Source organism: Cottoperca gobio, chromosome 7 (genome assembly GCF_900634415.1).
Source record: "Cottoperca gobio chromosome 7, fCotGob3.1, whole genome shotgun sequence".
Lineage (NCBI taxonomy): Eukaryota > Metazoa > Chordata > Actinopteri > Perciformes > Bovichtidae > Cottoperca > Cottoperca gobio.
Genome location: NC_041361.1, coordinates 10,912,264 through 11,196,511, shown reverse-complemented (window position 1 = coordinate 11,196,511; position 284,248 = coordinate 10,912,264). Strand labels below are relative to the sequence as shown.

General features: G+C 41.2%; 18 protein-coding genes, 1 long non-coding RNA gene and 1 other non-coding gene across 37 annotated transcripts; 12 read left to right on the top strand and 8 right to left on the bottom strand.

Annotated features, from left to right (window-relative positions):
• The first annotated feature begins 28,866 nt into the window (after positions 1–28,866).
• On the top strand, positions 28,867–45,361 carry fignl2 (fidgetin like 2). Its single transcript, XM_029435295.1, has 3 exons — positions 28,867–28,988; positions 30,603–30,743; positions 40,851–45,361. Exons 2-3 carry the CDS (start codon positions 30,719–30,721, stop codon positions 42,896–42,898), a joined length of 2,073 nt encoding a protein of 690 aa, XP_029291155.1. The 5' UTR covers positions 28,867–28,988; positions 30,603–30,718; the 3' UTR covers positions 42,899–45,361.
• Positions 45,362–49,574: 4,213 nt separating this feature from the next.
• Positions 49,575–67,964, top strand: stat6 (signal transducer and activator of transcription 6, interleukin-4 induced). Its single transcript, XM_029435292.1, has 20 exons — positions 49,575–49,920; positions 54,927–55,072; positions 55,259–55,403; positions 55,664–55,744; positions 56,063–56,246; positions 56,943–57,043; positions 57,631–57,779; positions 58,086–58,202; positions 58,401–58,568; positions 58,965–59,052; positions 59,137–59,259; positions 59,470–59,562; positions 62,373–62,576; positions 62,659–62,753; positions 62,839–62,972; positions 63,265–63,414; positions 63,520–63,580; positions 63,670–63,732; positions 64,860–64,964; positions 65,056–67,964. The coding sequence occupies exons 2-20, from the start codon at positions 54,939–54,941 to the stop codon at positions 65,102–65,104; spliced, it is 2,244 nt and encodes a 747-aa protein (XP_029291152.1). The 5' UTR covers positions 49,575–49,920; positions 54,927–54,938; the 3' UTR covers positions 65,105–67,964.
• A 1,028-nt stretch (positions 67,965–68,992) lies between these two features.
• Positions 68,993–70,305, bottom strand: mipa (major intrinsic protein of lens fiber a). The gene is made up of 4 exons (XM_029435337.1): positions 69,946–70,305; positions 69,481–69,645; positions 69,281–69,361; positions 68,993–69,178 (listed from the first exon to the last, which is right to left on the bottom strand). Exons 1-4 carry the CDS (start codon positions 70,303–70,305, stop codon positions 68,993–68,995), a joined length of 792 nt encoding a protein of 263 aa, XP_029291197.1.
• A 3,064-nt stretch (positions 70,306–73,369) lies between these two features.
• Positions 73,370–77,323, bottom strand: ptges3a (prostaglandin E synthase 3a (cytosolic)). Its single transcript, XM_029435357.1, has 8 exons — positions 77,102–77,323; positions 76,181–76,294; positions 75,912–75,981; positions 75,728–75,826; positions 74,718–74,807; positions 74,565–74,621; positions 74,415–74,442; positions 73,370–73,969 (listed from the first exon to the last, which is right to left on the bottom strand). Coding segments are annotated over exons 1-8 (480 nt in total). The 5' UTR covers positions 77,104–77,323; the 3' UTR covers positions 73,370–73,949.
• Positions 76,832–88,120, top strand: dtx3 (deltex E3 ubiquitin ligase 3). Of its 5 annotated transcripts, none has more exons than XM_029435324.1 (5): positions 82,164–82,615; positions 82,827–82,867; positions 83,420–84,222; positions 85,734–85,951; positions 86,185–88,120. In XM_029435324.1, the coding sequence occupies exons 2-5, from the start codon at positions 82,855–82,857 to the stop codon at positions 86,258–86,260; spliced, it is 1,110 nt and encodes a 369-aa protein (XP_029291184.1). In that variant the 5' UTR covers positions 82,164–82,615; positions 82,827–82,854; the 3' UTR covers positions 86,261–88,120. The 5 variants fall into 5 exon arrangements, with proteins under 5 accessions (XP_029291187.1, XP_029291184.1, XP_029291183.1 ...); XM_029435323.1 differs by having other exon boundaries at positions 82,164–82,622; XM_029435327.1 differs by lacking the exons at positions 82,164–82,615; positions 82,827–82,867 and adding an exon at positions 76,832–76,950.
• Positions 88,121–89,983: 1,863 nt separating this feature from the next.
• Positions 89,984–94,923, top strand: LOC115010658 (probable E3 ubiquitin-protein ligase DTX3). 2 transcript variants are annotated; one of them, XR_003832502.1, is made up of 4 exons: positions 89,984–90,638; positions 91,752–91,969; positions 92,326–92,578; positions 94,636–94,923. XR_003832502.1 is itself a non-coding variant. In XM_029435350.1 (3 exons), the coding sequence occupies exons 1-3, from the start codon at positions 90,333–90,335 to the stop codon at positions 92,402–92,404; spliced, it is 603 nt and encodes a 200-aa protein (XP_029291210.1). In that variant the 5' UTR covers positions 89,984–90,332; the 3' UTR covers positions 92,405–94,923. The 2 variants fall into 2 exon arrangements, 1 of the variants encoding a protein (XP_029291210.1); XM_029435350.1 differs by having other exon boundaries at positions 92,326–94,923.
• A 12,855-nt stretch (positions 94,924–107,778) lies between these two features.
• rnd1b (Rho family GTPase 1b) lies at positions 107,779–118,376 on the bottom strand. Its single transcript, XM_029435339.1, has 5 exons — positions 118,146–118,376; positions 117,535–117,622; positions 111,658–111,767; positions 111,334–111,468; positions 107,779–110,767 (listed from the first exon to the last, which is right to left on the bottom strand). The coding sequence occupies exons 1-5, from the start codon at positions 118,263–118,265 to the stop codon at positions 110,522–110,524; spliced, it is 699 nt and encodes a 232-aa protein (XP_029291199.1). The 5' UTR covers positions 118,266–118,376; the 3' UTR covers positions 107,779–110,521.
• Positions 118,377–122,294: 3,918 nt separating this feature from the next.
• LOC115010642 (voltage-dependent L-type calcium channel subunit beta-4-like) lies at positions 122,295–143,850 on the bottom strand. Its single transcript, XM_029435320.1, has 14 exons — positions 143,676–143,850; positions 132,291–132,410; positions 131,593–131,715; positions 131,354–131,475; positions 131,068–131,120; positions 130,656–130,675; positions 130,360–130,440; positions 127,053–127,111; positions 126,734–126,834; positions 126,408–126,559; positions 125,667–125,762; positions 125,344–125,514; positions 125,208–125,255; positions 122,295–125,100 (listed from the first exon to the last, which is right to left on the bottom strand). Exons 1-13 carry the CDS (start codon positions 143,712–143,714, stop codon positions 125,226–125,228), a joined length of 1,167 nt encoding a protein of 388 aa, XP_029291180.1. The 5' UTR covers positions 143,715–143,850; the 3' UTR covers positions 122,295–125,100; positions 125,208–125,225.
• Positions 143,851–146,966: 3,116 nt separating this feature from the next.
• On the top strand, positions 146,967–182,829 carry LOC115010615 (adenylate cyclase type 6-like). 2 transcript variants are annotated; one of them, XM_029435279.1, is made up of 24 exons: positions 146,968–147,305; positions 149,365–149,562; positions 150,062–150,953; positions 168,571–168,720; positions 169,274–169,395; positions 171,128–171,239; positions 171,508–171,635; positions 171,860–172,018; positions 172,180–172,321; positions 172,491–172,619; positions 173,909–173,937; positions 174,184–174,331; positions 174,465–174,562; positions 174,705–174,792; positions 174,939–175,055; positions 176,348–176,497; positions 176,634–176,803; positions 177,030–177,062; positions 177,144–177,173; positions 177,265–177,397; positions 177,530–177,793; positions 178,780–178,984; positions 179,171–179,295; positions 180,778–182,829. In XM_029435279.1, exons 3-24 carry the CDS (start codon positions 150,063–150,065, stop codon positions 180,904–180,906), a joined length of 3,552 nt encoding a protein of 1,183 aa, XP_029291139.1. In that variant the 5' UTR covers positions 146,968–147,305; positions 149,365–149,562; position 150,062; the 3' UTR covers positions 180,907–182,829. The 2 variants fall into 2 exon arrangements, with proteins under 2 accessions (XP_029291140.1, XP_029291139.1); XM_029435280.1 differs by lacking the exon at positions 174,939–175,055 and having other exon boundaries at positions 146,967–147,305.
• An 868-nt stretch (positions 182,830–183,697) lies between these two features.
• galnt6 (UDP-N-acetyl-alpha-D-galactosamine:polypeptide N-acetylgalactosaminyltransferase 6 (GalNAc-T6)) lies at positions 183,698–191,588 on the top strand. Its single transcript, XM_029435296.1, has 11 exons — positions 183,698–183,956; positions 185,270–185,778; positions 186,291–186,463; positions 187,649–187,798; positions 188,206–188,440; positions 188,527–188,644; positions 188,752–188,952; positions 189,653–189,784; positions 189,904–190,005; positions 190,466–190,624; positions 191,047–191,588. The coding sequence occupies exons 2-11, from the start codon at positions 185,297–185,299 to the stop codon at positions 191,158–191,160; spliced, it is 1,866 nt and encodes a 621-aa protein (XP_029291156.1). The 5' UTR covers positions 183,698–183,956; positions 185,270–185,296; the 3' UTR covers positions 191,161–191,588.
• Positions 191,589–191,988: 400 nt separating this feature from the next.
• LOC115010629 (glucose-6-phosphate 1-dehydrogenase-like) lies at positions 191,989–196,241 on the top strand. Of its 2 annotated transcripts, XM_029435303.1 has the most exons (13): positions 191,989–192,216; positions 192,348–192,513; positions 193,192–193,229; positions 193,361–193,469; positions 193,565–193,782; positions 193,861–194,019; positions 194,152–194,277; positions 194,384–194,477; positions 194,580–194,766; positions 194,834–195,069; positions 195,543–195,619; positions 195,718–195,810; positions 195,919–196,241. In XM_029435303.1, the coding sequence occupies exons 2-13, from the start codon at positions 192,385–192,387 to the stop codon at positions 196,007–196,009; spliced, it is 1,557 nt and encodes a 518-aa protein (XP_029291163.1). In that variant the 5' UTR covers positions 191,989–192,216; positions 192,348–192,384; the 3' UTR covers positions 196,010–196,241. The 2 variants fall into 2 exon arrangements, with proteins under 2 accessions (XP_029291163.1, XP_029291162.1); XM_029435302.1 differs by having other exon boundaries at positions 191,989–192,513.
• Positions 196,242–197,583: 1,342 nt separating this feature from the next.
• Positions 197,584–204,265, bottom strand: LOC115010628 (ceramide kinase). The gene is made up of 14 exons (XM_029435301.1): positions 204,166–204,265; positions 203,895–204,018; positions 202,804–202,899; positions 202,439–202,576; positions 202,219–202,347; positions 201,337–201,400; positions 201,076–201,221; positions 200,472–200,546; positions 200,189–200,341; positions 199,857–199,962; positions 199,075–199,178; positions 198,461–198,657; positions 198,063–198,379; positions 197,584–197,883 (listed from the first exon to the last, which is right to left on the bottom strand). The coding sequence occupies exons 2-14, from the start codon at positions 204,016–204,018 to the stop codon at positions 197,778–197,780; spliced, it is 1,755 nt and encodes a 584-aa protein (XP_029291161.1). The 5' UTR covers positions 204,166–204,265; the 3' UTR covers positions 197,584–197,777.
• A 4,259-nt stretch (positions 204,266–208,524) lies between these two features.
• naa10 (N-alpha-acetyltransferase 10, NatA catalytic subuni) lies at positions 208,525–211,044 on the top strand. Of its 2 annotated transcripts, none has more exons than XM_029435349.1 (8): positions 208,525–208,735; positions 208,895–208,993; positions 209,111–209,169; positions 209,264–209,309; positions 209,431–209,546; positions 209,700–209,744; positions 210,237–210,321; positions 210,471–210,642. In XM_029435349.1, the coding sequence occupies exons 1-8, from the start codon at positions 208,715–208,717 to the stop codon at positions 210,489–210,491; spliced, it is 492 nt and encodes a 163-aa protein (XP_029291209.1). In that variant the 5' UTR covers positions 208,525–208,714; the 3' UTR covers positions 210,492–210,642. The 2 variants fall into 2 exon arrangements, with proteins under 2 accessions (XP_029291209.1, XP_029291208.1); XM_029435348.1 differs by having other exon boundaries at positions 208,532–208,735; positions 210,479–211,044.
• Positions 211,045–213,061: 2,017 nt separating this feature from the next.
• Positions 213,062–222,568, top strand: LOC115010620 (rho GTPase-activating protein 4-like). Of its 2 annotated transcripts, none has more exons than XM_029435291.1 (22): positions 213,062–213,179; positions 214,657–214,746; positions 214,964–215,135; positions 215,271–215,433; positions 215,667–215,729; positions 215,836–215,964; positions 216,063–216,191; positions 216,770–216,991; positions 217,072–217,173; positions 217,795–217,968; positions 218,118–218,202; positions 218,399–218,420; positions 218,552–218,651; positions 218,783–218,843; positions 219,224–219,301; positions 219,428–219,556; positions 219,649–219,754; positions 220,330–220,557; positions 220,646–220,701; positions 220,797–221,016; positions 221,114–221,162; positions 221,740–222,568. In XM_029435291.1, the coding sequence occupies exons 2-22, from the start codon at positions 214,680–214,682 to the stop codon at positions 221,917–221,919; spliced, it is 2,535 nt and encodes an 844-aa protein (XP_029291151.1). In that variant the 5' UTR covers positions 213,062–213,179; positions 214,657–214,679; the 3' UTR covers positions 221,920–222,568. The 2 variants fall into 2 exon arrangements, with proteins under 2 accessions (XP_029291151.1, XP_029291150.1); XM_029435290.1 differs by having other exon boundaries at positions 218,396–218,420.
• Positions 222,569–223,024: 456 nt separating this feature from the next.
• LOC115011479 (U5 spliceosomal RNA) lies at positions 223,025–223,139 on the bottom strand. The gene has a single exon (XR_003832596.1). It is a non-coding gene; the product is annotated as a U5 spliceosomal RNA (small nuclear RNA).
• A 1,656-nt stretch (positions 223,140–224,795) lies between these two features.
• Positions 224,796–228,118, top strand: ssr4 (signal sequence receptor, delta). The gene is made up of 6 exons (XM_029435356.1): positions 224,796–224,983; positions 225,206–225,324; positions 225,425–225,499; positions 225,870–225,959; positions 226,093–226,158; positions 227,506–228,118. The coding sequence occupies exons 1-6, from the start codon at positions 224,935–224,937 to the stop codon at positions 227,608–227,610; spliced, it is 504 nt and encodes a 167-aa protein (XP_029291216.1). The 5' UTR covers positions 224,796–224,934; the 3' UTR covers positions 227,611–228,118.
• Positions 228,119–233,517: 5,399 nt separating this feature from the next.
• Positions 233,518–248,435, bottom strand: LOC115010630 (vasopressin V2 receptor-like). Of its 3 annotated transcripts, XM_029435304.1 has the most exons (8): positions 248,175–248,435; positions 247,939–248,054; positions 247,355–247,428; positions 240,260–240,645; positions 239,318–239,563; positions 238,963–239,109; positions 237,443–238,013; positions 233,518–236,015 (listed from the first exon to the last, which is right to left on the bottom strand). In XM_029435304.1, exons 4-8 carry the CDS (start codon positions 240,641–240,643, stop codon positions 235,816–235,818), a joined length of 1,548 nt encoding a protein of 515 aa, XP_029291164.1. In that variant the 5' UTR covers positions 240,644–240,645; positions 247,355–247,428; positions 247,939–248,054; positions 248,175–248,435; the 3' UTR covers positions 233,518–235,815. The 3 variants fall into 3 exon arrangements, with proteins under 3 accessions (XP_029291164.1, XP_029291165.1, XP_029291166.1); XM_029435305.1 differs by lacking the exon at positions 247,939–248,054; XM_029435306.1 differs by lacking the exons at positions 247,355–247,428; positions 247,939–248,054; positions 248,175–248,435 and adding an exon at positions 244,001–244,067.
• Positions 242,951–245,742, top strand: LOC115010673 (uncharacterized). Its single transcript, XR_003832507.1, has 3 exons — positions 242,951–243,089; positions 244,239–244,342; positions 245,001–245,742. It is a non-coding gene; the product is annotated as an uncharacterized LOC115010673 (long non-coding RNA).
• A 16,198-nt stretch (positions 248,436–264,633) lies between the features above and the next one.
• idh3g (isocitrate dehydrogenase (NAD(+)) 3 non-catalytic subunit gamma) lies at positions 264,634–270,418 on the bottom strand. The gene is made up of 13 exons (XM_029435319.1): positions 270,306–270,418; positions 269,978–270,025; positions 269,695–269,706; positions 268,555–268,652; positions 268,346–268,461; positions 268,171–268,231; positions 267,853–267,985; positions 266,940–267,073; positions 266,719–266,821; positions 266,470–266,616; positions 266,245–266,339; positions 266,088–266,148; positions 264,634–265,612 (listed from the first exon to the last, which is right to left on the bottom strand). The coding sequence occupies exons 1-13, from the start codon at positions 270,384–270,386 to the stop codon at positions 265,511–265,513; spliced, it is 1,191 nt and encodes a 396-aa protein (XP_029291179.1). The 5' UTR covers positions 270,387–270,418; the 3' UTR covers positions 264,634–265,510.
• A 577-nt stretch (positions 270,419–270,995) lies between these two features.
• fam3a (FAM3 metabolism regulating signaling molecule A) lies at positions 270,996–276,744 on the top strand. Of its 7 annotated transcripts, none has more exons than XM_029435346.1 (11): positions 270,996–271,119; positions 271,444–271,549; positions 272,109–272,140; positions 272,300–272,407; positions 272,854–272,877; positions 272,994–273,120; positions 273,482–273,540; positions 273,645–273,695; positions 273,808–273,892; positions 274,947–275,073; positions 275,544–276,744. In XM_029435346.1, exons 3-11 carry the CDS (start codon positions 272,128–272,130, stop codon positions 275,640–275,642), a joined length of 693 nt encoding a protein of 230 aa, XP_029291206.1. In that variant the 5' UTR covers positions 270,996–271,119; positions 271,444–271,549; positions 272,109–272,127; the 3' UTR covers positions 275,643–276,744. The 7 variants fall into 7 exon arrangements, with proteins under 7 accessions (XP_029291206.1, XP_029291204.1, XP_029291205.1 ...); XM_029435344.1 differs by having other exon boundaries at positions 271,444–271,593; XM_029435345.1 differs by having other exon boundaries at positions 271,011–271,119; positions 271,441–271,549.
• Positions 276,745–284,248: the final 7,504 nt, after the last annotated feature.

The following is a 284,248-nucleotide window of genomic DNA, read 5'->3' as shown; positions in this document are numbered from 1 at the left end:
TAATGAAGCCTGAGCACCTTTTTAAATTTGATGTAGATTTTTGAAATTTGGAACAGGACAACAGGAAGTCGGCCATTTTTTATTTACTGTGCAATTTTATTTTTGCAAAGTGAAGCCATTTACAGGCGTTTTACTTTAACAAACTCCTCCTTTTAAAATTAACCAGAGCAACTTCAGATTTGGTAGGTGATCTCTAAAGACCTTTTCTATACGAAAATTGTGAAGCTTTTGGAGGTTTCTTGGAACGTCCCTCAGTGTGGCGTGGTGGTCAATTTTGTCCAAAACACGAAAACAAGAAGTTGTTGTTACGCGACTTTACATTGTATCTATACAAAATGTCACATGTTGGATAAGTGTCCAGACCTGGAGACATGTCAACTCCCATATTGGGTCGAGGGCCAGTTCATCGTTTGCAGCTCCAATTTTGTGTTTGATCTTTGATCCTAAAGAGCAGCGTCTTTCCTCAGGCTGTTAGACTCCTTCACTTATCCTCCGTACTCCAACTTAAAAAATGATTCAGTTTTTTCTTGTGTAGCTTAAAGGGACTACAACTTGCATTTCATTGTGCAACCCTGTGTTTTACAATGACAATAAATGAACCTTAAACCTTGATTTAATTTAATTCCCTAGAGAAATACTGTTTCAGTTGGTAACCATAGTCGCAAGACAAACAAAAAGCTAATATTTATAGATGTCTTTTCTCATTACTCTAGGCTACGTCTGAATGAAAAGATAAAGAATGTAAGTCAATGTCATGAAGGTGGATGTTGCATAAGATGTAAGATTAGTTTACATTGAAGAGAAACTCCCTCACGGTGCTCTTGAACGGATCGTGCTTCACTCAGGGTTTGAGGGCAACGTCTGCGAATCACAGTGGACGCTACACATTAGACAACTTATCTGCAACAACAAACACCTTCTCTGGCGAGGCATAACAGGCCTTTGAAACACCACAGGAGACAAAACAATAAGGCTATCACCTATAAACATCACGACTGAGGGCAGTGGTTCAGCCTGAGATTTTTCCTTCCATTTATTTGGGCTGTTAATGATAGGCTATCAGATTCCTATCTCCCTTTCCTGCTCTCTCCCCTCTCCTGCTCCCCGCTGTAGCCTGGAGGACTGTTTTGGCGAGCATCTGGAGGCAGTCTGTTGAATAGGATCCATTCTTGCAGGGACCCTGTGCTCCAGCGAGCGCACTTGGGGCATGGACGCTCGGCCATGGTTGACAGAGGATGCAGAGCCGTTAGCGGGGGTTGGGAGGAGGGAGAGAGCAAAGGTAGCATGCAAGAATACAGCAGCTTACGTTTGTGAATTTTCTCTCAGTGCATATTTGCTTCCACAAAATGTTGTTGCTTTTCCTTTCCTCCATCTCTCATCTGAAATGGTTATAAAAGATATGCCCGGTGGTCTTGTGTCATCTAAGACCAGAACAGAAGGGGTTTGATTTCTTTCTTACTTATAACTTACATACTGAGCAAAGCTCTGTAGCATCGAGTCAGGCCTTTTCCCAACAGGGGGATTAGGTGAAGGGGGTGGTGTAGCACTCAGCTTGGGTGAATATGGTTGTGGAGCAGCTGAGGAAGTCTATTTACAGCCGTTTTGGAGGATATTAGTCTTTCATAGCCTCATGTCATTTTCTTTCTTTGTAACATTCTTTGTTTTAAAAGAGGATTCATTTATTGATTCAGTCTTCATAATTTAGTCAGTCATTCTCAACACCAAACATATGGCAGTAATCTTTTTGTTTTAGGCAGTCAATCATAAGTAAAATCCTCTTGTAATACAAAACTTAAGTAACATAATTCGTCTCGTCGCCCAAATTTGTTTTGAAGACGTTCGCACTTCCTCCCCTATTGATTGTGTGGCTGTGAATCTGGGACTTCTTGTGTCTGCCCTTGCTGTTTGCTGGTTCAGATGTTGGATCAATGTGTTTGTGTCTGTGTGAGAGGCTCTGGCTGAAGCTGAGCTGGAGAAGGTAATGGGATTGTAAGTGTCTGGCAGAGAGGAGGAGTGGTAATGAAATGAGGGGCCAGGGCTGTCAGAGCGAGAGAGTTTAACTGACAGCCACCCTGCATCAGAGGATACACACCATGTAGCGTGCTCTTTGTGTATATTTTTTCACACGTGTGCGTATGAGTACATGTGTTTATGCCCATGCAGACACGGTGCTTTCACAGAGTCACTGCTCCTGCTGACAGTCAGACAGGATCACAAGAGTGAATGTTTGCTGACTGTCATTAGCTCGGTGGGTTTGTTGCTCTGCTGCAGTGATAGATTGAATCCTCAGCATGACAACATAACTGCAGCGTGTTATAGCAGGAGAGGCGTGACCCGCTCTGCTGATAGTTCTTATCTCAGAAGGCAGTGAAAGAGCGTAATGCTGTCCATGCAACTGTCAAAACAGTCATTCTCTAACTGTCTGTTCACTTGATGCATCTTCCTGCGAGATAGAGTTTAGCTAAGCTTTAAGAAAGAGGTTATGGATTGTCACAGTACAATTTGTACTGGACTCTCATAGGAGGCGGTGACCATTTGGGCGATCTAAACTAAACAAAAATTTCATTTTGTTGTCATATCATATTCCTGCCAAATCCTTACAAATACTCTCAACCCTGGCTATTCTGTGAGTCGCACTCCTTCTATCCATGCTTTGAAATCATCATATCAGTGCATAAGCCCTATATGTATCCTATTGTGATTTGATTTGGACAACAGAAATGGCAGATTAGTCTTAAAGCCGCCCAAGTAGATTATCCACTCATCTCTAAAGCTCATGCATTGAGGGTCCCTCATAATTTCTGCTTGCGGTTGAGGGGGCAGGAGTGCCCAGCTTACCCACGATCAGGAGAACAGGACCGATCTGCTCATACAATGCCATCCGTGTCCGCTTATTAAAAGTGCGGTTGACCCCGGTTTTTCCCCCTGTGTGCCTCTTCCCATTGTGTTCTGTCTGATTGATGTTGACTGGGGTCACCTAAGCCCATGCAGGGGATCACGGCACAGTGCGCAGGGGGCTAAATGTTTACATGCATTCATTTGACTTTACCCAGGGGTCTGCTGGCCCAATCCAGGGTCGTCCTGTGAACGGGCAGACCAGGCCATATGTCATGTTTTTCTTTACCACTGGTTTGAAGGTCAGGCCCACCAGGTTATGGAGGCTAGTTAGGAAGAATAAATACTCTTTGTGGGCAGATCCTTCCCTTGTGTTTTGGCTCTGAGCTTTCAGCTGTGACACCAGACCTGACTTTTAACACGAGTGGGTTGAGAAACATGTATGAGACTAATGTTGCTTCTCCGTTGACATGAACCTAACACACTTCTCTGTATCCAGATGTGACAGTGAGGAACAGAGATGGACAACCGGTAAATAGTTGAAAATAAAAAATAAATAAAAAAGAGCCCCAGGGATACAATTGTATACTAACGAACAACAGATCTGTTTTCAGCATTGAGGGCAGAGGTGAGAAGTCTGTAGAGGATCCTACTGAAATCACTTACATACAAAGACATTAAGCTCTGACCAAGGTTCAGGTTATGCTCAATCAGAACTAGTTTGTCTGACCAAGTCATTCATAGTTGTTCTTAACGGCTATGCTCAAAGATGGAGTGAAACAGAGCGAGGGGAAAGACGTGATTAAATATGGGGATAATGACGCACGTTTTTAGACAATATCTCCTGGAAGCCATTTATAGCGTTGACCTGGGTTGTTTACATGAAAAGTGAGAGAAATAGTCAAACACAGTTGTTGTGTTTTTAAGAAAATACAAGCAAATGAATGCAATGTGTGTGTATCAAAGTGGTGACAATGTTTTATTTTATTTTTCTTAAGTTGAAGTTGAAACTCCCACTCATTTCTCTCTGATTCAGCGACTTTTTACATTTGTGATAATATTTTCATTATAAAAAACACCATTAAATATTTTTGAAATGAAAACATATTAACAGAAACATTTATTTTAATACCTTCCTGGTGGTGCAGTAAAACTGTAGGCCACTATGTGCCGGTAACTCTTGCTTTTTCTAAAAATACTTGAGCTACATTGCTATATATGCATTAATTAATAGTTAAAAAACCTTTTATTTACATGTTCCATCCGGCAGTGAATTCATATAGGTGTCACCTCTTTACCATTGCTATCAAACAAAGGAAAAATGCCCCAAAAAATTGAGACTGTATATAAATGTTGGAGTAACACACTGATTTAGCACTCTTTTGTCTGAACGAAAGCACGATGGACAGTTTTGGGGTAAAAAATGGATGCAGCAGAACCACAGATATTGTCTTTTATATTCCACACATTCTTCTTTATTCTCAGAACACGGCGTGTATACTTAATACAACTCGACTAGATAAAGTTTGGTTGGACATTTGCATGTATTATGCTAGTCACGGGTAATTTAGCCTCTAGCCTCAAGCAGATGTGAGGATCAAAAAAGAAATGAGGATTACTCATTTCTAACTCCACACCCCCAGATATTTCTCATCTTAAAACTCAAACAATGTTTTCAACCCCAACTGACATTGGGACATGTGAAGCCTCAAGAGGCTGTGGACAATCTGTTTTCACATATGCAGAAGAACTCTCCATGACCTGCAAACAGACTTTGATGTCTAAATTCTGTGGCGTTCCTCTTTGAGCATCTGTGTTAGAAGTGTAGACTATTCTGCTCATGTGTGGAAGTTGCGTGTGTATTGTTCACCTAGGACCTAGAAGTGTCTCCCACTCGTGGCAAAGTTGGTGGTTTTGTGCTGACACAGTGTTTAGTTGGGGGTCAGTGCAGCAAGGCTTCGGACATTATGGCAGAGAGTGTCTGGGTGTTGCAGCAGCAGCTACTCCTCAGCACTGTTAGAATTCACCAAATGATTTAACAGCCAGCCATTGATCCACCTGGTAAACATTCATTGCTTTCAAACAGATTTTCCACTTTGTTTAGAGATCTCTCTCTGACACTCTCATACTTATGCATTGGAATGCGAGAGAGAGAGAGAGAGAGAGAGAGAGTGTGTGTGTGTGTGTGTGTGTGTGTGTGTGTGTGTGTGTGTGTTTGAAATGAATGTTAACAGGCGGGCGGGGGTGGGGTAACTGATTGGAGACTGAGTGAGCGAGTGTTGGTAGAATATGGTTACTACTAAGAGAAGAATAGGGCAGAGAACAGACAGTGTGGTGGTAAGGCATAGAAATTAAGGATTGTCTGCTATTTCTCTCACCCATTAACCAGACACGGCCATTGTTGCGCTCACTTCCCACTGGCACACTGTTGCTGTGACTGACAGCCCGACAAGCTGCCTCTGTCGATCTGCCACATGGTGGGCCGCTGAATGGGGAATGCAAAACGTCACTGCTTTGTAAAAACAGCTTACCTCAACTCTTTATGTTGCAAAAAGCTTTCACCTGCGCTTCATTTAACATTTTAGTAATTGCTTTTGTTTTACAGCCCTGAGGCTAAAATAAAATATGTATATAAGTGAATTGATTTTTTGTGCATACATATAGCATCCCTGTATCTCCTGTAGTAATGAGTAGGCCTGTATGTTATTGCACACACACACACACACACACACACACACACACACACACACACACACACACACACACACACACACACACACACACACACACACACACACACACACATGTCTTGGTAAGTGCAGTAGCATAAATGACAGGCTGATGGGGGGGAAAGCCTAGTAAGGATAACTTCTGGCACCACACTGTGAACCCCTCCTGAGAAGTGTAGACCCATCCCCACCTTGAGAGTCTCTGTATACACCCACTGCGCACAGCCAGGATGGCGGCTGGGAACACAGAGCGAGAGACGAGGCGTGTTGAACGACTCTCACAGGCGGAGGCCATCTCATGGAATTCCAGAGCTGGAGCAGGAGGCAGAGAGGAGGCTGCTCGGGAAACAATGGCCAGGGACATCTGTCATGCGTGGCTGCACTACCCTTCGCTTACAATGGGTCCGGGTGAACAGCCAGTGGTGGCTTTCTTTTCTCTCCCCTCCTTTCCAGGGACACTTCTGGCCCTTACAATGGGCCTTTTGTCCCCTCCCCGCTTTTTGCCAACGTTTAACCCTTCGAGTCTGCTCCTTTTTCTGCCTCTTTTTTCTGTCTCCACTAGAAAACAAAACATAGTTGAAACCGCGACTATTCATTCACCTCCCTCTGCTTCTGTTTTTCATTATGACTTTTGACTCTGTCTCTAGCTGTGCGCTGCGATCTTTGCATGAATGTGTTGAGACCCTCTTTGTGTGCTGCGTGTGTGTTTGTTGGAGAAATGAGAAACACGGGTTGGAAATGTTTCCTGCACTTCTTAAGGAGTAAAATAAAATCCTCACTCTTATTTCGCCACATGCTAGTCCATTTGCGTCAGCACAACATGGCAGTAGCCTCTGGCACTGGACACACCATCCTGACTCAATGTGCTCCTTAACCTCAATGGTGTCCTCTTCCCACCAGCACCATTGTGTTTCAGCCAGGTAGCTACATTTCCAGGAAGCCAGGCCACTAAGAGGTTGTCATCACACACTTACTGGCCATTGATGCGTCACAAATAATTTCCCCAGTGTGATACCTGGCAGTGTGGTGAGCAGTCTGTGCACATGAATGGCAGGAGCTTAGGTACTGGGAGTTTCTACTCAGTACCATAACAATGTTAGGGCCACAGCTCTGCACCGGCTAGGATATCATTATACTTGGATCCTTGGAGCTGTCTCTTTCTCAGTGTTTTCAACACTCATCAGTCTGATGTAAATTGCAAATTGATTTTTCCCCAGCCTCTCTTTCTTAAGGACTTAAGGGGTTCAAGCTGGTCTGCAATTGATTGGTCAGATCGCAATTTATTATTGCTGTCAGCAACAAGACTTTTCAAGGGGAAACTTGGCAGTCCACTGAGTAAACTGAACTCATCACCTCTGCTGTGCCAACTTGACAAAGCAAAACACAGCTGTGTATGAAGACTAATATCTCAACTGTGGTATACACAAAGTCCCCTGTAGCATCATTTGGGTTGACAAAAAATGTGTGTTGAACTCCTTCAGGAATGACATGCCTTGAGAAGTTTCCAAGTTTTAGGTGTGTATGATTAGGGAGTATAGATTCCACAGCATCTATCACAGATCTAATTTACAGCTGCTGGTGCTTGTGATTCTACTCCCATGCTTCACCCTACTTCACCATAATAGACTGACTGGCAAGCTGGACTGCTGCGTCCTGTCCTGGCTGCTAATTGCTGGCAGCTGCCGGGGGTCGGGGAACAAAGGGCCTTTTGAAAAGGTGATCTGTTGATTGGAGAAGCTGTCCACCCTCCTTTCTAATGGGATGTGCATCACATGAGATGTGGCATCTGTGTACAGTGCTGCTTCGTTCCCGTACACATGTCCCCGCGGCCAAGAGCACCGTAACACCAGCCCATCTGTGTTGTGTAAGTGGAGAGCCAAATGAACTCAAAGGGAGAACAACAAGACAGAGTGTGCCTGAATAAAGTGAAGGTGGTGCAGGTCATTGGACAGAGGCGCTGTGAGGTGTGTTTTTATTAGTGTCATGATTCCTGCCTTGGCATTTTTGCAGTCATTTTATCACATAGCTAGATTATGTTAATATTAACAGCACCCGATGAAAGCAGCATTTGGGTCTATCTTATCTGCGTTCTCAATCTTTTCACTAGTGCACATAACTTTTTAACTAGCTCTAAGTGAAGGTGCAGGGGTCGTTGCAAGCAAATGTTTTATGTGAGTGGTTGAGTCAGAGCATGTGTTGATATGGATGCACGTCTTGTTGGAGATAACATTCTTGTCTTTTCCCTGTCAGTATAAATATTTAAGTAAACCTGTCAGTGGTGCTCTCTTGGAGGAAGAACAAAACAAGAGAAAGATGCCGAAAAAGGCCGAGAGAAAGATAAAGGCCCCTGAGTGATGTCTGTCTGTCAGCAGAGCTGTACTCTGTGGCTATAACAGGACCTTGCACATGTAGGCAGGTCCTCTGTGTGTCTGTGTGTGTGTGTGTGTGTGTGTGTGTGTGTGTGTGTGTGTGTGTGTGTGTGTGTGTGTGTGTGTGTGTGTGTGTGTGTGTGTGTGTGTGTGTGTGTGTGTGTGACACCTCTCTGAGCTGTCTGCCTGATCGAACGGCCCTCCAGGCGTCCTGTTATGACAGCTCTCTCTCCGCCTTGAGAGACCTCATCTGGGGCGTGTTCTGACAGGGCAGCCTCTTGGAATAGCTCTGAAGCGAGCGCAGACCTTCATCATTCTGCTGCTGCTCCCTGTCACTCTTGCTTTCTGTTTTTGTTTCGTTGTGTTCATGCTTGTCTGCAGTTGGTTTGTGTAAGTGTGATAGCATCTGGAAAAAATAGCTGTGCCGCCCGCTTTTTATACAGTAACAATGTTTAAATTCACACACATATATAGATTTTTACTGCAGCTATTATGCCGTTTTAAACATGTAAATCTTGTACAGTTGAGCACAACAATTGAGGCAAATCATGGTCGATGAACTGCAACCGATCTGATACTGATATCGTATATCCGGCCAATACTGACTCAAATAGCTGCATCGGGTATTGATGACAATGGGGCCAGTTCAGTTCAATCCGATGTTTACGTCTGGTTACACGTGCGCATACTACGTCATGCGCCAGCAGCACGACAGTAAGCTGTTTGGAGGTATTTCAAGTCTAAAATGAATTTCAATGTCAAGGTAGTTAAATGCAAAAGGCTTTGCTTGTATTTTGTGAATAGGATGTCCATTATGTTATATTGTTTCCCTGACTTTACTCTCACCATTAACCTAAGGTTTGAGGTAAATCTGAAAAGTGTGCTCACTGTATGTTTACACCTTCTTTTTTAACTCAATAACATTCAGCTTTTGGACTTCAGTCTCTGTGTAGGAAGTTGCAGCTTTAAAAACGATGTGAACAAAATGACTGTGCTTCGTGATCAGTGAAAGGGTAAGTACAATCAGATTATTGTGCACACATACATTTTTTTGTACAAATGTGTGGCTGTTTTACAAGAAGGAGTTTTGAACAAGATGATGTTTTGCATTAGGTTCGATTATCAGCCATCTCATAACACATATTTACATGGGGTTACTGCAGAAAATGGAATAAAATACACACAAAGTCATACCTTCGAAGGACGAGTTCTGATTGACATTGTGAAGGTGAGATAAGGAGATCAAAGCAGTAAAAATGTCCTTGACAGAGCTCTGGCCTGCCCATAGTTAACAGATCAACCAGCACCATCTGCGACAACCCCAGAAGCAATTATCCCCTATCACATCCTTGCTGACCATCTATATTAAAACCTGCTCACAACACCTGAGATTAACCCACACTCACACCTCTCCTGCCATAATCTTGCCTGTCCGCCAGCCCTCGTTCTTCTCTTACATGGCTGAGCCAATAGTGTGGGGGCTGGTTCAGGGTCAGCCTGCACCTTGTTCTATGTATTCAGTCATTCTGCTGCTGCCACTGGCCTGGTCTACAATCATAGCTATGGCTGTCATAAAATGTCCTATGGCTGAAAATGACTATAAGCCATGCTATTACAAGAGGTAGAAAGGGAAAGGGGGGTTTGGCTGTAAAAGTAGCATCATGGACTTGTCCCTCAAACGGCACATGAAGGTCAGTGGCCATCCATGGTGATCCAGCTGTGCTCCAACCCTCTCTCAGACACACTGCCAACTGTCTTTGCTTTCCCCTTTATGTCTGATTAATCCCCTTGTTTACATGTTATGCAATATCGAACGATTCTATGAAGCTAAAATGCACCACTTCATTCAGTCTCCTCTGCTCTCCATCCACGTTGCACTATGAGGGAGCTATTTAAATCTATTTTACATTATTCATAGTGGTTGAACTTTAATTTTCCTTGACCATAATGCCGCTTATGAAGTTGCGTACAGTTGTGATGGGTTAATAGCTAAGGTAGGCGACATCTGCTCTGCCCCTGCTCTTTGCCAAGCAGGTGTTTTACCTTATTCTACTGTTCACCTTGGGTTAAGAATTGAGAGCCACAAATCTAGAAAATAGTTGGATGGGTCGGTGGTCAAAGATAAAGAGCTTTCATATATCTTTTGCTTTATGAGAGTTGTACCATGCAGGAGCCGTACAATACATCAATATATTATTACTTTATCTTTGGATCTTTTCAAATGCATGTTTTCACATCTTTCAGCAAAATTCAAAGCCTAAATGGAGATATATTTTCATTCCTTTTCAAGCACAGCAAAATACTTACTGTCTGATGGAAAGATCAGTGTGTGCATGACCGCTCTCTCTGTGCTGTGCCTTCAGCCTCGAAAATGAACAGACCTTCAAAGTGCACAGGGCCACATAGATGGTGTGCATGATGTCTTGTGATGATGTCAAAAGAAAAGGTAGTGAAATGGCCCTGACAAAGAGCAGAGCTGCCAAGGGTCAATGAGAATTGGAGGTGAATAGGGAGATGGAATTGAGTTCAGGCTCATGCACATGTCTTGATTGTGTGAAATGTTTTTTTCGCCCACTGCTGGACAATGCTCAAGGCTGCTCTCTCTTTGTGCACGGTATTTGTGTTCCTAATTGCAGCCCGTGGTAGGTACAGCCTGCCTTCCACAAACAGAAATTGCTTTTGCACGTTGTTTCTGTGACAAGCAAGCCCACACAACGGAAATAAAGCTTTGACTTTATTGTGGAGGATATGACTTAAAAGCTCCATGTCTCTCAGTGCATGTTCTCCTCTTTGCGGGGGCCATTAAGCTATCAAAGATGTGGCCTGTGAAGAAATGAAACATTGTCCAGAGCTGGAGAATTCCTCCGAACTGGGGGAGGTTATTGAGAGAGAGAGAGTGGTGGTGTGTGTGTGTGTGTGTGTGTGTGTGTGTGTGTGTGTGTGTGTGTGTGTGTGTGTGTGTGTGTGTGTATGGGGGGGATTAGAGGAGGTTTGGAGGTGGAGGAGAGGGGAGACGATGATGATGGACAGACATGGGGGAGCCCCCCCAGTATCAAAGCAGCAGGAATGTACAGCGGGCTGGTAGGACCTGGAACGCTCTTCTAACCCTCTGATGTGATGTGATGTGTGAAGTGGAGGGGTGAGTCAGAGCTTAGCACTGCACACAGCAGCACCCGAGATACACACCAGGGCCACAGACATACAGCTGGTTACCAGACTTGAACCAGCATTAAGGAGGAAAAAAGTGACCACTTTCATGGAGAGCAATCATTAATGTTTTGTTATGTGGATGTGTTTTGTTATGTGAGCATTTTTTATGCTTTGGTGGATGCCCTCTTTTTTGTGTTTTTGCAAAAAAACCCACCTCAGAACGTCAATAAATCTTTTGACCTTGTGATACCTCGTGCAAAATCCAAATCCCATATCTATTAAGCCAGAAAAAACACCCGTTGGTCAATGATATTTTCTATTTAACCTGGTGTGTTGATCTCTGGGCGCTACCTCCTGTGTCTCACTGGTGTTTGGTGATTAATATGTATGGAGGAATTGGAGCTGTGCTGCTTAATTGACCAGGGCAGCTCTCCATCGCTTCACGGGGTCACTGGCCGGCTGGAGACTAGGTGACTCCACACCATTTAATTTCCCACTAATAGACAAAGCCCAACCCTTTCTCAGAGAGTTCAATCACAATGGGAGAGATACTCATGGCGTGTATCTCTTTGACCTGACTCATATCCCCTGTCTCATACCCCACATGGACAGAGACAGACAGAGAGAGGGTGGACGGTGCTGTCTGAGCCATTACAGCCATGCCAAGAGCTTTTACAGTATCTCTCCAATTATGGCTCTACATCCGCATCTGCTTAAGTCCATTTGCTTTTACTTAATGCCCCAACTATTCCCTGAAGCTTTTGTTCTTAACTCTAAATACAAATCTCTATCCGTCTCCAGGCTGAGTGGCTCCTTGCCCTCTCTAACCATCTCCCTACTGAACATGTAAGCTGCTTCTCACCACTGGTCATTAGCCCACCGGAAATTTTGGCTTAGTTTCTCTTGCATTTTTCTTCCTTTTTTTTTTTCTTTGCCTGGAACAAAGGGAGAAACATTCAATAGTTATTGATTTGGAGACATACAACTTTTACTGGAGATCCCATTTAATCACAAAAGCTGATTTATTGTAGGCCCTCTGACAATCCCATTAAATTGCTGTCTGGCTAATCAAGTCCATTCTTTCTCCTCGAGGACTAATCTTTTATAGGGCCAGCAGAACAAATCCTGGCAGTAACAGGATTGGTGGGGAAATGGAGGGTTCAGGGCTGCCTCACCTTACCGTAAATAGAAGAAATCACACAAAATGATGAAAAACATTCAACCTGAGTTTGGTACTTTGTTATCCACTCTGCTGAACGATTTGGTTTTACTGATAAAACTGACACAGCAGTTCATTTTAGTTAAAGACTTTAATTCGGCGGGTAAAAAAAGTGTATTTATTATTATTTTTGTCCATGTTTTTTTTTTTGCAATAGACTATCCAGTGTCCCAGAGGCGTGTGTACAATACTACCAAGGATAATGTATTGTCATTCTGCAATGCAGTTGTTGTCCATTTGTACCAAGAAGATAATAAACTTTCTTCTGACATTTTTCTTTCCTATCTCAAGGTTGTGTGTTTGTCATGTTTTTATCTGGATTATCTGCATTTTGGAAAATTCATGGCGTGTATTTATCTGCAGGTGTTCTGTTTCACATACCTTTCATCTATGTTTGCCTTGTGAGCAGCTTCTCTTCAGATTTAAAATGAGGTGAGACACAGCAGGCCCCAAAGCCTCTCATAATTAAATTGTTCCAGTAAACCTTTATGTTTTTCCCCCCCTGCAAGTTGTGTGTGTACATCCCTGCTTTATGAGTCACTTGCTCATTGGGCTCCAGCCCATCCACTAAATGAAGTGGAAACCCAAAAGAAACGATGATGGAAACCTGGAGACACATGACTGAATTTTATGACATGCTGATAAAAATTCACTAGCTCTTGTCTCATTGGATAACTCCAGGAAAGATACAACTGAAGCATGTTATTGCTTTTTTCTCTTTTATTTCATTTTGAGACATCCATCCTCTTTTGTTGTTTTTACATCAATCTTTAAACTGCGTATTTCAGCATTAGTAAAGTTCTTTTCTTTTTGTGACACCAGATTGGTGTGTTTGTTATTTTGTCTGGGAAGGGAAATGTCAGTTGTAACATTTCCATTGAACCAGAATTATGTTATTTCAAATTGTATGTGATAGAGAGCGGTAATTGCTTGCAGTTGCAGTACCTTTAGGAATTCAATACTGCCAATAGAGTGCAATTCTGTGTCATTTACTGTTAGTCCGCTGAGCATGTTCCTTTTGATTGTCATCTGCAGTTAAACACGGGGCTGCAGGGTATTCGTCTCTTTTGTGTTTTCAGATATTCTGCTGTCCCTTCAATATGAGGAATTTCTGTGTAGCCCCATCTTTGTGCGTAAGAACAAAAAAACAGAGACGTTTACTATAGCTGCTCATCGATCCCAAGGTTAAAGGGACAATGTGGCTCTTTTTCACAAATAAAGCTATAGCCCCACTCCTATTTGAGCCCATGGATAAAGTTGATCTTTCTAGGGTCAGGGGTTTCATATATGGGAGCACACTGTCAAGGACGATCCTTGGCCTTAATAATAAGATATCCAGTGTAGATTGAGGCCTGGCCAACCCAAGACACACACAGACACTCTGCAGGCCGCTCTATAAGTCCAGCTCAGCACTTCTGGACCTCAGTGGATCGACCATTGATTTGATCTCCTCACTTATTCCTCCATTGACATAGATACACTGTGTCAGAGCTCCTTGACAGAATAAATCTTAGTCAGTCTAAACAGGCTTATTGTCAGCAGACATTGTAAGGTTTTTCCTTTGGTGTTTATGGAGATTTTCAGCTCCTAATTCAATAGCAGCACTGCTTAGCTTTACATGGCGATTGCATTTCTCCCCTCTCATTTGCATACTAAGAGTGGGTTCCCACTGGAAAGATCAAGGCAATCTATGTGTGACCAATGCTGGGCTGCTGCCCGGAGACTCTGTCGATTCCATTAAAGGTGGGGCCAGATGTTTGTCATTATCTTTATTGATAACCGCAGGGTCAATACTGTGATTTATTCTGCTGGGATAGGACTAAGCTTTAGTCACAAGTTTCAGCAATCCTGATCAATAGTACACAATGGACAAGTACAACATGACCACACATGAACTGAAAGCATCAGCAAAGCTGTAAATCTATCACAAAGTTTTGTAGTCAGGTGCTCATACTCACTGCAGAGGAACTATAAAAAGCTGTTGGGTGTGTTTCATTTCTACTTCAAAGTCCACAACCCTTGACTTGTAGCACAGTTACATTTCATTGTTAAATATTTAAACACAGTGTGCGAGGAGGACAGTTTGCTTGCGCTGTGTGCATGTTCCCTCATTTGGGTCCTCCCCGTGTTTCACATCATCACTGGATACTCTTTCAGTGCTGGAGCTCTTCCAAAAAAAGAATCAAACACTCTTGGATTACATTCAGCTTTCTCACCATTACATCACTCTCTGTCATGAGACAGATCTGTTGCACAACTTGTGACTGTTGAGTGCAGAGGAGCCGCCTTAAAGGCTCATATGTCAGTTCCAGCCGGACAGTTTAGTGAATGGCAATGCAGATTCCATTTAGTTGATGTACTCAAGCTAGACCTTTATTATAATTAGGAAGGATATCTATGTAATGGAGAAAATTACCTTTTCTTTAAAGCTGCAAGAAAGCAAATTCCAGTCATATTGGACTTTAAGAGTTGTATTAATTTGTATGTATTATTTAAAGGTACAGCGTGTAATACCTGGCCATATGCTCCAAAGAAACTGAGGGCAACATTTGACCTCTACAGGTCGTTAAAGATTTTTTCAATTTGTCAATTTTATCTTGCCCCTATAAAAATAGTTTTATTTATTTGCACTTATTAAATAACAACAAAGACTAAAGTTACTCTTCATGTTTAATCCTTATTTCAATTAAATTAATCTAGATTTTTTGACCACATCCTCTGATGCCACGCAAGTAAACTTTTGTTTTCAGGATAATTGATAGCATTTACCCGCTGTCATGTTCTTGCGTGTGCCGATCAAACTATCAAAATGTACGCAGACCTTGTACCTTTAACGTTGTTGACAAGCCTTCGGAGCACCTGTACTTCTTCGTCTTATCATGTTGGACTGAGAGCAGATTGGTGCTACAGTGACTCACTATCTCCTCTCGACGTTCAAGTGGTATTACATACTGGACGGGCCGGGGCTAGTCAATTAGCATGGTCATATCAGTAGATAGTGTTGTGTAGATAGCGACACAACACATAGACGTTAACATGTAAAGTCTTTCATATATAGGGTCAGATAGTTGATAATATTCTGTTGAATGTTTTTAGTTTTTAAACATGAAAGTCCTTCTGTAAAGAGTAGTTGTGCAGTCAGTGGAGCTGTTTGTCCACAGCAGTGTGTCCAGAGTTGGACATTTCTCTGGTGGCTGCGGCCTTTAAGAGGAGGGCACCGACGGCACCTTCTGAATAGACGCTGAGTCGCCGGACTGGACCAAAATGTAATTACCTCTCCCTCACAATGTCACACTGCAGACCTGAGCCTGACAGCAGCCTCAAAATGGAACGCGCTGGGATTGAATTAACCTCCAGCTGGGAACGGTGTTGTTGTGTGTGTTGGTGTGTGGTGTGTGGTGTGTGAACCACACCTACGCCTTTTCAATGCTTGCAATTCACAGAATTTTCTTGAACCCACGCTGTCATTCTATTATGCAGCACAGAATGAGTTTTCTGAAATTGCTTGGGCAAGCAGCGTTGTTTTGTGGCATTTTGTGACTTTTGGCCCAACCAGCCAACCACAGGAATCAGTTCAGACCACTGACTAGTGTAATATACACTGACATACTTGCTTTCTAGTCGTGAAATCTAGTAGTAGAAACACCACGAATATTCTCCCTCGCTGAGATTTAGAGCCTCATTGCTATGGTAAGCCAATAGCTTTAATAGAGCCAGAGCTATCAGAGCTAACAGCGATCAGTGTATCCCTGTGACTGACAGTAATTTGCTGCTCTGAGTATAAACCTTTGTCATAGTCTTTAACATCAAACAGATTATGTGCAGTTACTTATTGTGATTGATTAATATTTTCATGATGTGATTTATTTGCTGGGGAAGTGCGCTGGCTGAAAAGGCTAATGTAATGTAATAGGGACATAAATGAGCCATTAATCTGGCAGACCCAAGGGTAAAGGGACAGCACAACACGGATCTCTGGGAGCATGATGTAACCAAAATGTGGGGAGCTGCAGATTATCACAAATTGTGATTTCATACTTTAAAAAGAATAACTGACATTTATTAAGAGGTGGATGTTTTTTTACGAGTATTCCCTCAAAGCATTACATGCATCCAAAGTCTAATAACACATATGCATCACTACTGGACAGAGATTACTTTCCAAAACATGTTCAAGCAAAGCAGTTTATTCGCAAGACGCAAGGGCAGGGGCGAACTGAGGCTTTACAAGAGGATACCAGGTGCTCCAAGATCGGAAATTGAAAATGGAGATAACAGTGTGGAGGTGGTGATACACAATTATCTACGGGAGGCTTTAGGTATTGTAGATGACCCTTTGAGACCAGTGAGGGATGTGGGAGCCAGCGAGCTGTCGGGGGCTTCCTGGCTGTGTAATTGAAAATCATTCAGACAGCTGTACAGTTTAACCTTGGAGGACCACGGTCTTAGTCACTAATTGATGGGTTGGCATGCACCGGAAAAGTGAAAACTATGTGGGTAGACTTCGAACCTTTTGTGTGTGTGTGTGTGTGTGTGTGTGTGTGTGTGTGTGTGTGTGTGTGTGTGTGTGTGTGTGTGTGTGTGTGTGTGTCTTTATGGACATACTGTGTTTCAAGAAGGCTTTACAAAACACCACAAGAGGTGCTTGATAAAAGTGTTTCAATATCTCTCTGATGTCCCTTGACATTTTCCTTGAGTCTTTCCTATCGTTCAACCACACAACACATTCAGCTGTTGCCACTGAATCATTGCATTGTGATGTTTGTGACATCATTGCGTAGGCTGATCTCTATGTTTGTCTTGAACAATGTTTTCAGCTTTGCAAACCACCCACCACCACAATACTGTCTGATGCAACATTTAAATCAGGAGAGACTTAATTTAAAGAGATGACTAAAGTAATTCAATTAACTTATTGACATGTTGCACAATAGGAAAGTTGAAGAACAATTAAGAGTCTTTGGCGATTAAATACGTTACGTCATCTTTTAAGGGGGTAGGTTAGTGATGCACTGGAATATCTCCTGATCTAGTGGTGAAGGGGTGAAGAGCAATAGCTGAAGATCGGGATGGATGAGATGTGGAGCAGGACTTCTGATAAGCTCACTGGAACGCCAATTGGCAAGACTGGCTGTGATGAAGATCGGAGTTGAATGGGTTGGAGGAGGGTTGCATCGACACTGAAGCGATATCTGACAGCAGGGGAGAAAGGAACAAGATAATTGGCTCACAAAGGTTGTGGCAGAATTTGATTGGTTTAAATGAAAAAGTGTCAGCTGATTGGAGTTGGAAGCAGAAACAAACAGAGAGGTTGACTAAAGAGTAAATAAATGGAGTAAGCATGACAATAGTCAATCTTCCTGATTGATGCTAAGCTTTATAATAATCTGATTTCTGAGGTAGTTTATGTATGGGACTGATGCAAGCGGAGTCTAGTGAGTGGCTAAATCAGGCCCCGGAAGGAACAGATCTCTCCAGCCAGTCGGAGCAGAATCCTGTCTGCTTCCTCCAAGCGGACGGCCGGAGCAGTGTGGTCGTCTCTTTCCTGGCGGAACCAGATGCATTATTGATGGATGGCTGATTGGGAACTCAATTACACAGAGATTACTGGACTGGCAGACACTGGGACACCGCTACCCTGTCAGAACGATTGAATTAGAGCACAGGAGAGGAGGGAAAGTGTCCTTCAGAGACGGCTCTCCTCTCTCTGCATACCTCCTGGGGATGCCAAATGGCCACAGCCTAGTTCATCCTCTGACAGATGACCTTCCCAACAACTGTAGCTGTAGCTGGGCAGCCAGCTGGCTGGATAGTGCTGCACAAAGCAGAGGAGAGAAGCATATTACAGGAAAACCAGTGTCTGGATGGTGTGGTGTGCTTGTACATTTCGTGGCTGTGGTTTGTGCTGGATTTAGCATTTGTGCATGTGCGTGCACATGTACGTGTTTGTGTATTCCTCTGTATAATTTGATGTATCAAATGACAGCTGCTCTTCCTTTTAATACTAAAGAAGATGCAATGATGAGAAAGGCTGGAAATGCGAATGTATGTGCATAAATATTGACATTTCACAAAATCTCATTCATATAACATGGCCCACCTGAATGAGAATCGTGCCTTGCAGGGTCGTATGCTATTACAAGTTTAATGTGAAATCTGGATTGAAGAAGATGAGAGAAGGGGGCCTCGGCATCTGAAATGGAAGCATTCATCTTCTTTTTCTGTTGGTCAGCAAATGTGCTGAAAGGAAAGGAAAAACAAGGCGAGAAAAGCTGATCTTGAAAAAGAGAACTCATTTTATACCAGACCACATGATGAAGCCCATTTCACCCTTTGGTCTGGAACAACTGGCTATCCCAGGCTTCTGTTTATTGCATTTATCAGTGAAGATATGGAAGACCAATCTTATATCCCTGTCTTCACATTTCTGCCTCACAGAGCTTTTTCTTAGAGAAAAACTCTACTTATTTTAGACGGTCATTTACAGATGCACTGTTCTTCCTGTATCATTTGTGAAGAAAGCACATGTGTGATCATGGATCAAGGTTTTCCATTCCTTAAGTGTCTTCCTGTATTGTTGCTATGTCAGTGTGTCAGTGAAGAGAACGACTCTTGAAAGAGACCATTGTTCAGGTTTGCGTTGTCAATGGAGACGGGGCCACAGCTAGGATTAGGTGGACAACAGGCAGCTTTCACCAGGCTCCTGCTTTGTCCAGGTCTTCTCCAACAGGCTGGACACTTTGGAAAAGACACCCCGGTGAGCCTTGCCCCTCTCTGTTGCCCCTGTTTCCCTGAACACTGGGCACGAGTTACACCCTGGAGAAAAGGTTTAATAAGGAGTGGAGAATAGCCATTAGCTCCCTACCAACCTCTGTTGATGGAGAAGAGAATAGACCAACAAGAACTATTGGAGTCTGTGACAATCACGTAAGGGGAAACCAATTGCTTTTCTAGAGGTGGAGCCTGAATTGTCCACCAATTCTGAGCTGAAAATATACTACAGCAACCACTTAGCCTCAGCGTTTAAAAAGAAAATTGGTTACACATTACCTGATTTATCCCATCTGATTCTGCAGACAGTGCCTCACTTGATATTGTGCCTTTGTTCATGTCTCTGCCAGGCTCTGTGTGGTCTGGGCTGAGCCCCTCTCCTCTCTTTATTACACTCAAACATACATGCATTATGCAATATGCACATGCACACACGCACAAACGACAAGTCTTATTTATAAAACTCATATTTCCTATATTTCCTCCCAATGAAGTCGTAGTGTTACTGGATGCATTCGCTCACACGGTTCTATTTTGCATTCAAATGGCAAACATTGATTTCCCTCATGCCTGCCCTGCATATATACATTGTCTTTTCAAAATTAAATCAATTTCAATCAATTTTCTTGAAGTCTTTTCTGCCGAGAACACATCTATCAATAGCTGCTGGTTTGAGAGGATGGCGATTGAGCCATAATTAACTGAGGTTTTATTCACACATACGTGGACGACTCCACTGGCCTGATAGACATCATGATCAATATCCTATTAATGATAGAAAACATAACCAGATGTTTATCACAGTTAACTGTGAGATGTTGTTTCTAGTGATAATGACACATAACTGTAGTAACAATCAATTGTTGCTGCTAGGTGCTTGTTACTAACACCAGTCTGTTTCTATTTGTCAGTTTTCAGTACCTTTGTGCTATTTGCGACACTTCTGTGACTGTGGATAAACTCAGAGGATAAAGTTTCTGTCAGCCAGCTGAGTGGGCTAAAAGTGTACAGTGCGCTCTGTGAGTCATTGTTCAGCCTCATGCCAAAAGAGGCAATCCATTGGAAGACATTTGAAATAATGAATACATTCATGCAATTTGCAGCTGACCTATTCACAGTGAATAAATGCATGCCATTATTTAAGGAAATCATCTTCATTAAGTAAGCATTTTTGCAAATTAATGTCAGTGACTTGTAGCATCAAGTTACAACTTGCTTTAGTAAGCAAGGTTCTGTTTTGCATCAGTCATAATTTTTGATCAACCTCATTTGTAGGACATGAAGAAGAGTGTGCCGCTAGTAAATGTCATTAGATATATCAGCGATTTCTTAAAAAAATTAAAAGCGTGCGTCTGTAGAGTCAAGGGGAAAATGGCAGTAAGTGTGTGTGTGTGTGTGTGTGTGTGTGTGTGTGTGTGTGTGTGTGTGTGTGTGTGTGTGTGTGTGTGTGTATTTCTTATTGTTAGTAAATAGTGTGTTTGCTCTTGCCGCTAGTGGATTAGCTGGTTAACTCTTAAACTACAGTTAAAACAATTGGCAGGTTTAAGGACACACACACACATATACATTTTAATCTACTGGTAACATTATGGAATAATCCCACGAGAAACACTCCCCATTTCATTGCTTTTCTTTGCCTGGGATTTTAGCTGTTTTCATTGTAAATCGACATGAGAGGCATTAATAGGCAATATTCCAAATGCCAGCACACACACTGTGACTGATCCACAGAGCTGATGTGAAGATCTCCACATTTGGAGTTAATGTTTGACTGCATTGAGTCTGAAGGATTGAGTCTTTTCAGCACTTTCTTCCCTTTATCTTCCATAGTTTGCTCGGTACAGAAAACAAATACAGACACTGAAACAGCACAAGATACCCATATAGATTGTAATGTAATCCATCCTGACGAGTAGCACGCCTGCACGTTTCAGCGCATTTGTTTGGGAAGTAGTGAGCATACGACTGGATAAATGAGACTTATACTGCTCGAGTTGTGTTTGTAAACAGAGGTTTTGATATAGTTTTGTTGTTGAATGCGATTTACTTCAATTCATCAAGACTTTTTCTCCCCGTTTTTTGATTCTTTGTTCACCGTGGAGGCATGCTCATTTTGTGGGAAAAGTATTCCTTTAAAATCTAAATTGAACTCCCAGGCCTCCGTATGTCCAAGGACCTGTTTCCATGCCCTCAGACTGCATGCCTACATGGCGTGGAAAGTTCAGGTTTCGAAGTTCCCAGTGTCACATGTCCCTCTCCAAATTAGCAACATGCATGGACGTGACCAGAGATCCTCTGACACAACAGGCTCACACCAACAGTGTATGTGACAGAGAAAGTCCATGTGTGTTATTTTGTATTGATAGTTGAGGTGATGTGTTCCAGCATGTTTGAAGAGTTTGTTCGGCTTGCTTTCTCTGTAGTTTCTCTGTGGTCAGAGGTCACGCTCATCAGCATAAAGGCAAAGTGAAAAGAGTTTTGTAAATGCTACAAATGACAGAATCAAGAGACTTTCATTTGTGTTCGAGGATTTGCAGACACATTGCTGTAGCTTGAAAGACGAAACTCAATAGAATTTCAACAAAAACATCAAGCTCTTCGCAGCTAACTAACACAGCCATACGCTTTTCAAACACTCACCCACGTCTGAAGTGTGAAGCTATTCATCGACCTGTGAAGTCTTTGAGTGTCTTATCACTTCAGAGCGGTAAATCTGATGTGTCTGTTAAGTTTTGTGAATGACCTCTGTGGTGTGTGTGTATGTGCTGCGTCAGTATCTGTGAGCGCTGTCAGTGTGTGGAGCCATGCCACAGGGTTTAACCCCTCTGCATTGATCCCCAGGTTGCTCAGGGCTGCCGCCTAATTCTCCAATTTTCAGCTGTTAGAGATAGAATTGGAATAATAAACAGCTGAACCTCCCACTAATAATCCTGCTGACCCCCCCCTGTCCGTCACACACACTTTGTCCCTTCCTCCACTGCTCGGCCAGCCTTCTCCAGGGCAACTGGGGCCAGGGTTGAATTTCTCACTCTGCCCTGATCTCGGCCAAAGCCCCTGCACTCGCTCCTCTGCTCTAATGAAATGATATCGGCCTACCTTGGGAGTCTGGAAGTGATTATCACAACCAACACACCACATTTGTGGACTGACTATGGATACGCTAAAAGCATGCAAAATCCTTACGCACACTCCTCGGCATAGGCAGTGTGCACACTCAACTTTGTATGCTGTCACAGTTGGGCAATACAGAAAATGACATGTAATATGTGTTTTGAAAAACAAAAAGTAGAAATGTGTCTCTGCTTGCAGGCCTACGTGTTTCAATTTGGATGTTTAGTTTCCCTGAATTAGTGCTTTGGTCTGGGCAGGCCACACAGACCTGGGAACAATTATTCTTCCGAGGTCAGACCTTAAGTCTCATACCTGAGGTCTGGTCCGCTCAGTTCATATAACTGCTCATAGCCTCCACATTCCCAATGCTCCAGCCTCAATGGTTATCTACAATGTCAATTAGTTACAGTGTCTATGGACATTTAAATAAATAAAATCTTTTAATATATGTTTGCTAGACAAATAATTGCCATTCGAACGATAATCCATTAATATTCTTGTTCTTTCTGGAATAACAACATTTTTTGAGGGTTTTTACACGTTTTTGCAGATGACAACACTCTACGGGTAATAATTTCAATCAAAAGACCCTTTTCTGGTTAAAGTTCGCCTCCTGAACTACACACTGCTCCCCGGGCATTGTATAGTAGCTGCCCACTGCTCCTAATGGCAGGATGGGTTAAATGCAGAGTCTAAATGTCCCTGTGTGCGCTGTGCTGTGCACGTGTGTAACGATTAAAAGTTGACTTGAATCCTCCATTTCCATTTCCAAGTAGGCATCTTTTATTTCACAATAATATGGATCAGACTTGTGGTCCAAAGTCTGACTTTGTAATTAACACTTTTATGAAACTTGCTGAATTACCTGAACAACAGCTGATTAGCTAATAGGAAATAACACGTTTGAAGTTAAACTACTTAATTTTTCAAAATAAAGAACAGATTTTTATTTAAGATGCTACTAATGCAAACAGTGTCACCTCACATCATGACGTTCATTCTTTAGGCCGTATATTTCCAGTTTTTCGATCAGTATGAAAAATTAAATTTATATTCTACTTCACCTGACCACATTGCGTGCATATGGCAGCTGAAGTAAACCTTCACTTTCCTTACACACATGGCCTAGCACTTTGCACTGTCCATTGCGATTTTGCAGTTAGAAGTAACTTCGCCAGTTTTCTGATTTTACGTGTGAAGGTGTGCAGGAGGTCGATTATACAGGAACTACAAATTTGACTCCCTCCTTCTCAGATCAGGAACTATGTCTATACAGCCATTAAGCATAATATTTTGCTTAGTTAATCACCCTGTGGGGCTTTGCTGCATGCAGATTTTCATTTAACCTAATTAAATATAAGCCTGATTCATCAGTTTGGCTCGATGCAACCAGCTGACCTGCCACCACAGTTCAGCGTTGGGCGAACAACCTGCTGAATGAAGGTGTTGAGTTGATGTGCCCCGGAGTATGAGGTCAAACACTAGCGTGCTGACCTGTACCCTCTGCCCATTCAGGAGTCATTTTCAGCCTGCCGTTGCTCTTTTGTCTGCCTCTAATATCTCTCCATTAACCTCCAACCATCAGGCAACCTCCCAGCCCTGACAGTAACCCGTGTCCCACATTATCAACCGCACTGAATGTCCTGTGAACGTTTGACAGCCTGAGCTGTCACTATGCAGAAATGCCTCAACCCATTTGTGCCCGCAACTGAAATTTTGACTTTTTAGTCTTTGGGACTAAGTTTTTTTTCTAAATATTTCATTATATTTAAGGAAAAAAATAGTAGTCCATCCATATGCCCAAAGACTAAATATTAGGGGTGTCACAATTTCGATATTTTAACAGTTTATTGACTGGTGAAATATTATTATTAATAATAATAATAATAATAATAATAATAATTATAATTATAATTATAATTATAATATAATTATAATTATAATTATAAATAACTACATTTTAAATTAATTGTTTAACTTTTACCATATGGCTGTTCCCCAAAATATATGGAGGTTATATTGATACCATGTAGCCTCCCTTTTTAAAGAAGAATTTTTCAAATCTGGGCATAAAATCAAACCTGAAAAGTCTTAACTTTGAATTGAAACCTTAGTGACATTATCTCATAAACTACAAGGAGCACAATCAAGTATGTGGTATCTTTGAACTAATACCAAATTGAATGTCAAGGATATGCACACATATGCAGTGTAAAAAATCATATGTTAACGTTTTTCCATATTTTTCAAAAGTCCTGACTTTGCTGTCTGATGTGATCTAAAACATTCTGTTGTACTTTGATACTTTTTCAAAGACTTTAGACCAATCAGAACAAATGTTGTGTCATTCTTTCCTTATCATACTAGAATATCTAAATGCATGAGATCTTCAAGACCTGTCATAATCACTTGTGAACTGATCTGTGCAAGCGTACATGCTCTGTCTCCTTCAAACTCTCTTTCAGTCTTATTTTTACTCCGTTTTTGGCCCGTTTCATGTCCTGGGGCCTTGAAGTCTTTGTGCTTCAGTAGTGCTGGGCTCAGCAGGCTGCCTGTGTCCACACACTGCTGCCTCAGCACTAATAAGGCAATAGAGTGATAGAGAGAGCACCAGAGTTGTCTGCTTTCAACATCCCTACTCAACCATACCCTCACCTAACCCCCCACAGAGACACCATTAGCAAACCTATTGAGGATCCCATATTAGGGAAAACATTAAGGAGTCTAATTGTGGTTCTGAACTGGGACTCACCGGGTGTGTTAAGTTTTGTAACTACTCTAATGAGTTGCAGCGCTTCCTCCAAAGGGTTTATTGCCCTACATTCCAATTTGAGCCATGTCACTGACTACTGGGGCATCTACTGAAATAGCTCAACCCACATGTCTTAGCCATTTCAGAGGCCATGTGTTTAAAGGATAATTATGGTTTATTACAACTTGGATTACACGTTTTTGCTTTGCGCAATCAGTTCTATCTGTTATAACATTGTACTTGCTTAAGTACTCAGGAACACTCTAATAAAAGAGAGTCTGACAAGCAAGAAACACGAGCTGTCAGACATTCACACCGGTTGAAAACCAGCCAACATTGTACTGGAAACTGCACAGTTCTGAGGTACTTGTACTGTTGTATTTTCATTTCCTGCTACTTTATATTATATTAGGTTTCTCGTCAAAAACTACATTTGACAAGATTACACTTGAAAACATCATGATAACGTTATAATTTACCTTCACCCAATACATATGTTTACTGAATAGAGCTTGAAGCATCATAACGTAATTCAATGGAACCTCGCTGCGTTAGCGTTAGCTGTTAGCTGTTAGCTCCGCTAATCAGCCATGCAGGACAGTGCTGCCCACCAGCAACAGCTAACGTTGACTAGCTCTCTTTCTGCCGACACATGTTTTGTTTACAACAGCACAATGCAGCATGATCAGAGAACAATAAGCTGAAAACGTCTCTTTTGGAATCTGAAATTTGTTTGGGTGTTATGTTCAAATATACACAATCTTTCTCGTTTTCACAACATCATGAACTAGCATAGCTACAGTACAGGGTCATTCATTTCATATCAGCAAGCCTCCAGGCTACTCTAAGAGCGTAATACTGTCACATGATGAGGTGCATGGGATGCTCTGGACACCAAACATACGATCACAATGTCCCTCTCTATTTTCAGCTGGTCCGCTCACTCTATGTGCTCACTATAGGAATATTTTTGGTAGACTGTGTGTGAGTTTGTGTGGTGTCCTGTAGCTTGTACGGCAGCGCTACATGAAAGCCTGACAGGAGCACCGGCTCCGTGTAACGGGAGGAGATGACTTGGCCATATGGCCCTCAGTGTGGCGCTAAAAACAGCCTGACAGCTGGGTGTGAAGAGTGAGTAAATGAAACTGGAACGGCACATGACCATGGGATGCATGGAGCTCGGAAGCATTTCTGAGTGACATGATTATTGCATCATAAACACATTGAATATATCGTAGTCTAGTAATATCTACTAGAACTATGTCTTAAGTTCTTTCTCTTTGAAAAGTTTTACTGTGAATGCCAGAAGCCTACTCAACTATAGAGAGATACAATGTTACACAATGAGTTTCATAAAAGTGTTATTTGCATATGTATCGTTAGCATCATCAGTGTGACAGCAATGTGGTTACAACTTGAAATGAATTGCAGATTGGATTGCTACATTACAGCACTCTAGGGGGGCAGCTTGTTTGCTGTCTTAAGGCCCCGACACACCAAACAGACATCAAAGAACTAGTGGCGATGGAGCCGACTGTTGTGTTGCCTTGCACTGCCTGCGTCTTGGCCAGAAAGTTGCATTTAGACACACTGCGAAGACTAGAGCCAACGGACAACTAGCACATATATTCTGCGCTTTCGTGAGAGGAAATAACTCTCAATAACAGCAGACGACAGTAGTCTGTATTCGTCATTCAAAAAGGGAAACCGGAAAACCTAAGACTGCAGATATACAAGCTGTTATTATGATACACACATTAAAATACCGCAGCGTTTGCTGTCCATTTTCATATCACTCTCGTTAACCACTTAGCTTTCTGAGGGACATATCACTGTGAAAATATCCGAGTATTGGAATGATCAGACAAGATGAAAAATGAAAAGAGACTTTAATTTGTTTGTTTTACTCACATCCGTTTCTCTTCTCATGCACTGATTTAAGCTGAGCAGCCAACCAGAGAGACTTATTTTACCGACAGACACAGCGCCTGTCGGCAGGGCCGGAAAGTGCTGACGGTGCGGGACACACTGCAAAAACTAAGGTGACAGATGTTGACTAGCAGCCCGACTGACCGACAGCCTATAATTGGCTTGGTGTCTCAGGTTTTTCACCAGGTGGTGAATGGCTAGCTTCCCCGCAAAAAAAAGGAAGTCCAATGTTGTTGTATTAAGTCGGAAAACAAACGACCACAAACGAGATACTGTAGGTCTCTTCAATGAAAGTCAAGGCAAACTATTTAAAATATGACCATGATCAGCAGTAGTGCAGTTAGTGCTGCCCCACGTGGCTGGAATCTGTATTACAACAGCTACTGAATTAAGAAGCTAATATAAAGTTTGTTTTTTCATGTCAACACAGGGCTGTACAACAATTGTACAACTTTTGATAATACGTTTAGGAGCCTTACAGAATGAATGTAAGACTATTTTTGTTGATCTATATAAAAATATCTTGAAGACTCGTTTCTTGGTCGAAATAAATTATGTTTTGTTGTTATTACAGTGAAGCGGCCACTTTCAGGCTGGCTCCTAAAAGGAGTCCATCGCCATGTTGAACTTTACAGCAGAAATAAACATGGCTAATTTCCATATTCACGACAACCGTACGGGAGTGAATTTTTATATAACTCGTTTTAATTATATTCAGGCTTGAAGTTATGTATCATTAGGGGCGTGCTGCTTTGAGTGACAGGTGGATGCCGTCTCAGGTCACTAGCCGCCTGCTGTCTGCTCGGCTGCGTCTCTCGGGCCAGACTCAATATCACCGCTGATGCCCATTTTTGGATTAGCCGGGATATAGACGGTGCCGTCACTGCCAAGATGGCGACGGCCATAGCCGCCCACTTTGAGCTTCACAACGGCTCCTCAGAAACCTATACGTGACGTCATGGAGACTACGTCCATATTTTATACACGCTATGATTTCAATATTCTTTTTGTTATTCATTTTATAAGCCACTGAGCGAATCAAATGTCTGGGTTCTGGGAGAAGACCGCCCTGGACCATGATACGTAGTATGGCGGTCCCGGATCGGGGCAATGGGAGGGCAGAACTTCTGAAGTTCTAGTGACTGAAGAGCAGTCACCAGGGGTTCAGCTAGCTGTTAATCAGTAAATACCTCCAAACCGTAGGATGGCTACTTGCTAAACCACATTGTCTTGTTTTCTATTTCTGAGTGTGTTACATGCAGAAGATGTGACGTGCGGGTGTGGCAGCTGTGGAATTGCTCAAAGGCATCTTCGAAGGAGCTCAGTTAAAAAAAAGTAATGTAATATTTTATCTGCCGCTAAGTAATTAGTTAGGATGTGTAATTACTTTTTATAAGTAATTAGTAAATGATTACATTTTTCAAGTAACTTCATCTGTTTTAGTCACTCAGAGAAGAAATAAGAGATTGTTCCTTGTTGTGTTTTCGCCACAATCTCACTACTGTTCTTTCAGCTCTTTCCTAATCCTCCCGGGGCAAACCAAAGTTACCCTGGTCATTTCCCTCCAGCCAAAAAAAACTCTCTCTCCACTGTCCTCTGTATCCAAGCTTCAGTATGATCGCCCTCTCTCCTCCAGAGCACGATTGGTCAATCCCCCCCCCCCCCTCTCTCTCTCTTTCTCTTTCTCGCTCTCTTGCTCTCTCTCTCTCTCTCTCTCTCTCTCTCTCTCTCTCTCTCTCTCTCTCTCTCTCTCTCTCTTTCGCTCTCTTTCTCGCTCTCTCTCTCTCTCTCTCTCTCTCTCGCTCTCTCGTTCTCTATCCCTCCCTACTTAAATACTTTTAGCATAAAGAGAGAGAAGGAGGGGAGGGAGAGGGGGATGGGAGATCCATGGGGGAGGGGAGCTGAGAGCTCGCCCTGTTGTCACTGGCTAGAGAGAGAGAGAGGGAGAGAGAGAGAGGGAGAGAGAGAGGTAGAGGGAGGTAGAGAGAGGGAGGGAGGGAGGAAGAGTAGAGTTGTGTCCCATATGTGGAAAAAGCATAGCAGTGCACACACACGAGTCTGGTCAGCTCCAGGGATTATCATAGCGCTTTCAGATCTGATGGAGGACATGCAGGCATGAATAGGTAAGGCTGCCTGACTTCTCTGCATCTCTGTGCTGATCCGCTGTCATAGCCCGCTGCTCTCCCTGCTGTTTGACTTGGCTCCGCTGGCTGGCTTAAGTTAGAGGAGGATCAGAGCTGAGCGTGTTGTAGTAGCTCTCCTCTTTGGCCACAGACCATGAGACATTTCTCTGAGCAAACCAAACCTTCTCTCTCTGAACTGGGCAAGGACAGAGCTGTGTTTGTTTTAGGTGGAAGCTGTGGTTTGCTGCTGGAGTGCAGTTAGTTATTCTGGGCTGAGTGTTAAAAGTTGGCTGTCAGTTAGAGCAGAAGGGGTCGTAGTCGGTACGTCGTTGTACGTGAAGCCTGTTGGTGTCCAGGGACAGCCGTGTGCTCATTGCGTAATTTCTCTTCCATATGAAATGGTACAGGAGTGCATGTAAACTGCTTACCAACTTGTTTGTTTTAATGCAGACTAAGAAAGATGAAGTCTCCGTGACAACTGTGCTAATGTGCAGAAGCAGTAAATGTCATGATAATCTTACTACTGTTAAATACTGTTAAATTGTTTTATATAACTGAGTTTGTATTTTGTTCTTTCAATGGATAAAGTAGCTTCACATTTTGTTATATATGTTTATTTGTTGCTTAAAATGTTTTCAGAGATTTAAAAAAAACTGGAAGACAATTTTAATCTCTTCTGTTGTTTTTACACTATATTATCTGAAGCAATTTAGCAGCAATGTGGATAAAAAAGGTGCTTCACTGTCTACAGAATTGAGTAAGAGCTCAAATCCTCAGAGAGGAGCCTCATATCAGAATAAAACGATAGGAATTGAGGGATTAAATTGTGCAATCTGTGCATGAGCTGTGCATGATTAAAATATGACATTTACAATCCAAACCAGAATAGAGATAAACAATATTTAATTTTAAAAGATTTTGAATTGGTTGAATTATTTTTTCTTTTTTAAACAGCATGAATTGTACACCTCAAACAGAGGTGTATTTTAAATAAATATATTTTTCCTCTGCATTTTGCATATACAGCTCCAAAAGGGGTTGGTGTCCTAAGAATGCAATCTTTATTGCCCCAGTGCACAGAGCAATGGTATGCTTGAGTCTTTTTGTGAGGCAGATTTAGAAAGCCCTCTTTAGAAGCTGAACGCAGCTTCACAATCAGCTTAATGCCGGCCTATAATGAATACCCTTGTGTGTGTCAATTTGGTACAATTTGTGTGTGTGTGTGTGAGAGAGAGAGAGAGAGAGAGAGAGAGAGAGAGAGAGAGAGAGAGAGAGAGAGAGAGAGAGAGAGAGAGAGAGAGAGAGAGAGAGAGAGAGAGAGAGAGAGAGAGAGAGAGAGAGAACTCTGTGTTACACTGATAGGGTTCTCAGGTTGGTCAGTAATTCTATCATACTCTGGGTGAATTCTGGTGTGTGTGTGTGAGAGTGTGTGTGTGTGCGTGTGTGTTTAGGTTTGTGTTGCTGTGTGAGCTTGTGTGAAAGGGTTGGTTGACATGTGAGTGTTTGTCCAGACATTGTGCAGCAGCCTGTAACTGCCTCACCTCTCTCTCTCTCTCTCTCTCTCTCTCTCTCTCTCTCTCTCTCTCTCTCTCTCTCTCTCTCTCTCTCTCTCAGGGCTGTTCTGTTGTCAGTGCGTGCTCATGCTAGTGATGGACTACAGCCGGACGGACGCTAACCTTAGCTGGCATTCACAAAACAGCATTCCTCCTTACTGAGACCAGCTCCACAGAATGCTGAGTCCTATTGTCCCCTATAGTGAGTACAATACCTTTTCTTTCTTTCTACCTTACTGCATGTCATGCCGAACAGCCCCACTTAAGTTGGACTTTGCCTGAATCAATGAGCCCTCTGCAAAAGCAAGCTGGAGAGGACACTGCGCTCTGTAGTTTGCAAACAGAAGGGAAAAGGCACAGATAACTGTGAAATTGTGCAAGCCTCTTTGCAGAAACCTGACTTTTTCCTTGACGTGCACTGTGGAAATGCAAAACCTCAGGCACTGAACCTGCCTGAATGTTTCATCATCAGGCGGAAGACACCAATGGGCGAAGTAAGAGGGACAGAGGGAGGTTGGAGGGTTGATGGTTTAAGCTGCAGAAACCCCTCGGTTCTGCAAGTGTCATTTTACCAATACAGCTCAGGACTTACCACCACACAAGCTGCCCCCTGCTCTCCCCCTTATTCCCCTTAATAACTGACATGTCCAGTTTTGGGGGGACCCTTTGCACCCTCCCACCAGGTTTCATTTGAGGCCTGTCCTCTGGCTCTCCATAACAGCATTGTTTGCCGGCCAGCATGGGGCTGCCTCCGTGGCCTCGGCCTCAAAAGCCAATTTTTCCCAGCTTTTTAACTCGCCTCAAAGGAGCATTATCGTCGTGACAGTTACAAGAAAGAAATGGGGAAATTAACTAGGTTAATTTAAAAGTATTTCTTCATAAATGATGGTTAAAACCTTTGAAATATTTGTTTTCTTAGCCCCAAAAATGGATTGCAGAGACTGTGTGTGGGTGTGAGAAATCATACTGGACAACACAGCTGGATTTAAAGCATCACAAGCAGAAGTTTAACAGTAATTATGACACTTAGTTTGCTTTTTGTAAATGTCATCCTTGAAATAGCCAATGTTATTATTCAATCGCTCATAAAATGAGTGGAATTTCGATTGGTTGCCAGCCGAATAAGTAGTTGACCTTGTGTGTTGTTATGAAACATGTCCTCCCACAAGTGGCTCTTGATGATGTTGATTTAATGCGTGTTTTCCCAGAATATTTCATGTTTTTTTTACTTTAAATTATGTTTATAGCTTTAACCCAGTCAGGCTGATTTGCTCAAATAAAACTGGTGGACCATTAATTTGCAAGAACATGCAACATTGCTTCCCATCGAGGCCTGTTTAAGTGGTTGTTCCATCAGCTCCCTGCACCCTGCTAGTCCACACTGACTGAACACACTCTCCTGCTGCTAAAGTAGACAGCACTTCCAAGAATGTCACAAACTGCTGGTAGAATAGTTAGCCTGCCTTCACTGCTGGTCCCACATGGGAATCTTCCAGTACTCTACGTACTTGCCTTTGTGTGTGATTTGCTTTTACGATCGGGATGCACAATGCTGGTTTTCATCTGCGCTGTCCAGAAGCGTTGTGGTTCTTCATGTACAGAGTGGCTCTGTTCTGCAGAGCTTCTGTAGCGGTGAGATCGTTTCAGAACAGCCTGCTAGTGTGCGTGTATGTAGACAGAGGGAACGTATGAGCGCACACAGCAGTGTTAGGTAGTCACGTTGTTTACTCTCAGACCAGTGACACACAAACACAACCCTGTGCTTGCTGGTGACACTGCAGCTCACTGTCTTTTACTTAAAGACTGTAGTCATGATTCTGCTGAGCAAAAATCCAACAGTGAGGGACTTTGCATATGTGCAGGACATGCGAAGACTCTCACCTCCATGTTGGAATCCCCTTTGTGGGAATGTGGAGCATTCCCGCTTCCCAACACTACCTGTGAGTCCTGCGGTAGGCATTTCTGCATTTAGTGTTTAAATGCACACTGTTAGGACAGGTACACCTACAAACACTCTTTGTTATTAGGACTGCTCCTACAAATCTATTCTCAATGATTTAGATCCTACATTCAGCCAGGATGTGTGTGTCTCATTCTTCCCTGGCGTGTCCGGCCTTGGCCCTCGTCTCCGGCCAGTCCCGAGGACTTCAAGCTGGGGTTAGCAGCCACGGCCAGACCTGAGAAGAAACCTGAGAGAGATTCCAGGGGCCATGGATACTCCTGGAGGGATTTGGTGCAAAGAATCTGTAATCTGCACTTCAAACACACTCTTAAATCAGTCCCAGGCCGCCAACCCAGGAGTGCCCTAACTCTTGTTGCTGGGGCCCCCGCTGGTGTAGCGATACCTTTTCTTTTAAAACAGCACACACACACTCACACAGAGCAACTACACACAGGAGTCCAGATCTGGCAGTTTTTATAGCTCTCCTCTGACTGACCCCTCTCCTTTCTTTCCCTGGCTCTGTTTTCATGTTTTGTGCAAGTGTCTTTGTGAATGACTCGGCTAAGTCATGGAGCAGTTTGAATAGAAAAAAGAAGGAGTAGATCTCTTCCCGGCCCCTGAAGAAGCAGGTTGGAGGGCTGCGCCAGCGTCTAGCCCTATTGTAGGTCGAGTGGTATGAGGGCTTCGGTGGAGGGGCCTGTGACGCCATTTAGTAAACACACAGCCTGCTAAAGTGTGTGTGAATAAGAGCTGGTATCATTAGTGTAGGGTGTGAATGGGCCCTAATTAGCCCCCAGTGTGTGTGGTTGTGTGCGTGTATTTGCATGTGTTTGTGTCCACAAGAAAAGAAGGTTAGGGACCCAGGGCCCTGTGAGTCCACTGGCCCTGTGCTCTGTCTCTCCGAGGGTTCATCAGCTCATTAAGGAAACCTCCGCTCCTGTTAAGGGCCCAATTAAGAAGCAGGGCGGTCAGGCTCATTTGAATAGCAACACTTCACTGGATTCCTGAGGCAGCAGAATTCAGTGCTTGACAATCAGACACAACTTCTTCAGCACTAGCTAATTAGTGAATGACCACGCTTGAGTAATAACAAACTTTCATCTTCATGCAATTATGTGCTTGTAGTGTAGTGGTCATAAAATATACCAAACGAAATCATGTGAAATTGCCCAGGTTTAAGTCAAATAACCTGCTAGAGAGGGAGAATTACTGCTTCTTGCAAGTTCCACCAGTTAAACAAAGGGCATGGTGGTATTTTGTGCGTGGCGTGGGAGGATGTGGACGCTCCGTATATTTTCCTGCTTTGCCTAAATGTTTGTGTGTACTAACAGAAAGCAACAAAATCCCAGAGATGTCCATGTGCTGAGAGTTTAAGCTGGGAGCACAGAGGGGCCAGGGGATTTGACAAGAAAGGAGGGAATGCAACATGCTCACTGGTAAAGAGGGGGGGGGGGGGGGGGGGGGGGGGGAGAAGCAGAGAATCAGGGAAAGAAGGAGATTGCAAGGAAAAGATAGAGCTGAGGAGGGGGAGATAGTGAGACAGATGGAAGGGGTGATTGGTCATCACAGAGCCTTAGGACAGCTGTTCTTTGATATATTAGTGGACACAATGACCAAAAGCCAGCCTGCAGTCACAGAAAATAGGGACCCTTTTTTTTTTTTTTTTAAAGGGGAGGGGGTGGACAGGGTTCTGCCATTTGTGGACGTGCAGGCACGGGGGATGGGGGAGTTGTTTCTAAAATTACGAGCATGAAGTGACGCATCCAGCAATTATTCCGGAGGCTTTCTAGTTTTGGAAAGTGCTGAGAAAAGGGCTGTAAAATGAGCCTGCTCCCAGATGAGAGTTTGCTTTTTGCTGCACTATCATTAGCGATTCTAAACACGTTTGTCAATTAATCAATGTTTAACAAACGCAATCAGGTAGTTTGGCTCCTGCTCCTCTCCATCCACTCTGCAAAACAACAACTTTTAATGACACTCTGAATATTTGTTTATCGCTAATGTAGTGGAGATTCACCTCATGGAAGCTTGTTGTATTCAGTTTATCGACTGGTTTTGAACAATAATTGTCTTGTATCCTAACTATATTTTTATTACAGACAAGGGCGGTAGGATTTATTACTTTTTCTAAATATTTAGTACGTTGTCTTACTGTCCTTGTCTTCTAATAAAACCATATTAGCTGCCCACGCTGACAAAAACTGTTCTGACAGCTGGCTAGAAACATTCCCAAAGGGGGAAGAAACTAAAAATAAAGTCAAAGTGTCATTCTGATGCAGAGAGTACAGATAGCTCTATCCACAGAGAGAGGAAGGTACAGAGATGGGGGGGGGGGGGGGGGGAGAGAGAGACACACAGAGGACATCCCTCAATGCCACTGCAGGAGATGGGCTCCTTCCTCCTGGGACTGAACTGGTGAGGCGTGTTTGAAAAGAGCTGTGTCTGCTCGTACACTGGGCAGCAGGTGTGAAACTCCCCACCAGAGCTCCCGCACTCGTCTGTTATTACATCTTTTTTAGTTCCATGAAAGATGGAGGCAAAGGGAGCATCTGGGGGGTAATATTGTTGGAGGTAATTTGATATTTTGTAGCATGAGTATAGTAGAACATACATAATCCACCATACATGCTAGCAATTCATCATAGTCTTTCAGTATATAGGTCCAAACTGATAAAGAGCTGATGAAATGTTTTTCATACCAAAGTGAGAGAACATCCAGAGACAATTTCCCACTGTCTCCACCTGCCACACTGTGAAATGTGGCCAGCCTCTCAAATTGGTGTTTTTATGACATAGCCGGTAGTATGCAGTCTAGTGAGAATGTCCTGCTTGATATTAGTGTCATAAATCACAGTGAACTTGAGAAGTGAGGACTTAAGGGGCTTCAAGAGTGAACGACAAATCAAGGTAACAAACACTGATAAATAACAGATTCTGAGTGCTTCTCCCTTTGAACACAAAACTCCGTTCTTAATAGTTTGAAGCAGTGTATTAGTTATGTTTGTTTAAATGCACAGAAGTCTTTAAAGATTCCTGAAGAAGCACATTATTTCTTTTACATATTTATGTCCAGCGAGCAGGAGTTTCATCCAATAAGTCATTGATCAGCTTGCGCTGGCTGAATACATAACAACTGATGCAGTCATCAGAGCATCACGTTTGTGATTAATCAGCACAAATATAGTGTCTGTCACACTCTGCCCTTCTCCCCACCATCAGCCCGTCATTCCTCTGTCAGTACGGCTCTGGGATTTGTATTGGAACTGCATTCATTTGAAGCTTTTCTTTTTAAAGTGTCTGTTTTCTGAGTTGTTATCTAAATTGAATCCTGCTGACATACTGCCACAACAGACGGAGCAGCATTCTCTAAAATATTTGACGCCACGACTTTCCGTTAAGAAATATTGAAAGAATTTTGTTATTGACATGAAGTGACTTTACACCCTAGAATTGTTTTCAACATATTTGGCCTCTTTGTTGAGCAGACAGAATGATTCATTCAGAGTGGAAGACTTGGCTGCACAATCTTTTGCAAAATTCTTGCCTTTTTCTAGGTGTAGTATATTTTGTAAGTTGACAGCAAAACAAACGTCTGCATGTCAGCATCATGATAGCTCTTGTTATTAATGTTTGATAGGAAATTAAGAAGAGAGGATGACAGGATTTATAGATCTATGTACAACATTACAGTGCTCTGGATGTGTACGACGGAGTGTAGGAGATGTTGGTGGTTTTTCTCCCGGCGGGCGGGGGAAGAGCTCAGCCCTGAATAGAGCCCTGATTGGATTGATCCACAGCGCTCTTGTTTACAAGCGGCCTCTTCACAATCGGCACAGTTTAATAGCACACTGTCCCAGAAGGGTTGTTGCATCCGTGTCCTTTTTTTACCTCGGGGCAGGGAAAACAAAAGTGCTGGGAAGGGAGAAAGGGAAAGCGACCTCAGGGGAGCTGTGAAACGGCACTGGAGCCCTCCGTCTCCAGGCATTCTGCCAATATAGCGTTTCACATCAACCACTAATACTTCTTTTATTGGAAACCACAACACAGTGTAGAGTACTACCAGCCTTTATAGGCCAAAAACTACTACTAGATTCAGTGACTTTGTAGATGGCAGATTGGAGCATTTGAGGACAGAAACAACTCCCCCTGAGCCATAAGTGGTCTAATTTTAGGGCCTCCTCAAAGTAAAGCTGGTTTCTGCTGAAGAGAGCCGTGCCACTGTCTTCATCACGAACGCCTACAATAGGATGCAGCTCACACAGGTCCCTCAATAAATCCCAGGCTGACACAAAAGCTGTCAGTGGACTGCTGCTGAATAGATTAATAAGATTTCCATAATTAGACAGGCCCCTGACAATAGGATCCTTTAGGCTTTGTCTCAGGGCCAACTGGATTGTCCGAGCAGCGCACGTCTGCTGGACGGACGTCCACTACAATGGCCGTACAGACAGTAAGGCCGTCAGCAGAAGAACATCTGTCTCTCCTGGGGCTGAAAACACACACCCACACAGTGGGAAGTTTCATGTGCATACACACAAGGTTCTTATCAACCTCCTCGCAGCCAAGTGAGGCCATCGGTTAATAGAAAATTATTTATGTTTGCTTAACTTCAACCAGTTCCTGTTCACCATAAATTCAACAGCACAGATAAATTATAAAATATATTAAATGCTCTTCTAACCCCTTTTTTGACGGGTTCACAGAGCAGCTATACTTATATTGACAACAGCGACAAAAGCCTCAAATGATTGAATGAGGACCGGATTTCCATTTTTTTAAACTAACCGATGTTTCTCTAATATGAGTGAGACAGAGTTGATGAGAGTGTGGCAGCTGAGAGAAATGTCACAGCTCTGGAGCTGAAGTAACAGTTGCAACGTGACTATTTGCATCTAGATTGCAAAATTCATTATATTTGATTTCTTTAGTATATAGGGACGTTAGTCAGATGATTGCACTGCCACCCACATTACGTCCACATTGTCCTGGTTCCCTACTTCTAATCTTAGCTTTCTTCCTGCCGCTCCAGTGAATTAATCTACATGCTTGCTCTGATTTACGCAGAAGTGTAGATTAGAGTTTGCTCAGTTTATTGTGGAGCACTACTGCTCTTAAAACCACAATCCAGCAGAGGCCAAGATCTAATTACATGGAAAGGGCTAAACTGCTCTGCAACCCTGCTGTGTTCATCAGAGAAGTGAACGGTGGCCTATCACTCATCTAACTCACTGTGCACATACAGAAAGGATTATTGAGTGTAATGCACTTTTTTTTTTAGAGAAGTAGTTACTCTCAGATTTAACAGTGAATTGGTTCTTCAGGTATGGGCAGCTGGTCATTACGTTGGTCAAGGGGGTAGTGTGAGAGAGGTCCATTCTGTTCTGTTGGTGCTACTCTGATGATGGAGTGGACAGCAGTTAGCCCGCCTCACTGAGTCCTCTAATGTCCGCTCCAGTCCGCTTAGAGAGGACGAAGCGCCTGCTGTCCACTCCTTCCCCTCCCTCTTCCATCCCTGCCTCCCCGCTGCAGGTTTTATGAGCTCCCCTGGGCTCTCATCCATCTCTGTCACACACAGGCCCCATTATTGGGGCTGCTCACTGGTTGGGCTGCAGATGGGAAGGGCCTGCAGGACATATATGGTTTCTGCAGCCCGGACAAAGACGGGTCTACAAGTCAAACCACATAAATATGTGGTCATCTGGGTGTGGACAAGACAATGTCTTCAGCATGTTTGTAAAAAAAAAAAGTGTGAGAATGTTTCTTCGCATCTTGCTGTGGTGTGTGTGGGTGGACTGAGGCTTAGGGAAGTACTTGAACTGGTTTGGCTATTGGGAACTTAAGGCAGTGGATTTGAATATGAAGGACATGATAATCCAACGGCCATCTGGTCTGCTGGTCTCATCTGACTGAATAAATAGCGTTGGGCGTAATCTGAACACACACATGGGGAGGTTTGGAAAGCGGCTAAAGAAAGAGGGTAAAATGAAGGAGTTGAGCGAGAGAGAGCAGCAGCAGAGTCCCAGGCTGTGGATATTAAGATTTGATTTAAATGGCAATAAGAAGCCTGGCTCCACAAACGCAGACAGCCATGAATAATGAATCATCAGGCATCCACTGAAGGAAAGTAATGACGGCTTTTGCCATATTCCTTTTTACCTCCTCGTTTTCTGGCTGGAGTAGTCTTCACCTCAGGGTAAATCGTGACAGTTCAATAATGCCAAGCTATGTGTGGAATGTCAAGCTAGTGCCTGAGCAAGAAGTAGTGTTAATATTCACGAAATACACTATCCTATTGTGATATAATAAATACTCACACAAACATATACTCTTTAGATCTGAGAATTCACAGTTGAATTTAGAGACGCACTATAAAATGAGCTTTAAGAGGGTAAACATGCAGATGCATTAGGGCTGCATGATATGAGGAATATATGCGATGTGCAAAAACGTTGAATTTACTTGAATTACTTGAGAAAATAAACAGATATTACTGCTGACTGCTAAAATACAACAAATGTTTTGTAGAATAAAAAAATTAAATACAAATATTTCCAACATTCTTTTATTGCACAAATTTAACTGAACAAAGGGCACCAATAAAAAGTGTTCTACTGATACTGTCTTTAAACTAACTCAAACAATCCCTGAGTGTATTCACAATGTGTTTATCGTGCAAGTTGACTTCATGTTGACGATAGAAAAAATATATATTGTGCAGCCCATTATACGTTTGTGCAGAGGAGTTTTTAGACTTCCAAACATATACATGCTCCACTCATTTCAGATGCAATGCCAGTTGAATGTTTTACTGGAAAACAAGACCTTTGCATGAGGGGACATGAAGGGAAAACAATTCATGGAAGAAAATCTCTTTTTTTCGACTGCCCTCTGTGCTGTTAGCTCGCCGATGTGCTCGCTGCGTAGCAGCCATGATCAATCAGAGCTCGGCCGGTGCTGAAGTCAGCCAGAGGAACAGACATTCCACTTTCCCAATGTTCCATGGGAGACTGTGCTGATGAATAGCACACTATGCTGCAATTCCTAACTCAACCCCCCTCTTTCTTTCTTTCGTTCTTTCTCACTCTCTCCACACCACTGTCCACACACACACACACACACACACACACACACACACACACACACACACACACACACACACACACACACCCTCCCTCTGTCCAGCCGGCCACTGGGCCTTTGGAGCTCTGGTGTACGGTGGGTGGGTGGATTGGTGGGTGGTAGGTGGGGGTGCAGGGCGGAGAGAGCAGGCATTCAGAGCAACATGCACAGGGAGATAACAATAGCTCCTCTGGGAGACTGCAGATGTTAGCAGTCCAGGGAATAGTAGTGGGATCTTATCGCTACTCCAACATGAGCTGAGAAACTAGAAAACAACACCTCCAACCTACAGATCTGCTTTCATGCTCTTTCTTTTGGCAGGTTTCTCTTTCCTACTTCACCTCCCTTTCACCTTTTCTCTCCCTCTCTGGGAAATGTGAGCCCCTTCTGCTAACATGCATGATGGAAACACTGAAAAAGATTCCTTTCATGAGAAGAAAGGCCATTTCTGTGTCACTTTGCACAGGATAGTGGGGAAAACAGTCATGGACGAGTGTCACGGTTTACAAATCTATATCAAACTGCATGGAGACTATTATTTCTGGTGGAAAGGAGTGTTTTCTACAACCCTGAAGTGCAGAGTCCAAACAGTTTGTCTTGTACTCGAAACAAGGGTTACTGTGTGGCAGCGTGGTGAAACAGATCTTTAAGTACTTAATAGTCTCAGCTCTTGGAGAGTGTATAATTATAAATAAATAATAAAACATTATAATAATATTGTAACATTGAAAGAGGCCATTTCACTTTGCAAAACACAAGTAAACGTGACTGTTTTATATATTGGCAATAGGATTGTCATGATATCAGATTTTAAATACACGATAATAACAAAATATATCAATAATGGTATCAGTCAAATTCATCTTAAACTGAAAGAGACTTATTTTAAGAGGCACTGGATTATTTATACAATATTATCACAGGTATTATTAACTACTTTATTATATCATATTTGCATTTTAAGCTTTTTTGCATTTTATATGCTAAAAGTTTGACTTTGAGAATGATTTCACTTAATCAATCAAAGCAAATGGAAGATTCTCTATTTTCCAGTCACAGGAAAATAATCAATTGAAAAAGACGCTATATATACCAAAAGGGATTCTTATCATCACCACAAAGCTGCACAATTTTCTACCAACGTTTTTTGAGAGATTATCATCGCTTCACACCTGATATCCTATTTTCTGACATCATTTTAATTAAAGGAACATTTCTGACCTGGTTTCTTTGTGTTTCTTTTGTCAGGCCTGTTAAAGATGCACTGGAACCCAGAGCATGCCCAGCCGCTCAGCCAGTGGCCTGAGCAGCACCTGGATGTCTCCTCCACCACCTCTTCTCCGGCCCACAAGTCGGAGTTATTCGCTGGCCGCGGCCGCAGCGGCTACAACCACGCCTGGGCCAATGACGACATATCTGCTCTCACAGCCTCCAACCTGTTGAAGCGCTATGCTGAGAAGTATTCTGGCGTTCTGGACTCACCGTATGACCGGCCACCTACTGTGGGCACATACCCAGAGCCTGTGGCCTTCGGGGGCCTCAACGGCCCAAAGACTGAGCTGGAGCCCTGGCCACTGACACACAGCACTGATGCTTCCTATTCCCTGGTGCCCCCTGGAGGCCATGACAGCCTCTCAGGTTCCAAGGCTGTAGCTACATCTGCCGGCCCACCAGGGGTTAGTATTATTTCTGTGGTGAACAGCAGCCTCTCAGACTCGGGCTACAGTGGCAGCAGCTCCTGCAGTGGCTCCAGCGAGTACCCCTCTAGCTACAACGCCACCTATCTTTCCTCAGGGTACTGTCCCCAACCCGGTACAGCACTTCCCCCTGCCTCCCTCCACACTCTCCAATCCACCACCACCACCCTAGTTCCCAGCTACAGCCCTACCACGCCTGTCTATAACTACCCCCCTAGCACGTACCCTCCCCAGACCAGCCTTGCCCAAAGCTACAGCCACCCTTCTGCAACTTACCTGCCCTCAGGCCTATCAGCCCCGACTCCTGTTCCCTCGAGGCCCACAGTGGTAGGAGGCAGCTATAGTTACCAGAGCACTAACCATGGGACATCTGAGTCTGGAGGGACATTAAAAAGAAAAGCATTTGAGATGAGTGTAGAAGAGGATGAGAGTGGGGACGGGTCTCGTTACAGGAAATATGGCTATGACCCCTTGAAGGCCGGAGGACACTCACCCTACAGTGTGAATGACAAAACCGAGTGTCGGGGAAACAGTTTCAGCAGTTCAGGCAGCACAGACCCTCAAAGCTTCAAGCCCAGTAAGCCCTCCTCCCAGCCCCTGGTGTCTCCTCAGTATGGGGCAGCAGGGGAGTACAGCCCTCCAGCGGGCATGACGGGGGAGAATGGCGTGGCAGAACAGGGCTTCATCCAACAGCAGCAGCATCGGTCCCAGGCCCACAAACGCCCTCCATTGTGTGTTCCGAGTGCTGAGACTATGAAGAGCCCAGACCCCCGACTGTTGGACCTAGTCAATGGGGAGTTACTGGACTGCAGCTCGGCACTGGGCTGGGGCGAGCTGGCCGGGCTCACCCATGTCAAGGCTGCCCTGGAGGAGGACCTGCTGTGGCCCGTGTTGAGGCCCAGTCCAATGATGCAGCCACCAAGAACCGTCCTGCTGTTTGGCCCCCGGGGAGGGGGTAAGACGACGTTGACTCGTTCTTTGGCTTCACAGTTGGGGGCTTCCTTCTACCGTTTGAGCGGAGCCATGCTGGCGTCTAAAGGGAAGGCTGAGGCAGAACACATTCTGGGGTCTCTTTTGCAGGTGGCGGGGGCACGGCAGCCCTCGGTGGTGCTGCTCAGCCAGGTGGAGGCCATGGAAGACGAGGGGCTGAGGCAGACACTGCTGAGCACCCTGGAGAAAGCCCAGGTGGGGACCACAGGTATGGTGATTCTTGTATGTGCCACTGGAAGGCCAGATCTGCTGCAAGATGCAGTCCACCGGAGCTTTGCCAAGCGATATCACGTTGGCCTGCCAGATGCGGGTATGCGCAGGCAGGTGCTGCTGCAGGCGCTGTCACCCCAGGGCTGCAGCCTGAGCGAGAGAGAGCTGAGCGCAGTGCTGCAGCGCACAGAGGGCTTCTCAGTGTGGGAGCTGCTGCAGCTCAGCCAGCAGGCACTCTCCTCAGCATCTTCCCCCACTAGAGCCATGCATGGCCACCCCACATCCTCTAAACCCCCAGCCTTCACAGACTTTGAGAACGCCTTCTGCAAGGTGCGCCCACACACCACCACAAAAGAACTGGACACTTGTATAGAGTGGAGCAAGATGTATAACCACTGATAAAACAGCCAGTCACTGTACTCGGACTGCATTACGACCCTGTCTTTGCTTTGACATGGAAAGCCTTGGGAATGTTTTGTTGTTGTTTTGTAATTACAGATTATGCAGCCAAAAGAGCCAGAGAAGCTCAACGATACGGGAGAGCTGACAAAGTTGTTTTACTGGCAAAAGCATGCCATGGTGTGCTGTTTTAGTTTTCGTATGAATATCCGCAATATTTTAGTTTTCCCAAAGAAAAGAAAGATGAATAGGCCTTGTTGAGTGGGGTAGTGTATTAGTCTTTTGGCCAATGGGAAAATCAAATTATAAACTATTTGGATACTCTCAGAGATCCTGATTAGCCTTGGTCCGGGACAAAATCAATTATTTGTTGCTAGGTGACGTGGTCCAAGATTGTGGATAATCAGGGTTTGGAAAATCCCCCCTTTGACTGCTTCTCTCAGGATCCTATTTATTGCCAGTCCACTTCCATGTTATCCTAATGTTAATTTAGTCATTGGATTGTCACTACTTATTCAGTACAAAGGGCTTAGGATCAGCAACAATTCAGCAAACCACAGTTTTTGACCAAAAAGATGTCAAACCAAATGAATAATCAGCAGTGCTGCAATTTTTCTCCAAACAAACTGGTCCTCAAAAACCACAATAAATGAATCCCAACACGCTGCTGTCCTTCCCAGGAGTTAAGTCGTAACTCGACATGTTTGGTGGTAGAAATGCACACGTATCTTCATTTACTCACACTTGAAATAGTACAATTGACGGACAACTTACTTTATTACTGTTGTGTTGTTGTCTTTATCTTCCACATACATTTGATCTTTATCTCACATTCCTCATCGTCTGCAGTTTTCCTGAGAATCTCACTTACAGAACAAAACGTGAACCTACAGCGTGTCTGTTTTCCCTTTCACTTACTCCTTTTGTTTTCTTAGTATTTAGTCTTGTTTGAAATGCTCAGGAAGAATTTCTTTACCTCAGAAATATGAAATAAAGAATGTATGTAATCTTAGGGTCTTAGTAGAGAGTGGCGCGGAGCGAGAGAGAGGAGCGAGGAGAAACCTGACAGTCTTGTAATACCCACTACAGCTGGGCTTTTACCTCGGGAGAGAAACTTGAATATGCTACAAAGAGTAACATTGAATGTAATTCAGGTATTTCAAAGGATATTTGATGCCATAAATCCATGTATTATTATATATGAATATATATAAAGACGTTTTCTTTTCTGTTTCTTTTTCCCTTTATTTTTATCGTAGTTTATGGTGGAGTGATGATTGTCTTCAAGAAATGCTATGTAGAATACAGAAAATCCTTTTTTTGTTTGTTGGACAAACTGTTCTCTGTGTTATTTAGTGTTTACATATCCTGTATATGCATGTCTGATTTTTATAGTTTTACAGCTGCAAAATACAATTTTTAAAATGTAAATACAAGGCACACAATCACAGATGTGCACTCACAATGAACATCTGAGCACAAAATCCCTTCCACAAAGAAAACGGATGCAAAAGAAAAAGAAAGTCGTTATTTTATGCTTTCAGCAAATCCCAAAGTCTAACGATTCACAGTTTATGTGTACATATTGTGGATAAACCCACCATGTAGACAAACCAAACAAATCTCTCCTTTTTCCACCAGTCCTGTTTTAACAAGCTGGAAAAACCCTGTCACTGAACTGCTGGTGCAGAGGTCATACGTGTTAGACTGTTGCCATGGTCCTGAGGAGGTATACACAGAATGATGTAATATTTCCCACTTCCCTTCCCTCCCTCCCGCCCTCATCATTATTTTTCTCTTTTTCTCTCTCCCCAGTGCAATCTCATTAGATTGGATTGCCCCCTGGCCACAAGCCCCAGTGGCCATGTGGCGTTGTATCCTCGCCCCCCCCCCCCCTCTCCCTCTCCTTCCCTTATACTCTGGAGTGGAAGTGGTCTGATTGATGTCCAGCAACCCTATATCACAGTGCAGCCGTCCCTCTCCAGCTGGTGGCTTCAGTCATGCCGTACAGCCAGATCAATCAGAGTGACCCCCGCTGTGCATACTGATCACTGTCTCAGAAACTGAAAACACATTCACAACTTACAGAACAACCCCTGCCTCGAGTGGCACCGTTTAGATGAAGCGAGCAATTGTTTGCGTTATTACAAAAATGTAATAATAATGATGACTTAAAGTAAGCTGCAACATTTTGATTTGTTGTTCAGTTTGTCCAACAAAACAAGCGTTTATTTTTTACATGTTTTGATCTGTAACTTTGTTTTTGGTTATTGTACATTTTCTGTAACCATTTCTACCTCATTTTTGCGGCATATTGTACATGAAAGTGTTTATTTCATGTCTTTTTTGATGTCTGTTTTAAAAATGATAATAATGTTCTTGAACTGTAATGGTCTACCTCAGAAAAGACTGTATTTTAAGAGAAGAGTATCACACAATATTAAACAGAATTTGTCAATATTGCACTGCTGTTATTTCTTTGATTCCCCCCCCCCTCTGATTTCAGCAATAGAGGAACTGCAATTGGCCAGAGTGCAGAATTACAAGGCGGTGCTTACCTTATGTCTCTGTATCTGTAGCCTGGCTTGACCCCAATGTTGAGGTCAACAAAGTTACTTAAACAGATTGCTAAATCGTTTAACGTAGAAGCACACAACACTATATCACAAGGTTTTGGATTCGACTTCACACAGTTGCAGTTAAAGTCAATATGAAGAAAATAAACTGGTATTCATTGCAAAGGTGTGCTGTTCGATTTGAAACAAACATTTTTGCAGTGAGGTTGTGAGTTTTGAGTGTGTATCTTTGTGAGGTGAAAGATTAGTACAAAGGGAAGCCGTGCGTAAAAGATAAAACACAGAGAATACTGTACGTGTTTTGTGTGTCCACGTGCACATAAGTTTGCCGGCCTGCACATGTGTGCGTATGTGTGTGTGTGTTTTTGTGTGTTGCGCTGTCCAGAACAGCAACAGAAGCAGTGCTAGCACACCCCTGAGGCTTAAGGCCCAGTACCAGAGCACAGAGGTCCTTCATCCCTGTCACTGTCTGTAAACAACTGCTCGTCCCAGCGGCCCGCCCTGTGCTATTTCTGGCCTCTCCTGACATCTTTCAGGGACTCAAAACTAACTGAGAGAAGAAGTACATTTGAGCAACTGTGCAAAGAAGTGAAAGTTTAGTCGAGCCCAGAAACAGGATCCCCAGTTATGAATAATGGTGTCAAAGCTGAGTTCGAAACATCTGCGACTGCATCCCAGTAGAACAGTAATGCTGGTGGTGTTGATGACAGAGTCATTAATTGTCTAATAATGATGCATAGCTCTCTTATAAGCACAACCCTGTGCTGCGGCTGCCCTTCATCCTCCGATGAAGGATAATTGTTTCTGCCGCCGTTTAAAAATTATTCCCTATCTTTTCCTGTCACAAACTCAATAACATAATCCACAGAACAACATAACCTTGCAAAGGTAGAATAGACCATGTGGAAATGTGACATTGGTATATGAGGAGAGGCTTTTTTACACCTTGCATACTAATTTCACACTTTACTGGTACGACAGGTTTTGACAAGAAAAATAAGTTTGAAAATACCGGTTGGAGTTTTTCATGTTTTTGTACTTTCACAATTGAAGTTGTAAAGGCTTTACCTCCACAGTGTGCTCATATAGCTGTTAGATGTTTTGTGATTATAAAACAAAAGACACAGAAACAGTAGCTCCTGCCTTTTATGTATTTCCACAGTCTGAGTCACTTTCCATCCAGTCAGCTGAAAAACCTGTTTGTCCTTTTTGTCCTGAGTGATTTCTGTCCTCCAGGAAGTCAATCATTTTTCTTCTCCCTGCTGATTGGAGGTAATTAGGCGAGCAGAGTTTGTAATTGGATAATAAAAGATGCTAATGAGCCGTTGTCCTATTTACTCATACTGTGGCAGTGAATAGCAGGACACAGCTCTGCCACACTTGCCTCGCTGCGATACAGCTCTAATAAAAACTGATAGTGAAAGTACCTTTCACAATAAATAAAAGATGTACATGTTAATTATCAGAATAATAAGCTTTATATAGTTGGGTTTATTAGATAGCTAAGGTTATATGAATAATTGGCCTTATAGCACATTAAATAATCTCATGACATTAAAGGTGTGTAATCGTAATGGAAACTTAGTCCCTACATTGTGGTTATCGATGCATTCATGACTATTTTGATGTTTAGATTGTAATTGAAGAACAATCTTTCCGCATATACTCAATTTATTAATCTATATTTATTTTTATAGTGTTCATGTACATCTTAAGTGTTATTCAGCGGTGCCTTGACCAAAACTAAGAAAGTTATTCATGTTAACCTTCATAAAGAAAAGGTAATTCTCTGAATCTCATTTCACATGGACACAGTTCTCCTCTCTACCTTTGCAGTGCTGCTGGTCCTCCATTGTCCGGGCCTTGATACTGACAAGGTTGACATCAGAGGAGAGCTCTGACACTGGGTGAGTTAGGACTGCCAGCTGTTAGCAATCAAGTCTATTTTGAAGTCAGGGACACATGGACCCCAAGGGCCAAAGCAGCAACTAGCCCAACCCCTTGCCCCCCCCCCCCCCCCCCCCCCCCCAACCCAGCCTACAACCGCCAAGCCCCCTGGTCCCACAGATAGCCAGCTGTATTGGTTCCAGATGTTGCAAAGCTGCAGTAAGGCACGTTTACCTAAAAGGACCCCGGAAAATGATGAAGGACCTGCACATAGAGTGGTAATGTAGCAAACACAGAGCTGGAGACTATGTTTCAACACCAAACCTGCCACCGGCAGACAGCAAAAAAGCTACAAACACATCATGTGCAATGTAATAAATATCTTTAATTGAAAGGTTATACATAATATTCTCAAACTCTTGTCCTTGACAGAAGAGGTGCCGCGTACTGTGACAGGGAAAGCATTACCCCCGCAGATTGCTTTTAGAGAAAGGGATCAATGTCATTTAACATTACATATTGGCTCCTTCCTGGACAGACAAGCTGTCATCACAAATATTGGCCTGAATACTAAAGAGTCTAATCTTCATGGTAACTGGGCCCTGCAACATTTGGCAGTTGTGAACAGAGTAGCAAGATCTAAGGAGAGAACATGGAAAAATGAATAACAATTATCAGATGAAGTCTGAACTCTGGATTGATTGAGGAAAGACTGGCACAATGGAAACGGCTCAGGTTGTTTGAAAGGAAATAATCAAATCTTTGCTGCATTGTTGTCGGACAGGTCAATCAAAAGTCTCAGGAAATTGGGTTTGACAGGAGGAATGTCACGGTAAAAGATCTTGGCCTGCTCTCGCTCACACTGCTAAAATGTAATGACTGAATAATGAAATAGTAAATAGGTAAACGGGAGAACAGTTGGAAAAGAAGTATCTGTGCGAGAGCGGCAGCAGAATCTGATATTGATAGAAACAGATGAAGTCTTCATGTTAAATTAGTTTTCTTGATGTTGGGTAGTCTGCAGATGATCATGTGTGATCTTGCTATGATGCCACCTAATTTCAAACAGACCATTGCACACATTGAATTCGAGGCAGCCAGGTTTAATGCAGGTCTATACCGCCCTCATGTGGCCAATATAAGAACATATAGAACCAGATGAAGGAACCAGATGGCGCCATAAATCCACTCAGATTAGACCCCTACAGAAAAGCTTTGTGGTATTTATTCTGTTGTGAAATTCATCACAATGTATGGATTTAACCAAAATTATGTGCAAATAATTTGCTAATTTAGTGACTCACAAAGAGGATACAGCATTACTCTAGTTAATGGGATTTTAAAATTAACAAGTGCAATATGACAATGAAACACATTTACACTGCCATAAAATATCTACAAGTAGAAGAATATTACAGCTTCAAAACCTCAGACAGCAAAGCAGTAAATGAACTGTAATGAACCCATTAGCGACCTCTGGTGGCTGCACTTGGGAAACAAATATGTAATTAATACCAAAGTGATTATTAGTATGTTAACACGTGTCATAATGACGTCAATGTATATGAAGTATCTGGAATAGTTATTCCTGTATATCCTGACACATGTGGTCATTTGTAAATAGTTGCATACAAGCAATAGCACACCCCAGATTAGGAATGTTTCTAATATAATATCAATATAGTCATATGTCATATGTCATACTAAATGTCAACCCGCTGTTTCATAATAATTCAGAGGTTGCACAGTGTTGAAATCCTGAGTGTTATTGAACTGTGAAGGCCTGGTGATTTTCCGACAATGGGCTGCCGTTGCGAAGATGTCCGACTTGAAGGCACTACCATCTGCAGATATGGTATCATGTGTCTTACTGGAAGTTACAACATCTAGTGAAATGACTCAACATTACTCCGCCTACCTCTCCTTATGTGGAAGCTCAGCCCACTAGACTCCGCTGTACTTTCTGTTTCAAAGGTGGCACACGATATCCTCCCATATTTGTTCGGTATTTATCTTTATAATGTAATAATTCAGACTCGAGACGTTGAGAGTGCATCCTTTCAGGGCATCCTTACAGTAATAACAAAACACACCTACTCATTTAAACCACACAAGGTGCCCATTTCGACACGTTGCACTTTACCTTTCTGTGCATGAACACGCCTACATGCACAATGCACATATCACCATATTACTGAAGAGCAGCCGTTGTGATTGAATATGAATTGATATCTCGGTCATGTGTGAACTTGAACGTGAGGGAGGAAATAAAGCGCGCTCTTAGTGCGTAACAGGGAAGTAAGCTGTGCCTACTTTCTAGTTGTTACAAGTTGTCCGTGCTAAACTGCACGGTACTCTAAATCGATCATTTTTCTTCGTTTAAAACGACTATAACTGTCCAGCTTTTAAAGGGACAAACCTCAGCTTTGAAGTGAGTCATGGAGGCAAGAAATGTTTAGTAGGATATTCGGACTGGCGGATTACTTATGAGACAGAGGAGGAGGAAAGACGACGGACCAGAGTGTTTTTCAATGTTGTGAAATCAACATTTAACTGAAGGTAAGTGTCATTGTTGTTCGTTTTATTGTACGGATATGATTGTGGTACATTCTGCGGCTTGCTGCTGAGGAGGCCTTGTCAGTTGTGAGAATGTTGCGTCAAGAAGGAGGTCGTCTGTCATGTTTTAGTTTTAAAAAACAACAACTTGCAGGATGTATGTCGAATACAGCCTTATATCTTCTTACAGTTATGCAATACCTTATAAGTGTTATACGTTTCTTATAACACGTTTCTTTTGAACCTTTCGCCTGTTAAAATGAGTGCTATTTGTCTGTTTTCACTAAATGTAAGTCAGCTAGTCTTTATCAACTCCCTCCTCACCATGCGCCCATAAAACACATTTGGTTCATTGTTTTCTGTTCCTAGAAGTTCCGTACATATGATAAATAATTCTGTTTATGTGGCATTAAAAGTGGAATTGATTAGATAATAATATTGTTAATAATTCAGTTCATATCATATCATAGTATTAGATCCCCAAATAACATCTATATCAGACAAACACTGAAGCAGCTATACTTTGTCATCCTGTACATGCTAATATTAAGTATATAGCTGCGTAAAGGTGTATCTGACGTTGTAATAATAATAATAATAATAATAATAATAATAATAATAATAATGATACCATTTTATTTGTATAGCATCTATTAAAATTAAAAAGTGCTTCAGAATCAGAATCATAAAAACATAATCTAATAAAATGGCAATAAAAAAGCATTATGAAGTGAAGATAAACGTAAGAATAAACCTAAATAAAGAATACAATAAGATATTAAAATAAAACGATATAATGTATTATTAGACATGCACAGCAAGGGATTAATGAAATAAAAGTAGGTTAGTAGGTTTTGCCTGATCCCCACCACTGATGTATGAATCTAGATCTAGGAATCTCTAAAAAGGGACCCACCAGAGGATCTCAGGCTACATTTAGACTCATTTGGGAATAAACATGTATTGATATCTTTGTAAGGTTGTGATTAATGTGGATATTATCCATGCATGCACAGGCGAAGTGTTTATAACACATGTGAAGAAGGGAAATTTAGGGCAGGCGCGACATTGCTTGTGTGTGTAAGTTATGAAACCCATCCAGGTTCTGCAGAGCCAACGCCAGGGACATGTTGATCCTAACAACCAGAGTGCAGTGCCTTTAGTTTTCAGTTCAGTTTAGTTTCTAGTTGTATTCACACACAGTTAAATATAAGTATATAAATACATGTCTTGATTTTAAAAAGTGCAAGTATTACACAGTAACATTTACAACCTACAAAACACCTACTGTAATACTAACCCTACAACTAAATAGTCCTAAAACATTTATGCAATCAGTCTAAACATTGGTTAAATAGGTACGGTACAATAAAAAGAGACATATGGCAAGTGGAAATAAGTGTATTCAAGCTTTAACATACTTTAGTAGCAACTGTTGTCTTATATCTTTTAAAAGAATCTGCCATGAAAAGTATCCATATGACAAAATAAACTATTTGAACTATGCCCAATGCTTCCTGTATACACAATATCTCATATTGAGCAGCTGGTTTCCCATGCAACTCAGAAAACCTAGAAAGATCCACTACACCCAATGAAAGAGTATCTCCCTTTCGCTTACAAATCAAATTAAGGTTTCAATTAGTATGGATGTTGTCCTTACAAAGGACAGATGTAATCCTAAACATCTACAACATAAACAGAGAGACCTATTTAAACAGAAGTCTTTCCACATCCAACCTTGAGGATGTTGTATATTGTACAGATTGTAAATCCCTTTCAGGCAAGATTTCCATTTTGGGCTCTGTAAATAAGATTGACTTAACTTGATGCATATACACAAACATTTTTATCTGACGAGAGGGAACGTTTTGGTGATCTCACACCACATTTAGGGAAGTTTAGCTTCACTTATCTGATGAAGGATATTTGGGCAGATGACTTGGCAGGTAAGTTGTGTTAGATCAGTAAACTGAGTGCTTTCTGTCAGGAAGTGAAGCAGATCAGTCATCTGGCCACTAGATTTCAAAGGCTCGGCTGTTTTCCCTTTCAGGGTTTTAAAGCTCATTGTTAGCAGTACAGGTGAGAAAGGCAATTAGGTTTATGTTGTGTGTTTCTGAACGGTGATTATTAGGAATTGACCTGGCGTTGTGTGTTTTCCTCTGTCCCCTTGAAGCAGATTTACAGAAGTCTGTGTTTATAGGATTTATAACTATAGGATTTACTGTTTATCTATTTATTGATATCAGGTGACTTTCGTTTTGTTAAGAATTCAAAAGTAATACCACAACAATCGTCAAATTCCCCCACATTGATTTCTGAGAATTCCTGTGGAAAATGACTAGTTTTGGTTTGACTTCCCATTAAGCAGTGACATCAACAACACCAACCTGAAATGTGTGTTTTCAGTAGTTACATTGGGGGCCTAAACCTGTCTAACCTGCCTAAACCTGGAGCAACACTTTTTATTAAGTTCTCTTAATGTTTGGATTCACCAAGGCAACGTGCAAATAATGTAGTCACTGTAGCGAACGTAGAAAACACCCTTGAATGCTTAAAAATGAAAAGAGAAAATAAATAATAACATACACGTATAGGAATGACCCTGGACCCAATTATGGCTTGAATTGGAAACTCTCCTGTTTGGCCACAAAATGTCATTAAAATTTCACTTGACATGTTGCCTGTTTTAGACCATAGATCATTGTAGAGACAGGAAATGTGGGAAGAGGGGGCGGAATGACATCATGTGATTTGTTTGGAACTGGAGTTGTTGCAGTTATGTGGTCTACGTGGGTTTGTGAAGCCTGCAGGGGTTGTGACGTTTAAACGATTCCCTCCATGGATGTTTCCGTCAGGAGATAAAGCCCCCCAACCCTAACCCTAACCCTAAACCAGGGAGATTAATGTATGTTCTTGCAAAAGAGGACTCAACTAAAGGGGGGGAAGCTATGTGCAACAAAGAATCTTGATGACCTGGTGGTTTTTATTGAACACATCCGTCTCTATATCTAGGAAAATATTGGAAAATCATTATTAAAAGTGTTTGAGCACTAAATGTGCAAAGTTACATTAGCTTCATTTGGGGAATATATTGCCAATTATTTAAGTCAATTATATTTATTTGCACATAATAAACTAATTTGCCTCAAGGGGCTTTACAATCTATACAGAATATGACACCCTCCGTCTTAAGACCCTCACTTCTCATATTAAAAGATTCCCCCCAAAAAATATTTTAACTGGGAACAAATAGTAGAAACCTCTGGAAGAGCAGCTGAGGAGGGCTCTCTCTCCCTGGATGGACACACATGCAGTAGATGTTGTGTGTACAAAACAATAAATCAACATAATATAATTACAGTATAGACAATCAAAATGGCCAAAATTATACATAGATAGCTGCTGCCATGTTGCACCCCACATTTGAAGTATAAGTTGTCTTATTCATCGGGTATTTTGAGTACTTTACTGAGTAGTTTCCCTTACAGCTCTAAGAATACTTGTAATTCACACTGTCAGCCGACATTATAGAGAAGTAGTCAACAATGTAAAGAAGTATGTAAACAGCAGCTACAGCAGAGCAAACTGTGATCCACATTTCTTTGACTCTCTGCACTCACTCAACACTCACTTTGGCATCACGAAAATGTACAAACAGTCGGACTGCAGAGACATATCAGAGGCACTTTGAGTTTTAACTGTGTGGTTCTCCACAAGTGGGAAGCTGACTCACAGGATATACATGCTTGTTGCCGACAGCATATTTAAAACTTCTATCTCTGTCTCACTGCATTTGTTTTTCCAGGTGAGTAATCGCGGGAGATTTTTGTGAAGCGCGTATCGAGGCTTGTGTTGATGACGTATGTGATGACGTTCGCGGGTTTGGCGTGCGATTCTAAATATAAGGGGGAGCGAACCGCAATTGAGCCCCCTCATAATCAACACTTTATATTTGTGAATTTGTGGGTTGTTGTCGTAGTAGCTATGCGTTGTTGCTGTTGAGTTGTTGGTATTGCGTTTGTATTGGATCATTATGGAGCCAGCCAACTAGCGAAACAATTGTTATGCACGCCAGCATCATCTTCCTTGTGAGCAAGTAAAGAAACCAAATCTAAATGTGTTGAAAAGATAATGTACATTACACATCCCTGGTGGCGCAGCTCGTAGAGCGGGGGACCCACATTCGTACGCTTGCCGCAGCGGCCCGGGGTTCGAAACAGACCTGCTGCTATTAGCTGCATGTCATTCCCCTTCTCTCTGTCCAAGCTTAAACTGCACTATCATTTAAGGAGTAAAAAGCCGACATTGTTTTCCAGGCACTCTCTTCTCAATAACACATAATAACATCAATCTTTATTTTTAAATAGAACATTATATTCAATCTTATATGTGTGCGTCAAAGAATCTTCACGGCAAAGATACTTTAAATCCACTGCAGCCTTGCACTTCGCCGGTTTTACATTTATTGTCCACTTGATGGCGCAGTAGAGCAAATGAAGCACCATGAAGCTTTGGCGCATGAGCGAACCAATTGGATGGAAAGCTTCAATGCTTCATGAAGCTTCATCTCGCCATCCACTAGTGTTTACACTGAGGGAAATACTTTAATGCAATACTGTTTTTATATTGGCTACGTCATTTCATCAAATGTAAATGCTCTCACTGTCCTTGTTGTTGGTACTTTTTTGGAATCTTTGGGACCGCCACTAAAATGTATAACAAATCTATGGGGGCTTGAACAAGCTTGGCTGCACAGCTTGAGCTTGTACTGACCCTTTATTGATTATTGAGATGAAAAATTAAACTATATATTAGTTAGCCGGTTTTTAAAGATTCACACAAGTGCTGCAAACAGGGTAGGGAAGTGGGAAAGTATACACACGTTTGCATTGTTGGTTTTCTTTTCATGAGATTTAATGATAATAAGTAATTTCCACTTCCACCTTCCACTGTAATTTAAAAACTGACTAGTCATACATATTGTCCTTTTACTCCAACTTGTGCAGCCCTGCTTGATCATGGCCCAGTGGATACACATGTCCCAGATGATACAGCGCCTGTCTAATGATACAGTGAACAACCTCTATCCCCCATCCGCCTTCCCCATCGAAGTCAGACATTTCTTAGCTGAATGGATTGAGAGCCAAAGATGGTATGACACAAACACACACTCTCCATAGTTACACAAACACGCTCGCATATATACAGCGTTTTCATGTGTATGCTTATTGTCTGTTCTTGTTCTGTGCCCTTGTGTGTGTCGATCTATACGCACATGTGTATGTTTACATGCACATACTGTGTATGCATTGGCATGTGTGTGTGTGTGTGCTCACAGGGACGACTTCATGCTGGAAAACGTGGCGCAGGAGAGCCAGGCTCAGACTCTTTTAGACCAGACCATCAGCCTGCTGCAATCGTTTTCTCAGCAGAATGCCAACGTGGTGGACAAGATGAAGCTGATGCAGATGAGCAGGAACATGGTAGGGGAACTGTACCGCTCTGCAGCTCCTCTGTAGGACTTAGGTTCCACCCTGCAATCTTGACAGGTTTCAAGACTGTCAAAGGATTTTTTATTTTATTTCTCTTAGGAATTGATAATAACTGTACAAGCTTCTTTAAATATGTTTGTAGCCATTGTAAATGTAGTGTATGTGACATTACATGAATAAATAACTGCATACTATTAGCTACACAGTGGTATTATGGACTGTTAAGATTTAACAATGTGCTTGCTTTACAGACCATGTTCAAGCAGCAACCGCTACGGTTTGGAGTGATGGTCAAAGACATCCTGAAGAAGGAGAGGGATCTGCTCCACACGGTAAACAGCTGTCTGATCATTTAGTGCAGCCCTATAAGGCTTGATCTTAGAGTGTATATTATAGGTGACGAAAGTTGATGTCATTACGAATAAACAGACACACAGGAAAAAGGCATCCTTTGCAGGCAATAGACTTAAACTATCTTCGAGCAATGTAGGCTTATATCAGGCATTTGGAGGTTTTCAATTGAATTGGTTTGACTTTAGGGAGAAATAGGTTTTCTAGGTAATGTCCACTGCTAATTTACTTTTAATAGTAGTAACAAGTAATGTGTAACCAACCCTGTAAGTGTATTAAGCACTGTTCTATGTCTGCAGCCTGCTCAAACGCCCAACCCTCCACAGTACCAGCAGTACCTGAATAGAGAGACGTCGTTCCCCAACATGCAGGATGTAGACCACCTGGTTCTGAAGGTGCTGGATGTCCAGGAAATCCGACAGAAGATGCATCAGCTGCAAGAAGAGCTCAACTGGGAAAGGCAGAACTATGAGGGTTTACAAGGTGAGACACAAACACAAGGTAGACTGAACACAGCCGGGGTATTCAACTAAAATTCTAAGGGGTCCAGTTAGAGAGAGATTCCGTGAGCAAAGGTCCGGAGCATCATAATGTCTAACTTGCGTTATGAATTAGTGTGATATATATTGAAGTAGCCTAGTAGCTGTATCAACGTCTGCACGTCATCAACAACTGACAACTTTTTGTTTCACACTGCTCAGTTGAAAATCCCCAGCTCCTCCTACATACTATTTATAGATAAGTCATACAGAGAACATTTGTCTTTGCATTCCAGTCTGTTTCAGTGAGATATGCATGGACTATTTTCTTATTTTAAATACTTTTTCAATGTACAGTGCAAGTAGTACTATCAGTATCTGGCCAAGCTTACTGTGTTATTCTTTTCTGTCTGGCCTCGTCAGGCCTGGCTTGTGCAGCAGGTTTAAATGTTCTTACTTGTTTTTCTTGTTATGATTTCGTAAGATGTTTTTATTGGAACTATCACTGTTAGTATGTTATAATCTAAAGTAATGGCAATCATGTCAAATGGATGACTCAAACAACCCACTTTTAGTTTTTGCTTTCTTGTCAGGTCAAAGGCCACTATTTCCAATTCAGGCATTAAGATAATTAGTTTGTCTGCTTGTTCATTTCTGTTCGTTTGGACTCAAGCTATGATGTTGTTGATTGTTTTCACAGGGCCTATCCAACAGAACGGACTTGATCCCATAAATGTAGAAACCCAGAAACTCCAGAATCATATCCAGCAGCTGGAGTACAATGTGAAAGCAATGGCTACGGTGAGCTTCAGCTGCAAGTTATTATTTCTTTAATGTAGATTTCTGCAGAACATTATCAAAACATTGTAGACAAACAAGGTGATTTAGCCAAGTAGGCAGTTATTCTCTGATGTTACTTATCACACTAAAGTAGATGTTCATTAAGTATGTCTCTTGGCTATTTTATGGATGAATACTGATTATTATGAGAGCATCCCAAACTAGTGCTAAAACAATCAGTCGATCGAATTTAACTAGTTGATTTATGTTTTCAATAAACATGTAGATTCTGACCCCTCTAGTGTGACAATGTGTAGCTTTTCTTTATGTAATAAAATGAACAACAGAATCTCTTTGGGATTTTTTAAATGTTGTCAAAGCAAAATATACAATTGGTAGACTGTAAGCTCTGGGACTTTCAGAAGGTTCAACTTTATAGACTAACAATTAAACAACTGATGGATAAATCATGTGGTCTTTGGTATGGATGGAGGTATTTAATATGTCTGTGTTTGTGTGCATGATATTTATTGACATACACATGCATCCATGTGTTGGCCCATGTGTGTCAGTGTAATGTGTTTGGATTGTTGTGTTGTTGGTTGTAGAAGCGTTTCCAGCTGCTGAAGGAGTGTGTTGACTGTCTGGACCAGTGTCAGACCCGACTGATCAGCAGGCTGAAAGTGTGGAGGTGGGATCAGCACAAAGCCGCTATCGGACATCCCTTTGACGACAACCTCAACTCTCTGCAGACCTGGTAAGGTGCACCAAACTAGCAACCAGTCTAATTCTTCTTGGTTTTAAGCCTTTAAATATCATATTATTTGTCATGTGGTGTAAAATGCTGAATCATACCAGAAAAAAAAGTTTTACTGGCTTAGGTATTTGTGTTTTCACTTTCTTTCTTCTTATAATACTAATAATAATAAGCTTTATTTGTATAGCACCTTTCATACAATAATTGCAGCCCAAAGTGCTTCACAGCAAAAACATAACAATTAGTACAAGATTATACAGAGCAGTACAATAATCACAATGTAATGTTATATATGTTCTCTGTTAGGTGTGAGCAGCTGCTTGGCGTGAACGGGAAGCTGAGACAGGAGTTGATGCTGATCGGGGAACCGATCCCAGAGCTTCAGGAAAGGCTCAGGCAACTTCTGCAGGTTCTGATCCAAAGGTACCACGTTGTTTTCTTTTCTATATATTCATATTTCTTTTTTAATACGTAGTAGTAAATAGTAATATGGTAAATGTATTTACCTCAAACTTTTCCCTTTCCACCACTCCCCAAAGAGCAACATAAATTACTTACTTTCATACATATTTCAACACAGGAATAATTTTTCCTCACTCTTTTACCTGATGTCTCCTTCAGCTCTCTTGTCGTGGACAAGCAGCCCCCTCAGGTCATAAAGACTCAGTCAAAGTTCTCCACAACAGTGCGATATCTGCTGGGGGAAAAAGTCGCTCCCGGAAAGCCTGTGGTTCTAAAGGCACAAATCATCAATGAACTGCAGGCCAGGAATCTGGGCAGTGCACCTGGGTGAGTCATATATACAGCACAAGATGGATGATTGCACACTATCAGGGAGAGGAGAGCGATAGTGCACATTGCTAACTGGTTTTCATGGTATTTTTTATTTTATTTTCACCTGGAGTAACCCTCATGGAGAAAAAGGGTTTTCCTATTCCTTCTGTTATCTTGGTATTCATATTTTGGTACCTAAATTGAAAGTGAAGGTGTAAATTGGATCCCTTGAAATATAATTGTGAAATTGTGATACTATACGTCATGCATGTTGTTTAGTGTCTTGTGAACCCAAATTGTCAAGTAAATCCATCAAAACAATAAAGTTTAACACTTCTAAATGGGTTCCATTAATGCACTTACTGTATACTACGTGTGAGTCTTTGAAACTCTCTGTTTCGTTACCTGCAGAGATAATGTCGGGGAACTGATCAACAATACAGCCATCCTAGAACACAACACAGTCAGCAAGAGCACATGTGCCACTTTCAGGAATATGGTTGGTACCACTCCTCATTTCAAAGCCTAGAATAGAATATCTTTTATTTGTTAACACATTTAAACTCTTTTTTTGGTTTAACAGTCTATCAAGAAGATCAAGAGAGCAGACAGAAGGGGATCCGAGTCTGTGACGGAGGAGAAGTTTGCCCTCCTGTTCTCGACAGAGATCATCATCACAGGCTGTGACACTCCCTACAGGATACAGGTTTGACTCTATCAATTGTTGTGTTTGTTCATTACATGCTGCCGCTAAATGAAAGGCAGTGATTTGGGCTTCATGATAATGATGTTTCTTTTGATCTGATTGTTTTGATATATCATTCGTCAGCACACTTTGTTAAAATGCTACAGCGGTGATACACTGAGCTGACAACTATGTGGTCATACAACTTAAAAATGATGTAATTGATTATAGATGATCTCACTGCCGGTGGTCGTCATTGTCCACGGCAGTCAAGACAACAACGCTATGGCCACCATCATATGGGACTGTGCTTTTTCCGAACCAGTAAGTATCAATTTATGAATTTCTTTGCTATCTCTTTTATGTCCTTTCACTTTTTAGTCTCGGTCATCAGTGTGCAGTTTATCTGTCTGTTCTGTTGTAAACACTGCAACTCTATTTTAGTCAGACAACTCAAGTGGAATAGATTATGTGAATGTAGACTGTGTGCAGCGGTAATGTTTGGCTCAGAGGCTCTAACTTCATCAGTTGATCTTGAGGAATTTTGATATTAATTTGAATTAAAACAAACTTCAATTATAGGTTCAATATGCCACATATAATGGTATACGGTAATGTATATTTAGTGACCCAGTAAGCCATGACAGCGAGCTAGCATGCACAATACCAGGAGCGACCTAAAGCTCACCTAAATGGTAGGAAGTCGTTTTTAATGCTATCAATGACACATGTGCTTTTCCTGCTACAACAAGTTATAATCTCTGTTGTGAAGTGTTATGATCATGGCTTTCAGATTTTCTGTTTCCTGTGTCATGTCTTTCCTGTCTTTGTGTTTTCCCACTTTTGTGATTTGTTTGGCCAGCCCTGATTTGATCCCTGTGTAACCCTGTGTGTCCCTGTGTAACCCTGTGTATCCCTGTGTATCCCTGTGTAACCCTGTGTATCCCTGTGTGTCCCTATGTATCCCTGTGTAACCCTGTGTGTCCCTGTGTGTCCCTGTGTATCCCTGTGTAACCCTGTGTATCCCTGTGTATCCCTGTGTGTCCCTATGCATCCCTGTGTAACCCTGTGTGTCCCTGTGTGTCCCTGTGTATCCCTGTGTATCCCTGTGTAACCCTGTGTGTCCCTGTGTGTCCCTGTGTGTCCCTGTGTGTCCCTGTGTATCCCTGTGTGTCCCTGTGTATCCCTGTGTATCCCTGTGTGTCCCTATGCATCCCTGTGTAACCCTGTGTGTCCCTGTGTGTCCCTGTGTATCCCTGTGTATCCCTGTGTCCTGTGTGTCCCTGTGTGTCCCTGTGCATCCCTGTGCATTCCTGTGCATCCCTGTGCGTCCCTGTGCGTCCCTGTGTGTCCCTGTGTAACCCTGTGTATCCCTGTGTATCCCTGTGTAACCCTGTGTGTCCCTGTGTATCCCTGTGTGTCCCTGTGTATCCCTGTGTAACCCTGTGTGTCCCTGTGTAACCCTGTGTGTCCCTGTGTAACCCTGTGTGTCCCTGTGTATCCCTGTGTGTCCCTGTGTGATCCCTGTGTAACCCTGTGTGTCCCTGTGTACCCTGTGTAACCCTGTGTGTCCCTGTGTGTCCCTATGTATCCCTGTGTAACCCTGTGTGTCCCTAGTGTGATCCCTGTGTAAACCCTGTGTGTCCCTGTGTATCCCTGTGTGTCCCTGTGTAACCCTGTGTGTCCCTGTGTAACCCTGTGTGTCCCTGTGTAACCCTGTGTGTCCCTGTGTATCCCTGTGTAACCCTGTGTGTCCCTGTGTAACCCTGTGTGTCCCTGTGTAACCCTGTGTGTCCCTGTGTATCCCTGTGTGTCCCTGTGTAACCCTGTGTGTCCCTGTGTAACCCTGTGTGTCCCTGTGTGTCCCTGTGTAACCCTGTGTGTCCCTATGTATCCCTGTGTAACCCTGTGTGTCCCTGTGTGTCCCTGTGTAACCCTGTTTCTTTTTATCTTAGCCTGCTCCCTCAGCTTTAGCTCTATATGTATATTTTTTGTATTTCAGCTTTTGTTAATTGAAGCTTGCTTCTTGTTATCACTATCTTCCTGTGTGTACTGCGTTTCGGTCCTCCTCTTAACCACATCCTGGCGTGAAGTGACTTTGCACAACATTTCAGTACCAACAATCATCTTCTGATTTATTTCATCAGACAGACTATTGTATGCAGCTTTACCATTTTACTATGTTGAGTTGAAAGTGTAATGTGAGTAATGTGCACACAAGCTCTTTAGGCCTGGATGTGCTTCCTGTTTGTTGCTCTCTTTGCTTTGTCGATCAAAGTGTTGACTGGAAATAGTCTGATGTGGTCTGTATAAAACATATTGATTTGTTTTTTAAATGTCTAAAATGTGTCCAAAATGGACAATGTCTATACTCTTGTGATGCTCAGTGGTGATTGCATTATCCTTTACTACCACAATTTAAATATATATTAAATAAATATAATAATAAATAATAAATAAAAATAATAATAAATAAAAGTGAGAGACGTGCGTTGAAAATAAGTACATTACATTTAATTTAAGTTAGCTGACACTTTTATCCAAAGCAACTTACAATGAGTAATAAGTACATGTATGTTTTATGTGCAAAATGTACTTTAAGTATCAAAAGTACTCAGAATGCTGAATAATTAGTCCTGCAAATGTTTTATTATGCATCAGCAATATTAATTCAATATATTATTGGCATAATTAGCAGTTTTCTGGTCAAGGTGGAGATGATTATTATTATATGCTGTTTGGTAGCTTCATATATTTTATGTACAAAACATTTGATGAATTTAAAACCTAAAACATGATTTCATGTTTTATAAATTCATAATGTGTTTTGTGCATAAACTCGTCGTCTGCAAAGTTACTAGTAACTAAAGCTGTCAGACAAATGTAGTTAAGTAAAAAAGTGCAGTATTTTACCTCTGAGATTTAAAAGTGGAATGAAAATAAGTAAAGTACAAGTACCTAAAGATTATACATTATACAATACTAAAGCAAATGTACTTAGTTACATTCCACCACCTATGATGCTTGTGTATTTGTACTTCTCAGTTTTTAGTTTCTTTCATTCTTCCCCTGACATCATTGTAAATGCATATCAGTGTTCTTGCTGTGTCAGCACCTTTTGTTATTGCCCTCAGGACAGAGTGCCGTTCATGGTGCCGGAGCGCGTGCCCTGGAGGATGATGTACAGCACTCTCAACAGTAAATTCACCTCTGAGGTCCAGACAAACCACAATCTGGACCATTATAACCAGCACTTCTTGGCCCAGAAGATATTTGACAGGCCTGAATTTGCAGACGACTTCAGCAACACTTTGGTTTCCTGGACCCAGTTTAATAAGGTACACACAGGTGTATGTCCTCTCGCACAGACATACAGGCTTACATGCACCCAATTCTCAAGGTGCCGTTTCAATCTTACAGGAGGTTCTTCCGGGTCGACCGTTCACTTTCTGGCAGTGGTTTGAGGGCGTGATGGAGCTGAGCAAGAAGCACCTGAAGACCTACTGGAGCGAAGGGTGATGAGACTCCCTTGTTATTTTAATATAACATATTAGCAGCCTGTTACAGTCTGTTAATAATGACATGTGCTTCTTCCATTAGGCTTATATTTGGTTTCATTGGGAAGCAGCATCTACACTTGATTCTCAAAGACAGGCCCAACGGGACGTTCTTGCTTCGCTTTAGTGACTCTGAGATCGGAGGCATCACCATTGCATATGTGTCCGCCAGTGAGAGTAAGTGTTTGCATGGCCCCAGTTTAAATGTAATTGTGTTCAGATAAATTCCTTAATTAGTTGTGTCTCCTGTTTGGACTATGATGATGCTAAGGTATACACAGTTACTCCCATGTTGACATACATACACTATATCCTTTTATATCTGTTATTTGTATGTGAAGACATTTCAGGACTTCATTTTGATCTTTCAATAATTAGATTCTTTAACACCTTCTCCCATTTTGCGGGTGGTCCTGAATTAAAACAGAGTGAATAGTTGAGTGATAACTTGGACATCATTCCTATTTAGATGGGGGACAGAAAATCCAGAACATCCAGCCCTTCACCAAGAGAGATCTTGATATCCGTAGTCTTGGTGACCGCATCCGGGACATCAACGACATAACACACCTGTATCCAGAATTTCCTAAACATGAAGTTTTCAAAAGATTCTTCTCGGGTAATGGTCTTCATGCACAAAGTCACATGTTTGTTATTAAGCTTAAGTGAAAATGGTAAAAACTAACAGATGGAGGTTTTATTTCTTGTTTTTTACTGCTCACAGAGTCTCCAGCGTCACCTCCAGGGGGCTATATCCCTGTGTCTCTCAAGACTAAAGTTGGCACGTAAGGGACTGTTTTACAACATAACCATGTCATTAGATACACTTTAAGTACAATTATTTTAAGGGAACATGTCATGTTTGTGTGTGCAGGGAATCTGACTCAGCCACCCCCCCGACTCCCAGTGTGACACCCCTCGCTGAAAGCTTCCCCATGTAAGTGTCACTTCTACACATTTCTCTCTTTATTTTCATACCACCAACTCACTTCCTGTTATTCATATGTCCTGTCCTTTACCAGCTAGACACCGATCCTCTACCACTAGCAACATTTACACTGCGTTTATGTCTGCACATTTATGTTTGATTTGCCACCACTAAGATACCCACAGGAAACCATGAGCTACTTAATAAACCAATTGAAAATTGGTGAATTTTGGATGTGAAATGAGTCCCAGAATGTAGGAGGCACTCCAGTTATTTGCCTATATATGTTATTACATTTATGTTATTGTTAAAAGTAAAAGCCTTTATTCTTATTCACACCTAATGCTCTGACAAATTATCTTGAAGTAGCCTCAAAGTTACATAATATGTTCCTCTGTTTGTTCTAGTGTCTCATTAACACTTGCATTTAGTGACATTTACTTTTATATATATATATATATATATATATATATATATATATATATATCTCATCAATTGACATGCAAGAAATACTTAGGTCAAGTTTTGTAAGATACTCAATTAAAAATAAAGTGTACTTAAATTTAAATGATGTTTAATTTAAATATATTTCAGTGTTTTTTTTTGTGATAGTCTGTAAAGGTTACTGTATGTTGCAACAGTTGCTGGTACACTTGCTTCTTCCATGTTCACTTGACTGGCTCGGGTTTTGGTCATGTGTCACATGTACTTAACTTACATTTGACTCGTGCAACATTATCTTCCATAAAGTCTCTTAAAATAGAAAATACCTGAGCAAATCAAAGGTAGCTCAAATGTATTCTTAATAGCAGCACAGCAACATTTATGTAAACCAGCAAGTCAAATGTCCTTGAGTATGGTTGCCTAAAAACAACACTGTCTGAGGACATCTCAGTGTGATGCATATAAGTGTTGATATTTCAGCCGTTTTTAAATGATGTCAGTGATTTCTTGACTTTAAAAGGTCATGAACAACAAATACCTTTGATTTGTAATTTGATCAGTGTCAGTTTCTTACGCTAAAACATGCAAATTGTTAGTCCTTTGATCAAGTGACTGAAGGAAGCTTGCCTCTCAAATTGTTAATAGTTATTAATGATTATTGACAGCGCTCCTGTTCCTGCTGTTTCTTTCAGGAATAACTTCATGCAGCCATTCAGCCCGCAGAATAAAGAAATTATGGAAGCTGCACCTCCTGTGGAGTTCAGTTCAGACTCTACTCCTGACTTCCCCGATCACATGTAGGTTTCTATTTTCACGTCTGTACATAAAATCCATTTCCATGTTGTTTTTACAGTATTGAGAGTGTGTGTGATGTGTTCTGTCTTATAGCGCCACAGATAACAATATGGAACTAGATTTCGATACTCTCCAATTCTGACTCTGAATGGAAAGGAGGATTTCCCATCAAAGTAGTTTTTGGAGTGCAAAGCAGACATCAGAAAGAGACCAGAGCCAAAGTCGTCTGTCTTACAGAAGTGCAGACTTTCTTGCTTAACTTTCATCATCCATCTACAGATGAATCTAATTTTTGAGTAAAAAATAAATGTGATTTCTCTGTGACAAAACATGCTGAGCTGGAGCTTTGTGAAAGCAGAACATTTAAGGACAAAGTAAAACAGAGAACAAACGAAAATAACGAACAGTGTCGTCTTCGCTGTTGTCCGGCCATCCTTGCTGTGCACCTCTTTAAAAAGCTGTTCTCTCCCTCACCGGAGGAAGGTACATGGATGCTGTTCATCGCCACTCAGTGGACAGTCCGGAGATTTTTTATTTTATTTCTGTTTTGCATGTTTTTAGCAATGATGGGGCATATTTGAATAGTATTTCCGTCTTGTATATAACCCTAAGCCTCAACTATATTATGATATATACAGTATCTTACAGTAACACACAGTATGCATGAGAAAGACTTCTTCTTCTTAAAGCCAATGTTAATAAGCCTACCCCGTTCTGTGGTATAGTGAGGATTAGGAACGTGAGAGGAACAATAAGCTTTTCCGTCACTGTTGACTGCTAAACTATACCCCATGGATGGACACCTACAATGCAGCAAATGGCAGAAGTGGTGGTGATGATGATGGTGGTGATGGGAAATGTTTGTATTATATCTGCCTTCTAAAAGATTCCATTGTGTATCTTTTCTGTTCTATGTTTATATCAGGTGTTGTTTGTTACTCTCAGCCAATAATATTTGCACTAATGCAAAAGATTATTGGTATCTGTCTGCAGTCTTTGGAGTGATACAACTCATAAATGATCAACAGTATATTCCCACACCTCTATTCGTATGATAATTCTCCACTTAGAAGTTATTTTATGTAACTACATTTGGGATGCAGTATCTTTGCTTTGTGGGAGCTCTAAATTCTTAATGTGTTCTGGTTTTAGCAGCTTTTATCCTCAGCTAAATGTAAGTAAAAATCAATCTTCCTCATTAACCAACTTTTGGATTTGGATGAGATGCTTTGCACTACCTACCATCACTGTCAATGTTGTGCAAGTAATATTATAATGGTGTGTTGGAAGTACCATGTTGCATGTCTGTTCAACGGAAGAAAACCTTTTATATCTTGTGGATTGACTTTTGGATACATCCTCCCGAGGCTACTACTATAGTCCATATTATCTTTCAGCTGTGGTGACAAACAAAGTCTTAGTTCTTTCTCAAAATGTCAAAAATACTTTGTGAAATGTATTAACAAGAAATTAGTTATCTCCCTTAATCCAACCTTGACTTGAGAATTTGTCTGACAAGCAGTTGCAGTTGCTTTCACTGCCCTTGTGGTATCAAAAAATAACCTAATCTGATTGGCAAATATTTATTTAAATAGAATACCTACTGGGTTTAGTTCTCCGAAGTGTCATGCATATGTCATATATTGTAATTGTAGCAAACATTTAATATTTGCTTTTTAATACATGCAAATGTAGGTCTGTCCTGTGTGGAACCATCTGTTTGAATCCCATATTGTTCTACAGTTAGTCTAAAAGAAAACAGACAAAGGAATGATTGGAAACATAAGAATTTTCTGATTTTTTTGACATATAAAAATAATAAATCAATGGCATTGTGAGCGGGAAGGTATGCCTGGTACCAAAAAGCCTGTCCATTGAATGAAAGCATATTGGTGTATAACATAATTGGCGTCACTTCCATAATCCATCAGCCAAAGAGGAGACATTGCATAACTAGCATATTATATTTCCTATCCAGTTTCAACAATCATGAAATGATTAAAAAAAAAAAGAGAGAAAACTTTACACTGTACATCACAAAGCTTTTCCATTAGAACACAAATTCTAATTTCAACATGTCACTAAAATGTAAATTCTACTCAACCACTGCCAGGGAAATCACACTGAAAAAAAAAGGTTATGTAGAGGAAGCAGAAAGAGAATCAGCTTACATGTCTGGTTCAATAACTGCTCTGGTAAAATTTGTCAAAATGCTAACTTATCTCAGTGCCCCGTCCCCTTCCCTCCATCCCAGCAGCTTTAGATGTCCCCTCTTTAGAGCAGAACAAGCTGCCTCGTAAACAAAGGGAGGAGGTAGGGTGAATGTAGGAGGGATGGAAGAGAGAGGGGATGTCAGGCCAATGGAGAGCTAACTTCAAAGTTAATTCTCTTTTGTGTAGATTGTATGAAAATAAAGGTGTACATTTATCACCCTGTACAAAACACACTAAAGATTTCAGTCATCTTGCAGTGACCTTCTCTCTTCACCCAAATACCAGAGAGGGGCTTGTTCAATAAAACTATCTCACTCCCAAAGAGCCACCCAGCTCAGCATAGAAAAGAGAAGGAACCAGGTGTTTGCCAACACCAGCAACAAGCCACCACACCTCATGCACTCTTTCATTTCTAACCTCGAGTTGATGTAACAAAGACCCTTCAGTCGTGTCAAACAAAACAATTCAACTAGAAAACGCTTGTTCCTCATGACAGCTTGTCAGGTTTGCTTTCTTTGTTTTTCCATGGCAGACACGCAAATGTAAATGCAAACCAACTATCACACACCTGTACATGAATCTGTGATAAGCGCTGCTCTAAAAGCAAAGCTCATGTCAGAAAAGTCATTTAAATGTAACCCAACACAAATACTGTATAAGTTGTCTAAATGTGGTACAAACCTGCAGATTTCCCACTAAGAAAGCAATTGGTAACATATTTGGTGGCAATTATACCATTTCAAGTGTTTGTAATTGTAACTTTATTGAAGACTGAGCTCAGAAAAACCAGATCGTTTTGTGTTTTGTGTATTTTTTAATATAAATATGAATGTGTGTGTGCTTCACTAGATGAAACACAAACTCTAAACTGAATGAATTTGGCTTTAAGACTTGACTCAAAAGCATAAATGATTTTTCATCTGATATAAAATGGGGACCACTCTAAACATTGAATCTGATGAACTTCTGCAGTGTCAGTAAGGGTGTGGAAAAGGTCGCACTATTCCCTAAAATATGTTTTTATGTTTAAAAGAAAAAATCATGATACAGACAAATGATTGTGGTAATGAAAAGTGAAAAATAAAAAGGATCAATTAAAACAAGCACACACGCATACTCATGCACAGAGACATGCATGCACACCTACTCTCTGTTTCACACACTCACACACTCACACACATACAACTGAAAAAAAAAAGAATATGAGCCAAATAAATTCTGGTAAAGTACAATACGTACATGTCATTAACCCAAAGTTCATTAAACGAAACGAAACAAAGGGCGAGATCACACCGGAAAATGGAAAAGCATGCAGAAGTCCACTGCTCTACTGTAGCTTCACTCCTAGCAGACTACAAAATAGGGAGAAAAACAGAAAGAGAGAGAAAGTGAAAGAAAGATAGCGAGAGAGACCCCTGTCCTGAGCAGTTATAGCCACCTGGTCAGCCAGAAGTGACTGACTCCCCACACCACAGGGCACAGGGTGCTTCCTTCAGTGGCAAGTCTTCTTCTAACCCTCCATCTTTGTCCTGCAGTCCAAGGGGGAGGAGGAGGAGGAAGAGTGGGTGGAGGTGAAATCAGGCGAGATGGTCAGGGCGGTGGGTTCCCCTTCACTGTAATTCGGTAGGTCCAGTTCTGGATGCAGAACAAGGATAACAAAGGTGTTTGGGATCTGTGTTAGCATGGGTGGAGGCGGGGAGGAGGTAAGTGCGCAGAAATACTGAGTGGGCTGAGGATGGACCGGGAACTGAGGGTGCAGATTAAGGGGTGATGGGTGAGGGATGGGGAGGTCAGAAAGCCAATATTCTTCTCCAGGCTTATAGGGCCTGTGTCTTGAGCTCGATGGGCTCTCCCCTGGTCTCCTGCTGGCCCTCAGCCTCTGGGGGCCGGATGCCCTTCAGTGTGGCGAGCCTCTCAGAGAGGTTGCGTACACGGGGGAACAGCATGAAGTCATACAGCAGAGCACCCAGGGCACCACCAATCATGGGTCCCACCCAGTACACCTGGCATTAAAAGAAAAGAGCAGAATGTGTTAGTGAGTTTGAAGATGTCACATTACTATGCCAGAGTTTGTAGTGTAAGATTTATAGATATGATCATCTTACCCAGTGGTTGACGAAATTCCTGACCAGGACAGCAGGGGCAAAGGACCTTGCTGGGTTCATTCCTGCTCCAGTGTAGTACATCTGAGGGAAAGACAGAGCAAGTAGTTCAGGGTTAAGACTGTATGTGTGACGTGAAACAACGGTCAGATTCTTGTATGAACTCTGTGAGTCGTTTCAAGTTTTTTGCTGTTGATTCTTACCCCGAGAAGATGCCCCATGAGCACAGAGAAGCCAATGGCCAGGGCAGCAGAGCCCAGGCGTCCATTGCGCCTCTCATCAGTCACAGCAAAGATGCAGACAACAAGCTGCAGAGTGAGGAAGACCTCCATGGTGGTGGCCATGCCCAGGCTGATGCCTGGCTGCAGCTGAAAGACGGGAGGGGAAATAAGAGAGAAGACATTAAAAACACACAATCAACGTTTCTTTCAATTTGTCAGATATATACAATGTGATTGGATGACCTTGTGTTAAACTTGTCAGGTTTTTGATATCTATAGGCAGAATTGTCATACATGTGTACATACAATACTTAATTTGTCATACATAGTTGATCATCTAAACAGTCAACAGTAAGTGTATGTTAAAAATGTGATGTAAGATGTGTAAAAGAGGAGTCATAGCCATGTAATGGATGTGGTATTTCAGTGTCTGGCAGGTAATCTTACCGCGTTGAGTGCTAGGTTTCCCCTAATGTTGCTGGGTGTGACCCCGTAGAGCACGGCAGCACCAGCCAGTGCTCCGAGACACTGGGCCACGATGTAGAAGAAAGCACGGAACAGGGACATCTGGGAGCCAATCAGGTAGGCAAAGGTAACAGCTGGGTTGATGTGTCCTCCACTGATGTGGCCGATGGACTGGATGAGGGTGGCAGCCGCCAGCCCAAAGCAGAAGGCAACATGGAGAACATTATGGGGCCCGGTGGTCCAGCGCAGGGCTGCCCCCAGCCCGAAGAATACAAAGAACATGGTGCCATAGAACTCGGCAAACACAGCCCGCCAGAACGACATGGACCTGAACTCCCACATGATGGCAAAAGGTCAAAAAGCAACCTCTAAGCAATGGAGGGATAAAAAAGTAAACAGAAAAACGAACTAATCAACTAAAAGGAGATGCTGTTTCTCCGCACTAATGACCGTGTTTTGAAAAAACTGAGCAAATGACAAAAACTTGCCCTCAAACAGAAACTGCCTCTCTAAAGCTAAATGCAACGACACGTAAACTGCTCAACATGTAACTCTCAAATGTAAACAATCTGCTGCTCTGAATTCTGATTTCTGTCATAGAGAGCTCCTGAGTGGAGCAATACGCCAGTCTCTGTGCATCTATGTGCCAACCCCGCTGGTTGTTAGTAGAAGAACATGGATAGACAAACGTTAAGCATGTCCTGCAGACATTCAGCCTCTTTACCAGAGCAGGGGGAGCTCAGAGGCCTTTTTATAACACCCCAGGGGCCACAGCAGCCCCGTCAGGCCCAGGGGAGGAGCCTGCACACAATACAATAAATCAAAACAAAATCATTTAACCCATCTCCCGCCTGTCTGCTCGTTGTAGAAATTACTCCGAATCTGGACTAAAAGTTTAAAAGGCCCAGAACAAGTGAAAGCAGTCCTCAATACTTTAACTTATTTATGTAGGAAAGCTCTAAGCATAGTGCAGTTTGAGGGCTACTTCTGAAATGAATAACTTAGATTGAAGTTATGCTGGGAGTACAAGCAGAGAAATAAACTAAATGTAAAATGCTTTGGAGCATCTTATATTTCCGCTGGGGGCTATCCAGTCTTGTTTTACTTGGAGGAGGTGGATAACTTGTACCTTAGTACCAACCAGTCTGGTTGAATCTTTAATTAAACAATTAATGTCAACATTTAATGTAAGTGGTGGAACATCTCATTCATAACACTACTGGCTGATGAGGCCCCTTGAGAAACTGCTCTGACCTTCAAACCTGAAAATAGAAAAGCAGTGGGCATGTGGTGGGCAGAACCTGTGAGCTGGTACAAGTGGAGTGCAGCGGCCCTTTTGCTGGATTTCCACTAATTTTGATATCTTTACTAACACAGGATTAATGTCATTTCAGTGTCCACCTTTCACTTTTTTTCAATGATTTCCTTTTCATTGTCTCCTCTGTATTGTACAGTTCACATTCACTCTAATCAAAGCTGTGATCACCAAAGCACGAGCAACTTCTCTCTCGTTTGGTACAAATGAGGTTTGTAGCAGCAGAACTGATTAGGCATAGTTTTACTTTGTGTGTGTGTGTGTGTGTGTGTGTGTGTGTGTGTGTGTGTGTGTGTGTGTGTGTGTGTGTGTGTGTGTGTGTGTGTGTGTGTGTGTGCTGGCCGGGTTTGGAGGCTCAGGTCGGATAAAGCGCTGGAAAATCCACGTTTGGAGAGGAAGAGGGGAGAGCAGGCTTGGCATTGAGCTTCTGCACTGGAGCATCATGCTGACCAGGGCAGCCAGAGGGACGGCCGCAGCCCTATGAAAGGATTATGCTGAGCTCACACTGCTTTTCTTTTCTTCACAAAACGCTGGCAGTAACAGTTTCTGCTGGTTTCTATGGTCTGTTTATCTTGCAATCACTATTGAATCTGTTAGTTCCCTTGTCTTTAGGCCAGAGTGGCTGTATGTATTTGCCTCTGCACTCCAGCATTGTGTTGGAATGACATGTGAAGAATGCACAAATAAAATCGGCAAACGTTTTTTATGTCTCAAAAGATGTAGGTTGTGATCCAATGTGACTTCTCATGTCAATCTCAGAGCAGCCTGATGTTTGGAACTTTTTTTGATAATAGTGTTGATCCTGTTGTCCGTATTCTGACAGTTAATTAGTTTGCCAGATGGTGCACCTCTATTGTGATGAGTATTATGTCTCATGACCCCCTCAGTCAGAGGTAAACCATCTTTTGTGGGTTTAATCCCAGTTTAGTTTTACAGGGGAGGATGTTAAAAAGATGCTTGCATTGTATTTTCCTCTTTCCTAGGTCCAGACTGCTGACACATACATAATAACATGCAGCCCCTAAACATCTCACACTGAAGTAGAAGCTCTGGCCTGCACTCACCACACAGTGGTGAAAACATGTACTGCAGGACACATGAGATGAAGGACTAAATACAGTACCATTCAGAAGTGCTGATAAAATAATCCCCAGCAGGGATATATTTATGTTCTACCTCCTTCAAATGATCCATGAATATAAGACTTTTATTACCATATACCACAAATCAAGCGTCTTTGTCAACAATCTATGATTCTCATGAATAATCTATGGCCTTTACAGATGTATTAATACCAGATCCAATGAGCATCACTGAATTAGGAGGTGGAATCTTTGCTAATAATTTAAGGGAAGTATCTACTGCATGTTGCCATGTTTCGAAAAATGTACACCAGAAATCTTCACAATAAAGAATTGCAGGCTTCCATTTCCCTTTTGCACTCAGTGCATAAGTACAGAGGAGAAGTACGCTGTGTAACATTAGAGAAGTGAGAGCAGAGTGCTCTGAAACATGAGCTCTACACAGCCGTTACAATGAAACGTTGTTATAGGAATTGGTTGTTCAACTCTGTGTTAAAGCCTCATCTCATCTTCAGAGGAACTTTAGAATACATTTTAAAAAATCGTTTTAAGACAGACTTGAAAAATGCGAAGCAATCTTTCAAACATTGTTTGAAGCCACATTCCCCACACTGCACTATTATTACTCTCTAAACGTCATTGAGTTTAACTGTTTTGGAACTTGAAGTAAGAGATGTTTTAGTATTAAGGCCTTGTATTCAAAGGTTTGAAACAGTTGATTAGAAACTCCCACAAGCGTTCACCATGTGTTGAATCAAACACACAAGCCTTCAAAGCAAAGTTCTAGTTCATCTGATCAACACACACTTAGAAGCCTGCATTGTTTAAACTATTTGAGAAACTCTTGGTAGACTCTCCCTCACCTCAATATGTATATAGAAGAAAATGATTATTTGTACCTGCTACAATGTGCCATGTTTTTACACTGGCATAGAGAAACACACTCTTTGCAAAGGTATGATCATATTCGAAGATTGTACCACTCTACTACCATAATCTCAACACAAGCTTTAAGTTGCACAAGCATATCTGTTTATTTTAAATGTTGAAATATGTTTAAAAAATGAAATCATTGTTAAATATCTGCAGTTATTGGCATACATTTGAAAACCCATTTTAAGCAGAACTCCTGCTTTTTAAATTAACAAACAAAATAAGTGCATTTTTACAATACAAACATTAAAAGGGGAAATCTGTCATTAAAAAAATCTACTTTTTTGGAAAATAGGCTTTTTTTCTTCATTAGAAATCACAATGTTCAATACATAACTCGACATTGCAAGAAAACAGAGAGAGAAGGTGTAAGACATCAGCACATCCCATTACAGTCGTTTAAGTCAATGAACAACAACATTAGAACAGAATTGTCCATGCAGAACAGAACAGCAAAGCACATCACTGTATGTCGCTATGGATTCCTGCGCATGTCTGTATCCAACAGTCACTCCATGGAGGGGTTTCGCTTTGGACACTGCGTAGAGAGATGAGGTCTCTTCTCCAACATGGCTGCCAACTCATGTCTAGTCTCTCTCTCTCTCAACTGATTTTTAACTTGCTTTGATTACTACTGAGGTGGCGTCCATATTTTTCTACTCAAGGTCAGGCATTTCTGGAAGAGACACAAATGTGACGAGTATGAGCATGTGACTAGATTTAAATCTAATAGTTCACCTATTAATGATAAAAACATATTGCACCATTCAAAAACATTAAACAAAAATAATGACATCACAACTAGTCGTGCAGTTATATCCAAACTCATACCTAAACATACCCATATGTGATTTTATGTGACAAATGACAAAAGTTAACCATCTCTTACTCAACTCTTAATGATAGCCATTTTGATTGAATAAAATGAATTATCTTTTAAGAAAACAAATGTACAATCAAGCCCTTTCTAACATAATAACAACATCATACTACATGGGATAATATCATCTTTTCCCCAAACACTTTATAGCTTACTTAACAGTTATATTTGTATGCACTTGACACTGCCTAGTGACTACGAATTACAATTTACCAGACGGCTCTTTGAGAATAATACTTACTTTCATTGTCGCTGTCTGCAGTGTCATGCTGAAAAACAAAGAAACAATAAATTCAAAAACAATTCTTCATACACTGCTTTACCTGGTAAATGTGTATGACTTGATTTGTAAATGTCTCTGTAATAAAGGATATGAAACATATGAACATACTTCTTCTTCTGCACCATCTAAATCCGGTATATCATTCCCTCCCATTGTGTTCATCATCTGGAGAAATGCACAGGAGACAAACATTAATGTCACCACTACAGTATATCTGGACAAGCTCCCACTTCAGGCATTGTGCATGTTCAACATGCTTACCTCTGAGAATTTGTCAAAACTTGACAAGTCCTCATCTGAGTCATCCTCCCAGTCTTTCCAATTATTGAAGTCCACACTCAACCAGTTGCACTAAGAGAAGATAGATTAAGCAATATTTATATCATGTAATCAGTTCATCACCTCCACTAAGGAGGTCATGTTCCCGGGTTGGTTTGTTTGTCAGCAGAATCATGGAAGAACTACTGGCCCGGTTTACATGAATCCAAATCACGGGGAGGATACACTCATTATTTTTTCCCTATGGAAACAGCCTTGGCAGAGGTCTGCGCTCTTCGAGTGACCTTTTAGTTACAGCCGTTTTTTTTATGTTGATAATAACTTAGCTGTTTAGGCTAGGTGGCATATTATCAACAGTCTTTGAACTAAGAATTATCATGCTTTTAATCATCTTCATAGTGTTCCCAAACCTTCTTAAACATCACATTCAAAGACTTTTAAGAAGGACTTTTGAGGCCCAGTGCTCTCAAATTCAAGGAACCAACAAGGCATAGTTTGGACGAAGGCTTGAATGTGTAAACACTTCTCAATTGCGCTGCGTTACAGTGGTGGCTGACGATGTGCTGTCTTGCCTTCTCTGACAGAGCACAGCAAACAATATATTGTTTAAGTTGAGAGATAGACATAAAGACTTATTTACGAGTTGAAAAGCTAAGTAAAAAAAACTTCAATTTCTATTTTTGCACAAAATATATAAATTCAAGTACTTTCAAATGACCCGTTTATTTTTAAAAACTTCCATGGCCTTAATTTTTCCCTCTTAAAATGAAAAAATGTCAAGGACCCGTGGGAACCATGCAGTGAAGAGAGGGAGAATGTGCATTAGCATTGTAAATGTTTTGACAGCAAACATAGTGCGTGCCATTTTTTAAAATATAAACCAGCAGCAAAGGGCCACGGGTCAGATTTGAACATGGGCCGCTGCAGTAAGGACTCAGCCTCGCTACCTGGGTGCACCAAGTTGTTTTTGTTTTTTATTGAATTAAAGTTACCTTTGACTTGTCTTTGGTAAGTCGTGGCCATGATTTCCCAGCCACAGCTTTTTGTAAACAACACAACACAGACCTGTCAGTGCGTCTGTGTTTGGAGCCCTGTGTGGAACAGAGAGTTTGATGAAGGCTTTGAAGGAATAAAATACGTGGTAGAACTGCAACTATGTCTACAGTTAATACATACTTTGGGGTCAATCTCCCCAAAAAGGTCCACTGTATTCTGTTGTTTGATACTATCTGTTCCACTTACGCAGCTGTAAGATGAAAAGAGGTCATGAGATTTCCTTTACAACGGCCAACAATTTGTGTTGTCATCATTCATAGACTATACCACAGACCAGGGCCCTGATTCCAAAAAGCATCTTAAGGCGTATCCTTCATAATAACATTTTGGGAAGAATAAGACATTCTCAGAAATGTTACCATTATTATTATCATATTATTGCAACTTACCAGAAGTCAAATTTGGACTTGTAAAAATTTATTTTCACATCTTTACTGTCCTCCACGCAGAACTCTAGAAAAACAGAGTCCCTTCTGTCATACCACTTGGCTGCTGCAGGCTGCCTATAGACAAAGCGTAGAAAAGGGGAATAAGTGACAATAATACAACTCAACATCATTCATGCTTCTACCTAATCTTACATGGTAATTAATTACGAACTATCAGCGTCTGGTTCATAAAAACGTAGTTGGGCATGTCATTTCACAGCCAGGGGGTGGTCCAAGAGTACAGTACATTTGAGGTCATGTTGAAATCATATTGAAAACGTCACTCATTCATTCCCGATTAGCATGAGTGCCTCTCTAGTATCTTTAACGTTACCCTAAAGCACTGTTTTCTAAAAACAATTGAGAGAATATTCAAGAAGGTGCACCTGCTAACATTACATTACGGACAACCAGTGAGGAGAAAACTATTTGACTTGATGAGGGCAGCTTATGTTACGTGTATCGCTGACAAGCGTGTGCAAATTGACATTAGCTAAATTGAAATCTTCCAAGCTAATCGTGACACCACGATTTTTCAGTGCTAACACTGACGTTACCCTTGCGTTGCTTGACATTAGCCTGCTAGCTAACGATAACTGGGCTGAAGAAAGGCGCATTAAGAGAACTAGCTTAACTAGAGGTTATCATCTTCTGGGACATGGTGTTGCCAAATAAAACTAGGCTGAGGGAAAGTTGTCTGTCGTTGGATTTAACGGTGTCTTGACAGCCGTGTAAGTATGACTGCACCGCTGAGGCTAACTCGTGTGTTTAGCTCAGTTAGCTATAATGTTAGCTGGTTGATCTTCAGTATACTATGCTACCAAGACTTGTAAGCTAGTTAGCAACAGCGGTTAACGACTATCTAGTAAACTAAAGACTTACATCTCCACTGTTTAAGCAATTAAACTCCCTCGTCGGACCACGATATAGAATATAGTGTAACCTAGCTGTAATGTCCGGCAAAATTCTAACTGAAACCTAAACAGTTAAGTTTAACGTTCACGATAAATGCATGTGTCTCGCGTGTTTTCGCATCTCGTGACGTCCATGGTACGGGCGCGTGCACAAGTGCTTCAGACCGAAGCCGTTAGAGACAATTCTAGAACAGGTAGCTCACTGTTCCAGAGCAGCGCAAGAGCTCCACCTCCAGCATCAGAAGGTGATGACTACCTGATCGGTACCTGATAGTGAATAATGTCATGATAACTGTGTACTGAATTAGGCTACACGTTGATAACTGCAGGCTTGCTTGAATCCTTCCACCTTTGTTGTGTAAGGGTAAATAAATAGATCCCTTAAATAAAAGTAGAACTGCCACTGCGAAATACTCCAAGCAAAAGCCCTGCATTGAAAATGTTTTAAAAGTGATATAAGAAAAATGCACTCATCAAGTTAAAGTTGAGTTGCTACTCAATGCAGACAAATGTGCCTTGTGTGTGTTATAGTCTACCCTACTTTATTGGATTACTTTAACCTAAGCAGTTACAATGTAAATATAAGGCTGAGTTAAGCCACCCACAAGCTGCTCTTTGCTCGGGTGAGAGTAGGTAAAGGAAGCTTAAAGGTAAATTAGGTCAGGGCTAGAGAATGGTTTTGCCTGCCATGACTCCCTTGTAAGATCCTCCAATGTGAATAAGACTAAGGAGAAAATACATTTGATGAAAGGTTTATTTGGTGGCATGAGAAAAAAGAAAAAAATATGTACATTTCTGCATTTGGAGAAGATAAAAAGAGACACCTTGGCTTGTGGTTAATTTCTCAACAGAGACGAGCACAGAGGCAGTGATAGATGCCAAAGCATCTCCCTTCACAGCTTGCTTCTCAGCCGGTTTATTAACAGATGCCTCTTTAGCATAGCCATGATGTTAGAGTGAAGCTTCGCTTTATCAGTTTAGGTCCCCCATAGAAGTGGAGGCTGTCAGATTCACCTGCTGCAATGGTGACTTCTAGTGGTTGTCTTAGTGGGCCAAAGCACTCAAGCGGCAGAGAAAGACATGGAAACTGACAGATGACTTTAAAGGCAAACGGGGTCCCGTGAGGGCAGCTTCAAGCAGTTGGACTCAGACAAGAGAAAAGATAGGCTGAGAGGTAGTTTCACCAATGTAAGGCTTGGCAGCTGTCGATAGAACAAGTGAACAATAGTGTGAAGGCAGAAATAGAGAGCCGCTGGGACAGAATAACAATGCCAGGGAGCTACTGAATGTGTGTGAAGATGGAGATGAAAATATTTGACAGAATAGGTGTTTGTCACATATTGGAGTGGCACATCATACATACAGAGGAGGGTTTAGTGGAAGGGTATGGTGACAAATAATCTTTTTTTATTTCCAACACCTAGTGACAGACATGTGCCTTTCAAGGACTGTAAGTGGAGCCACAACAATGGCTGGCCTTATGGGGGATAGTGGACCCTGGGGAAGGAAGACACTTTGGAGATGACAGGCTGGAGGTAGTTGACAGATGGGATTTTTTGTTAGCCACAGGAAAGGTTGTAGTGAGAGTACACAGTATAACTGCCCAGTCCCAAATTTAGCCCATTTAGAGGAGGGGAAATGACACGATGATAGGCATTGTCAGCCATGGATATTAGGCCTATAATGTAGAACTCTAAACTAGCAACATCAATCTCTAAACTTAATTTATTTTAGTAATCCAACATTTAAAAGGTTTGATAAGAACAACATCCGTCAAACCTGAATTGCCTCCAGGAGCTTTTTGCAGCTAGCATGTGATTTGAATGGGGGAATTTATAATAGCTTGCTGTGCTGCTGTCCTTTCTACCAGTCACTGTGGCAGATAATAAGACCTTATTTGAATGCGTTATGATGATCTGAAAGCCTAATATCCTTCCTCAGTGTGGTGCAGTTGACAAAAGCTTCCCCACTGGCCTGTATGTAATGATGCCATTCATATAGTTTGTCAAGGCTGTGGTAAAGAAAAAGTGTCTGTAGCTCAAGATACGTAGCATAACTGCAAAATATTTGATATAACTGATTTTACATTTTACATTACACTGTGCGGCGATACACATGTGTACATAATTCTTGCAGAAACTCTAAGAAGGATTTGTTCATTCTGTAAAATGTAATCTGAACTGTATACTTTAACTCATAACAACAAGGAAGTATCACAAACTAAAAGCTACAAAAATATCAATTAACTAATTACTAACATTACACATTTAAATCAATAAAAGATGGAAAAAGGCCTTAAAAAAAAAAACAGAAATCCCACACTAACATAGAATTTATATTTTTAATATCACTTTGCAGCTCTTGACTTGAGGTTTCATTTATTAACCTTTACTTTAAATAGCAAATAGACAGGACAGTGATGATGTCAGCCAGACGAGCTGCTCCATGTACAATGAATAATGGAACGACCCCTGCGACACTGTGACCGCAGCCATGTGGGGCTTTACCCAAAATATGAAGAACATTTTCTGACTCACGCCTTGATGTGCTACATTCTTGTAACACTCTTTTGACTTAATATCTAAGAAAATTAATTAATCACTCATTTGGTTTCAATGAACTGACTCCTGTGCTCTGATCTCCAGCCAAGGAGATATGAAGTATGAAGATATTGACTTTAATCTCCAACATCAATAGAGTAGCACATGTACAATATGTTTTATGTTGCATTATTTCCTCTGTGTGTGGCTACAATGAAAGAGTATTTGACATTGTCAGTGGTGGAATGTAATTAAATACATTTACTCAAGTACTGTAAAACTTTATACTTTTACTCCACTATCAGAGGAAATATCGTACTTTTTACTCCACTACATTTTTCTGACAGCTTTAGTAACTTTTCAGATTACAATTTTCATCCCCTTCCTGTTCAGTGAAAACCATTAATCTCTATATTTTGGTGAACTCCTTCTTAAGCTAAATGACGGCGACGCTACAAACATTTGAGGATTTTCTAGAATATGATGCATTTTTGTAGATTAAACTACCCAACTGTATATGAAGGAGTTCAAATGAGACAACTTCAAACATCAACAGCAGTGAATTGCAACATACACATTAATTTAGCAGTAATATTAATTGAGAAACATCATATATAATAGTAAAACACTGACAGGAAACATTTTACTGCACAATGAATACTTTTACTTTTGATACTTTAAGTACATCTTGCTGGTAAAACTTACATCATTTTACTTTACTTAAGTAAATTATCTGTATACTTCTTCCACCATTAACATTTTAAATGCATGATGCTTAATTACCTCAAATGAACTCAGATAACAATAAATTGCATTTAGATATTATGTTTTAACTGATGTTGAGTTGGCCCAACAAACACCTCAGCAGTTTCAATGTTTATACCATGAAGAGTGACACCGGATATTAAATATCTCTGAAGACGTTTAGCTAAATGACAGGTTTTATTTAATGAAACAATTTAATGCCAGAATTAAACGTTTTATTTTAATGTGAAATATATTGTGTGATGTTGCTGGCCTAAGCTCCTTAAGCAGGGCGATCCAATGTCTCCTCCCAAATCTAACCAAAAACCCAAACTACAGATTGTGGCATGTTTCCAGTGAAAGCTTTGCTGGCACATTTTGCACTAGCTGCAGACTGAGAGGGATTTCTAAATATGTTGATGCCCTTGTGTCAGCAATGTTTTTTATTTGGAAGAGGAAACTGATCAACCCTTTCAATTTGCCGATTGAAAACTAAAACAACAAGAAATCACTGATATTTAATAATGACTTTCTTATTACATAAGTAAGCTCTCTATAAATAAAATGTATTATTATTATTATTATTATTATTATTATTATTATTATTATTATTATTATAATTATGTGAATCAGGCTGAAGAAAGTGCTGTAGGTGTTGACACATATTGTCATAAAGTCAGTTCTTCGACAACATATTGCTTTATTAGATCTGTGAATCAGTTTTACACAGAGAACTTGTGTCCTGTCACATGAGCTCACTTTGATACGGCTACTGTCTCATGTTTGAGTGAAACTCAGGTGTACAGTCCTGCATTAAGTGAAAAGCACTGGGATGGAGGAGACAATCCCTGTGTTTACAATATATTATTTGCAAAGCTCACCCAAATGGATTTTCTTTTTGCTTTTGCTGTTACTTCTATACATAATTCCTTTCAAAAGTATGTGTGCAAATGGAGTAGACAGTATGATTGATTGAAAGATCTCCTGGAATGACTTTCTCAACCAGAAGTAACCGTGTGAATGCAATTCTGTTTTGTTTTGTAGCCAACTCTCAATAATGAGATTTCATAGCTGAGAGCACCAAAACAATAACCTGGATTGCAAAAACAAGTACAAAGAGATGCTGTTGTCAAATATGTTGATAACAGCATCTCCAAGTGCTAATATCTATCAATCTATCTATCTAGATAGATAGATAGATAGATAGATAGATAGATAGATAGATAGATAGATAGATAGATAGATAGATAGATAGATAGATAGATAGATAGATAGATAGATAGATAGATGGATAGCACTTTATTCCATGTGGAGGTGGGTAAGAAACAAAACACACAACATAAATGAATCATAAATAATCTACTGGAATAAAATAAACTCTGAGAATATAAACTAGGAACAACTCAACTAGTATGCTTTTGTAAATCTTTGTGCTCACATACAAAGCCGTTGTTATGCCCAAACAATATATGATGTCAAAAGTATCAACAATTACATAATTGCTGTCAATAAGTCGGTGTAAGTCTGAGAGACAGCTTCATTTGCATCATAACTGCATGAGTGGGTATTCCCTCGTTGGCGCGTGGGCTGTGTGTTCTAAGCGTGTATTGTGCGTTATCATAAAAGCTGTTAATCACGACCAGAAAATGATTCAGTCACAGCATGAAGGGGGGGAAAACACAAACCACCATTTGTCAGCCAATCATGTCAGCTTAGTGACGAACTTCCTGGTCTCACTTTCTCGTAAATCCCAGTCCCCTTGTTAATAGGTATGTCTGCTCCTGCACAGTCAACAGGGAGGAGGACGCGGTCTGCAAGCAGCGGCTCAGACTCAAAATGAGAAGAAAGAGCAAATTATCTTCCTGGAGAAAGCTGTCACACAGCTAGCGTGCTCGGAGCCAGATAAGAAGAGTAACTACACATGCTATTTACTCTGTGATACGCCTAGCCCAAGGACGTACGAGGAAGGCAAACACAGGCGAGACTGGGGACGAGGTGCAGGATTTGGATGGCTTTTGCCAGAGCCAGGAAAAGAACCTAAAGAGATATGAGCTGGAAATACGTGTGGATATCATGTCTTGACTACAAAAACGAATTATCCGCGGATAAACTGCAGCGGCACGTCAGAAATAAAGGCCTCTGATGGAGCTCTGTGCTCTTTAATCCACAAAACCTCCCTGACAAGACAGCGAACTACGGTAAAGGGTGAGGAACGGAAGAAATCAAGGGGGGAAACCACTTCGTTGAATGTTGACGCGAAATGTATCAAAGGCTAAAGCTAATGTTGCGAAATCGCTGAATTTCCCTATGCTCCTGCGGAGAATGGATCAGTCAACATATCGCCGAGCAGCTGTGATAACGTTTGTTCCAGTCCTTCAGTTTCTCTTCCTCTCTCTTTTTGTTCAACAGGACGGTTTATTCACAATTGAAGGGATTTATGGGATCACAAGGTAACCTTTCAACCTAAAGAAGTGTCACTCTTGTGTTTGCATGTGGCTGTCGGTGGGCTTTCATGTTTTCCGCGTACAGTATGACGGGGTTTAGTTTCCTTTGTTTACAGTCTGAATCTCTGAACAGCTGATGTGTCCTCAGCAATGCCGCGATACTGCCTGTTGTATATTTCGTGCTACAACCACTACAATTTGCTTCCCATATAGACATATTAGATTCACTTTGTCATGCACAGATACACTATAAACAAAACAACTGAAATAGATGTGATGTTGCTTTTTGTTGACATTGCCTGAGCTATTAGTCCACGTCGACAAAAAGTAAAGCCCTCACAGCCAGCAGAAACAATAACACTCTTACAGCCATGTCTGAGCAAAATACAGCCTCATTCCCCATAATGCATTTGTAAATAGTAACATGTGTTAGTGCATAGCCTTAGAGAGCAACTTCTATAACTTGATGTAGGCTACAGTTACACCAGTGCAAATTGTGTTTGTTTGAATATCTTTGTCAATAATGTGCTGATGACTTTTATGTGCCTCTCCATGCAGTTTCCTCTGATGAGATGAGTGTGCGTGCTGGCCAGGGCAGTGATGAGGTGCTGGTATCACAGGCGGTGTGGGATTACCTGGCTGCAGCAGGGCGGCCCTGGCTCATTGACTTCCAGCACAAGCAGGGGATGAGCGCTGGTATCATTAGGCGAGGGGAGAGGGGGGGCTGCTGCGCCGTGAGGCTGCAGCCGGTGGAAGGCTCCAGGAACGGTGGAGCTGGGGTGATGGATGGACCCATCTCCAGCGAGACACGAAAAGCTTTCATTGACTTATGCCGCTGTGCCCGCAAAGAAATGAGCAAACAGGACGGGGGACCCAAGAGGAAGAGGGCGCTGCTGCCCTGTGTGGCAGTCCTGGAGCCAAACGGTGAGGGCAGCCTGCTTCAGCCTCCACTTCCACAGCCTCGGCGCTCCCAGAGACAGCAGCAGAAGTTCAGGAAGCCTGCTGATGAGGAGGCCTGCGCCATGCTCCACGGGGCAGCCCAGCGGAAGGACATGGACTCCAGCTTGGCTTCTCATAGTGAGCCGGAGGACAACAGCACTTGTTCAATCTGCATGGGGGACATAGTGGAGAAGACTACCTTGGAGAGGTGTGGCCATTCATTCTGTCGCTCTTGCCTGGATCAAGCCTTTAAGGTGAAGAAAGCGTGTCCTGTGTGTCGGCTAGTGTACGGCCAGTTGATTGGGAACCAGCCTGCTAATGGTACAATGATCGTAGAGCGAGATCCTCATCTGGAGCTTCCTGGCCATGATGGCTATGGATGTATCTGCATCATCTACAGCTTCCCTCCTGGCCTACAGGCGGTGAGTATATCATTGTTACAGGAACAACATTTTTTAATAATCGTATAGGGGGGAAATAAAACTTAACTCAGTTGTTTTGCATAAATAATACAAATCATCCAACATTGTCAAATATTAGAATTTCCTAGAATTTAAAAAATGTATTTAAAACTTAATTTGTTATACAATCAAATTGATTTTACTTATTTAGTCTAATTACGTATGTAGGTAATGCCACATGAGATACTTTTAAACAATCTGGCCCCTCCGCTTGACTGTGCACATCTTCCTTTTTGTCCCTGACTGATATGTTGTATATCTTTACCTGCACTTGTGTTACATCCAACACTTAATATCCAGTTTCAGAAGGAAATACATCAAATTGAAAGGTACAATCCTGGATCCCATTGTAAACTAAATGCTCACCTCACTGTCAAAACTTAAAACACAGGAACTGAGGGCCGTACTACAAGGAAGGTTTGACAGAGCCAGGATTTCTCTGCCTTAGCTGGCTCAAAAGTCTTAAACCCTAATAAGAGATGATGGGTACCACGACGGTGGTTACCAACTGTCTTTGTTAACCCAGGTTTCATCTTCAGGCTCTGTGCGTATTCATAAAAGGGGGCGTTTGTTCATCATAGTAAAACAATAAAATTACAGTATAAAGCAACACTGTTGCTGCAAACAAGAGGGATGCTGGGAGACAATTTAAGTATAAGTAAAACTCATCTCACTAGCGCACTAATCTCACTTTGTATTACAGCCCACTGAAATAACTGTCACTCAGATTCATTGACAGGTCTTTTAACAACAAAACAAATGTTTGTTTTCTGAAGCTGGTGAGGTGTCAGTCATTTTTGCTGGCCCATTGCAGCACATGTTGGCGCATTACCACCACTTGTTGATCAGTAGGACACCATGAAGAGGACTGTGTCCTTTTTAATATTGCATCTTCCGTGACTTTGTCCATTTTTTGGCTCAAACTTGTCTATTGGCTTGATCCTTCATTTGCTATCATAGAATCATAAGTATACTTTCTTTAGTTCCTCCCTGGTAAATGCCAACTCATTTCAAACTCCATTGCTTTAGGTTGTAACACAGACACACACACTTTCTGTTATACATTTGACGTCCAGTCCGAGATACCCCCTGATGACATCAGCATTTATTCTCAGAATGTACAAGGCTTGTCCCCAAGAAGACATGATAAAACTGTTTTTACAGGCTAATTCCCCTGAGAGGTACTTTAAAAATGACCTTTGTGTGTAAAACCAGTGGAGTTACCCTTTCCCAGGAAGTAGATTATGAGAAATAGTTTTGGATTAAATTAACTGCAGCATAAAAACAAACTTAATGAAGAACACTTGCAGACATATTTCTAACAAAAGCATGGAGCAAACGCAGTTAAAAAATACAGGACATGACCCTGGCAACACAATCCCTGTAGGTCCCAGACCCCAGTAGACAGACACAATTGTTCTAAAGCCATTCATGCCCCTTTCAAAACTGATGTTTTAATTCCTCCTTAACAGCCAGAACACCCCAACCCAGGTGTTCGGTACCCAGGAACAGACCGTGTGGCCTACCTCCCTGACAGCCCTGAGGGGAACCGTGTGCTGGGCATGCTGCGCCGGGCCTTCGAACAGCGCCTTATCTTCACCATCGGTACCTCCATGACCACGGGCATGCAAAATGTCATCACCTGGAATGACATTCACCACAAGACCTCATTATGGGGCGGGCCCCGCTGGTATGTATGGGCTTTTAGCTGGAGGCAAATGGCCACTGAGATTTAAATAGGTAATATCCTCCACAACTTCCCTAACAGATGTGGTAGCTGAGAAAAGGGCTCAGATGTGACTGACAGATGTAATTCAAGTTTCTGACAAGGAAATGCTTTCAGTTGATGTCTTTGGCTAGATGGCACTATTGCTGCCCGAGTACATACAGATGCAGTGATGGCTTTTTTATTTCTCCTGACAGTTTTGGCTACCCAGACCCCACTTACCTGGTGCGAGTGACAGAGGAGCTCAGAGAGAAAGGCATCACGGCCGACTGACAGCATGAAAATGACTCTTCCAAGACTTTGAAGGACTTTCCGAGTGTCCTTGCAGTGGACATGACTCGGCTCCAGGTTGTGCTTTGAGACTGCCCGTCCCTTAAAGGATGGCTGAAGACGAGGCCCTCAGCAGACAGGCGTCTAATGCTGCAGCAGAGCCCACTTCACTTCTTCCTCTGTTTGTTCATTTTTCCTCCATAGTTCAGCTTAACCCAGTGCTACATGTGGAGGAAAGTACTCTGAGTGCAGTGCATTCTTGTATTACACAATCCTCTAGCTGTCACTGTTTGCAACAGAGCCAGTATCTGATGCACTTATTTAAGCGCATCGTGGCGTGTTGCAATTCATGGTACTTATATATTATTTAGGTAAATTTAAGTTAAATGTTCTACAGACAGGTTATGTTATATTAATGTTTATTTCTACTCTAGGGATAACTTTATTTCTTCGAAGCACACATTCTTAGTTTTATCTCCTCAGAAGTGTTTAAGTTGATTGTTACTAATTACCTGTTGTAAGGATAATACTTGGGTCATACGGCAGAATAGCACTGCTTCAATAGGAAGAATTTATTTTATTATTGCAATCGAAAGCACTCACAGGCACTTTTGTAAGAGAGTTTTTTTTCTCAGTGAAGTCAGTCATGGTTTTTGCTTCCTTTTGTGTGGAAGAGTGCTCAGAGCAAACAGGTTCGTGCAGCTATCGGCTATTAGCTCGGTGGCTACAAGTTGATGTCAATTGCTTGGAACTCTTCATTTGTGTGTGATCTTCAGTTTCCCCCTCCATTTTTACTTAAATAAGAAGAATGTTGAACTATGTATCACTGCAGCACCATTTTTCTTTTTTACATGCATTAGGACTTTTCCCTAGGTTTTTACCATCGGTCACTCCTGTTATTTCAAGATGTCTCCCAGGTGTTAAGCCCATTACCTCAGTTGTTGGTAATGAGCTCCTCTAATTACCAGATTTAAGACGATGTCAAATATAAAGGGCATGTAGACCACTTAAACCAAATCAAAGGCACAAAAGCTCTTTAAAAATGTATGCCTCTGTCCCTGTCAAACTGGGAGATTTGCCTGCTAATGTTCTCATTTAAAATGAGGTAACTATTGTACATTTGTTTATCTAAATAGATAATCTACAATACAGTTTAAAAAAAATAACAAAGACAAAGTGGTGGGAACAATTGATCTGATTTAGGGTGGGGTATTGATCTCATTTTGTTGTGCCTTTCTTACATTCACTTTTGATAAAAGAAAATGAAGCATGATGTTACTTACTACTGAGCAGTTTGGGCGTATTTCAGTGTTAATTGATAGGTACACAGCATTATGTTTGTAGCTATACTATCTGGCTTTATTTACAAATACTACACAGTTCATGAAAATATGTATACTTATGTGTATTAAAATTAGCTTCTCCTTCATAAACATCCTTGTAGTCCAAATGCTGAATAAAGCGTCAGAGTGATGGAGCTGTATGTGTGAAAGTGCTTTGCTAAGTGCAGTAACCTGCTTGGCTAGTGATACATTTGTCATTCATGTGGACAGGTCAGATCCATACATCAAATACCCTTTTATTCTGTTTTCATCCCCTTTGTATTTAAGTTAAGGGACCAACCGAAATATTTTTGGGACACAGGATTGTAGTTCACTAAAGCTACTGTGCAAACATTTCTATGCATTACGTGACTGAGGAGGAGCCAGCAGAATGGATAGTTGGAGAGATTACACATATTACAAATCGATTGTTAAGGAAAAGTTGGAGTTTTGCTTTTTCTAATTGTGTTGATTCGTACTTTGTTGATATTCAGAATAATGTGCTTTACATTTTAATACTTGAATAAAAAGTTATGTTTTGGTTTGTGTTGGATATTCAATGTAGGCCCTAAATAAACCAGGAGCATCATAAGCAACTGAATATCAAACTTGTGTCCATCTGGAATGAGTTTGGGTTGTCTGCTTCCCTGTCAGTGGAGGAATGTAACTAAGTACATTTACTCAAGTACTGCACTTAAGTATCATTTTGAGGTACTTCTTTACTTGAGTATTTTCATATTATGTTACTTGTGGATTATCAAATACAAACTATAATCCAAAAATAATATGTTCATTATAGATTCTGAAATGGGCCATTCTGCATAATGAGTACTTAATGATACTTTTACTTAAGTAAGATTTTGAATGCAAGAGTTTAACTTGTAAAGAATACTTCTACAATCGTATAACTAAAACATCTTCCTCATCTGTTCCCTGCCGTATGAAATATTCTTAATTCAAAACACTGAACTCTGCTAATGCACTTAGTGTCATCTCGTGGATCATGAAGATACCTCATAGTGTGTATGAAATGTGACCTTATTCTGTAGGATAACTACCTTTACAAATGGTAAAAGATGTGAGCTAAATTTGATTATATTTTTGAACTACAGTCATGAATATTAATAGATCAACTTTCCAGTGAATCAGGTGTTTTATTGTAAATGATTATAACTGCTTGGTTTGGGCCGTAGATATGTATCATGCAAACCACAGTCAATTAGAGACAAACATGCTCAGTACATAGTATTTAAATAAAATTCATTGTTAGGTATCCTATGCTAACACTATTAAGACTCACTGTTTTGCGGTGGGCCAAATCAAAACACAAGCAAAAGGAATTATGTAAAACATTATTAGAGTATACCACATTTACTTGTTTGGGTGCATTTTGAAATCAGTCATTCTTTCATCTAATTAGATGTTTGGCAAAGTATGTATTGCTATTGGGAAGAAGAGAATTCAGTAGTAGTAGTCAGTAGGATTCTCATTTTAGTTTTCTTTTAACTTCTTTTCTTAATAAGGCAAACTTCAAAACCTACTTAATTACTTGAAAAAGAGTGTTTTACAAAGGTGGAAGATAGTTGCAACTCAATATCCTGATTTCTCAGGTGATGCGCTATTGGCTAATTGTCACAAATTGCCAAAGCAAGCACTAAAATTCCAATAAACAATGGTCTCATTAGTCACCTGTTTTACATAATAGAAGCCTTCATTCAGATTCTTAAGGACCAATTACTATACTCACTTATAATGACAGAGTTTGAGTTACAGATTAAAACCTTTTTGCATTAGGTTTGTTTCTCATGTGATCATAACCCAGGCATGTTTACTCTCGTGATTACAAACATTATGAAACACTTTAGCAGTATCTGTTACTTTTAGGTTAACGTGTCTAGTGTTACTTAGCAAAGTAACAAAACCACACCTGTAAAAAACTAAAGGAACTAGCCGTCTGAACTGAAGTAAAAAGTACAATATTTCCCTTTAGAGGAAGTATAATGCCATGTGTAAGTACCGCAGAATTGTATAGTACATTTGACGGTTCTGTCTGACATCAGGACAGTTTATTCCACCACTGGGGGCAACCTTTTTGTTTACATTTTGTTCATGAAATGTGCTAATTACCAATACAACCAGTATCAAGTTTAAACCAATCAGAGGCCAGTGTTTGCACTACTTCCTTACACATGGATGTGCATCACCCAGTGGATCCTTTCTCTCTCTTTATTGAACATTGTGAACAGAAGCATTCAGCAGGATCTTCTTATGCAATTAAAGATTCCAATGTGTTAAAATTAAATGAAATATGAAAAGTAAATACATTCAATTAAATATATAACAAATATGTATCTAAACATAACAAATAATAACATCAAAGAAGTCAATATACCTTAATCAGGGGCTTCAGAAAATATTTATTTCAAATATAATAATGTGTTTACTTTTTAGGCTTGTCATATGGTTTTATGTGTCTACAACTGAATAGAAAATGATCAAAGTTTGGGATAAAATTATGTATGTGAAAGATTTATCATGTAACTCAAAGGATTATTATTATTACATCCGCATGTAGTGATAATGTCTTTAGACAAAATAGAGAATGCTATGTTTTAAACAAACTTCTCTACGTTTCTCCAACACGCATCACCCAGTGGAAATGAATTGGTACTTTCCTTAGTTTGACGTCACGTATCTCCGGACACATCCGTACACGGAGAGGCAACACTCTTGTCGTCACATACCGGAAAATAATGGAAAAGACACCAAACAACCACTCCGGTGGAGTCTGTAAAAGTACGGAAGACTGCGCCATTTGCTTGGACACAATTCAGGACAAGAAAACGTTAAAGTGCTTTCACTCTTTTTGCTCTGTGTGTATCGATTCGGTTTTCAAGTTGAAGCCTGCATGTCCGATATGCAACACCTACCACGGAGAGTACACGGGGACCCAGCCGGAGGGCACGATGACGGTGATGCGCAGCTGGCAGTGCCTGCCCGGCTTTAAGCAGTGCGGATCTCTTGTCATACAGTACAGTTTTCCAGCAGGGATACAAGGGGTGAGGCTGACACTGCAAGCTAGAAGCCACATGAGTATGCTACATATCAACAGAGCTCGTGTTAGTTTGACTACATCGCTCAGCTGTTTGTGATATTACACATGTCCACCAGAGGGCGCTGTTTGACAAATCGACAGCCCTGCATGGACACATTAAAGCTTCTGGATTAGGTATGATAAAATGGCTGCCAATTCCGTTTGTTTTTGTTTTTGTTTTTTTTTAAATAACTTTTTGTTGAAAAATATTTTGTAATTACGAACATAAAACTACAGGGAATGTAATAAAATATAGACACAACTAGAAACCAAAGTGTAAATAAAGGTTACAAATTAAGTCACATGAAGAAAAAGAAAGAAAACATTTAAAATAAAAATGACAAACATATGAACCCACACAAGAGGTTTACCTAATCAGGTATAATGACAAAGAATTTGCATAAATTAATAGTTTTGTTTAATTTTTCGATCACAGGTTTTTAAATGTGATAGTTATTCAATGATCCAACATAATAATCAGCCTAAATGTTGTCACATGTATACACTGAATAAACTGTGTACTAGCATTTCCACCATATAATTACAAAAGGAGCATATACATTTACAAACAATGGAAATAATCGGGTAATAACGATGGATGACTTCGGAGCTCGGTCCTTCCATTTATATTTTATAGACATCATTGTTCTTGGAATAAGTTCTGATGATTAAAACATTTTTTGTCAAAAATGAAAATGCCACCATTAATGTTGTAACTGGCTAAAGTAACAATTTCATATATATATTTGAGCTGCAACGTGATAAGCATAAAATGCCAGTTGACATTGCCTTAATTGCAGTACTCTACTCATGTTGGGAGACAGGAATACTATATTTATTTATAAAATCTTCAATCTTAAACCAATTTAAAAATCCGCAAATTCAGTTCGGTGTCACCCAACCATTATTCACCGAAAGGTTTTTTTTCCTCAGGTCCAGTCTGTTGTTTTAAAGCAACGCCCACTGTACAAAGTTTTAGATTTAAAAAGGTAAAAAATACGTTGTCAAGTTGTCACAAGTGGGCCATACTTGTTGATCAATGTATGTTACATATATGTTGTTGTTTACCATATTACAGCCTGAACACCCAAACCCCGGGGTGAGGTACAGCAGCACCTCTCGTACTGCCTTCCTGCCAGCCAACGAGGAGGGGGAAAAAGTCCTGAAGCTGTTGAGGAAAGCCTTCGAGAGAAGACTCACCTTCACCATCGGTCGATCTGTCACCACAGGCCTCAACAACGTCATCACCTGGAACGACATTCATCACAAGACCAACATGGAAGGTGGTCCACAATGGTACGCACATTATTGCTGTATAATTATCACTTTTTTCACCTGTAAGTGAACATAATACTTACATAAATGTACTTAAACTAAATGCACTGCTTAGGCAGATGGGAAATGTGAGTACTTTGTCATAAAGTATTGAAAATTACATTTTGAACTGATGATGGCGCGAGATTAAAAGGAACAATTATATAATACATATGTCAACCAAATTGTAAATTTGCTGGGTTAATTAAACTACAAATACTTAGCAGGTGTTGCAAACTCTTGGATACATTAAGAATACAGGTTCAGTACGCTAAACGGAAAGTTGTTATCCTTGTTCCAGAGATGTACTCACCGCAGTTTATCTTTCTCCCTTCCAGCTTTGGATATCCAGATCCAGACTATTTGTTCAGGGTTAAAGAGGAGCTTCGTGTTAAAGGAGTAACACAGGATGACTGATGGGGGAAGACAATCAGAAGACATTCTTCAAATGGAGACTTTGTATTGTCACAAAGTCTTTGATTTCAAGACGGACCTTTCGCAGTCCTCAAGCAGGGATGGAGATAACTGGCGCTTTAAAACGTTGTTATTCTATGAAGTTGATACATGGAGCTTTTATCTTGAGACCTGAAGGTTAGTGGCTTTTCCCAAAGAGTTTTCAACTGTCAACTGACTATGCAAAACAAATACTTTAAACACACTCTGCACAGTATGTGATCCAACAAAACAAATACTACAGTACAGTAAAGTGAAAGGGTTATACCAATCATCAGATTTCACTAATGAAAATGTATTTTATAAAACTGAATCACAGGTAAAAGCAGACATGAGACAGAACAGGTGGTCAAATAACTTATTATGAATGAATAATATGATATGAGGGAAATGGATAGGTAAATGAGACATAATAGTGGAGAGGGCCTAATAACGGTGCAGTGTATTATGTTTAAATGATAATGTGATATTCTATATTTCTCCTATTGTCAACAAACCCCATGATAAGACCAAAACCAACAATCATTGATCCCTCTAGCAAATGTTGCCTGTAGCTAAAGTGTATATAAGATGTAGCTTATTCTTCTGTGCCATGGACCACCATTGTTTCCAAAACCTAATAAAAACATGTTCTTTCATTACAGTGAAACAGTGGACACTGTAGTTTGTTTTAGGTCGATCACACATACACAGCCCTGCTGCTGATAATATTCACTAACGAACAAATGCACAACTTACTCCTGTGTGAGTAACATTTGCTAAAAACTACAGTGCACAGCTGTTTTAGGAAATAATTGAGCTGTTTTTTGTGTCACAGATTTACATCTTCAATAAGAAGGAATGGACTCAGGGATGAGTTTGACAGACAGGCCAGGGAAGTCATAAAGTGTTGATAGATGAATTTAAGTTAAGTTTAAGTTGGTCCTTTGATGGAATATGTTGACAATAAGAAAACATTTAGAATTCCACCAGTCTTATCATATAGCACCTTTTAATACTTCAATTATTAAATTATGTTGTGCCTTTTATGTGACATCAGTCAACGTACTAGTGTCACACGTCTGATCTGAAGTCCGGTCTTTTAGTCCAAAAACAACGTTGGTATTTTGCAGTCCTGCCTTTTGCCTGTTTGGTCCACTAGAGGGCGCTGCTCTCCTCTACAAGAGACGATGTGACGGTGTCTGCTTGGCATGCAGCTGTATCATCATCTCAAACCCACAGTCCTGCGGCACCTCCCAAACCTCATTGCCCAAAGTCAGTGAGAAAGCAGAGCATCTGCTATAGATGATGAGTCATGTGTTTCTATGGTGCTCGGGGCAGTTTTAGCAGCAGCGCACTTGCAGTGTATGTACGACGGAGAGAATGACTATCACCTTGTGTTTGACCACAATGAACTGATCGCCTCTGGACTTCTGATGGCAGTGCAAATACGGTTAAAGATGAGTTATGGTAGTTACATGCAGAGACAAACACATTCAATTCAAAAGATCAACAAAGACAAAATAATTCAAGGCTCATCTGTTGTTGAATGAAGTGTCCTAGCCATCACTAGCAAAAATACACATGAAAATATTGCAAACAGAGAAGCGCTGTATAGTTTTAAATCTCTTTTCAGGCAGCGAAGCAGGACACACGAGCTCTGCTTTTCACTTTTCGCTTGGCTCTCTGACCAGCATTTAACCATGTTGCAACTGAATATAATTAATATCATCCAGCTGATCATCTTAGTGGCAACACTACAGAGTTCTGGGATGAAATACCTTTAACCTATATTTCTATCTCAGAAAGAGTGCACATGTGACATGGCTTACAGTTACTTGACTTGTCCTCTTTAGCGCTCTGCTGTTTAGCGGCTGGGGGCATTTCTGTGGCCTCGGATCTCAGGGCATCTGCTGCTCTCACAAAGCAGACCAGAACCCATCTGGTCAAACATTCCCCTGCCCCCCCCCCCCCCCCCCCCCCCCCACCTCGCCTTTTCTCCCAACATTCATTCAGTCAAGCTCATCCATTTCTCATTATCATCCCTTTTCCTCTCTTGTCTCTTTATCAATTATTAACTGTTGTTATTTTACAATTATTTTCCTTTCTGTTTTAATGTGTAGAAGTACATACCTGATATATGATTTAAAAAAATAATATGTATATATATATATATATATATATGATAATATATACATATAATCACTATGTTTTAGACCTTTTAACAGAAGAATGACTTCCAGTGACAGACTGGGAAATTGGCTTTCTGAATAGTGGAGCAGATTGTGACATAAAAAGAAAAATGGAGCACTGAACATATGGTACTGAAAACACTGAAGCTGAAGACGGTGTCCATAAGAAGACATCATCCCATCTGACTGTATTTCTTCAGGCATTATTGTTCAAATGCAAATGATATGGCTTAAACTGAAATAAAACGGCATGGACTCAGTATTTTGTCTGCACTTATAAAGTAAGACTTTGGGTCCAGAATGTTCATTAAAGTGAGTCTTTGCCCTTCTCTGCAGGTATTTCCCTTCCCTGTCATTGGACATCTGGTATTAGGGGCATAGAATTACAGAAATGCAAGAGATATAAATATGTATCAATGATTATGCAGAGCAATATCGTGGGTGGATTAAACATGCATCAATGTAAATGTCCAGTGACAAGCCTCCCCTATGAAATGGATTGATGACAGAGTGAAAATAAGCTCTCAGGGTATGGATTAAGACGATACATCTGTAGCTGTTTACATTCATTTCCATCAAACGTCGCTCTGCTCTGTTGTGGCAGGATGACTTGAATATTCTCCCTCTCAGGCGCTGAAATTAGCACCAAGGCTTTGGTGATTGCATGTTTCTGGGTGTGACGAGATGGCCGCTCAGGAGGGGCTCCCAAGAAACACAGAGACGTGCATACCCGTCAGAAGAGAGATGTGCAGTGTTTCCTGTACTAGACATGATAAGAAAATCATTATGTGACAGTGCAGAGCTGTTGTTCTCGCCCCCTCTCCCCACTGTGCTCCTTAATTAGAGTGTCTCTGGCTGTGGAGAGAACCCTGGCACATCGCCTGCCTGCCTGCCTGCCTCTTCATCCTCTGGTGCTCACAGATATACCTGTCTATCTGGGTGCAGGGTGCCTTTGTCTCTCTTCACAGTGATAAGGATCAACTCCACCAGACGTACCCTACTTCTGCATACCTTTGAAGGTTTTTTTTTAATGCCAACATCGACAGAGATAAAGATTCTCTGTCTTCCCTGAATTAACAGTATCCATAGCCAAATCACGTATGACAAACAAGGATATTTCAGGTCGTGTTTGTATGTTGGACAGGAGAAGGCTGAGGAGGCATCTGTCTCCGTACACACTCTTTGTGTGACAGTATGTCAGCCCACACTGCTGACATGCTCATTCACTGAGCCTGAGGCTGTTTGCTTAAGAAAAGCAAAGTGAAGGTGGGTGTGTGGGTGCTTCTGCGGCTTTTGTCTGTGTGCCCTTGACTGCATCTGTACATACAGTATGCACGGATATGCACTAGTGAGAGTGTGTGTGTGTGTGTGTGTGTGTGTGTGTGTGTGTGTGTGTGTGTGTGTGTGTGTTGAGACAGTTTCTCACTTTCTGTTCTTTGATTCATAGCTGGGGCTCCACGGCTTTTTGTCTGCCTGATTTAGCAGAACAGACCCTCTGCTTTTCTTAGTAATGCGGACAGATTTACTGACTTACCTCACAGACAGGACACAACAACGGAGCTGGCAACTGTTGGGATCTTTGGCTGGGTTGTCAACATCCCAGATTGAAGGCTCTGCTCAAGCTGTTCTTCATTAGCGACAGTTCCCCCCCCCCCCACCCACCCACCGATATGAGAATAGCAGTTCCCTGACCTGTACTCTGTGAGAGAAATTAAAATGTCCAGTAATTACTTCTCCAAACTTGAATCAGGAACAGTGTTATTAGTTTTGTACACAATACCCAACCTTATAATCTCAGTCGTGTGAAACTGCAATAACAGGCTGTGCAGCAACATGAACATATTCAATTAAACAAAATCCTCTTCAAATACAGTCTAGGAAACATTTTCTGGGTGCATTGAAGAATGCCAAACCCCTTTGTTGTCTTTCCTGTCTGCATCCTCAGCCTTGGCTGTCCACTCAGACTGACTCGTGTAAGAGCAATTAGCTGTGGCTGTCATGGCAACTAGCATGACCTTTCTGTCACTTTACAAAACAAGAATCTCAACTAAGGCCCGTCTTTCTTCTGAACAACTGCAACAGCTGTCCAGAGCTTTTTCCACATTAATGGACTTTTCTTTTTATTACAAGAAGCAGATGGAGTTTAGCAGAAATTGTCCAGGTGAAGACACAGGACACATCATGTCTGAACAGGTATTAAAGTAATCTGTTAAGCAATGTTGTGGATTTCATCAAGTTTAATGCAGCCTGGTATATTTCACATATGAAGGTTGTATCAGTGGCACCACTACTGTCCGTGAGACCTTTGAGGCAGCGGTTATTTACCGCTTGGAAAGCAAAGAGCCCTTTTATCTCTTCATTCATACAGGGCAGAGCTCTAGTTTGGCACAATGTTAATTAGGAGGCTGAAAATGAAAAGTAAACTATGAGCAAAGGCAATCGGATCAGACTTCATGTAAGCGAGGAATTTTAAGTCATTTGAACGTTGGTTTATTTTTTTATAAAACTCAAAATAATTGCATTTATGAACTTAAGGAGAAAGACAAAGGGCTGATGAATCTGAAACAAAAGAAAAACAGCTTTATAACTTAACAATCAACCCCTCAAATTAGTGTCACACGTCCACAGTCTTTAGGGAGGTGAACTTCATCAGGTACAGTATATCTCAAAAGTGAGTACACCCTTTAGATTTTTGCAAATATTCTGTTATATCCTTTCAGGGGATAACATTATCCTACTGAAACTTTGATATAACTTAAAGTAGTCAGTGTGCTGCTTGAATAACAGTATAGATTTATTGTCCTTTGAAAATTACTCAGTACACAGCTGTTAATGTCTAAACAGCTGGCAACAAAAGTGAGTACACCCCATAGTGAACATGTCTAAATTGTGCCCAAAGTGTCAATATTTTGTGTGACCACCATTGTTATCTAGCACTGCTTTAACCCTCCTGGGCATGGAATTCACCAGAGCTGCACAGGTTGCTTCTGGAATCTTCTTCCACTCCTCCACGACGACATCACGGAGCGCACGGATGTTGGACACCTTGCACTCCTCCACCTTCCTCTTGAGGATGCCCCACATGTGCTCAATTGGGTTTAGGTCTGGAGACATACTTGGCCAGTCCATCACCTTAACCTTCAGCTTCTTCAGCAAGGCCGTTGTCATCTTGGAGGTGTGTTTAGGGTCATTATCATGTTGGAAAACTGCCCTACGGCCCAGTTTCCGAAGAGAGGGGATCATGCTCTGCTGCAGGATGTCACAGTATATATTGGAATTCATGTGTCCCTCAATGAAATGCAGCTCCCCAGTGCCGGCAGCACTCATGCAGCCCCAGACCATGATGCTGCCACCACCATGCTTGACTGTAGGCAAAACACATTTGTCTTGGTACTCCTCACCAGGGTGCCGCCACACACGCCGGACACCATCTGACCCAAACAGGTTTATTTTGGTCTCATCAGACCACAGGACATGGTTCCAGTAACTCATGTTCTTGGATTCATTGTCTTCAGCAAACTGTTTGCGGGCTTTCTTATGCATCGGTTTCAGAAGGGGCTTCTGTCTGGGGCGACGGCCATACAAACCGATTTGATGCAGTGTGCGGCGTATGGTCTGGGCACTGACAGGCTGACATCCCACTTCTGCAACCTCTGCAGCAATGCTGGAAGCACTCGCACGTCTATTTTTGGAAACCAACCTCTGGATATGACGCTGAGCACGTGGACTCAACTTCTTTGGTCGACCCTGGCGAGGCCTGTTCCGAGTGGAACCTGTCCTGGAAAACCGCTGTATGATCTTAGCCACTGTGCTGCAACTCATTTTCATGGTGTTGGCAATCTTCTTATAGCCAAGGCCATCTTTGTGAAGCGCAATAATCCTTTTTTTCAGCCGCTCAGAGAGTTCCTTGCCATGAGGTGCCATGTTGTCCAGCATTCAGAGAGAATTGTGCCCAAAACACCAAATTTAACAGCCCTGCTTATCATTTACACCTGAATCCTTGTAACACTAACGAGTCACATGACACCAGGGCGGGAAAACAACATCATTGGGCACAATTAGGACATGTTCACTATGGGGTGTACTCACTTTTGTTGCCAGCTGTTTAGACATTAACAGCTGTGTACTGAGTAATTTTCAAAGGACAATAAATCTATACTGTTATTCAAGCAGCACACTGACTACTTTAAGTTATATCAAAGTTTCAGTAGGATAATGTTATCCCCTGAAAGGATATAACAGAATATTTGCAAAAATCTAAAGGGTTGTACTCACTTTTGAGATATACTGTAAGTGAGGGATGACGAGCGTGAAAACAAGAACCGATAAGGATCTTGCACATTCAAGTGAATAGAAAGTATGACATTTTCTATAAATCTAAGATATGGAGCCACAGTTACACGTTAAATAGATTGTATTTAATGGATCTCCTGTGTTTGCATTCGTCCCAATTTATTCATGTCACATCCCGGTTCCATGTCTAAATTGTGTTTTCCTTGTTTTCAGTCTTCAGTTTTATTTGACCCTTCTCTCTTGTTTCAGATTCTTCACTTCCTGCCCTCGTGTGTTTCCCACCTGTGTGTTTCCCACCTGTGTGTTTCCCACCTGTGTGTTTACCTGCCCTGCCCAGATCAGTTTCACTAACCACCTTTCCTCCCTTATGTATTTAGTCTCTGCTTCCTCCTGTGCCCGTTCGTCTTGTCTGTTTCAGTAAGCGTTCCAGTGTTATAAACAAAGTGTTTATTTGTTACTCCCTTCTGTCTGTTGTTTTGGACAGTTACCTGCTTTTTTTTGCCTTTTTTTTTTTTAAAGTAAAGACTATTACTCAAACCTTTTTATCTGTGGGTCGTGCTTTTGGGTCCACTTCCTGCTGGTGCCCGAGTAACACTGTGATAATTCACGCTTGTAGACTACAGAAGAAGGGCTTATGTAATTACTTGTTTTCCCAATGAGAGAGCATCGTTATTATATAAAGAATAATGCTTAGGCACAATCCTGAGCACAAGCTTTGAATGCTCCACATTGAATATACAGTGTAAATATAAATAGGGTCCAACTCAGAAAATAAATGTGCTTACACAAATGTAGATTTGATATTGCTGTGCCAAGGTGTAGGCTGAAAAAGCATTCTCTGCTGCAGCTGAGTGCACCTGCTAACAGATATTTTGGGTCACACAAAGATTTTATTTTCCCTTGTGTGATGTAACTACATCTTGTATTTCAGGTTGCGCATCTATGCAGAGACAGATCCAAAGAAGATCAGGCTAAACCAGCAGAACTATCAGACAAGTACACGAATCTCTAACCAGTAGTCTTTAAATGTCTCAAGGTTAAGCGTGTGAAGGCGAGAGAATCCTTGCTTCACCTGTGGTTTGTTGATGTACAGTGACGTCACACTTCCAGAGGGCCGAGCAGGAGTTCTTACAATTAGCAAATGGAGCAGCTGCACCTCATGGCAGCAAACAGCACACTCAGCAGTTTAGCCGATGAATCATAAGAGTAAACAGAAAGCTTAATCATGTCAGATAATTATAGCAGGAGTTGAGAATGTTGTGTGTGCAACCCTTCCTGCTAGAGTGTGTCCTCGTATGATAAATAACGTGAGTCATAAGATACATTTTCATATTCATGGCCCCGAAAACAAAGATTGGTACAGATTTTACTAACAACCTACTTTCCTACAGTATCAGACTGGAAAGATGAAAGTTGTCCTACCCTCTCACAAACACAAAGGAATAAGAACATATTGAGAGAAGCTTCTGGTTTATATTTGGGGAAAGTTCAGTTCCTTGTTAATGAACTACATTCTGCACCTGTTTAAATGAACAGAATTAAAGTCCCAGATTGCCTACTTAGTTTCATAATTTACAAGATTAAAGATTTTGCTTTTTAATTTTACTTAAACAATTGAGAAATGAGTGTAATACAATCTAAAATATTAGGTCAACACACAATGTAGATATATTAATATTTTGTTGAGTTGTTTAGAACATCAAAAGCCATCCCAGTAATTAGAGAGAGATGGAGAAGAGGCAGAGAGTGAGCATTTAAATATAGCCCGTGTGGCATACTGATTCCTGTCACAAAGGTGCCTCTAAGCCTTACCCTACTACAGTCAGTATCAAGGCAGGAAGGATAGCAACTGGGGGAAAAAATGCATATTTACTTATCAAAGACGCCTCCCAAGCAGCTGTGAATCAAAAACCGTGGAATATGTGAGTCAAAGAGAACAGGAAGAAGAAACAGCTTTGGGAGGGAAGACACAGACAGAAGGCGGATGAAAATCCTCTACGGGAATATCTTCGAGCTGATGTGTTGCATAGTAACAGACTGCATTCCAGAAATCTAGACCGTGCATTGATTAAAAACTTCTCTTTTATCTCAAAGTTACTTTGTTTTAAAAGGTGATGATGTGTTACCAAACAGATATACCAGGTAAAGAGGCCTATAGAATACCCAACTGAAACATTTGAAACCAAGCTGTGCTCAACCACGCTGCTTGGTAGTAAGGCCGCACTTGACAAACTATCTGACAAATATGAACTCTGACCTGTGAATCCACAGGAGGTCAAGGCAAAGTTTTATTGTTGTGTGACACATTCTTGAATTTGTAATTTGCATAAATCTAGGATCAATAAAAGAGAGGCAAAGCTAATATTTGCAGAAGTTAGCGCATCTGTGACAGTTCAACAGATAGTTAGAAATGTCATGACCTTCTAAACTCCGCCCTAAAGATGAGCAAGAACGTCCAATAGTTGTGATCCTCTCCCTTACACCCGTACACAGTTGGATTGGCTGCTCAGGTTGGCCGCCATATCGTCCGAGACTCTGGCATGTAGGACATGTTTACTGACTTCATCAATTGGTTGTATATATCATAGTGTTGCTTCAGTATCTGCACTGCATGTGCTGCCGAGAAATACTGCTGTGAGTCAGTGACTGAAGCGTATAGTGTAAATCTACTCCAGGCTCTTGACGCCTCTGTTATATTGTAAGACAAGAAGATGCACACTGCGGTTACATGGTGAAACAGGACTGATACGTTTTCTGTGAAAAGGCATCTGCACAGCTGTACTGTTTCCCTGAAAGGAAATGCATGCGTGGTACATCTGCCTCTTCCTTTAGTCTATAAAAAAGACAGGAAACAGATAAAACAGCTACCTGTTGTTGTCATGACAACATATCCCTGCAATGAAACTGTTACAGATCAGCACATCGAGTGCCAGTTAAATAATTACACTGATATCAAAGCCTTGTTAGAAAGAGTGACCGCGTACGCCTCTCTTATGTTCCCTCTGTGTGATCTTCACATCTTCTCTGCAACTTGGCTCATTTCAGCTTCCTGTGGATGCTACCTGACAGCAAAGACCTCTTCCCAATGCAGTGCTTATGTAATCCGCATTGGCTCTATGCTTCAGTTCCCCTTTTGAGTATGTACATGCACAACATCCCTCTAGTGTGTGTATTCTCAGCGCTTTTACAGCTCCCTTGTCACTAAGGATCAATGTCATTGCTCAGCTGTAGAGTTTCTCTTGGATCCACCCCTGCTCCTTTAACACTCCAGAGTCTGTATCTGCTGCAGCAGGGCAAACATAAAGCATATCTCTCTTCAAAGTCCACCTCATTTTATAGTAAAATAGAGATGAGGTTTAGACTTAAAGACATCGAGCTAAAGAACGTTATCCTCCCATCTCCTCGCTCACCCTCCCCCCTCTGCCTTTGCTCACTCCTTTTCTCCATTTCTTTCTGCCCAACCCCCCCCCCCCCCCCCCCCAGGAAAGAGCAGGAGAGTTATTGCTCAGTGGGAGGGCCCTCTGGTCCTGCGTGCACCCCGGACTAAGCCGAACACACACCTCACACTCCCTCAAACCACTAAAGGCACATGCTCCCGCCTGTAGCCATGGTTCCCTAAAGAGAAGTGGCGAAGACAAAAATGAGCAGAGTGCTGTCTGCAGTTGCCTCTGCGTCCCCTTTGTCTCGCTGCCATCCTTCCCCCCACTGCTAATACACTCTCATAGCTGCAGGGAACTTAGGGATAACAGTTGCACACATGCACGCACATGCATGCACGCTGATCCCTGATGGAGATGTGCTCTGTTTGTAGGAATGCACTGGTCCTTTAAATGGTTGCTGAGTTATAGAGCAGGTCCATCCATCCACTTAAGCTGCCTGATTTGGATTTGTGCACGTGACCACTGAGTAAAAAGTCAAATGATGGCGGTGAAACACAGCAGAGACACAATATGGTGTAATTATGGAGTAATTATCACTGCTGTGCACTCAGTCTGCTACAGCTGACCTAATCTAGCATTTTAATCAGCATGAAGGACAAAGCATCGGACCCTGCACTGGTGCAGCTGAGGGGACGCCGCTTATGGGCGATGTACTGGATGTCTCCATGTTATTTTGGCTTGTGCAGACACACGCAGGATGTGGCCTGTTGCCAAATCCACTGTGTGTGTGTGTGTGTGTGTGTGTGTGTGTGTGTGTGTGTGGGTGTGTGTGTGTGTGTTTGTGTGTTAACGGTACAGCCCAGTACTCCTCATCCTCTCGTGCTCAGACACTGTCCACATTGTGCACAGCAGAGCAAGGCTTTGCCTTTGTGTGCGGTTGCCCAGTGATCACAAAGATCGGCATAGAGCATGTGCATATTGTGTGTGCATGTTTGTCTGCTGTGTTTATGTTTAGGATGTAAGTTTTGGATTGGTGCACTCACTATGGGGAACATAAAATGCGCACAATAGAGTCCCCGACACAACCTAAGAAACAAAATTGCTCATAAATAAATACTGTTTTTTGTTTACATCATTTATTTGTAATGATCTATGTACAAAACGGACTAGAATTTCCATCTGCAGCCGTTTTATGTGAAAATGAAAACATTATGCTCATACATAAAGCACTAGAACTTGGTACAGGGGACCTACGCCAAGATGTACATTTCTACCAACAAACACCTGTCATTTCATGTTAACAAGATTGAAGAAATTTGCTCTTCTGGCAAATAGAAGCGAGTAAACATTTAACAGAAGCAACGCTCACACACACAAATAGCGTATAAGGATTAGAATAAACCGATGATTACTCATCCAGCCCACATCTGCTCAATTTGCACGACTTGTGCCACAGACACGTTTCTGGCACATCCCGGTTAATACATAAGGATGTGGCCTAAAAACAACACAGCGATTTCTCGATTCCTTTGAAAAACAGCATCTAGTTTCAGAAGCACAACTTGTGCTTTCCCACTGTGGCCACAGGGAACATTAAACAATTGCTCACATTTGACTGAGCTCATTGGTGGTGCTGCCAGGGAAACACAAGGTCAAGAGAGAGCTCTCGGGGAGCCGTAGGTTTAACCACAGGAGGGAGTTTAGGGTCAGGGGTCACACAGAGAGGTGGGGGTGGAGCTGTTTAGTCAGTGAGCCTGTAGATAGAGAGGGAAGATCTGTTCAGGTGGACGGCAACTGGTGAGGATGTTATTAAATTCATCAAGAAGTAAAATAATGATATTGAAATGTTTTGAGTTTCTCATAAATTCATTCACACTCATCTCTAAAACATCAGTCCAATATTTCCTCTGAGAATATCTTTTTTAATCAAAGTTTTACTGCCAGCCTTTCTTACTGTGAACCTTTGCACACTCCTTGGATCATTTCTGCACAAACTACATCTCTTTCATTTCAATTCTGATACATTGTACATATTTCTATAGTATTTATTCATATTTCTATTGTAATATTCCTATATTTTATATTTATGTTCTTTGATTTTTGTACTTTTTAAAATGTATATCACATGCCTTACTATGTTTACGGTATGTTATGCACCAATAGACCAAAACAAAGTCTTTGTTTGCAAAAACCTACTTGGCAATAAACTGGATTCTGAGCTTGTTCAGAGATCGTGAGGATAAAAGGCGTATAAGGAACGTTGTGATCAGGTCCTTTTAAATCCTGTTACACCACCCCGTTTTTTTTAAGGCAAACTGACTGAATTGGAAATGGATGGGTTTAGATATTCTGGCCCTGCCCTGCACTGCGGCAGAGGCAGAGAATCTGGTGTCTGTGTGTCTCAGAGAGAGAGAGAGAGAGAGAGAGGGAGAGAGAGAGAGGAGAGAGAGAGAGAGAGAGAGAGAAAGAAACAAACTGCAGGATTCGACATCTCGTCAGTAATAAAAGATTTGCACATATCTGCACAGATACGTGGAGATGGGTACATGCAATTTTCACTGTGGCATTCATGGGCACTGTTAAAAAAATAAATACATTTAAGATTCTCAATATGGAAGGTTTGAATCTGCCTGCACGCAAACAGGAAACATAAAGTGACAGGTTACTTCTGGATTGTGCTGTTGTGTTTTCTGAGGACGTGGAACGTGATGTAAACATTACACAACAGCACAGAGGGCTGTCCACTCAGTGCTGCATGACTCCCCTCAGATCACACTCTGTACACCACTGTCCAGTCCAGCTTGAATCCTGACTCTTTCTACTAAACTGTCAGGTCTAAATCTTATTTTTATTTTTTTGGTTGTTAATACCTTTGAATTATAATTACTATAACTACAATGAACAGGAAAAGGCCTGTCGTCCATCATCAATCTATATTCTAATAGATATAAATGTCACCAGGGAGATAAAGATGTTTGCACTTTTATGAATTTCATTTTGTGACGTGGATTGATATTTTGATTAGTTAAACATGTGTGAATCAAAATTAATCCACTGTGTTTTACAGCCCATTAAATTGGCTTTGTGTGGGCTAAATGCCCTCCCTCGCTTGCTTTTGTCCATGGCAACACAGCAATTCTCGGTCAAAGTGACCCACTGTTTGTGTAGGAGACAAAGAACTTTTCTAAGGTGGCTGTGTATGGCAAAGTCTTAACAAAATGGCAGGGTTGATCCTAAAAGCTCACTGGACTGTGCCATGATGCCACTTCTCCTTAACCGAGCCCTCGAGGTACAAGCCACAGCTGAGTGGGCAATTGAACTCTCTGTGCCTGTCCAGATGTTGCCCTAATTTACTACGACTAGCAGCGTATGTGGCCCATTTACATGTCCTCACACCCAGTGTGTGCATGTGTACAATGTCAGACTTTACCTCAGGTGCTTCAGCATCCGCCCCACTGACTCTTCTAGAGCTGGCTGTATTATCACCTCTTTTGGTGAAAATGTTGGTGAAAAAGCATAAATCTATCAAATCTGCTGTAATACATACTTTCGTCCTAACAATGGCTCAAATGACTTGCTTGTAGTGATGAACCTACAGATAGTTATCAACTGTTCGCCTCGGCTCTACGACGTCTCTCTGCTTATTGTTTTGGTTTTACAGCCAGCAGCTTTTCAACTGAATAGCTGTAAAACCCCTGTACACTACCAAACAGCAGACACAGTTAACTACTCCTTGGTGAACGTAGTGACAGGACACAGAGATTTCCTTCAGGAGTTGGTGGAGACTAATATTGAGTGAATAATGGACTCCAAATCATCAGATTAACACAAACACAACTTCAAATGAATGTTGCTCTTATATAATTCAGTATTTTTCAACCAACACCAACTTGCAGACATCACTTACTGAACAGTGTCATTAGAGCTTATTAGCACTAGTCTGAGTCTGTAATACTGGAAGAAGAGGCAATGAGAGGACACATGTGCTGGTTGGCCTGTTGGCACCTCCGCCACACTCTGTGGCACCAGGCCAGTCTTAGACACCTCTGCAGCTGGCAGCGACCAGATGTGGCGTGTTTGAAGACAGATGAGAGCAGCAGACCTGTGCATCTTCAGAAGAGATTTCCAACAATCTGTAAGGATGAATGTGTGCCAAGTGCTATCCATCCATCCATCTATCTATCTATCTATCTATCTATCTATCTATCTATCTATCTATCTATCTATCTATCTATCTATCTATCTATCTATCTATCTATCTATCATCTATCTATCTATCTATCTATCTATCTATCTATCTATCTATCTATCAATCTTTCTATATCTATCTATCTATCTATCTATCTATCTATCTATCTATCTATCTATCTATCTATCCATCCATCCATCCATCCATCCATCCATCCATCCTCTCTCTCTCTCTCTCTCTCTCTCTCTCTCTCTCTCTCTCTCTCTCTCTCTGTCTGTCTGTCTGTCTGTCTGTCTGTCTGTCTCTCTCTGTCTGTCTGTCTGTCTGTCTGTCTGTCTGTCTCTCTCTCTCTCTCTCTGTCTCTCTCTCTCTCTCTCTCTCTCTCTCTCGCTCTCTGTCTGTCTCTCTCTCTCAACCTTCCTATCTTATATCCTTCTTATATTTAATACAGTACGTTTTAACTGTAATCATTTGCCAGTTACACACCTGACCAACTTTTCTCAGTCTGTGATGATAACCCCCTGATAATCAGCGACTATGATCTTAGTTCAGCGTTGAAGTAAACGAAAATGACAGTAATCCCTCATCCATCGTGATTTAAATGTGTTCTATCCTTAATGAGACATGCTCTGCATGCATGCGGTGACACAGAGCCTGTTAAAGGAATTATTAGCACTGATAGAGTGGAAAAGATAAGCTCATCACTTCGTAAAGAGATGATTGAAGTCATATATTACTGGAGACATCTGTTCACTTTAATTTGAACACTTTCAGAAGTTTGTGATCAGACAAATGAGAATGTTTTAAATTAGGTGGGTATAATGTTTTTTTAAACATGCGTAAAGCTCTTTGATCAATTCTATGTAACCGTTTGATTAAATTATGAATCAAAATAAGTATATCATACTAATGTTTAAAAAAGCTGAAGGTAAGAGAACTGGAGGAAAGTCAATACCATGTCACTGTAAGAGGCATCTCAACATGCAACATGTTGTATCTGTTATGATTCTTCATAGAATCACACTCTGAGTTTACAAAGTGGGTGTACTTCATTATATTTTGTGTATAAATGTATTTTGAAAAGATTTGATGTATTAACTTTTACTGTATATACAAATACATAATTAATGTCACCACTAGCTGTTGTATTAGGATTCTTGAGTAAATATTTGAATTCCTATTCGGATGATTGATGACAACACTGTGAAACTGGGTATATATTAAAAAGAATATCATTATCATTACAGAGAATGGAGGTTTTTTTAGTAAGGAATTGTTAACCATTTAATGACAGGAGAACGACAATTCAAGGGTGCCGGACAAGGCAAGCTTTATTCAACACGGCAAAAACAAACAAAACAAAAACTCAAAACAACAAAAAAAATTAAAAAAGGAACATTTCCAAAGTAGATTTTAAACAAATGTACATGTCAATAAAAAAAAGGCAAAAATAGCTACCAAATAAATATTCACATCAACAACAATATTTTCATGTGACATCCTTGAAGATGTCTTACAATGATTATAAAACAAGAGACGGTATGTACAATCATACAACTTTAATAGGACATGCTTAGGAGTTTGACTGCACCATTGTACCACACACTGACTACAACACAAAGGCTGCATATTAACTGACATGGTCCGCCCACCTGTCCCATCATCAGAAGGCCTGGCATCAGCTCCCTAACGCAAAGAAAAATATCAAGACTTTTTTTTTTCTTTCAACAAGCCAGGCAATAAATGCATAACTGACGCTGTAATAATGGATGTGGGGATGTCTGCTTGTGAGCCAACCGTCTCTGTCCACACAACCAACCCGGGAGCCAGCCTCTGATTCCTACGCTGAATTGTTGCTAGGCAATGCTGAGGAATTTGGTGTGTGAATATGAACTCGAAGCCTTTGTGCAAATCACCACGTTAAGTTCCTTCGACTACCGGGGGCAGTCCACGGCTCCATAAAGACGCTACAACCATCTCAAAAAGATTTGTCCAGAGCAACACCGGGACTCACATCATGCTTTTAAATACCAAAAAAGAAAAAACACATCAACTAAATGAACAAAGAATGGAAAAATAGCTTTCTTTGGACAGGGCCAGCCTGTGCATTTTCATTACTTGTTCTGCTCACATTATTTCCTTTTTTTCCACACACTAGCCCTTTTTACAAGATGATTGTTTGACTTTTGAAGTAGATTCCCAATTTTAAAAGCATATACTGCACTTTTGACTCACTGTTTATCCAAGTCCTATGCTGCCTCAATACCTTTCTATTATGATTATGTAAAATTGACAGCTAAGGCTAGCATCTCCAACTCAAAGAGCTTCATTCCCATTATTCACATACTCTGATTAAAGCAGGACATTGTCATTGGTTATTCTATATACCAGTGGCTTACACGGAGGAGTAGTGGCAAACACAGATCAGCAGCCGCTTTGTACAGCAGAGATGGTTTCAGTCTATAACATGGATGTCCATGGAGCGCTAAAGCATGACAGTAATCACAAAGCTGCATCTTTATTGCCGCACAGGTTACCTTGCATCACAAGCACTTAAATCATTATTGCTTTATGGTTAGAAGCACATAGATCAATGCTGCATACACACATAACCATAAAGCCAAAGATTAAAGATCAGAAAAGGGTCCAATTGTTGCTTCGTAGCCATTGTAACCTACAGTAAGTGCTGCTTATTGGAGGTCAATAGATTAACAAAAACTACAGTCATCTTGGAAGAGTAGAGTCAGGTTGGGAGTGCTACACTGGATTGTTGCCAACGAGAGAAATCCACAAGGCATATTACAGAAGTCAAAACATCTCAATGACTTCCGGGAACATGATATGAAAGGCATTTTTCAAAACTGCATACCATTTGAGAATTGTTGAAAAACTGTCAACAACGCAATGCTACAAATCTTTTATGAAGAATATTTGAAACTGCAAACCAGATTTCCCCATTAGCTGTCGGCCTGACTTAGCTAGGCGCTATCTTATGCTTTTAAATATGCCTCTACACTTTGACTGACATCAATAACCAGCCCCAGCTTCATAAATAACACTCGACAGCCTGGCATTGAACTGCTTTTATGCTTTTTGTATAAAAGCATCTTTTCTCATCCATTAAAATATGTCTGCCCCATTACCGTAGATAGCATTTTGAAATAGACTTCAGCTGTGATAGCAGAGACACCGGAAGCCCAACTCAACTTCTCTTTATTTATTTTTGCATGTCCTCATTTTGGAAGTCGTGTCGTATGCACAGAGCCTCTTCAGCCTCCTCCACTGAGATCTGTGGAGCACTGCTGTCCAGAGCTACACAACCATGCATCGACAATCCATGCAGGTTGAAACGGTCGAGACTGCTGTCTGCACAGCAGCCAGCACTCACAGCTCTTATCCCTGCTCTCATCACCACTGAGACAATGAGAGCCACTCTCTATGTAACAGCTCTCACTGTGGTTTGTCCCACTACTCCCTCTACATCTCTGCGCTTTCACAGGCCTAAATGGGGACACCAGCAACAAGCTATTTCACACCTCACACACCTAACTAAGAGGGATGTGCAGGATGCTGCTAATTCCTGACGGTTTCATGCTAGATTTATTTTTGTACTTAGAAAAATATCCATTGAATTGTCTGAGAGGCATTTACATCACAAGATTTAACGTCACACGTTGCACATTTCCAATTTGGACAAAATGAACATGTGCTTAGAGATAGTAAAATCAGACAGATGTAACACCATTGTAGTTGCATACGGTTTACAGGTGAAAAAATGATAGCTCGATGAACAAACCTTGACTGATATTGTTTGTTCCAAAGCAAGATAAACAGTAGTGGAAAAATATGGATGTGCGCTAAAAGGTTCAGGAGCAAGTGGACAGCGAAGTGTCCACCTCTTCTGAGGGGTGTTTGGTTTCCGGGGGGGTAAGGGAAGGATTCAGCAGGAAGCCCTGATAAAACCATCGTGCCCACCCCCCCTTCCCCGAGACCAAAGAGGCGGGGGCTGGGGGTTGCATGAGAGGACTGTAACCCAAGAGGTCTCCACTCACATGACCGAGCAGCTCTTGGCCTTCTCCTTCTTGAAGGTGTTGGAGAGCAAATCCGACTTGCTGGGCAGGTGGAGCAGTCTTTTGGAGAGGCGGCGGGTGGGGCTGGGCTTTGGGAGAGGCTGCAGCTTGTTGATGCAGGCCATCGCCGCGGTGCGAAACACGCTGTGGATGCTTTTCTCCGAGGTGAACGCTGAGCACTCCAGGTAAGCCTCTGCACCCAGCTGCTTGGCCATAGCAGAACCCTGCAATAGATGTGATGAGTGATGAAGGGTGCTGCTCATAACCTCCTTTGATACATTTTCATTGATTTATATTTGAACTAGGGATCACCATGTAGTGTATCGCAGGCAGAAATGCCCCTGGAAGCTCATATAATGGCTGTGAAATCAAAAACGAGGAAGCATGCCATCATCGACTCGAGGTAACAATAGAAGACTCGTTATATTCTTGACCCCTTTGTCATTATAGAAAAGAAATGACTGATATTTATAGTTTATCAACTGCCATTGTAATCATAATGCAAGTTTTTCAAGCAATAAATGAGTTGTATTACTAAAAGGATTCTGAAATACTTGAGAATTGCCAGCTGGAAAAAACAGCTCCATATGCAAGGTGAGATGTATCAAAAGAAGATCTGCTGCTAATTTTTTTCATCCCGCTCAGCCCTGACATAAAATAAATCTACAAAATGACACATTTTGTTAGCTGTACCATTTAAGTGTGGTTGTCATACCTGCTTTGTTAATGTTTTGAATCCGGCGTTGACTATATTCCTGACCAACTCTATGTGTTACTTCTTTTGTCTCACCTGCTCATAGGTGATGGGAGTCTGTTTCTGATTGGACAGCTCCATCAGCGTGCAGACATCTGTGCGTAGGTCGGTCTTACAGCCAATGAGCAGGATCCGTGTGCTCGGACAGAAGTCCAGGATCTCAGTTTTCCACTGAGGACACGAAAGAACAATCAGTTCAATGGAATCATTTTGCCAAAGTGTACAAATAATGACTTCTATATATATATTACACAGTCCTGCTGTGGTATGATTTCATGAAAACAGGCTACATTTGAAGGAATTGCTGATATTAAGTAAAAAGGATAATTACGATGTAAAGAGAAGTACTGAAGCTATTACCTTCTTCAAACTGCTGTCCACAGTGTCAGGACGGCTGATGTCAAAACACAGCAAAACTGCATCTGAGTCACTGTAGCACAGGGGCCTCACATTATCGTAGTATGGAGAACCTTAGAGGGCAGAAAACAGAGAGTTGTTAATATGGATAAAAGACAAGACAAACTTTGAAAAAACACACAGGCTGTCTGATTTCAAGTAGTTCTGTGAGCCATCAATAACTTCAGTGGAGCCCCATTTGACCATAGGGACTCAAAGCAGAATGAGTTCATGACTTGTGAGACATCGCTTGAGAGGAATCTTAAATATTGGCAAAGGTCCTCAATGGTTTCCTTATCTTCATGGTGAAATGGTACATACTTATAGTTTGCATATGTGTGCAAGTTAAGTAAAGTTCCTCTTTATGTTTCTTCCTAAATGTTTAATGGAAAAAGACCTTTTGATATTTTTTATTTTCATTCTAAAGGTACAAAGGCAAAGCTAAATTTCCTCTGTAAAATGTTTAAGAGTGAATGACATGAGCCAATGATTCATTCATTTTAAGTGGATATTGTTTCAGGAATCGATTGCTGTGACAACAGGCAGTTGGTCAGAGCAAAAAGGGGGTTGAGCAGCAGAGCGGCTGAAGCAGAACGAGAAAATACAGCTGCAGGGATTATGTGCAATCGGCATCACTTCTCCTGCTGAGCCTCACTTTGCTGTCCCTGAAACTGCTCTTTCCCCTGCTCCAATCTCCTCTGCTGGCATTTCAGAGGGAGAGAAGATGACAATCGAGCACTAAATCCTCATTGATCTTCTCTTGCAGTAGATTACGCAAGTGGAACGGTGGGGCTCGGGGTAGGCAGACGCTCCCACTCATGCTCAGAATCCTTAAGTAAACCACCCACCCCCCCAAAAATCCTCTGCTCGGCGCGCAATACCTCCAGTCCCTCTGTTACCACAGCAACAGCCTTGGAATCCACCATCTACATCAGGCATTCCTCCCACCTCTCTATAAAGGCTTGCTTTAACTGCCAATCAATCATTTTATACCACTAGCTGCCCACCCACCTACTGTTGGGGACATTCCTCTGCTCTGCAACAGAGTCCACAGACATACGTTCGTCACACACAAAGACACACACACGGCAACACCACACCTAATGACACACAGACTCACTACTTAGATTTGGCAGCAGCCAGAGGTGTGATCAGATGAAACAGAAGAGGAGCAGCTCAATGGGATTAACATGTTTACTTTAGGCTTTGTGTGAATCCCAAAAGGGATTCAGTGTTCCTCTTATAGCTATAGATAACAAAAGCAGTCTGTGTAATCACTCATTAGATATTACACAAGCATTGTAATTGATTTACAGCGTAGAAAACAATGCACCCGAATAAAACGTATGAAAAAGCGCACACAACATGCATGTGTGAATACAGATCAGTTTCATGAATACTTAATGATTTTCCACATTATCAAAGGGCAAAACTGAATTTGCCAGCTGCCGTGCGCTGTGAGAGGAATAATGACAAGCTGTGATGAAATTCCTCAGGGCTCAATGTCCTGCAGAAAGTAAACATCGCAGTATAGGAACAAAGGGACATGCTTGTTGTATTAACACTCTGTTACTGTGCCTTTGGGTAGAAGAAATTACTTTTAAGTACCAAATCAACTGAAACATTCTGATTGAAGTAAATGATTAACTACGTCTGTATCTTTACAAAGAGGACAGACGTTGCCACCTTAAGACTGCAAATTACATTATTGCCCTAACAACATTTACACCTACAGCACGAGTAGAAGAAGCCACACACATCTGTGAGACAATTAACATCATTGGGATTGTGAGTCTGTGTGTGTGTGTGTGTGTGTGTGTGTGTGTGTGTGTGTGTGTGTGTGTGTGTGTGTGTGTGTGTGTGTGCGTGACTCTGAGGTGTTTCATAGGAGAGTCAGAGGTAGGATGCTCTATAAATCTTCTCAATCTCCCTGAAGAGGTTATCACACAGCCGGGAACCTGGGTGTGATTCTGCATTAAATGACCACTGATCTAAATGCAGCAATCAATAGAAAGCAGCACAGGGGGTCCAAGAGACTTTGCAATTAAAGCCGACAAATGAGTTACCCTGTCAAGAGGGTGGGGAGATGGAGGGGACATCGAGAACGTCGTATCTATTTTGGACAAAGGATGCACGATTCAGTAAGTGTATTTATCCAAATAACAATTATATTTATGTGTAAATATTAGTATTTGAAGCTCCACAGCATGCTGTTTGGGTACAGTAGCAGCCTTGGCAGCACTCTCCCGACACTCCAGGACCCAGTTTCTAATCCTGAAAGAAATAACTGTTTCCATTGTGGCAAGAAAAAGCCAGTAGGGAAAAGAGGAGGGAAAGCAGGAGTGTAGCCTACTGAGGGAGATCACAAAGAGCCCTCCTATGCTATTAATCCGTCACCCCCTGCAGTTTGATACCAGTCTCTGTCTCTCTTCCCTCTCTTCCCTCCTTCTCTCCAATGCAACAATCCAAAGAATGGCTTTAGATCAATACACATGCAGAGCCTAGGCATGCTCCAAATGTTCCCTTTCTTCCTTTTTCTCAACCGCATGCCTCGACAACAGATGGAGAGTTTGTGAGGCATGAAACACGGAGAGTGAGGCTGACTAACTAGGGAATGAAAGGAAAAGAAACTAAATTCCTGCGGCTGAGCTCCACTCCATCCGTCTTGATGGTGCGGTGCCCAGAGCTAAGTGTCGAGGTGGAAATTGGTCCAGAGTAGAAGTAGGCTTCGCAGGCCGAGACGACGGGCCTTGTGCTGGAGCTGTGTACAGGTGGGGGAGGGGAGGATCGGCTTTTTCAGTGTGTGCATGAGTGAAACTGAGATTTTTGTAAATGTGTGCTAAATCAGCTGAGCGACATAGCCCGTGTTCATCATTAGCACACTCCTCTCCGACAGCGAGAATGCAGGGGTCAGACAGATTAATGATCCAGAAACGGGATGACTCACAGATTTGGGGATGAGAGTAGCCCTGCCCCTCCACCCACACTGAGCTGACCGGGAGCTGTGCTGCTGCAGCTGATAACTACGGACTTCACAACCAGGCAAAAAAACACACTACATTGCATCAGACAGTTGTTCCTTGGTTTCACATGTCAGAGCCAGTCAGAGTCACTGCTGAAGACCCCTGCAGGGAGAGAGAGGGCCGCTCTTTGTTCCTGAGCATCACCACATCTGAGCTGTTAACAAGCTTTACTTTGTAAATTGACACTGTCAAAGCTCATCACACTCTGGATTTTGAAGTAGACTTAAACAGATGGTTTAAAAAATGTCAACTAAAACCTAGATGTGCATTGAATTAAAAGTGCACTCTACTCGTATTCTATCACCAAGTCAGAGTCAGAGCCTCAGATGTAAAAATTGTTAGTATAGCAATGAAGTCACCCAACCTGTCGGAATGAATCTGCCGTTAATATACTCTTTTTAATTAAAATAAAGCCTTATTTTTTATTTTAATTAAAAACTGAACTTGTGATGAAACGATGAACCAATTAAGTGATTTAATGCATCGTTTAATCATTTAATGCATTTGTAATAGAAAAATACTAATAAAATAGTTGCAGCCCTAAAACAGACTCAACCCTAAAAATGACTAAAAGCTGAGAGGTCATTATAAATTACTGATATATATATATATATATATATATATATATATATATATATATATATATATATATATATACATATACACACATACATCCGTCATTTATCATTTCTAATCTAACATTTAATTGTCTATTAACAATGGCTCTCTTTACAATCATACAGATTGTTTCATCAGCTTTAATGAATATTGGGTTCATTAGAAATCTCAATCATTAATCAAACAATAAATGATTATATATGTATACGGTATCTTCTAAAACTCTAAAAAGGCTTTATCAGCAAGAACATTCAACCTGAAATAAATTACCCACTAACACCATAACGAGATCCATTATTCACTATTAATGAATTACAGCCACCGGACAGTGTTTGCCTTCCCCTCTTTCTCTCTTCCTCCCTGTATGTCCAATCGGACCAGGCTGATTAAAAGCGGTGGATTGATTTTAGTCTGTAAATCCATGGCGGGTCTGGGAGAAGGAGCTGCCTGCCATGTGGAGCTGGGGATGAGGTCAGTCCAATCAATGAAGGGGAGTGGAGATAATGAGGAGACCCTCTCAGTGTGGTGGGGCCGCAGTGGCACAACTCCACGCAATTAGAGCAAATTACAATAAAAAGAAGAAAGTGTACGGTGTGACCAACCAATAGCCCCTCTGCCTGTCGTCCATCACCTGGAGCCTGACACGAGATACATGAAACTCATCTATAACAAATAATGGGTAGGAGGTTCTCCTCTCAGTGGAACAAGAGAGTGAAAATTCAGTCTTTGGCAAATACAAATATTCACTTCGCCATGATAACTTTCTGTGAACTGTCTGTAATGCATGTGTGAACTGTTGTACTGTGTATGTTCATTGTTCCTTGTAATGCAAATAAAATGAAAACAAACTGGTGCAGTTTTGGATTGTGCATGGATAATGAGGAAGCTACAACGACAGAGGTCAACATAGGGAAGAAAAGAGTTGAAACAAAGAAAGACGGGCAGGACAGATGTGTAAATGGAAACTGCATATACAAGTGAAAGGAAGAACAAAGTAAAAACAGAGAAAAAGAGAAAGTGTGCCAAACTCATTGGGTCACACAGAAGGGGTGGCCCAGTGGACCTATTCAAATTCTTAATCCCCTGCATCATGCTGTTCTGCTGAGTGACCCTGAGCAGCATATGGAGGCGAATGCAGGTCACCAGAGTTTCTGAGCTGCCTCCTGTCTGTCTGCTCCAGAAAACCTCTTGTGTGCCCATCATCCCCCGGCACCAGGCCCACTCCTGCTGGCCAGACCAAAGGTCCACAGTCTAGGATTAAAAAGCAGGATTTGGTCGGGGGAGGGAATTACACTCACTTTGTTTTTTCTCTTCCTGTTGCTGCTTTTAGATAAGGGGGGGGGGGGGGGGGGGGGGGGCAGTGAGAACACAGTAAATGCTGCATCATCTCACACAAGTGGGTCTGTTACATCAAGGATTTGTTGTACACCGACACACGCATCCAAGAAAACACACACGTGCGCCACGAGCCAACTTGCTTCGCCACGGTGACCTAGTGAGGCTGGGATACATCTGGCAAGAGTGTGGATGGAGAGGGATGTGGGTTGGAGAGAGAAACCATTGTGCAGTGAGCATGAAGGGAATCAAACAGGTGCTGCAGTCAGACCCGTGTTCACAGTATCCAGGTCAACACTCAGAGCAGCAGATCCTCGGGGAGATCCACACTGACACATTGACCCTCTTTTTCACGCTTAGTGTAAATGAACATATGATGCACAAAGTCAGCAACAACAAGTGAAGCGGAATAATTCCTGTCTCTCTGCCTAGTTTCCAGTGAAACATATTAGGCACAAAAATGCACTTGTAGATCTGGTAATCTTTTATCCTTCCATGTGCAAAAAGCATCAGGTGATATAAGATTATTGAAATATGACTGAGTCTCTGCAGTTCAACAAGTGAACATGTTGTGTGCCTTTGCATTAATGATCGATGACAACAAAGAGTATGAAGCATGCACATTAGCCTGTATGTAATCAAACACCACTTTCATGTTATCTCTTTTATTCCAAGATGGACAGGGTTATAACAAGTCTTCCTCCCGAAAGAAGAATATTTTGGAAGAAATTCTAAGACGCAGCTCTTCCAGCTGAGACAGACGCTCATTACATTCACAGCGCATTGCCTTACATTCTTCTTCAGTGCTGCAGGCAGAATGGCAGGCCACTATAGGCCAGACAGACAGAGAAATGTGATCAGTTACCTGAAGTGTCCCACAGACTGAGCTCCACTCGCTGCTCCTCCAGCTCCAGACAGGCTGTGTAGTTTTCAAATACCGTAGGCACGTAGGTCTGGGGAGCAATTAGCAACATGGTGCCATTAGTGGGGAGGTGTCAGTCAGTCAGCTACAGGTAATGGAATTGATCTAGCTAATTAGTGTAACACGAAAACACGCACTGAGGACTCAATTAAATAATAAGCCATATATAAACATTTAAAAAATCCTCAATTTGAACAAATTTCCGATCAATCACATGAATCACTGCAGCTGCAAAACATATTAAACACAGGCTGATATAACATGAAACAATCATAAATGCGTAGGCAATACATTTCCATTGACGCAAATCAAGGCTAATGCATCTAAAGGTATTACGGTAATAGTATTTTTTTTAAATAACCAAGAGGAAGAAATTTTATGAAAATGCGCATGAAAACTGTGCTTGTCTGCAAAATGCGCACCTCTTTTTTCCTGCCACATGCAATCATTTTAAGAGAACGTAACACTCTGATTATCAACATTAATACACAACAGCTTTGTGGGCATACAGGTTTAGTTCATTTTTCACTAACACGAGCTACATTAGAGCATACCTCTGGATAACAATCCTTCGCCAGGACTTGCAACATCGCCGTTTTTCCGCATTGAACGTCTCCGACAAGAACCAGTTTACATCTAACCACCAGCGGCTGTGTATTTCTCCTTTCCTTCATGGTGATAATGATGATCCCGTATTTTTTGCAGAAAATGTCAAAAACAAGAAGCAGAACAATGCAGAAAACCGTCCCAGTTTGATGGAGAGACCTGTGTGTCTGGTTCTCAGAGTATGCTCGCAGTTGATCTGATTGAATTTGCCACTGCGGCTCTTTATACAGGCGAGCAGCAGCCAATAGGAGCGCTCTGTTCCACAGGCTTTCTCTCATCCCTGTGCTGCACTCAGTGATGTTCTCAGTGAGCAAAGACAAGTTATTTTCCCAAGGATGATAGAACAGCGGTGTTATAAACAGATTTGTAAAATATTTTGTTAAAAGTTCTGTGAAGGCTACATTGCAACAGGAGTTTAATATTTACATTTTCATTTATATTTCCCTGCAAACTAAATTAATTTGGAACATATCTGATTATGTAATGTAAGATAGTTTTAACATTAGATTTTAGGGCTTATACTGTAGCCGGCAGTCATTCACTACATGCAGACTTCTGTTTTGTCACCTGTGGGTCCTGTCACTGGGCCTGCTGCAAATTGATTGATTAGATTGACTTGACTGGCTGGATCAATAGCACAGCACTGGCTGAGGACAATAGGACTGATAGACCAATCCCCAGTGGACTAATTAGTTTGATCTGCACTGCAGAGTCAAGTCAATTTGATCTAAACAACTCAGATTTTTCTTTTTGAAAATGATTCTCCACCGTCCACAACTGGTCTGAAATCCCCTGACTAGCAGAATGTGTGGAAGGTAATATAATTGTCTCTGCTGTGAGGCAGATTAGCACTAAATCTCTTGACAATGATGTTTGATTTCTCACAAGTGGTCGATATCCTCTTAAATCCAACATTTCTTCGTTGTTACAGCCTTGTAAAACAGATATATAAGATTGAAAGAATGTGTCAGTGAATGTTTGCTGATCAAAAGGCAGTGTGACATGTGTCAGTGTGGTGCTCAGTATAATAGCACCACGTCTACATTGAGTGGGATGGTGTGAGGCCCAGCTATCGGCTGCCCACAGGGTAAAGTCAGAGGTTTTCCCTCTCACTTGTGCTGGTCAAACCCCTGGAGACACACACAGACGCTGACTTTCACACCCTGAAGGTTATTACTGTATGTAAACATCATCTCATTGTTGGGAAAAGGAGAATTAAAAGATAAAAGTCAATTACCCACCTTCCCCTGTGTCTGGCAGCCTACTAGCTAATTTACTTACTGTTGTCAGTCAAAGACCTTGCACTTCTTGCCCCAGTGGGTCAAAGCAATTTGCCTTTGTTCACAAACAGCCCGCCTCATTCACCCCCCCATGCTGAGATCTGTCTTTGATTTACAGCCCAATACGTCTTGTTGACATCATACACAGCTCTGATTTGTGGAGGTTGTCTCTGCATCCCGAGGAGAACATTTGTTGTCAACAACATCATTTGACCAATGTCTCTCTTTATTCATAGTATTTCTCTGTGAGAAGAGAATGGTGTAATGTTACACTCATCTTTCCAGCTAATGTGGTAAAAATAATGACTCTCATAATCCGGGGTGTAAAAGAGATTCACTTTGCATACAATCTTATGTTTGGCAAAACAAAAAAATTAAAAATCCCTGAGATTCTGAATATTTATTCTGCAGTAGGATAGACAAAAATAATTCCTCTTCAAACTTTGTTGCTGAGTTTGATGCTGAGGCTGAACACTACAGGTGAAGTCATTTAGAAGAAGGTGAAACCAGGCTACTAAAAGAGAAAAGAAAGATAGGCGCGAGAAAGAAGGGGGAGGATTCAGAGGGAAAGCAGCTGCTTCTTTCAAACATAACTTTGATATTGTACCATTGTGCCAGTAAGCTTTTTAAGTTTTCATTTGCTACTTCTATTTTGCAACAGAGGCCAGAGTTAAATGATTGTTCACCTTTGTCTTGTTCCCAGGGTAAAATGGAAACCTAAAACTTTGCGACAGAAATAATATTCTATACATTTCTAAAACCCCACGGTGCAAGCTTCACACAGTAATACATTATGTGAAGAAAAGAGGGCTGAAATATGCTGAGATTTCAGATTGTGCGGCCTTTCTTAATGCATTAATGTATTATAAACACTAAACACTAAGACTTCGGGGCTCAGACTTTTGTGCTATGCGGCTGATTGGTAATGAATTAAACTTCAATACAGGGAGACAGAAAAAGTTAAAGGAAAAGTTTCAGATGATGAACTCTCTCTAACCCTTCTAAACTAACTGCAATGCATACATGGTGTAACCACCACAGAGCTCCTCTGATGGGACAGGGAGACAGGTGGCTGTGAATAATCATCAGGCATAAAGTGACACCTTCCAATATGGCTGATACTAGAGGATGAGAAGGAGGATACGGGGAGGCTGATTACTGGCAGGAGAAAGCATTGACTTAAACCCTCACACCTCCATATATTTGATGACAGTGTTGGTAATGATCATCTACACAATGAGAAAGTGACAGCAGTCTACACATAGCACTCAAGGAAACAGACAAAAGCTGAGTCACTATCTTTATCACAAGATTCTCACATGTGAATTGGGAGACCCAGGATGTCTAGAATGACTTCACACGTGATCGTTTTTAGACTTAGACATGTAGCAGCAATTCAGAACAACTCGATTTAGATCAACCAAAGTGATATTAGGCTACCAATCAATGAAATGTGGTATTACGAGTACAGGACAGATGGTAAATAATGATCACGGCCAGATAGAGGTGGTGATAACACGCCTTTGTAGAGCACAGGCTGAATCTGAATGAGTGTCGCTTGGGCAGCTATGAATAATTTGAAAACATTGATGTACGGTAGCATGTGATGTAGCATGTGTGGACAGGTCTGTGACCTCTCCTTAATATATTAATGTTATACAGTTGTGCAGAGACTACACAACATCACAGCTTAGCTTTGCTGTGGCCATGTGTATGTGGACATTACACCCATGGTAATGTTAAACATCTCATTCCCAACAGCCTTCACTCTTTTGGGAGGACTTTCCACATGTTTTAGAACCCGGCCAATCCCTGCGATTTGCTCCCATTCGGCCACAAGAGCATGAGCGAGGTCAGGAGCTGTTGTTGGGCGACACAGTCTGGCTCACAGTCAGTGTTCCACTTCATCCCAAAGGTGTTGGATGGGGCCGAGGTCAGAGCTCTGTGCAGATTAATCAAGATCTTCCACACCAAACTGGGAAACCATTTTTTTTTTAAAAACCAGTAACTGGTTGTATACACTCCCTGGTGTTGAAACACCAGGGAGTGTATACAACCAGTTACTGGGACACCCTTAAAGGGTCAGTCAACCCAAATTACAATATATAGTCTACACTGAACAAAAATATAAACGCAACACTTTTGTTTTAGTTCCCTCAAATGTTGTCACAGAATACTTAAAATCAGTGTAACAGAACACTTCTCCTTTGCCAAGATAATCCACCCACCTGACAGGTGTGGCATAAATAAGATGCTGATTAAACAGCATGATTATTACACAGGTGTGTCTTGGGCTGGTCACAATAAAAGGCCAAACCAAAACTATCTGCATTCCCCTCGAGGTAAGTGAGAAATGTTTTTTGTTTGTAATTAGGGTGAACCGACCATTCAAATAGTAGTTTTAAAGAAACACAAAAGTCATCACTGTATGCTGTTTCTGGTCTACATAGTGCTGATTAATCCACAGCATCACACACTGAAGGAACAGACGAATCACTTCTGCCCCCTGCTGGTCATGTTATGCATAATCGGTTAAATTACTTCTCAAAACCTAAAACAAAAAAAGCCTTTTATTAATTTTACCACTGTTTTATTTTCAACATGTCTTATTTGTTTATTTGCCTGATTTTATTTACCTAAATCCTGCAATGTTTTTAAGAGTTAGGGCTAGAACTGTTTTTAATCCTGGATCCACCATGTAAAGCACTTTGTGACTTTGAAAAGTGCTTTATAAATAAATAAAAACGTTATTGTATTATTACTATTTGTATTATTATGAGTCACCAAGGAGAAATAAAAACACCACAGACGGAAATGTTACTTAAATGTTGTTGTGTTTTATTCACCCCCTCTTTCAAATGTGCTATAGACAAAAGATGCACCCCGTACACATCATCATCAGACACTGTTGGATATCATTTATCTTGTCGACTTGTCAGAAACCACATGAATTGTTGACATCATCATCAGACCAGACAACTTGTTCAGTATTGGAGGTGGGTACAGCATAACGTTCAGTGCATTTATTGCATCATAAAGCAGACATATAAATGATAATAGTGCAATTATACCCCGTCATAACTGAGGAGATACCTTGATAGTCTCAGCTAGTGTCTCTTCAATGCTAGACTTTGTATTGCATACAGAATTTAGGCAAGTGAAACACAAAAGGAAATGATAATTGTAAAAAATTGTGCTTTGGACGTCCAAAGAATAATTCACCTTTTGTAGAAATATCCTGCAATAAAAGTTAAGCAAATAGAAGGAGCTAATATCTATTTATTTTTAAATGTATTTATCGAAAGAAGGTACTGTGCTCTCTCTGTGTTTCAACAAGTAGAAGTTATGTATCTCAAACCTGATCCTTCAGAAATGAATGTGGGTGTCAGTGGAAGCAAACTTCACTGTGGTCCTAAATAACTGCAGTGCATCGTTCTAAAAAGAGAGGAAAATACATATAAACACATGCTGTCTGAGGCGTTGAGTATACAATTGTGTACTGTGACTAAAACCCTTCTACTTCCTGTCAGCATTTGTTATTTCTGTGCAAGTTGATAATAATAATAATAATAATAATAATAATAATAATAATAATAATAATAATAATAATAATAATAATAATAATAATAATAATCTGCATATTGAATATACAGTATGTACAATTAAGTCTTGATACATGTGACTGGTTATGTAGGTCATGTTGATATATTCTGAAAACTGAATGGCTCGTGTGATGATGGTCCTAAAAAGCCCTTCTGATATAACCGAAATACAATATGCCATGCACATACATTTGATTATTTACATATATGGTATGCTAGCTGAATTCTATAGTTTATATGTTGAAAGCAGATGTATTCATGTAGAGAATCTCAGTGAATGATTGAGCTTCCTTGTTGTCAGCACTGTAAGATATAAAATAGAGGCCAATACGATTAAATAAAGAGACAATCAGTGGCTATGCAACGTTTGGATGAAACTTTTGGAATTTGCAGCAAAGACAATTGAGTTGTCTTTGTATTCTTCATTTATGTGGATGCATATTTAATGTATATCTCACCGTTTGTTTGCAAAGGGCAGAGAAATTTGCAGCGGTAAGAAATAACATAACTATACCACCAGAGGTCACCCTCCATATACTTATAGGCCCGATGTACACGTGTCGAGCTGTTAATGCCAACAAACAAGCAGATAATAATTCTACATAATCATAATAATAATTACACCCACTTCGTTACTACACAACAGAGTAGCAGTGAAGTGTGAAATGTAAATGCAACACTGATGTGGTAAAAAAAAAAGCTTTTTTTCTTGACGTAACCTACATAAATATCAGTGAATCTCCTGATATCTGATTATGCTACAAATTATATGTCTGAGTTTGTTAAATTGTGTCAGGAAGAAAAGTTTTAATTAATTTCTTTTGGGCAAAAAATAAAAATCATATTTGACAATAAAACACAGTTTTCTGGTTAATATTGAATTGCATTTTCATTTTAGTTTGCCACCAAACATCTGCAAACAAACCACAGTTATTGTAAATAATCCTTCCTAAGCCAACGGACCAGCATTTATACATTCACAGCTGTGACAAGAGATGCATATATACCGTTGATGTGCAAGTATGTGCTTATCATGCATGAGTTTTGCATCACTTTTGCGTACTGTACAGATATGTGATCAGCTACACTAAGAGCCAAGATATGAATTATAGACAGTAGTATAGATAGTTACTCAAAACAAAAAAGGAAATCATTTAAAAAGGCTACATAATAAAAAGGAAGAGGAAAGTTTTCATTTTCCTTGGGTGTCCCAACACAGGTGAATCCATATTGACTCTGCTAGAAACAATTGTGCCTTTGAGGAAACGTTTTGTTAAACTGGAATGACAACTCACAGCGAGCTGTAGAGACGGAGGACAGACAGAATGTGTTTCTGTGTGCACTCTTTGGACAGAGGGGGAAGCCAGGTTTATCAGAGAGGAAACCCTGGGAACCCGACAACCGGGAGCTACTCATGTTTTGGGTTATACTGATAGCGTTGCTATGCTACAGTTCTGTATGCTAACATACTCTGCCTTCACGGGTGTGTAATTAGTGTACAATGAGAGCTGAATTAGCCTATGTGTGTCTGGAACAGCCCTGATCACACATGGGCTGGCTCAGCATTGGGGCTGTGACTTCCAGTGTGAAAGCAGGGAGTTGGGAACAAGGTCAGGGTGGGAGGAAGGGTGAGGGGAGGTGCTGTGCAGAGACTGCACTGCTGTACTTGCTTTTGTTATCAGTACTCGCTGTTGAAAGCGGCCCTGAGTTGTCGTGTGGCGGTGGGAGCAGGGAGCACTTCGCAAGGGGGCAGCAGTGAGGTGGAGGCTCCTCTCTCGAATCTTCCTCCTCCTCCTGCACTCCTCTACCTCCTTTTGTGTCTCCTCTTCCTCCAGCTCACCAGCCTCCTGCTCTTTCTCTCTGGAGGGACTCTCCTCTTGTTCTCTTCTTCGCCCCAGGTGTGGCCAGAGAAGGCGGTGGCTGGCTTTGGAGAGATGAGGGCTGCTGCTGCCCCCTGGTGGCACCCTGGTCCCTGTGCTCTATGACCTCCTAGTCTGACCCCAGCCGAGAGCACAGGCTTTCTGCAGTGGAGCAGGGGGAGCATTTCAAAAGAGAAAACAGTACCAGAAACCAGTAGCAAAAGAGCACAGCTCACCAAAGTAAGAAAGAGAAACACATTTTTTCTCACCTATGTCTGCGGTAGTGATCATTCTATCAACTCTTGAGTCTCAGAAAACTAGTGAATGGAGGCAGGAGGCAGACAGGTTTTGATTAATAACCAAGCCAAAATGTTAATGAAAGCATCAGTTGTGTGTTTGTGTTACCTGTTGGCTGGAGTTAGCTGAGGGTGGGGTGATCACGCTTTGGTCCAGTAAGGGGTTAACAGGGGCAGAACAGGGAAGATGTGTAGCACGCCAGTAAATGTCCAAGTACTCCGCAAGATGTTCACATGCATCCTCCAGCTGATTCTCATCCAGGATGACATCAAACATCTCCTAATGATAGGATAGGAATACGAGAGATGAGAAAGGAATTACACCACTAAGCGTTCCTAAAAGATCACTGTATGAATTTCAACTCTTTTTCAAAAAGCCTTTTTTGAGCATTATAATTATATAACTATAGAGTTTTAGGCAGAACGACATACAGGTGGACACTGTGCTAGCTTGTCCCCTGCCATCATCTGGACGTTGAGGTGTTTGCTTTGTGACTTCCCTCGAGATTTGATCAGCCTCTGAAGGACCTGGGAGATGAGCAAGAGACAAAGAGTCAAGCAGTTAAAGAAAGCGATTCCCAAGTAATGAAAGTTATCAAATGCATGGATGTAATTTGATTTCCCTCATCATTCTTCTTTTATTTTGTCATATCAAGCAAGTGCTTCATGGGATATCTTCTGAAATATAGACATAGTATATAGTACATAAACATAGTCTGCCTTTTTTCTTATGTGGAGAATATTTCAAACCCATTTTTAGCCCATGTGGTCAAAGTGCAAAACTACATCTTAATGATCCAAAAAAATTTTTTTAAATCGATCAATCATTAAATCTACAAAATGTCACAAAATATCATCAGGTATAAAAGTCCCAGGTGACACTTTCAAATATTTTGTCTGACCAAGAGTACCAAACCCAAAGACATTCAGTTTACAGTGACATAAAATACAGCAGAATCAAATTAATCAAATCCTCACATTAGAGAAGCTGGAACCTGGCAACGATTCATTTTTCTTTTTAATTAAATAATCAACCAAAATCATCATCAAAATAGCTGTTGATTAATTTTCTGTCGATCAAGTAATCTACTATTTCACTGTTTCAGCTTTAACTTTACCAACAACTACACACACACAAAGTATTTTTGGAAGTTCATGTGGGTTGCACTCTACTTTAGGCGACGAGACTTTGACGTAGACGATGATGGGGGCAAGAGATGTTTTGAGGAGCTGTGTCGGGTGATTGATGGTGTCTGCATCCAGGACGACCAGCTGGAGAGACTTGGCCAGCTCAAAGATCCTCTCTATCTCACTCTGGACCTCAGCTGTCAACAAACCAAAGAAAGACGGGGGATAGTGTGAGACATGCTTAACAGAGCAGCATCACTGAAGTTTAGTATCGACTTAGCATTAAAGAGAGAGGAGGTAGCTATTATTAGCAGGTATTAATCTTTATTTAGCAGAAAATAGGAGGCAAAGGCAACTTTCTTGTCACTCACCCAGACTGGAGCGTGTGTTGGATCTCTCCATTATGGCCTTCTTGTTCAGAACCGAGCGCTTCGCCAGTGACAGATCAGCAGTCACCCGTGTAATAGAGATCCTACGGAAGAAGCGTCTTATCACATCACATCCACAACTGTTCCATTTCAAAGGATGAGATGAACTTGTACTCTCTTGCAGCTAAAAATAAATCATCATCACCATGCGTCCTATCGACCATGAAACGTGATAGGCAGAATCCCACGGACAGCTCTGTAGCTTGGTCACAGTGTTACTGTACACTGAGCTGCAGCTGTAGAGCAACACAGACGTACCCACCTGCCATCAAATCTGTGCTTTAGGAAGTCAAACAAGGCTTTCTGCATCATGTCTGTTACCTAGGCGGCAGATAGGAGGAAGGAAGAGTGGAAAGAAGTTAGAAAGACGGATGTTTTAAAATAAAATATACACACACACTTATTATTCATATTTCTCACTCACTTTCTATTTTGGTAACACATCAGTTTCAGTCCCCTTAATAAGCATTAAACATTTTTTTTTATATATATATATATATATATATATATATATATATATATATATATATATATAAGCCACCACTTAGGAGGAGTTATTGTCCTGTCCCGCTCTACTCTAAGCTTGTGTATTCCTTATTTCCAGTTTTCAGTAATTATTTCCTGTTTTATTTTGGTATACTCACCTTTGTCCCTTGTTTCAGATACTTCACTGAAACAAGTGATTGTCTGGCCCGCCCTGATTGTTTTCACCTGTCCCTCGTTATCACCCTCCTTTCATTGTGTATTGAGTCTGCGTGCTGCTCTTTATCTCTCTCAGTCAGCTTTCCAGCTGTACGTTATTGCTTGTGTTCTTTCACATCCATCTTCATTACTTTGATTCAGATACTTCACGAGCAGTTTTTTGGATACCTTTGCCTGTTTCTGGACTGACTTTCCATGAACCTGTTTGCGAGTCTGTTGGTGCCAACTGTGATAGTTATAGTTTTATGTTATATATGTTTTAGTCATTACTTAAATCTGATTACAACCAACATTGTAGTGTTATAAATCATGTTTTATATTTATATTATAAATACTAAATATGGTGATTTAAAGTAAAGTGCTGCCTCGATTTGTTAAGTGTTGAGAACTAATTTGAGATTTATAAAGAGAATTTCAACAAATGTAACAAAATGCTTCTGAATTAAATTGCCTACCCTAGCTTTGATGTTATCTCTTTTACAAGAAAGACTTGGCCAAAATGGCAGCCACATGAGAATACACAAAATTAAGCGGACAGAAGAGACGGTAACATTATCCTTTCATTGTTCATTATATACCTCATGAAGAAAGGTGGTGTTATCATCAGAACAGATAACAAGCCCCATTTAAAGTCCTCCTCCACTCAAATGTGTTTTGCTTGTTGTAACTTCACTTGGATGTTTGTGCTTCACTGCAGAATATCTGAGTTTGACACTAGAAGGCTGTTTGCAGGTTAATCTGCTAAAAGGGGGAAAGTTTCTTTGTTTTACTTTGAAATTAACATTTGTATATTCAGGTGCTGAATGTTTCAATAAGAGAAATAGATTTAATGGAGTGGTGCAGGAATCACATCCGGCTCCTTTTGTCTCTCAGTAAATGTTTGTTTTTCCACAAGCTTAAGAGATTTTAATGTTCTGTTCCTTCACATAAAATATGTCTGTAAATAGCCGACCCGTGAATTTTGAAGCTTTTACGTTTCTTAAAAAAGACGAATGAGACGAACACGAGTCGGCCTTTAGCTCAGTGGTGGTGACCTGAACTATGCGACTGTGGTGTAGTTCGTTTATAGCCTAATGTTAGCTTTTTACTTTATTTATGCCTCAAATATTATAAGTGCAGTTCATTTGTGAAGAATATCTTTATGAACAAAACATGTAAGTATCAAAAACATTTGTTTGCTACAGAGCTTATTTTTATTATAATCCAAAATCCAATGGAAAAATCCCATTGACTGTTTTTTTTTTTTTGGGAATCAAGGTGATGCTAACTTCCGAGTCAGCTTACAAAAATACGTCATCCCTGCAGCACTCTATATTAAGAATTTTAAAGCGGATAATTAAGCGAGGTTTATTTATGTCTTCAAACATGTAAGGCGGGGATCTTTACGGATGACATGGAGAGAGAGATGGGGTGTGTCCCCGCATTTGCACTGTGAGGATGAAGTGGAGCAGTCTATTTTCAAAGAGACCTGAAAAATGGATGGCCTTCAGAATAGTGGATGAAGCGCACAGTGGTGTTGCTCTTCCACCATGTAACAGAGCGATGGAGGAACGGCAATGAGAGGGGAAAAGAGTGCGAGAGAGAGAGAGAGAGATGGAGAGCAATGGTGTGCAACCGAAAATAAAACAATGCACAAGAGGGACAAAGCGGAGAAAAAGGAAATGAGAGGGGAAGGGAGAGAGAGGCAGGCTGGCGTTCACCACTGGAGTATCCCCAAAGCACATCACCAGAGCGATGCATAAATATTTCACACATACACAAAACAAACGGCTTGGCACACAGCCTGCCCATTCACAGAGGAGAGAGCGAGGCAGAGAGAAAATGTTAAGAACAGTGGCATTACACGCCTCACAATTCAGCGCATTCATCCATAGTCATTTGAAATTGACATATTCTAAGATTAATCGAGTTTAACCGCAATGTGCTTTTATCTTGTGTTCAGGATAGGAGAATATCACAGACAGCAGTTCATATAAAGGGGCTTGTATGCTGTTCTGTATCTCTCTAAATGAATCTACAATTCCTGTTGTGTGTATTATAATTTCATCAGGATGTGACTGTGGTGTTTAGTATCAGTGTCGATGGGATAATGGAGAAGAGAGTGATTCCCTTTAGATCAAACCAGGCGAGTCCATACTGGACCAGACAATGCAATCCAGATTAAACTGGAACAAACAATGGTGGGCCAAGAAGAGAAGACCAAATGTGACTTCAAACACTTCAATATGTCTCATCTATGGCTGGTTAAAATGCTAACATTGTTCAAAAGGACAATGCTAACATGCTATTTCCTAGCTTAGTGCAGCAAATCTTGACCTGATGATGGCTCTTAGTGGGAAAGTTAGATGATCACCAAAATGATTACAATTCATCTTGAGGGGGACATGAATGTGTGCATCAAATGTCATAGAAATCTATCAGAAATGTCAAATTCATGCTGGCACTAGAGAAAAAGTAATAGCATCCCCAAAGTCAGTAGGATTCATCCTCTGGGGAGCATGAATGTCTGTACAAAATCAGGACAAAAGTGGTGGACTGACTGACAGACCAGCATTGCCATCCCTGGACTCATGCTAAAACACAAGCTTAAAAGTAATCATTTAGTGGTATGAAGTGACACGAAGACAATACTCAGATGCTAAACTCTTAATATGATTTGCATTTTTACTTGATAAATGACTTAAAAGCAATTATGTGTATGATTTAAATTCTAATTAGCACCCCCAGCATGAAAAGAGACTCTGCGACTGGCAGAAATATGCTCCAGTGTTCTAGCTGATCCATGCAGTTAATTACTCCAAACACAAGACAAGACGTGAATAAGCAGAACCAAACTGTACTAAAAGCAGTGTTGATGTTTGTCTCACCTCATAACCTTTCAGTGAAGGGCCAACCAGCACAACTGGCCGCATGGAAGGGACCACATCATACGGAGGAACAAGTTCAGTCTGCACAGGCCACAAGCACAGACACGGTTTGGAGGTGGAAAATATACAACATGTTGAAGTGAATTTACTGTCATAACACATACATTTAGCTTTCACGTAGTAGCTGCTCTGCATGTACAGAGCCATAAAAATGGACTGAAATGCATTAAGTGTAGCAGTATAATTAAGGGTGTTCTTAAATAATTAATAAGGAAGAGGCCCAATGAAAAACATACCTGTTTCTGCTTCTGTTTGGCTTTCAGAATAAACAAAACGAACATTAAACAAGAAGGATAAAAGCTAATAAGTAGAAATAAGTAAATCCTTCAGTAGATAATATTTGACTTTTTAGGCTCTGTAAGAGAAAACATGCATGTCATGCTGTACTGAAGCAAAGTCAATTTACACTGGCCTTTTTAAATGTACATTTTGGAGGACTGATCACCTTCAGTGGTCATCTCACATAATTAAGCTCAATTTGATGTAAAAGGCAAACTATGTTGAGAGGATGTCTCCAAACACACACATTGCTTCTAAAAGGGAACATTCTAGCCCATGAATGTGTAAATACGACCCTGTGAGAGCATGCAGTCCCAGTAGACGCAGAGCAGACAGACACAGCAGCAGGACTCCTCCAGTTCCACTTACCTGCAGATGGCGGGGTCGACCTCCAGCCTCCAGATGAAGCGTTCCCTCCTTTCCTGTGGAGCAACATAATGTAAAAGCTTCATTATACGAGAATCCCCTCAGGAGGCAATTTAGACTTCCAAAACGGAGCAACACATGAGCAAGAACTAGTTACGTCAACAACAGAAAAAAATGTTTTCAAAGAGTGTGTGAGACAGGAAGCTGGTGAAATTAGGTCAATACAGAGAGACCGATACAGAGACACGTAGAGAGACAACAGAGATCTCTGAGTCGAGTGACTTCTGACCTTGCTGCTGCTTTTTGCTCTTGTTTTATCCTCATGGCTTCCAGTTTGACTGGGCTTGGGATGAAAGTGATGTCTGCCCCTTCCTTCACCAACCGACCAATCCACCAATCATTGTTGTATTTCTGCACGATAGTAAACCACATCTTTTATGACTCAGAAGTTATGCTGCAAAGTGTGCCAACATGGATCAAGTTTAATAGTAAAAGTTTTTTAAAACTTTCTTGCTGAAGGCCTCTGACCTCTTTTATGTGCAGGAAGTCTTTGGTTTCAAAGTTAATAGCGGCACCTTGGACCGGACAGTCTTCATCCAGGGCCCCACAGTAACTTACGTTGGTTTTCACTGCAAATGCTACTGGTTTGGACTGTTGACAGACAAAACATAAAAAATAGAAATAGATTAATTTGACATGACAATATACAGTATCATTGCTCTATCAATATGATTGCACATTCTGCAATAAACTATCACATTAAACACATTTGTTAAAGCATTTTTATAGTATCTTCTATTTCTGTTTTCTATTAACGTTCTTGATCTTGTACTTTCCCTGTATTTTTATTTCCTCCTCATATGTTTAATGTATGCACCAAACACAAAGGTAAATCCTTGTTAGTGAAGATAGATAGATACTTTATTGATCCCGAGGGGAAACCTACTTGACAATAAACCCTAATCTGATTCTGTTATATTTACCAAAATCTTTAGTCTGAAGATTAATAATAGTTCTATAGACAAGTGAAGTGAAGTCAATTTTATTTATAGAGCCCAATACCCACAAATCACAAATAAATATCTTTATAAATCTACAACTAGATTAAATCAGTCTATTGAAAAGTAAACTGAGTATCAACATGACTCAGTTGTTGACATGCTGCTCCTCAGGAACTGAAAGTGAATTTAAAGTCAAGCATTGACCTTTGACCCTCAGGCTCTCACCTTGGCTCTCTCTAGCTGCAGCTGAGCCTGGCGCTCGGCTTCACGCCGAGACGCCTCCTGGTCCTCCTCCAGGGACAGGTCGGAATCCGAGGGTCGACTAGTGTAGGAATCGGCTGAACCCTGAAAGAAAGGATGAGAAAATAGAAATAACTGTTACAGCCCTGGCAGAGAGGAGATAAAACCGCCATAATAGCGTACCTAATATCTCATAGCAGCTGTTGCTACTTTCTATTCGTTCAACCTGTTTCTGAACCTGCCTGTCCTTTCCTGAAGCCATGTGATCCAGCCTGCAGGGGACAGTGAGTTCCTGCGACTTTCCAAAGCAGCCATCTCAAGGGAACATGTGCGTGAGTACTGCAACAACACCAACAACCAGCACAGTGCTTGTAGTCTATTTATCCACTCAGCCAGGTACACCAGATGTTGGCAAACGCCCAGAGTCTTCTACTAAGACACAACTCTGACAAGTAAAACAAAATCCATCTTTCCATTCATTGACTCCAGATTGGTCTCAATCAACAAAGACAGACAGACATAATCCAACGGCTTTACACTCAGTGCAAATACTATTGTACAACACTATTAGAAAATGTTTTAATTGACATTTAATAAGAAGAGAAAGAGTAATAAAATAAAAACCCTGAAGGATACAGAAACTGCCTTATTCTTTACACTTTATGCACATGTAAACTTCCAGGCTGATGAAACTCCCACAAAGCTCACCTCACCAGATCCTACGTTTGTCTTGTCCTCTCACTCCATCAGCATCCTGCTCTTCCCCGGTGGCTGCAGTCCCAGCTGGGTGCAGGGCTGGAAGCCTCCTCACATACCAGACAGGAGCACCCACATGAGATAAATATAGCTATCATCCTTCTTTTACATTTTTTCTTCCTACCCATCTCCTCCGCCCATTTCCCCACCTTTTCCATCCCTTGTTTGCTTTTTCCTATGCCACAAATGTTTGTTTTTGTTTTTAGCTGAATTCAGCGCAGAGTGTGTGGATATCATTTGAATAGCAAAGCCTGCTAGAGGTGGAGCAGAATCTGAAGAGTCAACCAGCAGAAGAAACAATGTTTGCAGATGGAAGAAGAGGACTGATATTCTAAAGTTCAGTCTGTTTAGCACAAACTATCCATACATTGTCTTCACCTACTGTGATTGCACTTTTATAATGTTGAAAATGTATATTTTGATTTGCTTAGGAGGGACTATAGTGAACATTACTGCATAGATAACAAATGACAGAATGGAGAAAACTAAAAACACATTCCCTTAAGGTTGAAGCACATGACTGCCAGTCTATTTCTCTTTGTTAACTTCCAGATACCAACATCCTTTGATAAAGCCTCACACTGCTATTGCATGGATTCCCAATGAGTTTCAATAGTGCAAAATGCTCAGATGTTCTTTGCTGTCTGGCTTTTGACTTGTGCAAAACCTGCAGAAACTCCAATGGCAGATGCAGAGAACCAGATATTAAGGCATAACATGTTTAAATGTTTTAACCATAATGTTCTGACTGTACTGTATTGTAGGATGGTCACTTGATACGTAGTGTGTTGCTCCCTGCTGCCCCACTACTGACATTAAGATGAACTGCTTTCAATACCAAGAGTGACAAAAGTCGCAGATTTAATTTATTGATTTATTGACAATGAGTTGTGAAATGTTCAAAGTAATTTCTTTCGAAGTCCTGCGAAGTGTGCGAAGTCTTACATTATCTCAAAATGATGAGGCCTCTGCTTTTATCTCTCATTCTCTCTTTTCCTTAGTGCCTTTCAACTGTGTGACAAATGCCTGACATTCACATATTACAGCCAATTACTATGTAGAACGTAACTTCACATCGCTCAGTGCATTGCTGTTCAAAGCCACTCCCAGTCACAGAGATGTTTTGTATTTCTGTCCATGTGCGTGAATGAGAAAGACAAATGTATAAATTCCCCTTGGGGTTTCTTGAAGATAACAAATACCTGGAATATTTTAAAATGCTGGTCAACTCACAAGCCAACAGAACAGATACTGAAACTAATATGGAAAACAGCTCCTTCTTATCAGTAGCATCAAGAAAATATGCTTTTGAAGGACTTTACATTCATAATTTGCTGTTAAAGGATAAGTTCACATTTTTTCAAATCTTTCTTAAAACAATACTCACGTTCCTATAAGGACAGTTCCCACCTGTTCATACATACTAGACCAAATGTATTCCAAAGTGTATCTGAAGTTTATATGAGGCTTCAGTAGGGTTAATCATGTGAGTACCTTTTGAAGTTACACTCAGTTTAGTACCAATGTCCCCTTTGTGTTTCCACAGTCTGTCCTTGCTGAGCTGCTTGACAGTAACACAAAAAGGGAATTTCATACAAAAAAGTCTTATTCTCACTTGACTGTGGATATTGTTTCCATCACTTTATTTAGTGATCTCTTCAATTGTTAAACTTTCACAGTGGACTCCAAGAGGCTGTTGCGCTCCCAACGTATCATCTTCAAACTGACTAAGAACTACACGTATGGTCTCAATTACGATAGTCAAAGGTAAGAAATACTTCATCAAAAGACAGGAGATAAGACTCTTACAAAACAACAGAGTCAACATCCATGACATTCAACAGATGGGCCTCCTCAATACAAAGCTGTAAAGTAGCCTATAGTGAGTTCGAGATGGATCGACAAACTGTATGTGTGCGGTACAGTGTGCCCAGAGCACATAAGGAGAAATAGGGGAGAAGTGGAGAGATGCTGGCAAAGTGAGTGAACGGGAATAGACTTCTGCTGAGACAAGAGTGAGAGGGGAGGGGAGAAGAGAAAAACAGAAAGAAGAAGACGTCTCAGAGCAGACAGACAGGGGACCCAGAAATGAAGAGACTGAGTTTGCATGCAGTGATTAAACAAAAAGGGGAGCATCAACAGCGTACCTTGTTACAGATGAGTCCTGTAGCACTCGAGTCGGAGGCAGACATGATTCTGCTGCCAGCGCTCTCTTCTCCCCCATTGCACAGAAAAGGCGGAACCCTCCTCCCCTCATCCCGTGGTTACAGGGGGGAGAGAGAGGGTGGTGCGCTCAGCCTAAGTGCTTCACAGCTGACGTTGCTGCGCTGCCTCAACAGCCATTTCCTATACAAAATTGATGCCCTGACTGCAGCACTAGGTGTGCATACGCCCGCGTACTGGTACAGTACAGTGGGTTTCTTCAGCTTCGAGCCAGCCCTCATGTAAGAAAGGGAGCTTTTTCCTCTGGTCTCTATCTCCTCTCCTCTCCTCTTCTCCCCTGAGGCGTCCCACCATGCCACACATCTTATGTATCCCTCTCTAGCATCTCATTAATACATTCCTCTTGTGTCTCTTCTGCCCCGCTTTAAGAGATCCTGAAAAAGTGAAATAAAATCAAGCTGGTTTGTTGTCTACACTCAAACTGCAGAGTATCATTTGTCGCTTTGCACCGATAGAACTTCTATAAATAAGACAGAACAAAGATTGAGCCATGCTCATAAGCCAAGCCATGTCAATTTTATTTATATAGCCCAATATCACAAATAAAAACTTTGCCTATGGGGGCTTTACAATCTGTACAGCCTACGATAAGGAAGGGATCCTCAGGAAGAGCATCTGAGAAGGGATCCCGCTCCCATGCTAAGTGATTATAACAAAAAACTAAATGCTGAGAGACACCTTAGCCTGTAATTAACATTCCTCTGCCAATTAGTCGCTATCTTTGCTTAACAGGTGAATGCTTCAACAACACAAAGGGTGTAAATGGATAACTGGGAGACCGAACGAGAGAAGAACATGAATGGAGAATTGAAAAGAGGGAGAGGAGCGGAATAGAGGAGGGCAGGGCTGTGCCCGCTTGCCTGTCTGCCTGCCCTGCACCATCCTCCTGACAGGATGGTGATGCATGAGCCTACAGAACAGAAATGCAGCGGTGAGTCAGCAAGCAGCCATCTAGAGTCCATCAGATGTCTTAATAAGCCAGCAGAGAGGTCTCTACTGTAGGAGACAAGCCTCGTTGTTCCTAAGCCAGGGTTGGATGCCTTCGCTCCAGGTTGCCCCAGGCACTGAGGACCCTACTTTAGCATCCATTATGCTGGCAGCATGCGCTCTCTCACCCTCGTTCAACTTTGGCTGCTTAAGAATTAAGTGCACTCCACCAGGGCTCTTAGCAAAAAATGTCTCAGGGCTATATTTCTACATGGCTTTTTAAAATTAAGGAGAAGCAAGCATACAAACACACGCACACATGCATACACGTGTTATTGTGGTTAAAGCAAGTAGCTCCTTGGGATGGCTCTGGAGCCGAGAAGATAGGGTGACTATTTTCATCGTTAATGTGCACGAAGCAGCACCATCGAGTAACAGCTTTTCAAACAGCAGGAGGGGAAGGTAAAGATGGAGAGAGAACTAAAACACAGAGAGAAAGAGCTAGAAACAGAAAGAAGGGAGGGAACATGCCTGAATAGCAAATTAGATTGATGGAGAAAGACAGAGAGAACTTGAACACGGAGAAAAATCCTCAAAAGTTATTTTTATAAATGTGCATCATGTATCGTGTTCGTTAACTGTTTAATCTCCTTAAATTGATTTGAAGAGAGGGAGACAGAATGATAAAGATGAGGGGGGAAGGTGAAATAGCGTGAAAATAAAGACGGACAAACACAAAAAAGGGTAAGAAAGGAAGACAGCCAGCACAAAGATTAACAGCAGAATCTTTTCTGTTTTATTATTTTTTGCTTTTCTGTCGGTCTAAATATAGCTCCTTCCACTCCTCCCATCACGGGCTGGGGTTGGCAGTGGGGAGAGGATAGCGGAGGATTGTCAAAGTTCACTGAGTTTTGATGAATTCCCTTAAGAAAGAGCAAAGCAGATTTGAGACTGGCTCAGCTATATTCACTGATGCCAGATAGCCCATCTGAATATGAACTATATGGAGAACAAGCACAGACAGCACTGAGGCTTGTCTTTGTTCAGTCTGCAGCATGTATTCAGTCTCTGCAGCAAAGCTATGATGGGCTTTTTTTTCATCTTCTCTCCGACAGAATAATATTACATCTAGTGTTGTTCAATCCTCCTGGTAATGTGATGCAGGTGTACTTCATAATGTTTCTTTTTTTAGCACTTTCATTCAAAGTTCACATAGACGTTCACAATCGAGGGAAGAGAGGAACATGGTTACGCATCCTAATTCTCATCACGACGTGGCTATTTAACGATTTCAAGTTCAACCACCTTCTTGTAAGCAAGTGAGAAGCTCTGCACCAACTGGGTTTGCGAAAGGGCAGAGTTCCAGATTTCTCCAGCAAATCTGCAGATTTAAGCACAGAAACATTGCAGTCACCTGCCCATGTCTCCAACCTTTTGACTTGTGAAGAGGCACCTTTCTATCTATGTGTGCAGTGGAGAGCTGAGGCAGCATTACAGGCAGAGGTGGATAATCCGGAGCCAGAGAGAAGGTCTCCTGACAGTGCAACCAGAGTAGGGCAGAGTGGATCAATAGGAGAGCCACCCAGATTGATACTCCATCCTGTCCCGAGCAGCTCCATCCTCCTCCTGCTCTAATGTTGCCTCAGGATACATTCTCCCTGCATGTAATGAGCCCTTGGCAGCCTATAAATAAGCACTCCCAGGTAATTTCAACACATGCAACACAACTGTTTTCTCACCAAACATACCAAGTCCTCACAGTTTCAGTAGTATGCATGGGTGGAAACATCTTGTATTAGCCAACCGCAAAGAGAAATGCCACCAATGAGGACAATGTAATGACGTGAATCATCAGGGATGGGTCGACAGGGAAGCTGGCATACAGTGGAGGAAGAGGAGCAGGACGCTGCGATCCCAGCCAGGAATCTCTATCTTTTCTCCCCGCTGTCGACTTGGCCTTGCTGTGCATACTTAGACTTTCATCCCCCCAGGGATCCCTTAACCTGACTTCACCAAACTGCATCAAAGTGCAGAGAGGCTGGAGCTAACCCACATAAAGCTGTGTACCTACAGTGCAGCACAGAATGGCACAGTGCTGCTGCATCCTTCATTAAATCAGATGTGTTTGTTAGACGCTGACCTGATTTTTAGTTTCAGTTTGGACTAATTGGTACGTCTTCTTGGCTAGTGGGCTGAGCTAACTCAGGGAATGTCAGACTTATCAATATGTAATGGAGCCCTACATATTCACGCATTCCAGCTATAGATTTTTAAAAATGCATGTTTTCTTTCAAGTTTGAGTCTTGAACATTTTTAGTGACTACGCAGGGTTGTTAATTAAATAAAAGTTGTGTGTGTGTGTACAGATTGCAGATGTTGCAGCCAAGACAAACAGATGAATCAACTGGAGGTGTCTAAAATAGTAGAATAGATGAGATAGAGAGATGTCCTAGATAAGACCAACCAAACACAGATGAAAAGATGAGGGAGCCTCGTAGCCTATACATTCTGACTTTGTTCTTGTCTTTAACAAGTAAAACATAATTTTAAAAAAGGCAGTGTTTCCAAACAGGAACTCAAACAGAAGCTCAACTGGAATCTTTGGCCCTCTCAACATTGCTAGTTCATCAAATTGAATCAAGGCATTGCACACTGATGCGCCAACACACACACATATGCATGCATGCACGCACACACACAAACACACAAAGCACTTCGCTCCTCACGGGACAGGCTTTTAGTGCTCTGTCTCATGCAGTATTTAATTGACCCCACACAGGAAGCCTAGCGGTCCCAAATGTACTCCTTCCCCCCCACCAATAGAGAAAGCATGAACGCCTGGAAGTAAGCCCACAGCTTCCCATCACTGTTCTTCTGTCACACAACTGCACTAAATGTCATTTTCTGCTTTAGTGCAACTCAGAATTTCCACAGAAATGTCAGCGCTGAGGGTGAGGAGTTTGGACGTACATCAAATTTGTTCAAAACGAAGATTCAGCCATGCCCCACTTTGACAGCCGCATACATCAAGTCACATTTCTCAAACTTTCACTCAAAATGACACGAGCTGAGTTGAAAGGTTTTCTACAAAGTAAACCTGGATATGATCTAATCAGGTATTATTACAAATAATACATGATCAATTGTTAGGTTCACAGTGGTCATCGATGCAATTTGCAGAAGAGATTAGGTGCAGAAGGGATAGCAGTGTACTTACTCAGTTGGAGGTTGGAGCGCACACTCCCCGTCTCTCTTGCTCGCTCTCTCTGCTAGTCAGTCATGGTGTGCTCTCTCTCTTGGGTAACACTGAAGTGTACTGTAGCGTGCTTGTAAGCAGTCTATCCCTCTCTCTTTCTCCACCCCCCCCCCCTCCTCTCTTATTCTCCACCACTCTCAGTACACAACCCTTTGCTACGTCAGTGAGGCTCTCTCTGCTCTGCATATCATCCTTCCCACCCTCTCTGCTGCTCCCCTCTCTTACCTTCATCTCTACCTCGCCTGTCCAATGGGACTCTGTATCGCAACCGCATGTTTAAGTTCATTCAGGACTCCGTCACGACATCACTGTGACGAACAAGTATACCAGGTGTTGTTATGTTTGACGGGATCTTACGGCAACAGTATGGCTAATAAAATCTATTCTCATTGCTATCACGATGCAAAATCAATCCACACTGTGAGATCCAAAGAAAAATGATAAAGCATCATATTCTCATTTTAGTCACGTCTTGGGATTCTCACACACACGTAATTGGCCAAAGTATGTGGACGCCTGAATATTACACCCATATGTGGTTGTTGGTCCATTTCCAAAATCATGGGCATTAATATGTCGTCTCCACTCTTCTGGAAAGGCTTTCCACACGATTTTGGCACTTCTGGCTGCAGGGATTTGCTCCCCTTCAGCCACCATAAGTAAGGTCATTCACTGTTGGTGGTTGAAGGTCATGGCGCACAGTTTGCATTCCAAAAGGTATTTGATGGTGTTGCGGTCAGGTTTCTGTTCAGACCAGTCAAATGAATTCATACCAAAGTCAGGAAACTGTTTATTTTTTCAGTGTCAGTGACATGTTGAAGCTGTTTCCACAAAAGGGAAGCACTCTATTGTCTAAACTATAACAGTATTGTATCATTAAAGGCACAATGAGTAGGGTTTGTCGGTTACGGTTTGTAAACACAACATTCAAAGTCCCCTCCTTGCCGGCTCAACAAGGGTTAAGGTGCTCAAAACCAGGTGAATCTGGCACCCAGACGCCTAGAAATGTCCCGAACACAGCTAAATAAGAAAATACAGGCAGAGGGCAGGGTCTCTGATACCTACACCGTATGACTATGATCCTACACCGTATGTGCCTTTAAGATTTCCCTTTATTGGAACAAACATATCAAGCCAAGACCATGAGCCCCAGACCAAAAGTACACACAAGTAAGTGGACAAGGTTATCAACAACTATGCTCTGTAACTCAAAAACACAAAGACCAAATCTCACAGGGGACAATGAGCCATTTCTACAGTCTTATCACATTGTTTTTTCAGCCCCTTCGGATTTCAACATGTCAAAAGCCAAAAGTTTAGAGACGGGAGAACGTCTTGTGGTGGCGAGGGGATATGGGAGCCATGTAAGTTGTCTCTGTTCGACAAGTGGAGGCGTCCCCAGTGTAGCCCTCTGTTCACTGAGTGTGTTCTATAGATGTCATGGCTGGCTGTACTCTGACATCTGCTCAGCTGCTGAGTGTATGGACAGCAGAGGTACACTGTATGTACAGATTTAAAACAAAAAAACATACAAACCAACCAAACATCTCAAGAGAAGAAGCTGTATCTGCTTCATGCTTTAATTTGTACGCAGTACGTCGTGCGTACGATACAGTGAGATCAACAACATGCATCTAAAGACCGACCAGTCTGACTACCATAAAACCATGACTACGGGTGATGTGGAAATCTCCAGCAGAGATTCATAATTCATAGGATAGGTTGCAGGAAACAGTGAGGCGGAGGAGAGAGAAAAAAGGAGAGGGAGAGACGAAGCAGGCATTCATTCGAATTCTGCATCAGCTTTAGATGTGAATAAAACATGAATGAATGAAGGTTTGAAAGTTAAACTCCACAGTTCTTTGCGCTGAGCGCGAGACAGGCATGGGAAGGAGAGAGAGCAGCTTTAGGAGCTGCACCCAAGCATTGAGTGCAGATGTCTGTCAGTCTGTCCCAAAAGAACCGCCTGTGTGGGCAGAGCTGTGCTGGTGCATTATGGATGAGGGGCTATTTTAAGGCACCGTGGATGCTGCGTTTTGATTTTTGAGTGGAGGGAGATGACACCTGGCTGCTGCCAAATCCTTTCATGAGGTTTGTACGGTACTTGATGGGTTCAGACGTGCAGGTACAGCATGTGTTCCAACACAGACCTGATCCCTGTTTGAAGTGTGCACACCAAGAGGAGGGAGGAGGAGGTAAACAGACTGGTGGGATGCCAGTGAAGGGAGTGATCGTGTCACCACGCAGCTCCTCACACAGACAGTGTACTTTCTGTACTGGTAAAGCACACACACATACAGTATGTCTGGTGCGGTTGTGAGTTAGATTAAATAAATCAATCATGTTCTTTTCTTGATAATATTACATATTTAACAGCGATTATTGAAAACAGAAGTGATGATGTTATTGGCTTGTTATATAATAATTGTAATAATAATAACAAGCTTGTTTTCACACTTTACTTATTATTTATCAAATACAATTTATCAAAAATAAACTAACTTAATTTACTCTCAACTCTAATGCAATGGAAATAATTGAATATGTATGAAATGCACCAAACTTCAGTCTTGTTCTCTGTCTTATGCTACAACCTACATTTTGATTCAATTAAACATCCATTAGCAAGTCACATTTCTTTTGTCGCTAACTTTACTTTTCAAAGAACTCCGCTCAATATTATTCTGAAGTAAGTCTCATACCACACTAAATGTTATGTAGCCGACATATAACTGTTACACATGTCATTTGTAACTTGTTTTTCAAGAAGAGATGTTTCATTTGAAGAGCAAAACCTGCTTTAACGAGACGCTGGAGTGCTGAAAGTCTCTCCATCGGATGAATCTGAGAGACTGACTGGACCCCCTGCAGTTTGCCTACCAGACATACACTGAAGCAAATGTTGCAATCATGTAGCTCCTCTAGAGGACCTTTCCCCAGCGGGATAAGGCTAGCAGCACGGGCAAAAGCATGTGCTCTGACTTTTAAAGCACCTTCAACACAGTCCAGACTCTCTGGGTGGGAAACAAGCTCAGAGAGGTACAGATGGACGCCTCAAAGGTGTCCTGGATCATAGATTATCTCACAGGTGGGCCACAGTTTGCCAACCTTCAGCAATTTCTGTTCATTATGGAAAATAGAGTAACTTTTTCTCCATCTATGTCTTCTATATATCAGATCTCCAGGAAAGAACGTCATGATAGCATTTCATTAATGGCCAAGATGATAAGGCTTACGCATCAAGTCAGCAACCCACACTTGTCTTTGTTGTAATATAGTTCTCTATTCACCAGCTAAACGTGGATCATTATCAAGAGAGAATTATTACATTTGGAAACATACTGGGATTACATTTACTGCTAGTACATCATCAATTGCTTTGTTTCAGAGGGAGCTCCCACTCTATATTTGATATTACTCTATATCGCCCTGTAATGTTTTTTATTTCCAAGCACATACTCTTTAAATCTATACTTTACAGTGCCATTGCCTTCTGAGAATATACATTACAGTAAGAATATAATTGTCATGACATAAACCTCATAAGCATGCCAGTTTAAGTTTCTCATATGCATTACAGTAAGTATGAAGGAAAAAGTTGTGTTGACAGTGCATTGATTCGTCTACAGTAACAGGCAGTAGTGGAATATGGAAATATGAATGTTTTTGTGATTCAAATACGAGTAAAAACTGTTTTATCACTCTCTGACTGCAAGTATGTTATATGTACACACATATTATTATAGCCTAAATGCACTTACTGTATTATCCTGCAGCAAAACTGTATTTATTTCTCTCACAGCCTAATAAATGATAAGGTGGAGGCACGGATGCTGGATGGTTGTTTTCATCTGTTGCTCCAGCTGAACAAGTATTATTTTATTTTGGTCCAAGTGTTTATCATAAACATTCCCACTGCAGCTCATCTGTCCCTAATTTCTGCTGGCAGACTGACAGTGCAAACGCATGCCTCCTGTACACCGAAGTGAAAGATTCCCAGTGAGGTCAGCCTGCCTAATTTAATTATCGGTATCCCTACAAGGACCTACTTCTACCTTTACTGCTTGTTTGTGTCTAAGGGTACAGTAATGACGGGCTACACGACGCATGCATCTTGTTTTCAAACCCCTTCTTCTCATTCATTCGTCAATAACCTCGACCACCCCCGAAGAGATCCCAAAAGAAGAGAACAACTGAAAACAACCCACCTCGTTAAGCAGAAAGACGCTTGAATTGGTCAGGGACATCCGCAGTTAACGGGGATCTCGGTCACATCAGCACAACTTGGGTGAAAAAAGACAGTTTTTTTTACAGTAAAATGCATCAACTAAAGGCAGAGCACCGCGCCTCGTCCAAACATGTTCACAACACAGGGGAGAAAACGGTTCGGCTGCTGCTCAGTGCTTCATTTGGATGTGAAGCTCCGGCGGCATCTGCGCTGTAAAATCTCTTGTTTCTGGATTCACGACATGATCAATGACTGTACACAAAGCCATAGGCACGGACACACGGATGGATAGATTACAGCTTTCTTAATAAATTATGCAAGACCTGCACTTTTCACACACCCAAGTCCCCGAGAATTTCTGCGGCTTTTTGTCGGATTTCTATTTTTGAATTTGAATATGTGATGAGTTTGGCATCAGCCCTCTTGAATGTGTGCCCGAACTCACTCACTGACATTTCTATATTTTGTAGAATTTAACGGTATGGATTCGTATTATTAACAACATTCAACTCGAAGGAAATGTGGCCCTTGAAGCTCAATGTATGTTGCTTAGCACGAATTTTAAATGGGATGGCCCATTATTCTATATCTCCTGCTGAAATGACATTATGCATCGAAAAGACAATTATAGTTTAAATTGTTACATAATTATCAGAGTCTGAGAGGTTCCAATATTTCCTTTTGTTGCACATATGAAACATCTAGAGGTGTGTTTGATTGGGATGCTGAGGCGTCTTGTGTTCGCTGGCTGCAGATGTCCAGGCAGGCAGGGGCGAGATGCGGGTCTTCTCGGTTTTCACTGATCCAGCACTTTGGCCCCCTCACATCCTGTAAACGCCTTCCATTTACACAGCGCCCATCGACCGCTCCAGTCAGGTATTATACCTCCAATGTCAAAGAGACAGGAGAAAGTCACTGTGTACACACACACACACACACACACACACACACACACACACACACACACACACACACACACACACACACATACACACACACACACAGGGAACCCATCAAGTTATTATTTATTATTTCACACTGTCTTGTTTATTTAAAGCAGCTTGTTGGTTGGTTGTTTGTGACAAGAATTCAGTGCATTATCAGAATGATTATTTCTGTTCTCACAAAGTTAATTTACATCTTAAATCTAGTCATTTTTTCTCGTTTAAAAATCCAGAATTAATTCATAATTATTATTTTTTTAAACGGAAGATTTATAAATAAACCCTGCTTGTCTTATATGTTTTTTAACAAAAAAAGTTAAATTAGCCTACCTGCTTAAACATTCTTAAAATGAGATATTGGCCTACTTTATTTCCCTTATCGAAAAATCCAGAAACCATGAATATGCAAAAAATAATTTACCTAATAAGTTACCTACAGGAAAAGAGATGTCTCCTATTTCACCAAAAAGATCATTCTCAGTGTATGTGCGCTGAAGGCATCACGTTTCCACGTCACACCTAGTAAGTTTACATAGTGCTAATGTCACAAATGCTGCTGGTACATCCACATATTATACTTAGATTTAATTTGAGGACAAAGAAACAGCCTTCAAGTGTCAAACTCTGCACATACATCGTTCTGCATAGTGAAACTCACACATCCAAGTGAAGTAACAATATAGGAAACACATTTTTGAGTGACAGGGCTCTTAAACAGAAGGAGACTACTATAATAGGAATTCCTGAACAGAGAAGGAATGTAGAAACGATTGATGACAAATGGCGCCGACTGCTGGTCAAACTGGCAACATGATAATATAGGTTACAGTACATTTGTATACTGTTTACATTCATATATGGACAAAACTGTATTGATTGAAGTTGTCTTTACAACTCTCACATTAACTGTAATAATATTTGTGTTTTCATTGTGTTATAATTTAACTAAATAACTCAGTTGAACTGTATAAAATACTGTATCTGCTAACACTGCTACACATGACACACTTTACCCACCACCCACTTTCATTCCCTATAGTGCAATTTTTGTATTCAATTGTTTTACCGCAAATTCCATGTCTTTTTATTGGTGACTATTTTTGTCTCAATGCCCTTTATTGTTACGTTGTATGTATAGTATGTAACATTTATTTTATTTGTGTTCATGACGTAGAAGATGTATTTTAGTTTGACAAAGTTTTTCAAAGTTACTTATCTATGTGTCTGTTATTGTGCTTCTGCTGCTGTGACACTTGGATTTCCCTGCATGGGAATATCATTAGTAGAATTAGGCTAGTGTAGCATAGTTTACAGTGTATATACTGTAAGCCTATATTACTATAGCATAGTAAACTACTCTACTAGCTCTACTTTATATCAATTACATTACATTACTTTATTACATATCATTTAGCAGACACTCTTATCCAGAGCAACTTACAGTGAACTAACTACACCTACCGTACTGGAGCAACTCTGGGTTAAGTGCCTTGCTCAGGGGCACAATGGTGGCAGTGGTATTGAACTCACAACCTTCCGGTGTAGTGTTTGTTCAACTTAATTTATAACTCGATAGATGTTACATAACACTATGAAAAACTTGAGTTGTGATTCAGGAAGGGACCTTTCTGTAGCAGATTGTATTTGCCTAGCTTGAGAGAAAATGCTAAACATATATTTTGTAAACCCAGTGGTAAAATAACCTTTACTTTTGTGCCACTGCAAATGTGCTTTTGGTTTCTAGTAAACCCATGAGGGGTTGGGTACTTTGTGTGCATGACACATACATAAATAAAAATCGTCCTCATATGTTATGTAGTATGGTACATTGTGTAACAACTTACTGTAACCTAATGTTTAATGTTCCCGGTGGGATCTTCTAGGGTGTGTAGTTGTTTTAAAAGGGGAAAAGTCAACACATTTTTCTGTGTCAACATCAGTGTTGTCTTACTGGTTTACAGATTAAACTTAATCATGTGATGGGCTGCTTACTGGCTGGTTGTACAGCCATTAAACCTGGTACATTTATTGTTTTACTGTTAACATGGCTTCCTCTAATGAAAGTAAACACTGGAGTAGCTTACGTCTGACTGCTGGCTTTGGGTATATTTGCATTGATTATTCATGTTCTCCACTAGATGGTGCTATAACGCTGTCTGACAGCACCGTCTCATATTGTTTTCTGCCTCTTAAAAATAGAAATGCGTACGTTACCTTAGTGTGTGTTGTGTTTGAAAACGTGTGCTGATGTGAACATGAGAAAATAAGTTAAAGAACAAGTGCAGCAAAGCTGTAAATCACACACCACGCGCAGGAAGAGACACCCTCGTGTCACCTCTAGGTGGACTCGTGTGCTCACGAATGCAGCTCGTGTGAGTGTGTAGGCAATGTGTCTGTGTGTGTGAGAAAGAGAGAGAGGGAGAAAGAGAGAGTCGGGGAGGTCGAAGCGGTGGGAATGTACTGTAGCTCTGGCTGGGAAGAGCGAAGGTTGTCCGGCCAAATTCGCAGTTTTTCCTCGCTTCCCTCGGAACCACAACCCCCCTCCTTCCAGACGGACGGACCCGCACCTGAAGCGTGTGACGGCGGCTGCGTGAAGACTGAACAAGGAGCTAAACTGGAGCTCCACTGCGGTGTTATAGTTACTCATGTAACGAGGATGTCTAATGGTAAGTAGGCTACGCTGCCTCTCTTAAGCTTTCCCGCGGCTGTGTTGGGCAACTGCTCTGCACAGTGTTATTGTATTTGTTGCGGCTCGGCTAAACTGAAACGCAGTAAGAGGATAGAGCAGTCGGGGAAATGCCAACAGCTGACTTGTACTACAGTGTTTTGCTGTGACGATTGCGGTTGAACTGTTCTGCAGGACTGTGCACACTAAGCATTGGTCCTTGTGCAGGCAATTCATTTACACTTTTGTTTATAACGTGAATCCGCCATTAAGAGGCTAATCAGCTGTTTTACTAAATTTGCATTTTGGCCCACAATTTCTTCTCGCCCAGTGACCTGTTTGGAGTCAAAACATAATGACGTACACGTTTATGTTGAGGGAGACAGGCCCAGTATGTAGACCCCGTTATCTCTGTAAACTGGGCTCCACATCCCTGCGATATCAGGAGATGATCCACTGACAATATTGAAGTTGCCTGACGGAATGTTATACTCCTGATAAGTTGGTAAAGACGGTGATGTGTGTCGAGCTGCACTTTCTTCTGCAGCCAACATACTCCAGGCTGACTTCAGGCTACCCAGTGGTACAGTGTCTCCATGTGTAGTGCGGTTCAAGAGGCTTCATTTGAACACGGAGAGCTGTCGACTTCGCCTGTAGGCTACTTGGAGCGTCCTGTTATGTAATGCGCTTCGGCCGACTGCCCGCATCCAAACAGCCTGGGCCTACACGTGTAACTGCTAAACATGTTGTTTTTTCTTAACGTCAGGCCTGTGTTAGCAATGGTGACAGGAGTGCTGCTGGTTGTTATTATTATTATGTGCAGAGATGTTGTTAATCTATAATGAAATGTAAGTGAAAGCATCACCATCTTCTTGATTTGTAATGCATGCATGCAGGACGACTGACTGTAATCGGCCCATATGTGGCACAGAGATTATAGTCATATTCAATGGCAGATGCAGGCATGTACAGATGGTATTACATAAGAGTCGCATGCCGCTGCCTGACCTGTCGTTAATGTATCAAAGGTGAATCGAGGATTACGGTTATTGCTGTACGAAGGTGACCTGGTCATATATTTGCATTATCTCAGACTGGGTCATATGCTAAATTGATGCTCTCAATATCAAATATCTTGCTGATTGTAGTGCTAGTGTAATAGTTGTTGATTATTATCAGAAGGAGTTTCCTTAATTATAGGAATCGACGAAAGGGTTTTCCAAGCACGAACCGATTTCTAATCTTTAATAAAAAATATGTGTTTTAGACACAATCCAGACACACTGTTGAAATCAACCCTTTTCAATTAGATTATTTGTTGTGTGTGGTGGTTAATCAACTCATATTACAAGCTGCTGTTGATTGTAAACACGACCATGTGTGCAGTGCATGTGCACTCTTCCCACTGTTTGTCTCAGCTCAGTCTGCCTGGCAGAGATTTGCTTATTAAGTTTAGAGGTTAGCAGTGTCCTTGACATGTGCTGCCAGAAGCCGGCTATAGTGAGTCATCAAAGCTAATGGGGGAAGCATGGACAATTTAATCTAGACTGGAGAGCTCTTGATCTCTGACGGTGCCCACTCAGTGGGCCTTTGTTGTCAAATAGAGCACACCCATTCCTGCCCACTCAAGATGTTAGGGGCAGATTGCAGTGATAGAGCATTGCAGAGTGCTATCCAGCAAGAAGAGTTGTTAGTCTCCTCCAAAAGCCCCCTGAATGTTCAATGGCAAAATTGACCAGTTGGCGCCCGCTGCATGAGGCAATAATTGGAGGAGATTTTGTTGTCACAATTCAGGGTTTTGCAAACAAACTGAAAATAATTTCCATGGAAATGCTGTCCCAGGCTGGTGGGTGACGGTGATGAGGAAGACGAGCCATTTGCGAGATATTATTTACTGTCGCCTGCTTTTATTTGTCAAACTTTCTGCCAGAGAATCATGCACACGCAAACATAAATAAACACGGTAACCCCCAAAACAGATGCAATGTGTTCCTTTATGTGTCTGTATCCATAATGATCTTGACCCTCAGGTGATATTTCCTGTTTGTGTGTTTTCCCAGGAAAACAGGTGGTCTATAGAGGCATCTGGTGGTGTAAAGGTCTGACACACTGACTGTTTCTACAAAGAAGGACGACTCAAACACAGATACACCTCTGATGCCTCGGGCCAGTCAGAGCTCATGGTGTGTGCTCGCGGGGATAAACTAGTGGCCTGGCCAAAGAGCGCAGTGTTGCTACACACAATTAAGCCCACACAGGTGAGAGGATCTTCATTTATGCAATTATCTCTTAAACTTACATTTTGCATTACGGCTAAACTATTTGGAGAAAATATGTAATTGTGATCTTTTTTTGTACTGATATTGAAATTACGATATGATTCATTATATGGAGGGAATGATCATTTTTGCATCATTATTCATGCACATTACAAAATTTATTTAAATGATCATGATGTGATTTAATTGTGAGGATCTGAACTAAGCAAAGATTTATTTATTTTGTCTGTAGAATTCGATTAGTAGGCCGGGACATCTCAGCGGCACCACAATACTTTATTCAGAATGGTATTTTGCCTTTAACAAATATTGTGCCTCCTGCGATTTGGATATTGCACAAGTCCATATGCGATTTGGCCAAAATTCAGATTTTTCAGGCCTATTTCACATGCAGGATGTTTAAAATAAATGCCCCAATTTAGTTTTCATGTGAAATGTTTCCGTCTGTATGTTCTATTAACGTGCCTGTTTTGTTTAGGATGTCGTGGGCCAGAGGCCTCTTCGTAGGCAGAGTGGATGAACGAAAGACAGCATGGGGAGAGCGCAATGGCAAAAAGAGGAAGGACAGCTCGTCGCTGTGCAACCCACACTACATGAGCTGCCTGAGGGACCCTGAGGACCTCGAGCTCCCTCATGCGGCCCCCCAGCATTACCATTGCGGAGCAGGCACCAGTGGGGGCAGCTTTGGCTTGCGCTGTGGCTGGCAGGAGGACCACTACGGGAAGAGGATGGGTGGCGGGGATCTGGGTCTAAAGGCTGTGGACCTGGGCTTTGAAGATGGCGACCTGAAGGGCAGGAAAGAGGAGGAGTTAGGGGAATTAGCAGAGGGAGGCTGCAAGGCGATGTCTGCTGTAGACTGCTGGATGCGGGTTATGTGGGTTTTCCAATCAAAGAAATTTCAGTCCGCCAAGCTGGAGCGTCTTTACCAGCGCTACTTCTTCAGGCTCAACCAGAGCTCTCTGACCATGCTGATGGGGGTGCTAGTGCTGGTGTGTGGGGTCATGATGACTTTCCACTGCATCTACACGAGTCCCGACGTGGCCTACGTCTCTGTACTCTCTGTGGCCATGGCTCTCTTCCTGGCCATGATGGTGGTGTGCAACCGCAACGGCTTCCACCAGGACTACATGTGGATTGTGAGCTACCTGGTGATCGGGGTGCTGATTGTAGTGCAGGTTTTTGGGGTGCTGATGGTGTACCCCCCCAGTGCCTCAGAGGGCATCTGGTGGACGGTCTTCTTCATCTACATTATATACACGCTGCTGCCGGTCAGAATGAGAGCTGCTGTGGTTAGTGGAGCCGTGCTGTCCACCATACACTTAGTGACCGCCTGGCAGCTCAACCAAGAGTACAAGTTCATCTTCAAACAGGTACGTGACGGCAGGAATAACTCGGAGCAATAGATCTGACAAATTAATGGAGGGAAATATCGTTAGTTTGTGTTAGGTTTGGGCAATATAGATATTATTCTAGCACGATACATTTCATTGTGATATCAACATCTGTATAGTGATTAGAGCTGACACAATTAATCTGCTACTAATTTACCATTTGATTCACATTTGAAGCAAATATTTGCAGGTGTGCGAGTTTGAATGTGACTATTTCTTGCTTTTCCCCCGTTTCATATGATTGTTATCTGAGTGCCTTTGGGTTTTGAAGATGTCACCTTGGGCTCTTGGACATTGTGGTATGATTTTTCACACATTTCTGACATTTTATAGACAAAACAACTAATCTATTTATCATTAAAAACAAAAACACATTAATCAACTAGAAGGGCACTCAGAGAGCACAGACATCTCGCTATGTTAACAAAAGAGAACAATTCGGATCTGCTCCAAAATGTAATGGGTTCTTCCTTGGCCCATGCTACACTTTTCCAACAAGTTACATGAAAAATGAGCCAGTAGTTTTGCAGTGATCCTGCTGACGAACAAACAAACTGAACTGAAAACACAACCTCCTTGGCAGAGTTGCAGCCCTGATATTGATATTGTACATTTTCTAGAAATTCAGTTGAAAAAGCATTTACACATGAAATGACACACGAAGATGACTGTTTTTGTACATTAAACCTCCGACAATTCTTCATCACATTGATGCAGAAAATTCAATATTGCCATAAAGCTCATTGATTTGCAACAATTCCCACAGTCCCATACCACCAGTGAATGATGAACAGACCGAATGTTACGGGTTCACAATATTTTTCAAGTCTGTCTTAATAAAAAAATCAGTTGCAATTGTTCCTCCTGTCCATACTTGTCGCTTCCTAAAGCAATTACAATGTAATGTAATGTACAATGTACAACGAGGCTTCAGTAATCTGAGTTAGATAAATAAAGTGGGAATCTTCCAAAATTAAGGTTTTTTTTTAGTATAAAATTCCCAAAACAATCTCACATTAAAAATACTTTGGAAGATATCGACTTGAGTTGTCTGACTGCTGAACCCTCTTATCAGTTTTGGCAGAACATAATGCATTTTTTTAACAAAACGAGGGTTGGGGATTTTGTTCCCATCACATAAACTCTCTTCATAGCTAGCACGGACAGGGAGAAGAATAACTGCATCCAATAACTCATTTATTGTACTTTTTTTTTCAGGAACAAATTCTTTAATAGTTTAAAAAAGAAAAACAACAATAAGTTTGTCAAATTGCATTCTCTGTCTTTTTGGACCGTAGTTGCTGCTAAATATACAGCTGTCTCTGAAAATGAAAGTGAACATTTATATTCATGAGAAAACAAGACGCACGTCTCAGACTCGTGCTGGTCAGGGCCAACTATTATCACCATACAATTGAGCACAATGTTGTTACTGTATTCACAAGTGGAAACGCCCTACTTTCTCTTCCCATCAATATAGGACGAACAGTGTACAGACTCCTAACCCCTTTTCCATGTCAAAGGTGCCGTACTAAAAGTAGATGGTGCTGTAGATCTCTGCTGTATTTCAAATGAGATTTTTAATGAGCCTATGTTTTGTGCTGTAGGGCAGCTATTGGCAGCTCTGTTGGGGTTTGTGGAAGGTCATCTGGGTTGAATGAGCCCGTTTAGCTGCATTGTGGAGGAATATCATGGTAATGTAGCATGGTGCCATTCAGGCCGCAATTCCCTAAAACAAGGAGGCTATTGTAGTAAGATGAAACAGGGTGGGGTGGGATACACGGATTGTGCAATAAATTAGATGGAAAACAGGATGATTACTTCTTCGTATTGGAGGCTGTCGATTTTTCTTTTTAACAGAATTATAAATGTACTCATGGCTTCAGCTCCAAAAAACTTTGGAATTATTTCTTGATTAGTTTATTCTTCTTGTGTGTGCTGTTAGCTCCTCGCTGATTTCCTTATAATCGTCCATTTGTTTGTGTTACATTACATTACAGTTCATTTAGCTGACGCTTTTGTCCAAAGCGAGGTACAAAAAGTGCAAACAATCATGAGGATACAACTCCGAACAGCGAGAATCTTGCAAGTACAATAGCTTCAAAGTTAAGTGTTAGTAGGATTTACACTGTATCACATTGTAATATATTTTTTTTAGACCAAAACCCCAAACTGTTAAAGTTGCAATGATATAAAACAGAGAACAGCTGCAAACCCTGATATTTTAAAGAATGGAACCAGCAAATGTTTGGCACTTTTTACAATGTTTTTATTGTTGTTGATCATTTGTGTTGATCTAGTGTTCAATAATCAACATCATTAACCAGTCTTGCTCATTGATACAAGAGGCCATTGACAGAAAAAGCACAGATATAAACAATGAAAGTAAAGATGGCTGAATTCCATTTAGCGGCTTCAGTTTCAGGGTCCTGGTGTTGTTCCTGGTGGCTCACTGGCACACTTACTGGAACACTTAAATAGATCTGAACCACTGTTAATGTTTTTATTTTATGTTACACCTGTGATTTCCCAATAGGACAACTATAACTATGAAAAGGGTTATTCCCCTTATTCATTGTATTGTATTGTATGCATCTCACTGCCATTTAATTAGTGCCATAGGTCAACCTCCCAATAAGAGTTGTGTAGTGCAAGAATTTCATTTGTAGTGTTTTCAGTGGGGAATGATAAGTGACCCATAATGGCCTAAACGCTTGTCAGAGGCCTTTACACCGTTACAAGAATAAAATAATCATATTGCAAACTTAAATACATGATTCTTTCTTCATGTTTGAAGACGATGCCATAAAATAACCTCAAAAACACACATGGGTTGAACTCTGTAACTCTCCAGAGACATGTCATCGGTTTCAAACATCACTATTAAGCAACCAGATGAACGTGGAGCCACTCTGAATAAGGCAATATTGACATAACTCTACTGGTCCAGTGAGCTTGTGTGTTAAGTACCCATGCCCCAGACTAGACAGGGTGACTACAGGCCGCATTGGTCTGTTGTCTCTGTGTACTCCAATCCTGGTGTTTGGAAGATGGGACTGCTGCCCATTCATGCAGGCTTGGACCCACAACACTCTACGTTCCAGTTCTTCTCATAAGCAATTCAATGGTTGATGGGTGGGACATTGGTGGTATTAGTTGCAATGTTGGTCTGGTTTAAGTGAGAGTAGCGGAGGATAGAGAGAGAGATAGAGAGAGAGGAGTAGAGAGGAGAGCGAGAGGAGAGGAGAGAGAGGGAGAGTATGTATGTTTGTTATGTTATTTTTGTTATGTATATCTATATGTTTGTATTTTCAATGTATGTATATGTTGTAGTTGTATATATGTATCTGTTGTATTTTGTATATATATCTATCTGCGTATGTCTATTATGTATATTGTTTGTTTGTTTTTGTTGTATTATATAGGTGTTTCGGTATATATCTGTTTTGTTATAGGTAGTCTATCTCTCTATATATGTCTATGTGGGTATTGTCTCTTATATCTATTCTATGTTTTGTATATATACGTATCTGTTGTTTTATGTTTTGTATATAGATCTGTTGTATTTGTCTTCTGTATCTCGGTTCTTGTTGTATTTGTCTCTATGTCTTTGTCTCTAGTGTCTGTCTATGTAGTCTGTCTATCTGTCTGTTCTCTCTCTGATCTATCTCATCTCTCTCTCTGTGTCTTTTCTCATCTGTATTGTCTCTCTCTACTCTCTCTCTAGCTATGTATTATATATAGTATGTCTAGGTGTATTGTATCTCTGGTTTGTATTTGTATCTCTTATCTGTCTCTATCTGTATATGTGTTTTTCTATATCTATATGGTATTTGTAGCTATATATCTATCTTGTTATATGTATCTCATGTATTTGTATATCTTGGTATATGTTCTATGTCTGTATTGTATATCTAGTATCTAGTTCTATGGGTTCTTTATTTATCTCTCTACTCTCTCTCTAACTATATCTCTCTCTATATCTATGTTTGTCTTCTATCTTATCTATGTAGATTTGTATCTCTTCTCGCTGTGTCTTTGTCTTTCTATCTCTGTCTTTGTATATATTTGTATCGTCTCTGTCTATACTGTTATGTCTATCTCGATCTCTCGATCTGTCTATGTATAGGAGGGAGTGGAAGAGAGAGAGGAGAGGAAAGAGAGGAGAGAGAGAGACGAGATATATGTTGGTATATCTCTCTTTGTTTGTATTTGTTTGTATATATGTATCTGGTCTTTATTGTATATATCTATACTATCATGTTATGTGTATTTGTATATATATGTTATGTGGTATATATCGGTAGTGTGGATATATGTTGTAGATATATATATAGGTGGATGGATATATTATGGGGGGGGTAGGGGAGAAAGATCTCTCGCTCTAATATGTATTTATCTCGGGAGGCCTACTGTTTTGTCTTTTGGCTCTCTGTGGGATTTGTATCTATACTCTCGGTCTCTCTCTGTCTCTGGTTGTGATTTTAGATAATATCTATCTCTATCTCTATCTTCTATCGATCTACTCTCTCTCTCTTTGTCGATTCTCTCTCTCTGTTCTATCGTCTCTCTGTCTTTGTAAGCTTTGTATCGTGTTCTGTGTCGGTCTGTCTTGTCTCTCTCTATATCTCTCTCTCTCTCTCTCATCTGTGGTCTATATCTCTATGTGTTTGTATCTACGGTTGTGTTTGTATATTAGTCTAGAGAGTCTCTGAGATAGAGATCTAGAGAGTATATATATATTCTCTCTTATCGTGTTTGTCGTTGTCTCTATTTGTCATCTGTCTATCACATCTCTCTATCATGTTAGTCTATATGTTGTCGATATATCTGTGTCTATGTATTCTTTCATGTCTATAGGGTTGTTGTATCTATGTGTCAGAGTCTAGTATTATGGGGTGTTCTTTCTCTTGTTGAAGAGAAGAGAGTCTCTAGTCTCTTCTCTCTATCTCAGAGATTCTCTATATATGTTATCTGTCTGTCTCTCTTCTGTGGTAAATTATCTCTCTTGTGGTATTGTTCTCTCTCTATATATCTCTCTATATGTCTATCTGTTATTGTCTGTATGTGTCTCTTGTCTATCTTGTAATCTTTGTTCCTCTATCTCTAGTCTCTCTGTGTCTTTGTCTCTATATATTTGTCTCTCTGTGTTCTCTTTGTCTCTGTCTTGAATATATGTCTATCTATATGTCTCTCATGTGTATATATATCTAGCTATATATATCTCTATCTGTAGGTGTTCTGTCTCTATAGTCTTTTTCTTCTATTTTTATGTCTATGTATGTGTCTTTTGTCTAGTATATGTATCTTGTATCTATATATATCTATATATAATATATCTATCTCTCTCTATATCTCTTATTTTGTATATCTCTATATATCTCAGATATACTCTCTCTCTCTCTCTATCTCTCTCTGTTTGTATATCTCTATGTTGTTTGTATATCTGTGTCTTTGTCTCTCTCTCTCTCTCTCTCTCTCTCTCTCTCTCTCTATATCATCTTTTGTCTTTGTCTCTCTCTGTTATTTGTCTTCTTTGTCTCTGTCTCTCTGTCTCTCTCTCTCTCTTATCTCTTCTATCTCTCTCTGTCTTGTATCTCTGTTTTGGTTCTCTCTGTGTCTGTCTCTCTTCTCTGTCTTTCTCTCTCTCTCTCTTCTCTCTCTCTTCTCTCTCTCTCTCTCTCTCTCTGTTTCTCTGTCTGTCGTTTCTCTGTCTGTCTGTCTGTCTCTCTCTCTCTGTGTCTTTGTCTCTCTCTCTCTCTCTGTCTCTGTCTCTCTGTCTTTGTCTCTCTGTGTCTTTGTCTCTCTGTCTCTTTGTCTCTCTCTCTCTCTGTCTCTGTGTCTTTGTCTCTCTCTGTCTTTGTCTCTCTCTCTGTCTCTCTCTCTCTCTCTCTCTCTGTCTCTGTCTCTCTGTTTTTGTCTCTCTGTGTCTTTGTCTCTGTCTCTCTCTCTCTCTCTCTCTCTCTCTCTCTGTGTCTTTCTCTCTCTCTCTCTCTCTCTCTCTCTCTCTCTCTCTCTCTCTCTGTGTCTTTCTCTCTCTCTCTCTCTCTCTCTCTCTCTCTCTCTCTCTCTCTCTCTCTCTCTGTTTGTCTCTCTCTCTGTCTGTTTGTCTCTCTGTGTCTTTGTCTCTCTCTCTCTCTCTCTCTCTCTCTCTGTGTCTTTCTCTCTCTCTCTCTCTCTCTGTCTGTCTGTCTGTCTGTCTGTCTGTCTGTTCTGGCCGTTATTAGGCGGGATGAGATGATATATATATATATATATATATATATATATATATATATATATATATATATATATATATATATATATATATCTTCTTCTTTTCTTCGCAGCACGGGATAAAAACATTCACAATAAGTTGATCGTGGTGAATTTCCTTTATTGGGATCATCATGAATATCCTCACATGAGTGACTTGAAAAAGCTTACTAGCTCCCTATCATGGTAGAGAAGTGAGAACTATAGTCTGATTATTTATTATGCTATTTTTTTCTATTTATCCCTTATATTAATGAATTACCTTATTTAAGTGATTCCAGTATGTTTTAGTGACATTCTGCTTCTTTTTTCTAGATATTCTTTTGGGCTTTTTGTCTTTAATGGATTAAACGCATGTAGAGAGAAAGGGTCAGGAAATGTTCATATTGTTCCATGCGTAGTTATCAACCATATCACACTCATCTGTACGTAAATCTTTTTAAGTGAAGAGGAATTTCAGTGTCAGCTCTCAGTCTCAACAGGTATCTCTTATTCTTGCTTCAAGCTACTCACAGTTTATGAAAACAGAAAGACTCCATTCAGTCATCATGTCCGCTCACACAAACTGTGGCTCCTGGCGTCACATGGCCAGACTCTCAGTTCTGGGAAAGCTGGTTTCTTCTTCTGGGACCTCATCATCCTCTAGCCGTTTCTGTGTCCCAGACTTGTTTTTCCATAATTTGTATTTTCCCTGAGGAGATGTTCATGTAGGATCAGATGTGAAGAGAGAGAAGATGTATGAGCGATGATGGCAGAGACAAAAGGGGTCTTTGTGAAGGACCTCCACGATGAAGCCGGGGAGGCGGGCGGGGGGGGGTTACAGTGGTGACAAGGAGATGGCCACGGATGGAGAGTGTGAAATAATGCCGGGCTGACGCACCCGGCTGTAAAAGAGCAGCCAGTCTCTTCTCTCTTTCCACTTTTCTCCCTCTTTTTCTCTGAGTCATAATTCCATTCTCACAAAATCGCCCTCAGATGGAGTGGCCTTTTATTTCTCAACGGGCTGAGATTGATCTCACGCTACACATGGGGATTGTTTTCATAGATCTCCAAGTTTCCCGCTTTGCTCTGAAGGGCCTCCTCTGACAACTATAGAGAGATGAAGGCATAAGTTATCTCAGAAAGAAGCAAGTTACTGTCACAGTCACTGCTGCTGTTCACTTGAAGTGCCTCCACTATCCTACTGGAACAGAGTTCAGAGGGACCTCATTCATCCTTACAGGTGGCGTCCAGTTAAAATGAAAGATTTTGAGTTAGACTGAAGTGACTAAGGCTGAGTCCTGACCCTCAAGTCTTCAGTGGTAGCTTCCACCCTGGCCTGAATACACACCTTTAGTGGATTCTTTTTGCTTTTTACTTTCATGACTAGCTTGTAACATTCTGCAAGAAATGTTTCATTACTATGACTACATTTCTTTTTCAGATTGAGTTGGCGCCTTTTTTTTTTTTTTGGTTTCTTGAGGCGGACTCAGAGCTGCTCAGACTTGACTGCCACCCTAGAAGTACACATAACACATAAGTCCAATAAAGCTGGCGCACAATTTTTACTTGAAAAGTGTTTTTATTTTTACTACACTGGCCTGTCTTTGGCAGCTCTTCCTAAACCATGAAATTCCTTCAACAATGATCTTGAATGCTGTATTATTTATTTATCTTACCTTATAAGAAATCACACTATTAAAATGTCACGACAGCAGAACTTTGTATGGATGCGTTGAAATCTGTGGATGTGCATTTAATCACAATACAGACTTTGGAATATTTTCAGCACTGTCATTAACTTCCTTAGCTTTTGTTCAGTTGTCGAGGAGTTTAATATGATACACAATCACGTGTTTTTAATTACATAAAGGTGGTAGGTCAAAACAACAAATGATTTCATGATAAGGTCCAGTTCTTCTGTATAATCAGTTTAATATGTATTCTTAAATCTCATTGCAAAGGAGAATTTCACTCCAAAACCAAAAGAAGTTAAGAGCAACAGGTTATGTAATCTATACAATTTTACTTTTGAACAACTTCATCTGTCTTCATTTCACTCACATAAATTACTTCTTTTTTTTTTCTTCGTGAAATTAATGTAAATTGGAAGACATCTCCTGACTGCAAAGTGAGTCAAGTTGTTTGAAACTCTTCATAGATATTTATTCCCTCTGACATTTCCTCAGAAGGGTCAATTAATTATTTCCTCCTCCTTACTTCTGCTTACTGGGATTTTGCAAACTTCATCCCTTGAACTGCATTTGGTTAACAAAGTCTGCTTCTCTGAAAGCTGACGTTGTGGAAGCTGATTTACTTTTAAGTTTTGACAGTTGGCTGACGACCAGCAATTAAAGTTCTTCCAATCAAACGGCATTTGGAATTTGGTAGCTTCCTAATTCTTATTATTGTTTAGATCGCGTCGATGTTTGTTGTTGTTGTTGTGTTCGGGTTTCTGACATTTCTGCTTGTTAGCATCACTGAACGTCCTAACATCAAATCGTCACTCCAGCACATGAATGCACCGCACAGAGCCGGCTTTTTGTGTTCCAGTAGCTTCATGAGGTTTTGTTTGTTGCCTTTAGTGTAAGCACGCAATATTTCTAATGGACGATACTCAGATTATCAAACATCATCTGACTTTTGATTACCTACTGCATGTTGGCTAAGGAGTGGAGAACATAATCGAGTGAGATTATGAGTGAGTGAGTGAGAGTCCTCAGTGGAAAATGTCCCCTTTGCAGTACTTTTGTCTACCTGAGTTATGGTTCTATCTCGTGGCGCCGAGCACTCAGACTGTGGCTGGACACGTACGAGGCAGTGCACACACATCACATGGTCCACAACAGATTAATTTGGCCCTCAGAGTGCTTCCCTGTGAGCGACCACATGTCCCTCGTGTTTTTCTGATGTCACTCTCTCTTGTGGGTGAAGAAATGTTGCTTTGATATATGTATTTCCATTACTTAAGTATGAACAGCTGTGCATCCATATGCCTTTATGTCTTAAGGGGGATTATGTGACGTACTGCGCCATTGTTTAGTTCTAAGAATTTATAACCAGCCTGCGTGCAAGATGTCATACATGGATTATGCTAAACTGAAGTTGTTCTTTTGTGTGGAGCAGGATATATTTGGATAACCAAATCCCAAATGGAGTCCTCTAAAGAGTGAGCTTTTGACAGGCAGGTCAAGAAGAGAGCGAAGTCCCAAAGGTACATCTAGTCTGTGCTTTTGTTATTGTGTGCTGATCCGGCACTAGAGGAAAAACCTGTTCATTTGGCGGATTGTTATGGGGTCAACGAATGTGGGACTAGTGGAAACATACTGATCCCTCTGCTTGATGCTGCTGAAAAAGATACCAATCAATGAAATGTCACAGGCATGCATAATGCATTTAGGCCAGAACATCGGTGTTACCTAAGAAAAACCTTAAGGCAACAACACAGGCTACCTTAACCTTAATGCAATTATTTATGATGTTTGCTTGGAAAGTATGACAAAGGCTGTGTCTGATACTCGCAAGTACTGTACTAATAATACCTAATACTCTATGGTATTGAAGCTAAAAGAAAATGTGCCTATCACTCTGGATGTCCAAGATATATTTTCTTAACTGTATTATTGTGGCTTCTTTTAAGAGCTGGGTATAACTGATTTACCAACACCGTGGTCCGTACCATAACTGAGTTTCGGTACTGATGCCAAAACAACTTTTTTACGCTTTAGTTTAACGAATAAAAACGAAATCCTTGGTTTGATCTCTTAAGCATCAGCAATAATAAAGAACTGAATACAGCCTAAAATTAGATTAGCAATTAGGAATAATGCGTTTGATGCCAACATTTAATACTTGACTCGCATCAATATGTAATTCCACAAACACATTTTGATCAGCACTCAATAAGTATTGAAGTTTGATACCCAGCCCTATTTATATCTAGTCCAGTGTACACATGTTATGTACACCCTCAGACACACACAGGCCTGGAGAAGTGGAGTGTGTGATCTGTGTCTGTCTGCGGGATCAGAGCGGCTCACTTGGCTGCTATCAAATGGTGAGAACCGATCATCAGGTACTGTGGGTGCCAAACAATGCACTGGCTCAAATAATAGATCCCCCCCGTTACTCCCAACCCCACCCCCTGTCAGAGAGGGAGAGAGCTTGTGACTCATCCAGTTATTGTGTTACAACCAGAGGCAATGATACAAACCCGGATAACCTCCACCACCATGGGTGGGAGCAATTAGGATTGGCGATAAGCAAAATATTGCTCTTAAAATAAAGACGATGATAAGACTAATAATAGCTGTGCGAGGATGAGGAAGTCCAGGCTTCAAATAACAGCTCATGGTTTACTAACAACTTGGCTCTCAGCAAAAGTAAATACAGGGAATTAAGGTTGAACTGACATGGCGGACGGCCAAGAGATATATATTAGGAATCCATTAGCAGTGTTAAATGTTGATCTGTGTGCCATGCAAGCCCCGAGGCTTTTAAATGTAGTTTTATTCTGGATCCCGTTGAGTTTAGTGCAGCCTATCCCAGCGCTGGTGACAGGAAGGTGAATGGCGCTCTGTCGAAGGTCACTGTCGCACTTGCCAACTGTCTCGTTATCCCACCGTCCCGGTTACAATCACACCGTTAAAACAGCCACAACATATGCCGGGCTGGTGTGAGTTTATTGGAGCGAAGCTGTAATTAGCAAACATGTTCACTATCGGTGTACAAACCTGCTGTTGAAATGCACACCACGCTGAATAACACACGTCTCTATTGTCTTTCACCTGACCAGCCTTTTAAACAGAAAGATCCTAATGGTTTTGTCCAGTCGGTGTAGACAGTCTGTCCTTCTTAAAGCACCAAGCATTAGTGTCTTATGGCATGTCTTATTCACATCTGCTGTGATTGATGTCAGATACAATAACAAGACCCTGGCTGGTCCCATGATGTAATTTCACACGTGGGGTTAATCCAAAGGAAGTTATCTTCCCACTGAAGTGTGCAGAAAGGCTTAATCTATCACGCTCCCCTCACGTGTAAAAAAAGAAAAGCCTATTCCTTTTAATGTGGCAGAAAGATGGTACTGTTTTGTTTTTGTTTGGGATGAAGTCTCACGATGTCCTTCATGTTGTAAAGACAAGCTAAAACAAATACGTAAAAGAAACACTGGCTTCACAAACATGTCACGTGTGACTTTTTCTGAAGATGGCCCGGGAGGCGGATGTGTTACGTGCATGAGTTCAGTATCAGCTCATCCTCGACCGAGCAGCTCATGGAAGCAAAAACTTAAGTTGAAGCAGAACTGCTCTCGCGTTTCTGCTGTTTAAACTATAACCTGTTGTTCTTGTACCCGTATTGATCTGTACGCTCTGTAGTAAAAGTCAATATTGTGTATGGTTGAAGAGTTAGAACAGGGAAGGACAGTTGTTTAAACTGTGGAGTGAATGTTAGCAGATGCTTGTATAACTGGACAGTGAAAATAAACTCTTGGATGTTTTTATTGGAGCAGCAGCATCTGGCCCACTCACACTAACTCAATTAATTATTTTACTCAGTATTTAAAGACTGGCTGAAGGAAAAGAAACATGCTCTAGTTTTCTAAAAAATGCGATACTATGTTGTCACAAGCCGACATTTTCCCATTTTGGAGTTATCTCTTAATATTCCTGTAACATCCGTCTCTGTCCAAGTGAAACGATGGCCTTGGGTTCATGTTGTGCATTGTGCTTAAAAGGAGATGCAGGCAATAGCAGCTGAAATGGGAATTCCTGGATTATTAGCTCATAGTCACACAGTTCAAGGTCCGGACTCACTCGCACAGTTCAAATCAGAGAGAGCAGCAAACGCAGGAATGAATGTCGGGGCTGGTTGGCTGGTTTATTAGGCCAATTAACCAAATCTTGTGTTCATGCAGCCGCCGTGCTGTAATTGCAGCTGTGCCTGTGAGGGTGTGAGGGGCAGGAAGTGAGGGGTTAGAGAGGACACAGCTGGGAGGAGAGTGTAGTGTCCAGCCCTGCCCACTCCTCCCCCTCCCTCTGTCTGTCCAGCCAAACTCTGACCCCGGACCACTGAGCAACACAGACCGCTGTCAAACATCAGCACGGCTTTGTATCTAACACTAACACAATGGAGCATTTCATACCAATATGTGTCAATTCATACATTTTACCCATTGAATCATAATTTTAATGAGGACATACAGAGGACAGTGGACACCTGTTACTAATTCTACTACTTTTGCTCCCATTTTATAATAATAAAAGAGAGTTAGAATAGAATTTAAACGATCAGTTGATTACTCTATTTGCAATAATGCCAAATATTCTCTGACTCTGGCTTCTCAAAAGAGAGGATTGTCGCTTTTCTGCATCTTAGTGTATGATGGTAAGACTTCCCTTGGGACTTTGTTAAACTGATGCAACAGTTATCACAATTCTTCACTAAGTTATGCCTTTTTCAGTACCAAAAAGGATTCATTAGTATTTGAAGCTGCAGCAATAGGTCACGCAAAGTGCATATAAGCTTTTAAAACTTGAAGTTGCAACCTCCATTTAACGTAAGATCATTTTGTGGCCGTCCCTCTAGTTTACAGAGACCGGAAATGTTGGGGGGGAAGAGGGAAAATGATAAATGTCCTAGAGCAGACCTAAACCCAGGAATCTACATGCTATAATTCAGCCAAGTGAAGTGAGCCACAAGAAAGTAACAAGGCGGCTAAAATGAGTTCATGTGACCCTGCTGCTTTGTTTTAGGGAGCGGCCGAGCTCTCAAATGACAGTGTAACTCTTATATCTGTGTGTACTGTTTTACCAAAAGTCGTTCCCCTCTATTTGCTGTAATTTCTTTCCTCTGAAGTCCTCTGTTGCTTTTAGCTCTTTCTTGACCAGCTTTCTTCAGGTTCAGATACAGAGTCAAGAGAAAAGCGGTACAATCAGAACCAGCCAGGTTGAGTTATTGAACCAGAAGGATAAATGAGCATTATAAACTTTGGATTTGAGGAAACATTTGCTGGTCAAATTGAAAAAGTGGACGGGGTAGTTTTAGCTGGAGGTTGCAGTTTGTTTTCCAGGATCGCTGAGAGATTTTTTTCCTCATGTTTGGACAAAGTTTATGTGCAAGTATTAATTCGGGATCTGTTTTTCTGACAGATGTGCGGCCTGGGTCCAGCTCTATTTAGCTTTGCGGAATTTGCTTCAGCGTTTCTCAAAGATTACATCGAGGCCTCACTGGTCGCCTGAGACCAATTTTGGTTTGGCTCGAGCAATGACGAGAAAAACAAAGCTCTGATTCCAGATGGCAGGGACCCAAGATGGCAAAGACAGGCACCCCCACCCCTCTGTATTATTTATCTTTTATAAGGAATGGCTTATTTCTTATGTCAGTAATAACATTATAGTAACCCCTGATTAGATTTGGACTAGTACAGCAACGTCTCGTCAGTTCTTACCACTATGGTACAACATGTTCAGGCTATGATCAGCAGTGTGTGACTGGGCTTTGACGTTCCTTACTGTAAGACATTTTAAAAGCTCCAGATGCCTATCAAAGGTCATGTGTTGGAGTCCCCCATGTCAACAGCAGTCAGGGTCCCCAGAGCCAGCGTGCTGACATATGGGATGTAGCACTCTGGCCTTTTAAAGTTTGAACTTTGGCTTCAGTGGAGCTGAGAGTTGGTGGGATATCTGAATGTATCTTTCATTGCAAGCCTTTTCAAATACTCCTGGATAAATCCAAACATTGATTGTGTGGACGTCGATGCCTTTTATTCAATAGGTGACAGACAGACAGTATGTCGTATCTGTGGTTATCAGCTCTTAGTTTACCTCCACATCTCCACACATTCCTCATGTAACCTCCTCAGCTCTGTTCCCAGACAAAGCTTCTGCTGTTGACTTCTCTGAACCCTCTTAAGAATGAAATAAACCCTTACATTACAGTTATTGAAACATCCCTTATTGATCATATCAGTTGTTGCATAAGTTTAGTCTCTGAATGAATGTGTAAAAACCTAATTTGTGCACATGTACATTCCAGCGTGTGTGTGCGTGAGGGAGTTGTCCAGTGGCATATTATTAAAGACGGAATGGATTTGCTGTGTGTTTGCCAAGCCAAAAATGTTTCCATCCCCTCCTCATTGGTTCTTTAACATGTTATCCGCCTGCCTTACTTTATAAAGCACCTTGCCGGGAGCCGCACCTTATAAGCTAATGTTTTGACTTCTTTTAACTTCACCGCCAAGAGGTTCCTGCTTAAGTAAATGTTGAGGCTCGTCTTTGAGAGCCAAAAGTCTGGAAGAAGAATGGTCAGGAGACATCAGGGGAAGATACTGAGTCCAGCTTAGTAGTTAGAAAGAGAGTGGCATCGTGTTAATGAAGAGAAGCTTCCTCTGCTCTCTTCACACCACATTACTGTTTGGAAAGGGAAGTGTCAGAGTGGTCGTGGGTCTCTGCTGGATTTGCAGGCCTGGGTGATATAAGTGCAGCAACAGACACAACAAGCTTCAGGATCAAAGAGCTGCCCGTCCAAAATGAGAGACACACACACACACACACACACACACACACACACACACACACACACACACACACACACACACACACACACACACACACACACACAAGATTTATTCAAAAGCCTCTGTGAATGTTTCTGCCTCTAATCTCCAGACCGTGTGGTGACTAAGCATAACTTGGCATTAACACGAGCGTTGTTCATCATGTTTCCCCACACTTAAGTTTCACCTATTCAGAGCGATCAGGCTGTTATATTGAGCTATCATTCAAGATGTAGTCAGTCAATTGTTGTTCAGCTCTAATAATGCTCACCCTGAATGCACCGCACCTGCTGATATTTTGGGGCTTTTGTGAGGTTTCAATGGATGCTGCTCTTGCGTTGGCATCACATTTGCAAATAAATGTGTATTCATGCTATCACTGCGCTTTTGTGTGTTTTCCAGCTCAACAAAAATACACAAAATCCTGAGTGTTGAACCTCCTAAGCTGCGTTCAAACATACTGTATGTTTGTTGCCAAACTGTCAAAATCAATTTGATAAGAATGTCTCTACTTGGATTGAAATGTGAGGGCGCTCACATGGGAGGCGAGTTGGCTGAATGTAAATTGAGTTCTGGGAACGGCAGGTGACCCTGTATCTCAGTCAGGCCACTTAACTTAAGTTATCTGGCTCACTCTGTCCAGAGCCATCTGTTTGGGATTAATGCAATCAGGTTATATCGGGGCCTTTCAAGACTGTGTCAGGTCTCCATTGGTGGTCTAAACATTACAATGAAGGGCTTATCAGGAAGCCTTGGCCTGTCAATGATTTATGAACACAACAGGCTAATCGCTAATTAAGCGACGATGCAGCACAAATTCAATGTTGCACTTGTTGAACAATTGCTCAGCCAGTCAGGTAAAGAACAAGAGTGGATATTCTTTGTAGGTCCTCACACCTGATCTTCAATAGCCAGATGATGAGGTGTCTCACACCTCTCGACAGCTTTGATCTGAATCTTTGAAAGTTGACTGACGGCTGGCATCAACCATTCTCTGTCATCCTGCATCAAGGAGTTTAGGAAAAGGTGCTTCTCGTTCTTGAAGGAACCTAGCTGCATCCAAACCTCTCAGTAATAAGAAATGAGAATGTATTTTGGATGCGCTGTTGTTAGTTCTTGAATAATGTTGTTGCTCTCTGCCTGCATCAGCTCCATCAGGGATTGGTATTTACCCAATACATCAAAAGCATGTTTGCTTCTGCACCTGCGAAACCATCAGTGTGTTTATTTTTGCTTACTGCTGTGCTTCTAATCTAGTTTGGCCATTTGTTTTCAGATGGAATAGGAAGCAACCAACAATAGGAAGCAACCAACAAATCTCTCTTTTTGAATAAACAGTGGAATTTGCCTGCCTCTGTCCTGTGGTAATGGTTTTGTGTTTCAAGCACAGGTTGTTAGATTGTCTCCGTCTTGTTGTGACAACAAGGGGCCAGTTCTTGTGTTTACAGTGTAAACTTCATCTCAGCCAAGGCACAAAGCCTGCCGTCACTCTACAAGTTTGTTTTAGTCTTTCGTTTTAATCAATGTGTTGATGCTAAGTTAGTACTTTAATACTCCTTAAGACACATGCAAATATGCAGTGTATGTAAGTGCATGTATATTGATAATCATCCTTTATCTGCAGTTCTCCATCTCTCCTCCCCGTCAGTCTCATAAACACAACTTACAAACACGCACTGGTTTGGCGACATACCAGCCATGTCTCAGAAGTGCTGGTACTAGTGCTGAGATGTTTCATGTCCTCCAGTTTAGTCATAATGTTGTTATTAAGACTTAATGTAAATTCAGCCTTTATGTGTGTGCTTTGCCTGCATGTCTTTTTCTCATTATTGATGATATCATCTTCAGAGGAAGCACTCTGTGTTCTGGTCATGGGTCAAGTGACTTTCCCAGGCTGGAGTGTGTTACTGACATGTTACTTGTCTGTGTGTGTTTCTCTGAGCGGAGGGGAAGTCCAGAGCTCAAGGCTTCGTTTCTGATGTTCAGTCGTGGCTGTAGACTAGTGAGAAGAGAAATCACTAACAGACTTGCACAGACTCGCCACACGCATCGATAAACACACAGGGACAAACAGAAAGCGGCTGCAGCAGCGCAGAGGAACGTTTTTAAGGTCGATGACCCCACAAAGCTAACTGCACACTGTATCTAAACTCCATTTACTCGAGCCACGGATAAAGCTGATTTAAAGTGTGTCCCTCTGCATTCTTAGCGCCTCATTGTTCAACCAACATACTTCGCTGCATTAGGTAAACACAAGAAAGTTACATTAGTGGCTGCTTCTGTTTCTCACCATCTAAAGTTGTACATTCAAATACGAAAATGTTGCACTGCTTTAAGCTTCTTAAAAGCTCCATTTTGACAAAAAGAAGTGGTTTTGCAGGCTCATGTCATCTGGCTTTGATGCTCAAAAAAACAGGTTTTTTGAATGGATTCCATATACCCAATGTAAAAGACAATATTTAGTAGCTTTAGTAGCTTAAATGCTGGAGTGACACGTGTCAAGTGTCACCTGTCATGCATAACATTGAACCCTCTGGGCTTCCTATCTGCCGTTCTGAGCGCTACGTGAGGAGAATGTCCTCATACAGAGTAACCACAAAGCCGCGCTCATCATCTCTAACCAGATCACATCTAATGGCCCCTCAGACGTTTGAGGAATTTGTATCTTTGCGGTAAATCCTATGACACCGAGTGTTATCAATTTTCGTTTATTGACCTCACCCAGGTCAGGCGGAGTTCACTGTATTCCTGTGATATGACATGCATTTCACTCTCTCGCTCTGTCATGTTTGTGTGTGTTTTCAGATCAGTGCCAACGTGCTGATCTTCCTGTGCACTAACATGATCGGGATCTGTACCCACTACCCTGCTGAGGTCTCCCAGAGACAAGCCTTCCAGGAGACGAGAGGATATATCCAGGCCCGACTGCATCTGCAGAGGGAAAACCAGCAGCAGGTACACACACACACACACACACACACACACACACACACACACACACACACACACACACACACACACACACACACACACACAGACTCACAATCCCAATGATGTTAATTGTCTCACAGATGTGTGTGGCTTCTTCTACTCGTGCTGTAGGTGTAAATGTTGTTAGGGCAATAATGTAATTTGCAGTCTTAAGGTGGCAACGTCTGTCCTCTTTGTAAAGATACAGACGTAGTATCAGGCAAATAAGTGAGTGAGGCCGTCCGGTCCGCGCCCTGTAGGAAAACTAAACACGTACATAAATGCAAAAGAGCAACAAATGGGTGTTTGCATTTTCCAGTCTTTTTTTTTTTCCTCAATTTTTGAGGTCAACAATATGCTCTGAAGTATAACACGTATCTCCACTCCTCGCTATTTGACTAACACGTTCCCACGCAGCTGCCAACGAGGCAGTGTGACTCATTGAGCATTCTTAACAGTAGAAACTGATGAAAATGAATAGGCTCTCTCTGTCTTCCTTTCTTTAATTTCTCTCTCTCTCGCTCTCTCTCTTTTTCAGGAGCGCCTACTGCTGTCTGTGCTGCCAAGGCACGTTGCCATGGAGATGAAGGCTGATATCAATGCCAAGAAGGAAGATATGATGTTCCACAAGATCTACATCCAAAAACATGACAATGTCAGGTAAATACAGATAGATGCACATACATGCGTCCACACAAATGTATGCACCAACACACACTCTTTTCTGCTTTGCTATCACAGCTAGCACCAGTGGCTTTGACCTCACTCCGCTGACTGATGTGTCAGTTACCGAGTCACTCCAACAGCTATTTCCCTGACAGCATGTATTATGCATGTTGTTGTTTATTGACACTGACAGCACCGGCTGCAGTAACGATATTGACTTAGGCTCACTGCTGTGCTTTCTTTAGCAAATGATAGGAGGCAGACCTCAAGTTTGCTGCCCCCTGTCTCAGCCCTTACCGCTGGATTTCTCCTCCCGAGTGGGAATAACTCGGTACTAAGCAGGTGATTGAAACTCTCCATCCATTAGCCCAGCCGGTGCTGTTAAGGTTGTAGTAAGGATGGTGGTAGGGGATATTGAAACAAGGTTGCAGCAGCAATCTCCTGTTAGAGGTGACCCACATAGGTGCAGGTGATGCACTTAGTGGAATAATCTGTTTCAATGCCACTGCTGCTCTACTAAGCTGTAAACTTACAGGAACAATCCATTATCCAAGTTTAAACCCTGCTGTCTTTGTCTAAAAATGATGGTAAGTAATGTTTTTAAGTTCCAACACCAGACAATGACTAAATATAAGTTATTAATGTTTTCTGATCCTGGTATATGTAATGTCATCAGACCATATAACCTTCAAATGCTTATCTATGTTATCTATAAGTTAAACCTGTTTTAATATTGTTGTGACTAGAACTGTAATTTACATGGCCAACAAATGACTAATTTGGCCTTTACAGGGTCAGTTCACCCAAATGATAAAATAAAAGTTGTTCCCTTGACTCTATATCTGGTCATGCAGGAAGTTGTGGTTTAATATCCACCGTCTCGCTTGTCTTTTGCTGCTACCCAGTATGATAGCAGTGAATTGATTGTGTTGTTTGTGTTGCTCACATACAAAAATCATTTTTGCATTTTTCTCCAGAAACAATTTACTAGTCAAATCCACAGATCACGCTATCAGTTTTCTTTGGCAGTTTTTACAGTAGGAATTAGTTCCAGTGAAAACAGTTCACAGTAACAGCAGAAACATATATCTCAATCATCTTGGATAAATAAAGCAAAAACTGCACGCCAAAAACGACATCCACTGCATAGCTAGATAACACTTGGGGTGAGTGAGAAAATATGTTTGCATGTAGTTTGCTATGTGTGTGAACTAACCCTTTAAAGATAATCTATTGCATAATGGCTCACAGCCTTGGTCAGGCTGTGCGGACAGGCTCTGGACTGCTGTAATAAAGGGCCAGTTCTCCCTAAGTGGATGACCTTACGGGACCAACAGCGCCATCTGTCGCCTTCAACTGGAACTGCGAAAGTCTGGGCTGTTGTTTATCCTCGCCTTTCATTACTATCAAAAGTTAGCAATGAAAGGCATGCAGACAGGAGGACGGGGGGTAGTGTTCTCAGAGGGCCGGGCTGGAGGAGGTGACCTACATTGGCCTAGATGATGAGATCCAGAGCTGAACAAATGTCTGCCTCTCTCCCTCCCCTGCTCACATGGCAGCTAGACAGTGAGGAGGGAGGGAGGCACTAGACCATGCTAACTATGCTAACTAACTCTACACTTTATTGATCTCATTCCTTGTCTCCTTTGCCTTTATTTTCCTCTCTGTCTGTTCTGCTGACCCTGACCCTCTCCCTCGCTACCTACCACGGTCACCTCTCCTGCAGCATACTGTTCGCAGACATCGAGGGTTTCACCAGCCTGGCGTCTCAGTGCACGGCCCAGGAGCTGGTCATGACGCTGAACGAGCTGTTCGCTCGCTTTGACAAACTGGCCTCGGTGAGCGCTGAGCTACAACCTGCCGCCGCCATTTTCACAGCACAACTTTAAGCTACTAAGTTGATTATGTAACCATAAGTATGACAAAGACAACATGATGTACTTGTTGAGGGGGGGTGACTTAAGCATTGTGTAAAACATCAATTAGACTATGTTTAGACTGATGAGTCATCTCAATTATGCATAGAAAGCTCTATATTTGACATGATCATGCTGTGTGTGTGTGTTGGCTATAATTGAAGGCTAATTGTGTGCCCTTGCTGTACAGGAGAACCATTGCCTGCGTATTAAAATCCTAGGCGACTGTTACTACTGTGTGTCAGGGCTGCCTGAGCCCCGGGCTGACCACGCCCACTGCTGTGTGGAGATGGGAGTAGACATGATTGAGGCCATCTCGTGAGTCAAACACACACTAATGCAGTGAAACACAAAGATCAACACACTCCAAACAACAACACACCCCCTTGCAGTCAGATAGTAATATTCCAGTGAAGGTTAAGTTAACATTTCTTGCTTTGTTTATGTCGCACGGCGTACAGAAGAAACGCTGTGAACCTGAAGGTGACACTAGTTTTTCTACAATAGTGTGTGTGTGTGTGTATCTCTCTGTATCTCTGCAGGCTGGTGAGAGAGGTGACAGGCGTTAATGTGAACATGCGGGTGGGCATCCACAGCGGGCGCGTTCACTGCGGGGTGCTAGGCCTGCGCAAGTGGCAGTTTGACGTCTGGTCCAACGACGTGACGCTCGCCAACCAAATGGAGGCCGGGGGGAAGGCTGGGTAAGTCCCTCCTACCGCACCTGACGTATTCTTTCATAGCCTGTTTTGTTTCTTACACACTGTGTGTGTGTGTGTGTGTGTGTGTGTGTGTGTGTGTGTGTGTGTGTGTGTGTGTGTGTGTGTGTGTGTGTGTGTGCTGTGTGTGTGTGCTGTGTGTGTAGGCGTATCCACATCACCAAAGCCACACAACAGTATTTGAACGGGGACTATGAGGTGGAACCAGGATTTGGAGGAGAGAGGAATGCGTACGTGAAAGAGAACAACATTGAAACCTTCTTGGTGCTGGGCTGCAGCCAGAAGAGGGTTAGTTCACAGTCACACACACACACACGCGTCCTTGATTACCTGCTTGACCTCTTCAGAACTTCACACTAGTGCCATATTTCACACAAACAATATAATAGCTTGTCACCTGGCATAGAAGACCTTGTTCGTCAAATCATTTACTCTGGTGGGGTTTCTTCACTTCCAGAAAGAGGAGAAAGCCGTGATGGCCAAGATGCAGCGAGCACGTGCAAATTCTGTCGATGGATTGATGCCACGCTGGGTGCCTGACAGATCCTTCTCCAGAACTAAGGAGTCCAAAGTCTTCAGGCAGATGGTGAGAGAAATAAACGCAAGGAGCACTTAACTTGGCACATGGCACCTTTTCTTCTTCTTGTGTTTTCTTCTCCACTCTGAAATCAAATCTGAAATATTCTTTCTAATTATGTCCTCAAAGTAGAAGTAGTAATATTACATTTTTCTCTTGTATGGTCATTCAAGGGTCAGAGGCCTCTTGTTAGGGCAGAATTCTTTCCAACTTTCTATCAATATGCTTTTACACTAACTTCCTTTTTTCTCATTTCTGAAAAACGAAAAGAGAATCTGACTTGCATGGCTCTAGGGATTACACTGTCCGTCTGACTTGTGGTACAGACATGTCCCCCACGGACTGTAATAACTTTGATGATCCTGTAGAACTTCCTTTAACGCCATCTTCTGGGAAAGATGTTGTTATTCCAACACTTTGATTTACAACCAAATACTTTCAAAAATAATGGCATTCTCATCAGCCTCAGCTTCACTTCAAAGTTATGAAACTTTATGTAACTTTCTTCTCAACATACAACAACAACTCTTCTATCCTTTTTAAGTCTTCCTTCAATGTCTCATCTACAGCCACACTATTCATTCCCATTTACTATCTTACACCAATTATCAAATGATGTCATGCTAACGCACTAAACTTAGATGGTAAACATTATACCTGTTTAGCATCAGCATGTTAGCATTATTAGCATTAGAAGCTGTATCCTAAATACAGCCTCACAAAACTGACTGTATGGCTGGAGACTATGTTTCTGTTGGAATACATTTATTTTGAATTAATCAAATACTCTGAATGCCTGAAGGTGAAACAATGTGTACTGTACGGTATATACGGAAAAGCCTAAAAGAGAAAATGGGAATGTGAGAAAAAGTATTGATCTGTTCCCGTCAAACAAACAGAGTTACAACAGGGCTCCCCGGGATTCCCAGTGCATCATCTACTACTGAAGCTAATCTGATGAGGTTGCAGCTGCAGATATTTCTCTTTCTCACTCTCTCTCATTTCCTCCTTCTCTTTATGCTACACGTCTCATTTCCTTGTCTTTCTTACATTTTCCCCTCTCCTCCTTCTTTTGTCCTCTCCATCTCAGAGGGTTTGAGCCCTCGGGGCAAAGAGGGTGTAATTTGAAACCTCCGAGCATTAATTAAAACATCAGCCTGGCTCTCAGGGATTAGTTGTGCAGATGTCTGAGTCTCTGTCTGTTTTTCAGTTGCACTGTGGCTACACAATCATTTCTCTTTCCTGCACCTTCTATGTGTTTTGGTGTCATTTTCACTCTCTGTTTTTGTTTTTCTCAGGGCATCGATGAAGCATCCAGCAAAGACAAGTGAGTTTTTTAGCCCCAGTTTTTGTTATTAGGGTGGCTTTAGTTATTAGCGCTTGACTCGCAGACTGTCACTGTAGCGGTCTAACTTTAGAGCCCACTGTTGGTTTTATTGAGTCAGATCCAACCCAACACTAATACCATATTAGCTCTGAGTCATCCTGCTGCCACAGCATAGGCCAACTCCCTCATACACACTCACACACAGATGCAAACACACAGTGACCTATTGTTCAATCTGCCTCATAGCCGATGCGCTCAGGAGGCTCTGAACCCTGAGGATGAGGTGGATGAGTTTCTTGGACGGGCCATCGACGCGCGCAGCATCGACCAGCTAAGGAAGGATCACGTCAAGAAGTTCCTACTCACCTTTCAGACCGAAGAACTCGAGAAAAAGGTTGGAATTTGATAGGAGTTTGTTTGATTATTCAACATAATTACCAATCAAATAAACGCTAAAGAAGAAAAGATGATTTCCTCTTTAATTGAGCAACAAGAAAACTCTTTTCTCATTGATTTTCTATTTCCAGTACTCCAAAAAGGTTGATGATCGTTTTGGGGGATACGTAGCCTGCACACTCCTCGTTTTCTGTTGCATCTGTTGCATTCAGATTATCATTTTCCCAAAGTAAGTAGCTCTCTCCGATAAGTTGCCTTTCCCAGTTTCCCAGTTATACTGAATTGTGAGCAGGAAATGTGGTCTTGATTAGTTTATGAGGAGTTAATGAGCGTTATACATCCTAATGAACCTGTTTTCTCCTCTTCCGCAGAACAACACTTATGCTCGGTCTTTACATCAGCATCTTCGTCATCCTCGCCAACATCCTCTTCATCTGTGCCATCTACTCCTGCATCAAAGTGAGAAACAAATGCCTTCTCCACTCGCATGATTTCTCTTGCAGATATATCTTCAGATAAGTGTCATTATCATATGTCTTCAGCCAGCATCACTAATGGTATTAACTCTCTCTTATCTGATCTTGTCCTCGCTGTCTGTATTCAAGCTCTTCCCAGCTGCCTTGCAGACTGTCACCAAGAAAATAGTCCAGTCTCGTGCAAACAGCACACTGGTGGGCGTCTTCACCATCCTCCTCCTCTTCATTTCCTCCTTTGCTAACATGGTAGGGACTGCAGCTCTTCATTTGCGTCATTTTTTGTATCATGTAACAGCTGTGACTGATTGTTTCAAGTTGTCCCCCACAAGGACTTTAGGAAAGGGTCTACGTGTCTGCCTCTCCATTTGTCTGTCCTTCCATTAATCACTTCATCTCAGATGTTGCTGGTCAGATCTTTAGAAAGATTTGAAGAAATTCTGCACCATGCTGGTATTTTAAAATTAGACCAGTTTGCCTAAGGGGGGGGCGTTATAAATAGGGGCTAAGCTGTAATTAATCATAATCCGTCACTGTGACAGATGGGGTAGTAGGTTTTATCATGTTTACCAACATTATGTAGTATTGCGTTTGTGTATGTGTGGATTAAATCACCACTGTGTATGCCAAATTACCAATGCCATGGCCAAGAAAAGTGTTAAAAGTAATGGAAAGATTAAACTTGGTTTATCAATACTGAAACCTTATGTATCAATAACATCAAATGTGCTTTTGAAACAATGGTGCATACAAAACCCAAAGCTTTGTTGTGAATACAGTTCAGCAAAGATGATGTCCTGTATGCACTGTAACTCTTTTACATTGTAAAGTAGAGATACTGTAATAGGTTCGAGGTACTTGTACTTTACTCAATTAGGAGGGAAATATTTTACTTTTTACTCCACTACATTTATGTGATCATTTTAGTTACTCTACAGATTAGAGTAACTAAGATTAATACTACAAAGAAGTTACTTAAATTGACATTTGAAAGCAGGACCGTTATGTTTAACAGAGTATTTGTACGCTGTGGTATTACTGCTTTTACTTCAGTAACTTACTTCTTAATACCTTCTAATTTGATATTATATGAGTACCTACAGTATGGTGCAGACATCATTTTCAATCAAAACTGAAGGCATTTAAATTTCTGTGTGAAAATGTTTTAAATGACCAGAAATTACGAAAATGTTAAGGTCCAATGGCTGTTTGGTTCATAGGCACGGCCAATATTATTGGAAAATTAAATACATTTAATGTAACGCCATTATTTACATAGTTTGTTCACCAGAGAGCACCGCTCGGTACATATCTTGGTCAAAGACTGTCTTTAAACTATCGGCCTCATACTTTCATTTAATGAGGACACAAAGTATTGACATGTTTTATAATTCTGTTTTTAGCTCTGTGTGTGTGTGTGTGTGTGTGTGTGTGTGTGTGTGTGTGTGTGTGTGTGTGTGTGTGTGTGTGTGTGTGTGTGTGTGTGTGTGTGTTGCGTCACCTTTAAAAACAAACGGTTGTGTGTCGTTCTTTCCTGCCAGTTCACCTGCAGCAGAGAGAAACTGAAGGACTGTGTGGCCAACGAGCTGAACACATCAGTGACTCTCTGCCTGCTGCACAACCTGACCAAGACAGCAAAGGACGGTTTGACTCTGTGTTCCACCCAGGCCATGCCCTGCCATTTCCCCGAGGTCAGTCCCATAACATTTTATGTGTGTATATAGTCTGCGTGTTCATACAAATGCCCATGTGTCTGTGTGCATGCTTGAATATTCACCTAACCTTCCTCCTCCTCCTCCTCTTTCCTCGCTGTCCTCTCTGCTGCAGTATTTCAGCTACAGTGTACTGCTGACCCTGCTGGCCTGCTCCGTGTTCCTCCACATCAGCAGCATAGGGAAGCTGGCTCTGATGCTGTTCATCCAGCTCACTTTCCTCCTGCTGGTGGAGTGGCCTCAGGTGGCCCTGTTTGACAACGCAGACCTGCTGGTCAACACCCTGTGAGTCCCCTGCTAGGAACACACACATATACATACAAATACAGTACACTCACTCTTTCACACATTTCAACCTGAATAGTTCAGCTCCAGTGTTTCAATACTGTGGTTTAGGTTGGAAATGGCCTACTTTAATACGATAAGGTTTAGATAGTCAAAGACCTACTTTGTCAGGTACCAGTTGGGCTCTTTTCCTATTTTTTGAATATGTTCTAATTTCTTTCCTCAGGCAATTATCACCTGTTAATGATTCCCTACAACAGTAAGTCGTATTCTTTTGTTTTCTACTGCCTAATTTTCAGTGATTAGCTTTGTAGACATGAATTTCTCTTCTCTTTTCTAGGCCTGGTTTAAATGAAACTGCAGAACAGTGGTGAGGGTATTTCACTTGTCGTACGTTTTAGTATGTGTCAGGTTGTATACAAACCTTCATTAATCATGTCAACTCCTCTTTTCCTCCTCAGCCTGGAGAGCATAACCAAGGTATCCTTAAAGGTCATGACCCCTGTAATCCTGACGGTGTTTGTTCTGGCTCTCTACTTGCACGGGCAGCAGGTGGAGTCCACTGCACGCCTTGACTTCCTCTGGAAGCTGCAGGTAAATGAAACAGTTTCATGTGTTTAACAGAAACAAAACTGAAGCTACTATTATTTAAACTCACTAAAAGGCTTTTTTTTTACAACAACACAACACAACAATGAGACCGCATGTCTTCCCGTCCCTCCTCAGGCCACGGAAGAGAAGGAGGAGATGGAGGAGCTGCAGGCGTACAACCGGCGCCTGCTCCACAATATCCTGCCCAAGGACGTGGCCGCCCACTTTCTTGCACGGGAGCGTAGGAATGACGAGTTGTACTACCAGTCATGTGAGTGCGTCGCTGTCATGTTTGCCTCCATCAGCAACTTTTCTGAGTTTTACGTGGAGCTGGAGGCTAACAACGAGGGTGTGGAGTGTCTCAGGCTACTCAACGAGATCATCGCCGATTTTGACGAGGTGAGAAGAGAGGGAAAATATGAGAGATGAGAGAAAATATAATTTGTGTAGAAAATCTTTGTTGTATGTGTATGTATGGGGATTAATATTAATATTGTCCCGGGAGCTGAAGCCCTCAATCCCGGGACTCATGGGACATGTAGTCATGAAGTATAACTTTAGCTGCAGTCAAAACACAAATATCATATTTCAAGCAACACTAAATGCAACAAGGACAAATATGCATAAACCTATGGGTTCCCAACCTGACCACTTCAGTGAATTATTTTGTGGTATTAATAATTATTTAGGCAAAAGAAGGCCATTTATATTAATCAACATTAGAGTTAAACCTAACATAAACTTTGCATGCAGCTTGAACTTCAATATAGCTGCGGGGAATATGAAATGCCATATGATCTGTCTGCTGAGAACAGCAATTTTCCATTGTATAAACAAATTAAATTCATTAAAGCAATAATTGGGAGTTTTAAAAGTCATTCTAATAAGATGAGACTCCATATTCTGTTAGTGTTTAGCGGCTGCTGGTGCGAGACTTCTGTAATACCCAAGCAATGTTGAATATAGTATTAAAGTCAATGATCACTCAAAGTTTACAAAACATTTCTGTTTTTTACTTCAGCATTTTAAACGTTGTGCAATGTGCACCTAAGCCAATACAGTCGGTTAAATTTAGAGCCATCCCAGCTGCCGACATATCTCACTTAATGTAGGAAGTTGCCGTTGTGCTGCTAAGTTTGGCCGGCTCTGAGAATTGCATTCCACTCGGAGGGACATAATGAACTTACGTATTTCTGTAGTGATACTTTGTAAGTATCAGCCTATTTGACGCCGTTGAAATAACCAGTTTCTTTTCATTTTTTATGTTATTATATTTGTCAGGAAATAGTTTAGATGTGTATCTCCACGAATCCTGTTTTCCCCAGATTAAACCCTGGTGTTTGATATGTGGTAATTATATAATATTTTGTGTTGGTTGTCTGTAGATCATCAGTGAGGATAAGTTCTGTCAGCTGGAGAAAATCAAGACCATCGGTTCCACCTACATGGCCGCCTCTGGCCTCAACGACTCCACCTACGACAGAGAGGGCCGCTCACACATCCTGGCTCTGGCCGACTACGCCATGAGGCTTAGGGAGCAGATGAAATACATCAACGAGCACTCCTTCAACAACTTCCAGATGAAGATAGGTAAGCCTGGAAGGTAGTTTGAGCTTGAAACATTATCTGATCAATCTTCTTTGGCATTCGTTTGGAAAAAATCATTTTCCCGGTCAAAGGAGAACACAGTTATCTACTTTCTTAGAAAACAGCATTATAATTGAGTTAATATGGTGTAAGTAGTATAATGTAACATAGTCAGATATTTGTTCTCAGGGTTGAACATGGGGCCAGTGGTAGCGGGGGTGATTGGAGCCAGGAAACCCCAGTATGATATCTGGGGGAACACAGTCAATGTGGCCAGCCGGATGGACAGCACAGGAGTACCAGACTGCATCCAGGTACTGCCCCCAAACTCTTCTCAGCACAGCCTCAGCAGTTTGTAGCTTTATGTTCACATGAAGTATTTTACAGTTTAGGTTATTGTTAAGTGAGCCAATACAGAATAGCAATCCAGTTACTGATGAAATTAGTTGTTAAGCTGTTGCCATTAGTCATTGCAACATCAAATTGTGCGTCACTTATGTTTATTTATACCCAAATCAAAAAATGTCCACACTGCAGACATCTTTTTTCTCTAACCGAGATATGTGAATCACTCCAAGGCATGTACATTTGAAAGTATTGTTTGTTTGTAATTTGCCTATACTCTGTATAAAAGTATCACATACCAGTTCTACAAATACAATCCATGCACAGTCCTTTAGCTGACAGATTTAGGTTCAGACATCTGCTCTGCAGAAGTGCCCTTGAGCAAGAATCCCTGTTAGCACTGGACATGCTGTTCCCGAGCAGTAGTAGTGCTCTGATGTCCTTCTGGAGGAAGGCAGAAAGCTAGATTTAAATTCCCTACATTATTCTATTATTAAAGTCTTAAAGAAATTAATTTTATTCACTGAGAATAGCTATTGTATGTTCCTCACAGGAGCACTGTTAGTTAGGTCTTATTATAATCTCATTCAGGGATATGTAGACAATGTTTTTGTACTTAATAAAACACTCATTTTAAATGTGTGATTTACACAAGTTTAGCTAAAAGTGTTTGTGAGATCTTTTGTTGTTGCCTCAAATCCATAAAGTGGCTGCTACAAAGATTACAGTCAGAACAATGCTGCCATCTGTTGAACAGTGTGAGTTACTGCAAATACAAATGCCTTCTACCAGGTTATAAATACACAGGATATAAATAGAACGGCTGCAACTAAGGATTATTTCCATCCTCAATTAATCTGTTGATTTTTTTTCTCCATTGATTCATTGTTATGGTATTGATTCCATAGTCTATGAGATGTCAGAAGAAAACAATGTTTCCATCTCGTTCAATAATAATAATAATACATTAGATTTGTATAGCGCTTTTCTAGAAACTCAAAGACGCTTGACAGAGTGAGTGATTTAACCAACAGTCCAAAACCAAAATATATTATAAACACAGAAAAGCAAAAACACTTCACATCTGAGATAAGTCCAAAATAAATTCTGTTCAAATGATAAAATAGAGAACAGCAGAACATGAACAACATTTACTGTGTGTTTGATAAATGCAACTAAATTGATTCTCAAAATTGTTTTGGATTAATTTTCTATCGATTGACTTGATTTGTTTCAGCACTAGTAGATAGGTAGATCTGTTTTGATCTGATTCTTTATGAAATGCACTGCTTTTTAAACCTTTTATCCATCTATCTTTCTATCTCTAATGTTCCTTCATCACAGTCACTTTAGGGAGATTATTCAAAGTGAAACTTGGACTGACTGTGTTTCTCTTGGGAAGGCTTGAGTGTCTCACATTTTGGGTGTCAAATGTCCGTGTCCTCTCTTAGGTGACCACGGACTTATACCACGTGCTGGTCAACAACGGATACCAGCTGGACTGTCGAGGTGTTGTCAAGGTGAAGGGGAAGGGAGAGATGACCACTTACTTCCTCACCAGCGGTCCCCCAGGCAGTTAACAACAGGCAGGGCGACCGCAGCGTGACTCCCACTGCACTGACAAGACAGAGACTGCAGAGAAAGTCTCGGCGATGAGCACCGAAGCACGGTGCGAACACACTGGGGACAGAAGACGGCCATCAGAGACGAGCTCGGCTCGTCTGTATGTTGTCACGTACTCAGATGCACACATGTAGGACGTTTTCCATGTTTGAAGGCTTTTTCCCAAGCTGCTCGAGCGATCACGAAGCCCAGTTGCCTTAGGACAGAAGTGGCTATGCTTGTGTTTATGAGCAATAGTACAAGTATTTCATCTGGAGTCGTTATTTATTTTTGTGCGGATGGATATTTGTGATGACCTTGTACAAAAAAGAATATATATATATAAATATATACATATATATATATATATATATATATTTATATATATACAAAAAACAACAAAACTATGTTACGTAAAAAGAAAATATGCAAGGACAACATGAAGGATGAAAATGACCAAAGAACAAATGTTTGATATGAAACACACACTAATGATTCTGCTCAAAAGTACAGTAAAATGAAGTAATTTATTCATCTTTTGACAGCAAAGGCCACGGTAACGTCACTGTCGTTGATAGGGACGAACACTTTTTTTTTTGTCTACTTATTCATGAAGGAGAACACACACATGCGCACATACGCAGATAAAGAACACTCACAATAACCTTGGCTTGGACTTCTGTGTTTCCTATCAGGGCCTTATTTGTTTCTTCCAGCCTGTGATTAGCCGCAGTCTGGACACAAGGCTGCTTGTGGTTAACTGAAATGTACGATTGATTACTCGCTCCCTGCAATGTATTTTTGGTTCAAGCCAAAAACAAGAAGTATGAAATGAAGGAAGAACAGTTGCATTAGTATCCCGGTACAGAAGAGAGATTCTGAAACTGTTATGAAACGTTTTATATAAGTGTGTGTGTGAGTACCGTATGTACGGGTGTATGGGTGTGTGTGTTTGTATGGGTGTGAGCACACATAGCTGAATGCTGATCTTTATCTATAAAGGGGCATACTGTAACTTTTCACTGTGAGGTTTTTATGATACTGTATGACAATGCTTTCTTGCCAAACTGGTTGCTGCAAGGCATGTTTTATATTATTCCTCTGATTTGTGTGTCCATTCCTGATTTCTCGTGTCAAAATGATAATTTGAAGAGAATTATGTCGACTGCGCCTTTTACCGGACTGTGATTTTGACTGATTTCATTCCAACCTAAAAAAGCAAAAGCCTACGAAACGTATAGTTTGGATTGTGTCATAACGTTTGAACGTAAACAGGTCTCCCGACGGCTTCAGGATTACCTGTATGCTGGAATTCTCTGTCTGCTCACAAGTATTGCCTTGAGATTATGCAGTTCCAAGGTCCGCATACTTCATGGACCAATATTCACAACTTTACAGTATTTGACCCAATCTGGTTGTATTTGGCACATGGAGGCTTCTAAACTCCCAAAATGAGTCATTCGAAACAATAATCAATATGAATGTATGTAATAATGACTATTTTTGCCCACAATGAAAATACTACTGAAGAAAACCACTCTCTACATTGCTTTTGTTACTGAGGAAGGAGCTTAATCATTGTACTAGAAGCCAAATTGATTGGACGTCACGTTTGCTGAAAAGGGAGGGTGTATTTTACATTTAGTCGAGCGTTACACCCACCGTCGTTGATACACCCACTTTTCTGTCTGAGCCAAAATAGAAATGCTGCCTTGATAGGCTACACAACAGATCCTCACTTTCTTTGCTTATCCCTCTCTGTCCCTAAATTGAAAGGTCAATTTAACACTGTTGCATTTTCCTTTAAAAAGTGGCAGAGTTTAAGAAATAGTGCAAAGATTGATTTGATTAATTTCCCATTGGATAAGAAATTAATAAATGGCTGGTTTTTTTTCTTCTTCCATAATTGTGTTTTATTTGGTTTATTATTTATGTTGAGATCTTTGCAGTAGAAAATAAATTTTGCAAAAGAGAAATTTGGCACCACCTACCTTCAGTTTGTTCTTATTACGCTGTGTTAAGGGGAATAGATAGTTTAAAAAGTGCTGCTTTAGAAAAGAACAGTGAATACATCAAAACACTAAACACTTCTACCCCAACAATGGATTTTAAAAAAAGAGCAAATCTCACAAAAAGTTTATTTCACAACACACTTTAGCCTGCTTTTTTATTTTTATTTTATTTTATTTAGATGTCATGTCAATCAGCAGCCTGCAATCAAGATTTCTCCCTGTGACAGTAACATGAGAGACGCCTGCTTCTCCTTTTCTGAATAAATCAGTCTACTGTTTCAAGAGGGTGATACAGGAGAGAGTATTTAATTGCTTGCACATGAATAATGAATTTATGTTGAGGTAATGGTAATGTTCACTCACAGCACTCTATGCTGAACATTAATTAAGCGACATAAATTCCTTCTAATCCCTGATGAAAAAACACTAATGTTACTATAATGGGCTCGTGATACAGGGGCTTGTAATGTGGCTGTAATACACACTAGTAAACACGTTTTACACTGTGATTATTGTATCTCACATACATATATTAATTATCTAAGTAGCTGCATGATATTTCGACATTATTGCGCGATATATTTTGCCCCAAATGTTTTTCTGTTTCTTTTTTAAATGTTCTTTTTTTTTGTAATCTTTATTGCTTTATTTTGTATTTTTTGTATTTTTTAGTTTCTTCTTCCGTATTTGGTACAGATTGAGTGACATTTCAATAGGTGCTCGTGCTGTGTTTCCTATGAAAGCCACTTCTAACGCGCTGCACGGAAATAACTCTGTTCAGGACGCACGCGGCCAGCAGGGGACTCTCTCCGTCTAATTATTTCAACAAATGGCACCTGTTTGGTTCAAAAGAAAAGACGGGAGGCCACGCAACTGTTGTATCCTGGTTCGCTCAAAACTCCAGTCTGACCATTTTAAGAAACCGGAAAGTCTACAACAAGCTCACTTCGCTACTTTCAGTGATAAAAGGAATCATCCAGATAAAGTGTGGGCGGACGACTGCTCGTTACTTTTAGGTAAGTATCGTTATTTTGGGAGAGGTGTAACACTTTTAATATTTACCTTTCAGTAGCGTCTCGGTGTCATGTGTGAGATTGACTGGCAGGTTTCATTCATCTGTCAAATATGTGATTTGTAAAGCCGCCAAGAGAAATTGGACATATTCTGAATGAAAGCAGGAAAGTTAGAGCCAACTCTTTCTCTTTCATTTTGCTGTGAAGCATCGTTCGCATGAATGGCTTTAGTCTGTACTCGGCACCTTTTTTGTTGTCTACTTGAGCTTCAAGTTACTTAATGCTGAAGAGAATTGGATATTTTAAATATTTAATAGAATATTTGTTTATTTTGTCAAATGAAGATTCTGACAAGCACCCTTAATATATAGTCCATGCATAAATACCAAAAGTTGGCCTAAAAGAATAAATATATTTAGGCACACAAGCTGGATTTACAAGCTCACATATTGACTTGAACATTCGTTAATAATTTTTAATTGCTCCTCTTTTGTCCTAACTGTGAACAAAGTGGACCAACAGGTAATACATTATAGACGAGTGCAGATTGGACTGTGGTTGTTTCCCTTTTCTGGAACACCAAAAGACTCCTGAATTATGAAAGAGGCTTGCTTGAGAATAGAGTAAATGAATTATGAACAAGTAAGAGTGAGTTTCTAACTGAACAGTGATCACCTACGGACATGCAGATGTCCAACATTGTAGCAATATCCTGTTTCACATGGCAGGAAACTTCCTCTTATTGTGCCATGGACTGGGTGATATTATGGTTCTGTCATTCTGCTGTAGCAAACTGTAGTAGATGACAGCTGATCATTACTAGTGATGTGTCTTTGCAGCAGGTGTCTAGGAAGGCATTGTGTGTCACTTATTAACAGGTAAGGGAGTTGCAGGTTGAGGCAGCAGTGTCCTACCTGCTGCCACGTGGGTCCTGGAGGACTGTGGCCGGAGCAGGTGAATTCAGGTGTTTACTGAGAGGTGTGGTGTGTTTGTTCACAATCTCCTCCTCCCTGATCTCTCCACCCATCCTGTGGGACTGTTTCCTAAAGAGACGCGGAGGAGCGAGGGTTGCTAGATTTCCTGCTGCTATGACACTTGCAGAGACGCACAAACCGGTTTAAGAAATGTTCCTCTTGCTTTCCTCAGGAATAAATTACGGAATATTTAGTGAGTAAAAGCAGGTAAGGGTTAGAGAGGAGTTGGTTTTGAATGCAGTATTTTTCAAAGCTTGGCCAAAACCTTCAGGTAACATGCAAACATGTAACAATTTGCAGTCAGCGTCCGGGGAATTACTTTAGTTTTTTCTTTTTTAACAGCATTGGGAGCGACACCCACTCTGAAACATGCCTGTGTTCCTACGACGGCGTATATCCCCCGTAAAGCTGGTGCTCCTTGCGGGGACTCTCTTCATGGTGGTCCTAGTGGTTCTCCAGAGGGATGTTGACTCTCAGCCTGCTGGTGACCCCTGGTTTCAGGAGCTGGTGGACAAGAAGGATAAGATGATGGTCATGGTGCGAGAGGCTGTCAACAACATTGGCTTCCAGATCGGAGCGCCGCAGCCACAGCAAGTACAGGAGCAGCCCACTGAGGACGCCAAATGCCCCACTGGATTCTACAATCTGGCTGAGCTCAAACCTCACCTGGAGAGACTACCTCAGGACCCCAGAAGCCCCGGGGCTGATGGGAAGGCATTTCAGAAAGACCACATGTCTGTAGAGGAGGCGAAGGAGAAGGAGGAGGGTATGACACGGCATTGTTTTAACCAGTTTGCCAGTGACCGCATCTCGCTAAGTCGCAGTCTTGGAGATGACACGAGGCCTTCAGAGTAAGAATATGTCCTCAAAATAATCTGAGACAGTTTGGATTAATCACTGATTTACCAAGAAGTGTGCTGACATAATATCATGGGTCTCAGCTGGGGTCACGCTCAGAGCAGTAAAGTATTTACATTCATTTTCATGTTCTGCTCTCAACACTACATAACATCATGCAGTGGGTAATTAAGACTGAGGCCTTATCTGTATTGTCTTGAATACTTTCACGTATCTTAAATGTTTGTTATGTACTTGACATCTGAACCTGTCACTGGCTCAATAGGCCTTGGGCTATTTATTTTGCAGAGCTTTGAATTGACTTCTGATTGAGCTGATGGTTTATAACTGTTCGTTCATTGTACTCTTTAAAGTGCTGGTGATCATACCTTGAATATCTGCAAACGAGAGTCTGTTCTACAGATATGTGGCTCTGAAAGACCTGTGGCTTTTCATCAGATATGCCTCTCACTGCGGCACTCTTCTCTGTCTCTCTTTGTATTCTGCCGTGGCGCACCTTGCTCAGGTGCGTGGAGAGGAAGTTCCGTCGCTGTCCTCCTCTGCCTACGACCAGTGTTATTATTGTCTTCCACAATGAGGGTTGGTCCACCCTCCTCAGGACGGTCTACAGCGTCCTGCACACATCTCCTGCTTTCCTGCTCAAAGAGATCATCTTGGTAGATGACGCCAGTGTTGCAGGTGCGAAAAATATAAACACACACTAATGACAAAACATCGTAGACTCACAGGCAGGAAAATATAAATGACCTCGTGTAAGAGGAGTTCAATTGTTTCACTCTGTTCATTCTTATTTCTGCTTTTAATCAGGCAGTTAGTGAGGAGAACATGTGTAAGCAGTTCTGCTAACCTGTTCGAGTGCCGGGAAATTGATGTTTCAATAAAGTGAATGTAAATGAAATATTTCACATACGAGCAGAGTAGGAAGGGAACTATCAGTGCTACGCTACAGGAGAGGGAAAGCAGTATAGAATAGCCGTAATGCTGAAAAGAAAACCCGCCCTCCATGTAGCACTGACATTTTATTTAATGATGTAAAGATAAAATGAAACACTCCCTCTCAACTGGGTATGGTTCTCATTGAAGACGATTTTAAACAAAACGCTAAAAGAAAATCACCAGGAAGCTCTAGTAAATAATTTCTTTTTAAAAGCAGAAACGGGGAACGGCTGCAGATTACAATCATAAAATTCATGAAGTCTCAAGGTACAAGTGATTTATTAATTATACTGACCTTCTGAGCTTTTCGGGCAGCATTCCAGTCCCTGTGAGCTTTGATAAGGATAATGTTAGCCTGGGTTTTTTAGCAGCTTGCACACACAGGCAGGTGGGATGTCAAGTGAAAATGTGTATTTTACTTTGGGTATGTCGTCAAAGCTGGCCTTAAGTGAAATACAAATTACAGTGCTACGCACCAACTTGACAGTCTCTTATTATTAAGATAATGTGCTGTTACCCTCAACTGTTTCCACCAGAGCTGCAGCTCTGTCATCTCGTTAAGCCATTGGGTTGGTTTGCAGATTGATTTAGACCCTAACTTGTAAGAAATATGTGCCATTTATTGTGGTCATAAAGGGAAGTGTAAAGTTTCCACTTCATTGCTATTCTGGTAGTGGTTGTTTCACTTTTACTTCTCTATGCAACAATCTGCATTATTAATCATATTAATATCATATTAATAGTTTGTCTGTTGCACCTCTGACTAAACTCAGCAACACTATTGAAAGTGTATCTGTATCTATATCTGTAACTACATCCGACCAGGTAAGAGCTTTAAACACTGAAGCTCAACAAAGTTTAAAAAACTTTTAAAACCTTGTCATTGTTTTAAATGAAGACGTTGTAATGTTGTTTTTATTCCTGCAGAGCACCTGAAGAGCCAACTGGAGGATTATGTGCGTCCGCTGAAGATTGTCCGTGTCCTGAGGCAGCTGGAGAGGAAGGGCCTCATCACTGCGAGGCTGCTAGGTGCCAGTGTCGCTCAGGGCGAAGTGCTAACCTTTCTCGACGCACACTGTGAGAAAACACGCACACAACAACGATGCACAAGCCACTATGGCCATTTTTAAGCGGCAGTGTGTAGCTCGTTGGGGCACTACCAGGGTTAGGGTTAGGTATGTAAAAAATGTACATACTTACAATACTGCAAGAAAGTATATACTATAATTCTCTAGTTCATAGGTCTTCAACAGGGGTCCGCTTTTCATTCACTTGGTGCTTCCTCAGTCTTTAGCTAATCAAATAATTGTCACTTTGGACACGAACATCCACTAAATGTAATGTAATACTAGCATGTTCCTGAAGCCAATGCTTTACTCCATTATTACTCTCTTCGCCTGAAACTGATTCGTATTAAACTATATTTTTAAGAGACTGAGGTTAAAAAGTAGTCAAAGTGAACGCTGTCCTTGCTGCTTGTTTAGGTGAGTGTTTCCATGGTTGGCTGGAGCCCCTGTTGGCCCGCATCGTTGAGGAACCCACTGCTGTGGTTAGCCCAGAGATCACCACCATTGATCTCAACACCTTTCAGTTCAATAAGCCTGTGGCCTCAAGCCACGCTTTCAACCGAGGTAACTTTGACTGGAGCCTGACCTTCGGCTGGGATCCGATCCCTGAGGAAGCGAGGAAGCTGCGCAAGGATGAAACTTACCCTGTAAAGTAAGAAGGATCATGTTTGTTTCACTCAGAACATCCTGAATCATTTAAGTGTCTAAAGCTTTTGTATCTGCCTCTGTGCATTTCAGAACACCTACTTTTGCCGGAGGTCTCTTCTCAATCTCAAAGGAATACTTTGAACACATTGGAACATACGATGACAAGATGGAGATCTGGGGCGGTGAAAATATTGAGATGTCGTTCAGGGTTAGTCTCTTTATCTACACTCGCACTGTTCCACACATTATTCAATAAGTCTCCCTGTCATTGTCCAGTTAGTCAGAATTTCTACCTGGGTTAAATGTGATTCACAGGTGTGGCAGTGCGGCGGTCAGCTAGAGATTATCCCTTGTTCTGTGGTGGGCCATGTCTTCCGCACCAAGAGCCCTCACACCTTCCCCAAGGGCACAGAGGTTATCACTCGCAACCAGGTGCGTCTGGCGGAGGTCTGGATGGACGACTTCAAGAACATCTTCTATCGCCGCAACAAAAATGCTGCAGTGATGGCCAGTGAGGTCAGTGTAACCTGCTTATAGGAGTAGCGTAATGTTATATGCACCGTGGATGCAATGGCATTTATCACCCTTCCTCCACCCAAGCGCCACCCTCCTGGCCTGAAAAGAGAAGTCAATGAGGAAAGACCTTAAACCTGCCAGCAGGGGTTGAAGTCCGACTGTATAAAGTTCTATGAGAAAATGAGCCTACTTCTCACTGAACTTATTACTACCCCAGTAAACCTTTTCCTGATGAGTTTATGATCTCAATCGCTAGTTTCAGGTCTTCTTCAATACAGCATGATGTTCATTTAGTAAATTATGGTCCCATTTAGAGTAATACAAACGATAAAGCAGGATATGTTTAAAGGGCGTGGCTACCTTGTGATTGAGAGGTTGCTACTACGGTGTTGTTCGCAATTGTAACATTTTGGTTGCTTAAAAAGGTCCTGTTTAATGTTTGGTTGTACTGGTTGCTCCACCCATCTCGTGTCACAAGATGGCGACAACCAAAATGCCAAATTTGAGATCTTAAAACCGTAGTCCACGCACCAACCAACGGGTGACGTCACAGCGACTGCTTCTTTTATTATAATCTTTTTATCAGTCTATGCTCACACCACATTTTTGACTAGAATTTATATCCGAAGCGGCAACAAGTTGATATGATAATGTAACTTGTGTTTCTCTGTATTACATACACCCTTTTCTATGTTTATAGCACAAGTTTGGGGACATCTCTGATCGTCTGAATCTGAGAGCGAAGCTTCAGTGCAAAAACTTCACCTGGTACTTAAACACAGTCTACCCAGAAGCCTTCATTCCAGACTTATCCCCACAAATATTTGGAGCCGTAAGTCACATTTTCCCTTTGTCTGCATGTGCATATCAACTATATACCGCGCTGAATGTTACATGTTACATGTACCACGCCTGTATCTTACTGTTATTTTGTGTCTGTGTTTTCACCAGATTACAAACTCTGGATCTAAAACGTGTCTGGATGTTGGGGAGAGTAACCAAGGAGGTAAACCTGTCATCATGTACACCTGTCACGACATGGGAGGCAACCAGGTACAATTACTGTGATTTACATGTGTGAAATTAAGATTTGATGATGATGACATTAATAATAATCTTTATTTATAGAGCTTTTCATAAAAGAGATGTAGCTCAAAGTGCTTTAAACAATAAACGCAACACATTCAAACTATGGCAAATAGACAATAAAGTAAGACAATAAAAGACAGTAGATGATAAAATAAAAGTAAAGATACGAAACCATTTAGGAATAATAAAAATGAGAGAATTGGTAAAGAAAGCTCTTTTTAAAATGACAATAGGCCAAATGAAATAAATAGGTTTTCAGCTTTCGTTTAAAAATGTTCACAGAGCACACATTTGTTTTTTCTTTTCTTTCTTTTCTTACCATAGTTTTAAGCCGCGCACACTAGATGATGATGATGATGATGATGATGATGATGATGTTGTTCTCTTCGGCAGTTAGGTCTCTGATTGAATGATTCTCTTCTAGTACTTTGAATACTCGTCTCATAAGGAGCTGCGTCATAATATTGGAAAGCAGCTGTGTCTTCATGCCATACCGTCGCCAGAGTCAGTGAAGATCGAGCTCTGCCATCTGAAGGGGAAGGGCACCAGTGTGGCACCACAGCAGGAGTGGGTCTTTACAGAGGTGACGAGCACTTAAAGAAAAAGTCTGACATTTTGGGAAATATGCTTATTCACTAGAGTTAGATGAGAAGATTGATACCACTGTCATATCTCTCTGTGAACTATAGGGCTACAGCTAGCTGGTGGTTAGCTTAGTTTAGCTAAGAATGAACACTGGAAACGAGGGAAGCGGTGAGCCTCCGTAGTTGTCGCTGTTATTTCCTCCCTGCTTCCAGTCTTTATGCTAAGCTAATATAACAGGCTGCTGGCTGTAGCTTTATATTTAACAGTCAAGATGGTGGTATTAATCTTCTTATCTAACTCCGCGATCAAGCGTATTATCCCAAAATGTCGTATTTATTCAGCATTAAATGCTATATTGTAAATGTATATTTATTTAGGCTTCTGTTTTGATTCACCTTTTTCTCTGATGCCAATTTCCAGGAAAATCTCATGAAGAACCCCAGTAGTGGGAAATGTTTACAGCTGAAAGGAGTCCATCTGCAGATGGACGACTGTAACGCTGCTGATCTCTACCAGCACTGGACCTTCCGCTGAAGTCCCTGTCTGCCCATCAGGTGACCTCTGGCACCTTGTGCCCCCTTCCTCAGACACGGCCCAGAGGAGCCAACTCAATATTGATGCAGAAGGACTTCATGCTGTGGAGCTTTGGGCATTTGGCCATACTGGGTGGACATGTAAAGATGGAGAACAAAGAAGTCACATCTGTTGAAGACGCTCGGGCCTTAACTTGTTTTAAATTTATTTATGATGGAAACTCAAGACATTAGAGGTGGCTGGGGATGATCAGAAACCAGGGTGTGGATTTGGCATTCAGGCGTGGCAGCTCGACTGTGGGGCAATGACTGTGGGGCAATGACTGTGGGGCAATGATCTTATTTCAGTGAATTTACACTCCATTTTGGAAAATCACCATTTAGTGACTTTTAATTGTCTGACTGTTGAAACGTGATAATATTCACAAGTCAACTAAAGAGCAAGAGATGTCTGTTTTTTTTTTTTAATAAAAAATGTTCTTTGTTGTGTCCGATAAATGATTTGTGATGAATTTGTTTTTAGTTTTTTCTAACCTAAGTATCTAGAACATCATTCAGAAGGTTAAACTGAAATATGTTTCAGTTGTAACCGACTTTCATCTCTCCTGGTTAATAATAAGTCTATTGTGCACACTACTTATCTTATATCTTTTCTTTTTACAAGAGAAACTGTCTATTCATTTACCTGGTGATATCCTGAAATAATAATTAACTCACTGTGGATCCTGTTGCTACATGATTCGTGACTTAATTTACAGTCCTGTAAAAATTTGAATGTGCTGATAAGAACTCTTTCAGCCACAAAGCCATAAGACTTGCTCAGTCCGAGGTGGCTGTTAATGTTTACGCAACAGTTGTCCAAGGAGTGGCTTAGCAAGAAACATTCCTTACAATTATTTGTCTGCCAGACCCGATATGTGAGTTTAAATGAATGGGCAGGATCTTCCAGGTTGCCAAACCGGATCTGATTGAATGTGCCGATTTGAACTCATGTGTGGAGTCGACTTTACGCCCGACCTGCTGAACCGGGGGGGCTGGAGAGTCTCTACATTACAAAGCAAGTGGAGGCTGACGCGTTAAGGCATTATCTCTTTGCAACAATAGGTGGCAGCATAAACTCGCTAAGTTTTTCTGCAAGTCGAGGATGACTATTACAATTTCACCATGCTGTGCGTGTGTGTCATTTAGCCATAGGGAAATGAGAGTGGCCACAGACTGAGAGCAGATGGCTCGGAAGATGAGCTCTGAGCCTTTGACTCGCTCGGAGGTGTTTGGACAGATCAGGAGGGAGCTCTATGGGGAAGAGCAGTCCACTCATTCCAACACGCACACATTCATCGTCCTGGGAGCCTCTGTGAGTACAACCTCTGAACTTCTTAAAACATGACAGGAGTACCAATGTTTCCTCTTTTCTAAAATCAAAACTTTATCATAATTTTTAATAAGATGTGTATAAATGCTCTCTTTCAAATGTTAAACAGTCTACAAACTGTTGTTTGCTGAGGTCAGTTCATCCATCTCCATTTCTACCGGCATTAAACGACAAACAGTGAAAAAAAGGTGATTTTAAAGTGACGGAACCGACAGGGTTAACATAAAGCCTCGCAGGAGAACAACTCACTGCAGTGTGGTAATCAGAGAATGAAAGCCAGGGAATGACTGAAATGTGCTGCATCTACTTTTTCCTTTGTGAAGCATTGAAAGAAGGGGATAATTTTGGAGCAAAAACCTTTTTTGTCAGACTGTTCTTGGCCTTGAGCCCTGCACAAGTTTCAAAATCTAGTTTATCTATCACCCATGTTTGTTTTCCCTTCCCAAAGCCAGTAATCTATTTAGATTTTACCTGAAGTCTCAGAGTCCTGCAAAGAGAGAGTGTTCAAAGTTCTCCCATTACTCGACAGACCCACCCACTCTACATCACCTTATGTTTAAAGTTTACCTGCTCTTTGGACTCTTGATTCATTCATTCAGCCCCAGTTATCAGTAGGAGTTCATGATCCGATCTCTTTTGTTATTTGTACTATTTGGACAGGGGGATCTTGCTAAAAAGAAGATCTATCCAACTTTATGGTGAGTGAAGAATTGCAGCTCAAACACCAATTGCACACAGATTTGCTTTAAAGTTGTTTGGTCACTTTGTATTTTGAAGAGTTTGACCTTTGTTCGCTGTTATGCATCCCTGCTTTTTGTCTGTTTTTTAGGTGGTTATTCAGAGATGGCCTGCTCCCAGATGACACCTACTTTGTGGGTTTTGCCCGGTCTAAGCTGACCGTGGAGGACATCAAGACAGCATGTCTGCCTCATATGAAGGTAGTAAATCTGAGGCTCCTTATTGGCTGTCCGAGACAGGATTATTGATTGTTTGTGGTGTCTTTCCTGAAATCATTGTTCAACATTTCCCTCAGGTCGCTGATGAAGAGAGTGAGTGTCTCTCAGCCTTCTTCAGTAAGAACTCCTACCTGAGCGGCAGGTATGACGACGACAGCTCTTTCGCTCAACTCAACGCTCATCTGTCGTCTCTGCCTGGGGGAGCTGACGCCAACAGACTCTTCTATCTGGCTCTGCCACCCACAGTCTACAAACATGTCAGCACGAATATCAGATCCCACTGCATGAGCTGCAGGTCAGTGTCTGTTATACTCAACGATGGTTTACTTGATATTTGTTAACATTATTCTAATTGGCTATGTATGTAAAACAGAGGCTGGAGCAGGGTGATTGTTGAGAAACCCTTTGGCCGTGACCTCCAGAGCTCTCAGGAGCTGTCAGCCCACCTGTCCTCCCTGTTCACAGAGGACCAGATCTACCGCATAGACCACTACCTGGGCAAAGAGATGGTCCAGAACCTCATGGTGCTCCGGTAACAAGCTCCTAACACACATTCGCAAACACTTTGTCACTGGTGTAAACCTAAACGTCATAGATGAGATTTCAGGAGTACTCAATATCTCTTCCTTCCTGTATCGCTGGTATTGAAGTGTCTCATTTCCAGGTTTGGAAATCGCATCTTTGGACCCATATGGAACAGGGATAGTGTGGCCTGTGTGGTCCTCACCTTCAAGGAGCCTTTCGGCACTCAGGGCCGCGGAGGATACTTTGATGACTTTGGTATCATTCGGTGAGAGACAGTACATTGATATAAAAGTGAAAACCCTGAACGCGGTGTTAATTTTTACACTAGAGCCTTCACTTGCTCTCATTCCACTTCTTGTTTCTCGATGTAGAGATGTCATGCAGAACCATCTCCTCCAGATGCTCTGTTTGGTCGCCATGGAGAAACCTGCTTCCACCAGCCCAGATGACGTGAGGGATGAGAAGGTATCACCAACAATTGGATGGGAAAAAATAATTGAAATAATTTGTGCATAAAATTCCAGTGCATCCATGTCAATGCAACCGGTATATTTTGATTTGCTGTAGGTGAAGGTGTTGAAGTGCATAGCTCCTGTTGCTGGCTCAGATGTGGTGCTCGGCCAGTACGTGGGGGACCCTGAGGGGGAGGGCCAATCCAACCTGGGCTACCTTGACGACCCCACCGTACCTGAAGGCTCCTGCACGCCAACATTTGCCACCACTGTGCTTTACGTCCACAACGAAAGATGGGATGGTGAGGCAAACATTTCTTTTTATCTTTAGCTTTTTTTGCATTGTGTGACATCCCCTCTTTTCATCAGGCGTTCCTTTCATTCTCCGCTGTGGTAAAGCTCTGAATGAGAGGAAGGCAGAGGTGCGTCTGCAGTTCACTGACGTGCCGGGAGACATCTTTGGCGAACGTTGTCAGAGGAACGAGCTGGTGGTGCGGGTGCAGCCAGATGAAGCCATTTACCTGAAAATGATGACCAAGAGGCCGGGGGTTTACTTCAGCCCAGAGGAGACTGAGCTGGACCTCACCTACAGGAGCAGATACAAGGTGCTACACTTTACTCAAAGCATCCATTGTGCATCTTCAGGTCCAACTCCAGTCTTAAAATCCTTCTTTTATTCAGTCAGTGTGTTAGTTTTCAGTTTGTTTTTTTTATCATATGCACATTACATGAATCTCAAGCTCCCTCCAACAATGCTCATTAAATGCATATAAATAAAATATGTATCAATAAATTAAAAAGCAAAATAAGAATCTAAGACATAACATAGTAGAAATGAAAATATATGCATAAATAAAATATAAAATAAAGTAATATAAACTTGTGGTGCACAGTATTGCAATTGAATAAACTGCTTGTAGTAAATGTATATGCATAATAAGAAGTAATAAATATATTTAAACAGTAAAGTATATAAAGGTGAAGTGACAGATTGAATTTTTAATCTAGAATTTTCTTCAATCAAAATCACTTTGAAATAAGTATTTACAGTTTTTGAACAGCTGCCATCTTCTCCTAGAACGTGAAGCTTCCAGATGCTTATGAGAGGCTGATACTGGATGTCTTCTGTGGAAATCAGATGCACTTTGTCCGCAGGTTAGTTTTACCATTTACTGTCATAGATCATTGTCTAGGTATTTTTATTTTAATGTGGTCTTTTTGTTTTACCTGAACTGCTCTTCTTTCTGTCCAAGTGATGAGTTGCGGGAGGCCTGGAGGATCTTCACACCCCTCCTCCATCAAATAGAGGGAGAGAAGACTCCTCCCATCCCTTACATATATGGAAGGTAAAATGATGTGTCTGTTTTATGAGACCGAAGTAAATACATGATGCACATTTTCCCTTTCAGTGATCATGTCTCTTCCTCCTGTCCTTTCCTTTGTTGGCTCCCCAGTCGTGGTCCAAACGAGGCGGATGATCTCGTGAAGAGGGTGGGGTTCCGCTATGAGGGAACATACCAGTGGGTGCAGCCCCACACGACATGATGCCTTCATGAACATACACACACACACGGTTGTTTACAAACAATAAAGTTCACTGCAATCTTTCACTTCTGCACAATGCATGATTTTGTTTACATGAAAAACAAATTTAAATGCCACTGCCCTTTGTCCCTAATCAAGCACAATGAATGTGGTAATAACAATAACTGCATTAGTCTGATTTGAGTGCTCACCTGTAAATTTGAATTCAATTAAATAAATCATCATGCCGTCTTCTGCCAACACCCTTTCTCTTTTTTTATCAGCACCGACCACCAAACGCCTACTTGTATGGCCTTAAAGGTACAGTGTGTAGGATTCAGGGGGAGCCATTAGCATGGAATATAATATTCATAACAATGTTTTCATTAGTGTATAATTACCTGAAACTAAGAACTGTTGTGTTTTGGTGAGTTTATAATGAGGCCTTCATAACTACAGAGAGCAGGTCCTCTTCATGGAGTCCACCGTGTTGCACTGCTATGTTTCTTCAGTAGCTCAAAATGGACAAACCAAAAACTGGCTCAAGCTTTTTTACGTTACCTTAAGGCCACCGTAGTTTCTCTGTCACGCTTGGAAAGAGATTCAGTTCAGTTCATGCAACTAAATGCTACACACTGCTCATCAAACAAATGAGACTTGCACTTGCATGATTGTTTGACCAATATTTTATGGATGGAGTACGGGATCAATAACACAGGGTCATTTCAACGTTAAGATTATAAACCTGTCCTCTGCTATCAGCAGTGTGTTTACAGTCATCACTACACCGCAATGACACTAAACATCACATAGTATTTATACTAGGAAGAACAGGTGACTCTTAAAGGAGACGAGTTTAAATGTCCTGCTGCAGGTAAGAATAACTTCCAGGTTCTAAGATGCGTTCAAATCAAAACTTTAACATTTGTAACGTTTAATCTTTCACAATGCATGAGTGAGTTCTAACATTACACCTTCCATTCACTTTTTAATTATGTTTCTTTTACCAAGTGCATGCAGAAGACTGCTGTTCCTTGTCACATATGTCTGTCTCTAACAGGTGCATGGCCTAGCTAGCTGGCTACAAACACATACACACACGGGGGGTGATCCTGCCAATACTCGGAGTGCAGCAAAGATCAACGTGATGCAATAACTTCTCCAATTTATTTGTTCCTTGTATTACATTTTTACTGTACGTAAGTAGTGTATGCAATAATAATGGCATGGTCTGTCAGTATGGGAAGCTATGTTGACCCTAAAAGCAGTGAAGATATTTTTGATGACACTACTGTAGAACAAAATAGTTCCTACTGATTGTACAAGCTGGTTCTGCTTTTATTCCAAAAGTACACTGCACTGCTAAACTAAAGTTGACAACAATAAAGCATAAAAGGATTCAGGTCAGTCTTTTTTTGTGTTAAGAGGTTTTTTGTCTTTTAACTGTGACATTCCTCATGCTTGTATTCTCTGGAAGCTCAAGTAAAAATAAATAACATTTGCAGAACAGAAATTGCAGACAAACACTGTTTACCAGAAAAATGTGCACTACGGTTAAGTGTATCATTTAGCAAATCTGTTAATAGTGTTTTATGTATCAGTATCCAACAAACGCACTCATTTGAGAATAAAGAGTTTGTTTCGTTATTGCAATGAGAAAACATGCACCTGAAATATTAGGAACTCTTTGGCCATGACAGACTGCAAGGCCGTGTCAGAACATTCACAAACGAGCCTTAAAAACATTCCCATTGTCACCTTTCCCTCATCATCCAAAATGTAGGTGAGTCTATTTGTGTAGGGTGCATCCCCTTTCATTTTCTCCGCTGTTGTTGTGCACGGCTGCTCCGTCCTCGATGCCCCTTGCATACAGACGCACCAGCTGGCAATGAATCCTGAGAGAAGTGTTACACACAGTTAAAGATGGTTCTGCTCAGAAACAATCATCCTTTGTCATCTGTGCACTATTTTGTTTTCTGTCAGTATATATGAATGAGCCGAGTTACAATTTGAACCCGACTATGCAGCAGGAGGGTACTACAGTACCGTATGAGAACACACTAAACTCTCTTACCTGCTGAGGATCTCGGTGGAAGCCAGAATCTCTCCGTCACAGTTCCACACTGACACAGCCGGAGCTTTACTGCAGCACAGGCCGCACAGGAAGGGGTTCGCTGTTTTCTGCCCATCAGTCATTTCTCTCCCTGTGCCTCTCTCTGCCAGATACTGCTGAGATCCAGTCGTACTTACAGTCTCATCATAGCCTCTCTCTACTTCATCCATCCCACCAACCGACCCTCCGATCTCTTCATATGCTTCCTCCTCTTTGCCGGGGGGAAGAGAGAAGCGGACGGCTTTCACGCGGTGGACCTCCACAAAAGGCAGGTCAAACTAAGAAAAGTGGCAGAGATCGGGTCAAGCTGTGTTTAAACTTGCTAGTCCAGCTTGAATGTCATGTGAAAGTGCCCATACCTGATCCTCTGTGCTTGTGTGCCTGTAGAGGAACTTTAGGAATCCCAGCGGGTGAGTGTCCCATACCAGGATGAGGTCCCCTGTTCCGTCCGCCAGGTGAGCAGAGGGAGAGAGGCCCAGAGGACTCTTGGGACACGAGCTGGACATGCAAGTGAGAGACACACACCTGAACCTGCCCTCCACACTCACCCACTCGCCTGGACAGACACAAAAAGAGATTCATGATGCTACATTAAAAAAAAGAAATCCCTATTCTACATCACTGATTATTCTTAAAAGAAAGATTTCTTATTTATTTTGCATTTCGCGATTAAACCTGAATTCAGTTTGTGCGATAAAGTAATTTGATTTATTCTTACAATTTTGATTTTAATCTTGAAATGTCAAATTGTCTCAAAATTAATAAAAATAATTTGAATAATTCCGCCTGATTAATGTTTTTCTTATAGATGGCACGAACACTGTTCCGTAGGTTTGAGTTGGCACTACTGTGATTGTTTGGTCACTGAACTTATTTTCACAAGCTAAAAAGGCTTCTTTAAAGTGTACATGATTTCTGCTAAATGGGCTAAAATATACAAACACAGGAGTTTCATGCGTGTCTGTGTTATTACCTTCTGAGTCATTACTGAACTGGCTGAAGTGGGAGCTGTACAAGGAGCCTGAATCTGAAGAGTGGGGGAAAAGTCTTTCTGTGCTTCTGGAGCACACACTGCACCTAAACACACAACACACACACACACACAACACAAATAATTGTAACTCTGCTTGTAAGTATGTGAAATAAAAAGCTCCTCGACCTTGACACCCATTCATAGGAGCATCATAAAACATTTGCTGACAGCCAGAGGCAACTGCCTCAGACAAAGACCGACCCATTGGTGCACTCTAACAGGAGTCTCATCTTTCATCTAGATCAAGTTCCTCTTGCCATGGTGTCTACCCTCCTTAAGGTGCACCTAACACCTGAGTCCCTGCTGCAGGTGGTAGCAGTTACGGTGTCTCAAGCAGTGAATTTGAACCATTTCACTGATGCTTTAATAATATATGCTACTCCCAGGGACACTTTCTCTCTTTCTTTAAGGTTTAAGGTTTAAGATTTACCGAACGAAAAATGTCATCACTTCCAAAGAATATTTCATTTTTCAAAAATGACTTTATTTTTTAAAAGACCTCACTAAGGTCAAGGTCGTTCTAATCCTGGGAGTAAGTTTAGTAAACCAAAAAATTTGCTTTTACAATAGATAATACTTCCACGCTCACAGTTGTTTGAAAGTTTTCACAAATGTTTTAGAGTATAATCTTTTCTTTTCTTTTTTAAAAGCCAGTTTTGTGTTCATCATCAGTTGCAACATGTACACACCCGTCTTTGTGTAATTTGTTATCAGTGTTTTACCCTGAGAGGCAGCGTGTTCTATCTCTCGGGCTGGAGAGCAGCGGGTCTGCTGGTAGATACTGAACTATGCCTGCATAGCTTCTGTTGCTCAGGTACACCATTGTGCCTGGACAAAAGAGAACAATAGGGTTAACTGAAAATGCACCACAACACTGGACGTGTACGCAACACTTTAACAAAAGAACAGATATGCTAAGAATGTGGTTTTGTGACAACTTGCTTTTAAGAAGAGCACTTGCATAAACTGAGAATACATACAGAGAATCTAACTGCGTCATATGTAATTCAGCATGCAGCCATTTCTGTTCTCCAAATGAATCATCGGTGCACACCTGAATAGTCATATCTGAGCGGTCCCATCCAGCGGTGTTTTTCACTCTCAGCCAGCACGTCACCGTAGAAGCCGTAACCCAACAGAGACACTGAGTAGCCCACGAGACCAGAAGCCTGGTGGACTGAACACACATCCAAAGGCTGAGAGTCTCCTGCAAGATATTGTGGGAAATAAGAAGGGGCATACAGGTTTGACACTGAGCTCAGAGTTGACACAATTGTTCGGGTATTTTAAGGTGTTGATTTAAAGAGTTTGAGATTTTAATAAAAATCCTTCCTCACCAATAATGATATGCAGAGCTGAAGTGACAGGGTCGATCACTCCCACTGTGGCATAACACACACAGTCTGTAGAACCTACAGTAGATACAAGATGAGTGTGTCACTGCCATAACTTAAGGAAGCTGAGAACGACCGTGCTTGCAATTATTGTTTTATTGCCGTTATTTTTGTTATCACAAGATAACAAAGCTTGCTTTTTTTTATAATAACAGGTTCTTATGTCTTATACAGGTTCCTATGTCGATTCTTGAGGAACGAAAGGCTGGTTTCTTGAGATGACGGGATGGAGAATTACACAGATGGAGGATTTATAACTATAAATAAATATGTAATTTGTGTTAGACCTTGAATAAAGTACAGTCTGATGATAATGTCTAGCCTGCTCCTTGATCTGACATTTTCAGCTTAAATCAGTTGCTACAGTTGTCAAGACGCCATCTATGCATGCGGGCATGGCAGTCCTGATTTTTGATCAACATAAGTAATAAGAGGAAACACACTTAACAGGGTGTTGTGCAGCTTGTTTTCCTGAGTTAGCAAAATAATTCTTGAGATAACGGCATTAAAACAATGAATTGCAAGCACTTAATAACAGCGTGATTACCTGCAGGGATGATGCCAATATGAAGCGAACAAGGCTGTAAAGTGACGGTGGGATCATTCTCACAAAGGCCGGCCTCTTGTTGTGTCCGCCCAATCAAACCGTGGAGTATTTCGCTGAACATGCCGTCCCCACCCACACACACCACACTGTTATAAATAAACACAAGAGTTTCTGTTGTGAAAGCACCTCCCAGAGAGTTTAGCTGTTATAATGCGCTCATGCCACAATGTTTACTCTGCGGTGCTGATATATAACTCTTACCCGTCAAAGCCTGTCAGGTCTTTCTTCAGGAGGTGGTCTCTGGCCTGGTTGGCCCGCTCAGTCACTGAACAATAAATGTTATGATTACATGGAGACTCAACACAACTTTGTATACTTATATAGCACCTTTAATACAAACATTCAGCCCAAAGTGCTTCACATAGAAAAAAACTAAAATATTGAAAGAATAAATATTACAACAATAACATAAAAATAAATTAATAAATGTCAATATAAAACACCAACGATGAAAATAATGTAAAAACAAATGATTGAAGCTTAAAAACTTAGGCTATAACTAGGCCTGTCATGATTAATACAATTGCTGACCTCAATAATTCCCCAGTGCTTGTTTGTTTACATATGTTACCAACATGACGCCAGAATAAACAGAAGGCTTTTCCTTCATAATATAAGACTTTGGCATTGAGCAGACATTGTGCATGTTTGTTAACAGAGCCAGAGAGTCCCTTTATTTATTATTTTGGTTGTGTGGTTTTGTTTTATTTATATTTTTCTTTTCTTAATAATAAACAATGAATTGCTCTTTGAAAGTGTGTATTAACATGCCATTATATTATCATTATATCAGTGGCATAAAAATGGTCGTAAAGATTACAATAAAATCTTTTACTGCAATTAATTCTGGGACGATATATTGTCCAACAAAAGCAGTTATCTTGACAAGCCTAGCTATAAAATTAAGTCAAATTAAAAGCCAGACTAAAAACATGAGTCTTTAATGTCCTTAATGAAGGTTTACCATTCTGATATCCAGAGGCAGTGAGTTCCACAAGACTGCAAATCACTTTCATTAAATATTTCTTGAATTAATTCATTAATCTCAGCCCATCTATAAGACACAGTTTTGTTGTTTCTTACCTATTACATGAGAGCTGATCCCAGCGAGGTCAAACAGAGGGGCAACCAGAGAATGATAGATCTTTCTTCCTTTCTTCTTCCCTCCAAATGGGTTGATAAACACCAACAGCCTGTTTGGACGCATCGGACCTGAAAGATACGTTAAGAAAATGACAGCTTGTTGAGAGCACTGCAAACGCTGAAGGATTGAAATAGATATGTTCTTATTATCCATCCATACTGTGAGTTTTGAGAGCCATTCTGAGATGTTTCGTCCACTGGTCTCTGAGCACCCGACTGGGGCAGCTGAACTGGGTCCAGCCCAGTCTCCATAGTAATCCATAGGAGCTCCCACTGCTGCTGCGCTTCACGTAGAAAACTGTAGGTAAATGATAGATAAACAAAACCACGCTGTAAATCTACAATATCACCTTTTGCAATGTGGGAGACACACATTTGACTAAATTGTAAATCTTGTGTGCCGTACAAATTAGTCATATCATTTCAAACTCAATGGCTAAAGACAGTGTAGGGTTATTATTTACTTAAGCATTTACTGTGGCCTTGGGCTTTTGTGATACCCAAGAATCTCCCAAGAGAACCCACCTGTGAAGTCTTTGTCAGTGTCCTCCACTGACTTCTGGGGCAGGATCTCCACCCGACCCTCCTCCACTCCGACCACCTCTGCCACAGGCACTGAAACTTTAATCACACAGACAAACACACACGGCACTAACTTCAGTTGACATGCTTCTTTGCATTCAAGGAATATTTTACCCCCGGAAAGACTGTAGACCTTTCTCACAGCAGATACTTTTACATGTCAAAGCACAGATGTGTAAAATTAATAATGGCTGTTCCAACACCAGCACTCTCTTACAGGCCTTTGGACATGTGACATTGTGAAAATGCACAAATGTTACTAATAACATTATTGATGACTGAATTTCAGTTCAGTTTCAGGGACCTGGTATTGTGGCTCACTGGCACACATTCATATTATCAGTTACAGCTATTAATAGTAGTGGAAAAATGTCTGCCTTAATAAAAGGTCTATTAACTACGGTGTTGGAGCCCATGTGTTACACTTTAGCTACTCATAAGAGAGATAAGGATGATTTAAGTAAAGCTTGTGAAACATCATTGCGTCAGCTTTGGGTCAATATTTTTAGTGTGATGTTTAACACATATCAAAGACAACACATTACATATGGTGTTAAAATATATTGTTGTTATGTTGTTTTAAAAAAAGGGACACAAGTGTGTTGACGCACAAAATGTCTTTTAAACGTAGATCAGTTTGTTGTTTGGTATGTGTGTGTGTGTGTGTGTGTGTGTGTGTGTGTGTGTGTGTGTGTGTGTGTGTGTGTGTGTGTAGGCATTTTAGTGCTGACAAACTATGCCAGGAGGTGGGTGAGTTCTGTCTGAGCCAGTGTTGTCAGTAGGTAGTATTTCATGTTAGTGCTGTTTAACTTGTTCTTCGCGTTTTCTGACAGCAGCTACGGATTTAATTAAACCTTCCCTGTAATTATACCAATGTGCATGTCATGTATTTTGTTCATGGTGTTATAGATACTTATAAAGAATGAATACTGTCTTCTGTCATCATGTTCATGCCAGTTAAATATTATATTTAAATAAGACCACGTGCCTCTATAGCGCGGAATTATAGATAGAGAGTAAAGAGAGTCACCTACTCGTTTTCTTGTCTCGGTTCTTCTTATCTAGTTCGGTCCACTTGAAATGCCAGCCTGTCAGGACTGCCCGGTATCTTTTATTCTCGACCCACACAGTTGACTCCAGCCTCAGGTCAGTCTCCATCTGGAAAAGCTCTTTTCAGCCACAGCGTCGCTCATTCCCGTTTGTCAAAAACACTTTTTTGATCACATTTAACAGCCATAACTTTTACTTCTCTGAGAAATAGCAGCTGACTTCCAATCTGATCTCACCCATCAGTCAACAACTCACCAGAGTCTTTATCTAGCATGGGAACGTGTTCACCTTCCTCTGAAGATCTTTTTTCGAAGACGCTTTTAGGCCATCATTCCGGCTGAATGTTGTCGACACCTGCCAGGCAACCGGGTGTTATTCTAAAAAAATCGTTTCCTCTACACTCCCTCCCTGGTCACACCTGCTCGATTTGCATGTTGCACTGCTGATTGGATGTCACTTCACCTGAAGTATTAGCATATTAGCCAGCTACTATGAGAGTTTATGGGATTTGGTTATGTTGTACAGCAACGCAAATAATTGATTGAAAGAAGAATCGGATCTTGTCACATTATACATTATATATTATATGCAGAATAATGCCAGTAATGAGTAAAGTGAGCCCTTTGAAATTACAGATTCACTTTTGCAATTCTGGAAATTAAAATGTAATATTTTCCAATTTATTTAGCTTTTTTATATATGTTTACTTAACAACAATTATGATTCAATTGTTTCTCAATTTAGCAATGATAATGCCATAATATGTGTTATAAAGTGTCCAGTAGACAGTTAATTACAGTGAAACATGTAGGAACAGTAAAAATAATAAATTAACTAATCAGGGGAAGAGGCTCTCCGGGAACCACCAGCTTACCCTGGTGGAGAGGTTTGTGTGTCCCTGTGAACCTGAGAGCTGTGTTGTCTGGAGCCTTGTGCTCCTGGTAGGGCCTCCCAAGGCAAATTGGTCTCAGGCGAGGGTGCAGACAAAGAATGGTTCAAAACGACCTCATGAAAAAAAGGGAAAGAAAAGGAGAGACCCTGCCCGGAGGAAGCCCGGGGCCCCCGTCTGGAGCCAGGCCCAGAGGGAGGGCCCGACAGCGAGCGCCTGGTGGCCGGGTTTGCCACGGAGCCCGGTTGGGCACAGCCTGAAGAAGCTACGTGGTGCCTCCCATCCATCCATCCTGTGGGCCCACCACTCACAGGAAGAACCACTGGGGTCGGTGCGCAGTCCCACGGGTGGCAGTGATGGTCAGGGACCTCGACGGACCAGACCTGGGCAGCAGAGGCTGGCTCTGGGGACGTGGAACGTCACCTCTCTGTGGGGGAAGGAGCCGGAACTAGTGCGGGAGGTGGAGCGCTACCAGTTGGATCTGGTGGGGCTTACCTCTACGCACAGTCTTGGCTCTGGAACCGTACTCCTGGATAGGGGTTGGACTCTATTCTTCTCCGGAGTTGCCCAAGGTGTGAGGCGTCGGGCGGGTGTGGGGATACTCACAAGCCCCCGGCTGAGCGCCGCTACGTTGGAGTTCACCCCGGTGGACGAGAGGTTCGCCACCCTACGCCTTCGGGTTATGGGGGGGAAACTGACTGTTGTTTGTGCCTATGCCCCAAACAGCAGTTTGGCGTATCCAGCCTTCTTGAAGACCCTGAATGGAGCCCTGCAGGGAGCTCCAGTAGGGAGACTTTAACGCGCACGTGGGAAACGATGGAGACACCTGGAGAGGCGTGATTGGGAGGAACAGCCTCCCTGATCTAAACCCAAACGGTCGTTTGTTGTTGGACTTCTGTGCTAGTCATGGAATGGCCCTAACAAACACCATGTTCGAACATAAGGATGCTCATAAGTGTGCGTGGTACCAGAGCACCCTAGGCCAAAGGTCAATGATCAATTTTGTAATCGTATCATCTGATCTGAGGCCGCATGTTTTGGACACTCGGGTGAAGAGAGGGGCGGAGCTGTCAACTGATCACCATCTGGTGGTGAGTTGGATCAAGGGGTGGGGGACAGACCTGGTAAGCCCAAACGGGTAGTGCGGGTGAACTGGGAACGTCTGGAGGAAGAACTTGTCCGGGAGATCTTCAACTCACACCTCCGACTGAGCTTTTCAGACATCCCTGTGGAGGTTGGGGGCATTGAACCTGAGTGGGCGATGTTCAAAACCTCTATTGCTGAAGCTGCGGTGAGGAGCTGTGGTCTCAAGGTCTTAGGTGCCTCAAGGGGCGGTAACCCTCGAACACCGTGGTGGACCCCGGTGGTCAGGGAAGGAGTTCAAGTACCTTGGGGTCTTGTTCGCGAGCGAGGGCACGATTGAGCGAGAGATTGGCCGGAGAATCGGAGCAGCGGGGGCGGTATTGCATTCGCTTTACCGCACCATTGTGACAAAAAAAAAAAGAGTTGAGCGAGAAGGCAAAGCTCTCGATCTTCCAGGCGATCTTTGTTCCTACCCTCACCTATGGTCATGAAGACTGGGTCATGACCGAAAGACCGAGATCACAGGTACAAGCGGCCGAAATGTGTTTTCTCAGATGGGTGGCTGGCGTCTCCCTTAGAGATAGGGTGAGAAGCTCAGCCATCCCTGAGAGACTCGGAGTAGAGCCGCTGCTCCTTTGCATTGAAAGGAGCCAGTTGAGGTGGTTCGGGCATCTAGTAAGGATGCCACCTGGCTACATCCCTAGGGAGGTGTTCCAGGCCCGTCCAGACCCAGGACTCGGTGGAGAGATTATATCTCCTCACTGGCCTGGGAACGCCTCGCAACCCGACCCTGGATAAGCGGTAGACGATGGATGGATGGAGAAGAGGCAACAAAGATCTACAATATTAACCTGTCACTCAAAATACTATGCATGTGTTTCACTGATACTGTGAAATATTGCAACGTGCATCTTCTCATTTAATGCCACACAGTACCTAAGAAGGGATTGTCAAATCATATTAAATTGTATGTGTGAGTGTTTTTAATTTGCATTTATTACATTGCCCAGGGACAAAAATGTTCTTCTGGTTCACTGTAGATTCTGATGAGCTGAGGGAGATTTGTAAAATAACTGGTAATGTAACGGACTAGAGTAGCTCGCTAACATCAAATTTATCTAAAAGCTTTGAATTCCCGGCCACATCAACACAGCGAGAATGACACCAAGAAACATATAAAGTGATTTACTTTTATTGCAACATTACTTTAAAACACCTCGTTAATAGTTAAAATAATGTTCAATGTGTCAAGCAATAGTTCAGGAAAATAGTTTAAAAATACCAAAAGTCCAGTCCAGATAATATGGAACAACCGCACAACATTAAAATCACAACAATATATATAACATGCAACAGTCATAAAAAGGGTTAACCACACATCACACTGTCTTAAAAGATGGCTTTATGACAGTAGTATCTTAAAAATAATGACTTGAGAAATAATGTCAACCTGCCATCTGTCATATACAGAATAAATATCCTCAATAGATTTAGTCTAACTTTATTTTGGAATAGTGGAGTGTAGCATTTTGAATTGCATTAAACCGTGTCTAGTGTTGTTTGAGGTTGTCTGTATTTGTTGAAGCCCTTCCTACCATATATCATGAGGAATTAACATTTACTTGGATAACTTAATGTGCAGGACATTTAGATGCCTCTTGATTTCAGATTCTCTCGTCTCAAATTTCTCTGCAAAAGGGGCAACTATTGTTTTTCTTTTTTTAGTTTTGAGAATTGGACCTGAGTAAGAATTAAGTCACAAAATGAAGGCCGAACACTTCATTTGGGTTGTTGTGACATTTATTTGAGACTTCTTAAAGAAAAGGAAGGAGGATTAATGATCAAATGCCATGTAATTTAATGGTCAGCATTCAGAGACCTGAAGAAATGTAATGTATTGTAATGGACTTTCCCTCAAGGACTTGTGACTAGATTTGGGATTTTTGTCCCGATTGACTTGAGACTTAACTTGGATTTACCCCCAAAGACTTTAATACATTTCTGTTTCTTAATCCTAACTAACATCTGTTATATTAATTTAGGTTAGGCTATGTTAACTTGATAGAGGTCTACTCTCAGAGCATTGTGTGTACCCTGACCCCTCAAGTACTACAAGACTACAAAGCAGATTCAGATGTCATCTTCATTACAGGCCTAGAGACCAGTAATTTACTCCTAAACTGGAATAATACTGCCTAGTCCCATGTAGGTTAGTTGTAAAAATGTGTTTATTTGATTGTATTAAGGAATATTGATCATGTGAACACCATACAGTCTAAAAATAATTCATATAGCACTCTTCTAAGGAGATTTGAACACAAGACCCCCACAGGGCCACAATACAAGGTAATAAGACTTGAACAATTCAGTTGATATTGTTCTTCCGTGTTGCACAATTGTCACAACTAATTGGCACACTGTGAATCTGGGGATCCGAGGCCCCACAGCAGAAACCCTCTCTGCCTGGTTGGTAATCCAACCTGAAACAGCCTGTAGATGTATAAAGTGTGCGACTACAATCCACAACATAACATCCGGGTTTATGTCGACATAAAGGCATTCTTCAAAATAAAAGTGATGTATAGGATATTTCCGTGCCTCCCGCAAGTGTTACAACTTTTACTTTGAAGTCCCAGCGCACACTGTGACCGGAAGTGTCTGTCGTTATTGTCGCACGCTCCTTCCTCCCTTCCCTTCCTTGCTAGCAAGTCGATTTAGCAAGTTAGCGAGACAAGCTCTTTAAAACTTTGTAGTGCAATTATTATGAATTAATTGATCCGTGCAGTATATTTTATTTCTGTCCCCAGTCCAGATAAAAAGCCAGCTAACAAAATGAACATACGAAACGCAAGGGTAAGTGTGCTGAAAAGCTCTCGACAGCCATGCTGTTTCTACTAAGTTAACTAAGCTAACGTTAGCTAAGCTAGCATAGTTACTACAGTCCAAATATCGCCGATTAAGGGGTTAGACTTATGTCAGGCATCTTTCTGACATTCAGTTTCTTTCTTTCAGCCGGAGGACCTTATGAATATGCAGCACTGCAACCTGCTGTGTCTTCCAGAAAACTACCAGATGAAATATTATTTCTATCATGGATTGTCCTGGCCGCAGGTGATTGACTGGGCAGTTTTCTATGTCTCCGGTTTCTGCTAACACCATAGCTCCTATAACGTTAATCTAAATCCTTTATATATATTTGACACTCATTGGCGTTTTCTAACGTTTCAGCTCTCCTACATTGCAGAGGACGAAAATGGCAAGATTGTTGGATATGTGCTGGCAAAGATGTGAGTATCCGTGTGACCATATTAACAGTCTGACACAACTTGCACAAAGAAGATGTATAATTTCCCCCAAAAAACTATTGTGAACTTTTAATAGGGAGGAGGACCCAGATGATGTTCCCCATGGACACATCACATCTCTGGTGAGTCTGAACGAGAGACTCCTCAAACATCTCCACCATTATTTATATGCCATGTTTTATGGTACTGATATGTTTGGCTGGCTTCTCTGGGGCAACCAACACCCTTATCTGTGTCTCCCAGGCTGTAAAACGCTCCCACAGACGTCTTGGACTGGCTCAGAAGCTGATGGACCAGGCCAGCCGGGCCATGATAGAAAACTTCAATGCTAAATATGTCTCGCTCCATGTCCGCAAAAGGTACTGTGCACTGTTTGTGTGCTGTTGACTTGCTTTCAGTTTGTCTGGATACATTATTTTGTGGTTCCCTGTTTCTCAAATGTGCTCAGGATATGACCATGTGTTAGTGCTACTGTTTTCAATGGACTTGCCAATTTTTTCTTCCCACTGCAGCAACCGAGCAGCCCTGCACCTGTACTCAAACACACTCAAATTCCAGTAAGTTTATTTCTTTGGCAACATTATTTCAGTATTTTAATTGTAATGTATGTACTGATGCTCATGAGTAGAGCTAGACCAATACATCAGTGTGATATTAGCTTATTACAGATATGTTGGTTTCGCAGTATAGTTGGTGTATAGCGTTTGTTGTAGTAAATGCTCGATCAGCCCATAAAAATATGATTAAAAATCTTTTGTTAAGTAAGATCTTTTGCTGAGCACTCTGTTACCTCACACTGCAGTACGCACTGTGTAAAGATTGTTCCCCTGTGTTCATATCTTTCAGGTCATTTAGAAATGATGTTGCAGAAAGCTATAAGCTGAATACTCAAATACTCAACCCATATATTGTTTAATCCTCCCAGATTGCTCAATTTCCCAAATTTCCATTAAAATACAAAGGACATGAGCTCTGAGTCTTCAATGGCAGCTACGGCCCTGACCGATTACATATTTATTCTGAGGGATGTGATATATTGTCCTCCACAGGATTAGTGAGGTTGAGCCTAAATACTATGCTGATGGGGAGGATGCCTACGCCATGAAGAGAGACCTTGCCCACATGGCCGAAGAGGTAACTAAATTGTCTAAGTTGATCCACTATAGCAAGACATGTTGGCGCTACACTGACATGATTTTCACCAGCTCCCTGTCACCTCAGGGCACGTATAACACCACTGAACTCAGACGAGCAGTTTCTAATTGTGAATGTGTTGTTTTTGGGTCTATATGTCCCCCAGCTGAGAAAGCCTGGAGCGCGTGTTACGGGTCAGGAGGCCCCGTCAGGTTCTGGTGACCAGGAGAGAGAGAACGAGAGAGACAGCGGAGGAGAGAGCAAAGAGTTGAGCGAAGTCAGCGAGGCAACGGAAAGCACAGACGTTAAAGATTCATCTTCTGATTCACAATGACGCTGCAGTCCTAGACATTTTTAAATTCATGCCTCACTTCCTCTTTTTATCTCTATTTGACAATATCGCTGGCTTTACAAACTGTGACCTTCTGTACGTCATAGCCTTTCCCACATTTCCATCACTGGTTTTTCTTAAATCTTGCTTTCCGCTGCAGTGATGAACAGAAAGTCTTGGATAATGACGTGAATTGGGATGTTCTCTAAATGAAACTAAAATGAATAGCTGGTCTCAATGTTTTTATTGGATTGCTGTTGTCATTACCAAAAGTGACCCAAACTTCTGTGAGATTTAGAGAATTGAAAACAACTTGTGCATTTCAAGTTGTTTTCAATCTGGTCTCTTTAATTATTTAAAGGAATTACTGCTAATAAATCTTTCAAATAATACTTTTTGTATCGCACTTATTTCAGAAAGTGATCATAAAGCAGTTTGGTTGTTTACATATGAGTATGTGGGGAAATGTTTGAGATGGCCACTATGTAGTAAGAAGGTCAATGAATTGTCTAATATATTTAGTTAAATCATCTTCGATACTTGTTTGCAATAATACCGTCTACACGGCCAGTGAAGAGGTTACTGCTGTCACAAATATTACTTCTGTTGAACACATCGTGAGGTACACATGATCCATAGTAATGGTTCCTATTGATTGTGAAAAAGCCACTATATTTCCAACTTTGGCGATTCCTGGTGGGGGCATCAAAAAAGCCACTGGCAGACAGCATTGCACACTTACCCCTCAACAGATCGGGCCTTTGGGCACTAATGAATGGGCCAAAAGCAACAGACTGCACCTGTTTAACAGGCTTCTTGCATTTTTCTAAAAATAAAAACGTATGGTGATGATAATGCTTCATATATGGGGTTTAAGATGAGTCAAAGCATGCTACGTAACAAGTCAAGTTCACAGCTGGAGATTATTAAATGAAAGCTAAAAGTGCTAAAGCTTTAAACTGAAACATTATCGAGCAATGGATAATACATGAGGACTACAAACTTCCTTCAATCAAATGGTCGCATACTGGCCGATCAGCTGTCAGTTCAGTAGTTTTTTCAAAAGACTTAAATATTAATATTCTCCTGTCTGTCAGAGGAAGGAAACAGGAGTGTGAGAGAAGTGGAGGACAGAAAACGGCATATTATGCAAACTAACCTTTCAGAAAGTTTGTTCCAAATCGCTCACTATCACACCTTCATGCCATTTAACACTTTTCAGCAAGAGGGGAGAGAAGACAACGCTGCTGTTCAAAACACGTCTTCCACAGTGATCTGATAATGGTTATGATTTATTAGCAGCAATGGTTTTACATTTTTCTTTACCAGCAGTGCACATGTGATGAAAGTTATTAGGGATATTTTCTAAAGTCAAATACTCTTTTAGCTTATGTGTTCTTGCACCTGGTAGTGTCCTTGGACAAGATACTGTGTGTGTGTTGAGCAGTTTGTCCATCAGTGATCAGTGTGTGAATAGGTAAATGTAACATGATTCATTACATGTAATGTAAAAGACTAGAAAGGCACTATCATTGAATTTCAAAATCATTTTTTTATTATGTGATTTACTATAAAGTAATGATAAGTAAATAAAAACAAATAAATCTGGCTGCATGTTGGATTACATCAATGTCTGGAGGAAGGTCTTGACTTCTGAATGGAAAATATCTGGAGAGAGCAGCGAGCACACAAGAAATGTGAAACTACAACAGGATGAGTGGAAATAAAAGAAGTAGCATTGCCTACTTACCTTACATTTTGGATCACAGAAAGTCTGAACTTTAGATTCAGTCAAACATATACTTTGAAAATATTTGAGATACAATCTACGACCATTAAGTTCAAGGTCAATATGACACAAACAAAGCAGGCCACTCGAAAGCGAAACATCACACCAGTACAAATAATACAAGCCCAGTCACCACTAGCCATAGATTACTTATTATAAACACACGTCATACAGTATGTAAATGATGTATTATAGTTGCCACCAGTCTTGAGCTAAGAATAGTGTTCAGGAGTTTCTTTCCCCAACTGAACACTAAAGCAGCTGATTTCACTTGGTAGCCTGTGAATAACCAGAGCAGAGGGACTAATCAGTGAAAACAGCTGGTGTTAGATTTGACTGAAAACCTGCTGTGGAGTTAGAGAAGAAGCCTGAGAAGACTCGAAAAGGTTTTCACTTGTCACAATTGTACACTGATGCATCATACTGAATGTGTGAGTGAGATGAGTATTGAGAAAGAGACAGCCGTGAGTGTGTATGTGAGTGTGTGAGTGTGTGAGAGAGAGAGAGAGAGAGAGAGAGAGAGAGAGAGAGAGAGAGAGAGAGAGAGAGAGAGAGAGAGAGAGAGAGAGAGAGAGAGAGAGAGAGAGAGTCAGAGAGATGACTTCCACCCCACCCACATCCATCCGTGTCCAATGTGAGGGGGAGGTGAAACAGTTGAGAGCTTACTGTGCTATTAACTGGCATTATTTAGTTGCCTCAGTCTGGAGAAGAGACGAGTCAAGACTACTCTCCCGTCAGGTAAGACACTTTTTTTTTCTGATGTATTAAACTTTTATTGATTTTCATTTACTAACCTTTTTCCAAAACGCTCACTAATAAACATGTGTTTATTCTGCGAAGTTAGTGCTGTTCTGAAGGATCGTTAGACATGGCCCTGAGGCCATTACAGTTTGTTATAGCTTAGCCAACATATGTGTTGGTACTTGTGAAAACCAAAAGTAAAACACACAGAATTACTAGAATAGCACCTCAAGATCGAGTGGCTGTAAGGTTAAGACTCTCTTTCATAAAGTATTGCAGCAGAGGTGGTGATTCATTGCTGATCACATGGAGAAAGAATGAAAATGGAAAATGGAAAATTTGTGACATAGTTTAGAAAGAGACTAGGAGTTTGGAGTTTGCTGTAGTGCATTTTTAGCAGGTCAGTTGGTAAATGTCTCAGTTGGAAAGGGGTGGAGAGTGCACAGTTCAGCCGAAGAGTGCTGATGAGTGATGTTTGCTTAAAATAAATAGGGAAGTTGAGGGGTAAAAAGAGAGAATGTGTGATGGTTCTGTATAAAGGGTTATGATCTAGAAAAAAACTCTTCCCCTTTCTGTTTTGTGCTAAATGTCGTCCTAATAAGTTTTATATGTTGCAGACATCAGCGACTAAATTGTTGATTATCAATTTTTCAAAGACCCGTCGGATGTTCATTTGTTTAAATGACATGCACTATTAGTTTCTGTCATACAACATAATAAAAGGCAAGAAATTAAAACCAAAGCTTGTCAGATAAATGTTCAGTGACGTACAGTTGATCCTGTCTAAGGCCTGGTCTCAGTCTGATAAACTTGCAGTTTCTTTGCCTAAACTTGAATATAATTCCTGTAAAGCTTCTCAGTCATCCAGTTAGAAATAGTTTCCAAAAAGCAGTGTATCCTGTATTATTGAGACTAAAACTGCAAATCCAGCTATGAGTGCATCAGTAAACTCTCAGTCTTGAGAACAAACTTCCCCACAGAGTTGTACGCCTTGTGGTACACACTATTTTTAGGCCAGCTGAGATGTTAGCTAGAGCTATTTTTGCACCTCATGCAATTCTGCAGCGTGACTGGTGCAGCAGGCAACACATGCCAACTGGTTTTCTAATTGCCTGCAGTTCAGCAGAGCATTGCAGCGGGTGACCAGTTTGAAGAGATGTGTTACAGTAAGATGAACATGCTGTTTTCACTCTTTCTATGGCAGGAGGAAGTTAGCATGGTCTGTGGAGGGAGGGGTGGGGTTTCAGCAGTAGAAGTGTGAACGTTTGTAGTAAAGCGTGCTTGGGTGCAGCAGTGCGTCGTCTGCCTTCATTTAAAAACATGTTTTTTTTTGTACCAGACTTATTCAAGCAATGACGATCAGAATAGCTTTCATGCATATGAAGTACAATGTGAATCTGCAGGGGAGGTAAAAAGGAACTGCTGATGTTTCATACTACATGGTGAGATACTATAATATTTACTTTTTATCCAGAATTCCACCCAGTTGGATCAACAATGACTTCCCATGTGAAACTCCGGAAGGAGAGAGTCGGTGTGGTGGACTACGACACACAAGTCAAAGGTAACATATTTACTTTTATCTGCACCATGCTAACAACCTCTCCCTCTCTTATAACACCCCGCCGTCCCTGTAATCAACATGTGTACTTTTGGTGTGGGGGGAAAAAAAGTGTCCGTTTCTTACCAAGAGTTTCAGAATGATTCATATTGTCTTGTAAATGTTTCTTTCTCTTTGCCTTGTCTGTTATTCTTCTGCCTCTTCTTTATTTCCCTGTCAGAGGTGCGTTGCCAACTTGTAGACCAACTGAAGGTGTTGGACTTGCAACTTGAGCAGAAGAGCCAGCAGCTGCAAGACCTGACAGACTACCTGCGGCGGCGGGGTGAGCTTGAAAGCGAGTATGCCCGCTCCCTGGACAAACTTGCTGAAAAGTTCACTTCTAGGATCAAGAGGTAAAGGCAATCTCCCAGTACACTGTTCTAAATGAACTAGCAGTGCGTTTGAACACGTTGTCATGCTGCATTTATGGTTGTATCTCATAAATAGTTTGTCCTTGTGTCTTCCTTTCCTTCTTTACATATGTTAAGGAAGGAGCCCAGCAGTCACTCTGTGTCCCAGCTCTGGCTGGCCCTGCTGTCCCAGACCCGCCAAGAAAGTAAGGACCACAATGGACTTAGTGAGCGCTGCAGCAACTTCCTCCTCCAGCCCCTCACACATTGCCTGGAGTACACACAGCGCCTTGCAAAGAAGGTACTGATATGAGCACTGGCACCAACCAAACACAATAATAGTCTTCCATTAGGCATTTGGGACAAGTCTGTACCTGTACAGGCAATTTACCTGACTGCTCTGCTACTACTTTCCTTTTATAACTCTCACCCTGTATTTCTCTTGAACTGTGACATTAAAAGTATTTGTGTGGCTCAACATGCTCCTTCCATGTTGTGGCCTATCACTACTTGGTATTTTGTCTCCGTTTCCAGAGTAAAGACATCTGTACTCAGCTTCAAGACGGGCTACTAAAGGTTACCACAGAGCTACAGACAGTAAGTGAGAAACCAACCACCCAAAACATTTTCCGTTTCCTAAACAAACAAAGGGAAAGCATTGCTGTGTGTGTGTGTGTGTGTGTGTGTGTGTGTGTGTGTGCAGGCATGGCGGACATACTACCAGTACCACTCAGACTATTTGTGTGCAGAGGGGAAGCTGAAGGAGGCAGAGAAACAGGAGGAAAAGCATAAGCAGAGTGTTTCTAAAAAGCTGGAGAGGTTGATAGAAAAAGTAAATACCCTTTTTATGTAATATTACCGGCATGCATGTCTATATATGTCTATATATGTCTATTTCACATCTTATTGATAGTTGCTTATTTTCCATAGAGACAAGGTAAGGTCCAAGAGATCAACCTGAAGTGCAGCAAGGCCCGAAACGATTACATCCTAAACTTGGCTGCAGCCAATGCCTCAATGAATAAGTACTACCTCCAAGACATCTCTACTCTCATAGATGTGAGTGCTTCATCAGTGTTTCTGTCTTACACTGCCATGCCCAATTGGGATAATCTTTTAATACATTGGTCCATAGTGTGATATTAGACCGATATCATTTGGTATACCTAAACAATGAACAAAAAAATCCAGAAATTGAGAAGTCTTGATGACTTTATGTAAATGGGGAACAATTATATTAAAAGTCTCATTTATCCCGTCGTATGCTCTCTACATCCCAAACGCATGCATTTTTGATAAAATCTTACTATTCTTCAAACTCTTCCGCAAAAAAAGTCTCACGCTTGGGCGGAGACGCGGCTACTCGTCCAGTCGAGTCCAAGGTGTTTTTAAATGGCAAGTTTAGCTGTTTTTAAACGCAACCCTGCAGTTACTTCAGGACTTTTCTGTTTTTTGATTCTTTGTTCACTTTAAAGGTATGCAAGGAAAACAAGTTTTCTTCAAGGTTACTAGGGTGTGTAATTAATATACCAATGGTCATTCTGTAGGTGAAGTACTCCTTTTTTAAGGATGTAACCTTGATCTCATAGCACCCAAATTATATAGGTGATATTGACAGACATGTATTCTTCCCTCAGTGTGCAGATGTAGGGTACCACCTCTCTTTAGGCCGGGTGATGCAGGCTTACCTGTCCAGTCGGTGGCAGACCCAGCAGAACCTGAGTACAGGGCTGCACCAGCTCCAGAGCACCGTCTCAGGACTGGACCAGAGTCGGGACAGAGACCTCCTCCTGCAGGATCACTATAACACCTTCTGTATGCCCCTTCGCTTCTCCTATCAGCCTCATGATGGAGACCAGGTCTGTATTTTGTATGTGTGTGTGTATTCAGTGGATTATTCAGCTGTTGGGCATCGACCCTAAACTCTCGTGTCTCTCAGGTTTCCGAGGTGAGTGCAGAGTGTGAGATGAGATGCGAGCTGGAGACCAGATTCAAACAGATACAAACCAGACTGAAGGCAGTCACAGAGGAAACCGAGGAGGTAGAGTGCATCACCCTTTGTACCTCATTATCACCCTATTGTGGGTCTACTGTAGCCGCCAGTGTTTATTTAACAGGGCCGAGTTGATTCAAGGCTGTAAATACAAGTATTTTCTTTCTTTGGTAACAATGTTGAAAGTATTCCGAGTTCAGGTGAAGATGTGAGGTCAAGCTTGTAAACATGTGAGGAAAACCAAAGCATCCAACTTAATTTGTCTTTAAAATCTAAAATAGAAACAAATCAAAATTTGGCAGGCATGCCATCAGGTCAGTAAATGGCAGGAATGTGCCAAATCGAAGAGACTTTTTGACCCTATTTCAAGTCTAAGCTCATATATATATATATATATATATATATATATATATATATATATATATATATATATATATATATATATATATATATATATATATATATATATATATATATATATATATATATATATATATATATATATATATATATATATATATATATATATATATATATATATATATTAGTACCAGAGTCAGGGCATTGTCAGAATCCAAATTCAATACTGAGTCCATTGAAATGACTGTATAATTGAGTGCAGTATTGCCAAAGCATAATTTTGTTTTTATCCCTGCCACTGTGCTACAGGCTAGTAAGCACATGTTGGCGGCCCAGTCTTCCCTGCTGGAGAGTATCGGGGATGATGATCTGGAGCCCAGCAGTGGGTCGTCTCAGGAGGGCAGCACCGAGAACCTGGCGGTCAAGCCCAGTGTGACCCGCCGCAGGGCCAACATGCAGGAAACGGAAAACCTCTACTTCACTGTGAGTCGATTTTTAAAGTAATATAAAGCAGAATAGCACACTGTTTAGGAAGGTTTGACTGTTATGTTTTGGTTGATGATGACAAGAACCACAGTGAATGATGGTGACAACATTATAAAGACTTTAAATCCCATCTGATTGTTTTACAGAGAGTAAAAGAGCACCTCGTAGGCAGCTCCCTGGTATCTAAACTGCAAGCCAAACACGACCAGCTAAAAGTGGCTGTGGAAAAAGGTACAACTTCTGCATTTCACACAGAACAATGCCAAAAGTCAAACTGCAGACCAAAGTCATTTGATTACAGTCGGTGCATTGTATAATAGTACAAGCAAAGTATTAGATTATATCTATTTTTTCTGATTTATTCTTCATTTTCTTTTATCTTCCCCCTTTTTTTTTCCTTCTTGTGCTTTTCTTCCCCCTGAAGAAGAAACAAATGGACATCAGCCTAGGTACAGATATATACATGTTTTATTGTGTTAGTTTAATTGTGAACAATGTATTGTTATTGTAATAATAATAATAATAATATACAATTGTAACAACATGGTGTCACTTCACATTATGGTATCTGGCTCTGCAGAAACAATGGAAAGTCTCTGCTTGTCAGGAGGAATCACTCAAGTGCCAGTTTGCTGCACAACCACAAACTTTTCAGTGGAGACATGCTGTCCTTCATAGAGGTACCTTCCATCTGAATATATCAAGAGAGAAATGCTGACCATCTATTTTTTTCCTCTTCCAGCACATCAGTTATCAGTAATGTATTAGACTTGAAGTTTGTGAAATTGATCCCTAACTTTGTTTCATTCAGGCATCAGGACAACAGATTCCAATTGTTGTGGAAAGTTGCATTTGCTTTATCAACCTCAATGGTGAGTATTCAAGAAGTGTAAAACAGGAGCTGCAGCTCTAATGCAGAAATATATATGTTGGACATTACAGAAGAATGAGTTACTTTAAGCCTCTGTATGCAGTTTGAAGATTCCCAGCTTTAGCGCCCCCCAGTGGTCATAATAAAATGGCCTCCCCTCCTTCCACTGACGTGGCCAGGTAGCGCTGACCTTGAATGGGCTTAAAGCGACACACAGACTGCCCCAATATTTACAGTTTTCTTTAATTTTAAAGATGCTTTAATGGCATAAAAACTTAACGCATTTACCGTAAATATATTTTTGCATTCGATCTAAAAATCCTGTTAGAATACTGTTGGAGCACTTATTAATTATTATTATTATAATCTGTCTATGCATAGGCCTCCACCATGAAGGGATATTTAGAGTGCCGGGGTCTCAGATCGAGGTCAACAACCTGAGGGATGCATTTGAGCGAGGTAGGCTTGTGTGGTTTTTGTGTGCGTGTGTTGGCATGACCCATATGTCTCCTTTTCTATAGCGTAGCCCCTCTCAATGTGGAGCATTAATAATGTGGGGCAGTGTGCTGTGGGTTTCTCCTGCAGGAGAGGACCCCCTGGCTGAGCAGAGCTATGAACTGGACTCAGTTGCTGGAGTGCTGAAGCTCTACTTCAGAGGTCTAGAGAGTCCCCTCTTCCCCGTCGACAGCACCAGCCAACTCCTGGAGCACGCCCGTGAGTGTGTTTGTGGGTGTATGAGTTGAGTATGAGTCGGCCGAGAGCGCAGAGTGGTAAGAGTTTATCTTTCTTTCATCACCTTTCCTCAGAAATTAATAATGAGGCAGAGAGGGCAGCTCAGCTCAAAATGGTCATCTCTTCCTACCCTGAGCCCGTCATCATTGTCATGAGATACCTCTTTGCATTCCTTCATCAGTGAGTATTGCAACTCAGCGCAGTCATCAGCATTCAGGATATGAATCTACAGTCATTGACAGGAAGCCAGCATGCTTCATCCTGTTAGCTAATGACAGCTGACAGAAGTGTGATTTCTTCACGTATACATTTTATTAGAGCAGTACAATTTTACATAAGACAACTGGGCTAAATTAGATTGGTGACTTTTAGATATAAATACATTTGAGTTTTTTTCACAAAATGAATACAGAATTTTTCACCTGGATCTAATTTTATGATGGCAAAATGATGACTCACTAAATAGTGACTTCATAGATAATGGAGACAACAAACAAAAGGTTTACATGCAACATGTTGTGCATATATTGCAACAAAATGGTAGCAAAACTAAACGATAACCATTTGAATATAGTTTAAATCAATGTAGTAGCACCAGGACATGTTTAAGGGAAATGGTTTGTGCAGGAAATGGGTTTAAGTAAAGTTTTGATGATTATATTTTAGTTTAGCTTCCACTAGTTGCCTCAGCTTTTAAATTACGACCCCCCTCCCCCTTCATTGTATGATTCTGTGTCTCTGCTCCCTGCCTCCAGTGTGTCTCAGTACAGTGATGAGAACATGATGCAGCCTTACAACCTGGCTGTGTGTTTTGGCCCCAGCTTGGTAAGAGGGGCTCACGATGATGATGTCGTCATCCTGCAGCCTCAGATCAACTACCTGGTGAAGAGCATCATCCTCCTGCACGAAAGCATCTTCCCCAGCCCGAGCGACGTACAAGGACCAATGTACGAGAAATGCATGACACTGGAACAAGCGGACTGGTGAGCAAAAAGATGATCAGACGCATAACGTGGGTACAATGTGTGATGGAATGATGATGATGATCTGAAGCTGTTTGCTTCTTCGCAGTGAGCCTATTGTTGAAGAAGGAGATGTAGAAGCAGAGTACACCCAGAGCAAAGACGGTAAGATTTATGTGCTTATCATAGTTTATCACTTCTCTAAGGCTGTGACTGTCTCTGAATAGACTAAAAGAATGTGTCAATGTGATGGACTGCAGAGTTGGAGGCAGGATCCTCAGCTGACAACAGCTCCAGCTCGTCTGCAGCACCATCACAGAGAAAAGCAGAACGTCCTCGAGCAAACAGCGGCAGTTCAATTGACAAAAGCAGGTTGACAGCTGGACAAGTTGGGGGCATCATCACTTCAGGTGCAAAGTTATTGCTCCAGATTCCCATTGGGCCCCGGCGAGGCCACTCTCCTGGCTATGTACGAAAAGTGTGAGTACCACTGGGTGTTGCAGAATTACAACTGACTTATGTTTGAGTGAGAAATGTAATATTTTTTGTATGTTTTCTGACCTGTATCTGCACACAGATTACAGGAGCACTCGTCTTCGGAGGATATTGTCGTTACAGTGGACAAGGTCTGTGTTTTTCATTTTTAAATTGCATAGTTACACTATGTGATAAGGCATCCTTTTTTTAAGGGTTTGTAAGGTATAACTAATGGCTTTGATACAAAGTTGATGTATAATTTACCACTGCTTTTCTATCAATAAAATGTTTCATTTCTTAAGTCATCGCCAACTGTAAGTCTTCGATAAGTCTTTAAATCGGTTAAGCCAGCAGTTGTAAATGTTGTAATTTAACAAGTTGCTAATAAATGCATTTTGGTCTACATATTCTGCAGCACTTGTTCAGGGGTGTGTGTGGTTGGACCATACTTTTCTTGATGAACTAAAGAGCTAAAAAAGACTCAAGTTTTCTACTGGAGCAGAATAAAACCAACAGAAGACTTCACAACCTGTAACACAAGTGGTTCATTAACGGCCTATAACTGATCTATAGTGTCTTATCAGAAATAAGTACCAATTATTTAATGAGCATAGTATGTAATGGCCTTTATGACAAACATTATCAGAGGCCTTCGAGCAGCAGGGAGACCCTAGAACAAAGAGTTTTGTCTTTTTCCTCATCACCATTGTTTATTTAATCTCACAGGAGGTCTGTCGCCAGATGGACTCGGTCTTCATGGAGCTTATCTCGCGGAAAGCACTGCAGGATCCTCCTTCCTCCACCGCCTCCACTCCCTCTGCCCAAGCTCCACAAACGAAAGGGAAGCGGGATGGACGCAGGGGGAGAGGAGTAGGGCTCTTCAGAGCAGCAGAGCAACCGGACTGAGAGGACTGGCATCAGAAGATGAAATGGACAGAGGGAGAGAGAGGGAGAGAGATGGAGAGAGAGATGGAGATGCTGTGCTCTGGCTGTAGTTTTCAGCACATCAAGTTCTAGAAAACTGAGATCTCTGACCCCTAGTCACTTCTCTGAGGTCCTTGTGATTGGTTTGGGCTTCTTTCCATAGGGTGACTCTCCAATCATAACTCTTTATTTTTATTTTTATTTTTATTCCTGTTTAAAAACAGCAGCTGCTGTGACTGCAATACAATGTGGAAACTGTGGATTACTTGAAATGCACAGATGTGTTTTGTGTGCAGCTGAATGTGGTTATGCAATTTATGACTTTTTTTATATCTGCATCTGTGTAGGTATTGATATTCAACTGCTTCCAGTTTAAGCTCAGTGATTTGTTTTGTTTTGTTTTGTTTTGTTTTGTTTTGTTTTTGTCTGCAAACGCACATCTAAATAAAAGCACACATACATTCTTCATCAACTGTGTTTACCAATATGAGGTGGAGTTACAAAGTTGATAAGACAACTGTGAATACTGTAGCTGTAAGGAATTTATATATTCATTATTTCTAACTTTTCACTCTTTGATCTTTCTGTATATCTAGGCTACATGCCAAATAAATATTTTGTCCATTCTTGATTGCCGTGGTTTTGTAATGCTATATATAGAAATATGAGGAGTAGGTCATGTTGGATGTATACCTTGCATTTATTTTACTTTACTTAGAAAAAGTTTTAGTATGTAACAGAAATATCGGACAGGACTCAAGGAAAGTCGGGGGCGGTGGGCCTGTGTAACGAGCTGAATGAAGCTAGTTTCCCGGGGCTGCAGACAGCACGCTCGGCGCAACAGAGGTGACGCGACCTGGGACGGGTCGTTCTCGTTTCTCCTACTTTGAATGTAAACTATAAACGAGGAGCATGGCTGCAATATTTACTTCTTCTCCCTCTGGTCTGAGAAAAACACAATTACAAAGGTACAAACAATCCGCCACATCGATTCACTTACGACATAACATTACATCGGTCATCAGTGTGTCAACCTGAAGGGTGAGACCGCTGTTATTAGAGGAGATTGTTTTTCACATGAGTAGGAAGCCCCGCACGAGGCAGGGCATCAAAAAATTAGATTGAACTCAAAGTGTTCCTCTCCACGGAAATCTTTAGTAAAAGGCGAAAGATTTATACGCTCTGAAGAGAAACAAGAGTGTACTGCTTCTTTAACCAGAAGGTGGAGCATCAGATACTCCGACATACACTCTACAGTGACGGTGCAGTGCGCCGGTACAACTTACTTTATGTCGTCTATACTTTACAGCATATACTATATATCCAGACAAACTTTAGAAATGTAAATGTAGCATACCGGTATGCTTTTTTTCATTGTATATGCACACAAAAGATCGTCACCTTTTCTTTTTTAAGGAATTGTATTTTCTTCACATAACTGAATAACATGTGGGAATTATACACACACATTGACAGAGCTGGACTTTCATTCATCATAACTTTGGAAATTTTAATATGGGACCAAAATTAGATGTTAAAACATGAACGCTGCTAATATTATTTACTTATAGCCTACTTATACAATCTGCAGTAGACTACTGTGTACTTAGAATAATAAAACATCCAGTAAATATTAAGTATACTAAAATATACTTACATAATTCTAGTGTAGACATTCAGTCTTTCCCCCCCAACTTTATTTAAGTCAAATATTTACAAATATTGACACAACTCTATTGTATACAGTCTATGGACACACCACATATATTTAGCATATAAAGCATTTGTCAATGTATAAACACAATTAATATGACTTGCATAAAAGTCCAAACAATCAGCCACATCTATTCACATACCACATAAGATTTAGGTCGTTAGTCTGTCAAACAAGAGGGTGTCATGAGGGCAGACTGGCGCAACAGTGACTCACTTTCTCCTCTAGAGGGACAAGTCGTATTACACACTGTACACACTGTACTTAGATATTCTACCACTGGATAAATAAACACAGCATTTACATAATATATCAAATTAAAATATATTTATGCAAATCATATTTTTTAAAGTATATATTATGATGAATCAAGTGTTTGTTTGTTTTTCAAAACATTATTTCTTTACAACAAAGAGTATCAACCACTTTTTATAAAAAAGTAAAATTATTTTACCTATTTAAAACTAATTTACGTGCAAGATTCTTGCTGTTTAGAGTTGTATCCTCATGATTATTTGCACTTATTGTAAGTCGCTTTGGACAAAAGCGTCTTACAATAAGTGCTAAATGAAATGTAATGTAATAAAAGGCAACTTTGTACACGCCAGAGGAATCCAAAGTCTATTCATTTTAAGTCCTTTCAGAGTTCAAAGAAAATGTATTTTATTTTAAATATTGAGAGTCTTTATAGCTTTTTGTTCTTCACATTTTCGAGTAAGGTCTGCTTGAGTTAAACAATAAACCAATGAAAGCAGAGTTTGGAGTCAAACCATTTTGATTTGTGATTGTGTAATTTACCACGAAAGCTCAGATGCTGAATAATATATGTAATATTGCAATCCATCCCATAGAACACTAAATATATATAACATATAACATCACATCAAATAGGCCTACCTATGCTAGTATCCATTTTATTTTAACGTTTTCTCATATCTGTCCATATTTAGCTAAAATATTTCCAAAACTTTAACAGTAAATTCCATTTAAAATCTTGAAGGATAATTATCATACTTTTTTATGAATACAACATTGTTTTTAATACAACAAGCCTTTTTCCTTTGTAAAAAATTGAGTTTGACTCGGATGACGTGTCGACAGAGTAATTTCCCAGACTGCTCTACGGCGCAACAGTCCACGTCATTACAGCGCATGCGCAGAGGTGTCGCAGGAGTGAGCTGAGGTGGACTTCTTTCCTTCTGTCAGTGAAAGAAACAGTGCAGTTCAGCAGCTGGAGCTCACGAGCTACACGAAACCCTCCAGAAAACCTCTCAGACCCCACAATGATTCGGATAGCCGCCTTCCTCGCTCTGCTGGTGGTCGCCTGCTCGGGTAAGTCAGCGGGGGGCCGGTGTGAAAGATTTACCGGGGTTAATAAGCCTGTAAAGCTAACCAACTTTAGCTTGTAGCTGTTAGCTAGTTCATCAAATCACTTCCCTTTGCCTTTTAGTTAAGGTGGAATATGAGTCTTGGAGAAATGTGTATGAACTGTTCATACCGTGCTGATGATTCATGATGTTTAGCTAACCTCAGTTTTACACTTTGTGGCGACAGGAGAGAGCTGCACGGACCCAGCGATCACACCGTCGGCCTACACCACCTCTGACGCCGTCATCTCCTCTGAGTCTGTCTTCATCGTTGAACTCAGCCTGGCCTGTGCCAACGGAGCACAGGTAACAGTCCACCTCCAACACTTCAAACCGACAGTATGATTGTATATATTGATGTTATTGATTGATTGGCTCACTGATGATCATTTCTGTCCTTTTGTAGAGTGTGACTCTGTATGCTGATGTCAATGGAAGGCAGTTCCCTGTGACTAGAGGCCAGGATGTTGGCAAATACCAGGTATGCTGGTGTGGCCTCATATATGTTCATATGGGCAGCATATATTTGCTCCCAGGGTCCTATGTGACCCAACTCAATGTCCTCTTAACATGACACATCTCAGCAGTGCCCGAGAGCAAATGTCTAATGTATGTTTCCGTGGGTCAATATCTTGAAATCATCCACCTATATCCAAAAGCCTATCCATTTGCTGCATGTCACCACCTCTCTCCCCCCCCTTACTGTCTGATTTCAGCTGTACTATCCCATGAAGACAAGAAAGCCCAACATGTTTTATTTTTAACTAATAAGAGTAAATTCCTCTTCAGAGTAACAATCTCTTAAAAGCTTATCAAAGAAGCATTTGTCAAGATGTCATTTCTTCCCTCAGGTTTCCTGGAGTCTCCCTCACAAACAGGCCAGCTCTGGAACATATCAGGTCAAATTCTTTGATGAGGAGTCCTACAGTGCCCTGCGCAAGGTTAGTGTTAGATGCATAGTCTTGTTAAGCTCATAGTTTACTGCCAGTAAGCTCCACTGTATTTGCAATGTGCTTTCCTTTACAAAACTGTTTTAAAGGCTGTTTAATTTAAATCATATCTCTTTTGTTCCAGGCCCAGAGAAACCACGAAGATGTAAATGCCATTCAGCCTCTCTTCTCCGTCAACATTGACCACAGGGTGAGTGTCTTATAGACCCTTAGATTAATCACATGTCTATGCACAATTATAGTGTTTGGAAAGAAGCAAGAGTTTTGTTCAAACAAAGATCCACCAACTCTTTTAGTTCAAGTTTAAGATTAATTTATTGTCATTAGAGTTGCACTGATCGTTCGACCACCGTCAAAACCATCCGGTTGTTAGTGACCGGCCGATCAAACTCCATATATTCATTCAAATTTACACACATGTGCCGCACGCCTACATTTTACATCGCGCACACAGTGGCACAGACCGCAACGTCACAGCCGCCCGCACACACACACATTGTGCAAGTCTCACACACAGTGGCAGCTGCAGCACAGTGCAGCCACATCAACGCATCATATCGTTGGTGTGATAGAGCTTCAACGTGAGTGGAGAAGTTTGCCTTTTGTAACCTCTGCAAGTCAAAAATAAACCGTGGAGGAACAACCTTAAAAACAAGATTTTGACAACTAAAAGGTCATTTTTAACTTGGTGCCGTTTTGGAGAAACTTAATTAATTGCAACTGGTGCATTTCAAATGGTCATTGTACAACACATGGAACGCAGTTGTAGTCCCTTTTGTGCTACACAAGAACAATGAAAACAGTATTGCATTCCTGAAGTGCATTTCTGTTTATCGATCTGTCCCATTCTTGTGAACGCAATATCTCCGGGGAGCCTTCAGAGAACTTATTCAAATTTGGCTCAAACATCCACTTGGACTCAAGTATGAGGTGGACAAAGGTCAAAGGTCAAGGTCCTTGTGACTCAACAAAACATGTTTTTGGCCATAACTTATAACATATGCTAATCATGACAATTTCATACAAATGTCTAATCGCATAACATTATATGGTGATGATATTCTGGACAGACATGCATATAAACTGCAACTTGACCGGTTGGCAGAGGCATACAACCGCGAGGCAGCAATCATAGTTTATCATTACCATCTGGAAGAATGGAAACGGAAGCAACACAACACGGGTGAATTTTCTGGGCAGAGAACATTGTCTATCAGCTGTTACTAACTTTTATAACACCATAACAGCAGACATGCTGATTTTATTGGAAAAGGGTAATTTTGTGATTTACAGCTGGAATCCCTACACTTATGAAAATCTTCTGTTGTAGCTTCCCTGAGGGGTTTGTTTTGACATTTTGGGAAACTATTTTAATATCGCTCATTAAGAAATGTATCCTACAGTGCTATTCCCTCGTAATAAATGTTCAGCCGCAAAATATTTCTACAACCAGGTGAAACTGGAGTGTATAATTGGTGAACTTCTCTTTGTCTGAACCTGTGGTGAGCTTTTTCTAAAAATGTAAATCTCTCTACAGGGTGTGTGGAATGGCCCATGGGTGGCTACTGAGGTGGTGGCTGCCCTTATGGGTATCCTGGTCTACTACATGGCCTTCAGTGCTAAGAACACCATCCAAGCATAAACGATTCACAACCACTGGATCATTAAAGACTGAATTCTTGTGGATCTCGACCAACGATCCATCATCCAGTGTTGTGGCAGGCCAAGAGGATGTTTGCCACTTGATCTGCTTTGGGACGAGGAGCAGGAGCGGCAGTCTTTGTATTTTTTTTTTTTATTCAGACTGTGTCTGTACACCATCAGTCTTATCAATTTTTAGATGAATTTCGTCCCAAGTTTGTCTCGTCAATATGGATGGAATTTTGTAATTTTTTTGATAAAACCAAACAAAAAACCCGGACCACATAAATAAACTAAATACATATAATGTGGTGTTAAAATATGTTGCTACATTCAGACCAGATTATCCTTTGTCCTTCTGCGTGGATGCACTGGCCAGTGGGACTACAGATGTGCGAACAACAACAGAGAGGTCCAAACCTCAATGTACATGAAATAAATAAAAACGTGGCTGACCAGGTCGAGTGTTTTGTCTCTTCCAGTGCATTGAATAAATGGCTTCTTTTTCATCCCGTGTGCTGATTCATGATTTAGTCCAGTGACGGACCGCCTCTTCTATTAATTCCTTTTCCTCCAATACAGACTGGGAGATTCATCGTCTCTTGTTCCATAGAAAGATAGATGTCAACAAAAGTTGTTTTCTTTCTTCTTTTTGACATTTTTAATTGAGATTAAAGGGATGAATGTTGTTTATTCAAATATTCTCAACAAAAATCCAAATCTGACATAAAAATACTTTCTTTGAATTTCCTTAAAATATTTATATCTATTGTTCCAATGGAAAACAACTACTGTAGAATATATGATTGTTCTCAATTTAAAACTCTCCCCATGTACTCATTTATTAGGAATTAGTCCACAGCACCACGAAGAATAACCCTGTTGTTGCTGTAAACATGTTCAACTTGGAGGTTGTGGCCGAACTCTCAGTGGACATGGGGGCTATTTCTGTTTGCATACGAGAGGCATGACTGTCTTACTGGCATTCCTATATATTCATGGGCGTGATATGTGTTTGAACACAGCAGCTGACTCTGTTTTATTTCAATGTACTCCAACAGTTAACATGTTGTAGGTGTTAAATCAGTAAAGAGGCCCCAGAGCTGCTGTTTCCTCTCTGACCTGCTGTAGTGCAGTGCTACCAGTTGAACACACTGTGGCAGCTCTGTGCTGCTTTTTAAAACCTGAGTTAGGTCCGCAGTGAGGCCCCGCTATATCTCATAGATCGATTTCACATAACTTTTACTGGTTCATTATCAGCTGTTGCTAATGTAATGCAATATGTTGCCTAATGCAATTTGAGCCCATTTTTTTGGTTCACATCAACTTCACTCTAGTTTGTCACAGTTCTAGATACTCTTGGGTTTATGTGATCTAGTTTGTTAGAGATTTAATCTTAGCATGTCTATTTCTGTAGTTGGCCCAAATCAATGTTTGCACTCACTGTAGAGCACATGGAGTTCTTCTTTTTCCCCACAAGATCAGCGCAACTGCAACTTCTCACCGATTCCCATGAGACTAATGTAAACTTTGTATATGAGTAACGTGATCTGCACACATAAACACTGCACAGTGTACAGAGTACACAAGAAGTTTCTCATATGTCTGCAGCTTTGTCAGCACAAACTATGGACTGCATATAAAGAACACACTGTACGGTGTAAGCACAGCTTTTGTCTCTGATCACCTTGGCAAGGATAAAATAGAGACATCACAATGTCTAATCAGAGAAGTCACGAGCTGGACTGAATCCAGGCACTCCCTCGTGGAGTCACCTATTAGGCTGTGGGAAGTGGGGGGACAGCTGGATGGAGGGATATAAATGGATTGAACAAACAAACGGTCAAAGAAGGCCTCTGAGTAGATGCTGACACAAGACTCTTCCTCCTCTTTGTTGTGTGATGGAGTTCAAAGTCATTTAACTCCATCCCACACATCAGGGTGGATGATTGCGGATGTAGAATTAAATATTTTGAGATTGTTTATGTTGTTTCAGAACGCATGCACTCGCAGGAAGTCACAATTTATTCTTTCAATGACGAATTGTTTATGTGCAGATTGTTTATTCTGTTTCAGACTTTAACAAAACAAATCTGAATCACATGAATCACAGTATATAATAATTTCATCTTTATTCACGGATCCAAAGCACGCTGTGAATACATGAGTTTATTATAATTTCATCATTATTACAAGACAAAACCTTTTTACTGAGGATTAGGAGTTACTGTAGAGGAATCTGGGTATGTGTGTGAGTGCTGTGAGGCAGAGAAAAGCTGCTTTGACAGAGGTGTGTAAAGCATCAGCTCTGGGAGGCAGACAGACACAGATGGGCTTAGTGAGACTCAGCAATGTGGAAACTGGTGTCGTGCAAACGATTCTCACATGATGTCACACTTTCTGTCTCTGCCGTAAATATTGTTTCTACTGCTTCTTCTTTACATTTTTTTGTAAAGCGGAACAAGGTCAGCAAACTGTGGGCTAACTCAATAACAAGACAAACGACTGTATCTTTTCACGCTGACTTCCCCTTCCTTACACTACAATAACAGTTATTGTTCTGGTTATTTCATGGATGTGTATGTACAGTGATGCATGTGCTATGTGTAGCTGCTTCAACCACAACAGTTGGACTGTGTTTGCAGTGAATAAACCTGCTGTCAGTTTCAAGCTTAAGTGCTTTCCTCTGTGTTATCCCCTCTTCCTGTTCTGTTTGGGCATCCTCTAATCCTATTGATGCAGTTGCCACTCAAGAACCAGCCACATATGGGGAAATACCTTTTTCGGTCTCTCAATGTCTTTTCCTCAATCATATTAGACATCCCCTCCACATTTCACACTAAAAGTACAACCACTGCGATAGAGCTTTTTGTTTTTTTATTGACGTGCACTGCTCATAGCTGACCGGTTGCTGTGAAATACTGTAAGTTAAACAGGAGCAGACACGTCTCAACAAACCTTTTCTTTGCGCGTAAATCCTCTGAAAGCGCGTTGAATGAGCTCCCATAAAATGGATTTTATCAGACAGTTTTTACTATGAAGAAAATATTAGAAGGTCTTTGTTGAGGTGTAAACACAACCACCACTTTAAGTAATGAAAACAAGGTGGGCGAGATAAAAGCTAACCTTGATCCCCTTGGCTCGTAGAGAAATAACCCATTTTAAGATAAATAAATACATCATCTTCTGAGGCAAGAGTTTCTGTTGTAGTGTAGCTGCCAGTAAAAACAGAAGTGTTGCTATATTTGGCGAAAATCACCATGAAAACAGAAATCAGTTACAGTCCAACTGTTGTAGTAAATAAAGAAATATCTGGATGCAGAAAAACTTTATTTTGAGAAATATTTCTCCTGAAATAGATTTTCCAGCTGCTTGTTTCAACAATCCAGTTGAAAGAGAACAACAAAAGGAAAACAAAGAAAATGATTTTGTGTTCAGAAAAATAATTGAGAAATTGCTCGTTTTTCTTTTGCCTCCTCTGTTTATAAAGTATGATGCTCCAGTGCGTCCCGCTAGCACATACACTGGAGTTGGTTGTGTAAGTTGGTCGGGGCCAGATTTGCCTCCCGGTGTCTTGGAATGAGCTCAGTAGCGGCCTTGGCTTTCATCGGGTCTGTGGAGAGGTCTTGAGTTAAGCAATGCAGACACATTGCTCAGTGTAGCAAAGCTCATGGCTCCAGGTCTGATTTATTCTGACTTTGGTCAGGGTTGGGGAGCTCTGTCACTCTTCAGAGCCACTTCTTTGCTACTCCCTAAATTGATTCGAAGAGGGACGTTTACCTATTTCCCTGCCCTTGTGACAGCCACGCAGAGGAGTAATTTATTTCCTTTATACCCCCATCGCCGCCACAGTCCTGGCAGGAAGCTCTGCCCCCCTGTAATGAACAAGTGACCTTGAGTTTAGACGTCAACCTTGCTTCAGCTTGGAAATCATAAGCATCATGACATTCAGCATAAGCACACCCTCACTAACACATACCGCAGGTTACAAAAACACTGTGACCTACCCTAGAGACCATCTATCATGTGCTCTGACAAGGTGGGATGATAGTTGTTGGGGTGAAAATAGCTACTGTCTGATCTTCTATCTTCATGAAACAAGACCGGGAAATTCTCTGCAATGATGAGTCTAATGTCTGTGGATGTTTGTGCCATTATGAATTGGAGAACATTCCTTATTGAGCTGTTGTAATGCTTAATAATGGCTGTACAGACAGTATGATGCACAGAGAAAGGGTTTTGGCCTCTACCATCAATCTGAAAGGCTGGATCTGAAATCTGATCCTTTCAATGGAGAGGAACCATCCTCTGACCTTTAAACTTTCTGGCAGGAAGAGGAAAATGCATGAACACCCCAAGGGTTTTGTGAGAAGTGAATCTATGTCCTGATATAACAAAGTAAGACACGGGACGTTGTTGTCGCAGCCTTTTGTTTTGGCAGAGAATCAAAGTGGAGGCTTGTGCCTGGTGAACAAATGCACATTGGTGAGCTGGTAGCACAAACAGAGGAAAAGGTGAGGCTTCTCCTTCGACCCAGACAAGCATGGGCGTACCTACCCGCCACTGAGGATTATCTTCTGAGGTGCATATATTATAAATTGTGAAATAATTGCTTTAAAATAACGTTACTTTAGTTTGGCAAAGATATTGTTCAAGAATACCAACTTATCACATCTGATCACATTGTCATTGCTTGAGTGTGTATGTGTACGTTCTTGTTGTTACTACAAAACTTTTACTCAACACGATGGTTCTTTGGTTACGTCAACAACTTGAGGAAACCTGACAGGCAGCTGCTAAGCGTGATATAAGTAACTAGAGAATTGTACTGGTGTCCTGTAGTTCAATGCCATTCATCACCAGACATAATCTGATAAATAGCTCCTGTGCGGTCGCGCTACGTTAAACAGTGGCCATCCATCATGATGCTGGCTGATTAGTTTCACTTGAGTGAATTAAGACAGCTATTAAGTTAGTTAATTCCATCAATCCAATGGTTCAGCGAGGGTTGAAACACTTTTGCTTCAATTCAGTTTGTGTAAAGGGTTGACATTAATGTTAAAATGAGGTACCTCCAAATATGTTTTTATTTTCATTGTGAGATCATCCTACATTACTAGAAAAAGTGCACTCAGTAGAGAGCAGCTGTGTGTGGGCAACCCTGCTGTAATGTTTGATTGAATAAATACAAACCACAATTATCTTACCTTAGTGTACAAATGTGGGGAGGAACAATTCATAATCTCTACTTGTTGATCACTTTCTAGCCGGTTAAGAGGAGTTAGGAGTCAGCTGTCAATGACAGTATAAAACAGTCAATAAAATAGGTTTTATCGCAACCATGAGAGGTCCTTAAGCAAACAATCGTAAATCTGCAAATATTAGGCTGGTAGGTCCAACAGTATGAGAGATTAGCTGCAGACAGACAGATACACACATGCACAACACACAACTGAACACCTGCTCTCCCTCCAGGCTCACGTAAGGCGGAGAAATTAATATAAATTGACCCTGTGTTCACTTTCTTCACAGTGACAGACAAAAATTAAAGGACTTTGTCAGTTAAAATTCAGGGAAGAGATACTGGACAAGATGAGGAGACTGAGAGAAAAAGGAAGAGATGGAGATGAGAGAGGCAGAGAAGGTACGGCCCACTAGGATAGGATCAGCATTATGTCCCTCTAAACCAATTCAAACAATGTTATTACCACAGAGGAATACATATATGCTCTTTAGTACAATGGCTCCTATAAGCTCCATGTAACAACACAAACACCTTGTTTAATTGTAGTGTAGTAGTATAGTATTGTTGTATAACACACATTTTGCTCACGTTTACACGGTTTGAGACACATTTCTATCTTTTATATCCAAAATGATGCAAAGTCAAACAAAAGATGAAACAAAGTAGGTGAATATAATTTTACTCACAGAGTCTCAGAGAAAGGAACAGTTGATACAGAGGGTGAGAGAGAGCAAAGAGAGAGAGTGGAGAGAGAAATGTAGAGAAAATAAACAAATAAACCTATCGCTCCCATATTTGGTCATAATTAGATTCCAACGGTGTCTTGCATCTACTCGAACACTTTAACTAAACATTGTCAAAGTTCATATTTGCAGATTGTATGGATCATTCATTGCAACATTTAACCTGATTCTTCATTTTATTAGTGTTTCAAAGGTATTGTAATCTTAAAATGCACATATATAGATCAGGGAAATCAAAACAAGTTCAGAGGCAAACTCAGTTGTTTTTTTAGAAACCTTTGTAAAACCCTGCGTACGGCCCTGCAGACTCATGAGACACCATCCAAGTATTGTCCTGCAGTGTTGCATAGCACTGATCTCTCAGGGGAAAAAAGAAATGAATAGTTTGACCACATACAGTGACTTCTAATATATATTATGCACACACAAAGTTATCACATCTACTGTATGTACAGTATCTTATATAATCATACTTTTATAAAACAAATGTCTTTACATTTTTATTTTATGGCTGTCATGCAGTTGAGGGGTACAATACATTACTCTTTACACAGAAGAAAAATAAATATAAAAACTGTACATGAACGTAAGGCAGTACCAGTAACGGAAATATATATATATATATAGCCTATGTATATTTTAATTTATACAACAATAAATAAAAAGATAAAAGAACACATGGCTCGTGGTGTGATATAACCTGTGAGCTCTGGTGGTAGCTCTGTCTAAGAATAACATGGTTGACATCATTCAGAGATTAATCCAGTGAGGGAGGCCCCTCTGAAAATGTCTACTGACATTACAGGCACTTGGTTTGACTGGAAGTATTTTCACCGTTGACGTGAACTTTTTCTTAAACTGACATGCAGTAGTTTCTCTTTAAACTTAATATGTCGTCTCTGTTGAAGCTCTGTAATAACTATTAAGACCTGAATTGGTTCTACAGTCGAACTTTAAAAAATCTTTGGTTTGACATCCCCTCGTTTTTCTACTACACATATCCAACTATTTCAAATTGTATGACTTACATTCAACATTTATCTTACACAAAATGTAATAGTATTTAATGTGCCTTACATTTTCAATAAATATACTTTACACTGTTCATCATTGTGCATGGAATGCTGTTTGTTTCCTTCCTGCGTCTTCTGCTTCATGTTCATGTTCTTGGTTCGGTCATGTACCTCATATGCTGTGTTTACCAAATACAATCACATAATTGTGTCCCGGTTGGTTGAGGAAACCTGAATTGATCATTTGTATTCTTCTAGGCTAAATCATCTTCCTGTCATTATTCTTTGTTTTTTGTTTTTTGAGTGTGTGTGTATGTGTGTGTGTGTGTGTGTGTGTGTGTGTGTGTGTGTGTGTGTGTGTGTGTGTGTGTGTGTGTGTGTGTTTCTGTCTGCATTAATCCACGGTATTCCAGTTCCACGTGGGGCAGTGTCTTAACTGCTCCGTCCATGTTGCTAACAAATCACTCTGGTTCCTTGGAAACGGATTCCTCCTGAGTGAATATGAATTCAGCCTCAGGCATCCACCTCTAATCCATTTTCCTTGATTCAAGTTTGTTCACATTATTAGATTTTTTACTTCAGCCCTCTCAGTCCTGCAGCTTTAACATCCATGTCATCCCCTGTCTGTTCTCAGTCCAACAACAGTCTCCTGTTCTGTTGCTGTCTGTATGTGTTTCTCTCTCTCTTCCCCCTTAGCCTGCTGCTTTGTTTTCTCTACACCCATAGCTTTGTCTTCTGCTTTGTACATTAGGTGTGCTGTAAGGCCATTAATGCAGTGATCCACCCATTGCATTCCTGCTGCTCTGCTCTGTCTAAAGAGGGAAAATGTTTTTTCTTGTATAAATCAATACACAGGGTCCTACTCAACCGCAGCTGCGGTAAATAATCTCTTTACTTTCAAGGCCATTTTGCATTACAGATGATGTCACTGACAACCACTGTATGTTCCACAGTGCCCTCATAATAAGTGTTGACATCTTCAATGACACTCTTCCTCTCTGCGGTGGTGGAGAGGACCAGTGATTACAGATAGAGGTCCTGTTGACAGTAGCTGTCGTTTGTTGCTGGAAACATCTGGTAGAGGTCAGTGCGCTCTGCGACGTTGTGTGCAGCACATCCTTGTAACAGACCCGTGTGCACCAGTCACCAGCACATGTCTTTTCAAACATGTCTCTGTGTGTCTGATTCTGTCTCATCAGTCTTTGTTAGTTCAGGCTGTCCTTAGTGGTGGAGGTGTGTGTGGTGGTGGAGTCGTCGGGCAGGGAGCCCCGGCGGCCACTTCGCGTCCGACACTGCAGCAGGTTCTGCAGCTCTCTGGACACGCTGCTGGAGAAAGCAGTGTAGATCCACGGGTTGGTGCACGAGTTCAGACTGGCCAGCAGCATCAGGATAGTGAAGGCCACTTCTGCTGAGGACACACACACATGTAATGAATCATGTTACATTTACCTATTCACACACTGATGGACAAACTGCTGATCACACACACACACACACACACACACACACACACACACACACACACACACACACACACACACACATACGCACTTGCAAATACAGGGACAAGTTTACATAAAAGCATAAAAATAGAAATCTTCACAAGCATAATGGGGACCAAGGATCACATTGTTCTCTTCTCTCTGATGAAACAAACAGACATATGCTCAACAACTATTCAGTTTGAATGTAAACCATTCAGGATTCTTGTTTTTAATTGTATTTCCTTCAGGAATAGCTAGAAATAACCCAGAGGGACCAAATCCTGTATACTTCCTTTTTCAGTCTTCTCACTGGTAATAATACATCTTTTACATAATAACTGAAATATGCATATTTCACTACAGCCATTTGAGTACAACAGATCAGGACAGACTGACTTTATAATACAAAGCTGATAATAATCAGCTGTGTGTGTGTGTGTGTGTGTGTGAGTGTGTGTGTGTGTGTGTGTGTGTGTGTGTGTGTGTGTTAGTGTTTGCATATGGGGCTGCCTGCCAGTGAGGACTCATTCATAAGCACACTTGTATGTGCATGTGAGTACACTGCATATGTAAGTGTGCTTCTATGTGTGTATGTGTGTGTGTTTGTGTATGTGTGTGCATGTGTGCACGTGCAAGCGTACGTGTCTTGCTCCGTGTGTCTGCTTGTGATTTCAACAATGTGCAAGCTGCTGGCAAGGATCGTTGTAGATGCATTGTCAACATCTGGCCGTGTTGCAAAATCACCAGGGGATATAAACAGGTTATTTACTGGCCTCTGATGTTTGTCTTTACCCTCGGATCAGAAGACACCCACACAGTCCATACTCTAAGCCAAAACCTAAGGCTACACTAGCCTTACTAGCTTCATCACTGACTGCCAGTAAAGACATCAACAGATGCTGTTTGTGTGCCAAAATGTACAGAGGCCAGAAGCGTCATCCAGGGGTTTCTGGTTGCGGATCAAAACAAACTTTGTTTTTGAACTTATATTTCACTCACTGTTACATCCGAGCTGGAGCTCTTTGCCCTTGGAATAATGAGTGAGCATTTAGACTCATTAACAGGAACTACAGCATTGATCAGAAGGTTGTAAATTAGCTTTTGTTTTTGGCTGCTCATAGTGCAAAACAGACAGGGTTTACACATTAAGGGCAATTAAATGGATAAACTGGGCTAAGGAGGATCAATCCATCTGAGGTAAACAACTTAAGGGATTTGCTGGCAATGGTTGTAACCCAGATGTCTTTTTCTGTTGCTTTTTGAGGGTGAATTAGGGTTAGATGAATGTAGCAATCTTGTACCAGAACTCTTTCAGGCTTTGCAACCTGTAAAGCATTATGTAACTGACCTGTGTTTGGAGGGTTGGGGTCCCAGGCCGCCCAAAGCTGGACGATGAAGAAAGGTGACCAGCAGATAGTATACACCAGCACGATGACCAGGGTCATTTTCACTGTCTTGGACATGGCTTTTGTGATGCTTGGAGGCGGGGTGGCTGGAGGGGGAGGACGGGCATAGTCCAGCGAGCAGCGAGGTGAGCCTGAGGCCAGCTCGAAGGACATGTACGAGTCCTGGCAATCCGAGCTGGTCAGTGTTTGCTGCTGTGTAGGCGATGTTGTCACACGTTCACCACTGCTACTGTACTGGATAGCGAATGGTACATAGTCATAACACTCTCCCGCTTGGCTATCGTGGGTGTTATTGTGAGGGTTGTTATTCACACCCTTTAAGAGCTGTCCACCTCTGCCTTCCCTTGCCCCTCCTCCGGACGCCCGTCTCCCCCTCTCCCTGTCCCTGGCCCGCTCATCCTCCTTTTTAAAGCTGTGGAAGCGGAAGAAGTTTTCTTTCTTTTTCAACTCAGCCATTACCATCCTCTCTGACTTCAGATAGATGTTATTGTGAATCTCTCGGAAGATTCTTATCTGAAAAAAGAGAATATTTTAAAAAGAATTAGCACAGTTTAATATGGGGGACGCAAGATATTCCATCATTCAAAGACATCAGGGCCTGAGAATTAAGTTTGCCAGATTCAGATGCTTGTCTTTGCTCCTTGCAGACTATCTTTTTTGCATTTTGGCTTTCACAGTGGCAGGAAATTTGAAACTAAAGTGTGCGTTGGCCTTCACCATCAGCCATAAACCAATGTCAGACATTTTTATACAATACCGCTACTCTTTCACTCTGTTACCATCAGAAAAGCTACCATAAAGTTTTATTGCAGCAAAATCATTCTTCACGCTCTCCTGAGAAACTAAAACAATAATATGAAATTGAATAATAATAGACGATTTAAACTTGTAGGTTTGTTACTGCCAACCGTTGCTCTTCTGCCACCTTTTACTTTTAAAAACAGCTCACTGAGGGCACACTTTGGACACTGTAAACTTTCAGAACTACTTCTTTCAGCAGAAAACTACACCATGCTGAAAAAGTGTCTAAAGAGGCCTCTCGATTTGAAATCCGATAATGAAAAAAGGTCAGGGATTCTATGTTTGGCTGAGATCTGGTACATTCTACTTCCTGGCGAGAGGTTCTCGGAGTGAGCAGATTTTCTGAGCAGCCGTCTCAGCAGTGGTCCTTAAAGTGCTGTGTTAATTAGGGGAAATAGCTGGACCCTGGAAATATCTTTCCCTAAATAGAGCAGCGGGCTGATGGGAGGCAGCCCAGAATGCCTATCCGCCATGGGATGCTACATAATACCAACCAGTCCCCCATGGGTTATTGAACAATGTGTGCGTAATGCACCCTCCATGAAAACCAAACATTTTCATTCATGCCACACGATTCATTATTGTATAATGTTGCCTTCAGAATGTAATTCTAGTCAGTGGTGTTTGTCATCGGTGCAGAGATTGAGAGCCAAGCCGTTACCTGACAGATGGTAATGATGAGGGCGGGAAGGAGGAAGACAGACACGGTCATCCAAGTGACGTAGGCCTTCAGCCCCCAAGTCTCAGCAAAGTGACCCCAGCACTCAAACTCTCCAGGAGCCACCTCTGAGCGAGAGAAGATGAACACCTGACAGACCGAACAAAAGGAGGGTGGTCAGCACACCCGCAGATATGACTGTCAGTCCCCTCTTCCATTAACTGAACTGCAATGACCTCTTTGAGCTAAAAATAGATCAACATCTTGAGTTCTACTGTAGAAATCCGGGTGTGAAAGCCTGCTGAGGTCTCATTTCCTATTTCACCATGTGTTTGCATGTGTGTTCATCCCTCCCTACCTGTGGTATGCTGAGGACTAGTGCCAAGCCCCAGGCCACCATGACAGGGGTGTTCCAGCGGGACATTGTTCCCCCTCTGTAGGCCTGCAACGGGCAGCAGATGGCCTGGTGCCGGTCTATCGTCATGGCAACTATCATGTAAGAGGAAGCAAACATGCCCACAATCTGCAAGTACTTGATGGACCGGCAGAGAAAGTCAGGCCCCTGAAACTTCTCTGTGATGTCCCATATTAGCTGGGGAAGAACCTGGAAGCACAGATTAAAAAAGAGAGTTATTTACGTGAATATCGCTCCTAGAATAACATCAGCATTTCTTTCTAGTTTGACATTTGGAAATGTAGAAAAAAAACACGCCTGTTGATATTCATATTTCTCTTATTGTGAACAAATCCCACGAAAAGACCAAAACTAACAATGAATCGATCTTACTAACAAGTATTGCCTGAGTAGCTCAAGTCTGATAGCTTATCTCTCTGTGCCATAGACATTTACTGTTGTCCAAAAACTATTAAAAACACACCAAAGAGCCGCGTGATAGCTCTGTGTGACATGTTCCTTCATGAACATGGGCACTGTCCTTTATTTTGACTCCACCCCTCCAAGGGAGCTGCTTTTAAAGATTCGGCAGCAACCAGTGGGCTTGAGCATAAGAGTCTGACAAATATAAAATAACACCAAGACCTATCAAATACAGGTGTGACCAGCTGAAATATCTGACCCTTTGATAAAGTAGCAATAAATATAATACCAGAAACCTTTTCTGCAGGGCTCTGTTATTTACACCTTTGCAGAAAAGAAACAAAATCATTCATATTTAGCCTCGCTGCCAACCCCCCTCCTTTATAACTCTGCCCCCTTTGTGAGCCTGCCCCAACCTGTATCTAATTCAATCGCTATGTAACTAAAAGCCCTGTATTTGCACAAAGTAACTTGTGAACTGACCTGAAAGAGGGCCACAACCAGGTCAGCCACACACAGGTTGAACATGAACACGTGCATCGGAGCATTGTGCTTCCTCCTCCTCAGCAGCACCCACAGCACAAAGCTATTCCCAAGAGTTGTAAGAGCCAGCACCACCCCGAGCACTGCGATCTCTGCCCGGGCCAGGCCCGGGTCCCTCATCCTGGGCTGGGGAAGCGTGTGAGGCGTAGTGGTGGAACCATTCTCAGGAAAGATCCCGAAGAAGGATCCTCCGCTGTGAGAACTGTTGAGGGAGTTCAGCTCAGAGACAAGCAAAGACGAGGAAGATAAGTTGTTCCTTCCTGCGGCGACCAGAGAGGAGAGGGTTAACCCATCCCAGTCCGTTTCCACACTGATGCTTTCCATTCCTGAAAGTCAAATAAAGTGTTGCTATGTGAAAGCCAACCAATAAACGTTGTTTTTTATGGTTTTTAAATGATGCCCTGAGCAAAATGGTCACCAGGAGTCAAACTGGTGAATGGTCATAAGACTGCATCTCATGGTTAAGTTATGTTTCTTCACTAAAAAGGCCCGAGTGTTTGGGTTCTTTTTTTCCCAGCAGTGATCAGAATGATTTCTCAGTACAACTGCAGAACATTGGCTAAACGGTTCAGGCAAGACATTAGTATTTTGATGATACAGAACAAGTAAGTTGTTTGTTGATAAAAATGTGCGCCTGGTAATATTCTGAATGTTGCATTTGTTACATTTTCACATCATAGACTAATATGAATACCTTCAGCTTTTTTATGAAATCTAATTCAAAGTAATGAAAGCCAGAGGCTGTAACAATCAAGCTGCCATGTAAATATTGTTGTTTTTGGGGCTGTCTCTAATTTTATAATAAGACTTCAGTGTGTCCGTATCTCTCAAAGCTGCCAGTTCTGTTTGACGCAAGTCCAGAATGGTTTATTTTCTTTTTCATACTTTCTCAAGGTTGATTTGACAGCTTTCCCCTCTATCCCACCACTCTTGTTCCTTCACCTCCGCTCTCATAATCGCTCTCATCCCATGCTCACCCCCATACATTCCTGCTTTGTCCTGTTTTTGTTCCCCCTCCCCCCCCCCCCCCCCTCTTTCTCTTTCATACATCCACTCATTCTTTTCTCTTCCACCACTCTCTCTCTCAATCTCAATAAACTTTACGTTTATTTTTCTTTGCTTATAAAAAAGATGGCTCAAAAGAATAGAAAGTTGATAGGAATGATATGACAGTTTAAGAAACAGAGTCGTGGGATGCTGGGGGAAGACTTAAATAAACTGCACGTAGATGAAAGTCTGGGAGGGAAAAACAAAGGAAGATGAAAGAAGATTGATGAGACTGTGTGGAGAATTATTTATTATTTAAACTACAGAAAAAGGTTAAATAATAGAGTTGTGGAAAGATGATGGTGAGATAAGAGAAGGTGGTCAAATACCTCTTCAGAGAGCTATGTGCTGTTCCCGATCACAGAGTGTGTCGAATGACTCAAGGTATCATTTTGACTAATGTGCAAGGAGTGGTTAGGTAAACACTGAATGGGTGCTTGGAAATGTTCCACGTCTAAAAAAAGAAGGAAAACTATTTCTATAGTATTGTGCAATTGAGTATGGCTAACAAGACTTAACAAGGTTGTTCTCACTACTCCACTGAGACCTAATGACCAATTTGCTAGTAATAGGCGTACTCACTTCTGGGTGTGTGAGATAACACAGCTGAACATATTGTCAAGTGTTACAAGCTGGCTTTGCCAGAGGAATGTTTTCAGATGAACGCATGACAAGCCATGCCAGCTGGACCTCTCCGCCCAGCATGAAGGTAGAGCCGTGGATAAAGGAAGCCAATCTGAGCCGAACCATTTCTCTTAAATCAGACAACGACTCTGACGCTTTGGTTTGAGGTAATCCCCGCTGCCACACCAGACGACTACAACACTGTCATGAATAGTTCAACCAAGTGTAAATCTGCATTGGTTCAGTGAGTTTTTAGTATTATGCTCAAATATTAGCCCTGGTAATGTTCTTTCTTATTATAATCCTTTCATTTTGTAAGTTATTTTTAATAAGGGCTCAAGATAACAACTCCCTTTTCATCAAGGAATCTCCTGGCCTCTCAGGACCTGAGGAGCCTTCTGCCCCACTCTGTAATTACAGCATAATTCAATAGGGGATTCTTTGCGCTGCTGCAATCCTTTATACCCACTATATCATCTCATTATGTATATTTTCCCATGTGACATATTTCTGATGTGAAATCCCCTTTTCAAGTATGCCTTCATGAAGACAAGGGAATGACTCAAGCAGGAGGGAAACATTAATCCACAGTATTACAGTATTGCTAGAGTAATATCCCAAATGTGTATTTAATAAAGTGAAATAAATGCATTTATAACCGGTAGGAAGAACCTTTTGTAATGGTGGCAAGACTATGTGTGGAAGTGTGTGAGGTGTTTCTTCCTGAACACATTGATAATTATCATTATTTATCTCTAAGTGTTTAGAAATGCATGCCAGAAACTTGGATTTGGATTTGAATGTCACTACGTCAGAGCATTGTAGCTCACGTGAACCTCAATGTCAACATGACGTGTCAGAGAGGAACTCATTCACTAAATTGGACTTTAAAGCTAAAAATAAATTATAGCGAGAGGCCCGAACCAACCTACAGCAACAAAAGGGCCAGAAAGGTGTACGGTCTTTTCAAATGGACTGGTACAAAACAAAAGACTGGCTATGTGGCCGCGCTAACGTTAGCAGTCAGCGACTGTACGGCTATCGCTGCCCGCTGTTTCAACGACTATTATCTAAGAGTTGTCTAGAGATCTACAGATTGGTGAGTCAGTGTACATATTATATAATTTTATGTTTGGCTTCAAATTGAACTGAACGACAGACAGAAACATAACCTAACCCTCAGTAATGAAAAATATTAAGACTTATACGTCCCTTAACTATGAAATATGTTTTTTAAGTTAACGTAGTTAATGTGATGAATACTACAATTTACCTAAACGTCTAATATGCAGGTAGCCTGTAACAACAAAAATGCTACTGTTAAAAAAGAGCACTCACATAAGAACGTAGCACTAGCAGAACTAAATATATATATATGTATATACGTATATACATATATATATATATATATATATATATATATATATATATATATATATATATATATATATATATATATACGTATATATAGCAAAATATTATTATTATTAATTTATTTTTATGAATGCTTTTCTAACATATTATCAGAGGGTGGAGGCTATCTGTGTTAACTATGATTGTGATTGTGATTATTTGTTTGTGCTTGTCATAAACGTTTTGTTTGCCTTTGATGCAACTTGCATTTCATTAATGTAGCAGCCTTGGATCGTTGAATCTCGTTTTTCTGTATTATTTGCGTTCATGAGAAGTGCCTAACCCGTTACTGACCTCACAGCACGTCAGATACATTATGAATGAGCCCCTGTTTTCCAGAACTCCTGAAGGACACAAAATATGTTCTCCAAATATGCCTGTCTCATTTGCATGGATTGTGCATCCAAGAAATCAAGATGGATCGTCTTGAAATTGCTCAATGGCTCTGCTACAGGAGACCCACCCGTATCTGATTCTAATTCTGGCACCAATGACTCCAGTCCTCAGAGTAAATTCCTTAAACTGAGGGTACATAGAGAGGGTAAATGTTGTCTACAAAACTATGCTGGATGCAGTTTAATGTATTCCTTTACATACCCTGTCTCTTAAAATGGATTCCACTTTGCTTTCTCTTTAATAACAAAAGCACAGCACAGAGTTCCCATCCGTCCGATCGACTTAATGTAAACCACACGATTATTCCATCTCTCTGTGCTGGATGCACTGTAGACACTGCTTTTAGTAGTTAGTGCAGCACAGTCACTTCCTCTCTTCACTTTAAGGCTTTCACTTTGATTAATGATGGCGTCAATTTCTCTCTTGCTTTCCCCTCCAGAGACAAACCGGTGTGCAACCATACATTTCCATGTACTCTCCATCCTTACTGCTTTTGCCGCACACAGCAAAAGTGTGCCAGTGCCTCAGGGATGACAGAAACAGGTAATTAAAGTGTGCAAAGCATTATAGCTACCAAGCATTCAAGTTTTTCAACATCTCGGTCCTCTTTTCTCTCTGTTCACACATGTTTTGGTAATTTCCTTTGACAAACTACGTCATGCTGCAGCTATGCCGAGATCCAAACATTATCTGTTTGTGTACATCCAAAAGTATTTTAAGTGGCAAATGTCTTTTAAGAGACATGTGTTTAAGATGAGATATTCAGCACATAACGCATATTCAGTTATATTCAGATACTGTGGTGATAAATCTGATGTGATATAAACACATATTTCCTGTGAATCACTCGTACGCCTAAAGGTCAATAACAGTATGTTTGCATCTTCTTCATTGTGTACAGTTGCCATTTTTGTGAACTATTTACAAATGCAGACAATACAATTTGAAACTTGACTAATCTGCCACAGTGAAAATCAGGCCTGCATTAATATCAATGTTGCGTTATTGTTGCGTGATAATATACTTTAAGTCCGCACTACTTTGACAAAGCTCTCAGTACAGAGGGAGAAGAAGAGCTTCCTGACTCGATTGTAAATATCACAGCCATGTTCCGTGTCTGTTTTATACTGTGTTTATTCGATTACATTCAAAGTGACAGAAACGAGAAAACCACACACACCACCTCGTTTCATCCTTACAGCTGCCAGGAGGATGTTTTACCGAGTGTATAGCTGTCTGCAGCCCCGGGAAACGGCTCAAGTTCAGCCACAACATCGAGGGAACTACAAACACTCTGTTGCTGCCGTTACACAGGTCCAGCAGCCCGCTGTGACTGCCCGTGCTGGGGCTTGCTCTGGCTGAGCTCAAGTCTCTTTGGCCACTAACATTAGTAACTAACATTAACATTAATGGCCCAGTAAAAACACATGGATCAGACCCACGTGAAGATTATAAAACAGCAATTACATTTTGGTTGAATTTTGGTATTCTTGTCCACTGACTGACTGACAGGCATTACACAGGAGTGAATGCAATACACAATATAACAAATGCAATAAATATTCCAAACTACTACAACTACAATAAGAACATTAGAGATTGTATGGACTTATTTCTTTGGAGCAGGTGGCTCAGAATTACACACTGACTCTTTAAGTTAAGTTACTCTGTCATGCACAGAGCACCTTATTTTCATTAGAGATACTGTCAGTGTGAGTTCAACCTGGTTGGCATGAAATGGAGGTGGCATCAGTGGCAGGCAAACAGTGCTTAAGCCCTGGGTGTAATAATCCAAACATAATGAGAAAAGAGACACGATCCTTCCCCTCGCAGCCTGTCTTTTTTGTGCATGTCAGTCCCTTGATTAGTTCCCTTTGACCAGGTTTGACCAAGATGTCGCTAATTTCCCCTTCAAATTTGCTCTTCTTCCTCTTTTCTATTTCTTCCCCTCACCTACCCACTCAATGTATTTCCTCTTGTCCTAACAAATCCATCATCTCCTGTCAATAAAGATTGAAATCACAGAGGAAAATGTTTCGGATATGCTTATTAGTTCTGTTGGGAATTATTTATCATCCTCATTAGTTGGCGGCAGGAAACAGGATTGAAAGAGTCCGGCCCAATCTGCAAGTAGGCCGACTGAAAATAAACATACAGTATGAATCAAGCATTAGATCACACTATGGGATGTACGTAAGTTTTAATATTCTTTGCTGCTTTTCTCGGTGTGACAGGAGACTTTTATTTACATACCGATCAATAGATTCTTACACAATAAAGGTCTGTGAGTCATGTGGTGCCACATACTGGGCTGCGCGGCATTTCATCTGCACGATAACGCAGATATGACCTCTCTTTGTTATCTAAGCCCCACATATCTACAAATTAGATCCCAATTGGCACTCTCGCATGCCGCATATATTCCCTATCTGAATAGGAGATATAATGACCGCTGGATACTGCATTTCAATTTGGTGGGGGCACCTGCTGTACTCATTAATTCACAACTCTGTATCTATGATTTATTTCGCTCTTTCAGCGTGTTTCACTCGGGTTCAAGCCCCCTGACTCCAGACTGCAGCCTCTGTGAGCAATGAAAGTAAGCAATTTGTTCTTTTACCGTCTTGCCCAAAACAACCCATTACATGTTAATCATGTGGGGCCACGCCTCATTGCACACACTGATACATTTCATTTGTGTGTTCTTGAGTTCTGTATTCACAAACATGGGCATGAGTTTATTTCCACAGTGGTCAGTGGACAGAACTCTCTGGTGTTGAAGAAGGTCCAAGTCCCCTTATCAGCACTGATAAAGCCTGTTCATAAGACTACCGACTGTTGTTTTTGTTATGTATCATTAACCAGCATACGGCCAACAAGCATGTGACCTAAACAAAAAACCCTTCACACAACTGATGTAATATTCAGAGTATTCCCACTAAAGAATGGAAACTGGGCCGCAGTGTTGCCGCATCAGCTAAAACAGGCTTGGAAGTTTGTGGCTTGTACGGTTCGATCCGTGCCACACAATGAAATGATTCCGTTAGAGACCAGACTAAATTGACCATGACCATGAAAATAATAGTAATGATGATGTTTTTTCCTGATATGGGACGACAATCAAGGAAGTAATTTTGTGAATATTATTGATTGTGCCAAAAAAAAAGAAGAGATGTGTATGATTAATGGAAAAAACCCTTTTAGAGCACTTTGGTTGATACATGCAGCCTCCTGCTCTGAATCACAAAAAGATATTCTGCCAAACAGTGATTTGTTGATTCTGTTGCGATGTAAGAGATACAGGCTTTCACTGGGAATTAAAGCTTACAGCGAGACATTTTAAATTTCTATCTGTATATTTAGTGATTAGTTGTTCTGTATATATACCAAGTCATGCAATAAAGCAATTAACTTTGAAGGTGTGGACTTGTGTGTACACTGACCACAGCTCTCTTTTTAATCATCTAAAGACTTTCTGATTTAAAAATACGGGCAGGACACACATATGCACATAAAACAAGAGCACGCCAAGGTTATACTGTATATGCCTCTCACCTTGTTGTCAGTGCATGGTAAGCTTTGTCACGCGTGTCCTTTCCTCTTTATGTGTTTCGCTCTCGTCTCCTTGACTGTGGGACAAAGCATAAAAAGACGTCCCCATTACAGAACATTATCATTACAATCACATGAACACCTTGACAGGCATTTTAAATACATACTGTGAGTATCATTACTTCATCAAAGCTTTATGAATAATTTGTCAATTGTTTTGTCAAATAAATGTATTCAATCATTGGAAATATCTATATTTTCATGCCAGTAATAGCTTATTGACAATTTTCTAAATATACCTCATGTTTAATTAATACATGAATTCTCTTCAGCCAGATGTACTTTCCTAAACAGGCGTACTGTTATAGCTCTGTTTTTAAAGATTTGTTTTCCTCCTGTTCAATGTTATTAATTATTAATTGACAGATTTTCTTTATTTTTTAAAGATTTTTAAGGAAAAACGACCTATTGCTGTTATGTTAACAATATCAATGTTATAATAATCAGAAGAATCACGTTAGTAATATTGATGATGACAACATTAAAAATATGTGAAATATGTCAAATCCAGAGTTTAAGCATCATACTTGTGTCTCATGCGAACATCAGATACTGTAGATGTACAACGAGATGACCAGTAAACATTCACTGTGTGCAGGTTTAAGTTCCTACAGACACCTGGGCTGCAAAGTCTTCTTCGTGACTAGAGGAGAATTATTGGAGGATTTTTATTTGCAGTATTTGAAGTAATATCAATATAAATATAGAACAGTATTAGTATTCGAATCATACAATCACCACAGAGTAAATTTAAGGCACTTACTTATGATCCACTTGAGTTGTGTAGCTGTGTGGAGAAAAAAAACTACAAATTTTACCCAAAACATTCACATCCTCAGCGCTGTCAATCCAAGTCCCTCTCATCAGCGTGGCTCCTGAACGAATGTGTTTTCATCAAAGCCAGTTAGCTTTATTATTTTATGTCAGTGTGACAAACAAGTTCTACGAGCTCTGTGCAAGACCTTTGTATTGTCCTCGCTGTGTTGGAGTTCACAAGTATATGTCAAAATAATCCATTTGAAAGCCATGCGTGTCCCGGCTCCTTGTGCGTCACGTTATGCTCTCGCAATGTGCTGTGCCTCCAGCACCACCAGCAGAAATGAATCTGAGCTCCGTCTGCTCCTACGTCCCCCTCCCTCCCCCACTATCCCCTCCTCCTGGGTCAACCAGCCTGTCCTTTAGGACTGAGGGTGGAGCATGGAGCCAGGAGTGGAGGGGGGGCGTTATTCATACCTATGAAGTGTATGAGAGAGAGAGAGAGTGTGTGTGTGTGTGTGTCTGTGTGTGAGAGAGAAATACAGAGAACACGAGAGAGGAAGGTGGACAATGAGACGGAGTACTGGGTTAATCTGCATGTGAACATGGTGTATGTGTGTGCACGTGCATATATGTGCGTAAGCTTGCTTTGAAGTTAATGTGTGTGTGTGTATGACAGCGAAGCACCTCCCCTCATTTTAATGATTTATGCCTGATGTGGGCCATTGATACACAACACTCATGTTATTATTCAAAGCTCTCCCATGTTTTGCACTCTCCTGCCTTACATCTCCTTTGTTGTTGGTGGACAAGGGCCGGCGCACTTCCACCTATCCAGGAATGCCGATTGGCTGAGTCAGTCGGGCCAGCAGCAGGTCACGCCCTTGGTGTACACACACATCAGTGAAGGTTAGGGCAAAGAAAAAGTAATTGCTGTCTTTCCGTTTTAATGTCATGGCTCCTTTTCACACAAAGGAAATGCTGTTTGCATTCACGCACACACAGGTATGCACAATGAGTGAATTCATAAATTCATGCACGCACAAACTAATCCAACCAAACGTTGGTTATGGACACACACACACACACACACACACACACACACACACACACACACACACACACACACACACACACACACACACACACACACACACACACGCAAAGCATGCTCTTCCATTGATCCTTTGCCAGCAGAGACTGGATTGACCCATGATGCCAGAAAACCTGACGGTCTTCTTCCAGCAGTGCTGCCAGGTTCACATCAGGTCTCGCTCAGTCGAACCACTCTGTCCTGCCGCTGAGGAAGTGGTGCTGTAAGCTCCCTGAGAATAACTCTAATATGATTATCCTGGCTCCACTGGTTTTACAAGACAATTTGCAGTAAAGCAGCAAAAATGACTCCAGAATCCACTTTGTTCAATTAAAAGCAACACATGACAACTGATGAGCAAGAGAAGGCATTAGCTGTCAAATGAAGTTTTATTCAAAGTGTAACCGAGAACATTTTGCTCAGACTTTTAAGGTCATGAAAATAACAGTAATATAGATAAAGTATTTTATCTGGGAGCACATCAGCCTACATTATGTTACGATTAGATAAGAGCAGAGCAGCAATAAAGTTTAAAATAAATGTAGTGAGACCTTTAAATATCTCAATCTATGACAACCTTTTCCTCGGATGTCTGGCTGGACATTTTCCCACTAGTTGAGGCTTATTTCCAGCTCATAGTACTGTGCCAGAAGTAAAAATGACAGCTGTTTTCCTCTGAGAGGGAGTCTCTTCTGCAAAGACCTTTCAATGACTCTCCTCAGGGACCTCTTTATTCCAACGGAGGTGTTGACAATCATGAAAACTCTTATGTTTAGGTTATTTGAATCTGCTGTCAGGGGCTCTTCTCTGCCTGGAGAAGAGAAAGATGAAGGTTGTCCTGGAATATACTTAACCGAATCCAGAAACAGTCATTCAATCAAGAACACTTTTCAGTCCAAAGTGTTTGGCTTCATCTCCCACTCTGTCAGAGACCACAAACATGGCTGCCATAAACCTCAACACTTTGCGATGAGGCTTAAGTAAATGTTCCCTCAGAGGGACAAAAAGTCCAACAAAGACTTGTTGTCTTCCTGTTGAATGGCCTGAATTAGGATATGTTTCGGGTTAAAAAGTGCACAGAGCGCAGAACAACACCTGGTCTGGTAAAGTTGGCTCGGAAAAGTTAAGGAACATCTGAAGGAATCATTAACTGTCAGCCGACCCATGAATAACAGAGACAGGAGAAGAATTTGGGATTCACCTTGTGTGATTCCATAATAACCAGGAAAATATACTGTGGGAGATTGATTTGCCAATAAAGTGTATTACTGGCATTATTTTTACAGCTCTTTTCCACGAGATGCTACAAGCATGAATCACCTTTGAATCACTAACTTTTACTTTAGGAATTGAAGTTAATGCTCTTATACAGAGCTAAAGTATTTAAGTAACTGTTAATATACTACGATCAAATAGTACTTCATTTATAGAATTGCTTCACCTAAATCCAATATAGTTTTATTTGAAGTTTTAACAATCATATCTACATATCTAAAATAAAAGAAATGTAGATGAACCATTGAATGTATCAGGACCGTATTGAGTGTAGTAGTTGTATTTGTAGAGTAGCTACGTTAGCAGTTAGCAGACTCCTCAGATGTTACACATCAAACTCTGTTTACAAGTCTTGGACTGTTGTATAAAGCCTTTTTTATGATAATAAACTCCAGTTTAAGAAGTAGCCTCAGTTGAGAGATTGAAAAAGTAAAAACACTTTTAATAATGAGGCACTTTGGCAGAGAGCAATGCTGTGCTTGGGATCAAGTTTATCTTCTACAAAAGTTACAAGAGTGCAAAAGGTACAAGCTACAAGTGTGTCTTGTTTAATCGGTGTTCATTTCAAAAGACACATTGTGCATGACATAATCTGTTTATGAAATTTCAAAGCATTAAACGTTAGGAGTGGTGAATCATTTTTCATCATATAGCAAGCTCTGCATATGGTCACAGTGTGATAGCCATAACCACTTTTCATAGAGGCGTACAGCTATTATCTCTGTGTGCTTTGTCATTCTGATAGCTGTAGAAGACATAGATGAATAAGCTGAATGGTCTGTGACTCTTTCTGCCAAAATGAATGTTAATGGAAGCTCGTGACGACATATTGCAGTCACTGGCGTGCACGGATAAAAGTGGATCCCACGTGGATGTTGATTTGATAGGAGAAAAGAAATACACCAACAATACTGTATGAAAAACATCCATATCTTTGGTCAACTACAGCGGATTGCATATGTTGTGTGCATCTATATGTGGGAGAAGAGAACTGGTACAACAGGAAGGAAAGCATGGAGGCTACATGTGTGCAAGTGGAATGTCATGTTCTGAGCCAATCAGGAGGATCTGCCCAGATCCAGGCATTTCAAATAGATTTATAAATATTGTCTTTATAAACCCTGCCTGTTTCTGATCCTTTGTGTATTTGCTCCTGCACACCAGCTGTCAAACATACCCTCCTTCAAAAAAAAAGAAAAAGGTTAAACTGTTTCTGAAACACGGACTATTGTGAGCAATACTTCTGATGTGGCAAAGTGCTGGTATTGGTTGAAAAGTGCCTTTCAACTTCATCTTTTAATAATTTATGACAGTAACAGTTTTGTCAAAACCTTCCTGCCAACAGAATTGCACACAGACAACCCTTTCTCCTAATATACATTATATAATATTATAGCAGAGATTAATATAGGAAACCATTAAAGAAAAGCTTTGATTCAGGCCATATGTTTCCTTAATACAGAGCCAATCAGCAATCAAAGATGGTAAAACTGCTTTACCATTTAGAAGTCTACATTGTGCAGCTGGAACATGTGGGGGGAGATCTAATGAATAATACAACTAAAACAAAACCAAAAATGTAATCCTAACTATATTGGACTGAAATAAGGAGCCATTGGGATTAAGGAAAAACATGGATCGGGACATTTCTCATTTTAAAGCGATTGTGCAGTATCAATATTTACAGTACGCAGGCACCCAGGGGTCCTGAGAACTAACCTCTACTGCAGAAAGGTCTGGGATACAAACTTATTTTTTGTAGAGTAGTTGTAACAGTCAAGAATTCAAACCTGTTTTTTCTCATCTCTCTCATCTGTTTCTTCTCCTCTTTGTGGCCCCTCGCTTGGTTTAGGACTGTTTTTTTCTGCTCAATCTGTAAGAGCCGCTTTACTGCGAAATAGCAATGATGGATTTTCTGTGTGCACAGCAAACGTACAATAGGCTCAGATAAGGGCAGGGTAAACAACAAAGCAAATATATTGACAGAAAAGAGGAGACAACAGAAAAAGAGCCAGGTAGAGAAAATGCACAAAAAGTCAGAATCAGCTGAAAAACAAGACAGTAAAACGATGACGGGAACAATGTTTTCATGGTTTCAACTCGGCATGAAGATGCTTTTGAAATGTTTGGTTTTGATCTAGTAATGAGAGTTGTGTTTAAGGATGTGCCATTTGAATCGTCAATCAGAGGAGGCTGCAACGAAAACAAACTTGAGTATTTTCCTCTCTGCACATATTATCCGTCCACCCATCCTCCCCTACATCCTGCATCTCCTTTGTGGCGAAGAAAGTGGTTGGCAACAGGACAGTCTGTTAATTCAAGCGTAAAAGATGGATAGAAAGCAGTGGATATCTGCATCCTGGAAAAAGAAAAACAGACACCATGAGGAGAAATAATTAGAGGGATTAAGGGGAAAGGAAGAGAGCAGGGTAAATTAGAGAGGGAGGAGGAGAACTGTCAATGTTTAGTGAAGTGAAAGCAAGAAATGGCAACACCAGTGACGTCACAGTGGAATAAAGTGCACGGTTCAGGAACATTGTGGAACCCGTGGAGCCTCGAACGTGATCGTCCAGAGAAAACAGACTGCAAGCACAACGTGATGGTTGTGGGAGGCAGTGTGGTTGTGTGTGTGTGTGTGTGTGTGTGTGTGTGTGTGTGTGTATACACGGAGCGTGTACATGACTGAGCTGCGCAGTGCAGAGCATGTTTCCATACACATGGAAGTTTGTTTAGAGTAGCGTGAGTGTGAGAAGTGAGTATGCAGATGGAGATGCAGATGTGGTGAATAGCACTCTGTGCACTCCGGGTTCTCGGGGATAAACTGGCGGTGTCGAAACGTTTTTGCCCTCTGAATTTCTCCGTCTTACTCAATGTCAGCCAACACTCCCAACTGGACTCACAACCTGCAGAGTGTGTGTGTGTGTGTGTGTGTGTGTGTGTGTGTGTGTGTGTGTGTGTGTGTGTGTGTGTGTGTGTGTGTGTGTGTGTGTGTGTGTGTGTGTATGTGTGTGTGTGTGCAGCAGAGGATTAATTTAGCATAGCATATAGAGAGAAAACAGGAAGTTTCACTTTGTCCAAAGGTAACAAACTCTAACTACTACCTCTGAAGCTCACTCACATTAACACATATATATCTTGTTTGTTCAATCCGTACAAAAAAAGTGTAGAAATTACAATTTGCTGTTTTCCGAGAAGATTATGGTCCAAACTGTTTCAGTCCCAATAACCCGAAAACCTTTGCTTTTACACTTACAGCTTTAGAGGTGCTGATAGGGGGATTTAGTTACTTTTGGATAGTACCAGGTCAGCCGTTTCCCCCTGTTTACACTCTTTATGCTAAGCTAAGTTAGCTGGCTGCTGGCGGTAGCTTGGTATTTAAAGGACAGTAGAGTGGTATCAATTTTCTTATCTAAATCTCCACCAGAGAGCAAATGAGGTTATTTCCCAAACTGTCAAACTTTTACTTTAATTGAATTTAAATTTTCTTCGGCTATTCATGTCCCATGCTCTATTAAATTATATTTATATTATATTATATTATTACTATTCTATGCTTTGGAAGTCCGTGTTTTTTGCTTTGTGTATACAGTTTTTTGCATTCATGTGCATATTGTATATCCCAATATTGAGGTTCTGTCTTGCGGCATCTTTTTTAAATACCTTTTAGTCGATATTGGGCTTACATAGTGCATATTCTCATACACGTTTGTCTTTGGTAACATTACCACAAGCACAAAGCTGGAGTCAGGTGGTTTTCCAGCAAAGGAGTAATAGTTGGCTTCTGGTGCTCCAGGCCAAATATAATCAAGATGCCATGTGTAGTCAGCAATGTGCTCGGCACTTGATTGATGCAGGCGAAAGAGAGGGTATATACAGAACGCACAGAGAGCAGGAGGAGTAAGGGGTCAAAATAAGCCCATTAGCTCAATTTTGCAGCGAGGCTTCCTATGGCAGATCCCTCTGGCCATGTGTACCTGCATATCTTGATTTAATACAGATATTTACAGTCAGGAACAGTGTGAGGACAAGAATAGCAGTGAAGTCCAGATAACTATCAGATGAGCTGCAGCTGTTTGTTTGGACAGATCTCCTTGAATCTTGGAGCACGGGTTTGAGTGAGACCGTGTTACACAAACTGAAAGAGGTTGATGAAGAGTTACAGCTTGGAAAAAACCCCACTGACAATAGATCAATGTATCAATTTCACTAAATATAAAGTGAGACAAAGAGGAAACCGGAGAAGAAAAGAAAACCTTCCACTCAAGTGCTTTAGCGAATGAAAGCAACATAAACAGTATGAAGGCAAAGTAAATCCAGGTTGGAAATCATCTCCCCTAACGAGGACTGAAAGTGGACACACACGCACATAATAACACACACTCAGGCCACTTTAAAGGTGTTGTGCTTTCTGTCAAAATGAGCATTTGTTTACATCATATCAAGAAACCAGTGTTCCCTGTTGAAAAGGAACAGTTCAGTCCAAGTTGTGTTCAGTACGTACATGGCAGTGCGTTCACTCTCGAAAACATGCATGTTTCCACAAACCTACCTGTCATGCGCAGTTCTGCGTGCATGAGAGTGCTGACGTCATAGTGTTAATGATAATTATCATGGTGTTTATTTATATGCGGAGGTGGAAAAAGGTAGACGGGGGTTGAATGAGTGCAGTGTCGGGGGCTGCAGAGAGCGGAGCGCGAGCCAGGAAGAGAGAGGCAGCGAGGAAGAGGGAGAGTGGAGAAAAGGGGTGAATAGTTCTCTGTGTGGGGAGTGAGAGAAAAGAGAGAGCCTCTTGTGGTATGTTTACATGTCAATGTAGTTCCTTGTCTGATTGATCGTATCTATGTGTTTGTGTCACTGAGTGAGTTTCCAGATTGAAATACTGGGCTTCCCCATGCTATAATTTACACAGGACCATTATGTCTATTATGTGTTATGCAATGGTTGGTTGCTGCATGTAATTTAATTTAGTAACTCTTTGGACATGGTAAGTAATGTCTGGCTTACGCTAGGAGTGGGACTGTATTAAAAGGCTTACTCCTGGTTTTTCCAACATTGTGATGTATCTTAGCGTAAACCTATAAACCTCCTCCGTGTGACAGCAAGTGTAAATGCGAGCTTGGCTAGATGCTGCTTTGGACTGAGAGACACCAGTGGAGGTGTGTTTTATAGGAGGATTACCCAAATCTGATGTGTTTAATGGATATTAAAGGTAACTGCAAGTAATAACTCCACAATTGAGTAATTGTGAGTATAAAAATATCAGTTATTATTATTTTGTTTTTGTTTTCATAATCCATGTTTTGCTGAACTGCACTGACCACTACAAGGCAATTGTCCACTTTAGTCAATCTACTTAATTAGACATACGTGTTGATACAAGGGTGTTATCAGGAAATGACCCATCAACCGCAGACACTCTCTGCTCCGCTTTGAAATAATGTGGGAACAACTGATGTTGTGAGTGCAGACTCGAGTGTTTCCTGAGTTCATAGCCGCGAAGGAGCTGGTTAAATAAGGCTGGTTGTCATTATTCAACAAGCAAAGAGGGAGAGAAGAAAAGGCAGTTCAGTTTTGGCCTTAAGGAGGAATCTGTTCGGTTATGTGGTGGAAAACATCTGACATGATAATAGGATGCAGAAAATGTATTACAAGTAATGAAGTTGATTAAATAAGGAGGAAGGCAGACATTCACACACTGACATACACAAACAAACATGCACACATTAAAGTGGGAAGATGGTGTTCATCTCCTGTTACAGCCAATGAAACATTAAGTATGTCAGTCACCATACTGTGTTTGTGAGGTGTCAGGTTAGTGCCGTTCGCCGCGAGGCCCTCCTCACTCAGGGGAGGGGGTGTTTGAGTGTGTGTGTGTGTGTGTACATGTGTACGCGAAGTCATGTGCATGAATGCTTGTTCTGTTGCTTAACACCTGATCAGGTGCCGGGTGTCTGATACAGTAACTTTGTTAGACACGTCTAGACACACATGTATGGTCATTTTGTTGGCACTAACAAAATCATGATCAACGGTCAGCACATAAAATATGATTAAGGTTAAGGATAGATTAAGCTTCCTATTAAACATAGTCTAATAATGCCAATGTGTAGTATCGTGGCCCTACAGTTCCCACGGAGTAAAACCTGAGTAGGCCGTGAAAACAGTAACCCATTCAGGCCATAAAAGGTTCTTGATAAAAACAGTTTTCTGCTCCTCCTCTCCTGGGACAGAGGTGTCACTTTGACTTATGAGCGTTGGATGTTGGAAAAAAAAGTTCTGTGTCCTGCCGAGCGGCGTAACAGACCTGGCCTAAGTCGAGCGTACTAGGAATCCAACATGACAGCGCAAGCTCCATCTCTTTCTCCATGTGCTCCTGCTCAGTCTGGGATCCTGTATTTCTGATGACAAGGCTGTGACAGTAATGACGCTGCATCATCGGGCCAAAATAGGTTGCATGACAATTTTCAGTGACTGACAGTGGACTAGCTGTGCTCTCCCACTTCCACCCTGCTGTGGTGGACACAGAGTCCTCTAACGCAGTGAATCTCTGCGTAGTATGCCACGTTATAATATTAAGTGAGAAAATGCATATTGTGGTATTAAGGACTGAGGTGAGGCTCTCACTACAAAGTAAACCATCCCTGGGTGGCCCCTGTTCTTCAGCGGATGTCCTGATGAGTACAACACGTCATCTAGAGAGTAACACAAACAACCCAGCCTGGCTCATAGGGTCATTTGTTAGCCATCATGCAGGCAATTAGCCTGAATAATTCAATAGTTCTAAATACAAACCATGTCATTTGACGTTGGTGTTTAAACATTTTCTCAAGATTGAAGACATCCTGAGGACGAGCGCGATGTCCAAGTAAAACCAAAAGGAATTGATTCACTTTTAACGGGAGTGTATAACACTGAATGGGTGTAAATACAAGGGTTTAAATACTGAGATATATTTAGAATGCAGTCTCCGTGAGTTGTTTAGTGGAACAGAGCAGGGATTAAGGCTGATTTCTTTATTGTATTTCCAGGGAAGGAAAGATGTCAGAGCTGGGGCTTTGTGATGACTCCCTCTGACACTCTCCTGCATCTTTAATTCTACCTGCCTGCTGGAAGGACTTCCTTCTGTTGTTTACCCCCATGTACTGCCTCTCCTTAACAAACATCATAAAGACACCTTCAGGGGAAACACAGCTTGTCTGAGGATTATTTCCCCGCTTTAGTGTAATCATTTAATGAATGATATTTTAGTGTTGACACACAAGGACACATTAGGTAGCATGCAGATAAAGTGTGCACAGCTAAAGTTATAGCAGGCTCTGAGATATCTCAGAATAGATAAGTGTTTATCATGCGCTGAGACTAATCTGTTAACACTAGCGCTTTCGAAAAAGGTGCAACATAAAGTAATTGGTTGGAAGATTACAGCATGAGGTCGCAGCTAAATCTAAAAATGAATCCATATGTTGAACACAGCCTATTTTCAGCTGGCCTCTGTGATTTGTTTTTCTAAGATTAGCCAATAGAATGATAGGAAGCCATGGTTCAGGGTGGTAGTGGAGCTTTGAAGTGGTTAAAAGAGAAGATGACAGGACGGTATGCGCACTTGAAGGGTTGCTGAAAGACACATCAGGTCAGCAGCAGTGAAAGAATGTGAGTAACACAAAGTAGTAGAAGTCCCAAACCTTTGTCCTCCAAGCCAATAACAACTTGAGGATATATATTTATATATTTCAAAAAGCCGGTCTGTTTATCAGTTTATAAATCCCTTACAAGGGCCACCAGGCTGCGTCCGTTATTCCATCTTCATTCCTTCATGATTCCCCCAGCTGTTCCTTAAGATATCATCAAAAGCGAGATAAAATAAAAATCCTGTCACTGTTTTATTATTCAACTAAGAAGCATGTCCTAAATGATAAAACTTAATGGCAGTACATCAGTTGAGAACAGGCTTACTGCTTCATTCCCTCTGGATTTACTAGATGGACTGGGTTGACTGGTTGATTCAAAGATTGCGAGATAAAAGAGCAGTTGGAAGGTAGGTCATCTCTAGATGGCTTTGCACTGGGTCACATCAGGTATGTCACTGATTAGCATGCCTGGAGGCCAGGTGTGTTCCGCACCGTGCTTCCTGTCTGCCGCCTCCCAGTTGGTTCACCAGGATCGAGCACGCCACACATTCACCCCTCTGACAGTGGAAAGTCAGCATAGTCACTTTTTTATTAACACATATTGAATAAAACGTTGTCTTAACATGAGCACACAGAACTTCAGAAAGCCACTTTAGGTTTTGTTAGAACAATGGCATGTCTCCCTCCTCCGCCCCAGACTTCAAATTTCATTCAGGAACCAGACGGCGTTTATGAAAAGCAACGCAGACAAGAATCCTGCCCAGCTGAATGGGGCTATATAATCAAAGCTGTGTTTTCTGGTGGATTTGCAGAAATCTGTTTTCATCAAAACTCTTTAGAGATGCTTCAACATAGGAGAGTGGGGAGGGCACTCCAGACATTCAAAACAAGGGAGGGGGTTAAAATAGACAGAAATCAGGAAATACTGCAATATTATACGAAACCGACACAAGACACAAGAGAAACAGTTCAGTGTTGTATTTGAACTAATACTGTTAAGTATGAGATATGGACAACGGTACAGTAGGAAAAAACAACATTTAAATATCACATTTGTGATTTGGGGAGTTTTAGAGGGATTGCGCATGTCTGTTAGTGCGACATATTTACTCTCTTAATAGCCGTCTGGCAGCAGGTGGGAGCTGGTCCCGGCCAGGTCGAGGAGATGAACGCTGACAGAGCTGAGTCACTGGTCGTGGATGGGACTCAAGAGATTTATTAGATTATACAACATGAGTGTGGCTTGCTTTGTTTTGGCAACTGCGAGAATACACTGTTTTTCAACCGGTGAACACAGAGCTGGAAAGTGCCCCCACTTTCCAGCTCCCTAGAATTGTCAAAGTGTCAAGATAGGCGCTCCAATTTCAGGGGAGCAGAGTTGTGATGACATCAGGGCAGTGTAATGCAGGTTGTCATGAGCGCAGCATGCTTGCCTTGATGTAATGTAACTCTGGCAGTGCCACCTGAACTTCCAGCGAGGCCACAGACGGTAAAACATTTAATAGCATTAGAGAAAGACAGATTGAAAAAGAGAGCGAGAGAGAGCAAGAGAGATTGTAAAAGGAGGAGAGAACAGGGGAAATATTGGCGATGGAAGAAGGGATTCAGATGGAACAAATTGCTCATCAATAGCCACTCAATCACTGCTTTTACCTCTCATCCCTCCCTTTCTTCCTCTCCAGTATACATCTGGCCAAAGTGCTGCAGTGACCTAATCTCTAATGAGAGATTACATATCAACGTTCTCATAAGACCCTGCTAGCAACACAAGCCCACTAATTTGTCATAAACATAAAACCAAACTGAAATAGCTCGAAGGCTCCCGTCACTCTCACTTTGCCAAAAGGGAAGAGGAGGAAAGAAATGTGCGTGAGGGAGTTAGGGAAAGGTGAGCAAGACAGACAGGTTCCTATTTAAACACAAAGCACCACACTGGACCTCTGATAGGGCAGAATACCATGTAAAGGGTTTGTAGCACAGGTGGAATTAGTTTATGCGCCTGGAGCTAAGAGCATGGCCCCAGTAAAAGCATATGCAGATGTGTATACATGCATGAGACATATGCAGGCATATAATCATATACATACCGGTATGTACATACACGTACACGCAGCTATGCCCCGAGCCACAGATTTACTCCCCTGGGGATACAATAGAAAGCACGATGGAAAAATGTGTTTGACAAGGTGCAAGATAAGTGCTTGGGTCACATAAAACAACGTGTGTGTTTCTTTTCAAATATGCAACTGTGTTTTAACTACGATGTCAACCTGTATCTATTTAGGGCTTAGAGTGGTATCAAGGTGGCCAAGAAAGAAAGTCTAACTGCATGACCCCAGTTCAAGCATCATGTTGGCCTGCACATGCTCCTTCAAGTTTCCTAATGTTATGTGGTGCCAGCAGTTGAAGGGAAACATGCTCTGCAGGTGGAGTAGCAATCAGCCCTAAAATAGGAATAGTGGAACAAGCAAAACCGAAGACATAAAACTGATCTGATTGGGATCAATGAAGTATATCACTTCACTTTTATCAGAGCTGCGATGATACGCACCTTATCATCCCACTAGGTGGAAACCATCTGGTGTCAAAAACAGCTCTGTAACAAAGAACAGAACAGCTCCTGATAAAGAGGCCGCAGGAGTTTGAAGGATAAGGTTGTGAAGAAGTGTTTTAACGGCGAACTGGCCAGTGAACTAGTATATCTGCTATATATCACTCTGTTCTTTCTCCCACACCCTAACAATACCACCCCACCCTCAATTAGCCTGTTACCCGCCATCCTCCCGCCAAGTCTGCACTCTCTTTTCCCCTCAGTCCACTGCATGCCACCACCCTTGACCTCCTTTCTACATCGATTTCGGCCAGCAACCATCACCACTAACTTCTCCCACCTACTCGTTCATAATTCTTCTCTGATTGGAGCTGTCACTGCTGAGGAAGCCACTGGAAGTCCTTGCAAAGACAAAGCCAAGAGGACACACAGAGAGCCCCAAACACACACAGCCAGGCCCAAGTAACGGAGAATAGCTGACCGCTGACGTAGCTCAATGTAGCTAAGCCATAGCTGTAGGGGGGGGGGGGGGAGCCCCATTAACAGAGAGCAGAGCCGACTGACTGGATGCAGCTGTGCTCGGCAGATCTGAGGCTAGTTGATTGATTGTGATCACCTGCAATGCACTACGTAGCGTAGCAGAGCTGATCAGCATGAGAGGAGGACACTTGTTCATATGATGTGGAAATTACCCATTGGACCAATATGTGATAATGTGAGAGAGTGTGTGTGTGAGTGTGTGTGTGTGTGAGTGTGTGTGTGTGTGTGTGTGTGTGTGTGTGTGTGTGTGTGTGTGTGTGTGTGTGTGTGTGTGTGTGTGTGTGTGTGCTTAAATTCACTCTCTTTTCCCTTCCGCTGAATCAGATTGCATTGGCTGCTTTATCATGCTAACTTCCCCACAGTGATCATTTACTGTATAGGCGCGGTCCTCTATCCAATGGAATAAACTGAATTAACCTAATTTACTATCAGTAGAAAATAAAAAATGGAATCAAAGTGTAAATACACTTCCCTTCCCATCCGTTTGTTTATTATGACATGCATCATCTACCAGAACTTTACTATTACAGCACCGGTTCACTAGTAACAATAGCATGTTTGTGCATGTGGCTTCAGGAGGATTACACCACAGATGAAGAGGCACTAGCCGCCCACGGGGTGAAGGGTGGCGCGGGGGGCATTCTGGATTTATTGAAGGCCAGCAAGCAAGTGGCAGGTTTGGACTCTGCAACATTCAGGTTAGATCTCCTTGATCACAAGTGATTCTTTTATCATTTCATTTATTTTACTCCGAGTCATGAAGCGTCTGTGATGGTATTTTATAATACATGTATTTAAATAGATGCATTTCATTTGAGTTTCCTGATGAATGTTTGAAGTTACTTCTTGAGCTTTGGATACCAGTGACTCGATAGTTTTCAACACAAGTGTGAGCAAAAAAGAGGCACCAGCCGCGACATTTAACGTGTCACAAAAACCATTTCTCACTTACATCTAGAGGTGCAGTATCTTACTATGCAGACATTTTTGCAGTCTGTCTGTGTGCCAGCCTCCACCCCTGTACAATGGAGGTGAATACAATTTTTTTTATAGTGCTCAAGTATCAAGAGATTACTTTTAAATAATGAAATAGCAACTTTTCTTTTGTGTCCCCGTTACTATGGACAATCACAACATGCTGTGAACAGTATTCATCGGGACTATTTTGAGCTCTGATCCTGAGTGTTAGGGGATGTGTGTTTCTGGAAAGAAAAGCTGGCGTTGAATTTTCCAAATGTGATTTTTCTTTAATGCTGTCAGCACCACAAACGACATTCCATAAACCTCATTTGTATCGGAATGGCAGCACAAAACCTCAGAGATAGATATCTTTGAAACTGGGCACATAAAACCAAAACTGTCTGTATGGCTGGATAACATCGGGGTATGTGTTTGTTTTTGTAAGTTGGGTGAACAAAAACCCAGCAAAAACTGCACAGCAGGTTTGCCCCCCTGCACAGGTTTATACAAGGAACAAATGGTGGCCCGTAAAAGTCAAGTGTCCGGTGATTCGTTGCAAAATCTCACTCATCTCTGACCATCTGCCTCATGGCCCGGCTCCAGCAGAGGCTCAGAGGGGATGCAGAAGCTCGGGAGAGAGAGGGAGTGAGAGACCGAGAGGTGAAGGGTGACAGGGGAGTGAGTGTGCAGCTCAATGTTCAGTGATGAGAAGTGATGTGGGGCAAAGTGAGGTAAAGTGAGTGGAAGAAGACAATGAGAAAAAGCTGGCCCAGAGTTGGGAGCCTCTTACGGAAAGTGCAACAGAAATTGATTGATTCTAAATCTCTGTCGAGTGAACAACTGGCGTGAATGGAGAGGGACTAAAGCAGTTAAAGACAGCCAACTCACAGCGGCCAAAGTACACACAGTAATTCCCTCCACATTTCACATAATACACTGTGTATGAATGTTGATTCCCTAGGTCAACTAAATCTAAGAGAAGAGCCTCATCACAAATGATTTCTTCGCTCAATATTCAAATGCTCTGATTGAGGAAACAGTCTGTAACTTTCCCACAGAATTAGACACATGATAAATTGAACTCATTACAATGGGATATGACCGCATCAGAGAAAGTGAGGCGAGCTGGGATTTTTCTGTGCAATATATGTAAGCAGAAGGTCACTGCTGAGTGATATACAACTTTAACATCCATCAGCTGCTCCTTCTGCAGCTGCTGGTGGAGGTTCAGAGCAGCTTTTCTTAATATGACGCGGTCAGAGTATTCTTAAAGAAAACTAGACAAAACAATAATAAATGGCTTGCTTCCATGCACAATGAGGATAATTTCAGAGAACAAAGCCAACAATCCTTCAGGTTTATCTTAGAAACTCGTAGTCTGAAGCCAAGAGCCTTATTCCTAGAAATCACATGACAGAAACAAGAATTGTTTTCATGTTACCAATTATGTGGCACGATCTGCCTGCCAGAGATGCTTACAAGTGTCCCTGCAACTTTTTCACACTAGTCAGAGCAGTAATAACATACACACATGTGCTCCACAGGGATTCATGTATTCTGCAGTTTAGTGGCAGCTCTAGAAAGTGCTGTTGCCACCTAGTGGTGAAATGTGAAACAGCAACTTGTCATCCAATGTTGCTCGTGAGGCGTTGATGGAGCGTGAAATTGTAAAATAAACGGAAGGATCAGCGACCTTTATCTTATTTGCAGAAAACTAATCTTTATCCCCAGCAGGAGAGCAGCAGAGAGCTTCTGGCTTTGAAGCAGAGGCAAAGAATCAAGATAAATCTAAACGGATCTAAGCAAGAAAAGGTTCCCGTCTTATAAAGGACATATGCCAGGGGTGTCAACACCCCTGGCATATGTCCTTTATAAGCATGCAGTATAATACAACAGTTTTGCAATAAATTCCACCTTCATGAAGGTTTTAATGTTCAGTGTTAGAGGGGTGTTGATTCAAACTTTTTTTTTGCCAATCTTTGTAGTAACTACTGAAACTACAAACTACTATTTTGGACCATGAAAGGAATTATTTTTATTTTGCTTCTCTACTGTAACTGAACTCCCTTTGACCGATACTTTTTCTTTCAAGTTTTCAAGCTGTGTGCAAGTTGAATACAACATTATTTTGCAGGTCAAACTGTCTAAAAAGGTTAAATATTAAATATCATATATATTAAGTTAAATATCTTTTTATTTTATGCATGTCCTGTGAACAAGTGGACACTTTTTGAAATAAAGTCAAATAAGTGGCATTCTATGCTGGCATGAGACTTTTTATATTAGATTCTGTTGTATAATATCGTGTCACATGCACATTGTCACTTTCCTCTCCGCTTGCAAAGCTATGCTTTCAAAGTAGCTTCTCCAACACGGGATGTTTCATATTCAAACCTCTGTTCAAAAAGATCACGATAAAGTAGATTATTTCTTTATTGATAACAATCATGTTATACAGTATGTGTTTATATATATATATTTTATCTATACATACACACACACATACATACATACATACATACATACTCACCCACAGATACATTATAATGTAACCAGTTTTTCACATCAGGCTTTAAGAGCTTTTGCCTTTGAAGACTTAAAGACAACAGCATATTTTTGAGATATTATTGAAACTTGCTTTACTTGATGTACACCTCATCCGATACAGTATATATGAAATATCTACGTCACCATGTTTATAGTGCAGTTGATCTGATGTGAACACATACAAAAGTACATTATAGGCAACTTGACGTTTAAGTTACCGCAGTACAAAGAAAAGGTAAGGCGTTACATGAACATAGCACATTTTGGTTGACTGAAAAGGCTGTATCATAGTTGTCATTTTTAAAATAAATAATGATCCATTTTGAAGAAAGCAGAGTGCACAATGCATACGAGGTTATTTTAAATGTCTGACCCCAACATGTCAGGCCATTGACATACAGCAAAAGAGGTATTTTCATATTTCATAACAATTTTTAAGAACACAGATTTCCCTCCGAATGAACCTGATGAACTCAGGAAATATCCTTACAGCAGGATTCATCATCTAATAGTTGTGATACTGATATTTTATGAAAAGTAAACAGTTTTTAAATCTGTCTCGTGAAGGTCATTATTATATGTGAAACATACAAACTGTGTCTTAAAGGTAAGTAAGCCGTGAGAACAAATACAAAAGAAAATGTTCTAATGTCAGCGATAAGACCCGATGCTATGGAAACAGACATGCATGGTTAACCTGTAACAAACTCACACCTCTAAGGAGTGTGTGTGTGTGTGTGTGTGTGTGTTTAACGCTCAGCTGTGAGCGAGCCTTTACTCTGGATGTTCCTCATGATGGACTGGACCACCTCTGACGTGGTGCCCTGACCCCCAATATCAGCCGTGTGCAACTGCAAGAAAAAGAAAAACAGGATGCTCACAAACATGCTGCAAAATTAAGCAAGTTAAAAAGCACAAAATGCCAGAACATTATAAATCCTGGAACAAGCCGTAACATGCTTTTAAAAGAAAGATATTAATATAAATTAAAAAAAAATGTTATGTGTCTGTATGCAAGCGGTTTCCCATTAGATAACAATAAAATACATTCCATCTCTCGGAAATCCTGCAAAGCAGCAAGCGGTCGTCTGCCTAGAATTATAAGCAGGTCTGTTTTTTAAATAGCTCATGGACCGTCATTATTGCCACACAATGTAAAATCAGATACCATACAGTGTAGCACTTCATACGAGCTTTGTGATATTGAAAGGGCATGATGCTGCTTTGTGTGAACATATTGTGATGCCCACTAGGAAGCGTGCCAGACATGCCAGCAGGGCCTCTAAGCCTCTGAGGGGAGATGCCCGTCAGTGAAGAAAGACTCACCCTGGTTTCATTCATGGTGGTGAGGATTGCATTTCGGATCATTGTTGCGTAGTCATAAAGCCTGGAGACGTACAGGAGAGAATTATTTATTTACTGGTATTCCCGTCACAGCATTACATCTTATTGTACTGAAAGTATTTTATGTGGAGAAGCTTACTTAAGGTAGTCCAGCATCATGCAGCCGGCTAGCAGCATGGCGGTGGGGTTAGCAATGTTCTTTCCTGCAATACTCTTCCCTGTGTTCCTTGTAGCCTGAGAGACCCAGAAAAATAAGACAAGAGACAAAAATCTGTGTCACAATATATCGGACAGATTTCTTTTGAAGAATGAAAAATATTTGAGAGGAGACAATGACTTGTTAAGCATGAACTGCCAAACTCACCGTTTCAAAGACGGCATAGTCACGGCCCAGGTTGGCTCCGGGCACGAGGCCAGGCCCTCCCACCAGGCCTGCACACACGTTGCTCACCACGTTCCCGTACAGATTGGGCATCACCATCACATCAAACTGCTGAGGGTCGGACACCAGCTAAAAAAAAACCCCCACAAAGTGGTAGGTAAATAATTTAGATATAGCGAAATGGACAAACCTTTCCAAACTCAAGAGATGTGCCATTTAATCTCCTATCACCTGCATGGTGGTGTTGTCAACAATCATGCTGTCGAATGTGATGTCTGGGTAACCAGAGGCCACTTCTCTGCAACACTGCAGGAACAAGCCATCACCAAGCTTCCTGTTGGAGCAGAAAAAGCCAAACTCAACATTTCCAGCACTAAGAAACTCACAATGTTATGAAAGAGTCACGTGGCCAGACAGTTCCGGCGTGATACATTTGCGTCAGAGTAACTCACATGATGTTAGCCTTGTGTACGGCGGTGACCCTGCTACGACCTTTGTCCCGGGCCAGTCGGAAGGCATATTCGGCGATCCTGAGGGAATTGTTCCTGGTGATGATCTTAAGACACTCCACCACCCCTGATACACTCTGAAAGAAGCCAGAGAGGAGAATGTCTGATACATCTAAAACTAAAGATCAAGTAGTTAGTGTGACATTGATTCACCAAACGTTCTTAGGAAGAAATTCATTTGTAAAACCCATTAGCAGTTTTCACGAAGATTCTGACATTCACCGATGTTTTCTTTATTTGAATGACGACATTTTTGTAAAATTATTTTCATTATTTTAGAGCATTATTGTCTTAAATTAAATAAACACTACATGCACACTTCAACACTGTACCACTAATAGCATCCCACTCATCTTTTTGTGTCCCTTTATATTCACTACTAAATATAACAGCGTGTTTGGCATTACCTTCCTGCAGAAGTACCTCCACTTCTATTGGAAGTTTCTTTTACATTTGGAATCTCTCTTTTTAGACTTTCGCTCCTCTGTGTGAAAGGTAACATCAGATTGTAAATGCACATTGCTTAAGTGAGCAGAAGTGTTCACACACCAACATGCATTTTAGACGTGTGCAAAAATATCGATCTTAAAGTTTTATTATGTGGCAACTTAGAAACTGTCATGTCTGACCAATATCAGTCTGTTTAAGGTCATGATCTGCATCAAGTATATCGGATCAATGTCTTTCCTTTTGTAAACGAATGCTGTACTTATAATAGTGCATGTACCTCACTCCACTTTCAAAAGAAGAAGGTGGGGATAAAGACAGACACAGAGAGGAAATAAATCTTTAAAGGAGGAAGTATAAGCGTGTTTCAGCAGGCTGTAGAATTGATCATGTTTCTGTTATGTCTGACCTCGTGCTCCAGACTGCTGTACTCGCCCTCCGTGTTCTCCCTGATGATCATGATGTCAATGTTCTTGTGGCGAGTCTGGACTCCGGGGAGGGACTGGCAGTGCATGACATTGGCATACAGGTCTAAGCTTGTGCTGTTGATACACACACACACACACACACACACACACACAGAACAAGAGAGATACAGGGTGTCAGGAATAAACAATGTGCCAACTGACATTACCAGACACAAGGGACCAAATTATGCAAGAAATGTAAGCTGTCGGACAAAAGAGAGCCTTGATATAGGCTCTCTTTAGTTCATTTAAGCTCTTACCGTAGGAGATTATTTCTGGATTTGACAGATGGCGGCATGGTATGTATGGTTTCTATGTTACCTATCAGGAGAGTTAAGAAATGTCACAGTTAAACTTCAGTGTCATGGTCTTATTATAAACGGCATGCTTCTCACAGCTGTGCTTGTGACATAGAAAACAAAGGGGTTTGCTTGCCTTTGAGGGCAACTCCATTACGGCGAATGGCAGTGATGGCATTGTTGATATCATCCTCAGTCTCCAAAGCAGAGTTGACATTCACCACCTCAAAGTCCACAGGGACACAGCTGAACCTACAGCATGAGTTTAAACAACCACGTGGTGAGGCACTATCAGCAGTCTGTAGACAACACTTTGAACAGGATTTAGTTTAACAGCTAACCAACCTGAAAACCTCTCTGACATGATTCATCAGCTCTGGGCCGATTCCATCTCCAGGTATGAAGGTCACAGTGTGTCTGCCTCCATACTTTGCAGGAGGGGGCTGTAACATTGGCATTTTATACATTAACAACGGCATTGAATTTATATGACAACACTAGTGGTTTTGCAAGTTTTAACCCAACTACAACTGACCTGTATACACTGTATACACTGTATACATATAAGTTGTTGCTGATATGTTCGGGATGTTCCTAATGACTAATTTGCCTTACGTTATTTAAACTTAAGACCAGTCAACTAGTCTTAAAGTGAGAAAACAGTCAAAATGTAGATCTATAAAGGTTAAATATTGTCTGAATAAATATTGCAAATATTTATAAGAGACAATTGAAAGTGGCACTGTTGACATGAGTAGCTAACAGATGCTTTGACTAGGAGGAAATGACATTTCAGTACAAATGATGTCCATAATTAAAATGTGTAGTACATTAATAGAATAATAGTTTGAATAATAAGTATATATTTATATATATTAATATTAAGTCGACCAGTATTTCTGTATAATCTATATTTAATTGCTAACGACTGCTTTTCTGTAATTGTCGTGCATATGATAATAAAGAATAATAAAGAACTTAAATCTGGATTCATGAATTAATGGCCTTGAAAATGCAAAGTCACCTGTACAGTTCACCAAAGCCAAGGAAAGTAAGTGTGTGAGAGTGCTAAGCCGTTATTTAGGGCTGGGCAATATATCACTATTGTTTATAATTGTCCTCATATTGTAGATTTTGTTGATTTGTTTTAACATTGAATGAAGAACACTTTTGTTATTAAACTAACATTATGATGGAATTACTAAGCCAGATATATCTATTATTTGTTAGTTGACATGTGCTATTGCATGACCGCACCACTGTTGTGATGTACACCAGTATTGACAGTAGGTCATGTGTTATTAGAGATTATAAATATGTTGTCGTACATTACACATAAAACCCTTACATTACCCTTCACAAACAAGACACGACATTACCTTTTTCGTACATTACACAGCCCTAGCACGAAAAAGGTAATGTCGTGTCTTGTTTGTGAAGGGATGCATTGTATTCTAGTAAACCACATCTGAGTCAGTTACTTACAATGTTGTCTCCCTGTTGTTGAACGGGACAGTAAGGAGAGCAGAAGGACAATAGTTAGTCGATAGCCATATACAATAATCCAGGTAGTGAAGAGGCATTATATCATATACAATGAGTACTTTACCCCTCCCTAAATTTAGCCCAAAGCCATACAGCTCGGAAATAAAGAGATTAGCAGTGATTTTTTATGCCATTACTAGAACCATTAAATATATAAAAGGACAAATTACATCTACTCATTCGAACAAGATAGAAACCCACAGACACAATCTGATTCACTCACATAACGCGAGCTCGTATTCCTGTGACTTGTCAGAGTTGTTCCAAATACCTGAAATACATAAAGCAGAGAGATGGTTTAAGAGCATGTTCGTGAATGCATTTTATCATCGGAGGGTCCAAGTTCTTTAGCGAAACTTTAATGCAACTGACTATCTCGGTGCAGCTGAAAAGATGTGAAATAAAACTGCTATAACGTTATGATTTTAACCATATGACCTTGTGTTCAGACAAAATAAGCTTAGACAGTAAAATAATAAGACTTTCATTTGAAGCTTCATGAACAACAACGTTTACAACCGATGTGACCACAGCGACGTGTCTTGTCTTACTTTAACCGTATTTCCAAGGCGTCCACCCCAGAAAGGATTAATAATTTTGGACATCGAGAGCACAGCACTGTGGGCAGCCATCTTGATTTTGAAGCACTGATCGCGTGAACGAGGATGAGATTTGTGCTCGCGCGATGGTTACACTAAGCACATGCGAAAGATCATAGCAGATCTCACAGAGAAAACATAATACAATATAATATAAACAAATGAAAAAATAAAAATAAAGGTACATTTTGCAAGTGAACGAGGAGGTTTTCAATACAAATATGTATTTATATAAATATAGAATGGTAGCGTTCATGACAATTTATGGAGGGGAACGCCGTGCTCAGTATTGACAGCAAAGATGGTGGCAATATTATGGGCACATTAGTGGGTAGAGGACAATAAACCAGGCAATTAAATTGGATGCAGTGACTCAGCAGCAGTGTTAAATTCAATATTAAATATTTATCAAACATTATACATAATTCACAAAGCAGGATGTGAGGTGGGTCTTATTTAGGTAACACAAGGATTTTGATGGCCCATATTGTAGGGCCATTTTTATTTTATCTTTCCAGAGCAGCGTTCTTTGCCATGTAATCTGCTTCCAGAAATGAAGGGGAGATCTGTTTTACAATTCAGGAAATATGTTATCAGTTATCAGTTATCATTACCAGATTGAATCTTGGACAATGTGTGTTTACTGATTGGGAAACACCCAGGATTAAGTGTGAAGTCTCAGAGACAGTAAGACATATCCTCATCCAGTGCAAGACTTACTCTTCAAAGGAAGCTGTTGAGGGGCCTGGGACCAACTGGAGAAAAGGTTTTTACTCTGCACAGTATTAGACTATGTAACAAAATATAAATAACTGTTAAAATGATAATATATGAAACAGTAACGTTAGAGGGCAACAATACGCCATTGCAACGTCTAGTCTGTCGAATCCATAGAAGAAGAACAAGGACTCTGCGCAGACTCCGTGCGCGCGGGCTGGGGCTGGTGGCACCACTGTGTTGGCAATAAATGCGGAAGACAGTACCCAACCATAATTTTTTCCCCCCATGCTTGTCAAAAGCGGAGTAATAACACTTGTGTAAATGGTCGACTGGACAAACTGACTTCAGCCTGTCTTCTCTTTGAAAGCAGATTCATACCAGAGGAGCCTCAATGAGGAAACAGCGCAAGAAATAGTCAAAGTCCCGGGAGGCAAGAGCAACAGCTCCTTTTCACCGTTCATTACACACTAGCAAAGGTAAAAAGAAAAGGCAATACTCGCGTGAAGCGTGGACACAGCAGGTAAAATCTGTCTATTCTCATTTGTAAGTTCATATAAGTGATTAAGTGTGTTGTCAAACGGATTGTCATGTGTTGTCTTTTTGGTTTGTGTTACTTCAAACGCCACCTCTGCAGAGCCATCTTGCACGGCCACTATAACCAATTGAAAGATTTCTGTTAAAGATGCCATGCTAAACTTTGTATCGTATGATTTTAAGGGTTAAATGTCTTATTTACAAGTACTGTTATGAGAATATCCACTCTTCCTTCAATACTTTACATATTTTGTGAACTCTTTGAAGTTGCATAAAGACAGAACAATATACATAATGAAATTGTATCAGTGCATTTTTTTCATTGTTTAGAATTAAATCTGCCTTTTTATTTAATTGTATTAAATGTTTCCTCCTTTACTATATGTCCTCTCTACTATATGTCCTCAAAATTTGACAAAATGAAAAGCCACTCTCAACAAACTACAAACCATCCTAATGTAACTGCTTTTTAATGAATTTATTATTTTAATATCTGTCCAGGTCTATGAGACGGTGAATCATGAGACTAACAGGTTGGTTTAAGTTTATTTATTTTATTTTTATGACACCCCAGTGCCTATGTTTTCTTGAATAAAGAAATGGAAAACAAAGAGCTACTCCAGTGGGAACTTGTTGATGCAGTAGTAATCCCATGCCTTGCCTGAACTGGTGTGTTCTGGTTCTCTTGACAGGCCCCCTGAGAGCTGTGGCTGTGCTGCTAATGGTGGGGCTCACCTGGCTGGTGGCAAACACCTTATTTGGAGGGGAGAGCGGCTCATCTGTGCGCCATTTCTTCAGCGGTGAGAGAAGGGGTTCTGAAACAATTAATTGATAGACAAAAGATTTGTTGAGAACAATCTATCTAACAAAAGTGGCTACACTTCACTGGTTCTGGCTGCTAAATGTAAGGCTTTGGGGAGTAGCTCTGTTTTGTATAGTTGAACATTGAATATCTTAGCTCTGTTTTGTATAGTTAAACATTGAATATCTTAGCTCTGTTTTGTATAGTTGAACATTGAATATCTTGGGGTTTTGTACTGTTGACGTCAATATAGGCTCTGGGAAACAGTGATGAACCTTTTATTTACTCATTTCTAAGATTAGATTAAAGACTAATTGATGAAGAAAATTAATTGTTAGTAGCAACCTAAAGACAAATGATAAGAGTTTAAGCTCATGTGATGAAGGGGATGTTTATAATATGGTCAAACAAATCCTTTCTGATATGAACATTTCTTTTTTTCAGGTGCAAGCGAGAAACCAACAGCTGGTAAGTAAAATAAACTATATGATAAGACAATTTTACGACTACTGTCAAGTATGTTCATGATAGTGTCTTTATAGTCCTCCTTATCACTAACTGACTAATGTATACACATATTTCAGCTGAACTCCGCCCTCGAAGGTATAAATGTGGACTTTCAGCTCCCTGTCCCCCAAAACATTTGGCTTTCCGCCTGGTGTCTGGTGCTGCCAATGTCATTGGGCCCAAGATCTGCCTGGAGGACAAGATGTGAGATTCAGTGCTTACAGTTTCTTCCTGTCTGTCTATGTCTTTGTCTTCCCTGCTGTCTGTCCTTTTTTTTTTTATTTCACACTCTATTCTTTTTTTTTTTTTTTCTCTGTGCTTTCATAACCAGGCCTCCAAACCTGTCTGGGGACTTGAATGCAAGTATTCCTTCATTCTGTCTGTCCCCCATTTCTTTGTTTTTATCTGTAGTCTTATGTGGTTCTTATTATATTTGTTGTTGTTCTTTCTCAAGTGCCAGGCACCGTGTAGAAGCGTGTAGTTTCATGTGTCTGTGCAAGACTAGGAAGTGTTCCCCCTGAGTGCTTCAGCTAGTGTTTCAACCTTTTGTGTTTCTGTGTCACAGGTTAGTGAGCAGTGTGAAGAACAACGTTGGCAGAGGACTCAACATAGCTCTGGTAAATGGTAAGAGTGTCCTCATCCACCTTTGTAACCCGATTGTGTTACATTAATATTTGAAGCTCCTAATTGTGTTATTATAACCTCTGACTGATGTTTCTTTGCTCCAGGGGTGACAGGAGAGCTCATGGACACAAAGAACTTTGATACGTGGGCAGGAGGTAATAAAAACCAGACACTAATTTATAGTACATATTTCACATCTGGTGCATATGGCTTGGTAATATCAAGCTATAAACCACAGTTCATGGCTCATCTGATGTTCGTTCTCAGATATTACGGACCTGTTGAAGTTTCTCCGGCCACTTCATGAAGGAACCCTCGTGTTTGTAGCTTCCTTTGATGATGCAGCAACAAAGTAAGAATCCATGTTCCAGTCCAACACCTTTTTCTTTTCATCTTAGTTCAACGCAGCTCTAAGCTATTTTTTTACACATAATATATTGTTAGCTGAAGCTAAAGGGTATTCCATGTTATAACTTGGAAAATATTTTGTCATATAAAACAATGATGTGGCACTGCTGTCTGTTTGTCAGCAGTATTACGGAAAAACTAAAGAGATGAACGGTGTAGCTTTGGTCAAGGAAGAACCCTTTCAATTTTCCACTTTGTTATCATTGCGAGACAGGATGGACTGGGCGGAGGTCTGCGCTCTTTGAGTGCCGTTCTATTTATAACATATTTTCATAGCTAAACAGCAGGACAAATATCAAACCAAAAGCTGATGCCCATCGGTTCATCTTTATAGTCAAATTTAACATTATACACTCCACTTAAATAAATATATGAATTTATTCAAAACATCTTCAAAAACTTCCGCATGATAAATAAATATAGCATTAAAGCACAGAACAATTTGCCAAAACCTAGAGTACAAACAAACAAAAATATTATGTACAAATTTGCATTCGTGGCATGTCTTTAAAGTTTAACACTGAAAGAGCAAAAGCTCAAATTGGCACTAAATGAGGTCGGCAGAGCAGTCGCACAGTTTCTAATGAAGACAAAATGCCCTGTGGGTTATGATGTACCCTTATACTGTCAGGAATCATGATTTTAAAATAAAATTAAGTGGTGAATTATTTGTGAACACGTGATACCTTGCGGTGGAACAAAATGAGCATGATCGTAAATCCCTCCATTGACCTCAAAAGGCTTTCAGGCTTGTAAGTGGTTGAATGAGAACGATTCAAGACCGTTTTAAAGCCCAGGAAGAGCCTACTGCACTTTTTTCTTGAAAGAATAGCCCACCCACTTAATAAACATAAAAGGGATTGTTTGGATATTTTGAAGTGGGATTGGATGATGTACTTATCCATAGTCGTTCATTAAATACAATAGACGGAGGTCAGCACGCCCCAGTTTGGAGAAGCAGATGAAAAGCAATGTACTGCTGTATTTCTGGCTGACAGGTTGAACGATGAGTCTCGACGACTGTTTGAGGAGCTTGGGAGCACGGCAGTGAAGGAGCTGGCCTTTAGAGACAGCTGGGTATTTGTTGGAGCCAAGGGCATCGAGAATAAGAGTCCATTTGAGCAGGTATGCTACTATCAATGCTGAACACGGGCTTAGAGTGGAAATGATCAGCTCCTTTGATGTCCAGATATTGTCAAATGTATTCTGTGTCATCAGGTAAAGTACAATGAAAAATAACTCCCAGACAATATTCTCAAGATTTGTTGCTCACAATTACAATTATGATACTGGCTATTAAATGATATGCAATAGAACAAGTAGGGATTTACCCATATGCCAATCTCACAAGAGAGATTACCCTAAAGGGAAAATGTGCCACTTTTTATGTGGCTGTCCTGTCAATGTTGATGATGGGTAATATTAAATGTTCATCCCACCTCTAAATGTGATGTATAGTAATGCTTCTATCCTTTTTTTATATTTGAAATTTCATAATAATGCAGTTAAAAACAGGCTGTTGTGAAAAGTTGTTTGGTGAATCCCAGTCTGTTTTGTTGACATCCGTTCTGTTTGCCTATGGCTCTTCCCATCAGCGTATGAAGAACACGAAGAATAGCAACAAGTATGAAGGTTGGCCCGAGTCTCTGGAGATGGATGGCTGTATTCCTCTGCGACCACCCCTTGAAGGTTAATCCCACCTGATGCTCCCTCGTGCAGTAACACCTGGAGTGGCAGCAGTGGATCCAAATGACTGTTAAAAAAAAACATCAACAGGGAAACGCTGAACAATTTGAAATCATCCAAAATCTGGGACACAAACGGCATTTTGATTTCCCCTCTCGTGCCTGAGGCATGAGTTGACAGCAAAGGTTGTCTTGGGACTTTATATTTAAAATTGCTGGAACTTGTTATAGAGGATTTGTTCATTAATCTTTTCGAGACACTTTTGAGCTGAAGTAATGCTGTAGAAATGAGTGAAAATGTTTGAGCCAGATTAAGCGGAACTTGAGAGGCCAAATGTTTGATGACCAAAGTGTATCGCGACGAGTGAATGAATACAGCTGGAGTAGGTCTTCCAAAGCCATTTGTAGGAAATGGACATATTTCCTGTCTGCAAGCCTGTCTGAAGGGTGTCAATATTCTGTCCATTTGATGTTCAGAAGGCAAAACGCACTTCTAACTGGTTCCACAGTAAGACATTTGGAAACTTAATCCCTTCAATTTAAGAAAAACATTTTAAATTACACTAGTAGTTTTGATGTCCTACTAAGCATCAGGTCTGTGGGCAGATTTTATATTTAAATCCGTTAATATATTTTCATCCTGTGATACGTATTTCAGTGATATTATGGCTATTGTAAGATGCCATTGTTTTCTTAGAACTTGATGTACTGCAGTTATCGTTTGCCATATGTTTACAGATTTCTTTAGGCAAATTTGGTCATTTCCCTCTGATAAAACTATTTATTTGAATACTTTTATTATTCCTAGTGTGGGTTCATCTTAACACCGCCCATAGCCTGCATCTCCCAACCCAGTGCTTTATTTTAAGATTCAACATAAATGTGTGGTTGTGTGTGTCGTTTTTTAAAATGTTTAATGTATCCCTTTGGCATCTTGCACGCCTAACAACAAGGAAGGAAATGTATTGAAATAAAAATTATTATTTTACATGTATGGCTAGAAATCCATTTTTAGCTGCCTTTGTCTGAATTATGTTACCTCCAAGTGATAGTTTTCTAAAGTGTCTATATTGTGATTACAATGCTGATGAATAAAATTGCCACAACATTTCTTATGGGGTTTCTTTCTCTTGGGTTCTGAATCAACTGGCATACTTGAATAGATTCACCAGAGGGCGACACAAGTCAAATGCTCGCTGGGGTTACTCAGTTCATTCTGCTCAAGGCATTTGCTTCACCAAGCATATGTCGTGATAAACACTGTGGACTGAATGTGGAACATTTCAGATTTGGCTGTTAATTCTGTGACGGCACATAATCGTGTTGCAAATTCAATCTGTCAACTGTAACGCCATACTGTAATAAAAACACGATACATTTCATTGTTCTATTGAGATGTGTTATGTGGCCTTCAAGTGTTGTTAATAAATTGTGATTTCGAGTTGTATATTTAGGAATGAGTTCTGTGTTCTCAAGGACTGGGTTATTTCATGTTCAAAGGGAGAGACGTGCTATTGAGGTAGAATAATTATGTAGTTTTGTTTTGTATGTAGATGTAGGATTATTATACAGACTACTTTACTTAGATATTTTCTCTCTTTAGCTCTCTTTATGAGATAATGTGCACCTTTTCTATTTGACTCTTGGGAATTTAAGGGTTAGAGCAGAACAACTTCAATTCTTTGTACATTAGATAGTGTGTGTTTGTGTCTGAGGAAGGTCATTTGTTTTCACAGCCTCCACACGATTTTGAATTGAAACCAATAATTGTATTTTGTAATGATACTGAAATATCATTTATGATATTGGGAAGCTTTATGGATTGATGTACATGACTGGCTTTTCCCAAAGGTTCTTCAAGTGTATGTGGCAGGTACTATATGTCTCTTTGTTGACTACCTAAATATCCTTTCAGATAAAACTTAACAAAACAATTGAAAATGTTCTATATAGCTAAAACAGTCTTGGGTCAACTTGACATCAGAGAACACAGACGCACACACAATATGCACAAGAAATTGAAAACATGATATGTTTATTTTATGTTTACCCAGTTGGACCCATTAAAATTCTTTAAATATGAATCCAAATAAAGTGATGTCAAGCACTTATTCAGACATGTTAAACATTTAATGTGGTCATCATAGCAGGGTTAAAGTCATGAACAATAATATGCAAGGGAACTTAATAAAATAATATGATTTACAACAATAGCGTTAGCCCTTAAATCTTTTTTTTTTGTTCTATCTTTTTTTGTATTCAACTGATCCATCACGTTTGTACGGCTGCTGTCCAGAAACTGAAGCTTACGAGGAGCATTGAATGCAGCACTAAAGTCACATAACGAGCCGCTGAAATATAGCATGATCTAAACATGCAGCACCACCGCCCTCTTGTGGGGGAGTGGGCTAAATGTCGGATTTGTTCAATATGAGGATGATGAGAAGCCCTGTGGCAAGTGAGAACAGGCAGGCAGCGCGCGCTCTGTACACACGCGAACCTGCTGAAGGCTGTCGGAGTCGTGCGTTGTAAATTATGTACATAAGTTACTGATATTATTCGGGTGCACATGAATGGTCAGCTGCTCAACTTGGAGCCGTTAAAACCGGGTAGCGAGTGGGAAAATCTGTAAAGCAACAACGGCCAACATCGTCTGAATCGGTCCTCCAAGTGCTCTGTGCCTGTCTCTCACAGACCGAGGCTCGACGGCTCCGGTGGGGATTGTTCAAGTCGATAGCGCCGCAGCAACGCGTATAAAAATGTAAAGAGAAAAACAAACGAATTGTTTTTCTAAAGCTTTTTTTGTACATGTATTTTTTCAGTGGTTGTAAAAAAGATTTTGTAGGCAGGAAGCCCGGTGTAAATCTCGTGTAATAATAGCGTTTGTAAAAAGCTACAGGAATAATAAGAAATTCAGTGAGTTAGCTAGCTATCTGGGCTAAGCAGCTCGTTAAAGAAGATTATATATATATATATATATATCGCTGGACCGACGAGCTACGATGTTACATTCGGGTGAGTGATGATTGTTGTTATTTTTTAATTTACTATGCATATAGTAATTTTCTTTTTTTATTCCAAGACTGCCCCCCTAGTGAGGCATTATTATTCTGTTCAGTCTGTTTACTAGATTGTTTATTAGGTATTTATCCTCTCCTGTGGCTGTTTGTTATTCTAAATCAAATTATGCTGTGTGGTAAAAACACTCCAGTCAAGTGCAGACTCGCTGACAGTCCCTCAGACAGCACATGTTTAGGCCATTTCAATGATTTCAATAATTTGCCTTTACCCGGCGCACTACAAGGCTAGAAGGTTTGGGGGTTTTTGATTTGAGGTGGTGTCAGGCGTCTCTCTTGTCTTGTGTGGTGACTTGTACTTTGTCTTTCATCGCTTGTCATGGCGTTTCTAAAAAGTCAGCTGAGCTACTAACTAGCCAATAGCTGCACTTCATGGTTGCTCGCACATCCAGGCATCACTGTGTCGTAAGATATGTGCTATAACATATAAATAACATACATTAATTGCATTTGGCTTCAGAGAATACTGCACGACCCGTTGCATCATGGGTTCATTGCTCGAGGGAATATTCACAATACGTCTGTTAGCAAATTAAACTAATTTAAAAATAAATCACAATGTCAGCTACACCTATTTGTATTTTATAAGTAGTAGAAATACATTAATCATTATGTTAACATCCATTATGTATACCGTCAAGCATCCCCTTCTCCTGTATTGATACTAAATGATATATATGAAAACATTGCATCTTTTAGTCCCGCTGGGAGTGATAGTGGTGTACTTAAAACATTGTGGAGGATGCTTCCTCCAGGAAGGCTGACAGCTGCTGAATACTGAAACCAACACTTTGCTGATCTCTGAGTGTTCCATCATCCACAAAAGTTCAGAGAGCATTTGCAGGAGTAAAAGAGGCTCGGCTGTTGATATGACCTCCAGGAGTAGTAAGCTACTTTAGTAACATGTAATCCCGATTCATCATTGGCTGATTAAGGAGCCTTTTTCTTTCACCTGGATTAGAGGAAGCCTTTGGAATGGGACGGTTGTGCTTGCCGAGGGGAATACAAGAGAACAAAAAGGGGGGTTAGATAACAAATATTCCCCCTTTCTCTCTCCCTCCATGAACAGTGCTCTGTGTGTGCTACCTACACTCTCCTCTCCCATGCTTGACCTGGATTGGACAAAAGTCCTTGTTGTGTTTCAGCCTTGAGTTTCCCTAATGGGAAGAGAACAATAATTGTGTGTTTGATTCTAGTGGCCAGCATTGAACATTTTTCATCCGATCTCAAAAAGCCGCCTATAGACAGAAGACGCAGAGGGAAGCAACATGTGCTGAACCAACTTGTGCAAGTATTGAGTAGGAGGAGTGCTCAGAGCAAGTTTTAATTGCATTATCTTTTCTTATACAATTGCACCATGCTGGATTTAGATGAATAGTGGGTGATGTTAACATCTTTTCAATAAGACATTAGCTGGTGGGTATTGCACGGTGCTTGTCCTGGACATTGTAATTAAATGTAATTGTGCCATGAATCACAGTTTGAGCCTGGCAGCGTCCTGTTTTTCAACGTGACAGCGGCACAGACCGAGTCAGCTCTTTGAAGGTTTACACCTGCCACTTAACATTGTGTGACTCTATGACAGAAGTCAATTCGACATGGCCTCGCTGAACAAACATGGTCTTTGTTTTTACCTGCCATTGTGGTCAACAGCTGAGCTGCAGAGTGCAGATGTACACCTGTGATCTTCAGAACAGTTGCTGCTTGACATCAGGTTCATTTGAATTTTGGCCAGCAGCTCTCAGACCTTGTGCTACCTCTGCCTCGTCTGCCCACATCACTCGGGCTCCATCTCCTCTTCTCTGAGACTAATACTAAAAAGACTGGATTCAAGTGTTGCATTCATTTAGCTTTAAAAAGGTTTTTGTTAAAGACAGGTAACACAACATAACTGAGAGGTATTCCTTTTCAGTCTTCTGCTGAACGTTTCCACTCATTCCTGACGTCCTGCCTGGTTTAAGAAAGCTCACTCAGTCTAGTAAACAACAAAGTGATAATATGCAAACTATTGCAGCTGGCAGTTCATGAAGGTACCTTGTTAAAAGACTGCAGCACAAGCTGATAACACACGTGTGCTCTATACTTTACACCTGAAATACACCTGACAATAGTACTACTACTAACTGATTATACTTACAATCAGTTAGATGTTTGCATTTAACTTTTTAATAATAATAATAATAATAATAATAATTATGTCAGTGAATTTGAAACTAGCTGCAACTGACAATTATTTTTAGAAAATAATTTAAAGAAATGTCCACAATTTCCTAAGATCCAGGGTAACATCTTTATATGGCTTGTTTTGTCCAATTTATGGCCCAAAACCAAAGAATATGCACATAGGAAAAAACAATAATAATACAATAAAGTGCTGCCGTCCTAAAACCCAGAAATGATTTATCATTTTAGCACATCGAGTCCCCTCCTCTCAGAGTCAATGAGTTTTTAGGTTAGAACCTGCTCTCCCTCAGCGCTCTGCACCCAGTCGTTCTGTGACACTGGACATACCAACGGAAACTGTTGCAATGCTAATGTAATCACCTCATGTTTTCAACCTTTTCCATCCACTAAAAGCATTCCTCCTCTCCTCTCCTCTCCTCTCCTTTCCTCTCTTCTCCTCTCCTCTCCTCTCCCCTCATCTCCCTCTTGTCCTCTCCTCTCCCTCACCCTCTCCTCATCCTCTCCTCTCCCTCATCCTCTCTTTTCCTCTCCTCTCCCTCCTCTCTTCTCCTCTCCTCTCCCTCTTGTCCTCTTGTCCTCTTGTCCTCTTGTCCTCTTGTCCTCTCCTCTCCCCTCCTCTCCCTCTTGTCCTCTCCTCTCCCTCTCCTCATCCTCTCCTCTCCCTCATCCTCTCTTTTCCTCTCCTCTCCTCTCATCTCCCTCCTCTCCTCTCCTCTCATCTCCCTCCTCTCTTCTCCTCTCCTCTCATCTCCCTCCTCTCTTCTCTTCTCTCCCTCATGTACTCTCCTCTCCCTCCTGTACTCTCCTCTCCCTCACCCTCTTCCTCTCCTCTTCCTCAGCCTCACCCTCTTCTATCCTCTCCTCTCTCTCTCCTCTCCCTCTCCCTCTCCCTCTCCCTCTCTCCTCTCCCTCTCCCTCTCCCTCTCCCTCTCCCTCTCCCTCTCCCTCTCTCTCTCCTCATCCTCTCCCTCTCCCTCTCCCTCTCCCTCTCCTCATCCTCATCCTCTCCCTCTCCCTCTCCTCTCCCTCTCTCTCTCTCCTCATCCTCTCCCTCTCCCTCTCCCTCTCCCTCTCCCTCTCCCTCTCCCTCTCTCTCTCCTCATCCTCTCCCTCTCCCTCTCCCTCTCCTCATCCTCTCCCTCTCCCTCTCCTTCTCCCTCTCCCTCTCCCTCTCTCTCTCCTCATCCTCATCCTCTCCCTCTCCCTCTCCCTCTCCCTCTCTCTCTCCTCATCCTCTCCCTCTCCCTCTCCCTCTCCCTCTCCTCTCCACAACTGTAGCTGTTTTTGTCCGGGCAGAAATTTAGCTATAGTCACTGCTTTCATTCACACAAACATTGGCACATATTTTATCAGGCAAAATCCCCCCCAGCCCCCTTTTTGTCTGTCCCTCTCTTTATCTCTCTTGTTCTCTTTCACACACACATTTTTCCCACCCCTTCTACTAGCCGGCCCCCCTCGCTCCATCTCTCCTTCCCTCTCTCTCTGTTTGAAACTCTACTGTCCGCCTGCTCCCACCAACTACAATCCTTTCCTGTCCCCCTCGCCACTTTTTATTCACTCTTTTCATCTACACGTCCCCCTCAATTGCTAAAACGGCGCTGTCTGTGCACACACACACACACACACACACACACACACACACACACACACACACACACACACACACACACACACACACACACACACACACACACACACACACACACAGAGTCCCCCGGCTCTTCCTTTGTCTGCCTGCCTAATTTTCCAGCGGCAGTTTGGTTCCAGGGGATTAATGTGTGTGTCCATGAAGTAAGGGAGGAAAAAAGTGCAGGACGCAGATAGGGTTGCAATGTATCTGTTGTGTGTTTTAAGTTATATATTGTGCAGGAGATTCTGTGTGTGCATTTTAGTTTTGTCTTTGTGCAATGTAGGGCTTTTTTTCCCTCCTTGTCTGACAACTTTGAGCACAGATAACAAAAAGTTATAGCAAAAACAAACATGGCCTTCAGTGGGTTTTGAGAATAGAATCTAAAGCATAGGTGTCACAATGAATTTCACTGCACATTTCAGGAATTTTGAGGCATCTGCAGGTGTTCTGCCCATGCAAGAGCCTCACAGACGCCTGGAGGGCAGGCAAGTGCGCAGCATGTCACATGTTCAGTTCTCATGTCCTCACAGCACTGCTAGAAAAATGATCAGACAATGGTTCTGACATGTTAACTTGATGTGCGGTCATTTTTGAGAGAGGTCACAGTTTCCGCTGTGACGTTGGTTTTGGTATCTTCAACTTTGATATACAGTGTTTGGCAGTTGCTTGGTAATTTTCCTGATGTCAGGAAATTCCTTTTGGCATTCTTTCATTGAAAGAGGACATGCGGTTTTGGTGCGAGGTTTGCTTTTGATGTGTGTGTGTGTGTGTGTGTGTGTGTGTGTGTGTGTGTGTGTGTGTGTTTGTCTGTGTATAAAAGATAGAATGAGTGTGAGAGGGACAGAAAGAGTGAAATACAAGTTTGTTCTGGCCTGCTGGTGTGTGTCTGATATCTGTATCTGTGTGTGTGTGTGCGTGTGCGTGTGTTTGTGTGTGTGTGTGTGTGTGTGTGTGTGTGTGTGTGTGTGTGTGTGTGTGTGTGTGTGTAGACTGTGCGGGTGTGAGAGACAGTGATGGGGTTGAACGTGTTTGATGTACTGTGATAACTCTGTCCGGTATGTGGCTTTCATGGGAACTCCTTGCCCTGGGGACATTGGCGAATAAGCTCCTGTTTAAAGGGCAACTTCCCTCTCTTTATCGCCTGTTGTTTTTCCCCCTTTATGTTCCCCACATCCTGTTAGCCTTTACCTTTTTAGACTCACTGTACACTACAGTATGTAACTACTGGCTATGCTGTAATGAGTAGTTGATACAAAATTAAAAAAGCTGTGATAATTGATCATTTAATGACACATTAGCTGGCTCCGTCTTCTCAAGGATATGCTGCTTTTCTCGTTTCGTTTAAAAGAATAGTTCTGTTAGGAATAACCCTTGTTGCATGTGCCATCTCGTTTTCAACGGGCTCCTCAATGACAATAATGCAATATAAGAACACTTAGACAAAACATTAAACAAAAAACCAAAATAACAACAAAATAATTGTTCAAAAACAAATGTGACAAAAAACGCAAACCAATCAATCCTTAGCCAATGCTGCACCCGTTCACCAAGTTTCATGAGAATCAGTGCTGAAAACCTTTCTGTAACCATGCTGACAAGTGAAGCAACAAACACGATGCATACATCACACACATACAGACAGAGACTCCTTTTTAGTTGGAGGGGTTACAGATTTCATAAGATCTTTTGTTGCAGTATGTTATTAGGTGTGGAGTGTGTTGCTA

Coding starts and splice junctions, on each gene's coding strand:
- fignl2 (XM_029435295.1), top strand. CDS start 30,719: ATGCTGAGTCCTATTGTCCCCTATA. Junction 30,744..40,850: donor GAGTCCTATTGTCCCCTATA/GTGAGTACAATA, acceptor TTCTTTTGTCAG/GCCTGTTAAAGATGCACTGG.
- stat6 (XM_029435292.1), top strand. CDS start 54,939: ATGGCCCAGTGGATACACATGTCCCAGATGATACAGCGCCTGTCTAAT. Junction 59,053..59,136: donor GTGCCACTTTCAGGAATATG/GTTGGTACCACT, acceptor TTGGTTTAACAG/TCTATCAAGAAGATCAAGAG. Junction 63,415..63,519: donor TTTCAAAAGATTCTTCTCGG/GTAATGGTCTTC, acceptor TACTGCTCACAG/AGTCTCCAGCGTCACCTCCA.
- mipa (XM_029435337.1), bottom strand. CDS start 70,305: ATGTGGGAGTTCAGGTCCATGTCGTTCTGGCGGGCTGTGTTTGCCGAG. Junction 69,362..69,480: donor TCATGGGGCATCTTCTCGGG/GTAAGAATCAAC, acceptor TCTTTCCCTCAG/ATGTACTACACTGGAGCAGG. Junction 69,179..69,280: donor GGAATTTCGTCAACCACTGG/GTAAGATGATCA, acceptor TTTTAATGCCAG/GTGTACTGGGTGGGACCCAT.
- ptges3a (XM_029435357.1), bottom strand. Junction 74,808..75,727: donor TTACCAAAGACAAGTCAAAG/GTAACTTTAATT, acceptor ATCTTCTCTTAG/TGCAACTGGTTGAGTGTGGA. Junction 74,443..74,564: donor TAGATGGTGCAGAAGAAGAA/GTATGTTCATAT, acceptor TTTGTTTTTCAG/CATGACACTGCAGACAGCGA.
- dtx3 (XM_029435324.1), top strand. Junction 84,223..85,733: donor TCCCTCCTGGCCTACAGGCG/GTGAGTATATCA, acceptor CCTCCTTAACAG/CCAGAACACCCCAACCCAGG. Junction 85,952..86,184: donor TTATGGGGCGGGCCCCGCTG/GTATGTATGGGC, acceptor TTCTCCTGACAG/TTTTGGCTACCCAGACCCCA.
- LOC115010658 (XM_029435350.1), top strand. CDS start 90,333: ATGGAAAAGACACCAAACAACCACTCCGGTGGAGTCTGTAAAAGTACG. Junction 90,639..91,751: donor TTCCAGCAGGGATACAAGGG/GTGAGGCTGACA, acceptor ACCATATTACAG/CCTGAACACCCAAACCCCGG. Junction 91,970..92,325: donor ATGGAAGGTGGTCCACAATG/GTACGCACATTA, acceptor TCTCCCTTCCAG/CTTTGGATATCCAGATCCAG.
- rnd1b (XM_029435339.1), bottom strand. CDS start 118,265: ATGAAGGAAAGGAGAAATACACAGCCGCTGGTGGTTAGATGTAAACTG. Junction 117,623..118,145: donor CGAAGGATTGTTATCCAGAG/GTATGCTCTAAT, acceptor ATTGCTCCCCAG/ACCTACGTGCCTACGGTATT. Junction 111,469..111,657: donor TGGACAGCAGTTTGAAGAAG/GTAATAGCTTCA, acceptor TCGTGTCCTCAG/TGGAAAACTGAGATCCTGGA.
- LOC115010642 (XM_029435320.1), bottom strand. CDS start 143,714: ATGTCCCTGACCAATTCAAGCGTCTTTCTGCTTAACGAG. Junction 127,112..130,359: donor CTTCACTGAAAGGTTATGAG/GTGAGACAAACA, acceptor TCTGCCGCCTAG/GTAACAGACATGATGCAGAA. Junction 125,763..126,407: donor TCAAAGTCTCGTCGCCTAAA/GTAGAGTGCAAC, acceptor CTCATCTCCCAG/GTCCTTCAGAGGCTGATCAA.
- LOC115010615 (XM_029435279.1), top strand. CDS start 150,063: ATGTCGTGGGCCAGAGGCCTCTTCGTAGGCAGAGTGGATGAACGAAAG. Junction 172,322..172,490: donor TGGGCTGCAGCCAGAAGAGG/GTTAGTTCACAG, acceptor CTTCACTTCCAG/AAAGAGGAGAAAGCCGTGAT. Junction 177,174..177,264: donor AATGAAACTGCAGAACAGTG/GTGAGGGTATTT, acceptor TTTCCTCCTCAG/CCTGGAGAGCATAACCAAGG.
- galnt6 (XM_029435296.1), top strand. CDS start 185,297: ATGCCTGTGTTCCTACGACGGCGTATATCCCCCGTAAAGCTGGTGCTC. Junction 189,785..189,903: donor CCCCACAAATATTTGGAGCC/GTAAGTCACATT, acceptor TGTTTTCACCAG/ATTACAAACTCTGGATCTAA. Junction 190,006..190,465: donor ACGACATGGGAGGCAACCAG/GTACAATTACTG, acceptor ATTCTCTTCTAG/TACTTTGAATACTCGTCTCA.
- LOC115010629 (XM_029435303.1), top strand. CDS start 192,385: ATGGCTCGGAAGATGAGCTCTGAGCCTTTGACTCGCTCGGAGGTGTTT. Junction 194,478..194,579: donor ATGACGTGAGGGATGAGAAG/GTATCACCAACA, acceptor GATTTGCTGTAG/GTGAAGGTGTTGAAGTGCAT. Junction 194,767..194,833: donor CCACAACGAAAGATGGGATG/GTGAGGCAAACA, acceptor TCTTTTCATCAG/GCGTTCCTTTCATTCTCCGC.
- LOC115010628 (XM_029435301.1), bottom strand. CDS start 204,018: ATGGAGACTGACCTGAGGCTGGAGTCAACTGTGTGGGTCGAGAATAAA. Junction 201,401..202,218: donor GATCAGCTCTCATGTAATAG/GTAAGAAACAAC, acceptor TTTATTGTTCAG/TGACTGAGCGGGCCAACCAG. Junction 199,963..200,188: donor GCTCAGATATGACTATTCAG/GTGTGCACCGAT, acceptor TCTTTTGTCCAG/GCACAATGGTGTACCTGAGC.
- naa10 (XM_029435348.1), top strand. CDS start 208,715: ATGAACATACGAAACGCAAGG. Junction 208,994..209,110: donor ATGGATTGTCCTGGCCGCAG/GTGATTGACTGG, acceptor CTAACGTTTCAG/CTCTCCTACATTGCAGAGGA. Junction 209,170..209,263: donor GGATATGTGCTGGCAAAGAT/GTGAGTATCCGT, acceptor AACTTTTAATAG/GGAGGAGGACCCAGATGATG.
- LOC115010620 (XM_029435290.1), top strand. CDS start 214,680: ATGACTTCCCATGTGAAACTCCGGAAGGAGAGAGTCGGTGTGGTGGAC. Junction 214,747..214,963: donor CTACGACACACAAGTCAAAG/GTAACATATTTA, acceptor TTTCCCTGTCAG/AGGTGCGTTGCCAACTTGTA. Junction 216,992..217,071: donor AGCCTCATGATGGAGACCAG/GTCTGTATTTTG, acceptor CGTGTCTCTCAG/GTTTCCGAGGTGAGTGCAGA.
- ssr4 (XM_029435356.1), top strand. CDS start 224,935: ATGATTCGGATAGCCGCCTTCCTCGCTCTGCTGGTGGTCGCCTGCTCG. Junction 225,500..225,869: donor AGGATGTTGGCAAATACCAG/GTATGCTGGTGT, acceptor TTCTTCCCTCAG/GTTTCCTGGAGTCTCCCTCA. Junction 226,159..227,505: donor CCGTCAACATTGACCACAGG/GTGAGTGTCTTA, acceptor ATCTCTCTACAG/GGTGTGTGGAATGGCCCATG.
- LOC115010630 (XM_029435304.1), bottom strand. CDS start 240,643: ATGGAAAGCATCAGTGTGGAAACGGACTGGGATGGGTTAACCCTCTCC. Junction 239,564..240,259: donor TGGTTGTGGCCCTCTTTCAG/GTCAGTTCACAA, acceptor CTGTGCTTCCAG/GTTCTTCCCCAGCTAATATG. Junction 239,110..239,317: donor TAGTCCTCAGCATACCACAG/GTAGGGAGGGAT, acceptor TCGGTCTGTCAG/GTGTTCATCTTCTCTCGCTC.
- idh3g (XM_029435319.1), bottom strand. CDS start 270,386: ATGGCTGCCCACAGTGCTGTGCTCTCGATGTCCAAAATTATTAATCCT. Junction 270,026..270,305: donor GCCTTGGAAATACGGTTAAA/GTAAGACAAGAC, acceptor TATGTATTTCAG/GTATTTGGAACAACTCTGAC. Junction 266,822..266,939: donor GTACACAAGGCTAACATCAT/GTGAGTTACTCT, acceptor CTGCTCCAACAG/GAAGCTTGGTGATGGCTTGT.
- fam3a (XM_029435346.1), top strand. Junction 272,408..272,853: donor TGTGCGCCATTTCTTCAGCG/GTGAGAGAAGGG, acceptor TCTTTTTTTCAG/GTGCAAGCGAGAAACCAACA. Junction 273,893..274,946: donor TTTGATGATGCAGCAACAAA/GTAAGAATCCAT, acceptor TCTGGCTGACAG/GTTGAACGATGAGTCTCGAC.